This window comes from Chironomus tepperi, unplaced genomic scaffold (genome assembly GCF_022539635.2).
Source record: "Chironomus tepperi strain 1889 unplaced genomic scaffold, CSIRO-AGI_Ctep_v1 contig_177, whole genome shotgun sequence".
NCBI classification, from domain to species: Eukaryota; Metazoa; Arthropoda; class Insecta; order Diptera; family Chironomidae; genus Chironomus; species Chironomus tepperi.
The window spans coordinates 2,091,517-2,332,361 of NW_027226299.1; the positions used below are offsets into that span (position 1 = coordinate 2,091,517).

Consider the following 240,845-nt stretch of genomic DNA (forward strand, 5'->3'; position numbering starts at 1 on the left):
GAGGTGGTAAAGTTGCCGAAAGTCCATCTGTTATCCTTTTTCTGTATCTTTTTTTACCAATTTTCTAAATAATAATTTTATTTATTTTAATCCTGAGAATTTTTATCTGTTTTGACAATTTAGGATTAGGGATGGGTAGACACAGAGATGCGTTTAAAATATAGAGGAAATGTCATTTAGGGCCGTTCTCTTATTACGTAACGCTATTAAGGGAGGAATCGGTTTAGTTCAGTGGTAGGTATTGTGTCTCACATAAAAAGTTTTGAAATGCCATGTACTATATGACATGTTTCAGTCGAGTCTTATCATCAATATGTGTCCCAAAAAATAATAAGTTGTCCACCACTGGCTTAATTTGAGTGGTAATAGGTGGTGCATAGTAGACATGAAATTTATGATCATCATGCACATTCGCCTTAGTTACCCATTAAATTCAGCAGAATTTCAAATTTGACCTGACTTCAATTTCCAGCCACCAGCCAGATATAAAAGTTAATTCAATTGAATATCCACACACATGTGTTCAGACCGACATACATAAAAAAGTGGAAAAAAATTATTTGCATCATAGATGACAGATTAAACACGCAGTTATGCACTTGAAAAACAATAAGAACATTTTCACTGTTAGAAACAAGAGAACAAAGACATTCAATAAAAGACACTGCACTCACATATTTTTTATGAATTCAAGTACTCTCTCGGATCTTCTTCTTATTGCTGTGGCTCATTGTGTGCATAACGAAAATACACTTGAAATATCATAATAATAAAAAAAGATCTTCTCTTAAATATTCCATAATTGAATTTCGTACCGGAAAAATCAATGCCATTATATTGATTGCGAGGCTTCAAAGGAGGGAAGCTACAATTTAAGTTTATTGATTTTCCTTCGATTTTTAAGCCGAGAAAATTGTTTAATATGCGGAAAATATTTTTCTGATTCTTTTTATTTCCAATTCCTCCTTTCTTTTTTTTATATGTATGACAGCAGGTTCTTTATGTGGAGTGTATATAATTTAAAGAGGATCTTTTTGTGCTCATGATTTAGTATAGATTTACTTTACAAAATTTATGTCTATTGATAGGGTGATAAAAAAATATCGAAGACAAAAAAGAACTGGGAGGGGATGAAAGATTGACTCACTTTTTATTGACCTCTTCAAATCCTCTCATGTCCTTTTTGCTTCTGTTTTGTTTGTTTACTTCAAATCATGCTGAGTTGAATTGTGCATTTTAAAGGAATTGAGCATCATTTGTCACCGAGATTGGATTGATAGACTTGAATTTTAGACTTCATGTTGTGATTTCTTGAGTTTTATGGAAATTTTGATAAAATTTTCAACAACCGTCAATTTGTTTTTGAAATTTATGTAAATATTGAGTACATTTTAACGTACGTAATTTGTTACGTAAATTTTTACAAACTTTTAATTTTAGCAGGTAATTATTGATTATAAACTGTATTAAATACTAATATCTTAAAGATTTGATTGCTATCAACCTTAGCTTCAGGCACAATTCAGTAAATTTCACATTAGCATCACTAAAATTAAAAAATTTTTAAGAAAATTAAATTAAATTTTCAATGTTTACTTTTAGGTTTACGTTTACTTTGGTAACTAAGCAGTGATTATCACATCTTATTCTCGTTATTACCTAATTTCAAGGAAAGAATGCAATTGAGGAAAAATTCTTTTCGTGAGCTATTCAAGTTCATTGTGAGAGTCAATGGATACGAGACACGGTCGGCATGCTTTCGCAATTTAATTGATGTATTGGAGTCACGACTATCCTTTAAAGAAAGTAAGTACAACTGGAATGAGCTTTTTCACATAAAATTTTTATCAGTCAGTACTACTTTAGACATGCAATTGAAAGCTATTCTCGCAATATGTGGCGTGTTTGTCGGCTGTTGCTCGAACGTCGTGTTTTTAGAATTTATAGTAAGGTATGTGCTTCATTCATATGCAAATTTGTGTCAATACACTAATGACATAATATTATTTCAGGTCTGATCCAGGTGCTGGTCATTTAGTGACATTTGCACAATTCTTTTTCATCGCTTTGCATGGACTTGTATCAACATCAAAGTTCTTTTCTGTAAAGCGTATTATACCAATGAGGGATTATGCAATTTTAGTCACAATGTTTTACGTATCGACTGTTTGTAATAACTATGCATTTAATTTTAACATCCCAATGCCGTTGCTGATGATATTTCGGTCAGGCTCACTTCTGGCAAACATGATAATGGGAATATTGATTTTAAATAAGAAGTACGATTTTTGGAAGTACTTATCTGTCATATTGATAACAATTGGCATTTGTATTTGCACAATTGTGTCTGGAATGAGTTTAGAATCCAAAGGAAATGAAATTTTAAGAGATAAAGAGTATGGATTTAGCATGCTGTTCTGGTGGTGTATTGGAATTGGAATGTTGACAATATCGCTGTTTGTATCGGCAAGAATGGGAATATTTCAAGAAGTGCTGTTTAAGAAGAATGGAAAACATCCAGATGAAGCTTTATTCTATGCACACTTGCTACCACTACCTGGATTTATTCCACTTTTGTCAAACATATTGGATCATGCATCTATAGCATCAAAGTCACCTCCTATGTTCATTCCTGTACTAGCTATTGAGATGCCTTCACAAGTGCTTTATATTATTGGAAATGTTCTCACGCAGTTCCTATGCATACGCTCTGTTTACATTCTTACAACTGAATGCTCATCATTGACAGTCACACTAGTCGTAACATTAAGGAAATTTACATCACTAATATTTTCAATATTTTACTTCCGCAATGCATTCACATCATTTCATTGGCTTGGTACTGTATTTGTTTTCATCGGAACTGTGATATTTGTTGAAATAATACCTAAAATAAGAGAATCATGTGAGACAAGACAGCAAATGAAAACAATTGATAAATTTTATCTTGATAGCACGCCACGTGTGCATGTGAAATATAAGCCATTGCTCCAAGTTGACGAGGAACATAATTTAGACGATAAATAATGAATAAATCAAATTTGTATGACTGAGAGATTGTAAATCAATCATGACGACATTAATTATAAAATTTCCCTCAAAATCCATTTGCTGCCTCTCTGTTACGGACCATGAATGAACAGTTGACTTCATTAAACTGCCATACTAGTTTAATTTCATGGTAATTTTCCTCAATTACATCGTTAACAATACAACAATCTACCAAAACAAAAGGCACATTTGGAAACCTTATTCCTTCATTTCCGACCACTCTTCTCTGTCACATAATTAAAAACCATTCACAACTCCACCCATTATGCATCCTACAAGTTGATTTTCTTTGTGAAACAAAGCAAAACAAAAAACACAAGCCACAAATTTAATTTTAAATTCACCCTCAGCAGCATGCCGATGGAGAGGGAGAAAGTGTGTGTATCGTGGAAAATTGAGAGTAGTGTGTAGCCTGCATGCATGGAGGGGAAGTTAAAGTATAACAAAATACTATTTTATTGCTTTAATCGGAGTCAAAGATGTTAGTTATCCTCTATAAATTTTATTTTCACGCTTCTTCTGTGATTCTTATTTTGTTGAAGAATTAATGCGAGGAATTTTCAAATGAGGGTAACACCTTACTGCTCCGTATTCTTATATAAACATTATACCTTATCTGATGACTTAATTAAATTTAATTTTTATGCTTTATTACATTTTTATACATTATTTGGTGAACTTTTGTGAATAAAAATTAGTTAGAATATTGAATTTACTGTATATGTGTCTTTACTGTCAGCTAAAACAAATTTGTGAGCCTAAATAATCAAAGTAACATTTGACATAAAAATCCGTTAAAAATTTCTCAACTATCATTTCTAAATTCAAATTCTACAATACAATAAAAACTTACAACTGTCTTTAACGGTTTCAAAAAATTTGAAAATTTTGTTAGCTCGTTATTCCATAACATTTCATTGTTTATCTCATTAAAGCATAACAAAATATTCATCAAATTTATTATAATAAACACGCCGGATTAATAAAATTGTTAATAATTTTATAAAAATGGGGGATGTAGACGATTTATTCGCGTGCTTTGATGAGGAACCGGAAGAACAACAGACAGCAGTTCCAGTTGTGATGGATGTCGAAGTGAAAAGTGAAGAAATTACAGAAATTGAGTAAGTCGCCAAAATTTATATAAACAAAACAATGTGTTAATAAGATTTTATTCTAGGGACGATACTGATATCTCTGGAACAGCTTCAAAACGACATATAGACGATAGTGACGAAGATGCACCTTCAAAAAAGCAACGTGTTGAATCATTATTAGACGATATTAAGTAAATAATTATTTTTAAATTGTATTGTTCCATTTTCTGATGTTTTCTTATTTTAGTTTGGAGACAATTGACGCACAGATTAAAATTCATGTATTAAAGAGTCCAGATGCATGTCTCCATGAAGTTGCTGTTCATCCAAATCAAGAATATGTACCATTAAAGCCATCAACATCTGAACCAGCTAAGGAATATCCATTCATTCTTGATCCTTTCCAAAAAGAAGCAATATTATGTATAGAAAATGATCAATCAGTACTCGTATCAGCTCATACTTCGGCAGGTAAAACAGTTGTTGCTGAATATGCTGTAGCTCGAGCATTATCAATGAAACAAAGAGTTATTTACACAACTCCGATTAAAGCTTTGTCAAATCAAAAGTATCGTGAGTTTCATGAAGAGTTTCAAGATGTAGGCTTAGTAACTGGAGATATTACAATAAATCCATCAGCATCATGTCTTATTATGACAACTGAAATTCTCCGTAATATGCTTTATCGTGGATCTGAAATTATGAGAGAAGTAGGATGGGTCGTGTTTGATGAAATTCATTACATGAGAGATAAAGAGCGAGGTGTTGTCTGGGTGAGTTAAATATACAGAGTTTTTAAAATTTCAAATCATAACGGCTTTCAAAAATTTTAATAATATTTTTTCGAAATTTCAAAAACTTAACGAAACAATTTTAAATCCTAAATGACGGTTGAATTTACTTTATATTTTAGGAAGAAACCTTGATTCTGCTCCCTGACAACGTCCACTATGTGTTTCTATCAGCCACAATTCCAAACGCTCGTCAATTTGCAGAATGGGTTTGTCACATACATAAGCAACCTTGTCACGTAGTTTACACTGATTATCGTCCAACTCCACTTCAACATTACTTGTTTCCTGCAGGCGGTGATGGAATTCATTTAGTTGTGGACGAAAAAGGAAATTTTAAGGAAGATAATTTTAATGCTGCCATGAATGTTTTAGTTAAAGCTGGAGAAGCAGCAAAAGGAGATGAAAAAGGAAGAGGCGGTGGAATAAAAGCAACGAATCGTAAAACTGGCGAATCGAATATTTTCAAAATAGTTAAAATGATTATGGAAAGAAGTCTTGCTCCTGTAATTATTTTCTCATTCAGTAAAAAGGAATGCGAGACCAATGCACAACAAATGGCTAAACTTGATTTTAATTCAGCTGAAGAGAAGAAACTTGTTGATGAAGTTTTCAGCAATGCTATGGATGTGCTTAATGACGATGATAAAAAGTTACCACAAGTTCAGAAATTATTGCCATTACTTCGTCGTGGAATTGGTATACATCATGGAGGTTTATTACCAATTTTAAAGGAAACAATTGAGATTCTCTTTGGTGAAGGCTTATTAAAGGCACTGTTTGCCACAGAAACATTTGCTATGGGATTAAATATGCCTGCTAGAACTGTCGTCTTTACAAGCAGTCAAAAATTCGATGGAAAAAATTTCCGTACATTGGCAAGTGGTGAATATATTCAAATGTCAGGACGTGCTGGTCGTCGTGGTTTAGATGACAAAGGTATTGTAATTTTAATGGTTGACGAAAAAGTCTCGCCTGCAACAGGACGTGAAATTGTTCAAGGAAAACCAAATGCCATAAATTCTGCTTTTCATCTTACTTACAATATGGTCTTGAATCTGTTACGTGTTGAGGAAATTAATCCAGAATATATGATTGAACGGTCATTTTTCCAGTTCCAAAATCAATCAAATATACCAGATTTGTATAAAAAGGTACAAAAGAAACTCGAAGACTTGCAAAACTTTCATATAAAGGATGAAGCCTCAATAAAAAGTTATCATCATATTCGCGAACAATTGGACAGTCTATCTGCAAGATATCAAAAGTTTTACACACATTTTCAATACCTTAAACCTTTCCTTCAACCAGGACGTCTAATTAAAGTAAAAAGTGAGGAATATGAGTACGAATGGGGCATGATTCTTGACTTTAAAACAGAAAAACTTGACAATACTAAAAATCCACTAAAAACTGACACTAAATTGATTGTTGAAGTATTGCTACATCTTGATGACTCATCAGACAATACAAAGAGTCTACTTCCATGTCCACCAGGCAAGACTGGACGATTTGAAGCAGTTCCAATTGATAGAACAATGATATCGAAATTAAGTAGCTTAAGAATTCATTATCCAAATGATTTAAGATCATCTGATGTCAGACGTGGGGTATTAAATGACATTTTTAATATCAAGAAGAAATTCCCAACTGGAATTCCACTTTTAAATCCTGTTCAAGACATGAAAATTAAGGACAAAGAGTTTTTGAATATTTTAGAACTGCTTGAGAAGTTTGAAAAGCGACTTTATGCTCATCCATTAACAGATTCTCCGGAACTAAATGAACTATATGGTAAATACATGGAAAAGCTGCAAATGGAAGCTGATTTATTGCAAGCCAAAAAGTCACTAAAAGATGCCAAAAGTCTCCTTCAAATGGATGATTTAAAGCACCGCAAACGTGTCCTTCGACGTCTTGGTTACTGTACAAATGCTGATGTCATTGAATTTAAAGGACGTGTGGCTTGCGAATTATCATCTGGTGACGAACTTTTAATCACTGAAATGATTTTCAATGGTACATTCAATGATTTGCCAGCAGCACAATGTGCTGCATTGCTTTCATGCTTTGTTTGTGATGACCGAGCTGCTGAACAGACAATCGATGCTGATTTGCAGGCACCGTTAAAACAAATGCAGGATTTTGCACGAAGAATTGCAAAAGTATCAAAAGAATGTAAAATGGAACTAGATGAGGATGAATATGTTGAAAAGTTCAAAACAACATTAATGGATGTTGTCTTGAAATGGTGTAAAGGTTCATCGTTCTTGCAAATTTGTCAAATAACTGACGTCTTTGAAGGAAATATTATCCGTTGTATGCGTCGACTAGAAGAATTAATGCGACAAATGGTACAAGCATCGAAAACTATTGGTAATACTGACTTGGAAAACAAATTTTCTGAAGGAATTAGACTACTGAAACGTGATATCGTATTTGCTGCATCACTCTATCTATAAATTAATAATTTTCAATTATTGAATAATATCTTTTGAAATAAAGATGTGAAGAAATTTATATTAAGTTTAATTCATTTAATTTTACATCCAATTATCTTCCAGGTTATGTGTAGATAAATATCCAATAAATAACGAAAAATTGAAATTTGAAATTTCTGAATTTTCTTTCGTTCAGTTTTTTACGAAACATTTTTAATCAAGTTTGTTGTCTGTGTTAGCAAAATTTTAATTAATAATTCCTTAAATGGATGATTTTAATAGTTTTTGTAGATTAAACGTTACTGATTTTTTATCTGATGAAGAGAATGAATATGAAATTCATTTGGATTGCTCAATAATTCACATTGGGTCTTTCAAATTCCAATCAAAACATCAAGTAAGATCTAGCCTAATTTTTTAACATACAAATGTAACATATTTAATGCATTAAGGTCATTGTAACACAAAGAGGGATGAAAATAATTGCACCGCTTGGGAACGGCTATGTAGATCTTCACATCCAGGAGTCGGAAATTGTCAAAATCACAATGCATTTAAGTGACGAATTTTCAGTCATGTTTTTCTACACAAAACCATCTTGTGGTCTGTACATTGTTGATCAATTATCATTGTCGCAAGTTAATGAAAAATCTCCATACTTTTCACCATTGTCAAGGAATGAGAGGCAGAAGAAAATTATTTTAATACTTGATGGATATGTCACTAAAGAAATAAAAGATGCGTTTTTAGAAATTTTTAAACAGTACAGACTTGACGAGATCAGTTTTAATGATGCAAGTGAGATGCTTGATCAATCGACTGAAATTCCAAACACCAAGCTTTTGGAAAAACTTCACAAGAAAAAGCTTAAAATCGTTGAGCCCAATTTAGAACAAGAAGTAGAGATTGTAGAAGACTCCATGCAGACTTTATTGTTCTATCCGCAATGTCGTGGTGGAATTGCAATAAGATCCTATGATTACTTATGTCTTGGGTCTGGTAATTATTTGAATGATGTCATTATCGATTTTTATTTGAAGTACATTTACACAGAACTTCTCACTAAGGAACAACAAAACAAAACTCACATGTTCAGCACATATTTTTACATAAAGCTTACTACTTTAATTGATGATAAAAGAACATTAACTGCAGAAGGTCATCAACAAATTCAGTCTTGGACAAAAAATGTCAATTTATTTGAAAAAGATTTCATTATTGTCCCAATTAATGAGCGGATGCATTGGTTTGTGGTGATCATTTGCTTCCCTTACTTAACTGGGCCTCATACTATGGACACAAATCAACCAATCAAGCTCAAATCGAATCAACAGAAGCTCAAAAGAATTAAACCCAAGCATTATGAAACAGATAGTGATAGCGAATACAAGACGGATAAAGGACAGGCATTGAAAGTGTAAGTCTAGACATTAAAAATAAACTGAGATTTCAAATGGTTGAAAAAATTTATTTCATTTCAGACCGTGCATGTTAATCTTTGATTCTCTTTCTCAATCAACACGTACGCGAGCACATTTAATTTTGCGAGATTACTTGACATGTGAATATAGAGCGAAAAATCCAAATGCAACGCCAAGACAATATAGAGAAAGCAATATGCCGAAATGTACATTAAAAGTCCCACAGCAAGATAACTTGACCGATTGTGGTCTGTTTCTTCTACAGTATGTAGAACAATTTTTCAAAGAACCACTAAAGGATTTTCGGATTCCAATTAAGTCACTGTCAAAATGGTTTCATCAAGATATTGTAACAAGAAAGCGGGAGGATATAGCAAATTTAATTAAGACCTTGATAGCACGCGAAGGATCTATGCATGTAAAACTTCCTGATATCGAATTTCCAACAAGAGATATACTGAAAAAAGCTGACCGCCAGAAAGAGGATTTGGCAATAGAACTATTTGATACTCAAGAAAGCACGTCCGATGAAGGTTCTATATACTTGCCCAGTGAAAGTGAAGACAATGTTTCAAAAAAGGCATCGTCTTCAAGACGGAAGAAATTCAAGGCCGATAAAAATAATAATAAAGCATCAAAAAAGAAATGAAATATTAAGTGTAAGTGTAAGTCATTCGAAAAATCAATTCAATAAATGTTATAGAATTACTGTCCATTTTATTCCATTGCTCAATATTTGAATGAAAATTGCGCAACACATTTCGCGCTTCTTATGACACATTTATCACGTGCTACACCTTCCTGACATTTCCAATTGGAATTTTCCAATCACATACACAAGGAAAAGTCAACGATGTAAATAGGACTTGCCTGATAAAAGGATTTTCCACAAGAATTTTCCATCATATCGCGATAGACTTTTGACGTGAACGGACGGTTTAGTCATTGATCTTACGGTAAAAACGAAATTGTGCGTGAATCAGTGCGTAGGAATAAAAGGATATTAATTAATCATAGTATTTTGTGGATTTCCGGGAAAATCAAAGTGAAAATCCAGTGAAAAATTAGTAAAATCAAAGAAAAGTTTTTTTTTTGTAAAGTCTTTCGCGATGATGATAAAAAAGGATATTGTAGAACTGCGCAATCGCTGAACGTGGAGTTTTCCGTTAATGCCTCCTCGTAGTATTTTTTCATCGTACTAGTGAATGCTACACACAACAAACTCTCATTCTCTCTTCCTTTCTATGTGGATAACATAATTCTCATGACCGGATTTTTTTTTACACCAAAGAAGTTGTGTTGAAGGAAGGGAAAGAGCCGTTTTTGCTCACAAAGCAGCCAAAGAGTAAAATTTATTGGAAAGATTTTTTGTTTTTTCCCATAAAAAATTTTTTGAGGAAGGAACAAAAAAGTTTTTTTGATTTTAATTTAATTTTTCATGTGCTTTTAAGTTTAAAATTTGTGAATAAAAGTGTTGAAAATTATAAAGCAATTAACTAAGCGTGCACACAACATAAGAATCAACGTGCACATCAATTATTTTACACTAGATGAATTGAATTTTAAGAGAATTTCAAACATTTGTGATTGCATGCTATTGTGCATTTAAAACTAAGAGAAATTTTAATCAAAACATTTGCAATAAGTCAATGCTTACTTGTGAAATTCAATGAATTTAATTGTGACAATAATTTTAGTCAATTTTTGAAAAAGAAAAATTTTTTCTTTGGAAGGACGAAAAAAAAAATAAAATTTCTCAACATTTTCCCACAATGGATGCAGTCAACTTTCCATTGTCTCATACTCAAGTTAATTGAATTAAATTACAGTTCGCGCCAAAAATTGAAAAACATTCTTGTAGTTCGCGTGTGAAAAATATTTAATGTGGAAAATTTTTTTTGTGGCATTTTTGAAGAGGAAAAACTTTTTTTTGACAAATATTCGGATGTTTGTGAGTCTGTGTGTATTTGTCAGATACATATGAACATGATATTTTTTTTACAAGCAGATGACGAGATTCTGAATTCAATGAAAATGATGAATTTGCTTCCAAATATGGAAATGAGTTTGATTTTATTGAGTGGTTTTGGTTTTTCTTAAGTAAGCTTTGAAAAATTAATGTCAATCTGAAATTGAAGCGATTTTTAATCAAATCTTGGAAATTAGTGTTCGACGACTAGATTATATTTCTTGAGAACTTGTAGGTTATGTGTCAATTCTAAGTGATCTGGCATTTTGGACTCCAAGCTACTTTGGAAATACTTTCTGTATTAAATTAAGCTTTTGAAAGTTTTGATAGAGGATTTCATCCCCAGAACCCTCTTTCCTTATGGCTATACTTACCATTACATGAATTTCAAACATCCTTGAACAATCAAGGCTTCCTAACCCACTTAATTGCTACTCTAGAGCTAATTTAATTGCTAGTACTCGTCAGTCATTGCATAAGTTTTGCGTAACCTCAACATAAGCAGAAATTATTGAAATAATATGTATATCCAACAACATTTTGCTATGTCATACAACTAATTCAGCCACTAAAAATTCTATTAATTTTACAACTTTGTTGAATCAAATAATAAAATCAAATTATCAACATAATATTCCAATAAACAAAGCTCATTTTTATATTAAGATTCATAATAGATGCAATTAGTGGCATTTTACTGAATTATTTATTCATAATAGTGATGAAATTATGCAATACGCTCATTTGCTTAATGATCATAATTGACGATTTTATATTATTTATTATAATTTATGCCTAATTAATCTTAATCATTTTAGTAATCAATTTGGAAAAAAAAATATTGTTGTGATCTATATCAATTTGTAGATTAAGAGGTGGGGTTTGGTTCATTAGTTACAGTGGTGGTGGATATATATTGAAAATTAAGTTGATAGATTGACAGAAAAGGTAGAGAAGTCTGTAAATTTTGAAAGCTATGGGTGGTAATTTTGATTATTAGTTGGTTAGAGCTAGTTTTGAGGTTAGGATTTTGATTTGAAGATCGATTTTAAGTTTGGGGTTATATTTGATATCATAGTATATCTAAGCTTAGCTTTGAAGCTTCCTTTACTCTCAAACTTTTGAGGTTATGTTCAATTTTTTTTTAGGTTAATTTTTATGCTTAGGAAGCTTTTAAAACTGTATTCATTGTTGGCTTCTACTTGCCAAGTACAGTCCTATTAGCAAGGTTACCTAATAAATGAACGACCTAACCCCCTTGAGTCATGAGATCAAGCAACATTTTAATCCGCAAAAAATTATCAAACAATAAAACAATCTCCCCAGCCATAATCAATCCCCCAAGATTTTTTCTCATATCCAATTCCATAAACTTCTCACAAAACCGCAATTAGATTTTCAGATAGAAAAAAACTTTTCAATTGAATTTTTAAAAAATATTCCATTTCCACTGACAAAGCAGACATAAAAAATAGAACAGAACTTTTCACTTCACTTAAAAATTCCTCAAAACGATTGAAAGAAAACCAATAATAAAATATATATTTGTATATAAAATACATTTCCTAAGTCCCTTTTTATTTTCGATTTCAATTAAAATCGAAAAGAAAGGAACAAAGATTTTTTTTTTCTATCAAAAATGCCCGCAAAACAAATTTTTTATTACCATTTCCGCTTTTTATTCATTTCCCTCAATTACCAGATCGATGATTTTCCTCAACAATATAAAATAAGATTTAGTGAGTTGTGTGGCTCAAAAGGGCAACAAAAAAAAAGTGAAATAAAGACATAAACCAAGTGTAATAAAGTGAAAGATCTATAAATATATATATCCAGAAAGATATACCCCCGCTGGAAAAAAAAAGTTTAAGCAAATAATAAAGCCGTATGAACATGCCGAATGGATATATCCACTAAAGCAAATTAAATCTGTAAAGGATAATTAACCAGAGCAAGCAGAGAACGAGAGAGAAAGTAAAGAAGAAGCGGCAATGGATCACAAAATTTTATTTGGATTTTTAATAACAATTTTATTGGCGCTTAATGGCATCATTGCTGGAGATCAGGAGGAGGATATACCGCATAATGAGTAAGTTGTGTTGCCTGATTATTTTTAGCATATTATGTCGACATTTAGGAATGGGAAAAATTGGATTGGGTGTGGATTTTGTTACTTGCTTCTGCATTTAGACTTTTTGTATTGGGTTAGGGTTATTGGACTTACTTCGTTGTTTGTACAGATCAGCTGTCATTTATAACATCCATTAGATAGCGGCTGTAGCTTGTGCCTGAGTTGCATAACCAGGTTTGCAACAAGCAAACGACTATTTCCAGGAAGCCTACCACTTCTTTGAGAAGTCGCTTGTTGATATCAAGTATATCTAGTACATCCCATATAAATAACTTCATTTCCGTAATCTAAATTTAAATTCCAATTAAAACTTCTCACTATATCTATCCAAATGAAAATTCAAAACAAACATCACTTCCATACCTTCCAACTCCTTAGTGATGATGTTATTATTCAGCTACGAATTCAGTCATAATAAACTTTCTCGTGGATTTAAATTAATCAACAATTTTCCAAGAAAAAAAAAGCCAATTAGTTTAGTCATAATAAGGAACAAAAATGCGCTTCTGTACCAACAACTAGACACTAATTATCCATCAAAATATAAACTCTTCATCATTCGCTGGGTAGCAACAGCAGCAAAAAAAAAAAATGAAATATAAAATGATTGTGTCTATAAACATCCACTTGCTGTAAAGGATATTTGCAGTGGTAAATGTGAGAATGAGTTGAGGATTGTGATAAATTAAATTACAGTGTTTGTTGCTGTTATTAGAGTAATGGAGATGGAATCTCGTATGCTTGGGTAATTAAAGAATTATGACTAGTGTGTTTGTGATGATCCTTGAATTAAATTTCACCATATATATCCACAGTGACCATGGAAATTTTCGAGAGCTTGTTAATCCTCATCAAAAATTATGGAATGTATTTTATGTGTCAAATCTCTCTCAGTTAATGATTTTTCAAGTTTTTTTTATTTCTTCTACTTGTTCCTTCCCTTCCTTAAAAAAATATTCTGCCATTCTTGTCGACATTCATGATGCTTTAGTAGAAAGAAAAATATTAAATTCCAATTCTCTTCTTGTATTTATTTTCATAAAAAATTGGAATTTCCTACCTTCAAATGGGTAATTGCTTAACAGGGCGTAAAATATTTACTTTCTTCATTTTCTTACAGCATAATTGACGTAAAAGATTGTTTTCTACAAAATTTTCTCAATTACAATTACCTTTTGCGTATTTTGATACTCTTTTGTCATTACCATTTTCAATTATTATTGTTGTTATGTCTCTTTTTTTGGGGAGATTGCTGTAGATGAGTACGAAACACATTTGTAGATACCTTTAACAAATGCTTTTACATTTGGCATTAAATTTCGGTTTGGGGAGAAGTAAAAAAATCGAAATTTTGATTAGAATTTGCTTTGTGCCTTAATAAATGCGTTAAAAATTCATGATTCTAATTGGTTTGGGTATTTTTGGGGTGATAAAGTGATTTGAGGAATTATTAAGGAAAATATTTGAAGATTTGCACGTACGACTTGACCTGTGTTGATTACTTAATGATTTTCAAATCTATAAGGGATTCTGTAAGGTTCTTGAACTGTAAGAGGTTCTGTGATGAGAATTTATTAACTGTCGTTTGATATTTAAATTGCATTTACAAGTTGACTTAGTTGTTTTCCCCTTTTATAGTTGTTTATCCCCTTCTTAACTCCAAAGAATGAACATCATTGTGAATTAATTTAATTAAATTCATTGACAAATGAGCATAAGCCTCATTTTTAAGGCTTTAAACCTCAAAATTTCATACACAAACAATAGCTATATATCTCTATGATTGTATCAAATTGATTATCAACATTATCAGCCACAAAATAATCTCAAAAAAACCCACATACTATATTAATTTTACAACCCGGAACCCAAAACTCGCAAATTTTGCATGACTCGACAGAAAACAAAGCTAAGTCATCAAATTGAACATAAAAAGTTCAAAAATAGCTGCGACAAGAAATTTTTATTATTACCAAATTGACATAAATTTATGTAAATAATGAATGAATTATTTCTCTCACAAGCCATTTCCGACTTCATTTCATTCTATTTAAAAAAGCTAGCATACGAAAAAATTGATCTTTTCGTTCTTCTTGCTCCTTGTTTGTTTGTCGGTTACTTTGAAAATATTCAATTTCCATAAATTATTATTTCCTCGAATGAAAAATGTCCAATTAACATGACGATTTTTTATATCATCACTACAATGCTGTTGCATGCTCTGCTAACAAGATATATCCATGGCTTTTTGTTAAGCTATTTTTAAGTTGAAAAATGATATTTATTGATGGTAATGGAAAGGTAAGCACACAGAAAAGGAAAAGTAAAATATTGAATGAGGAAATTTCATTCTTGTAAGATAAACAAAAGGAACAAGTGCCCGAGATGTGCTTGAAATTTAAATTTTGGGTAAATTTAATGATTTTAGAATCAAGATAGAATTGCTAAAATTTTCCTATAAAATTCAAATGTCAAATGACCGTTAATTTTAAAATTATCAAAAATCGTTAAAATTATATTGATTTTACATCTAAAATCGCTGTTGCACTGCTCGGCTTCCACTAAATAAACGAAGAAACTTTAACTTCCTTTAGCCCACCACGTCATTGTGGATTTAACCTTCCTTAACGTTATTGATTTTCAATCTCCTATAAAATGCCAATTGAATTAAAATAATTGAATTGTGATGAGGCTAATGAGTCAGGTAGATATCTCTAATCGACTACCGCAACATGGCTTGATAATTTAATATTTTTTTCTTCCTTCTACGTTGAGCATTAAGAATTATGGAATTAAGAAACTCATTAAAAATTCAAATTGCGAGAACATTAAATGTAATTAATGAAGAAGCGAGAAAAGCGAAGAGGCATAAAATTAATTTTGGTTGTGCCGCTTATTAGCAGGTAGACTCTTTGCAATTTTCAGATCTGATGGTTTTTCAATGGGAAATTTTTCTTTTTCCTATTTTTTCATTTAATGAGCATGGTGGGAGAATATTTACATAAAATCAAGTTAATCTATGCGATGAATTGAAAATTCAAGAATAATTTATCGAAAATTTGAGAAAGATTAATGCGAAGAGGTTGATATGATGTGTTAGGTATGCAAATTTTTGATTGGATTTCTAGACTGGAATTGATTTTAATTATTTTTAGAAGCTCAAAATATTAAAATGTCAATTTACGTATGTCAAAGTTACGTACGTAAAAATTGCGTACCCAAAAAGTCCTCCGTCAAACAAAAAAATCCATTAAATTCAGCATAAATAAGCATTTCATCATTCCTTCATCCAAAGTTGACATTTTAATATAAAGTCAAAGAAAAATCTTCATTCATTATTTATCTTTATGTCATTCATAACAGCTTGATAGCAGTAAATTATTCAACATCAAATTCTTCATCAAAATTTCAAATTATTAAGGAAATTTTTCAGCATTACTAAAAAGCTTCTTTTTTCGCGTTTAATTTAATACACCCACGTTGAAGTCGAAAATGTCGTTCTTTGATGTACAAATGAAATGAAAGCACTTTCAAAGTCTTCAAACAAAAATGTTTGACTTAGTTATGATCAATTTCATTAAAGGATAATTGAATAAAATCTGAATTCAGGGTGGATATGATTTAATGAGAAAAATTGAATTTTAATGAAAATTGAGTCTGGATTTTAAAGTATGAATTTTAAGGGGATATATCAGACTATCATTATCAGGCACGTAGCCAGATGAAGCAATTTGAAAAATTATTTTCCAAAAAGTAGGGGAGGGGGTAAGGGCTTTAAACCCCCATCCCCACCTCTTGAATACCCCCTGATTGTTATTTTAATTCGATAACTTTCGAAATTAAATTCGAATTTCTTCAAAAATCTCAAAAAATCTCAAATTCAATATATTTTTCCAGCAACTTGAGACTTGAGACAGATTCACAGACAACATGAAGCCTTAACGAGATTTTATTTCCCACAAGGATATTTTCTGATTAACTCACACGCAAAAAATTGCACGAAAACATAAAAAAGCCAAGGTGTAGGCAGCCAACAACTCAAGACATATTCTAATTAAATCGAATCAATCCAAAGAAGTTTAATCACTTTTATGTTAATTAAAAGCAATTGTCAAGTAAGGTGTAATCATTGCCTTAAAACCATGTTAACTGATGGTAATTTTCATGTTGAATGTCGTACTAATTATGCAATTATCATTTGATTATAATTATATAATTAATTTTCAATTGTCGTACATCCCCCCATTGTTGATTATTGTCTCTACAAAATGCCTTTAATGTTGTTTTATCACCTCAAGGGGATTTCCTCAAAATGGACAACAAACTTTCACATGTTGAAGCTTTTAATTATGAATTATTTCGTAATTACATATTTATTTTTTTGGTACGACAATCAAGTATTGTTGGACGTTGAAGTGTCATTGCTTCTGATTAAATTAGGTTTTGTAAAGAGTTTTGAGGAATTTTGGTGTTTAAGCCGAGCTGCACAACATGTTTGCTAGGTCACTACATCTCTATTTTTACAGAATGATGCAAAGTTGCTCCCTGATTTTAACCCTTTTTAAAGGCGGAAAATACGTTTGTGTCGCTCGGAAAATTATTCTGGACTGATTTTAATGCTTTGCATTGAAGCATTCTATAGGATGCTTAAGAGTCATCTTGGGGTAGCAAAAAGCTTGCATCCTCCAATCGTTCACTTTTTAGGGGTGTTGAGGGGTTTTGTAGCAGCTCAAATATAGTAACGAGGGGATGGGGAAGGGGATCATTACGGGGTAGAATGGACCTACGACAAAATCATGAAGAATTATTCAAATCTGTCCACAAATTCTATCAGTTTCTCAAAACAAATCTCCTTTGGTTTGATTTAAAATGTTTATAGCCTTCCCAACATTCCATCATTAAATTTTTATAGTTCACAAAACTATCATTCTGTACCAAAAAAAAAGACACAATATAACCGTAATTTACATTTAATGAATAGAAAATAAACCAAAAAAATTCCAACAAACTTTAGAGCACTGAAAAAAAATCCCTTTGAGATATGAAAATGAAGAAAGAAGCAGGAAAAAAAATATTCACAATTTTTTATTCACTTCTACTTTTTTTTACATGCCACAATGACAATGCAAATGAAACGACGAAATGCATTTTTCATGTTGAAAGGAACAGCAAATTGTTTTTTTCAACTGCGAAAAAGCACAGCATAAAGAAATTGAAGTAAAATGCAAAAGGATGTAGAAAGAAAAAGAGAAGATTTTTTTCTGTATGATGCAGATACTGATGTTGATGCCTCGGGGTGCATTGTGTACATAGAGAATATATTTTTTGGAATGTAAAGTACTGCAAACGAAATGACTTTGAATGGAACGAATCTTTAACAATGTTGATGATGATGATGATGATGACTACAAAAAGAAAGAATTTTTATACATTTTTTTTCTTCGTTTATTTTGATGATGCAATATAAAGGATTATTTGTATGCGGGGATTATTAAGATAAAAGTCATTACCACAGAAAAATCGGAGGAGAAAAAAAATAAATTTCTTATGTATATTTCATGTGTATGTGGATTGTTATGCTGATAGGGATTTTGTATTGTAGATTCGACTTTTTATTGACTGTTTTGCTCAAGATTTATATGAAGATTGATTGTTGAAAATATGTCAACTGTCGTTTGATATTCAAATTATATTCACCACTACAATTAGTTGATTTTCCCCTTTCATAGTTGTTGACCCCTTCATGTAAACATTTAGTCTGATTTAGAATTTCATAGAATAAGCTCTTCATTTATCAAATCCAAGGAAGTTACAACACTCAAACATTGATATTTCCAACCCAGACATTGTCTTTCCTGTGTTGCTCGGAAAGCTATACTTCAAAGTCTAAAATCAATTATTTCTGTATCAGTATCTCAATAATAAGATCTCAAATCATTTAACCATTTTACGATTGCCCCACAAAACAGCAACTCTACAAGTATTATCATCTATGCCTCAAAAAATCTAAGCTTGCTTCCAACACAGAATATATGTTACCCACAATATACAGCACTCAACATTGTTTATAATAATTTTGAGTCAACTGGAAATTATTATGATAAATTTCCTAGTAAAAAGAAGCAGTCTGACATTTATTACCAGAGCCTTAAAGATTCCATAAAAGGAGCATAACAAAAGCAATGCTTTGGGAAAGTCAAAAGCCTTTTTCAGTCCAAAAAGAAAAGTTAAACAGTAGCAAACCCTTTTTGTTGTATCGAAATTTACTCATTTGGAACCTCTATCGTATGCGTTTTATATATGTGGCATGGATGAAGAAAAAAAAATAAGAAAAGAAAGCTATAGTAAAAATTTATGAACCATGAAAATGAAATGTGAATAAAGATTTTCTTTATTATTTAAGAGGGAGAAACTAGAGAACGGAGTTGTGAAATGAATGAAAAGCTTCAGACACAAAATTTGTGTCATTCAACTTTTCCCTTGGGTCAAATTTTCAATTTCTCCTTTTCATCATATCCCCATAAGTGACCCGTGTGAAGTTGGCCACGAAATTTCTCAAACAATAGTCGGCCGATTTCGTCGGTCACCTTTTCTGGTCTGTAGACTTTAAAAATTAACTTTGGTCATCATTGCTTAAATTTTGTGGCTAACTTCACACGAGTCATAAGTGTCGTTCGCATATAAATTTCTTTTTCATCATCTTCATTGTCCATATTGTTTCACATTCAATAGTCCCTAACGAAGTTTATTTCAACATAAATTTTTGAGGAAGGCACGAGGAAAGGAAACTTTTCTTCTTAAATCGAATTTTCTTATTTTTCTCACCCTCCTCGTGCCTATATTTCTTCTCTCTCTCGACTTTTTAACATTTCGGTATGTGTGTGTATGAATGTGAAGCGCGCGCGTTGCCCCCCAAGGGAGAGAGAAATGAAATTTTCTAAGAATTGTATTTCCTTTTTCCTTTATTTTCCCCTCGAAAATTTTTCATTTTTCATTACAATTTTTTTTTATATATCGACATTCAATTTTGGTTTAACTGCCAGCTGTATGTTTGCGTGATGTTGCATTATGCCAGAACTTCGACAGTAGGAGTTTCGAGTGGAAATAATAAAGCTTTTGGAAAATAATTTGCAGCTGTTTAAAGCGCTTATTTTAAGGTTATGGTCAAATTAATTTGACTTTTCAAAAATAACGGTCAAAACAAATTCAAAAAAGCGGAAAATTCAAATTTTGAACTATAACGGTCAAAACAAGTTCAAAAATCGTTTTATAAAACAAATTTGAAAAATACCGGTCAAAATGAGTTTGAAAATTTTAAATTCAATTTTTAATGATAACAGGCATGCAGACAGTCAAAAAATAGACTAAACATCATTTATAAACAAAATCCTAGCCTAACTAATTTTTCTCGCGCTCTCTATGCTGTTCATTATTTTTTCACTCGTAAAAAATTTTAAATTTTTTTGCTCGCTGTGCGGGTTAAATGCGATGAAAACACAATTTTCCAATTATTGAAATCATAAATGTTGTTCTTTCATTCACTTGCCATTCCAATACATTTTTCATTTATAAACAATATTTTTTTGTTTTTTAACAAAATTATACAAACATCCTAAAAAATTCATTTTGAATTGCCTCTTTAATTTAGTCTGACTGTCAATAAAAATAATTGATATTTTTTCCGAATTGACTTATGAGGTTGAGGTTTTGAGGAGGGGATTTTTTAGAGCGTAAATATGCACATAACAATTGGAAGGAATGAGAGAGATGATGAAAAAATCTATATTTTAAAGTGGGGTAGAAAATCGATGTTCTGGATGTGCTTTAATGAATCTGAAATTGAGCAATTTCTGGATCGAAACTTGTAATGTAAATGATGCTCGGTTAGGAAATTGGGGCTTTAACTTTGTTGAATATTGTGGTAAATTAGACAAGACTTGAGGCATTAAGCCCACTGTTTACTCTTCAATTCACAATGATCCATAAGAATCATCTTTGTTGGAATTGCATTCTAGTTATCATTTGGTCTTGCATCTGTAAATCATTGAGTGCAGTAGTAAGGATGATACAGACTTTGTCACATAGTCGAATAACCTTCCGATAGCTTAGTGGCAGGAGCATGCGACCGGAAATCATCAGAAGGAGGTCCAAGTCCCATTCGGAATCATACATTTTCTGTTAGATCAACAACCACAAAGCAGTTCTGCATCCAGCATCTAATTAAAACTCCTTAAGATCTCACAAACAGTCTTCATGTCAGCTCTTGTTCCAATTACTCAAGAAGGTAGCATACATAAAATTAATTTAGAGAATTTACATCATCACTTCACAAACTTGTAACATAGTTAGCTTAAGCATCATTGAAAAGTATATGAGAACATTCCAAATTTTCAACTAGTTTCCACTCTAAAGTAACTCAAACGTGTAATTTAATGAATATTCAGCTCTATTCTTCTACAAATACACTTCATTCCCATCGCGAATAATTCATCGCTTCTCAATGTGCTTGCAACCCCTATAATTAAAAGGTGTGAAGTCTAAAAATTAAAGTGCCACTCAAAACTCATTATTTCTCAAAAGCTTTCAACTTTCAATTCATTTCTTTTGTAAACTTTTTTGTTTCCGCACTAAAAAGAACTTTTCGTGATAAATTTGTTGGAAAAAAATGAAGCACAGGATGAAGGAATAAGAAGAAATACTATAAAGTATAAGTTAAGCAAGGACGAGAATCCGAAAAAAGAAATTTAATATTTATGAATTATGTGGTGAAAATGAAGTGCTTTTATTTATGACTGCAAAGTATGTGTTTTTGTGGGAATCATTGCGAATGAGTCAAACTACTGATGCGATAAAATGTATGTACATTTTTCAATATTTATAGACCAAACATAAATTTTCTTCATCATTTATTTATCAAAAGGAGAAAACAGAAAGGCTTTTTGGGGGACATGTGTGGATATGCCGAATATTTGAGGGTACGGTACTCAAAAAGGGGTCGTTCATTTATTAAGATTAGGGGGGGAACCATCTGGAGTTCCTTATGAATCATATGTATTTTTGGTACAAAAGTTGCTATAAAGTTGCTATAAAAATGATCAAACTCAGTGAATGTCAAACTAGCCGAACAAATTCATCCATCTAGGGTTACTCTTGGATAGACTGTACCTAAGGCTATGTCTTTAAGTCAGTGGTGTCTAACTTGTGTGTCATGACACCACTTAGTCTGCAAAAATCACATCATTTCTCAAAAATACCCCATCCACTCCATCTCACTCCAAGACCCCCAAAAATCACTTCAATCTCAAATTTCAAGCTCCCCACACCTCCTTCAAAAATGTCTTAACTATTACTCAATATCATCAAATCAACAAACATGATCCCGAAATTTCATCCATTTGAATCCCCAAAAGAGAGTATGAAGCTGATGGCAAATAAAATGTCAGAAAAATGTACATTCACAACAGAGAGGAAGAGGAAAAAAAGTTCATTTTTGATGTGTCGCACACTTTTCACACATTAGCAGTTTTTTTGTGTGCCTTTCCTTTTCCTTGAATATTCATCAGAGCTTGTCCTTTTTATATGAAGGATAGACTTGAGATTTGAATTGAATTTTGGATGTGTGGAAAGAGTTTTTAACATCTGGAGATGAAATTGAAGATATGAGCTCTAAAGTTGCCAACATTAGTCCATTAAAGCTGCACCTAGACATGAAGCTATTGAAAAACTTAAGAATTTAATGCAAAAAGCTCAACTTTATTAGCATAAAGTAATTTCTCTGCATTGCCATGTCTTCGTACAATTCATCGTTGTTTTCTCATTCGACATACATCGTCGCTGCTAGTTGTACATTGGCAGCTAGTGTTCTTATTCTCATTGTTGCTCCTTTACTTCACTGATGCTGTCATTTTACATAATATGTGCTTTCCGATAAGGGAAAATATTTGTTTTGTGTAATGTCTTTCTCTGTTGGCGTCTGTGGAATTTTTGTTTTTCAAGAAAACGGAGCAGAAAAAGGGAACTTCAATATCCTTGGCTATAACAACATACGAGAATTTGCGTATATATCCGTATATTATGTTTTGTATAGTTTTTTGGTATGAAAGAAATTCGAGACTTGAAATTTGCAAACATATTTATGAGATATTTTCCTCTAAAACTGTTTGTTGTTATGGTTGAATATGAAATCATAGAAATGAGAGCATGGGTAGGATTATGATCCATGTATAAATATATATGGGAAAAATTCGTGTAATCTCTGCTTGTATTTTTAGTTAAACTGTTGCATTATTTCATGAATTTATAATGAACGGTCATAAAATCACTGATTATGTAATTTTAGGAAGCTTCATTCTTACATTTGTAAGCTGTTACAGCTTAAATTATCTTTATTCATTAACGAACGTTTCAAATTCAAATTTATCTGCCGTAAAAATTTATTCAAATTCAATTTGACCGTTATTTTGAATGAATTTTCAAATTCGTTAGATCCTCAAATAGAATAAATATGCAGCTATTTTGCATATATATCTACCTAATTCACCATGAATATGCTAATTTAAAGACATCTCTAGAATAAATTCCGACAAGCATTGAACTCATTCTCAACAATTTCCAAAGTAATCTATTCACCTTGTGTGACGTAACTATCAAAAAGAATTACAGTTTCCATACGTTTCTTCAGCACAATTACTCTGACGCATCTCACTAACTGATTGAATAACAAATTCAATGCAACACAATACGTCCTAAACCATCTCAGTCAATATTTAGAAGCAGCACAATGACATTTCATTTTCAATTTATTTATAAATCTATTTCACAATGATGTCGAGACAGTCACTAGAGAAGCCTTTTCTATTTGAGAAGATTAAGCTTCTTTTTGTGTTGCCTCACTGGAAACGAATTTACTTGAATCCATAAATCTACAGAATGATGAAATGTAAAAAATTTCAACATTGGTCGTCGTCACTCGAAAATGAAAATCAGTTTTACTTTTTTAAATGACATCTGAAAAAATAAGGTTTTGGTTCTAAAAATAAGCATCTGATCCTTTTGAGCTCGAGAAACAATGACTTTGGCAATTGACTCTATGAATGAGTAAAGAGGTCATTGATGCTCAGTTTGAGCGTGAAATGAAGATGTTACATTTTGGTAAATGCAAAGAACATTGGCGTGGGTTTGGAAAGATGATGCTGTGATCATTTTTTTGCTTTGATAACTCAATAATGCTGTTTTTGGAAGTCTATTTTCATCCATTTTGATAAGAAATTCAATTTATATGCTCAGGTTTTAAAGGATTCGTTGGTCTGTGTGGGAGTTGACTACCTGGGCTTCATACATAACTCACTGAGTTGATGAATGCTGAGGTGTAGAATGGAATCTACAAACTAGGCTTTGGATTGGTTCCAATCGATCAGCAAATGTTGAAATGTTCCACAAGGCAGTCAAGTGGATTGACATTCAGTTAGTATTGACAACCACATGACAATCACTTAGAAGACGCACGAAATTCACTGAAAAGCGAATACAATACTGAACGTTACGTAACAAGCAGAACTCGAAGTTGACTCGGATTTTATATGAAAAAGTCAACTCAAGTCGACTCGACTCCATACAAAATTCAAGTCAACTTCTCGCTCTGCTAACAAGCAAACGACCCGTAACTCAATAATCTATGTCTAAAATTCTCCAGCAAGTCATGCTATCCATGCCGTCACAAACTTCGCTCATATTTAATCTATTTAAGAAAGTTTATTTCGTGACTATAAAATACCCTTTGACAAGCATTTTTTCCAGCCGTTCATTTGAAAGTTTCAGCCACCTACGTGTGAATTTTACTGTAAATTTACAAAAACCCACCCACAGGCAATTTTTCCTGTCGTCATTTTTTTCCAATTAAATTTCAACTACTGTAACATTGATTTATATTTCTAATTTTTTTTTTCTTTCTCCTTCTTTCAGAGTACGGAATTGGGCGCTTAAGCTTGGCGTCGATTTATGGGAGTTTGGAAGACAATTTACAAAAATTTCTGACATAAAAAATGTAAGTATTTCTTTTCGTCATTAAATTTATTTGCTGAAATTTTATATTCCTTACGCCTTACCTTTAACAACACCATTGTGCCATCGATTTTTTTTTTGTTACTTCCTTCGATTGAGATTGAATTTTGTCATTTGGAAATTTGAATCGAAGCTTCAGGGGGAAATAAAATGTAATTATGAATGCTCATGTGGCATGTAATTTATTTTGGATGCTTCGTATGTAAACATAGTGTGGGAGTTATTTGAGTAATTCAAGTGTAATGATTTGCTGTCAGGTTGGGTACGACTTATAGACGTGTTAATACTTTATGATTTTCATGGGAAATGATTGAATTTTGGAACTTTATTTTCCGAGAATTTTCGTATTTACAAAAGATGTTTTTTGGAATTCCAACGAGTTGAGATTTACGCAAAAGAGATTATGACATCGTCAATAAGAGAATCTTGGAGACAAATTACATAAGCTGTATATACTGACGCTTAATTCTAAGAGAAATGTCGCTTATAGTTTCATACAAATTACGTAAAAGCTGAGATTCACAAATAACGTAAGATTCTAAGAATATCATTAAATACTCATAGTAATTTTAGTAAATTATGCTTTATAGGACTTCCTTAACGTCTTTTAGAAGTTGCTATGTTGTATGAGCGTATAATATTGAGTAGGTTGTTAATAACTTAGTTACCATTTGAAATTAATTTCCAAGAAATAATCAAGACTTGCAAGAATTTAATAAAATACATACTTTCTTAGATCTTTGGATCTTAGAATTATAATTTTTAGATCATTAAGTATCAACAGATCATTATGTAAATGTAATTAAGACTTCCAAACGAATTTAATTATTCACAATGATGTTTATTCTTCGGAGTTCAAAAACACACTGAACTTTTGCATGAAAAAGGGGTTTTCAACTATGTTAAATAAATATTATTCAAATCTCAAATGACCGTTATATCAATAACCTTCACTGTTGTGAAGCAGAAATGCTAAATCCAAACTAGAGATCAATTAAGGATTTGCAAAACGACATTACATTACTGTATCTAAAATACGAGCATTAATAGATCTAATTCCATATCCAAGATTTGTAATCTCATGAGATTCACTTGATATACAACATCTTCGCTCTTAAATCACAGATAGCTCCAGATTGTTGCTGCTTTTTTGTTCCCCGAAGTGTTGTCTCATTATTTCTAAATCTGTCTTATTCAGAGTTTTCGTGCACATAAATTCCAAGAATTTTCTTACAATCTTCTTCTACCTTAGCATCTACAGATACATATTTGTCTTTGCGAGATTCACCTGAAGTTTTTAAGGAAAATTCTCTCGAAAGTTGTCATAAAAATTGAAAAGTGTCACAGCATTTTCTTTTTTGTAACTGTTTATGTCTTTCGGTATGAAAAAATCCCTTAAGATTTCCATCTCTGGGTCCTATAATCGTTATTTAATGGCTGTTAAGGAACTTTTTGATTGTCAAATAACAAATTTAAGAGTTTTTTACCTTGAGAAATATTTTGTGACGCATAAAATGGGTAAAAATCACAACAAGCAATAATCAGCAGAGGAAATGAGTTGTTATTGTTGTCATCAAAACATTTCTCGATCCTCAAAAGTACTTAAAAACTTTAAATTGGTTAACATCAGATATATATAACCGATTTTACTTGAAATGTTAGACAGGAAAGGAAGAAAGAAGAAAGTTTTCAATTTGCTTTTTCTTCATGCCACGTACACGACGACGACGACAACAAACGCTAAGGGAGATGGAGGAAAAGCAAGAAAGTTTTAGCGATTCATGCCTCTCGTTTTTCCGCCTGTAAACTGACGCGTTCAGCTATTAAAATGCAAATTTTCTTCTCCTTCCTTCCTCACATTTTTTTGTTGCTCTACAGCAACAACAACCAAAAAAAGCCACTAATTTTCCATTCCAAACACATCACACTTCTTAATAAACTTTTCTTATCCACGCTGTTTGGAATAAATTTGCTGTTTCTCTTCATGCTGAACAATTTGATCTAAATATGGATAAGCCAATTCCTTTTATCTCTTTCTGATGTTTTTGTTCCTCAAAAAAATTTCACGGATGATTAAAAATTAGTCGAAACGAAAATGAGGAAAAGGATGGAAGTGGAAATGAAGAACAATTCAAGTGTGATGAGATTTATAATTTAATTTCAAAAAGAGCATAAAATTAATTAAATATTTTTTTGTTCTCTGTCCCCATTCGTAACGGTGAGGAGGATACAAACATGTGTGGCATGTCATACGGCGAAAAATTTTAATAACATATGTATGCTGTATGTGGATGGATAAAAAAAATGCTGTGCTTCAAAATTTTTATAACAAAATTGACCTGGAAGTGCAATTTGGCGTTTCATAATTTGCTGGAATTGATTTACCATTAAATGTGATTCTTTCTCGAGGGGGCAGTTCGTGTCTTGTTGAGGATTGAATGGATTATAGCAGATTATGGATGGACAGAAAAGGCTTGGATGTTGATTAAAATTAATTTTTATTAAAGTTGTTTTGTGGACGGTCAATTTTGATCTTTTTTGTTGTCGTTACTTTTAAATGCTTATTAAGGTCATTAGCTTGCTCTCTGAGTGTGACTGTATCGTCATTAAATCGTTCTAAATCAGTCTAAACTTTGTGAAAAAATATAACGGTCAAAATAAATTTGAACATCAACTACTGATTTTTTAAAAATAAAAATAACGGTCATTTTTAAGGAAGCCACTCTCTGCAGCATTCAATGACTGCCATTTCACTCGTTATCAAACCAAACCCAGCAACCATTAAGAAATTTTAATTTTTCATGAAATTGTTATGTCATTTTTAACTTTACTTCAGTTTCCACATTGCCATCATTTAGCGAATCAGTCACATTATATTGAAAACTCAGTAGGCCTATTGAAACTGAAGAAAAGTACTTGACTTTTTATGGAGATACTTACTAAATTCAAATCACTTATTTAGATTAAATTTAAACTTTTGGGAGTAATTTTTGGCATTTCTGGGTTTTTTAATTGAGCTGTTTTGTCCATTGATGGATCAAAATTGTTATTAAGCTGAATCCAGATGCCTTAGTAGTTTCAAAATTCGAAGATTCTTAAAACTTGTCACTAAAAGATACTGCAATTATCACTTTAAAGACCTGCTACATCAAAGGAGCTCACGAAAAATCCCGATAAATTTCCATATTAACAAATACAAGACATTTCGCTGACAATCCATAAATCTATTCGATTTTACGATTCATTAACCTCATCGACATTGAAATTGAATGAATGAGTGGAATAAAAATCAATGAAAATAAACTGCCGCTCCTTCCGATTATGCAAATTTTCCCTCTTTTGCTCGTTTTCTTTCTTCCATTTTTTTTTATCCCTTTATTTTTTGTGCTGCTCAACAACCACACATGCGGATTTATTTTCAGCACGAATGCTATTGGAAAGGTGTATAAAAGGAATATCTCAATGGTTAATTGTTCATGAAAAATGTGCAAACATTGTGAACATAAACGAAAAGGTTTAATTACAGATCATTGTAGCGAGTTGATGACATTAAAGTGTAATTAACATTTTTTATGTTGTTATTTTTATTGATGGATAGATAGAATGAATGGGTGTTCAGTTGGTTTAACTGCACTGACTATCGAAATTTTTTATTATTGATGGCGTTAAAGGCATTGTTAATGGTTCAATTTTAGTGTTTATTATTGTGGATGTTAATGTATTATTGATGGGCTAGTTTGAATTGCTGGGGATAATGGTCGTTTAATTTTCTATTCTTTGCTTAATAAAAATGAAAGGTGATGATTTTTGGAGATCAAGTTGAGGGTTATTGTGAAGATTTTAGAGGAACTTAAGTTAAGATGCCTTGGCTGGAGTGCGTATAGAAACATTTTGCTTATTTGGGATATTAATGACTGTAGTGTCTTGACTTTTGGGGAAATGAATCTTTAGTAGTTCAGATCATTGAAATTCATAGCTGAGCTAGTGCTTTTCACAACGAATAATGGCTTAATGACTGAGGGTGCACTAAACCTCTAAATAAAATCAGAACCAATTCTTTTGATGACATTAGTGTGATATCTAACATATGATTCGAAGCACAGGTTACTCCAACCCATGATCATAGTATCGGTGTTGCAATAATTAGGTACGGAAGTACTATACCATTCTTTCAATGAGCAATTTCAACTCATCTCATCCTGACTTAATCGACTTAAAGCTTGATTCCATTTTTTCAGTAGAACACAAACTTGAAGCTGAACTTTAAACATTTCAAATTCGCAGAACTTAAAGCTAGACAAACTCAACCAACACATCATTTAACAAGAAATTCGGTTTACTTGATGTTTGCAACATATTTACTCATAATAAGTTATTAGGCAACAAAATTTATAATCCGATTCTTTAGAAAATCAGCTTTTCATGTGTCGTGAGCGAAAAAATAAATCTCAAATATTTTTGATGTGATTAAGTCTCTGTTTTGGTCAGAGTTGTTTACTCCTGTATGTATTGACAATTTTTGGGAATTTAAGTTATTGTCAACATCCAGTGGATCTAATCACTTAAAACTTTAAGACCTAATAATCTCAAGACTTAACTTCTAATGCTAATATCTTCCCCTAACACCACAATCTCTAGATTAAGGCTTCACACACTAAGCAACCACAGCATGTACGCTATTCTCGTGTTTCATTTACCACTTATTGTCATATGTAGCAATACGTAAGTACACATGAGGGAAGGAAAATCGATGAATTCTAAATATTTTCCATGAGTTTCACGACCTTGAGTTGTTGTTTCGTAAATGCAGAAAGTATAGGCTTCCTTATTTTGTCAGGTGTTGTTGATTTTTGTTCCATTGCACCAGGAAAATTGTTCTGAGAATTGAACTTGAGGAAAATGTAATTTATTAAGAAGTTTTACGGTAAGTGTTTAAGAAGTAGAAGACATTGTGGCCTTCTTAAAGAAAAATTTCAGGAATTAAGTGGGTATTGCCAGGTGAATTGTTCTGACGAAATAATTTTGATACAATTTCATGAAAAATTTACTTCCACGCAATACAAAAATAAAGCTTACAAGTACAAATACTTCAAAGTCATCCAACAATGCCTTTAAGCACTTTCAAAAACCAATTTCATCTCCAATTTCCCATTCCAAAAAAGTTCTTATGTCTCAAAATTTTTTATGACATAATTAAGGGCCATCAAATCAACCGTACACGAAGTTTTGGATGCGCCAAAAGGAAATTTATCCGTGCATACAAAAATAATAACTTTCCCGCAAGGCCTCCTTTATCATTTCACTCACGTCGATATACATTTACTTCCAATATCCTGTCAATTGTTTCATCATCTCATCGTGTCGCAAATGAGATTTTTCTTTTCTGTTTAGCGCGCTAAGTTATTGGAAGGTTTCGAAAAATTGTTGATGATGACGATGAAATGAGATTGTTGGGGTGGAAAGGGAAACGAAGGAATCACCCCAATGATTTGCTATTACACAATATTTTTTTTTTCATCTCTCTTGTTGCCCAAGTAGAAAAAAGAACGAAAAGAAATGTATATATTTCTTGTTGAGATAAGAAGAACGAAAGAGAAGTGATCGAAGACGGAGAAGTAAGGTTGTTGATATGTGCTTTGGGTTGGCGATGACTATGGGCGCTTCTGTAAGTATCTGATGTGAGGAACTCAAAATTTGTAAGTGAAAATCATAATATAGACATTGGTATTGCCTAAGTCAGTGTTGTCCAAATTTTGTGCCATGGCACACCTTGATGGTAATCCTCGATCAAAACTGCACATGGTCAAACTCTTGTGTACCGTTAGGACACTGTTAGGACAACGCTCGTCAAGGCAATCACGTCGAATTAAATTAAGCTCTTTATAGAAGCTATACACTTAAACAATGATTGTGCCTGACTCAGTGGTCCCTAGTGAAGTGATACTCAATGAACTTCAATACTTAGACTTAAGATTCCTCAGAATCCAAGCCACAGACAAGCCAATTCAGATTCCTGTACAGAAAAAGCTCCTAAGATCCTAAGCATTCCCTAAAAACCATCTATCATACCCATACTGAATACCTCATCATCCTACAAACTAGGCTAATAAAAATTTTATTTTGTGCCACTTGAAGGACATAACTCACGAGAAAAATTGACATAAGCCATGTGGCATGGGAGGCTGCCAAACGAACAGGCGAGCAATAGAAATAACATGTATACACACGATACTATGTATTTATATATATGTACGAATACCAAGAAGTGAACCAAGGCAGAAGCAAGAAATGGAATTTAATCCTATTAAAAAATGAGAGGAAATAAAGAAGAAAAATATGTCGCTTTTTCGTGCCATCCATTTCAGTCGAGGTAATGGTTGTATGAGTGAGGAGGGAATGTACTACATATATATATATCCATGAATTGTATATAAAAATGGTATGAAGGAAGAAAATTGAAGTCAAGGTAAAAGATGATGGAAATAAGAAAGAGAAAAAAATTATTCAAGAGGCACAAGATGAAGACAACATTCAAAATGGTATGACGAAAATGCTTTAAGACTTTTGCGTGTGTCAAATATTTTTTATTCTCTCTCTTCTACATCCCATCCTGCTGTTGCTGTCGCAGCCGTCTTGACTTGCTACTGCTACTGCTACTGCTGTACATAGAAACAAAAACAATAGCAAATTTCACTTCTTATTATTATTATTTTTCGGTAAAGAAATGAGCATATCATGAGCAACATTTTCTTTTCTTGCAGGTAAAAAAAAGAAAATGAGATTTTGTGCCTATATGCGAAATAAATTCTTCTTATTTCCCTTATTTTCCTTTGGCGCAATTTTTTATGAAAACAAATGCGGATTTAAGCTTTTTTGACTGAATAGATGAATGAGACACTCAGATTCATCATGGGAGGCTTTGAAATGATGAAAAGTTTAGATTGATTGCTTTTTTTGATTAGAAAAAAAAGACTTGAGTTCAAAATCGAAAAGTCCGTTAAATTTTTTGAATGAAAATTGGTTAAATTCAAATTCAAAAAGTTCGTTAAATCTTCAATTTATAATTTTGAGTCAAAATCAACCTGTTGGTACCCTGTTTGATATCTTCTTTATCAGCATCATCATCCCACTAAGAAACAAACACAGAACAATCTAATAAGAAGCCAACATTCCTACGCTCAGCAGTTCTTATCAGTGACCGTATTTAAAAGTAGATTAAAAGTTATTGTGTTCACCAATTTCCGAAGAAATGGAGAGAAAATAAAACGTTAAAAAGGTACGCCTAAATGTGTGGAAAGCCAATAAAGTGATTCTTGAGGTATTACACCAACATCTCAATAGAAATTTAATCTGATGTAGAAAGAATGTTGCAGGATTGAAATTATGCGATTAAAATTTAAACATAATTGGATAAATACAAGCAATATTTGATGTAACTGTTACTGGATGTGAACAAAACTGTTTGAATTGATTCAGAAAGTAAGCTTGTTTGACTTCCTTTACTTCCAATAAGTAAATTTGTAAAACAATCTCAATAAATCGTATTTTCTTCAAAATTCCTGGAAATACTCTCTGATCTCGTTGAAATCTATTTAAAATAATGAAATAAAGAGCTAAAAAAACTTCGTTTCCAAGGAATGAAGGAGAATAAAAGAACAAAGAATTTAAAACCTTTTTTAAATGAAGTTGTAATCCTTAAATTAAATTGATTCTGTTGAGTTTTCTGAAGTTACAAATTGTTTAAGCTTAAACCTTTTATTCTTTCGTTTGATGTTGCATTGCGAATGAGAGGAAATGATAAATCGGGTCATGTGATAGCAAATGTTAAAGGATAAAGCTTATTGAATTATTCTGGAATGTATTTAATTCTGAAATTCTCGAAAGTTCGTTCAGTAGCTTTAATATCACAGCATTCTGTGAAAAAAATTTAAAAATTCAAAAAAAGTCCGTTAAACTTCTCGGTTCAATACAAAATGACTAGCCTGACACGTCCCGAAGAGTCCATTTTGTCAAGCAATTTTCTCCAACTTTTCAATCTTGATCAACAAGACGACAAAAGATAATCGACAATAGCAAATGATAAACTCAACATTCATCTTCTAATTGTCACATTTTTGTCATCTCATCATCACATCTATTCAGTATTCAACATGATTACCTGTTGTGCATTGTTTCTGTCATTTTAATTTCCTATTATATTTCAGTGCTGTTCTTTCTTTCTTTCTTCTATCTCCTTGCAAACGCTCATTTTTGTGCATTTTCATCTCGTGATTTTTGATACCTATTCTTTGATATCAAGGAAGGAAGACAGAAGAGGCAAAAGAAGAATTTTCTCATATAAAAAAAGAAATTTTCAACGCTTTCATTCTTTTCATCAACAATAAAAGTCCGTAAATGGAAATTCTTCTTCCATCTGTTTTATTAAGGAAGAGGAAGAGCAGAAAGAAAAAAAATTTCATTGTCACTAAAAATTAACGATGAGCGAGTAAAAATGTATGAATGGCGAGGATGGATGTGATGATGATTTAATGTTTGGAATGCTGAAGCGCATTTTTTGATGCTTCATGCTTAATTTTTACCAAAATTGCTTTGTCATTTCAAAAACGACCGTTATTTTCGAAGAATTTGAAATTGATTTCGAAGTATTCGAATTTAATTTCGAAAATTCGAACTGGAATGACAATATTGTCTTTTTGATCGAATAATGTCACATTCAGGATGATCAGTCACATAATTGATTGTAATCTAATGATCACCGTCTTCATACAAACCTTTCTACAATCCATGCCTGACTACAAACAGAACAAACCAAGAAGAATATCCACAATCTCACAAAAAACATCGAACAAAAGACAATATATGCCCGCCCAAACAATCAATGCCTAAAAACTCAAACAATAGCCGATAAATCAATCAATCTTCCAATCAGTCAACCAGCCAGCCACCCAGTCAATTGAATATTTCTTCATCCTTCTTTTTATGCCACAAACAATGTCCCAAAAAAAAGAAGGAACTATAAGAATAATGGTTAGTGTGAAGACACAAGTTTCATCTCACTCTTTTGTTGCTGGTCTCGGTACAGAGAATGGTTAGACGATGGAATCTCGTGTTAGGTATTATGTTGATGATGAATAAAGAATGGAATGGAAATTCCTATTGCTAAGAAAGAAAAAAAATGAAAAAAAGAAGAAAAATTAGAGGTGTGAGAGGATGAAAGGCAGCAGCAGCAGCACTGGCAATAAATTTCTCGAAAATAAGAAATTGATTTTGCGCAGATTCAAGTGAAAGCTTCCGCAAACAAGCAGGGAGTGAGAAAGACATCCACAAATGTACGACTGAAACAGATGGAAAAAGAAAAGGAAATAGCAGAACTTCACCTTGAATTGTCTAATTTTCTAATGATTTTTTGTTCCTCTGTAATTAATCGATACAGTTTTGAGTACATGAATGAATATCAGTTGCTGCTGTATTGTAATTTTTATCTCATAGCTTCCTTCATTCTATCATCATCAGCATCCACAAAAGAATTTTCCTTCTGTTTTTCCTCATTCTCTCATTCACATTAGGTTTCATCAGTTCATTGTACCGTAAACGAATTTGTTCCATTTTTGTGTAAATGTATATATACTCTATGTATATATATCATAGAGCGTAAAGAGAGAGAGAGAGAGAAAGAGAAAGGACAGGTAAAGCCTTAATCTCAAACATAATATTTACTCACAACAGTAAGCAATGGCAATAGAGATGAAACACGCAACAGAAATGAGCCGGTCGTCTGGAGATGAGTGAAAAGCTGCTTTTGTGCCTCTTATGAGCATGCTTTCTATATAATCCATCTATTTAACGTGCCACTTTGGTTGAGAGGATGATTTTTACATCCTTACATTCGTTACTTGGAAGTGGATTATTTTTAAAAAGCTCGGTAGCTTGCTATTGCCACTTTTATAAAGAGCTTACTATGTCCATCACGTGAATTGGAGGTTTTAAAATTGTCGAAATTGTCAAAAATAGTTTTGAGTTGAAGAATCTTACAAATGTTTATGACTTTGGACTGTTATAAGGTTTTAAAATTTAAATTTTAACGTTTTTTATTAAGAAATGGACTTTTTCACAGTTTTTAAGAAAATTATACTGGGAAAATGACAGTATTGACTTCCTTTATGTTGAAGTACACACATGACTATGAAATGCGTCAAACTCATAGTCTCTAATCAATCTTGGAACTTCTCAATTCAATTCATTTACCTTCCTCATGATTTCTTCCAAGTGATTGCCTCTGCCCCTCTTCTATTCTCGGCACGCTCATCCAAAAAACACAGGAAAAAACAACAAAGACTAAAATTCCCATGAGCATGTAACTGAGTGGGAGACAAACAGTTCAACATGAAGTGACTATTTTACCTTAACTTTCATCTTTTCCGACAAATTCTCTTTGACTTTGTCTCGTGTAAAAAGAGATTACATTAATTTTAATTACAGGAAAAGCTCAGAGAGGCAAAAAAATGAGAATGAAATTGTCGCGCGCACCCTCAAGGGATAGATATGAGATTTGTTTCTTCTTCGCATTCACTGCCATTCATTTTCTTACTTTTTTTTTGTTTTTCCTCCTTTTTAAAAATAATTTTTCTGTCTGTTTCACTTACATGCGGAAGTTGGGTTGACAGAGGCAAGGAAAAAGAAGATAGTGAAATGGCAATGACGATAAACCTTTCTCTCACTCGACTTTTTGTTTATGGAGCCATTTGTCAATGTAATAAAAATTGAAGTGTTTTTTTGCTGCCTCTGTACCAGATAGCCTTACTCCTTTTGTGCATTTTACAAAAGGGGAATGAGATTCATGTTTGATATTTGTCAGGTAATTTAGCTGACATTTATTTTAAAACTCAAATTTATTTTGACCGTTATATTTCAAATTTATTTAGACCGTTATTTTTCAAATTTATTTTGACCGTTATATTTCAAATTTATTTCAACTGTTAATTTATTGCCATCCAAGTTCATACCCATTTCCTCATGCTCAAATTGATTTGATTCCTTTTTGTGTAAATCTCTTCGACTTTTATCTCTTAAATGTTTTAAAATGCTATTGTACTTTTATCTCAGCCCATGAACAGGAGATGGAATTGTATAAATTTATATTGAAAACTCACATAACTTAAAGCTATAAGAGTAGACACATAGATCGACCGATTACTTCTCTTACACTTTCTGCTTTCGTGTATCGTAAATTTTCATTGTCTTCTTTTTATTATTTCCTCTCTCTTTTTTGCCTGCCTGCCTGCCTGCCAAAAACGAATGAAATGAAATTTAAAAGTATAATAAGAAAATTTTTATTCTTCTTACAGATGTAAAATTCTTAAAATATATTTGTTATGAATTCGCATTATCTTCTTCTCCCATGTTCATTCGTTCCTCTCTATTCTCTGCTTATCACATTGTAAATTATTGAATTTTATTTTCGGTTGTAAATGGAAGCTGTAGGCTTTGTTGTGTATTGAGAATTCATTTATATGGTCCTGCAATCAGAATACATATAAAAAAGATGTTGTTGTTATGGGAAGATGGTTGAAATGTACAGATAACGTGGAACTTTATTGCTGCCTTTTAATGTAGTATTGTAAATGGGGAAATTTTAAAGGTTGGATGTTAAAGGGCTAAGGTTGAAATTTGGGGTTCATTGTTTGAGGAGGAGGAGGAGGTGTCCATTAATTTTCTGGTTGAATTCATTGCTTGTTGGGGAAACAGAATGGTTCAATTAAATTTCCGGAACATTAATGATTTTATCAAGGATTAAACATCTTTCTGCAGACAGCTCCTAACATTGTACTTGGACATTCGGTTAAGTTTCAAATAAACACAAATAGCTTTGAAAATAGAGCAAAAAACTGGATTTAGGACATAGGCTTGAATCTCATTAATGAAATCAATAGTCATAATCATCCCTAGATCCTAAGATGAAGTATGCAGGATACACGGTCATTAGATTTTCAGAAACCTTAATCTAATGAGATTTCATATAAAACCAGATTTGTTAACTGATTCTTAATCAATTGACAAATAAAGGATTACTGAGGTTCGATTCCTAAATATACAGCCTGTTTCTACCTCCACTCATCTTCAGTCTGACGATAGACGTTACCATGTGCATGAGTAACTAAATCTAAAATTGATTTTCCCCAAAAACAGCTTATTCATGCCTATAAAAGTCATGAAACTTTAATTTTATTTAATTTCTTATACTTCCAAGAATCTCCTTTAATAAATCATGTCTGAAAATTGTATATGCAAACTGAAAGTAATAAGCTATTAACTGTCTATACAAGTAGATATTAAAAGATTTAACATATAATTTATGTTCAGTTCTCTCACCAGCATACATACTATATAATTTGATAGCACACGTGTCAAGATTACGAATGTCTGTAAATGATTCGGTAGTAAGTATAATTAAATGAAAGTACTGTCGTCTTGAAAATAGTCAACTTCTTTGGTATTAATTATTTATTAAATATTTCCCAGGATACCGAATGTCAATCACATGAAGTGTTAAAATTAAAGCTTCACATGACGCCTTAGAGCAGTGGTGGGTAAACTGTGAGCCGCGGCACACTCTTGTGCTGCCTTTGGACATGCCATGAATCGCATGTTTTGTGCATAGCTTACCACCAAGGTGTGCCGCGACACACAGGTTGTCCACCACTGCCTTAGAGTGTACTAATACATAAATAATTATTAATTTCATACAATTTATTCCTAATTCATCCACAAACACAGCCCAAGCAATCGTGACAGAAAGCATTCCAACAAAAATTATTTTTAATGGCATTTGCACCTCTTAAGCTTTTCCTCAGTTGACCTTCATTTAAAAATTATTACCCTTTTCTTAAATGAGCCATTATATAGAGCTTAAAGCTACTCACTTCCATATTTTATCTCCAATTAATTTTTTTTTTGAAATTGTTCTTAATTAAAGTAAATTTTTCATGTGAGCTTAAGAGCTTTGAAGTTTATTGCGTGTGTAGGCGATTTAATTTCCATTTATTTTGCTCGACAAACTTTCAACTTGACTCCGGAACTAGTCTTGCAAGAATTTACGAGATGATTTTTTATTTCACGATGTCAAGGCATGGAAGGTTCTTGAGAATTTATGAATATTTTAAAGGGGAGTAATTATGAATTTTTTGGGTAATTTAGTGGATGGAAGTATTCATTAAGTGAATGGATGGATTAATTAATTAAGGAATTGATGAAGACATTTTGAAGCTAACTTGATCGGATAGTATCTTGGTCAGGCTATTTTGACATTTGAGTTGATTCATAATGGCTTCCTTGAATTGATTCCTGTTAATTCTGGTTCTTGGAAGCGTTACATGGTTTATTGCTTTCCTTAACCAGTAATTATGGTAAATCAAAGAGTCATGACTCTAATTGACGACTATAATCAATACATGTTCAACTAAAATCCATACTGTTAACCATTTGACAGTATACCTAACATCAGACAGGTCACTTATAAGTTACTGCTAACAAATGCGCCGTTCGCTTAGCAGGATTAGCCACATGCTTGCCATTTTTCACTCTATCCTTATCCGAGCAGCCTAAAATAGATAATAGTAGGCATGAAGTAGCCATAACGACACCAGTCATCCTTACAACTTGATATACAACCAGTCACATAAAATTCTGTCTTGTCCTGAGACTGAGTTTAGAATTTTAAGTGAATTCCGTGTTATTATTCGAAATTTGACAGCAAACCTAAATATACAGCATAAAGCAGCCCATCCTTGATCATGCCATCCACAAAAAATTCCATAAATTTCCACTGACAATGAGATAATTTAATTCTTTTGGTAAAAAATAAAATAAAATAATTTATGGAAAGTAAAAATTTTCCATTACAAAATTTCCCATGCCTTAATTTTTCACTCTTGCTGCTCTCCCCCCTTTACTGCCTTCATGGTACATGAAATGTCTGCTTTATGTGACCATAATGAATTCTTCGTTATCTCTTCCAGTGAGACAAACACAATGAATGCAATGCTGAATTAATTAATAAAATCCTTAGTCCATTTTCATTACTTCCTTCCTTTTGTTTTTCTTTCGTCCTGCTAGATGGTTTTTGCTGCTCAAGACTTCTTCTTCTTCTTTTTCCTGCACAAGATTTACAGGATAAATGGATTTAATTAGGAGTGCATTCTGTAATGGAATTTTTCAAGATTCTTGTCACTTTACTTACTGCTAATTTAAAAATGGAAGTCCAATAGCTCATAAAATAGGATGCTGTCACATTCTAAATCACTGCTACACAATTTGTCGAGTATATAAATTCATTAGAGAAAATCGTCGATTGTTATTAATTGAAAATAATGGCTCAAATCGACTTAACAGCACCAAAAAGGAAGAAGACGGAAGGAAAATTTGTTAATGAACGTTGAGAAGGCTTCTTCTCATAGTATATCGACCCCAGTCAGTAGTTAGTGAAGCATTGAACATTTTTTGTAATGAGAAAAACAGAAACAATAGCTAGGGATATTAATGAGATGAGAAGAAAAGTTGTGAGCTTCCCATTCCAACTCCTCCCTTGTGTTGTTTATTAGACGTCTTAGATGTTCCGTTAAGACGATAGCTGATTCATTAATGACTTTCTCTTTTTTTTTTTGTTCCTTTCTTCCATACCTATATATTCAATGAATATAAAAGGAAGCAAATTGTTCTTCGTCATATTCCTTCTTCCTCATCCGTACCAACACTCTTCATGCTTCCTTTCGAATGAAATTTAATTGGCTGCCATTAATGAAAAATCATTTTCTATAATTTATGCGAAAATTTATTTAGCGCATCGATAAAACTAAGCGAATCACTTGACTGTTGGTGTTATATAATGAATTCATAATGAAATCGACATCTTGGAATGCTGGTGATGCTTCTAATTGATTTTAGTGAGACTTGTACAGGATGGTCTTTATGATTATGAATGCAAATTTGCAGGTGGAATTTGCTAAACTAGTGGAATTAAGGTTGTTGTTTTTGGTTAGTCTCTATAAGACTCTATTCGTGACTATGTCATGTATGTTGTGCAAATTCTCTGTCCGCACTTTAAGTTGACATTGTTTCACGTCATGCCGCATAAAACACATCAGTTAAATCAAACTATTTGCCTTAATAAGCTGCTAACTTTATGATAGCAAATATGTACTGGATCAACTGGATGTTTAGTGGGATTTTATTGATTTTTAGCTAAGTCAGCTAAGTTTGCATGCATAAATGCACTGAAATACTAAACACACACCTAAGTGCCTAACACAATCAATAACTTCACACCTCATGGTAATTTTCATTCACACTTGACTGCAATTATCCCGTCTCGTCTGCTAAAACCACTTCTTTCCACACTTCTTCATTCCTTCTAAAGACTTGAAGTTATTTGTTTACATTTTTATGTCCTCTCTTCTTATTTTCTCGCATTCATTACTCATTTTAAATTTTAATTTTTCTTGTAATCTCAGCACGCGTCTCGTGTCTGCTTTAATTATTCAATTCTCGTTGTTATTTTTTTATATCCTTCCTTTTCTTGAATACCAGAAAGGATTTCAATTAAAAAAAAACTTTTTTTCTTAAAGCTTAAGAGCTTTCATGCGAAATTTCATAAAATAATTAATAAGACTTTACGATGTTGTGTATCGCGTTATTGACGACTTCGTGGAAATACTCAATGAAATTAGGATTTAATGAGACATGAGATGCAAGCTAATTAATTTGTGTTTATGAATTTGATGGAATTGATAATGAGAAATTGTGAATTGAAGTGGAAATTATGGCGTTGAGATATTCATTTAGAAAAGGGGTAGATTGACCTATTTTACATAATAATGCTGAATAGATGATAGAAATCAAAGTTTTGGGATGATTTTTAAGAAATTATGTCAACTGTCGTTTGATATTCAAATTATATTCACCACTTGAATTAGTTGATTTTCCCCTTTTATAGTTGTTGACCCCTTCTTATAAACAATTAGTCTGATTTAGAATTTCATAGAATAAACATCTCATTTATCTAATCCATAAGGAAATACTTATCAATAAATTAGTATTGTGATTCCAACAAATACATCCACAACATCCAAAAAATCAATTAAATTCCTAATAATTCCTTCACAAAGTCACTGGAATTATGTCTTCGCCTTTAACTGCGAAAAAAATCAATTCCACGCTCTTCATACTAGTAATCCCCTCGAGTTAAATGCCTTCAAACACAATTCAATTAAAATATGTATTCATATTTAGGGAGAGCAAAAGAAAAGAGAGAAAGACAAAAAAAGGAAATTGGAAACAGCATCATCACTTTTCATTCTCGTTAATTTTTTTCATATTCAAGGAACTTTTCGCTTGCTTTAAAAAAATACGAGGAGTTAAAGGGGGAAGAGTGAAATATAAATATAGTAAATAGACTCTCTTTTTATTCATATTTAACATTAGCATCAACAACAGTCGTTTTTTGTGTGTTTTGATAAGGATAACGGTCTTATGTGTCAGCGTTCTGGTTGTGTCTGTCAACAATATTTAAGAGTTTTATGCTTTAAATTTAAGTTTCGAGAATTCGGAAGTTCAGAATCGAAATATAAATTAAGGTTCAAAATTTGAACTTCAATCAATTTTATGCTAAAGTTCAAAATTTTCAAATATTTAAAAACCGTTATTTTGTTTAAAAAATGCGTCCCAAAATTCACATTTGAATAGTCATTCCTACTAGTGTGTGTTTACATAGAAAGAAAGGGAGTCACAGAGGCAATGATGATGATGATGATGATGGAGGCATCGTTTTCCGAGAAAATAGCAAAAGCAAAAAAAGAAATCATCATCGTTGTACTTTGTAATCCGCTTTTCTTTACTTGCTGCTCCCTCAAATGGAATTTGTGTTTATTTCATATCATAATTCTATGAATGTGTGCACACTTACAAAAAATAAAACTAAGAGATGTTTGAGGAGGAGATGAACAGGCATGTAATAAAATGTATTCTGAGCAATCAATGGAAATATGTACGAGAGACTCTGCCGTTATTTAAAGTACACTTTTGTTTCAATGAAATTTTCATCCTTAGCTACTCTGTGCACAATAAATTCACATCTTATTGTGTTTGCCTTTATCTTAAATCTTTTGTCTTTATTTCATCGAGTGAATGAAGACGAAAATAATAAGAATAAATGCAGATGAAGATGAAATAAGTGCACTAAATGAAATGAAAAAGTTTATTTTCTTTATTTAATCAAAAATGTGATTACCGTGAGTGCACTTGAGGCAATTTTTGCTGTTCCATTTTGCTCTTTCTCTTTTGATTTCAATAGATAGAAAGAGTTCTTTGTGTACTGAATGGATGTATTATGCGGAATTTGGATTTTAATTCTATTTACTTAATAATTCTTATTTAAATCAATTTTTGATTTAATTTAATGAATTGATAGACTTGGATGGTTATTGACTTGATTTTCTGAATGATTTAAAGAGGAATTTGCAGATCCAGTACTGAAATCAGTGAAAATCCAGCGAAAATTTCAAATTTTTTCATCTTTTATAATACAATTTCTACCTGAATAATCCAATTTACACTCAAAAGTCATTTCCTTTGATCTATTGCTTTTATATTCAGCCTGAAGACATGTCTGTTGCCAAGAGAATCCACATCAAGTTCACTCATGAACAGGAAATTTCATAAATTAAATCACCAACAGATAAATATGCATTTTTGACATGTTTTAGCTTTAAAATCTCAACATTAGACATCTCATAACCTAAAATTGAAAATTCCAATCTAAAACAAGCACGAAAAGTTTCGCAAACCTTCTCAGAAGTAAAACCAATCCGCATTTCCGCGAACCAAAAATAAATCTCAAATTTCCCACACATTCATCAACAATAAAGCATCATTATCGACACAAAACCGTTGATATGATACACAAAAGCCAGTTCCTGTTACATACAATTCCCATCAAAATGTTCTCAAAGCACAGCACAATTAGCTCCATAGAAAATTTTCCCATTTAATTATGATTGCAACAGTCATATTTATGCATTCAGTTAAACAATAATTAAGTCTATGGTATTATCGTGTATAGTGTTAGTAAGCATCATCATTCCGCATGATTTCAAACAATTTAATAAAGTTATTCATACAGTTTTTGCGATAGGGAGGGAGTAGGGAATTATGAATAGAATTATGAGGCTTTATGATTCAATTTCGTATATAAATTATTTTATTTCGTGCATCCATAGGAAATTTTTCGAGTGGAAGAAGTATGATAGTTATGTTAGAAAGTAACAAGACGCTCTCCACTTGATACTATACCTGAAATCCAAATTAATTTGAAAAAATTTAACGGTTTTGTAAAATTCAAATTATAACGGTTTTGTAGAATTCAAATATTAACGGTTTTGTAAAATTCAAATCTTAGCGGTCTCCAACGACTTTCTAGAGCGTTTTGCGAATGAATTCCAAGTATTAAGCCTGATAGTTTAGCAAACCCAAATGATAATTCAATTAGTCCCAGTTTAGGTCAATCAGCAATTTCCACAGTTAGCCAAAATGCATTCATTCAAACACTTCATTTGCACAAAGGAATCCTTTTGAAAGAACCAAAAGGAAAAAGCACGAACAGAAATCACAAAACTCAAATTATGACCATTTCCTCTGATTATGATTATGATGATGATAAAGAGAATCAGAGGAATGAAATAGAAAAAAAAGGCAAGTCAGGAAGCAATTTTGCAATTATTCATGTGCAAAAAAGGCATGGAACAATGATTTATTAAAGATCCTTCTATTTTCCAAACGGAATCACTCCTGTTGGAATGAAGAAATTTCTTTCAAACTTAACTTTTCATGTGCGGATCCAACACAAATGAAAAGTCCAGACAATCAAAGATAAAACTTTTTTCTGATTTTTTTTTTTCATTTCCGGTGGTCAGGAAATAACTGTTTTTCCTTTTCAAAGGATACAGACATTTCTAGTTGAAAATAAACCGACTGAACCACAGATGTACATCCACTGTGTGCACTTATCTTTCCAGGAATTAGCATTTAAATTAAAAATAAAAATGTGTGCACTGTGAATGGGTGTTTAAGGGTAATAATTGTGAATACAGCTTACAGCAGGTGAATGGGATGAGTTTTATGGGAAATGACATAATACACTTGTAGATGATGAAGTTTACTACATCTTGAGAAGTTTACCCATTAAATAGTTTTTCCCCACTCACTTGCTATAGTTGTTGACCACCCAAAAGTGCGCACCATACCAGCATAAATCACTTAAAAGCACCAACTACTTAGCTCCATTTTTTCAATTATAAAAATATTTTTAAAAATTTAATTAATAAATCACACATGTGAGAGAGAAGAAGGCTAAAAAAGTTTATCGTACATGACTACATGAAGTTGAGGTTTGGTGCTATATGTGCATGTAAAAGAGAATTTCTACATTTGAATAATTCAAGCTCGTGTGATAGGAAAATTTATGTGCAATAATAAAAAAAAATTGTTCCTTACACGACTTGTTTTCCTCGTCTTCATTATTCTTGCTTCTCGTCTTGCTTGCTTGCTGTTCTCCTTTTTCAAATAGAAAATTATCGCAAGTTGCAATTATAAATTTTAATATTTCATGTCGTCACCATTTCATGGTTAATTATGTTGAGGGAAATAAATTTATGGGAATGGAGATTTTAAAGTTGTAAAGGAAATAAAAATTAATTATGGAGATGGGAAAAAAATTTTAATGAGCGTCGAGATTTTTATTTCAGAGCATTTTTGCATGGAACTATGTTCATTGAAGCCAATTAGCAGCGTCCACAAACTTTATGAGCTTTTAATGAATCATTTTTGAAATATTATATGTGTTGAGGCATTTTCAAGGGTATATTAATTATCAAACAGAATTTTTAATGAGTGAAAATGAGAACTGATGGATAGATGTCGGAGGTTAGAGCATCAACATGAATATGGTTGCCTGTGAGGCTTTCAGAATCATTAAATCAAACAAAAATGAGTTTTTTATTTGATAAAAAGCCGTTGCATTTCAAAAATTTGAATTTTTCTCAATTTTTTACAAATTTTGATTACATAACATTGAAATTCAAATTTTGACTCATTTATAAAGAGTTAACAAAGCAAAATGATGCAAACTGCTTTGCTCACTCTTGAATAATACTTTTCAATCAGTCAAATTGACAATAAATGTATAATTGAGTCAAAATTCTTGTCTAAACTTTCGATGTGTAACTTCCACGCTTAGTTTGGTCTTATCTCTAAATACAGCAATCTCACAAAATTTAACTCAATTTGTTTCAAATTCAAATAAAAATCCACAATTCTCAAAATCACCCAACAAAACTTCCAGATATTTCAATTCCAACTCAAAATTTCAATGTGGTCAATGGTCACTAAAACTTCTCGACTGCAACTGTGGTTATCACAAATGTCCACGTTCCAAACAAAACCACACAAATTATTTAATATTGTTCATTTCATTCAATATTTCAGCACATTGATCTGCTGCTTCCCCTATAGATAAATAAATTCTTCTCATATCTAAATTTTAGCATAACAATGGGAAAATAGCAATATAGTTACAATAAAAATTATTGGCAGTAAAATTTTATGGAAAGAATTCTTCTTCATTGCATGTGAAAAATAAGAAGAAGAATCGGAAGTTGTAATGAACATTTCATTTCCATGTTAGCTCATAACTACATGTGAATAATTGAGAATGAACATTAGTCACATTTTGATGATGATTTTTCGAGTTAATTTAACGATTATTTTTATTGTCATGTGCGTAAGGGGTGTGAAAAAGGTTTTTTGAGGTTAGAATTACCTCTTGATGCAGATGAGACATCACTTGGTAGCAAAATGTCTATTTTTATACCCTGAACGAGTAAGCATGCTCAAGAAAATTCTCAGATACAAGCAATATTCAATTTTAAATTTATTTTTACATAAAATTCAGTTCCGCCTACTTTAATATAGTATTCCAGTGGTGGACAACCTCTTATTTTTCACGGCACACCTTGATGGTAAGCCTCGACTGAAACTGCACTCAGCTTTCGATTCATGATGTTTCCATAGAATTTAACAAGCGTTCCGCGGCACAAAGGTTGCCCACAACTACTTTTTTAAATCAAATAACCTCAAAATATTCTCAAAAAGTTCATGAAAGGTCAAAATATCTCGAAAATGTAACTTTTAAAGACCCAGACTTTTCAGATTTCTATTTTTACCACTTTCATCTCAAAGCTATTCCATTGTGATATGTGAAAATATAATAAAAATTGATAAAGCAAAACTTTGTTAATTCCGAATTGGGTACAAAAAAAATAGTAATGAAAAGTTTATATTTTAATTCAAATGATAAAAAATTCCAATAAAGATTCATGATAAATGATAAAGCTTGAGTTTTTATTGCCATAAAGCTCATTCATATGTGGGTTCTTGTATGTGGGTTAGAGCTAAACAAGAAATAAATTGCTCTGTATTTTCGGAATTATTTCTTTTTTGCCTAAACTACATTTTACTTGAGGGATATGAGTCATAAAAAATTCTTTTTTTTTGACAAAAATTCTGATTTGTGTAGGTTGAAATTCAGCATCCGGCAAAGTATAACTTGCAATGAAATATGATTTCTGATAATATGACTTTTTGTTGACAATTTTCCTGGGGATATCAAGTTATAGAATTACAGGAGATAAGAATAAAGTCCATAAATTCATTTGACCAGCTTAATATGTGTAGGATAGTTCCAAGTAGCGTCCAACACACAAGATGTTTGTAATTTAAAGACTAAAAATGGTTTTTATCTTCCTAGAATTGAGTCTAGATTTACATACCTATTGCCAATGAACTGCAGAAGCTGAACTTAGTGGCTTGATGATCCGTTTCTTAATTTCTGCACTCCAACAGAGCGACTTTTGATGCATAGGAAGCACAGTTTTCTGTTTTTTCGAATCTTGAGTCTCAGAACGCAGCTCACAGCCTTCTTTTGTAGTCTGCATACAGAATATTCAATAAGGAAGTGGTTCCAATAGCTGTTTAAACTCTAAGTCTATTTTTAGGCCACGAATTCTCGCTCGTTAACTTCGAAAAACTAAAAATTCTGCAAATTTGAAAATTTAAATTATAAGACGTGAAGTTAGCTTCGTCAAAGAAAATTCAAAAAAATTAATAACTGACATTTTCTTTAGAATCCAATTATTAAGCTATCAACCCCTTAATCAAGCAATCAGCATCTCAAGATATCAAACAGTAATATTATAAAGAAGCCATAAATTTCTATAATCGCATTAATGGAATTAAATGTCACCAAAAAAAATCTACATGAATCCCCATTCAAACCTCAAACGAATAACTTTTTAATCCATTTCGATTGAAAAGCAAAAACGAACACAAATGATTAAAAAAAACTGTTCCAATAAAGACAAAAAGGATAAAGTTTTTCAATGTAGACATGTGCAAAGTTGTACATAAAAGCAGAAACTTGTTACACTGCAATTTTACAATATTTTTCAGAACAAAAAAAAGAGCCATCTATCTCCTCATACATACGTGTAATGTAGGTTGGATCAGAACACATGAGCACATTTCACTATGTATGACATGGCACTGAGCTTTACATAAATTCGATTATTTTACATAAAAATATTTACAATATGCAGTATGAATATATACCATATGACATTTAGATAGATAGGTGTATGGGATAGATACTAAATACAGCCAATGCAGTTTTATAATGATAATGTTTGAAAATTCATGGAAAAATCGATAGAAAATGCATTCATGAAGATTTTTCACTCTATTCTTCCTTCTCATCTCTTTTTTTTCATGCTCCACTACCATAGAAAATTAAACTTCATTCTTATTGATATGTGCTATGTGCGATTGTGACGCAGTCAATATTCATACGGAAATTCAATGCAATTTTTGATGTCATAAGGAGGAAAAGATGAAAATTTATCTCATTTTTCATTCCATTATATGATGTATAATGTTTCAATGTACTTTTTGATGGGACTTTTATTTTGTAAATTTACTAGTTTCTGTCTCATTTATCTATCAAGTGAATGGATGAGCGTTGTGTCGAAGTGTTTCGAGTTTATTTGAGAGAATATTCTGCATTACAAATTGTTTATTTCCATCGTAACTGTTGATTTTTTGAATAATGTCTCTGTTATTGCTTGAATTATTTGATAATTTATAAAATTTGCTGTGAAATTCGAAGTTTTGAAGTCAAAAATCGTTATTTTTTGAAATTTTTATTGAAATTATAGCAAATTTTCTATAATTTTGCTATAAAATTCAAATATTGAATGACCGTTAGAATTTTCAAAACTCAAAATCCCTTTGAAGTTTGCTATAATGTTGCCATAAAATAGAAACATAATTTCAAAATTCAAATAACCGTTAATTTCATGATACTTTTCAAACAAAATACAAAACTCTGTCAAATTGTCTCCAATTCCATTTAATTTCAGTGCACAAAAAGAGAATAATTCCACTTTGAAATGTTAAACTCTAATGAAAATAGGATTTTAAAATTCATAAAGCTAAACTCACTTTTCTTCCATACAGCGATGTAAATTAAATATGCACATAGCACATAAAATGCATTTATAATGACTATGTTGGTGGTACAGCAGTAAAAGCAAGTTAGTCATGGAGGAGAAAAACTAGAATGAGCGTAAAAAAATGAGAATGCAATACAAATTTTTCTGTCTCTGTATCCAGTTTTTCTGTTAATAATATGAAATTTTATTACTATTGCAATATCTTTCCCTTCCTTTTTCCGTTCCACTATGGAGACTGCTGCTGTTGCTACTGCCTTTTTACTGCTGTTTGTTACGACTCGTGGCCTAGAAATGAGAGGAAAATTTATGTTTTCAATTTTCTGTGCAGCTTTCATTTCCATTTTTTTCTACTCTCATTCTCGTGTACTTGCCGCCTGCCTTGTTGCTTTTTCGAATAGGAAAAAAAAAGTTTTTTTATGCAATTCGCAGAATATATATAAAATGTGCAAAATTCAATTGAAAATCATGAGATGATATTGCAGTTTACAAGGGGAATTGAAGAGTGAATTTAGGATTGGCAAAAATTGGAATTTGATTGATTTATTTATGAAGGAAGTGATGCTTGAATGTTGGTGGAATTTGTTTGAAGTTTGGACATATGGATGTTGTTAAGAGATATTGGATTTAAAGCTTTAAGGCTAGTTTGGTGTTGAGGAAGTTTGGGAGATTTTGTAAAGTCATTCTTGTTGGCTGCTTGATGATTTGGATTATTTGATATTCTTACAAGTTTATGCTTCTAGTGTTGTCGACTTTATGCTCATTTCTCGAAGTGGTCGATTGTGAACCTTGTCATTCTTAGCTTGATAGTAAGATTGCCACCTTATAGACAAGGTTGCATAGATAAACTTTTAATCTCTATTATAAGTAGTGGCATCAGACGGAACCACGAACGCTTGATAATTGATAAGCTACACAGTCTGATTTCAGTCTCTTTACTTCCTCGATATTAAGTTTAAGAATGTAATTTTGTTACATTCCAATCATATTCAAAATGAAAAATTCTTAAAAATTCAACAAACATCAAGGTTCGATTCCTTATTAATACTACAATAACTTGAAGGTTTTTAATTAAGTCATTTGGTCATGATTTTTTGCTACCACTAATATCATTTACTGCTGAAAGACTTCCCACATATTTCACAGATCACCATCAAATACATCAATTCCTTCCAGTATCACTTAATAGAAATATTTTTTAATCTCCACAAAAAGAACAAACTCTATAGAAATAATATCAATAGACAAATGAACAGATGGACGCACAGATTGTCAAAATGCTATTATTACTTCCATTTTTTTTTATTCTATCCAAAATATGCTCAAAAAACAAGAAGAACTTTAATAAATTTTCCATCACTCCCACTGACAGTTTGACTACAAAGAAGATAGAAAAATCATAAGTCGAACAGCACAAAAAAAATGAGAATAATAATCATTTTTGTCATGTGCCATTCATCGAATGTTCAACTTTCATGACAGAAAGGGCACTTATTATCAGATAGAACTTTGAACTTTGATACGTTTTGTGTGTATCCATTCACTCGAAACCCCGAAGGCTCTAATTAATATCCAATCGATTTTCTATGTATATATATTTTTTGTTTTTTTGTTTTTGTCTCACTCCCGTTCTATTGCAATGTCAGCAGCATCATCGACACATATACAATGACACTATGTGGTAGATGGTAGAAGAAGAAAAGGCTTACAATATCGAATGATATTGAGGGGTTGAATTGGTGGGAGAATGAAACATTTGTATTCAGTGGTCGAAAGAAAACTATTAAAAACTCATTTTTACTCATTTCCTTTCCGTACGAGCTATCGTTTTCTTGCTTGCTTTCTTGCTTGCTCGTGCATTGCTTTAAGGCATTACTATTGATTGGTGATCGATTATGTTAACATTCATGAGTAACATGATATGCAGGGAGTGTTGCTGGGTTGGTTGTTGGGAAGTTGATTCTGATGTGATGTCACTGGATATGAGGGTGGGGTGTGGTATCGGGTTTCTTTACTGGACAATTATTATATAAGTCAAAAAGATTTAGAGCTAATTTCAGTTCAGTTTAATGGCAAATCTTCTAAATTTTTTCTTTTTTTGTTTAACGGTCATTTGAATTTTGAATTTTCGGATCAAATATCGAAGAAATTTCGAAAAAGTCTGAAACAAATTGTCAGTATTCTAAGCTTACTGCTTGATACTAGTAAAACCTTGTTTGATCAAAAATCCACTAACTGACTACCTATTGAGTGCACAGCACTGACTAATAAATCAAATGGTAACCACTTGACAACGAAAAATTCGACAATAGAAGAATATTGAAAGAACTTTCATACCAACTAACAATGACGATGATCATGGTGGCAATGGTGTTGGCAGGCAGAATATGGTTTATTGAATACATAGAAGAAGGAATGAAAAAAAGAAACTTATTCAATATATCTGACTTGAAAATTTATTAATTTTGCGCATAAATTATGATTGCAATTAGTGATTATGGCTGTTTGCTTTGTTCCATAACCTATTAACACAGCACCGAACCTAAAAGATGAAGAAGAAATTTATTTATTTTCTTTCTTTTATTTTTCTTTTTCTCCCCGTATGCTCTTCATGAATTATTTATGATGACAACCGTGATACTATTGCTGTTGCTGCTACTGCTACAAATTTTTGCTCCATATCCCCCCACAACATACATTCATCCACGCAGAGATTTAGAGAAAATGATTATGAAATTGTACGTAAGGACGGTCTTGTTTTTCTACGTGAAATGGCAGCTGAAGTGAAGAACTTTATGGATTTTAAAATGAGCGCTGTTATGGTGAGTAATTTATTTAAATTTGTTGATAATTTTTCATTATTCCCTTGCGATAACATCAACTCCAATGTATTTAAGATTAAAGAATATTCGCATATTTTTTATTATTTTTCTCCGACTCGCTTTACTTACTTTCTCCTTTGAGACGCATTTGATGTTGAAAATTAAATTTATGAGATGATGAAAAAATAATTTTTTCCACTTCTTCTTCCTACTTACGACTTGATTGATGACTTTATTGAAGATTTTTTTTTGTGCGTTCTGAGAGAAATTGATGAATCTTTTTAGTTTTTGTGAGTTTTTTGTTGAGTTTAAGCTTGTAAGCTTTATTCTCTTGGGTTATCTTTACAAGGAAATAGAGTAATTGCTTTAAACAAACATCCAGTAAAGATCCAGTGAATTGAAAATTCAATTTTAGAAGAAAAACTAAACAAACTTAGTATTTCTAGCATTATTTAGGAAGTAAACAAATGAAAACATTCAATGTCAAGATCATATCCAGCAGAAAGAATCCAGCGGTTCAGAAAAAAAAAGAAAGTTCTATCCACAAATCCTATGTTTATCTTACATAATAATTCGATTTCCTTTATCTCCATCTACTGCCTCTTCAATTTAATAACTAAATTAAATCAACTCTTATTCAATAAAAGCATGCGACAGAGAGACAAGCAGGCATGGAATGAAAGGAGACAAATTTCATTTTACGAGCACTTGCTTGTAATAAAGTCCCAATTTATTGTTGACATTGTGCATACATAAAAATAAGGCAATAAGGTCAGGAAGATGTGGTGTGTAGGCATGACGAGAGAAAATCAGGAATGACGATATTTATAAAAGCTTAATGCTTTGGTTCTTTAATAGCGCCATTAGAACATAAAAGCTCTTTTCATTATATTGATGGCGAAAGAAGCTAATAAAAAATCATGAAATCCTTATGAACATAACTGATACTCTTTGTGACTGCGTGTATATGTATGTGAATCACACAGCCATACACATGAGAAGTTAAGGATGGAAACGTAAAGGTGATTACACCTGAGACAAAATGAGAATAAAAATTATTTGTGTTGAGGAATTTTTATTAAATTATTTAAACTCTAGTGTATTTCCTGTATCCTTAGTGTGTATATTATGTGGCTTTATAGGTGTGATTGTACTGGAATATTTTATGAGCATTTTTATTATGCTTTAAAGAAACAATTTGAATTGATATGCATATGGGAGTTTTTTAGAATAATTTGATTATACAATTTACCCTTCTTTAGAAGAGAATTGGAAGGGAAGTTGAGTGAATCACGGATTGAAGTATGAATTTAGGGAATTTACACAATTTATTATACTCACCACTTTGTTTACATCACGAATTCAACAACACTTTTTTGAAGTTCAAAATTTGAACTTTAATCATTTTCTATGAGATTTCGAATATTATTAATACGTTAATTTGTGTTTTCAAGTAAAAGCTTAAATACAGCTCTATAGATACTTCCACAATACCATAATCCATAATCCAAATTCGAGAATAATCCACACCAGTGTAATCGACTGAATCTTTTTAAAATATACCATATCCATCTTATTTTATGAATAATTCAACATAAACCATTGACATATGATCCGCCTTCTTAGATTTACAACTTTTCATCTCAAGAATTTTACATTCTCAAAAAAAGAAAGAAAAAGAAAATTTTAAAAACTTGCAATTCTTTTACTAGACACAGTGCACCATCTGCGAACTATGTCTTCTGTCTAAGCATTTTATTGATCCGTAAAAGTACGATTTTTGAACTTTACAGTACAAAACGAAGCTACCAGAAGAGTAAATGCAATTTAAAGTTCTTTTCTCCTTTTTTTGGAAACAAAAAATACAAAAAAAAAGTTTTTTTTTGCTACATAAAAAATTTTCCACCATAAAAAAAGACTTTTTTTGCCCATATGTTGGGTATCAGTTGGAGTAAAAAGTACGACACACAAAAAGAATTATGAAACTTTACACAGCACAGAAGAAGAAGGGAACAAAAAAGTTGCGGCAAATGCCCCCAAAAAAAAAATTGTATATATGTGAATGAAATATATAAAATAAAAGAAGGAAAATGTGCAAATTTAATGATGTGAAATAATTTCAACAATGGCAGGCAAAAGTGGAGAAAAGATAAATTCATTTTTCTTCTCATTGCTGTATATCAAGGCATAAAAATACACACACAAAATATATATATTTCATTTTCGCTTTTGACTGTATGTATTCTTACTGATTTCATGTAATATATTCATGCACAAGTCACTGAACACATAATGTGACGCAGTTAGTGAATTGAACGTACAAGTTAAATATTAAAATAATAATAAAGAAGTACTTCAGGAAGATTGGAAAGTGATTTTGGCGAAGAAGGAACGAACAGACAATATTATGTGCTTGAAAAGGTGAAAAAATGTAGTGAATCTCTGCTAGCCATCCGTACAATGTCATTAGACTATTTGCTGTTATTTTTCAATTAAATGTCGCTTAACTAGTCGTTCCTAAACTGTATGGTTTTCAGATTGGTGCTTGAAATTAAGATTATATGATATCATTAATGAAAAGCTTGTTATTAAGAACATGATTAGTTAATAATTTCCTATGGATTTTCTTGCTTCTCAGAAAATGCTGAGTATGCTATTTAAGCTGAATATTCTATATAAGCAACAGAATACACTTACTTATTTCAATAGATATCGATAAAAATTCGGTATTAACAGCCATCTAATATTGACCAATATTAACATAAACTAGTCATTAAGCTGACTAGGCACGTGAAAATAATAGCAATTTCTTCACTACGTGGTCATTATCGTGTCTGTGACTAGTTTCAGTAATTCTTTGACATTTTAAGGTTAATGCTCTCGCATGCTATTAGCTATTGATTGTTTGATTTATTGGTATTGTTCTTAGACTCAGACAAAACTTGTGACTTCAAACAGCGCTGAAATCAATTCTATATTACCAAGTTTAGATTTTTGATAACTAAGACATTATGTCTCAAGACACAAACATCTACTAAGGCTGGCTAAAAATACAATCTAGTTTAAATATTTCAGTGTCGTAGGCAGTTTCAATTAGATACAAAGACAACAATGCTATCAACTATCATTAAATAATCCAAAAGCTCATACAAGCGCTTACACAGCACATCAAGTCATCAAATTGTTCAAGAAACATCCAATAAACCCACAACAGACATACATTCTCATTTTCAATCAACAACATCAGGTTCAAAAACACGATAAATTTTGAAATCGATAGACACAAAAATTGATTCTGTGCATAGACATAGTCTATGTCTATATATCTCATTCATTTGACTTTTCCTAACGACATTAATTTTATCGGACATACTTTCACATTGATTTTTTATACCAATCTGCCCTTCAATGATTTCCATTCATAGCAATTCATCTATACACATAATTGATGTGATTTATTGACTAAACTCACAGATTATCAGACGGTCATTTATTTATGATGAGATAGCCTAAATACTTTTAACGTTTTATATTTCACAATAATTGATAGCAGTCGATACTCAAGCTTAATTATTAATTATCAAGTCCTAAACTTTTTTTGGCTAGATCAGCCTTTTTTCTGTTTTTTGTACAAAGGTCGTCCAAAAATGATGTGATTATTGTAATTGTGGTACATGTAATTTAATTAAACGAATTACGGATTGTGAGCTCACAATGATGTTTATTCTTCGGAGTTCAAAAACGAACTGAACTTTTGTATGAAAAGGGATTTTCAACTATGTGTAATGAATATTATTCAAATCTCAAATGAGCGTTATAACATTTATGATAATAAAGATTGTATGGTTTGAGTAGCAAAAGTTTAAAGCTTGTCTGGCTATTCAGCTGCTTCTAAGACGTCATTTACAATCATCCATTTGACGTAAACTCTAATTTTTAATTCATTCATGTGGGAGTTATGTTGTGCCTTTTTTCAAAGCATACTATTATTAGATCCCAAAAGATATTCGTGAAAATCGATGAATTTTAGATCAGCCTATTTGAAAATCAATAGAATGAATATTTTTTCTACAGAATCAGACCTTGTGCTGTCAATTTCTATGTGTCTTATTGCTCCTTATGTGGGAAGTCTAAATAATGCTTTTAGAACTGACATTTAAGTGCCCCATTACTATTCACTATCGTCTACATAGTCCAACAATTCCCATTCATCTATTCTCCATCTTCTGTCCTTTTGATTTGCTCCATAGACATCGTTATCTCAACTCATCAAGCAAATTAAATTTAGCACTTTCTCGTTAGATAGACATACATAAACACACACTTCTCAAGAGGAGATTTTGTGAGACGACAAAGTTTCTTTTTTTTTATTTCACTCCTATTTGATTAAATGCAGCTGTATGGTGATAAAGTTCCTTCCCATTCACAATTCACTTGAGACTTCTTTTTTGTGCTATCTCTCTAAATTAATTAATTTACATGCATGTCATTGGACATTTCTGGTTAATTTTTATCTCTCTTTTTTTGTGCCATTCCTATATTTATTTTTATGCTACTTCCGAAAGTGTCAGAGAAACTTTCACAGAAATTCTTATTTCATGCAAGAAAGTTTTTATAGCACAATGGATAACTGGAATGATAATCTCTCTATCAGATTTCATTAAAATTAATTCAGTGAATTGTGTGAAAGTTAAGATGGGTGGATTCCTTTTTATTGTGTAGAAAAATTGAGTTGGGATAGAGAAATGTTGATGAACTTTGAGTATAAGAATTAAGTTTGAAATTACAAAAGCTTTATATTCAACAAAAATTTTAACGGTTTTTAAAAATTTGAAATGTAACGGTTTTCAAAAATTTGAATTCTGTAAAAAAAAAATTCAAATCTTAACGGTTTGTGGTGAATTTTTATTCTCTTCTTTAAGATTAAATCAAAAACTTAAAGCTGACATGAGGAAGAATAACAAAAAGTTGTGGATATCCATCAAACAAAAGCAATTTTCCTTTCATCATATCAAAAACAATATTTTTTATCTTTAATAAAAATAAAATCAATTTTTTTTTTGATAACTAATGAAAATCGTCACGGTTACAAATCCTCGCTGATTCCTCATCTTCATTACTTCAATCAAGAATTTTTCTTCAATTTTTTCATTCCATTCTTTTCGCTCTAAATGCTCAACAAATCAAAATTAGATTTCATTCTCTGTGCCTTTTTTTTTGCTCCTTGTGATGAGATGGAATGTTCATGAAATTTATGTCAAAAATTAGCTTCCTACTATTGGGCTATACAGCCATTCTATATGAAAAGAAGCCTTAATTTTGCTTTTATTTTATTTTTCTTTTATTAACGAACTTGAGGGTCAGGAAAGAGATCTGTTGGACACAATCTAGAGATAATAGGATGGAGAAATATGTTGATATTTCATTTGTGAGCTCAAGCGAATGTTTTTAGAAAGCTCAAGGCTAGAGAGCTTTGGATGTGGAAAATCAGGGAGATATTTTAAAGCTTTTCATGCTGCTTTGAGGTTTGGTGTTGAGGCTGAAAAATTTGGATTTAAAAACGAATTTCTAAAATTCAAAATTTTTAACGAATTTTTTAACGAAATTTTCAAAATTTGAACTTTAAAAGTTCGTTAAAAAAATTTGAATTTTGAGAATTCGTTATCATTTCATTAAGCTGACTTTTAAAGCTTCAAACTTGATTTCTGCATCAAAAAAGCACGTGGCAGGAAACAACAACCCTAAAAGTTGAACTATTAAAAGCTTAAGAGCAATAATCACCAATTTTCTTCCTGTACAACAATTTCGTACCCAAAAACTTACTTCTCTACTTTTTCCTCTCCATCAAGATTAAAATCATGAAGATTCTTAAAAAATTTTCAACAACAAAAGGTCCACGAGTAAAAATTAACAATCAACCTTAATTAACCTTAAATTCAAAAGGGTTTGGAAATAAAATTGTCAGAATTACTTCGCATTTCTATCCAAATTAAGCTAAATTAGCTTAACATCGCAACAACAACAAAAAAAGACTATTCAGAAGGAAAATAACATTTAAGATAGTTCCTTTAGATTATTTTTACACGATTCCCAAAAGCAGACGTTCCTTGGTGAAAAAGCTTTTCAACTTAAAAGTAACACACAGGCCACTGTGAAATAACATTTACTTACTTCTACTTCATTAATTTAATTCCTAATTCAATCACTCATGACCATTATCACAACTTTTCCTTTTTGCGTTTCTCTTTTGATTTCCTTTCTCGGCCTCTCTTGTTCTGTTCTCATCCCCACCCCATCTCAATTGCCATCTTAATGCTTTCTACACTAATGTTATGAGTAAGACCTCCTTTATTTAATAATATTGCTTTTCATTAAATCTATTTTGTTCGTTTTTTTTCGAGACTTGAGGCAATTTCGAGTTTGAGGGGCGATGCCACTTTCTTGTTAGATTAATGAGATCAATTTTCCAAGTTGAGTGTTTAACGACTTTTTCTAATTCAAATATTTAACGGTTTCTAAAAATTTGAATTTTGAATTTAAGTTCAAAATTTGAACTTCTATTAAGATATAGTCTCAATGCCTGGTTCTGTATGAGAATTTCCAAGGAAAATGATGTTTGTTCTCGAAAGATAGCAGCAAGAACTTGTTCATTAATCGATAATTTTTCCTCATCTTTTTCCTGTTCTGGCATCACAAAACTCTAATCATCGAGCTGTGTAATATTTCATCAATACACCAATAGTAGGAGCAGTCAAATGATTGATTGGATTGCCTCGATAGCTTCAAATATTATTATTTCCCAATACACGAAGAAGTAAGAGAGATAGAAGTAGAAAAAAGGCAGAAGAGTAATAATTTTCATGTCGACATGGCTGTTCACTTCCAATTCGGTGCGTGTTGCGGATATTGCGTGCTCCATCAGCAATCTTTCATTGGCAATGCCTTTTCAAGGTTCCTTTTTTCCAATTTTCCTTCCTTTTTCTCTCATTCTCTTGTTCCTCTTACGATTTAAATCGGAGAACCTGCTATTGACGCTTATCTATTTGCGCTCTATTACCTTTCCGATTGAATTGATTTTTATTTCACATTTTTATTTTTTCATCCATTCTTTGTGATATATTTACATCATCATCATGATCAGATTCTCAAGTATGTATACTTACTGCTAGACTTATATTTCATCAAGAACTTCCATGAAAACGTGAACGAAGATGTACGGAGGAAATAAAAGAAATATTTGAAAGTCTTCAATCATCTCCTGAACATTATCAAAGTGTCTATAATAAAAATTTATGGCTTACAACGCACCTCATTTGCCTTCTTACACCAATTGTGCTGAGTGAACGTGTGCAGTGGGGTGCGGAAAGAAATGAACGCTATTTATTTTGACGCTTTTTGGTGTCTTTTGATGCTTGATTTGAGGGGAATCATTAATTTGATTCGATTTGAAATGTTTCCAAATTTAACGGATTTTTTCAATTTGAATTAGAAGAAATTTGTAATCTGTAGCCAACTTCAAGATTTGTAAAATTTGAAATTTTAATTTTCAATGGAAAAATTGAGCTACAAGTCTTCAAGCAAGCGTTGCCTTATGACATCCATTAATCCTTTAAATTAGACATTCTAAGCCATTCTTACCTCACAGTTAGAAAATGCACAAAGAATATTGAAATTTCCTTTGAAAATCCCAGCAATTTCCGAGTCTCATTTCTCTTCAGTATAAACCAAGAATATAATGAGCTCTCAGCTCTCACAGAATGAGAATAACAAAGCTGTTTTTCTTCTTCAACTCACAATATCATGTTGTTGATGTTGCTGGTGTGATAAATTGTGGTCAATTAATTTCAACCTTCATTTTCCCTGGAAGGTTTTAACATCCTTACATCCTCATTTTTTATATGCACATATTTCATTCTCAATACATACAGGAACAATGGATGAATGAATGAATTTTGACTGCTCCCGAAAGGAAATAAAAACCGCAACTTTGAAGCGATTAACCCTCTTTTTTTGTGTTGAATTTATTTTTATAGATCCAGTAAATATTTCATTTCCTCAAAATACTTTGGTCCTTCTCGGTCAGTAAGCATCCGTAACACGAAAAGAAAAGGGTAAACAAAAGAAATTTGAATATCAGTGATGCGAAAGCAGCACAACGAACACATAATTCTGTATTAAACGTAAACATAAAGCCAATTATAATAATCGATATCATAAAGCACGAGAATTGCCTCATTTTTACGTAAAAAATTGTTGCACGCTTGTTGTTGCGTGGCACAGACTTACACTCTTTAAAAAAACGAGTAAGAAAAGCTTGTGGTGAGCGATAAAATTGGGTTGATTTATGATAAAATGTTTGATGTATTGAGGTTTACGGAATTGGCTTTTATTGAAGTCTTATTTTGTTGTATTTTATGGATTCGTCATTGCGGAACTTAGTAGATGATTACTTAGATTAGGTATTTTACTAACCAAAATTGACCACAAACTAATTTCATTTAAAAAGTTCAAAATGTTCAACTGGATCTTGACTGGATCTCAGTTTTCATTATAAATTCTCAACTGAATCTCAGCAATCAAGCTTCAAGGCCTCAGTTTAAACTCAATTTATTATTATAAATTAGTCATCAATATAAAAAAACACATTGAGAAACGAGAAATAATCAAATCACGAAAAAGGCAAATTGAAGCCAATTTTTCATGCTTTTCATGCCTCAAGAGAGAATCAGAAAGAAGAAGGCACGAAAATCGATCATCGCTTTGCACTCATTCATATCAAATATGATTTATTCACATCAAATATAAAACAAATTTATTTGAATTGACTGCCAAAATTACCGCTTGAAACATCAAAGGCGAAATTTAATGAAAACAAATTTTTCACCCACGAAAATAAGTAAAAGAAGCAAGCTGTATAGAGAAAAAAAGGTGAAGGAAAGAAACACAAAAAAATTGGCAAAATAGAATCAAAAAAACTTTTTTTACCCCAACCCACACGACACGAAAGCCGTTTACCGTAAAAGCATATAAAAAAAAGTTTCCATACAAAATGAAAATGTAAAACAAATCAAAACAACAACCACATTGAAGCAAATTTCATTCTTTTCTTACTGCCTTAGAAATAAACACAGGTAAAAGGGGTTAGCTGGATGAAGAATTTGGTGGATTTTTAAACACTTTTCCGAAAAAAAGAACAAAATTTTATGGATGAGTCACTTCTTTGGTTTATTTAATTCGAAAGTTAGAAGAAGTAACAATGTGGAATTGATGCGGATTAAACTTCGAACTTTGTGTTGTTTAAGCTTCCTTACGGATTTAATAAATAAGATGTTTATTCTTCGAAATTTAAATCAGACTAAATATTCACATGAAGGGGTCAGCAACTATAATAAGGGAAAATCAACTGATTGTAGTGGTGAATATAATTTGAATATTAAACGACAGTTGACAGATTCTTAACAAGAAGTCCAGATTTTAAGTTACTTTCTGCCTGACTCTTCTTTAGAAAAATTCATATGCCATACATCCAATCAGAGATGGTAACCAGAGATAAAGCATATACTATGATTAAAATAAATTAAATATTCCATACGACCGACATCAATTATCATTAATCTCTTCCAAAAATTTTCCAAAAATATCTTCAGAATCTTGCCTGTCCTAGTTTGCATTTTCATCAACTTATAGCTGCTGAAAGCTCTGATGAATCAACTATCATCATAATCATGACTAAACTTTTGCAAATGAAGGATGTCATTTAGAGAGTTGATTGCTTTCGCCACTTCCCATTTCATTCACATTCTCTCTTTTATTCCTTCCAAAAAAAAAATTACAATTGCAAATTTTTCATCCTCTTCCCTTTATTTTAATTTCATCCACACGAAAACAATTAAAAGCAACTTCAATTTAGTGTTTTTTAGAATAAAAAAAGTTTTGTTCTTCTGCCTCCTTCCTCATTCCATCCTCACATCAAATTGTGCGAAGAGCAATAAAAAAATTATATATTTTTTGTTCCTTCCATCGCTCTTAATTAATTCTAAAAAACTCAATTAGCAAATTTCACTTCCAAGCATTTATCGATTTTTCATTTTGTGTTGATTCTGCTCGAACAACATTGCCAGCAATGGGAAGGAGGAGTTGGGGGTTAAAAAAGCAGCAACACACAAAAAAGAACTGAAAATTTACGAGATGAACGTAATGGTAGTGGACGAGAATGTGAGTGAATTTAGTGTAAAAAAATTGGAGCATCTGGCACGAGATGTGAACACGAAAAGCTTTCGTTTAAAATAACCTTGAACTATGCAACCATTATAAAGGAACGAATATTATCAATATATTGCAGTATTTACTATTATTATTTTTTATTAATAGAGTGAAAAGGAGAGATATGACATGCACATGAAAATTGTTAATCAATAATAAAAAAAATCCTCCCTTAAAAGCTTTATTGGCTTGGATTGAATTATTAGTTTACTGCGATAAGCTTTAAGTGTAATGAACAACACAGCAAAAAGCCATGAAAATTGTCAACGGGATTTTTCTAGATACTGTTTTCTATAATTTTAGTGGGATTTTCTCTGTTAAGGCTTGCCAGGTGGCTTGTAATCCTTTGTTAAACTTCCATTTTTACACTTTCTGATTCTGATTTCGATATTCGAATAACTAAAGTCTTAAAATAATAAATTTTATGGACTGGATCTATTATTTAATACAATTTAGGTAATAAACTATCAATAGAGCAACAATATAGCACAGATAAAGTCAATTTGAGAGAAAATTGTCAAATTTCAAAATTTAGATTGTTTGTAAACAAAACAATTTGAAATTAAAATCAAATTTTCACAATTAAGACGAATTTGAAGACTATAAACTCAATATTTATGTATTTTGCAAGACACTCACCTGCTTTGCCTGATATGTAAGCCGTTAAGCCAATACTTAAAGGTAAATCTTAACAAAACAAGTCTCAAAAGCTGATTGCACCTAAATTCACCACCAAAAATGACTCATCAAAAATAATTCAATGCTTACTAACTCAATTTTCATATGATTCACCTTAAATTGCTCCCATTTACCACAAATAAAAATAAGGGAGAACATTAATCAAATCGAAATACGATTAAATCATATCATTTACAGCCAGTCATTATCCATTTTATTTCTGTTTGGCATGTCATTTGTGTGCAGTTCAAAAAATTATCACGCATATTCATATTCATTCTTGTAGTACTGAGGCTAAAAACTCTTTCAATATTGATCAACCAAAAAATATATCAGACAACCAGACATCACGAGTCACAATAACTTCATGCAATAGTAATAATGAAAAGGAGAATAACATCAATAAATATTGAAAGAGCAGACCAAAAAAAATGCAATTTTCATTTTACAATATTCCCCATTAGCACATTTATCGTTGAAAAAAAAAACATTTCCTGGAATTGCTATTTTTTCGCATGTTAATTTTACATGCATAACAGGCGCCTTTGGCAATACGATTATTTCATTTTCTTTTTCTCATTCATTCATTTTATTCAGACACAAACATGCAATTGACAATCATTCGTTTGTTAGAGATAGAATGGCGTTGAAGAAAAAAATAAGTTTTTTTATGGATTTTTATGAATGAATAAAATATGTTTATATATTTTATAATGAGGGTGAATGAATTGTGATTGCATGCAAAGGTAAATAATAATAATAACTTTACAAAAACACACAATAAAATACAGTTTTTTATTGTTGTTCTTTAATGATGTAGTCATTTATGATGTGAAAATTTTTATCAGGGAATTATGAAAGGAAGATTAATGGGGTTGTAGAATTTTGGATGATAATTGCAGCTTTTGTGGTAATTAACGGTGCTTAATAGGATTGAATTATTCGCGTGATCTCATTGGAACTGTTCAGGATTGTGTAATTTAATGATTTTTAATTAACATCAATTAATTTCTCTTTTGCATCTTTGGGATTTTTCGCATCTTATATTTCGCATCCTCAAAATAATCTTCAAATTTTCAAATATGACAGAACCGTTAAATTTCAAAAATTTGAAAATCAATAAAAATCTAAATTAACTTGAGATCCAAACAGCATAGCATGCAATCATGGCAATCATTCCTGTAAATGTGTTCAGCTTTTAATTATTCCACTCTCAATCAACTTGCAAGCGACAACTTTATCCCAATTAACAACTAATGAATACCAAATTCCTAATTCAATCGTATTATTATCTAAAAATAAAACTGCGTGCTGTTTACACCCAACGTGTATTAGAAAACATTCCCAAAGTTAATTAAAATATTTAATTAAAGCGTATAATGAAGCTTACTACTTCATGGAAAATTTATCAGGTTGGGAAAATTTTCAATTTTTCGATATTAATTAAATTTAAAACACTCAAGTTATTTTGATGGGAATAGAAAGTTTTCGTGCTTAATTAATTAATTTTACCCGAGGTGTCGTAATAATTTCTTGTCTAGACTTAATCTTTTTAAACAAAAATTACAGCAAAATGTCAAAAATCGATTTTTTACTGTTGCATTCTTAATTACTCAACGCTTACTAATTTACGAAGTCATTTTTTATCATTGCCTCAAGTCAACATAGGGAATGTATGCGAGGGAGAATTGTGTATTCCCATCTACACCTCATTAGCACTGCTCGAAATTTAAACATAGAGAAAATCATATAACCAACACCCTTATATTGCGTTTTACAAGAAGTAGCGAGACAATAAATTTAATGTGCATGATATGTTGACTTGTTTGTAACTCATGCTGTTTTTTAATGTGAGGCATAATATGGAGGCGCAATGGTTAGGGGTTCTAATTAGAATACTTTGACAACTGAAAATTATCGAATATTCCGGATTGTCTTAACTTACTTTTTGAATTTGAACTCAACATTCTGCAGCCAACTTCATGGCATTCAACTAAACTTTCCAATTCTTTTGTGCATAAAATGTAATTAATTGTCTCATTCCTGATATCAGCAGGAAGAAGACTCAAAACTGTCAATCTCTCGTCCCTCCAGAACCCCTATCCAGCACCAGACACAGAACAAACTTAAAAGAGCGAGCAAAACTAAAACATTTTTCTTTATAATTTAATAAATTAAAACAAGCATAAAAAAAATGTTACAAAAGCTATGAGTCAGACACATGAGGAAGAAAATGCACACAATGAAAATGAAAATTAATTTTCATGTTTGTGTATGTGTTTGTATGTTTTATTAATGGATATATTTTGCACCACTGCTTGGTGGAATATATGTATGCTTTAGTTCAACTCTCTATGTGTAGCTGGTTAAAATTAACATGCTAGTTCGTTTTTCTTCCTCACAAGGCAACCATAAATGAAAGGCGTTTGGTGGAAGTGCATAACAGCATCCATTTTTTTGCTCCATATCTACATTTTCCTTTTCTTATGTTATGTATATGTGTATAGAAAACACTTGAAGCATAAAAGCGAATGCATGAAGAAATTGGAATGGGAAAAAAAGAAAAATTTTTAATATCACAGTGTAGATACTGGATTCAATTTTTCTGAAGAAAGTATGCATTCCATTGATATTGAGCTATTGATAAGCTTCGAATATTTGCGTACAATGTTGCTTTATTTGCTAAAAATCCTTGTAATTCGGTATGCTGTCATTCAAGTTGATTTGATGAATTTTGAAAGAGTTTTGCAACAAAATCTATCAAATCAATGCTAATTTGATTAATTTTGAATAGATTCGATTAGTTTTTAACCGATTCGATAGATTTTGAACCGATTCGAACATTTTGAACTTCATCAACTAGTTTTGAGCCGATTTAAACAGTTTTAAATTAGTTTAATCAATTCTAACCTAATTTTTATTCGAATTTGTATAAAATAGCTCCACAAATGCTCATGGTATGATAGGGAGGTATGAGTAGAAAAAATTTACATGAACAACTGCAATATTTCGTTTCCCATACATGCATTTCTCATCTCTTTTTATTATTTTGATAAGAAAAACTTTTCATTTTCCATCTTTTCCAATTTTTTTTGCTCTTTCCTCTCCTTTTTCCTTTCGTCTGCAAAACTTTTTCCTTTTTTTCTCATCTTGTAGATCTTGAATGTTGAGGATATAAATTCATTTTTGTTATTTGTGTGAAGAATTTTTTCCCATCTTTTTTTATATTTTATTCTCCTTTTTGTTGCTTCTGAGATTTTATTTCATTCAACAAGATTCTTCATTTCTTCATTTTTCCGATGAAAACTTTTCTTTGAAAAAAGAATTTTTCTTAGTTTTTAATTTTCCTTCTCTCTTTTTTTTACAAATGAAATGTTTATAATTTGTGTGCTTTATTGCGATTGGAAAGTTTCTTCAAGAGGAAATCTTTAACAAATTGAAAACTTAATTTTATTTAATATTTGCAAATTGAATTTGAATTTTATTTTGTGGATTTTCTGTTTTCATAATCCTATTCAATAGTAAATGGAATGTGATAACTCGGGTTTAGAATATAAGGAAAAAAGAAAGCCTTAAACTTATACTTTGGTTGCTTTGATTAAAAATTCTCATTCTGTTATAACGTTCATTTGAAATTTAAATATTATTTATTGTGCTTAGTTGAAAACCCTTTTTTTGATTAAAAAGTTCAATCTATTTTTGAACTCCGAAGATTAAACATTAATTAATAAATATTATATGGATATTAAGACTCAAATTAATCAATCACTACAAAATACAATTATTTTGTCAAAATGTGTAGCTTCAATCAGTCAGATTATATGAAAATTGGAGACGAACTCAATTTTACACACTTTTATTTCATAAAACAATCCAATTATACGAATAATTGGATAGAAAAATCTATTTCCAATACATCACCTTGAACTGAACTTATAATTAGATTTTGGCAATGCGTCAAAATCCAAGGATAAGAAAATATTCAAGTTCAATACATGTTTGAATTATTAATTACTAAGTCACATGGAATCCATAAAAATATTGCAAACATTCTTGAACATTCTCTAATTGAAAGTCACTAAATCCCAAGAAACAGCAACATGATCCATTAGAAATTGAATTATAGCTACACGTACCTGACCTAAATCAATATTCCTTAGCAATTATCACTACTCATGACCTTAAAAATATCAAAAACTAATCAAAATTCCTCTCAGATCAGTCAATTAAAAAATTAAAGACTCAGCAACAACAAATCATGCGAAAAACAATTCCTTTACATCCAATGTCTTGTGTGCTAATTGAATTGAACTTTGTTCTATATAATGACATCATTTTAACCTTTTCTCGCTTCATTTCGTTTCCTTTTTTGCTGCTACTTGAAACTTCAGGAAACAAAACTTGAAACTTCAATACGGGATACATAACAGAATAAAATAGAAAAAATAGTTTCGCAGAAAATTCATTTTCTGAAATCGATAATGCGATTGAAGGAAGTAGATGGAGGTAAAGAGGAATGAGGGTGGAAATAAAATTGTAGCAATTCTCTTTCTTTACATTGCTTTTTAAGTAGTTTCAGACAATTGAGTCGATAATTGAAAGCATACGTGAGCGCAAAAGAAAATATGGATAAATGGAAACAGAATTGAGCTTCTTAGTACTTTAACTAAGTATCAATTGTAATAGTATCAGCAACAATTTATGTTACAATGTAAGAATAAAAAATGCAATGCCATAAATTGCACAAGTTGAATCTCTGATATAATTCGATAAACTATCTTGAACCGATGGAGATTGAAGAGGAAGATAGGAAGAGAGCAATAACCAGTGTAAAAGTTACTGTTGTTGACGTCCAGAGTGCATTTATGTCCTATCATATGTTACTTTATGCATTTGATGGAAATGAAGATAGAATTAAGTGAATTGAACTTAGTTTAATCAATTTCATTGGAGGTCAGTCAGTTCCAATCTGTTTGTTTATAGATTGTAAGAGATTGAGTCCAGATTGTATGAGATGTAGTCAGAGTCTTTAGACAAATTCGTTCAGTTCTTTCCGAAACAGGATTTTTTCATGATACTAAGATTGTACCCAAATAGCACAAGTCGGTTAAGTCTAGTGAGCCCAAACACAATCAAATCACAACTCGAAAGATACAGCACTTAAAAATCTGGACAAAATGACACCAAACATTCTTCAAGACATCCAAAAGATGCGTTCAAAAATGCTGAAAGTCATTGAATCATAAAAATGCCTTTTCGTTTATGTTCATACATTCATTCATATACTCTCTTGATAGTATCACATCCAAGCCAACAAAAAAAAAATCTTAAAAACTTCCATTTTCATTTTCGGTCTATTGAGAGTTTATTGAACCATCGCCGATGATGATGATGATGATGTTGTTGTTGTTGTTGTTATTACTCTTATGTGGTAAAGTCTCCTTTTTCTGGCAGCATGTGAATGAGAATAAACGAGAAATGGAAAAGCAATTTTCGAGGATTTTTTTCTTCTCAGTCGTAAATTTTTAATGCAATGCCTTAAATCGAAGAATTCATTCCTTCATTCTCGCTTTGAGATTAGAACAAAAGAAAATAAATCTCCAAGATTTTCGTTCTTCTTCTTACGCTGTTTTATGGTTTTCCACTCACTCGCTTACAGACATTAGAATATCATCATTGAAATGAAGGCGAGAAAGCCTTTAAAAAAATATTTCTTATGCAAATTAGTAATGCTGTGGAGAGGCAATTTCCTTAAAGACATTTTCACGCATTGCGGAGTTTATTTACGCCATAGTCGGTCGACGACCATATAATAAACATTTTTCTCTCTCTTACTTTATGTGATTGTGTCCAAAAAAGGGAAAATATAAAGGAACAAGTTGGAACTTCCTATACACGACGCTATTCTCATCGTTGCGGAAAGATTAAAGATATACGGATAAAATACAGAGGAGCTGAATATGACGAGAAAAGAAAATAAGTAAGGAAGTGTGTTGAGTCAATGTCTTGAGGCTGAATTTGATGGAATCGAGAAATTGAAGAAATTGAATAAATTTAATATTCAGGATGGTAAATTATGGTGGTGTTCAGTGCTGAATTCTTGAATATATTCATGCTATTGGGTATTAGGCAGCAAGTAAAAGGATCGACAATTGTCGAAAAATGTCACAGAAATTTGGAAGCACTCTATCAGCCCCATGGTGCTTCTGTAGGAAGCAGTTTGACATTTAAAACACTATGTGCTGCACACGTAAGTGTCTAATGATCTGAGTTCGAATCCCATAACCATTAATTCACATATTATCATAGAATTCATAAATAATTTAAAGCGATTCTCTCATAACCAGCCATATTCTAATCCAATCCCTCAAATCTACATCCACAAAAAATCAGCTACAAACGAAAAACTTTTTCCTTCTCTTTTTCCATTTTCTTTTCCTTATTTTGCATTCTACAACGTTTTATGTTGAAATATTTTATTTTGAAAGCGAATTTTGTTATATAATAAAGCTTAAAAGGAGCTTAACATGACCATTCTCATCGTTCTATCTTTGTGCCTCACTCTCCACAAACAATTTCTAGTCTAGAAATGTCCTTGATCCTTTTAAGAATACAATAACAGATGAAATAAGACTGTCCAGCAATAGACAGCTCTTTCCCATTCAATATGTCAATGAGGAAGTAGAAAAATTCAGCATGTAAAAAAAAAATTAAATCAAAAGTAAAAGTTTGTAAATTTATGCTCCATAAAAGTGACGGTAGCTTAACAACAACAACTTCTGTGTATCGTGTCTTACCAGATTTCCGTAAGTAAAAGGGGAGAGAGAGAGAGACAGGCAAACTGTGTCTAAGGAAAGATTTTCTTTCCATAAATTTTCATGCCCATTACACATCTGCTCAAAAGCCCGTTACATAAGTTGGATCCAACACGCTTATGTGTATGCGAACATAATAAAAGTGTGCGTTAAATGATATTACGGAGATAGAACGTCTAAGTGAGTACGTTAATGATTAAGGAGTAGAAAACTGGCAGTAAAATTAGGGAGAAAATTTTCATGCTTTCTATTATTTTACAAGTAAGTACTACAATTTTATGAATGTTCATTTGAAGACTTTTCCGCTTTTATTTCATTTTTGAAGACGTAATGAAGATGAAGAAGATGGAAGGGATGAAAACTTTTTATTTGAAATTTTTTTTTTCGGATAAATTATTTAATTTGTATCCATTGTGCCGTTTTATGGGTGATGATAAATGAGTTAGACGCAGCTTTTATAGATGAAAGGATTGGCTTTTGTCTATAATTCAGTTATCTATCTCTAATGCTGTATTATCTGATTTGAAAGGGTTTCAATGGTCAAAATTAAAGATCAAATGATTATAGTAGGCTTTGAAATTTGGGAAGGAAACTGAAAATTGAAAGGAAATAAGTCACTTTGAAATAAAGGCTTTACTGAAGTTCAAACCTCAATAGCATTAACATGACTCACTATCCTTGAGAATACTTGATGCCCAATAGCCATCCTGATCGACAAACGTTAACATGTTGCATGCATGGAAACCGACCATATTTTCAGCTTTAATCCTATATAGACAGCACTTTAATGCTTGCCGTTCAGGTATGTAACTCTTTACATACTTATCCATCCAATCCAATGAAATCTTACAAAAAATGTTGTTAATATTTTAGAAAGGATTCAAACATTTAACCCAAAAGTCTAAAAATAGATGAAAGCTCTATTGAGCAAAGTTCCGTATATACTTCATGAAAATTTTTCGGACAACTTTTTATTAAAATCAGTTTGTGTTACCAAGGGCTGTTAATACTTGGTCAATTCATTAATTACTTAGTTTTAAGCAGAATTAACATTTATGAATTCAGTATTCATGTATTTTTGGATTTGTGCTGTGAACAAATACTACGATAAGAGCTGTGTAATGAGCACTGGATAGAGATTAAGTGTGCTTTGTGCCACACGACCTATCAACCCGCAGTTATTCAGTGGTAGGAACGTGTGACCAAAAATCTTAGGTTCTTGGGTTCAAGTCCCACTCGGGCTATATTGTGGGGAAGAGGACTTTTGTTCTCTAGAACCTAATAAGTAGTAAGATTCCCAATCATTCAGCACTTAGGTCTGACTAAAACTAACTGTTTGCGAACTGTCTACCAGGACTGGTTTATCTTTCAATTGTAAAATGTAAATGTGCCTCCTACCCACATATATCAACATGTCATCCCATTAGTCCACCTCTAAATCACATCAGTGACTTGTCGTCTCTCTTTTTTTATACAAATTTTATCCACCAAAAGCTACTTAAATATAATTTATAGAATCCAATCAAAAGTAATGTTTACGCGTTTAGTTCCCAACCCTTACTTGACGCCCATCACGTAAATTTTAACACAACAACAAGAGAATGTAAAAAAAAAAGTTGATAAAAAAGGGATGGCACTGAAAAAAGAGCACACGGAATATACAGCACAAAAAAAATCTCCTTCAGATATCAGATGAAAATTTATGGCCACGAAGAGGTTTAAATTGCGTGGCCGATAAAATGTCTCGAGAGTAAAAAATTTTGTTGTCGCTCCCTCGAGGTCATTTCCCTTTTTTTTTTGCTCGTTTCCCACTCCGTCTATCTATCTTTATGCTATGATAAAGGATTAATTGCTGTGTAAACAATCTTTCACTTTGAACGTAAAAGTTTCCTGTACAAATTCATATGAAAAATGAAACTTTTTTATGTATTTTGTTGCTTTTTAAAGCTTTTTATCACTTCATCTGATTGTGTACCTTTCCCTTCCTTAAACACGTCTCGCATCATACCTCCCCCTCACATCCACACATTTTATCCCTTTCCCCACCATGTCTCATTCATTTGATATGAAATTTTTATGTGCATGATGAAAATGGAAGAGTCAAGGAAACACATTGTGCATATTGCTACGTATCTCCCGTACACACACTTGTATGTGCACGAGCAAACAACACCGAAAAAAAAGGAAGGAGAGAGAGGAAGAGGAGAAAAATTGTCATTAAGGAAGACATTGACATTCATTCACGTTAATACAGCACTTTTTTTTCTCCATCGTAGCTGCTCTTGTTGTGTTCTGAGTTCCTCTTCAAATTCTTTTGTTCTCTTCTCGTCATCCCTTTCGTTCCCACCTTTTCGCACGAGGAATTTTTATTCACTGAGCAAAAAAAGAACCGTGAAGGGAGACGAAATACAACGGAAAGGAAAGCGAAAGCGCGTCTTGTGACAATAATGCCAATAATTTATTTTAATTATTCACCTACCGAAAGAAAAACATTTAAAGTAAAGTCGATGCCTACCTTTTTTTGGTGAAAATTTTAAAGCAATTTTTCATCTAGAAATTTTTTGATGGCAGAGATTTTGTTGCTGTTGCTGTTTAAAAACACAAACAAGAACAAATTTGTTACAGCAATTAGTATTAAATTTAATCCTTGTTTATAGAAAAATTTGTTGGAAGTTAGGGAATTGTAAAATTGATACGTGATTAAATTTTACAGGAATAAGGGGATTTAAAGTTGATTTAATAGGTATCAAGTATCCTAATCCTTATGATAAGCTGCTCCCGATCGACACACGTCTTTCATGGTAGCTAGAGCACGGCATGCAAATTATTACGTGGACTCCTTATGGCAGTCAAATGAGTGACACATAAAAACCACATAAGCGACACATTGCAACCACATGAGTGACACATGGCAACTACATGAGTTACACATTGCAACCACATGAGTGTCAGATGTCAGCCACATGAATGTCACACGACAGCCACATGAACGTCATATGTCAACCTCTTGAATGCCATATAAATGCCAAATCATATCCAAATGGCATCCTAATACACTCATTATGACAATTAACATGAACAATGTCACATGGACGCCACATGACTGCCATGAACAATTTGTGATTGTCGGAGTTTATTATGAAACATAACCTTAAACATTTCATGACAAATTAAAGCTACACTTTAATGAAAATTCCCAAAAAAAAACTCATTCTTACCTCAAATATTCCCTTCAGCATCTCCCCTTCTTTATATCAAGCCTCACCCATTTTTTTCTATTAAACAAAATAATTGTTTTTGTAAGCTCGTGGCTTTTCATTCAAACTTGTAAATGAGTGGGAGAAGCAACTCGGAACAGAAACAATGACAGCGAAAAGAGGTTTGAAGCACAAAACAATTAAGCAGGAAAATCTAAAAAAAAAATTATTCGAGTGTAATTTGCTTTAAAAAAATTCTTGGAAGGATAATTTTAACGGTGTGTATTCATTAGACATTTTGTGCAGCTAAAATTCGCTTCGGAATGAGATCAGAAAAGGTTGGTGAAAATCCGATCCGCACTCAACTGGATGATGCTTCCATGGCGCCATAAAATTTAGTACCAAAGAGCGGTTGCTTGATGGAAATGAACAGAGGAACCATCAATTCCAAGTATCCTGCCATGATTGCATCATTTGAATATACTGATCGGGATGAAACACCAACTGGATTAGAAGGGAATCAAAAAATTTGCGTGGGATTTTCTTAAAATAATTATCATAATTATGCCTTATTAATTAGGCAGATTTTAGCACTGATTGTTTTAAAAAGGGATTCATATACAAAATAAGCCCCAAGGAATTGCCTTTGATGTTAATGTCTTGGCAATTTGAATATTCCCCTGAAATTCCTGAGGCAAAATGCCACAAACAAAAATATTCAACTTCCATCCCGACCTCAAAAAAAGCATTTCCATCCACATTTATCAATTCTATCCAGCATTTCATTCAGTTATCTTTCATATTTTTATCATCTACAACCTGAAAATTTTCATCTGCTTTTTTTCAGCACAAAAAATTCTATAAAAAAGTAGATTGCAATCTCTATCATATGAAAAACCTTCTTCATTGTCAAATAATGCCATATTCATTTCAAATATCTTCAATTCCTTTTTTCTATATCGTATTATTCTGCGAATCAAGAGCACAAAATATACAAATTCAATGCACATATCAAAAATTTTGAGTAAGGAAAGGTTGAATTAGGAGTTGTTGAAGCGCAGTTTTGCGGATCAACTAGTTTTGGATCATAGATTTGTTGGGTCAATCAATATTGCAGTTCTGATCGACATAAGTTCTTCATGGCACCCATATTGGACTCCATATAGCAGCAACTCGACGATCATTAATAATTTGTGCTGATCAGGAGTACATCTGATCCTCCATCTCGAGTAAGAACACAAAATTACTATTAGTAAGGTAACAGGTTGGTAGATAGATGGTACCAGTTGCTGACTTTCACTTATCAATTTCCAACACCACATCCAATTCTGTCTCCTTCAACTGAAGCTTCTAAGCAAATTTTTGAATGTCTTATTTTGATAATCATACTCATACCCCATGTCACTCTACAGCCATTCCGCCATAAAATATCAATAACTCTTCCATATCACTTTCCAATTCACATCTATCCAAATAAATACGTTAAAAATCATCGGTAAATATTATTTCAACATATCTTCAACTGTTATTCAAAGTAAGTAAACCGAAAATGCAAAATGTGATGAAAGAAATTGAAAGAATATATCATTCTATCGTCTATCCATAACAATAATACTCGGTAAAATTTATTTTTCATTTTTTCTTTCCCCTTCTCCCCATCAGGGGTGCATTCAGGAAGAGGAGAGGATGTTTTGGGGGTCAAATTCCCTTTCCTCCCTTTTTGGAAAAATCTTTCAATTTGCTAGGGTTGTTTGCTTTGGTTTGAGGCACATCAAAAAGTGTCAGACTACCCCCTGCTCCCCAACATCCTTCAAATGCGCTCCATGTAGTTCATGCTTTAAAATTTATTTTTGTAAATACAACAAAAGAAGAAATAGTCGAGTAAAAATGTGTGTATGATGGAAGGGATTGAAGAGAGAAAGCGAAAAAAGGAAAAAAAGGAACGTGAAGGGATGTGAGTTTAGAGCGTAAATAGAGAATGAGTTGGGAATGCCATAGCACCCGAGACAAGCAAAAATCGATAAAAGTGTGGCAGTTTGCTGCTTTTTTTTCTAATGCTTCAGATTTTTTTCTCATATTTGATGTTGGTGTTCTCAAAAAATGCTGAATTGGATAAAAAAAAGAATTCAGAATATAATCTCTAGTGCCACACTTTTTTCATGCTGCGTGCCGTTCCATATAAAAATTTTGTTTCCACTTCTCCATCCACACTTCACTTTCGTGTGCTTTCATTCCTTTGTATATGTGTATTTTGCTAATTTTTTTCAATGAATAGCAGCATAAAAAGAATGAAGAGGAAAAAATTTATGCTGTGCATTGAAAAAGTGGCAATGACAAATATTTGTTTGAAAATTTTTGCTGAAAAAACTTTTCTTTTCATATATTTTTATGAACAAACATGAAGGAACATATAAAAAAATAGACAGTCTGCATTCATTAGATTATAATTGAGTAATATACATGACCTACTTTTTACAGCCATATACATATGTATATATGGATTTTAAACGCTTCAAGTCATTATATCACATTACATACATGTATATGCATGACATATTGTCACCTGACATACAATTAAGAATATCCTTGATTTTCCCACAAAACATATTCATGAATAATTGAAATTTCCGATTTAATAATGGAATAAAGGTATTAACAGACATTATCTATATGGCCACAAATTAATTTGATTTTTGACTTTACGCACCAATAGAAATACACAAAGACATTTAAGGAATGGAATTTTATCGTTTTGAATTTCAATGAGAATCTCATAAATTTTAATAGTAGATTGTGAATGGACAAATTCTCATCCGGACCACAATTCTCAGTTACTAATTAGCATAGATGAAATAATTTTGGGATTGGATGTTATTTTGAGGGGAAGCTTGTTGATAAATTTAAGTGCAAGAAGTCATGAAATATTGAAAAGTCTAATTAAATCTACTTGAAATTATGTTGAAACAATTGACAAGCATCTTGGTGATTTAAAGCTGTAGTGCTGACTTTGCGGATAGTTGTTAATGCACTGTTGACTTTGTGACTACTTGACAATCCAACAGCTTACTATTTTGTATTTAAATGTAGCCCTATTAAGTACTAAGTACTAAACAATATACGATCTACCCAAAAAACCTCCGTTCCTGTGTCATCAGGGCATTTTCACGGTATGTTGTTGACACGATGACGTAGCATTGTTCCTGTCTTAAGAGGCTGTACTCGTCAAGCAAGTGGCATTCTAGGATTAATCTAAGGTTTAACCAAGAACCGCATATTCTGCATTTAAGACGCGCAGGGTTGCATAGTTCGTCAAAGGCTGCACTCCTGCAATTACGGACGAACCTAAGATAATGTTCAATTTTTCAAAATACCTATCACCTCGTCGTCAAGTCACTCATTCGATTTTCTATTAACACGCCAACCTAACATTGTCCTAATGACTATGTTGTGTCGCACAACTTGTAGCAAAGCTTAATTTCCCTAATTACTTGATTATCCTATTCATATCAAAGGAAAACTTCCCATAGAAATTAATTCAAAGACTCTCCCCTACCAAGTTCCTTTTGATATCCACAAAACTTTCATTTACTTAAAATAAACTTTTTATTTCTATAAAAATATCCAGCAACTCGTTTACTGTCGAAAACTAATAACTAAATAACAAAAAATCTTCTTTTCAACAATTCAATTCCACAATTTTTTTATTTCCAACAATTTTCATTGAAAACAGCAAGAAAATAAATTTCATAAAATGAGATTAAGTCTTCTTCTTACAATGATTCTTTCTTGTTTACATTTTCAGTTTCTTTTTGTTACTTTTTGAATTCATAATTCTTTCACAAATTTAAGTAAGGAAAATTCTTTAAAGTCTTATGAGATTGAGGGGATTGGAATGGAAGGAAGAAAATATGAAAAAAAAATTCAAATTGATTTTTTATTTACTAACACATTAGAAAAATTGGAAATGAAAGAAAGAAGAAGAAGATAAGGGACATTTGTTAAAAGGACAAGAAATAATGGAGGAGGAGATGGAGATAGATATAAGACGAGATTATTTATATTCTGTTCTGTATATACATGCATGTATGTAATGTAACATACATTTTGTTTTCTATAAATATGTGACAAAATAGTGCTTCCAGTAGGTCGTGGAATTTACTTTATGGAGTATGTATGCTCGAAGATACAAACTTGAAGTTGACTCAAATCGAGTCTACTATACTGTACTAAATCGAGGTCTAGTAAAGGGCGAATCCATAAATTGGTTCACCCTCAAAACCTCTCTTTACCTTGCCCTCTATTTCCTCTGAAAATCTAATCCTTAGATTCTGAGTCTTGAACCTTGATCAGTGAAGTAGTATTAACCTTAGATCCACTGAGTCTTAAGGCAATTTTAGATCCCAACTGAAAAAAGCCATGAATCTTTGATCTGTTTATCTGTACGACCAACGAAGTAAGTAAGCAAGAGTATTGAACCTTATTAGGCTACATGCATACCCTAGCATATCTAGCAAAAATATCTGATAATGCTTAAGAACTTCTATTGAATTCCATACAATCAGCATCCATACCAAGAACTGTTCAGTCTAGAACCACTAAATGACACATATGAAAAACTGAAACACATATGTTGTCCGATGATGCTGATGTTAAACATGTCACTTTATATTTACAAAATATCCTCATATAGATTTTATTACTATAGCAAAAAAAACACAATTTTCACACAAAACGAATGAAAAGTCTTAAGTAGACAAAAAAATATATTTTTGTGCCTTCTCTTTGAAGCTTTCTCGTTCATGTTATTATAATAATAATAATATATCTCAACACACACACACTCACACACATACATGTGAACATGTGTGGGAAACATACATAAGGAAGGAATCTTCAAGAAGGTAAAAGCTCCTGCTCAATTGAAATCCTTCCGGCACGACTTAAAAAAGAAACCAACAAAAAAGATTTAGCCATACCATGCCATACCATGCTATTGCTTCCCGTTCCTTAATATTTTTTACTCTCATTCTGTTATTAAATGTCGAATTTTATGCTTCCATTTCTAAGAAAAAAGCTTCTCTGGTTGTGTTTGTACAATAATAAAAGGAAAAATATTTAATCTATATGTATAAAGGAAGCAGGCAGGCAGGCAACAACAACAGAAGACGAAAAGAAAAGAAAAGTTTATTCCTTCTTTGTAGCCTCGCCCCGCCATATCGCAAAACGACAATAATCGATTAATTAAATTTACTGATGAAAATGTAATAAAAAAGTTTATGTCGATAACTTTTTCCTTTCAGCTTACCACACATAAATATGTTGGTTGGTATGCTGATAGCATGGGGAATGTTCTCATACTACCAAACAGACTTTTATTCAAACCCGAGTTTACGTATCAATAGATTCTCTCTGTGAAAAATATTTAACTCATATGTACGATAGTTCCTGTTTCATTCAATGAATTGTTTTTTTTTTGGTACGCATTGAATGGCAGTTGTGGTGCTTTAGCACATTTTCAATGGAATTTTGAAGAGTTTCATGTTCATTTTGGCTTGTTTTTGTTGGAATATTCAGTTTAGGATATGATTGAAAACGTTTGTAGTTTTAGATCAGACAATACGTGCTGAAAATTATTATTTGTGACCAACTTTCATGTAATAGGATTATGGTATGTTCTAATGTCTGTTTGTGTAGCTTCACATATGGATTTCCTCGAATTTTGTATGAATAATTTCGTTTTTCAATTCACAGGAATCACATAATAGGCTTATAGATTTCCTAGAATTTTTTACAAACGTGTGCTTTTATCGTTTCTGTATCTTGTGCTTTCTATTCCTTGTCTATTGAATATTTCAAGGGAATTCGATGAGCGACCTACCTCAAGTTCTACTTGATGAAGCAATTTTCGATAGTAAAATAATATGAGCTTGAATGTCAATGTTGGATTTGTGCTGTTACTAACTTACTTACTGACCTTGCCATTCCTATCCTGATTGTGGGGATGCCCAACTTCAGACAGGGTTGGATAGGATTTTAATCTATCCTTTTAAGTACAACTGATACAGGGTTCGGTCACCAGCGGAGTTTTTAATGATAGCGGCAGGTATACATTTGACATTTTGGTTCGGAGTCAGACTTTGGCTCTCCCATCGGTGCATGGTTGCTTAGGAGTTGGGGTATCGTAGTAAGTTGGGAATATCGTGAGAAAGCCATGAACCAAATATTTAAGATTGATCTAAGATCGAATCTTAAGCACGCAAGGCAATTGATGCCATTCTTCCTACTCACAACACTGCTGTTGATTCAACAAGCAATTCCTCAAATTTTAAGGTGCAAAGAAGAATACATAAAACTTACCATTTAATCCGACAAAAATACATTTGACATTCTCAAGGATTTATCAAGGAATTTGATGCTAATTCAAGTCCAGATGTGCCAAAATGTCTCTCCTAAATCTCCTTTAAATGAAATGCAAACAAAACTAAACAATTTGGTCATTCCGAATAAAGAGATTTAACTAATTTACTTGGGAAAAAAATGAAACTTTCAAAGACCCATGAAAAGCAATTGGCTGTAATTTATATGCCCAGGAAAAAATGTGAAAATGTGTTGAGAAAATGCAAAACTTTTCATATAAAAAATGTTGTTTTAATACCTTAAAGAAAATTTCCCTTTTCAACATTTTCATCTGATACATTTTCACGATAAGCAAGCACAAAAAGAAAGATTGAATGCACGTTTACGAATATGGAGATCTATTGGATGAAAGAGATGGAAATAAAAAGAGTTACAAAGTAACTGTAAGAATGTGCAGAATATTGAGTAGTTTAAGACTTTCTCTTTTTCAACTACAAATCTCTTATCTTTTGATAGCTCATAATATATAAGAGGATTTTACCTTTTTATTCGGCTACTCATACCCTCCCTCCTACCCCCTTCATTCTTACCATTTCAGCCGCAAAACCAAAGGCACATGGAAAGAAAAAAAAATCATGGTTAGAGTCGAAAGACAAAAGGTGATTTATGTTTCAGGTTTTTCCCTTACTGCCGACTAAGAAGTAAGGAAAAAAAAGGATCAAAATCTTCGAAGAAGTCTGAAGCATTTCGTAAATTTTTAATGTTGATTTGAATGGAAAATTTATCGACTTTCCAAAATCTTAATCAAAGTCATTTTTCTTTTGAATGATAATTGATAGTGAATGATGAGGGGCGATTTGTTGATTGCTAATTTGCTAATGCTTGTATACAGCATAAGAGAGTTTTTTTGTTGTTGTTGATTCTGATTCCGACAATGGATGAATGGATGTGTTGATAAATTGAGTTGAATGATTGAGGGAGCTAGTCTGAGGTTTGATCTAGATTAGGATCTATTGAGGGTTTGTTTTTTTGGGGCTTATAGATACTCAATAGCTGTAGGTTCCTGATTTATCATGATAATTTGTGTGTCTTGCATGTTCAAGTCAATTCTAAAGATAGGAAATCATTAAAAATTGATGGACATTCATCAATAATTCAGATAAATCTATTATTTAAATGAACATCCAGCTTATAACACAAAAATCAGCATAAAGTCATACATAACACTTTTCAATGTCCGATTTGAATAATATTCTATCCCATTCCCATTCCCATCCCCATAAATCACAAAACATGAAGGAATTCAATCATCTTTGATACTCTAATCAATGTACATCCTACGTAGGAATTGTATCCAAGCTTAAAGTCATTTCAATTCCTCAAAAGAGAATAACCAAAATTTCTCAGATCATAGAAATTCAAGATAAGAAAAGTATAAAGGACATTCCATAGGAATACAAAAAAAAATCTCGAGACTAATAAACTCAACCGAAAGGAAAAATCCATCCTTTCCTTCATCTCCATCCTTTCATAATATTTTGAATAAAATAGTCTGATTGAGTAAGAGAAAAGGAGAGAAAGAAAAGAAATTTATGTATGACGGGTCAGATGATGTCCTTTTCCTCTCATTCCTCACAAAATAAAAAATGCTGAGCTAGTTCCATTCATTCCTGTTTTTCCACACTAAAAATGGTCAACAAAAACGAATTGTAGAACACAAGGCACAAGAAAAAGGAAATGAAAATTACTGGCAAATTCATTTTTCTTTCTTTTTTCCCCCCTCCGTGACCCATCTATGGATGTACATAATGTACACTATTTGTAATATGCGTTTTTTTCATTATGTACATGTCCCAGATGGTCAATTGATGAAATAGATGTCCCACTCGATAAAACATACTTCTTATAGTCTTAAATGAGATGTGGTAGTCTTAATGCTTGCAAATGTCTTCTGTCTTATGAATTGGACGTAAAATAAAAATTAATTTCATTTATTCTTACCGTTATTATGGGAATTGGGAGAGGAATTAGCCTAATTTTGACCTTATGACTTGATTCCATCAATGCGTACAGCCTCATTATCATAAAAAACTTCCTCATAATTTTCATACTCATTCATTATGCAAATATTTACTGAAGATTAGACATTAAGCACATCAAGGAACTGTCTTCCACATGAAATTACCAAATTGAGCGCACTTTTAACGACTCAATGAATGAAGAAGCGGTGGTAAATGAGATGGAAAATTGCCATTGCCACATAACTCATAATTCACACCATATTTTTCATCATAGAAAGAGGAAAAATCGCACTAACAAACCTTAAGTGCGTGTACAAGGTGCTAATTCTTTATCATTGTTGAATGGTATGACTCAAGATGGTCATTACTCTTCATTTTATTGCTTTATAGTCACTATGAGTTGTGTCGTAAATCTTCGCCCCATTTTCCATGTCTTTTTCTTTCTTTTACACACTCACATACACGCATACACACATAAAGAAATGAAATGAATGAGTGAGAAAATCTTGTTAACGTGCTGGGACTGCGATGATATCTCAACAAACGCATGAAAAAAATAAAGAAAGAAAGAAAGATGTTCTGTAAAGAAAGAGAAGCCGAATGAATAGCAGTGGGTGGACAAAGAATAATGGTTCCTTGATGTCATCGTTAGACACCTGGTCGATGTGTTTATGATCATTCCTGTAGATTTACTTACTTTCTCAAATGGTGATGGAATATAATCGTAATTTGTATTTAGCAAGTCATCTCGATTGTCATTTTATGTATATGGGACATATCAAGTCAAACGCATGCAGTGAATAGTGTGGAGTGGGAGTGACTTATTGAGTTTGAAAAGAAAAGAAGCATGCGGAGTTATTGAGTTACAGAGTTTTAAAAATCTCCAACCATAAGAAATGTTCCCACAATATTTTCCCGAAACCTTTTCCCCATAAAATCAGTAGGAATCCAAAAAGTTTCACTCCCCCCACCACAGAAACCCAAGTAAATTTCATTTAATCATTATCGCACACAAGAGGCGATGAAGGAAAATTTCTGTTTATAATAGTCAAACATGATTTTCTATCCTCTTTTTCTCGTTCCACATACTTCTCAACCTTCCATCTTGAGACACAACACATAATGAGTTTGCTTATTGTTTACAAATAATAATGAGCATAATCCTTGAATGTAAACAATACTGTGTTAGAAGTGGCACGTCTAAAGCCTCTTCTGAGCGTAAAAAAAAAGAGAGGAAGAAAGCTCCAGTTACATCATAAGCTCATTATGTAAATGATATTATCGTTTAGTAAAGGTAAAGTATTTCATAAGTGCTAGAGACAACACTACTCAAGTATTATCCACTTGTCAAATGTATCTAATTGTGTCAAAGGAATTACTATAATATGGATGAATAGTTAATGTCTAACCATTTCTAACAACACTTTCACGATGCTATTCAGTCATGTCTTATTTTGAATTGTTGTTATTTGATCAACCTTTAAGAGTTTGTGAAAATGGAAGGAATAGAGGAAAGCGTTCCTATGAGAGTTTCTATGTGAGGATCGACAATATTTGTTCGTCTTTTCTTTATTAGATTTGTGCTTTTGCGAATGTTTTGTAGATTTAGTGTGCAAATTCAAATAGAGAACTTTAAGAAAGACACATATCCGCAGGTTTAGAGTAAAGTGCTTTCGTAAATGCGTTGAATTTTACGTCTTACATTCAGAAATCTTTAATTTCAACTGTTTCACTATTCAATAGTCGCTGGATCTTGAAAATATCAAACTTAAGGCTATGAATTAGTTATACTTCTATGTTATGGCTGACAAAGTTCTGTTTTCAGGCAAAATTTTGTAAAGTTTGTGCTTGTAAACAAAGAATTAGAACTTAAACTGATTTAAAAATTTTAAAGCTCATAAAAGAGTAAATTCGACCAAACCTTTGCATACTAATGCCTTTAAACTTTTACTTACACAAAAATGCTTACAATTTGAATCGATAACAAAAAAGCCTTAAGCTTCTTACTAAAGCAAATTCCTTAAAAAAAGATCAAATACATACATGAATGCACAAGTTATTGATTATCAGTTAATATTAAATGCATAACTTTCTCTTTTGAATAAAAAGCACATTCATGCAAGTAAGTAAGATGAAAGAAAATGCTCAGTTCCTCAAGGCAATGCAAACGATACAGTTTAAAATTTATAATTTTTCTTCTAAAAAAAAAGACATAAAATATTCATTTCCATGAAATTTAAGTTACTAAGTGTAACTAAGTGCCTATTCTTAGGATTTTCAACAATAAGAAGCTTACTTCCAATATTATTTTTAATCTCATCTAAAGAACCTTCTTTTAGTGCATTAATGAAACATAATCTTTATCTACAACTAACAAATATCGTTTTTCAATTCATTGCTTAAAAGAAAGCAACAGAATAAGGCACAGTAAGAAGAAGAAAACGATAAATTTCTACTGTATAATAAAACATTTAATAAAAAAAAATTCTCGAAAAAGCAACTTTTTCTCCATCCAAAGATTCAGAGTGGAAACAATACCCAGCAACAACAATATCAGTTAAAAAAAGCTCATGCATGCTGCCATGAGTCCTTTCTCTTTTAATTCTCTGTGAATAAAAATATTATTCCTTTTCCTAACCATATCTTGCTTGCCTTTTTATTTTTCAACATCACTTCTGTTCCATCGTGATAACGTGAGCTGAATGTTCATTCCTTTATTTTCTTTCTCTCTTCCTCTTCTTTGTATATGTATATTTCTTCTTATTTCATCTCGTTTCTTGTGCAGTTGAAGCTATAACATTCATTTGCACATAAGTGTATCGATATAGATGTTAAGGGTAGGGATTCCAATTTATTGTGGTCAAAAATTGTGGAATATAAACGATTTCTGTAATGATTGTTGAAAGATTCTTATTTTTTAGGGTCGATGAGATCGTGAATATTATACGAATTTGCTAATAAGATTGAAATTCTATTTTCATACTTACTCTGGAGAATGTTGTAAATTCAATCGACGATAAGATTCCTGAGATGAAAAAGAAAGTTTTCTTACCTTATTGTTTGACAATTGAAAACAAACTAAATATTCCAAAGAAGGGGTTTACAACTTTAAAAGGGAATTCAACTAATAATGTATGCAAATATAATTCAAATATCAAACGACAGTTGATACAATTTCAATTCATTTTTAATCTGATTGAAAAGAAACCTTTGGTCATAGCCTTCTGTAAACCTGTAAGAATTACCAGTTCAGCAAGTCCACAAAGCCTTACAATCAACAAATAACTCCATATACAAGCACATCTGCCTTTCCCAATTCCATTCAGAAGAGCTTAAAACGCACAAAAGCAACAAATTTAATTCCATTGCATTCAGAAAAAGTCCAATAATAAATCACAGAACTCATCCAGATTACGAAATTCTTTCATGCTTCCCATTAATAACCAGAAAAAAAATAACCATCAAAACTAAATCCTCCATTTTCAGCTATGTTCATGTCAGAACCACTACAAGAGAGAGCCACATACATTCATACATATCACAATGTGAAGATAAATTTATAAATTATGTCACATCAATGGAGGAAAATTGAATTACGGCTTACGAGATATTGATCTGAACATGCACATTCTGTGTTTTATTTAATTTTTTTGTTAAACACACTTTTTGTGTTGGCTGACAGGCAAGAACAAAAGTTTCAATTCTTCTTCCACATCTTATTGTTTGTCTTATTCACATTTTGAGATAGATATCCGTTATATGTGGCTTGTTGAGAATGAGTGAGTGAGATGGAGCGAAAAGTGTACGATAGGGATAAAGGAATTGGCAAGAAAAACAAACAAGAGAATTCTTTCCGATCGATGGATATTCTCATTGTATTTTTTTCATGCTTAAATGATGTGATTTTATGAATGTGGCAATTCCATTTAATTAGGTTATATAATCGAAATTAAATCACACAGCACCCGACACCCGACACAATGGGAAACTTTCAAATCAAATAGCAAAAAAAAGCATATCCTTGAAGTCAGTTGCTTATTAATTCCATTAGCGTGATATATAACATCTTTCTGCCATTTAGCATTCCTTACTCTATCCATAAAGTATTTGATAAATTCATCCTTTCCTTTCCAATAAACCAATAAGTTCACCGACCAACCGTTGTTGCGGTTTGTTGGATTATCATTTGTTGTTTTGGAATGCTCTCACTCACTTAGTTATGTAGTTATTTATGCATTCGGCTCGCATAATGCTATATAGCATGGATGAGTAAGAAAAAGGGGAAGTAAAATTGAGTGGAATATATCGGAAAAAAGATAAAAGTAAGAATAAGTAGGTTGAATGTGAGTGGGAAGAAGAACGAGAGGCTTTCAATACTAAACAACCTGAAAATTGATTAATAATACTGCTGGTATTGTTTCATACATGCAGAATCATCAATTCTGTTTGATTAAAAAATATTCTGCATTTACTTTTGTTGAGGCAATTGGATACTTGGATAGAATTTTGATGCTTTATGATTGTTTTGTATCTTTTGGGGATTTTATATCTTTTTCCTTGGGTCTGTGAAACTTTTTTCATTAAATTGATCAGAGTTGCCATGAAAAATTCAAGTCTTTAATTTCACGACTACATATTCAACAATAATGTCTCATTTAGCCAATCAGTCATCGTCATTCAACGAAGCTAAGCCTTTGCCACATTAAACAGATAAGAAGAAATTTTTTGCTGTAAAAATCCTTTTAGAAAGTTTAAATAAAATTCATAAATGACAGAGTTTTCATTCAATTATGAAGAGAAGCCTTCTTCTACCCATCATTTTACTTAACAAATAGAAGCTTTCCTTTCCATACACTCTCTTCAGATACTGAAAATAATGACAGTAAAAAGTGTAGAAAGAAGAAGAATTTCTTGAGTTTGTCATTTCATTTACTCACAAACAACTAAGTATCCTCATTATGTTGTCATTCAACTGACTGACTATAAATCGTATTTCTTTTAACAACGAAACTCTATTTTTTTTTTCTTTTCATTATTGTGTTCAAGAGTCGTAGACGAGAATATTATTTCATTTTACAAGAAAATATGAAAAATGTGCATCAAACTATAAGTTTATTGCACAAGTCGTCATCACATCATTCAACTCGATGTCCAACAAAAAAGAATATATGAAGAAGCAGCAAAGTTGAGGAAAAAAATGATAAAAAGGGGTAAAACGCATTTACACAAAAAGTGATAATATACCAAGTCAAGATCAAATTTTGGTACAAATCAATAGGAATTGAACCCTGTCATTGTTGGATTTTCTATTAAATTAATAATTGTTCTACACGGAAAATGTGGCAAAACGGCTTATATATTTCCTAAATATTTTTGAAGATATGTTGATGGCTAGTCATAGTTACTTCCGTTTTTTATACAAAGGCACATGAGTCAACTTCAGTACTCATGATTCTTTTGGAAGTCTAACAAACTTGTCTTAAAGCTAGTTTCGACTGAGAAAAGACAAAAAAGAAGCCCACGCTTGTGTGACTCTGGCATGAGATCGGATTATACCGAATGTAATTGTACGCTAGCTTTCTACGTCTTTAAATTTCCGGATAGGTTCTTAACTTGAGCATAACTCCCTTAATTAACCACCAATACCAGACTTAAAAGTGTAAAGTCGATAAAATATTAACAAATATGACATCTTGATGGATCAGTTCCGCATCTTCCATTAGAGTTTCTTTTCAGTTTTAAACAGCCAACAACATAATAAAAATAAAATATCAGATGCCAATTATTGTCCTTATCAATCCACACTTCAACAACAGTCAATAATTCATATCCAAAATGCCATCATTACTCCAATAATATACAAAAGAAGCGTGCTTGAAAACCACTCGTTTATGATATAAAATATTAAATTTCTTTAATGGAAAGCAATCATCGTGTCATAGTCGATGTCAACATCAGACGAAGTGCATTTCTTATTTATGTTGATGAAATGAAATATTTTTTTCCTCTCATTTTCTTCTCTCCCTTGATGACTTTTGAGTTTGATTATTTGACCGTTAGTAGCATCTCCTATTAACATCATCATTATTGTCATTGTCGTTATCGTTATTGAAATGCGAATATTCTTTAGAGTATCACTTGAAAACATATCCAATAAAGATTCATTCATTCATTTATAGAGTAAGTGCTTAATTGATGTTTCAAATATTTACAGAGAATAATGGATTCAGCAGAGCAAGCAGCCCAATCAGAATCCGATCCGGAGCATCAAGCACAAAAATCACATTCGAATGTATTTTATGATGCAAGACGGATTAATGTTTACGATTCGGATGGGAAATTGGCAGACGGTGCCAAACATATGCTTCTACGACATATGAAACGCTTTGAGGGCTTACCCGTCAATATTAGCTTAAGTTCTGTGCTATTTGCCAATGGTGTTGATTTATCCGATTCCGAAATGCAATCATCAATTTCATGGTCATCGCATCTCGATCCACTTTTTGCGAATAATCTCGAAAAGGATTCAGCATTGTCATGGCAATATTTTGGATCAAAATCTGGCTTCCTAAGGAGATTTCCAGGCACAGCATGGCCACCTGAAGGATCACGTGGCAGTCGTGAAATAAATGATTTCCGCAATGAAGACTGGTTTATTCATGCAGCATCATCACCAAAAGACGTAATCATACTTCTCGATTCTTCTGGTTCTATGTCAGGAAAACAATTCGCCCTCGCAAAGGCAACAGCATTTGCAATTCTAGAAACATTGAGCGATGACGATTACGTCAATTTAATTACATTCTCAGACGTTGTACGTTCTGTTGTTCCATGCTTTTCTAATAAAATGGTACGAGCGACACCTGATAACAAGCGAGAATTTATAGCTGCAACAAATGCCATCAAATGTCAGAATGCCGCAAACTTTTCAGGCGCTCTCGAGGAATCATTTGAATTATTGCATCGATATAATGTTAGTGGTCTGGGCAGTCAGTGTAATCAAGGCATTATGCTAATCACAGATGGACCTGCAGAAACGCATGATGAGGTAAGTCATTTATCTTTGACTGACTGATTAACCTGTTGATTCTAATTTGATTCAATACTGAACTGACTTACTTTGATGATTTTCAATCCAGACTCTGCCAGACCCAAAATTAAAAAAATTTCAATTAACTTCATAACCAACTTCTATGTATATCCATGTGATATTTTCATCATGTCCCCTTATTTTTCCAATTTAGCTCATTAAACGTCACAACTTTCCACACATGCCAGTCAGAATCTTTACCTATCTCATCGGCAAGGATTCGGGTAGTGCAGAGAAACTTCATAACATGGCATGTCAAAATAAAGGCTTCTATGCACAAATAAATTCTGTTGAAGATGCAAAACGGAAAGTTCTTGAGTACGCTTTAGTCATGGCACGTCCAATGGTATTATATCAAGCTGATCATCCTGTACATTGGAGTCCGGTATTTGTGGGAGGTTATAGTAGTTTACTCGGAAGGGATAATGAAGGAAAACGGAAGCTTGTAACAACTGTATCGATTCCTGTTTTCGATCGTCGAAATCATTCGACTCGTGAGGCAAATTTGCTTGGTGTTGTTGGAACCGATGTACCAATTGAGGAAATACAAAAAGTAATTCCACGACATAAGCTCGGTCCAAATGGATATTCGTTCATCGTTGACAACAATGGGAGACTTTTATATCATCCAGATTTGCGTCCAATGAGTGATAATAGTGAATATATGTCGATATTAAAGCCAAAATACCATTCGATTGATCTAACAGAAGTTGAAGTACCCGAAATTGAATTGAGTGCTAATGGAAATCCTGGTAATACTCATGATCGAATGGATGAAAATACGCAAGCTTTGCATGATGTAAGTTATTGAAATAAATGATGAGACTTGTACAATAAGCATAGGAAATATTTATTGTGATTCTAATCCCATTTTTCCTTTTTCTTTATTCTCATTCATTCGGTCTCGTCTGTATTTAGATGAGACAAGAGATGGTTCAACAAAAGGAAGGCGAGATGGAACTAACTGTTTTGACGCATATGGATGATATGAAGCGTGTTTCATTGCGTACACAAAAGTATGTATTGGAAAATTGTGTAAATTAATAGGGATTGATACTCGATTGTGTAATACATGAGAATGAATTGCCTCAGTTGGATCATTTTCAGTTATCATGCTGTGATTCTTGTTATAGAACTAATCGAGTATAGATTTCTTTACAATATAAAATTGCTATTGAATTCGTTCTGCCAAGAAGACTTTATATGACCACCCACACAGCATGTGGATGTTAGTATTCATTACATCCAATTCATTTTATCATTTTACTCATCATTTCAATATTCTGTGCTTTTTTTGTGTGATCACAAAGCTTCTGGGAACATTTCTATATACATAATATGTTTATAGACAGAACCAAACACGCCGTAAATTTGACAGTTGTTTAACTGATCCTTTTTTTTCCTCTCACACAGATACTTTTATGGTCCCATAGAGGGTACGCAATACTCACTAGCTGTTACATTGCCTGAAAGATATGGCTTACATGAATTTGTGTCACAGCAAGAAATTCGACACTCTCATGTGAATGGTAAGTTGTTGTATTGTCAGTGATAATGGAAGATTCATTTCTAACATTTATTTCTCATTTACTTTATAGTGACGGAATATTTTAAAGGTCACACATGGAAGGTTCATCCTGATTTTGTGTATTGCGAGTATAATAGTCTTAAAGATATGGACAAAGAATTGGAGAATTCTGGCGAGTCATACTTCCGTGATCGGGAAGATTCATTTGACACGCCAGAGGAGCAAGTATTGCACTTTTTATCACGTGCAGGCAGGCCCGGCTGGAAGTGGATGTCGGTAAGAAGCTTGTTTCATTGATTTATTGTGAAATACTTTGAATAGATCTGGATCTGTGGTTGATAATTACTGGATCTAGCTCTTTGTTGGCTATGGAAAGACCACCAACCCTGAGTCCATTTCTATTCTTAATTGTAAGCATCCAAAATCAAGCATTAATTAAATTCCATTTAAATTTTTCAATTCCAGTTGCGAGCACGATCTCCACAGCCACACCATGCACATACAATGTCTGGTGGTATTCCAGTAGGTCATTATGCTCATCAACCTCCAATAAATCAAAATACTCGCAAAGCAGAACCATATTATTGCGATCGAACACTTGTACAAAGTTTAGTTCGTGATGCAATGGTTACTGAAACTTTTGGACAGGAAAACGTGCGAAGTAATTTAAAGAAGGAGGATAAACAGTAAGTTCAATGTCTTTATCGGTAGAGAGAGATTTGCATGTTGTATCCTTAGTTTATTCTCATTCACGATTTAATGCACATATAGCTATAATAATCACTAACACGAAAATCGCTTTATTTTTCGCACAAAATTTTGTTCTTTTCACGATGAAAAAAAATTTATTTTTGAAATTATTTAGCCCAATTGCCACATTAATGGCACTTTTGCACAGGTAAAAAACAGAGTCTTGAAAATTTAGCATACGCAAAGGATCTTTTTTGTTCTTTTTCTTCCCCCACACCACAATCACCTCTTTTATATTTTATCTTATATCCTTTTGTTATTCAAATTCGAAGGTAAAATGTGAAAATTAAAAGGAAAAAATTTATTTGAAATCACAGTGATTTCAATCAGCAACGCAGCCTAAATGGATATATAGATGAATGTTTCGGTGCCAATTGCTAATATCGAATCTTTTTTCACCTCCTTTCTTTAGGCAAGGCTATCAAATGTTTGGCGTTAAAACATCATTCATTGCAACACGTTCGGGTCTCATGAGATGGAAGGATCATATAAATCACTCGGAAGATGCATTGGAACCGTAAGTTGAATTTACGTTTTTTTTGGGTATGCCTTTATGTTTACCCATACAACATCCTCATTTCCTTAAGAGTTGTTGAGGTGATTTGGGTTTTTTGAGTTGAAATTTATGGTTTCAAGTGCTGAATATTCAGCTGGGAATGAACCAAATTTAATTCTCTTTAATTCTAATCCACAGACATTTTGCCGACTCAAATGCCAAAGCTATGGACACATCATGGTACAAAAGAGCCGTAGATCATCACACAATCGAACCTGACAGTTTTGTCTTTAGTGTGCCATTTGATTCTGGATATAATGGAAAGAATAGCTCAGTTCTTGTTACAGCCGCCCATGCAATGTTCATTGATCATCGTGGACATAAAGCGCCAGTTGCTGTTGTAGGACTTCAGTATACTCATGAATCATTGGCAAAACATTTCATTAACATCACATCAGCTGTATGTGATTAACAAATTTTGTATAATTATTTAATAATTAATTATGTTTTCTTAACATCTCAACAGTGTACTGGAAGCTCTCATTGCCGGAAGACATGCGCATCAGATGAACTTGACTGTTATCTACTTGACAATAATGGCTTTGTACTGTTATCAGAAAGAACTGAACATACGGGGAAATTCTTTGGACAAATTGATGGAACCATCATGGATTCACTGGTTCAAGACAGAATCTTCCGACGTGTTGGTTTAATGGACTATCAAGGAATCTGTTCAGATCGCGATAATCCATATAATGCAGCTGGAGAACGAATTAATCCAATTCAACCTGTTTCGTGGCTCTTTAAATACGTTTTCACGTTCCTTACTACTTGGTTATCATTCTTTACAATGCCAGTCATTTCATGGCCTGTTGCATCCTATAATTATGAAGACGAAGAAATGCCACCTTACGAAGATGACTACGAACAACCTGACTATGTCCCACCTGACTTTGATGACCACATTACACATTCAGAAATTGAAAAAGTTCCACCTGCACAAGCACTACCGCCAAGAATCGTATCACCAGCAAATGCAGCACCAGGAGGTCCCCGTGTAGTTCCCGATCCCGCTCATGCACGTCCATGTGATTTAAAAACAGATCTATATTTATTACAGCCTGATAGGTTAAACCAAAGTGGACAAAGTAATCCACTAAAGGTGAGTATCATCTGAGGGGGGTAACATGATAAAAATATTGTAAATTATGTAATTTCCAGGGTAAATTAACAAATTGTCATTCATCGGGTTGTGAGCGACCATTTAGTGTACAGAAAATTCCACACAGTAATTTAATACTTCTAGTAGTTGATACACTATGTCCGTGTGGCTCAAAACAATTGGATATTGAGCCGCAGGAAGTTCCTGGCGGTGCTGGTTTGTTTAATCTTGATATTCGTCAAAATTATGCTTATTTAATTGTTGGACATTTTTCAGGAGCATGCGGGACACGTCGACTAGCACGTGAACTACTGCCGCGAAAGCGACCACCAAAATGCATAAATTATCATCCAGAGGAGATCGAGATACAGCAATGTGGACATGCGTCAACGCTTATAGCAGCATCACTTTACTCAACCCTAACGACAACACTTTTAATGTGGATCATAGCAATGCATGCATGATAGAGTGATACATTCGATCTTATTTAGGCGTTTATATGAAAATTTAATTAAATTAAATTATTGCGTAAGTTTACATTATGATAACAAAAAGGATTAAAAAACTGCATTTTGTTGGTGATCTATTATTGATACTGGCATGAAATTTGTGGACAATATTAAGAGAGTTAAAAGAAAATTGAGACGTGACGCGACTGCATTTTAAAAAATAAGGCGAGGATTCTTAAATAATAAAATGAAAATCAAAGTCTGTGGTGAAAATAATTAACTTACTAGTATAGAACCCCGTCAAGAACGACGAAAAATATAAAAATGCTGAATGACAGATTAATGATGAAAATTATATATATGAAAAAAATTATACACGTTAAATGAAAAATCTTTTTAAAAAAAATGAAGACAAAACCAAAATATTGAAAATTTGATGGACTTTTCAATGTTTTTTGTTCAAATTTTTAAATAAGGAAAATTATACGAAAAATGAATCAAAAAATTGCGAAAAAAATTCGATTTAAAAAAATTAAAAAAAAAAAAATTTACGAGAATAAAATCCTCTTGAATGTGTTCTGATATAAAATTCAACCAATAAAACGACGTCGTCTCTTTAAGCTCTTCTAAATTATGATGATAAAACAAATTTAACAATTATATAGGAAGTGGATATATGAAATACCAATGATTTATTTTGAAAAATGCGCGTTAATTGTTTTCTCATTAGTTTCAGTTATGAAAGGAATTAAGGCTTAGTTCATTGGGGGAAAGGATTGAGGATTGTCTTGAGTCATATTGACGAAATGATCAAGTCTTAAAATTTAATCAAAATCTCGGGATTAAATAAATCCTAGGATTTAAATTTAAATCTCAGGATTAAAAATAAACCCAACTTTCAAGGCTTAAAATCACATTCCAAAATTCACAAAAAAGTCACCAAAAAACATCAAAATTCCATCAATTTGTACTCAAACCTGATTGAGTCATTGACTAAAAATACACCAAAAGCTTCAATTACATTCACTTGAGAATTTTGCCATTTAAATGTCCATTAAGATTTCTGATTGAAAAGCAAACTGAATGGTTTGTTGACCATTCCACTCACCGGATAATTACACAGAAATATTCTTAATAATTTTGTGAATATTAAGGAAAATGATCCAATTGCGTGATGGAACTACATGATTGGAAGAATTTTTTTGGGAATAAATCTAACATTTAGCATAACATATCATAGATATGGAGCTATTTCGTGAGTTTAACAATTTCCTCTAATGACCATGCAATAAATTCTTTCCTCCAATGACTGAACAGCCGTTGAAAAAATACCAAAAAATTTTTATGAATGCAAATAAATAAAATTTTACATTCAATATATTTTTTCATAGACTTTTCGTTTAATTAAAAGTTGTTGTGGATATTGAGGGGAAGTAACTGAATAATTTATTAAAAGTTCAAATTTAAAAATCTTTTGGAAATTTAAGCTTTTTGAAATTGTTTTCAAATTTAAAGATTTTGAAAAATTTAAAATTTTGAGCTTTTTGACAAAATTTTTGAAAATTTAAAGTTTTTAAGAACTTTTTGAAGAAAGTTTTAAAATTTTTGAGTTTATCAAAATTTTGAAATTTTTGAACTTTTTAAAAACGTTTTTGACAAAAATTCAGAACTTTTGAGCTTTTTGACAAAGATTTGAAAATTGAAGAATTTCCAACTTTTTGAGAATTTTAACTTTTGTCGAGCATTTTAGTAACTTTCCTTCAAGTTCCTACAACCACTTTTTCATTCAGTGATGTCACAAATTGCACAAATTAAACTAAAAATGCCAAAAAATTTATCGAAATTTACGAATCGTCATCACATCACATTAAATACCAAAAAATCATAACGAAAAGTCTATGAAAAAGGAATGTTCATTCTCTCCATTATATAGATAAAATCAAATTTAATAAAAAATCTTTTAAATGTAAAAAATGTTCATCGTTAAAAACTAAATAAATAAAATAAATTAAATTGTAACTAATAACATTCGAAAATGAACAAAAAGCAGATGATTTTGCATCTGGAAATATTAAAAATTGAAGCTTTTTGCGAGGAGCTTTTTGAGCTTTTGAGGCACGAGATTTGTAGCATGAATGAAACGGTCATGAGATTTATTTTGAGTTGGTGGGTTTGGGACACTTTTTGGTTCAAATTTGTGGATTCTTAAGAGTTTTCTGGATGTTGAGTCCGAATATTGCCTGATAATGGCAGTCACACGAGTGCTGGATGTTGCTCTATCGCTTTAAAATTAATGCATATTCATTGTTAAAATGTCTTAAGGCATAACTATGGTCGATACTTAAATCTCAAGATTGAAAATTCAAATTTTTGAAAGTTCCTTACAATTTGATAGCCAGTAGCAACTGTACAGAGACAAAAAGCTTGAAATCCACAAAGTGATACCAAAAAGAGCTCCAAAATTCCAAAATCTACCGAATTAAGTATGAGTGTGTGTGTGCTTTTAACTTTCATTTCACACAACCAAGCAGCAAGCAAAAAGAATGAGAGAGCTTCATGTGATCACTGAATTTAAGAATTAAATGGAAATGAAATTAATTTCTAAAAAAAAGTTTTGTTTTTAACAAAAAAAGAGACACAAAAAAATGAAACTTGTTAGATGAAATTTAGAGTCAATTTAGTTCCCCAATAATTATTTCTATCTTGCGTATAAACCTGCATAAGTTTTTGGTATGAATAAATGCAGGCTGTATATAAAAATCCATTAAATTTAAATGAAATTAGCTTCAATTATTAGAAAATGAAAGAAAATATTAAAGAAAAACTTTTGTGTTAATTTGTAGGCAAAAGAAAATGACTAAAAACTTTGTTAACTGTCGGGACAAAAAAGGTAAATCATTTGAGTTAGGATGAAAAATGAAGCAACAAGATGAAACATTCTGTTAAATTTGACAATAAAACATGAAGTAAATTAGGAGTGAAAATTTTTATTAGAATAAAAATATGAAAAATTTGGAAAAGCGCGAGGAAAATTTTACAGGGTTCGAAGGATATCCCACACATCATTTGAATTTTTCATTTTATGACAAATTGGAAGAAACTTATCACATGAAATTTTCGTCATATCTACTAGTTGGAAGTGGAATTTTCAGGCTTTTTGGGTTGAGAGAGTTTGTTGCTTTATCAAAATAAAGTCAGGTCGATTTCACTATTTCCTATAGGAAAAGTCTATAAAAAATCTCATATCAATAAATTCCACTTCCAAATACTAATAAAATCCCTGAAAAAAAAAACTGTATTTTGTTCCTACAACATATCCATTCCATATCTTATATCTCAAAAAACAATTTGATTTTCTCTTCAACATTCTTATCAATCAATATTATTCCTCCATATCAAGTATATAAGTATAAAATTATAAAAATGGAAAATCAAAGTAAGACAGCAATAATTGTGTAATTATTTTACAGGACAAAATAAGAATTAATTATTGATGACAAAAATGGCACAATTTAAGTAGATTTCAGTAGGAATTTTTTTAATTTTTTTACTTCATTTAAGCACGCATCAAGAAAATGGAAAATTGTGATAAATGAAAGAAGAAATTTTTCATAAAAAATACGAGAAAATGTAGATGAAAATTTTTTTAGGACAAATCACATTTTTGCGCACTTTTTGGGGATTGATAAGATTAAACGAATAATCTAGTACTTTTTATCAAAATCTAGGATCTAGTACTGATTGTTAAATCTAGACAATCTAGTACAAAGATCGTTAATCAAACAGAAATCTAGTACTTTGAATGACAAAGATATCTAAAATTCTAGTACAGAATCAAATGTGGTACCAGATTGTTGGACAAGAATTGATATTGAAGTACCAGATTATTCATTCAATCCATCAATCTTCCAAATCATAACCAACATACCAAGTATTTTATATAAGTATTGAGTTTCTTATAAAAAAATACAAGATATATTTTAATATCGTAAAACTACCTAATTAAGATTAATTCAAAGAACAACAAATTACCGAAAAATAACCCTTGTTGCATAAAAAAAAAGAAATCAAAATAAAATCCAAAAAACGAACCTGATTTTAAGATGGCAAACATCTTTTACCATCGATAAACGACTCTGCAATGTACTCTGATTTTTGCACTGCACTTTAAGCCTCATAAAAGAATGTAATAAAAGAGAATGCTTTTATTATTAAATTAAATTAATTATTACTCAATAAATTAAAAACACTACATACGTTGACATACATAAAGTCTGATATTGTCGATTAGTTTAAACGATGTTTTAAAGCTTTTATGTTAATTAATGAATAACTAGCAAAACAAACAAAATATTATTTTGGAGAATTTGATGGAAATTTATTGGATTCGTGTTGTACTGGATTTTAAAGTTAGAACCAGATTTGATTCTGGTACTTCAAAATAGAAAGTCAAATTCTAATACTCTATAGAGAATTTTTGAATTTGATCTGGTACTCTAACATCTAATCTAGTACTCTGGTACTTAAGATAGTAATCTGATACTTGATCTAGTAATATAATCTGAATAAATTAATCTAGACTTCAAAAGTTAATGAAAACCTTCAATTCTGAATTAGAGTACTAGAATGTAACATTTTGAACTATGTAGATTTGAAGTACTAGATTAAGTAAAATTCCAGTACAATGTAAATTCAATATTTTTCCATCAAATTTCTCTTTAAAACGAAAACAACCAACAAATAATCCTTTTTGCTCCTTCTTACAAAACATGATAAAAGGATGAAATCTACTATTGAATGCGAGATCGAAGTAAAAGGAAATGAGTTTTTATTAAAGATTAAGAGTAATAATAATAATTATAATAATGATAATGAAAAATGAAATGTCTTCCATTACTAAATTAATAAAAGTGAAATAAAAAAAACATATTTATTAAAATAGGTAATAAAAAATTAACTTTTAAAGTGAACAAAAAAAACTATTTATTAAGTAAAAAAAATAATTAAGAAAAAAAAATTAAAATAATTGATTGTACATTTTGAACATCCAGAAAAGGACAAGATCGAGTTTTATATAATTAATTATATAATGTTCAGTTTTTCGTTATAAATAAATGCGTCATTTTTCTCCAAGTTATTTCCTCTAACCCACATTTACACATTACAGAGCCAGAAATTTAAGAAATTTGCTCTTTCATGTATATCAAATTTTATCAAATTTTTCTTCCTCCTCTCGAGTTTTTTCATATCAGCATTCACAGAACATAAAGGATAGGGAAATATATCAAAGGTCAAAATGGAAGTTTTATATGTCAATGAGGACGATAATGTCCATAAATATCCTATTTTTTTGCTTATCTCATGAACTTTCACTGTTTAAAGCTTTTTGAAAATTTAACGGACATTTTTAATTTGAAATTTTCATGAAGTTTGCAATCAATAATTTTGAACTTCATATTTGGATCATAAAATGTAATAAACCTAGATAGAAAATACCAATAAACCACTAAAACTACTAAATTCTGTTCGTTCTCAGTTCCTTAATCAGAAATTCAATAATTTTATTTCTCAATCAGAGTAAACAATTCCATTTTTTCATAATGTTAACCGAGAAATGCTGTAAAAAATTGAAATGACTCTTCAACAACTTGATAATTCATAAATATTTGTGATTAAAAATTTAGATTTCATAAAATTACACATGTTTCATTTTAAAAGGAATCGCATTTAAAGGAAAATAAACGGGAAAAATTGTAAAAAATTTAAACTTTTTGTGTTATTGATGTTTTGAGATCCAGAAGTGATTTTGAGGTTAAATTTCAGGAACAACTGGAAGAGTCATAAATGATGTCTGTGTTGTCTATAAATTCCAATTCTAGATAACAAGCTTCATGTCATAAAAGAAACAATGACATGGCATACCAGAATCTGCTTTTAAATCTAACACACGCTCAAACTTCTGTAAAAACAAAAATTCTTCCTGAAAAATATCAACGATTCCAAAACCGGTTCCAATAAAAATACACATTAAATTTAAAAATAACAAAAACTAGTTATAGCTGCCACATCCAGAATCAAAAACAAAAACTTTCTATTCAATTGAATAAACAAATAACAAGAGATGATCGGAAGTGTTTTGGACGTCTACAAGTCCAAGGTCAAGAAATCACAACAAGAACGAGCAATGACTTGAATGATTTTCGCACACGTGAAGTTATAGCTTCACGCGATATAAATAAAATATTGTTTACTTCTTAAGCCGGTATTTAGACATACATCATACATGTTTCATTGTGTTTAGGAAGTAAACATGTAGTCATGGTAACAGACAATTAGCTCTGTGATCACACGATCGAATGTTATATCTTGTGATGGTAGTAGATGATTTATATTGCATCAGTTATTGATCTTGCTTGATTCTAGTCTAGATTGTATCACATTGTTGACATGAGGCACAAGCTAAGCCACGTTTTGATGATCTATGAAAGCATTGAAGCAGCGTGCGGATCAAACAGCTTTCAACCGGTCGAGAATCATATTGAATATTTCCCATAAATTATTGACGTCAGCGACTAGATCTCAGCTTATAACAATAAGAATGTGGTGTGATTGCTTACTAAGAATTCAATGAAAAATTACCGCTTAATATTTCTGCTGATCATCCGACTCAATGTATTTTATGCCACGTCTGGTCCAAAGAGTAAAGTCTATTGACTCAAAGTTCCAATTCATTCATTTTTCATATTTGTCTATTAATTATTTAGCTATTTTTTATTTGTTATCTTCTGAATTGTTGTGTATACTTCCAACATACATTATAGCATTAAGTAAATATAAAAATAATTATTTTTTTCTGAATTAATCTTTGATCATGTGATGTAAATTTATGTCCCATCGACTGACTTCTCTTTCTCAAGTACAATAAACATTAAGTTTTAAGTAAATTTAATTAAGTCATTCCAAATTCGATAATTTCTTATTAAGGCACATGATTTAAGTATAGAGACTGTTAATCACATCTTTGTATTTATCAGCTACATAACTGCGCTTCAATTTCATTGTTGGACCTAATTCACCTGTTGGAATGCTAAAATCATTTGGCAGGAGTGCGAATTTCTGGACTTTTTGTGCATTGGAGATTGAACTGTGAATGAAGGAACCAAGTTAGTTAAATTTCAAGGATACTAACTTTAACTTACCTTTTATTAGCTCGAGCAATTGCATCTTGAATAGCTTCATTAATTTTTGGATCAGGCTTAGCTAAAACTTCACTTAATTTAGTATATTTCAATCCGAGATTCTCCATAAACTTTAGAGATTCAATTGCAAGATCATCAGTCGGAGCACCATCTTTATCCATTTCAGTCTTTAATGCAATCAATATTGTAAGGAACTTGCGGTTATCGCCAACAAGAAATGCATTTGATATTGCAGCACATTCTGATTTGACTAAGTCTTCAATATGAACTGGTGGAATGTTTTCACCTCCAGCTGTAATAACCAGTTCCTTAATTCGACCAGTAATGAACATATATCCATCCTTATCTAAATATCCAATATCACCAGTATGCAACCATCCATCATCATCTATGGCCTCTAAAGTCTTTTCTTTGTCATTTATATATCCCATAAAGACATTGCGTCCTCTTTTGCAAATTTCTCCATGACCTTCTTCATTTGGATTATAAATCATTGATTCAAGACCTGGTAAAGTACGTCCAACAGATTCGAAGTATGGATCAAAATATTCTGCAAAGCTATGCGATCCGCTGCTCTCAGACATTCCATATGCATCAAGAATTGGAATGTCTAAACTTAAGAAGTACTTCTTTGTCTCCACATTCATTGGTGCTGCACCAGTCAACATAAGTTTGATTTTATCGAATCCTAAAGCTTGCTTAACTTTACTGAGAATTATTGTTGATGCAAGTTTATATTGAATTGATGTATGATGTTGTCCAGCCATTCGGTCCAAGTGATATTTAAGTGTAACACTTTTAGCCCATGATGCAATTGAACGTTTTAAGGCACCAGATTGAGCTCCAACTTGAAGCATTTTTTCTTGAACTTTTTCGAAAACACGAGGAACGCCCAAGAAGATTGTTGGTCGAGCTACAGTTAATGTCTTGAGAAGTGTACCTTTAAGAGCATCTTTATCAGCAAAATAAACAGTAGCAGCTAAAGCTAACGATACGAATATATCCAATAATTGTGCAGCAACATGAGATAAAGGCAGATATGAAACAACAGTTTCGCATCCATCGTGTAAAAATGGAAATTTCTTTCTAAGACTTTCGACTAGCCATGTAAAGTTATCATGAGATAACATTGCACCTTTAGGATTTCCCGTTGTGCCTGACGTATAGACCATTATACTACATTCATTTGGTACGAGTGACTTTAAACGTTCTTGATATTCTTCCTCCACTTCAGTGGTATCAATTTCTTCAATCTCACTCCATCTCCAAAATCCATCATCTCGTTTGACATATTGAGCATATGGGGGCAATGTCTGAATAACAGCCTTTAAATTCGGTAATGAGTCTTTAATTTCACGAATTTTCTCCATTTGTTTGGCTTCATCTACAACAACAATGGTTGCATTTGAGCTTTCGAGAATGTATTTTGTTGAATGAACTGAGTTTGTTGTGTAAATTCCTGTTGCAATTCCACTGTAATGAATTAAGGCACAAGATTAAAAATAAATCGCATGGATTTAAAATAAGCCGACAACTTACCCAGCATGTACAGCAGCCATTTCTGTGACAAACCATTCAATACTATTAAATGCAAGAACAGCAACTGTTTCATGACGTTTAAGGCCAAGTTTTATGAAGACCTTTGCAATCTTCTCAACTTTTTGCTGATATTCAGAAAATGTCAAAACTTCCCAATCTTTCGTAACTCCGTTAATTTGCTTTAATGCTGGACGATCTGGATATCTTTGTACTACTTTATTCATCATTTCTGGAATTGTAATAGGCTCAATTGATGCTACTTCATCTTTTGGATTAATACGGATTTTAATGCGCTGTGTTGGATCAGTTATACGAAAATCATTTTCTGCCGGTTCCATTTTTATTAATTAGCTAAAAAGAAAGTTCAAATGTCAAATTAACAATCTTGAAACTCGGTAGATAAGTTAAAATCACTGCCTCATTACTCTATGATGCAAAAAAATAATAATTAAATAAGACAATCAATAATTTTTTTATGGCACAAGAAACGAAATATTTTGCATTAATAATTACGACAATGGCAAGTATATTTATTATATTGATGAAATATTATGCTTATTGCTTATTAATCAGTTAAATTACCAATCAAATTAATTAAATAGATTAACGAAAGATTAAATATTATTTTGACGGCTGCTTTTTAGACGCGCTCAACACAAACTAATGATTTTTTTCAATGTTTTGGTTCTCTTTCCTCTTTATATGTGTGCTATCTTCTTCCTAACTAATTCCATGAAATTTCCATGACCTACCTCAATTTTATACTTTGTTTACGAACGTGTTTTGATTAAATTTAAGGTTTGAAGAAAACAAAAATTGGCCTAATCTGGTTCTCACTGAAAACCTTACAATTCCTTTTTTTAAAAAATTAACCGTTACAAAACATTTCAGTGGTTTTAAGAATTTTTGAATTTATTTTAACCGTTTTAAAATGAAATCGAGCTTTAAAAGCTTCTCCAAAAAAGCATTAGAATTTTTAATTACTCTCATTACAATTGAGTCTAATTACCGACAAAAGCTTTCATGCAATTAAGTTTAATTGCCCGAAATTTATTTAAATCCCACTGAAATTCGATTTTTCTATGGCCTTGAACCAAAGAACTTTAAAATCCACTACACCACTATGAAAAAGAAGCTTTCAAGGGCGCTTTTTGTTTTCTCGTTTGACGTAATATGGATTGAGGTAAGTACAGCACTTTGGACTTTCTTCTTCAGTCATCACGTAAAGTATAATAAATTTCATCGTTTGAATTAGCATTCATAAATGTGCACAAAAATACTCATATCCAACCTCTTGAGTCGGAAATCTTGAATACACAAATAGCAGAAAACCACTTCTTCTTATTCAAAGATTTAATTCATTATAAGCTTAGCTGTTGGTCGATCAGAATCGTACGATGAATCCAAAATGACATAAGAGGAAAATATTAAATTCCTACTGACGTATTAATGTTTATACGCACATATTGTGTGGAATTCTTAATGAATCATATCGTATGTAGTACAATTCGTATGTTTAAATTATGGTCAATTCTATTTTAAGCATTTAATTTTGTATTCATCATAAATTCCTTAACACATGCTCATTTTTCCCATTTATTTAATCACTTTCAGTATTTTAGCAGAAAATTAATTCACTGTGGAGTGCGAATTGAATGACTCAAAAATATAGTGCATGCGTCAGAAGAGGCAAAGTGCAAATTTATAGTGCTGTTTCTGGTTTTCTTCTTTTTCCGTTATTTTTTGATATTTTTTAAATTTGTTATAATTTGAATTTTTGAAACTGTTATAATTCGAATTTTTGAAATCCGTTATTAATCAAATTTCTGAATACCGTTTAAAATTTTCATATTTCAACTTGAAAATGTGGCTATGAATTATTTAATCCACAAGAATGCGTCTCAAACATCCGCTTATTGATGATCAAATCAAACAACTTGACTTGCCTCTTCTTTAAATTCAAATCAAACAGTATACATTATCAGTCGTGCAATTAAGTAACTGATAGACAATATGCACATATCGCTGAAGTAATAACAGCGAAGAAAAGTGATGATTAATTCAGAGTAGGTACGCAATATACACATGTATTTCAACACATAAATCGATATATCCATTTTCCACACGTGCTCATTTTCTGAACATTTTGACACAAATTACAGAATAAAACACAAAATTCGATACATGTTATTAATTAATAATTGGAAAAATGAGAAGTAATAGATAGTATTAAAAATCCACTTGCCTAATATTTCTTTCGTGTACGTACGTCGCGGTATTCTAACGTCAAATGACTCGAAATGAATGAAAATGTGAGTCTCTCAGCAAAAAATAATAGCGCCGATATATTCACTGTAATTTTCATAAACAAATGATGACTGAGTTTGTGAGAATGGGTAATATGAAAAAGAAGATTAAGTCGGTGTATTTCTCTCAAATTTCATCGTTTTTGGGATTTTATTGCTGGAATTATATAAGCACATATGCATATTATCATAATATATTCGCTCGCTGTCGAAAAAAAAGGTGGATATCGGGCAATAAATGAGAGAGAGAAAACTTATCAAATATTTTCTTTTACTCTTCTTCATACGTGAATGCATATCCAATATTTGAGACGCTTTCAGTGCAATGTCGCATGTTTTTGCGACTCTTTGTATTTACTTTATGCATGACAAACAAATGCAAAATTTCGCCTAAATACCGGGCTGCTTCTGACTTGTTTACATGAAAATAAATGCATAATAAGTTATTTACTGCTTCTGAATACATATAGGTGCATGCTTCTTTTAATTTTCTGTTCTTTTTAAATTCCATATAATTAAGTAAAGAACTATTTGAACAACGGTTATTTTGATTTTGAAAAAATATTTTTTTCTGTCAGAACCATTCAACAGTTTGTTTTTTGAAATGTCAAATTCCGTTAAATTTTTAAATTCTAAAAATTACTTTTATAAACGTGTATAACAAAATTATAGAATACGTCAACACAACATACGTCATTTTTTCCCATCTAAACCACTAATTTCTTTATTATATCAATTTGCATATTAGATAACAAAGTTCTTTAGTCACATTTCATCAGAAAATGTTCAATTCATGATTATTAAATATATTTAATTCATGATTATGACAGGAAAATATACCAAATAAGCAGTTTACAGTAAGCACGACACCGGATTTCCAATTTCAATTGTTTACAAAAAATCTTTGACCCTTTGTATAGTTATAGTTTGCATAATTGCTTATTTGTACAAATTTTAATTCCTTGAGAAATGAATTAGAATTGATTTTTATTGCTATAATCATTTAACGTTCCGAAATTTTTTGAATTTTTTATAGCATTTTCTAAAAGGAAATTATAGCATTTTCTTGCTTTCACAATAAATAAATAAATTAGCAAAAATGGTACTTGCACACAGTGATCAAGAGGCAGAAGCAACAAATTTCCCAGTCAAAAATGTTGGAGGTCCAAGAGGATTAGGTAGGAAGACGTGATATTGTTTATTTCATAATATCCTCAGATTTTTCATTTAATTTTGTTATGATTCGACTAATCTTGTTTTATTTACGTTTTTAAAGGTGATCCAGATGACCGCAAGCTACGTAAAGTCGAGAAGGAAGTCTTAATTCCAAAAATCATGCGTGACAGAGCAAAAAAGGAAAAATGCATTGAAGAAGTTGCGGCTTTTGAGGATTGTTGCAAGAATTCAAACGTTTTCATGGTAAACAGCTTCTTATCATGTCCAATAATCAATACATTAAGTATTTAATTCATTATTAGGTTTTGAAATGCAGAGAACAGAATGAAAAACTTTGGGGATGTCTCACAAAATGGTATAAAGACGAGACATTTGTCGGTGAATGCACAGAAATATATTTGCAAGAAAGATCAGATTTTAGAAGGACAGGCTTACAGAAGAAGTATCGTGACTACCTGAAAAATCGCGATAGTAATAAATCAGAGGAATAAAATTAATTAATGTAAAAATTGTTTAATAAAACTTTAGTTTTAGCTCATAAATCTTTCTTTTACATCATATCTTTGAATTACTACTTCCTTCACATTGAACTTATCAAGGTTGTCTAAATATTTCGTACTGTCAATGTCTTCTGGATGATAAACTTCAAGATACAGCATTGTCTTTTTAGTGACTTCGGCAATTCTTTCATTCGTCTGATGTTCATTACATGAACGTGGACTAGTGACTATTTTCACGATATAGGATGCATGGTAGTATTGTGGACCATGCTTGTATAGCACTAAAATACAAAGAGTAATGTTATATTACCGATATTAGCAAAATAGACTTAAACTTACAGAAATGACCTCCAAACTTGATTCCTGACTTGATGACCCAATTTTTACTTTTCAAATATAAATATCCAACATAGCATTCCACAAAGTTATGCTTCAGATCACAAAATTCTTTCCATAATTCCTCTGTTGACATTACATTATCATCTAAATCCTTAATTTCTAGACATTTCAGCTCTTTGTGTAAAAACATTGCTTCCTCTAGAATCAGCACATGAGATTGAGTAATTGGAAATGGATCAGCAACTACCGATTCATCAACTTTAATTAACTTTTCTTCAGGATTTGATTTCTCATCTAAATATTTCTCTTTCCATCTTAATTTCCTCTGATAATCATTCTGTGAGACTATTGGAACCCTCTCTTGACTAAAAATTTGTCGATGTCTATAATTTAATGCATTATTTCCATAGTTTCCATACTGACTTAATAATTTTATAGATTTTTTGTCAAATGTTTCTACGTCGAGTCCAGTAAATGTTGCAATCAATTTACAGTCTATTGGAAATGGTTTTACATCAAAATTCTTATGTTTTCGTCTTTTTGGAGCTGGAATTAGACTTGAATCATTTTTAGATTCGCGAATCATGTTAAATTTATGTTATATTTCACAAAAATAAACTAAAAATTCGAAACGTAAACAAAACTTTTTGTAAATGCGTCTTAAAAAACCTTACAAATTCGACGGTTAATTTTACGATAAGTTAAAAATTTAAAATTATTAAAAATAATTTGGAATACCTGGAATAATATTGGAAATTCTGGAATAAATTGGAAATTTATCTTTAAAAATTAACAAAACAAACTTCCTTTCTGTTAAAATAATTAAAAATGAATTTTTGAGGCACAAAAATACTTTAACGGTTTGCTGACATTTAAATTTATATTGTAGCAATCTCATGTGACATCACTGACAAACTTTTTGGTCATATGATCAAAGACATTACGAAAATAGTAAATTTTCGTGAAAAAGTTAATTAAAATATTGTGTATAATTCTTCAATCCATCTAGACTATTTCTGTGTAACATGGCCAACATCGACGAAATGATTTCATCCCATTTGGATGATAAAATTGGTAAGAAAAATGGTTTTGTTTTGGTGTTGAAAAAAATGGAACTTAAAAATTTTGATTTCAGATATGATTGCTGCGACTAGTGTTTTGCAGCAACAAGCTAGTGATATTAGAACGCAAAAGATCAACTGGCAATCATATCAACAATCTCAAATGATTTCCAATGAGGATTATAATGCAATCACTGCTTTGGATGGAGAAAAGAAGTCACAATATTTGAAGGATAATCAATATCAAGGTGCTAAGACATTCCTCAGCCTCTTGAGTCATGTATCGAAGGATACAACAATCCAATATCTTCTCGTCATGATTGATGACTTGTTAACTGAAGATCGTACTCGTGTTGACATGTTTTTGGATTATGCCTCAAAGCGTAAGGAGACAGTCTGGGGACCATTCTTATCACTCTTGAATCGTTCTGATGGATTCATTATTCACATGACTTCAAGAATCATTGCAAAGCTTGCATGCTGGGGAAATGATCAAATGCCAAAATCTGATCTTAACTTCTACTTGCAATGGTTGAAAGATCAGCTTACATTAAGCGTAAGTAACAAAATAGCTCAGTCATTTACTTAATTTCTTTTCAGGTCATCACTTGAATGTTGTCCATTTCATGCTTCAAATTCAATTTGTGTGATGAATTTCTCTCTCTTCTTTTACTTCATTTTCGTCTCATCAAAAAAAAAATAATTAACAAAAGTTCAATACGAAAATAATTTGTGTATACGCAAATTATGCATCTCATAATCACGTTTTGTTGTTGATACTAACTAATTTACATCTAGTGTAAAAAAAATAATTTGGATTTTATAAATAATAATTCTCATTTATATGTAAGAATATTAGATGTGTGAACTAACTAAGCTATTATTTCAATAGAATAGCTATCTTTGTTCGTTTAAAATTGTCATGTGCAATTTTGCTTTGTTCTGGGAGGGTATTTGGGGTTCAAAGTGTAACGATCGATTTAAAAAATAACGGTGAAAAATTATTTAAAAGTAAAGTTCAAAAGTGGTTCAAAAATATTAACGACTAAATTTAAAAAATTGTATACTGGTTTTCAGCTATTTTAAAAAGTTTAGGTGCTTTGAGCTATATTTTAATATTTTTGAGTGACTTAATTCCATAATCCTTTGTTGAAAAACGCCTATAAGATGACAAATTGGCAAAAATCCCTAATATCCTTACTTATTTATAAATCCTTTTCCCTTGTATGAGTTTTGTCTTGTCTGATTTAAATTCCCCAAAATTTACTAAAAGACGTAAAAAGTTTGTTTATTACTACAATAATCTAAAGGTCTCTGACTCGAAGAACCTGGCAAAATTGCATAAATCAGCCACATGTGTACTTCCAAATCAAACTAAAAATTTATTGTGACTAGAAAAGTTTGACATAATTTCAAGATTTTTTGTGAATCCTTGCAACTAAACACATTTCTTTAATGTTTCTCATCGAACCGTACGTTTATGTATAGAATTAGTCACAGAATAGAAAAAGTTTCTAATGGCTTAATTTTTTCTCTTTCCTTACAATCGTGTAACTCAAAAAACCTTTTTTATATTACAAAAAAATCTATGCTAAAAATTAATTAATTATATAAAAAAAAATGAAAACTGAAGGCAGCAGCATACAACAAAGAGTTGGAAGAGATAATTAAGAATCGTGGATATAAGGAAAAGGATCATCCTCACCAACATCATATGCATCTCTTCCATTTCCATCATCACCATCAAAATAAGGATCAACAACAAAATGTGATTGTTGAGAAATATAGGGAAGTCTCAAGTGCACTTGACGATCCTAATCATGGTGAACGCGCTGGTTCACCTTCTGGTGTTCATTTGAAGATTACGGTCTGTAGAAAAATTGACAAAGTGTTGCGTTATGAAAAAAATACTTACTTTAAATTAATCGGTGTGCTTATTGCTTAATTAATTTGATTAACAAGAGAATTATTCCAAATTTTTGATACCTTCCAGACGTTTCTCTTTTTTGATGATAAATTTTTAAAGATTTATACTAATAATTAATGTTAATTATTCTAGGACAATGAATACATCCAATCTGTTGGACGATGCTTGCAAATGATGCTCCGTGTTGACGAATACCGTTTTGCTTTCGTCACTGTCGATGGTATTAGCACATTGATTTCCATCTTGTCATCACGTGTTAACTTCCAAGTAAGTTGTCTACTTTAACGGTTTAAAAAAATTCAAATTTTAACAACTTTGTAGAATTTGAATTGAACCGGTTCAAAACTTCAAATTCTACAAAACAGTTGAAAATTTAAATTGTAAAAAACCAGTAAAACATGCTGTTTATTTTCTTTTCATTTTATAGGTGCAATATCAATTGGTCTTCTGCTTGTGGGTTTTGACATTCAATCCACTTCTCGCCGAGAAAATGAATAAATTCAATGTTATTCCAATCCTTGCTGATATTCTCAGCGATTGTGCAAAGGAAAAAGTAACAAGAATTATTCTTGCCGTTTTTAGAAATTTAATTGAAAAGCCAGATGACCCACAAGTCGCAAAGGAACACTGCATTGCCATGGTACAATGCAAAGTTCTCAAACAATTGTCAATCCTTGAGCAACGCCGTTTTGACGATGAAGATATCACATCAGATGTTGAATTCTTAACTGAAAAATTACAGACATCCGTTCAAGATCTTTCATCATTTGATGAATATGCAACGGAAATTAAGAGTGGACGTTTGGAATGGTCACCAGTACACAAATCTGCTAAATTCTGGCGTGAAAATGCTCAACGTTTGAACGAGAAGAACTACGAGTTGTTGAGAATTTTAATTCATTTATTAGATACATCAAGAGATCCATTGGTCTTGTCCGTCGCTAGCTACGATATTGGTGAATATGTCCGTCACTTCCCCCGTGGAAAACAGTAAGATTCTTTACATTTATGGTTCAGAATTCATGCTAATGTAAATTATTTTCAGCGTCATTGAGCAACTTAATGGAAAGCAATTGGTAATGCAACTTCTCGGCCATGATGACCCCAACGTACGTTATGAGGCTCTCCTTGCCGTTCAGAAATTGATGGTACATAATTGGGAGTACTTAGGAAAACAATTGGAAAAAGATAGTGAAAAGGCACCGGGCGATAAGGAGGGTGGAAAAGTCATTTCAGGAAAAGCATAAACGTTATCCTAGTACACCTTACTTATTAGTATTATATATTCATCATATGCTTATTCATAAAGAGGAAATTTATTGATTGTATATAAAAATTCTTCGTATTTTAATTAAATCATTTCAAGTGGAATCAAAAACTTTTATGTTGAACATTTTATTAATTTTTTTTTCTTGTGGTTGAAGACATAAGGCATTCCATTATAAATTTTTTCCAAAAAAAAAATGCTATATCTATCATGATATTTGTGAATTATTGATCCCCCGTGTTATATAGGCAAAATTGTGCAAGAAATATCCTAAATTTCAATGTAATTTATTTACTTAAAATCTTTCTGTTGAAAAGTGAGAAATTTAATGTGTTGAACATAAAGATAATAAAATAACTAAATATCTATGAAAAATAATATATTACAGAAAATCAACCCAATTGTATTCCTTTTTGTACGACTTACGTTTTCAGACGCAACCAAAATTGATTTTAACGGCATTTTGAGATTTAAATTTGAAAACCATATAACAGCAAATTTAAAGTTCAAAACCCTACAACAGTTTTTGAAAAGTTTAAATTATTAAAAACTGTTAAATTTGGAAATTTCTTAAATAGCTGAAATAAAGGAGATAAATCTAAAGAATTCATATATGATAGCATATAAAAGCTTTATTTGAAATTCAATAAATTTAATTATATAAAATGATAACCACATAGTCTTAACAATAATTTAAAATAGTGCAAAGCTTTTTCGCAAGCGAATTTCATTGACTTTGGAACTTGTGAAGGATATGATTAAAAGCTCACATTGCAGCCATCAACTAACGAGAATTTGCAGGAATTTTTATTCAAGTTTGGGTTTTCACGAATGTCAATTTCTTTTGCAATAATTAAAAATTGATTATAATAGACAGTTGTAAGTTCCAGACCTGATAAATCAATTTTCTCGTAATTTCCACTTTCCACAAACTCTTTAAGCTTTACTTCTAAAATCCATTTACTAGCTAAATCTCTATAATATCCAAATCTTAATGGATCTACAGTTTGTAGCTTTTTAACAAATTCTAAAGTCTTTTCATGATAATGGAAACGATCCAATGAACGCATTAATAAGGCAGCTGTCAATAAAGTCCATTTACTGTCTGGCTCAAACTCTAAAAGTTGATTGCACGAGTCTAGCTGATTTTTTAATTCATCTTTTACAGCAGTACCAAATTCATAGCCAAAAGAAGGTAGTTTGCAACCAATTACGGCATTTTCGTCATACTTTTTAGCAGTTAATGAATATTCTTGATCACCTTGAGTGACTTTGACTAAAATCTCGTCTGTGACTTCAAAACTACCTTTATTTATCCATATGCAGTCACTTTTATTGCCAGATATAGACAGCCATTGACTATCAGAATTATTGTCAACAGAAATGCTTATCTTATCTCTATTCAAATCAACAGCTTTTGTGAATGCAATAATCATGTGCTGCTTAGTTAGCTTGAAGCATGCGATATCAAATTTCGGATCTGAATATCCTAATAAATATCTCTGATAAAACCATGCTGAAGAATCATTTGGATCTGTAAATGCAGCTGTTATTACAATTTCTAGTTCCTCTTTTAATTTTTCCTCAGATATTGGTCTTGATGGATCTGTTTCGTGTGGATGCAAAATTGGCAATAGCTGAGATCTATAAAACCACGAAGAATAATTTGAAAAATTCTTTTGAATCTTTTCATCACAAAATTGGAATTCCTTTTCAGCCGATACGTTTGCTTTCTTGACTACATAGCGCCTATAATCCCAGCAATGAACTGTTAACAAGATTAGCATAAATTACGTGAATGATGTAATACAAATGAAATATATTTAACTTACAGTTACGTTCATCCTTTTTAAGATATAATGTGCATAAATTAACTTCTTTATCCCAGTCAGGCTTCGGTGAATTTTCTAAAATCCATGAACGATGATGCCATGCTCCATAAGATTTTGGCTGAACTTGCAGACATAATTCAGTAAATCCCAAATCACGATCAAATAAAGTTGAATCTTCTTTATTTTCTGCAGTCATTTTGAGTATGCATTCACGACGGACATTCCATAATGTTGACAGATCTGGATTCACTGAAAGAATCTTTCCGGTCAGTTCCAATAATTCACTTCCAAAACTTTCAGACGATCTTAATGAAAAAATCTTATCCATTCCAATTCTATAAGCTTTTGCCTTCAAATCCTGCTCTTTCTTCTTCCTTGCAGCTTCCTCTGCACTTGTTCGTACTTTTAATCTTCCGTGCATCTTTGTATCTTAATTAATTTAATTTTTAAAAGCAATAAGAACTTTTCTTCTTAATTCTTTTGTTTTGAATCATCAGTCGACTAATGCGACATCTAAATATGAGATAATAGTAGGTAAGTAAAGATATCACTTCTCGTGATATATGTGGATGATGAAGCGTCTTTTTATTCATCCTTAATAAAATAGACAGCAGACAAAGTGTTGGAACTAAAAGCTCTTTTTTATAGGAAAAAAGCTCTTCAAAGTTTGGTTATAATTTTCAATTTGAATAATAAACTTAAATTTTGAAGAAAAATCATAATTAAACTAGTGCACCGGCAGCATCAATTATGTTTCTCAACAAATTGATTAATATAGCAAGAAGCCCGACTAATGTCAATCAGCTATCAAGTAAGTTAAGTCGAAAATTGATTGAAAATAAATAATTCTCATAAAATTATTATAGATTTGTTTCAAAGATGCTTAATATCATCAACACCAGTCATTAATAACAAGTTGACAGTTAATAAGCCATTAGAATTTGTTAATTTAAAAGATGGCAAAGATCCAGTGCAAAATGTAAACAACAAGATCCAGAACAATGAAGCAGGCAGATTATTTGCAGTTGTTCAGATTTGCGGCAAGCAATTTAAAATAACTCAAGGTGACGTTATTATGCTAGAAGGATTCTGGGAACCAACAAATGGCGATGAATTGAAATTAGAAAAAGTTTTACTTTGTGGATCACAAGATTTTACATTAGTTGGACGTCCAGTTTTGCAGAAAGGATTAGTGGACATTCAAGCTACAGTAATCGAAAAGTCATTATCACATACTAGAACTCACTTCAAATACAAGAAACGAAAGCAATATCGTAGATTTAACTTCCAAAGATCACCGACAACAGTTTTAAGGATTAATTCTATAGAAATCAATAATTCTGTTGATCAAAATGAAACCCCACAGACCTCAGATAATGTCTTTTTCTAAGTAGCTGTAATAAAATTGTTTAGAATCTTATAAATAATAGACATAAAGTTGTTTTTATAATTATTTTATTCCATATGATGGATGCTAATTTCGTGGATTTTATTAATTATAACTAGATAAAACGAGATATTCATCAGCAAGCAAGCTTATACACTTGATCCTTCCTTACCTAAAATAATGGAAATAAATCAAATTAGTATAAAATTTAAAAAATTTTGATACAGGCAAGCAATTTTAAAACGTAAACCAATAATAAGCTCATACAAATTGAAAGTTAAATGGTAAAAAATTTGAAATTTTTAATCAATTTTTGAACTATTTGGCTCAATTTTGGTCCAAAGCTTTTGTATGAGGAATATATTGGATTTGAACATTAATTATTGTTAATTGACAATCTAAATGCATCACACATTCTCAAAGTATGTTTGTTAGTCATAGTAGAAATAGAAGGAAGTTCTAAACAGGCAAATAGAAATGATCGTTGGCAAAAAGTCTGCCAAAGACTTACAATAAAAGACCTCTTTTATCTTTTACTTTACTTTTCATCTGTCAAAATATATTTGCAAGATAAATAATAAAATGCTTAATAAGTATTGCTGAAGGCTATAGAATCGAGAAAGAAACTTACGTGCTGGTTTGCCGTTGGCCCATGGAGTGAATCTGATGTGGCTTTCATCACGTTTTGCGGATTCAGTTCTTGGTTCGGGTTTCAATGAGCGACGAAGGATTCGTGCTGCGATGTTTGAATAGTTGATGTAGCTAAAATAATGATTTTTAATAAATTTCTGGATGTTCACTGGATCTCGATTGCATAATTTTTTTTGAACCGCATTATTTTACGAATAATTTTCACGACTTTACTCACTTTAAACCAGCTTGTCTCCAGGCAGTCATTTTGGATATATTTGAGTACAATGGACCTCTCCTATAAGAATAAATAAATGACCTAATACAAGCTACAAGAGCTGAAAATTTTGTGAATTAATAAATCTTCGATTGACGAAAGAAAACCACAAAATTCAAATTTTGAACGGCAGTTGGCGCTTGCTTTGTTTTTGTTTACATACTTTCGCGCCATCTATGTTTGAAAATAATCGATGTTTTTTCTGTATTAAAAATTTCTAATTGCTCAGAATAGGTAATTAAATTAATTTTTGAGTTAATTGAGCAGTAACTAAGGTAGTTATTGAAAGAATGAAGAGTGGACACGTAGCTGTTAATCAAAAAAATAGTGGATTACTCTGTTGGTTGATGAAAATCCTGTCATTACCTTGTTCATTGCACAAACTTCTTTTTGACAAGGAAATTCGCAATTCTTTGCCGAGTAAAGTCGTATTAATAACAGGTAAATATCTTGAATATCTTATCTAATCGCATAATATATAACATGTTTAAATCAACAGGCGCATCTTCAGGATTGGGAGAGGCTTTAGCACACGTATTCTATACCACTGGATGTAAATTAATATTAGCTTCAAGAAGAACTGAAGAACTAGAAAGAGTAAAAAGAGACTTACTTCAAATTGAAGATGTTGGCATTACTCACGCACCTATGATTCTTCCATTGGACTTAACAGACATAAATTCTCTGCCCGAGAAAGTAAACAAAGTACTTGAAACTTATGGTCACATTGATATTCTCGTTAATAATGGTATGCATTAATAAGAAGAAACAAAGTTGCCAAACTGATTATCTCAATTTGTTTTTGCAGGTGGTGTTAGCATTAGAAGTAACGCAATCGATACAAAGGTAGATGTTGATATAAAGATTATGCTAACTAATTATTTCGGTACGGTTGCCTTAACAAAAGCAGTTTTGCCTTCAATGATTGCTAGAAAGGAAGGAAGAATCTTGTGTATAGGAAGTGCACAAGGAAAGTTTGCAATTCCACAGAGGGCATCATATAGTGCATCAAAGCATGCTTTGCAAGCTTTTTGTGACTCATTACGTGCGGAAGTAGATGAACACAATGTTAAAGTCACTTTAATTAGTCCTGGATATATATCTACAAATTTCTCAGTCAATGCACTTACAGGAAGTGGTAATGCATATGCTAAAATGGACGATACTACAGCTCATGGAACTGATCCCATAGAAATGGCTAAATACATTCTCCAGGCAGTATTAAAGGATAAAAAAGATGTCATAATTTGCGGTATAGCACCAAGATTAGCATATTACATAAGATTTCTCATGCCGTCCTTGTATTTTTGGATCATGTCAAAACGTGCTCAAAAATTGAGCAAACAAAATCATCTCAAAAAGGACGACTAAGATTATAATGTTTGAGGTTGTCAAACATCTAATTCTGTCCGTTTACTAAAGTGAATTATCTCTTGGTGTTGGATACTACCTATTTGGATATTGCGATAAGAAGCTAAATTTATAACGAAATTCATTTATTTGAAAAATTAAGTTCAAATTTTGAACTTTAGATATTTTTCAAATAAAAAATTTCCGTTATTTGAATCCTATTAATCTTAATGCACTTTAGTGAAATTAAGTGTAATTGTATGGTGTCATTCCTTTTTTACGGTGGAGGCTTATATGAAGTCCACGAATAAAGATATATTTATTTTATTCCAAGCAATTTGCCAATATTATAAATATAATTTGATATTCATCTCAGATACAAAGCTGTAAAAAAGGCCATTAGCGATTCACACAACAATCAATCATCAGGAATTAATCAAATGATAATTGTTTGGGTAAAGCTCTTTAGGCACTGAAAAAAATGAGAGAAAAACATTTTCTGCATACACAAATAACATCAGATTTATTTATTTAAACATTTAAAGCTTTGGTGACATTCATAATTCCTTCCATTCACATTTTCTTTTCCTTATTTCTCATCGATTTTCCTTTTTGCTCCTTTCTTTTTTTGTTCATCAATGAGAGTCTACAGCATAAACAAAAATAACATTTACAAACGTCTGAATTGTAATATCTTCTTTCCTCTTTTAAATTTTTTATTCCTTCTGCTTCGTCTGTTCATCGATATTCTGCCAACGAGCCAGATTCTCCTGACACTGCTTCAACATCGGTCTTGTTTCCGGTATTAAACGATATAATAGGGAATAACATGGAATGCAAATACCATTGAGAAATCCAAGCTGTGAAAGATATTGAAACGGACAAGTTTAATAACGTGAAAGGATTAATGAAGCATAAAAATGGCTCTTAAGTGCTATTAACCATAGTGACCTGTCAAGAGATTTACTTAATTAACTTTTGAGGGTTGAAACATTTAAAGTGAAATTTTTGCAGATATTATATTTTATGTGTGTGCAGTTTTGCATTACAAATGAGCTATTACGTACATAAAGTCTAGCATGGTGGTTGACTAGTTGATTTGCTGATAACTCATCTTCATGTAGGAACTAAAGCATTTTGAATCTTTATTAGTATTTTTAGTTATTTCCATAGCAAGTGAGCTTGTTCTTTGTGAACCTTTCTGAGCTCACTACTTGTCTGTACATTTATAGGATATGATTCTATCTAGCGTAAACTTTTTTATTCACATAATATCAGCTAAATTTGAATGATAATTTCGAGTAAGAGATGACTATGATTCCAATTTTAAATTATGACTATTTTTCATTTTTTTTGAATTTCTAAAATTCAGATTTTAAAAAACCGTTGACCCCAAAAAATTTACTCGATGTTGGTATTTCTAAAGTACAACAGCTACAACTCACATGGAGTGCATTGTTTCTTTGTTCCTAATTGATAACAGAATTTTATAACGACAATAACATAAATGGGATTATTTCACTAATAACGATTAACAGTAAAAATGCGTTATTTATGAGCATTCCCAGTCTACCTAACTTTATTCTTACCTGAGAATTTGCCTGTTGATCTGGCTGATTGCGATCCATCATTGGTATGGGTTGTCTTCCAGCGCGTTTCTCCTCATCACCTTGCTCATAAAATTCCTCAAATATTCCCTTCACTGTTTCTGTTTGAATTTCCCATGGCTTTGAACTCGCAGATAAATCTGCTGCTGTCATTGCAACGGCATTCACCATCATGCGGTGCTCTAAAACACTCCACGAGAATTTTTCATTATCCACAAGAATCATCAATTTTTCTTTGTTTGGAAAGAATAATGCAAGATCTGTTGCCAGTATGCAGTGCTGAGAGAAAGAATGAGAAACTTTTCATATTGACAAGACAGTTAAGTAAGCATTAATATTCAATGACTCATACCTTAATCAAACTAAGAATCTGCTTATATTCCGTTGAACTTAATTTAGCTAAAATATTATGTCCGTCTTGCTGTAATATAGTGACAGTCTGATTGAAATGATGATGTTCCATAGTCGAGGTTGAATAAATGGCAGCAATCGGAGATTCAGAATCTAGCATGAACTTGTTGCTCTTACCACGATGGTCAAGGTCACTAAATGAGGTCATTTGAATATACACATGAATACATGCATAAAATAATACAAAGTTGTACTTAATACTTACTGACACAATGATCCAATAAACAATGCAAGGCACTGTAAATAGATTAAAGTTAGTAAAGTTCTGATGAAATTTTAAACTTTTCTTACCTCATTCGGTCTGAAGACCAAATCAGAGTTCTTGAGGATTGAATACATTGAGTTAGCAACTGCAAACCCATGAGTCCAATTATGATATGGAACGCGACGGTAATTCTTTTTTACAGTCAGTGTAAATCGCATCAAGTCTCTCTTGTCGAAACGATTGAATCCAAAAAGGTCTTTAAACATGAATATGACGTAGTTAACCTTCACATATTCATCGACTTCGAATGGATTAAAGTAGTAACTATCAATGTCTGGAATTGATGATGGAATGCCCATTTTCTCACATTTCTCTAAATCATCATCATTACATTGGTTATGGTAACTCAGCACTTCCAACGCAACCCTATATTTCTTCTCAGATCTCCGAATTTTATCGTACAATTTGGCATGATGTAATGCGAGACCGCAATAAACAGCAAACGTTTCAAACGCCTCCTCATCCTCTTTTGAGAAATAACTTGAACGTTTATTTACCATTTCCACAACACCAATAATTGAGCCTCGTATGAAAATTGGCATACATAGAATCGTATCTGTTTTATATCCTGTAAGTTGATCGACATTCCTATTGAACCTTTCATCACTATATGCATCGATGATATTAAATATTTCGCCAGTTAATGCGCATTGACCTGCAATTCCGGTTCCAATTGGAAATCTAATTTCTTCACTTTTCATTTTTTCCGTTGTTTCCTTTGCAGCTCGCGGTGAATTCATTTTCTCTTGTATGTCATCCTCGAAACCAACATCAAATATTGTCGCATACAATTCATTCGTTCGAGAGTCAATCAGGAAGAGTGACGCACGATCGGCATTGACTAAACGTTGCGCATAATTCATTATTTTTATCACGAGCATATCCATTGATACCATATCTTGAAAAATTGATCTAAATTGAAAATAAGAGGAAAAAGAAGGTTGTGTTACGAATACGATATCATTCACAGCGTGAGACAACAGAAAGTCAAAAGTCAAATATTAATCAAGTCAATCAATCAAACCAATTATTAACCTACAAACAGATAAGACACTCCATTTAGGATTAGTAAATATGATGATGATTTTTGCGAGTGCCTTTAATGAATATAACATAATAAGAGATGGAGATGGAAATCTATGTCATAACATTTATGTGTTGCTGCTTGACTCATACTCGAAATACAAAACAACACATTTATTTGTTGACCATTAAGAAAGAACAATAGATAAAAGGGAAAGAAACAATGATGGTACTCAGAGAGAGCTTTAATGTTATATCCATCGAGTTTTAGTACACACATATGGTCTATTAATTAAGGTTTTCTTTGCTTACTTGACAACAGCCAGAAGGAAATCATTGAGTTTCTTTTGTTTGTTCAAGTTGATATAAATGGACATGTAATGTAGAGCAATTCCGCCCCACACAAGATACGAATACGATATTTCTTCATCTTCTTCATGGAATCGAGCACCGCTGTCACGTCTCCACATTTCAAGGACCGCTACAAGACTACCGTCCGGATATACAATTGCTTGACACAATACGTGTTCGGTCTCTTTATCGGAAATGACATTAGGAAATCTAGGATCAATATCACCACGCGAATAACGAGTTGGCTCACGGGTTGAAGCAACATATCGTGCAATTGATGCGTCGTCAACAATTTTTTGTAATTTTGGCTCCCCATGCTCATCAAATGTTTCTGAGTCCATTACAAAAGACAAATTGTCGCCCGCATCCTCAACAATATATAAACGAAAACCATCAGCATTAACCGCATTTGATATGCACGATGACAATTCAAAAAGTACGTGTGCTTTTGTTGGTTTCATTTGGAGCTGTTGTGTCAGTTGTTCAAGCATTTGTCGTTTATCAGCATGAACACAAAATCTCCATCGACTAAGACTCGTCTTTCTATTTGCATAGTTCATCTTTTTCGCTTTTTGCGTCCTGCGGATCATCCACCGTTCCAATTGTTCTAATTCTACTTCATCCATAAGAAATTTCTCCAATATTTCCGGATGATTTCGCAAATAGAAATTTATTTCTTCTTCATTAAAATCTTTATTGATGTTGATGTTAAGGACAAAACAAATAAACAGCACGGAATCGATGGAAAAAAACAACAAAATCAAAATGAATTTAATGTCATAAAAATAAGAAAATTCTATTTTTACCATTGTGTTGATAATTTGTTCCTTCCATACCTTTACGATTCTTATCATTCGGCATTCGTTGAGCTGTATTATTGCTGCTGCCATTGTTGCTACCTGCAAAAAATCACATCAATTTCATCAATATTTAATAGAATGGAAATCATTTTATTTTTATCCAAGCAACTTTCTGAAGACTTTCTGTTGATTTCTTTTCAGTTTACTTATTTTTCCAGATGAGAAGACTTATGATGACAGCAATCATGCAAATTAAATCAAATTGATTAATGCCATTCCGAGGGGGGTGGTTGTTTTAAAGCATTCAACTCAATTCAATTTAAATTAAAAATTATAATTTGCCAAGCTGAAAGCTTTGAGGCATCTCCGATCGGCACAAATTATTCATTGTAGCCAAGTGTCTGTCATATGGCCGTCCAAGAGCCAATTTTAATGATAATTGCCATAATAATTACCACTTGGGTACCTTTGATGTCGTGTGATCCACTTGGATGACATGTACCCCATCTGGATATCATGAAAAGCTTGTGACGATCGGGATATCTTGACAAAATTTACATGACTTCAAGCATGCTTTTATTTTTATTCATCAAATATTCAAAACAGAAATCTTAGGAAAGGGTTAAAGAGAGTGAATTGGAGTGTAGACTTAAATTTAATTTTATTCGAACATTCATGCTGTGTGGAAATTTTTTCGGTTCACCGCTAAGGGTTTGTCTATTGCTACACATAAAATAATTTCAAGATTCAATTATTTTTATAATTTTAAAAGAGGTTTATATTTGGTTCTTGGAAGGTACGATGAATTTAATACTTTTAAGTGGTCTAGATGGAATGTTCTAGGAATGTTGTTATGAACTTGATTCAATGAAGCTTGAGCTAATGTCTCTAAGAATTCAAAAGACAGTATCTACCCATCTTACCAAGAAGCCAGACTGTTGGTCTGTTTTGCAATGCTTGCTTAAAATGGATTAAAACAAACTTTTTAATGATCTTGTTTCTAGGAAGTAACTAATTGTTGCTGAGATATAGAAGTAGCAAGGAGTGCAACTTGAAACTTAAAATCAACTTGACACCATTTCCCAAATTCAGTCATTTGAGATTCTCTATTCAAGTAGTTGCCTCGACAATTTCTAAAGCAATTTATAATAATTTATAGTATTGTGTCTGCAGATGACTCTGATAAGCAATGAAAAGACCATTTGCCTTATCCTCATAATCACATAAATAACGGAGTTGGTTAATATCACATTACTTGCAAAGCGTGAAGTAAAGGACTCTATTATCACGTATAACAAACAACTTGTGTTTTGTGGATAAAGACATGGTGGAGATTATACATGCAGACGACACAGAAAGAGGAGCTGTAAACGGGTTGTGTTAATGAAATGGGATATATTCTCGGAATTTATGATTAGCATATGACTACGACGGCATTATGCTAATTAAAAAGATAGCAAAAGCTTGTAACTAATGAATATTGCAGATTATAAGAATGTGTTAAAGCACAAGATGATTTTAATAATAAATTGCAGGCAATTAGGATGTAGCTGATATTTCCATGTGGTTATACCTATTCGTAATCTAATAACATCCTAACTTTTCAGCTATTTACTTCAATGAGCATCAAAAAAGTTTCATCAAATTGTTGTGGCTTAAATAAACCACAAGAAAATCTTAAAGATAACTTCTAAAGCACAATGGGAGGATTTTCTCTTCATCAAGTCTACAGCATAACTAGACTTAATTTAATTTCATTATTCATTCTTTCAGATCATCAACATTTCATCTTAATCCTAGAAAATGAATCTTTTTGAAATTAAATTTTACCTTCGGGACTTTGAGTAAAGCGCTTACATAGACTAAGCACCGAACTGTGCAAGATTTGTGGTTTTTGCTCTTTCATTGTTTTACTTTTCAATGTTTACTTTGAGTTATTCGAAAGTTTAACACGACTTTATAGGTTTGCGGCATTGTTGCATACTTTGTTGTACATAAATACCGTAAACTTAATTGAATTTCCATAAAATAGAACAAGTTTTAAGTAAAAATGAAAAAAGCTCAGTAATAAAATAAATGGTCCTTAAATGCCTTCGTGCTATTATTCTGTCATAACAATTTGCGGTAAGTAATACCAGAATGTGCCGCTAGGGTTAACTTGATTTCCACAAATTTAATCTTATAATGGAATATGAGCTGACATAATTGACTTTAAGCTTCGATCAAAGCGTCAATTTATGGTATTGTTGTGATGGAAATAAGTTCACTTATGAACTGAAAGCTCAAAATCCCTTTGTAAATCTATTTTATAGCATCTAAAGTAATTAAATTATTTTACATACATATAATTTCAAAGTTGTGCTTCATAAAGTCTCCATAAACTTTACAGCATGTATGGAAAGGGTAAACCTTCTTTTTAAAAGACGGATTGGTTTTACTACGTAAGATGAGTTGACGAAAGCGAGAACAATGGAAGACAAAATTTTATTGGTCTGTCTGAAAACTTTATGCTTCTCATTAAGGAATGTTGTGATAGCATTTAAAGATGGAAAGGATGTGTTTATGTGCTAATTTTGCGTTGATGTGTTTGCATTTGATTTATGAATAATTTATGAATTATAAAATGTACTGTTGTCGTCATTCAATGGTTAGGTGAATAAATTAGGCTATCAAATGCCTTTTCTGTGTTTTGTGTAGGCTTTGAGAAACATTTAAATTAATTAGCCTAAAAATGTTTATGAGACATGAAATGGATCCTCAATTGTAATTAAGAGATAAAATTTTATACTGAATTGTAGGCAGAATTCATATGAATTCATTCTTAATGTCACAAGAGTTCACATCTTTGTGTCTAGATGTCAATAATCTCAAAAGTAGATAAATTCCATTCTATTTCCCATGAAAATTTAATAAAATTCAATTCCACGTAATATTTGCTTTTTAAACAGTTTGAAAAGCTCTTACCATAGAATGTGAAGATCCTTTTTGAAATTCTATGACAACTCAAAGTGTTGGTAAATGCTTGCTATGACTACTTCTATTATTTGAATATTTACATTTTATTATTTTGTTTATTTGAATGAGATTTGGCAACATTTTAATCAGCGACCTCCTTTTCTAGATCTTATACTGGCTAGAAGTCAATGATAAATCGTTGTTGAGAATTCATCAACTGTCATTTAATATTTAAATTGTATTTGCATCAAGAATTAATTGATTTTCCCCTTTTAAAGTTGCAAGCTCCTTCATATAAATATTTAGTCTGTTTTTGAACTCTGAAGAATAAACATCATAGTGAATAATTAAATCTGTTTGGAAGTTCTTCAATTAAACTTAATAATAAATGTGCATACAATTGTCGTGTCTTAAGATTAATTTGACTTTAAAATTACAATTTTAATGAATATTTGAATATTTAATTATTTTTATCTAAGTAGGCTAAAATTTCTCATTAAATTTTAAAAATGTCTCCTTTGATCAGAGTATTCATTGTCAATAATTTAATTTACAACCACTGTAATTGCTTTAATAAGCTTTCAACGACAACATTCAACTTAAGTATTCCAATGAATAAAACTAAAATTTAATGAGCTACTTGGAAGCTACAAAGAAGTAAAAGCGGACCTATAAAAAAGCTCATTAGCCTTATACCGCCCATAGTGATTTCATTGCTCTCTTTTTCTCTTTAATCATTCAAAACACATCGAAAGAGAAGCTTGCAAAGGTACTTTGAGCCTTTCGATGTGACGTGACACACATGAGTGATGAGCATTTATTAAGTTATACAAATCCTTTATGAGTCTTTTTATAGACTAGACTTTAGTTAGTTTGTTATCCGAAGTATTAGATTTTATTAAAGAATATAAATTGTGGATGAACTTACGAAATTTAAAAAATCTCCGATTTCTCCAAAATGTGACAGCACGTTCCATTATTGTTGAAATGAACTCCATTCACGAGTGAACAAATTGTCAATAAAAGTATCTGTTTTATACCTCAGTATCTCTTTTTATGTAAAACAAGTCATCATAACTTTTTTTTTAAAACTCAATAAAAAATATCATTTAATCGATGCATGCAGTACAACGTTCATTCGCTGTTCAACTTCTGATAAGACACGTCCATTAAATTCCATTAAATTTATTTTCTACTCTACATACACTTGTGTCAACAATGAAAGAGAGTCAGTCCATCAACATCATCAATGATGTTTTTATTATTTCAATTTATCACTCGTTTTTCAATCAATATGGTAGCTAAATGACTGTGAGTATGTCCTATAATCATCAACATCATCAATTATTATGGATTGCAATTTTTTTTATACTTCCGTAACGTTAAAGTTGTCAACATGATGCTGCATTGTATATTTAGACACGACCTCTTTAATTTATTTATTTATGCTCACTCTTTTCTTTCAGTATATTTATATTTAATTAATTAGTGTTTCATCGCTAATATTTACTCATAGGATATTCACAATCGTCTGCTCAATACAAACACTCAATTTTAATTATATCAGAAACACCCAGCGGTTCTGATCCTATTCACTGCTATGAATGATAATTTAACCACGTTCCAGATTTTATTATTTGCTTAATCATAGCTTATTGTTTGTCGGGTGATGTGTATATGCATGGAATTTTACGCACGCAACGGAGAGTTGCACCATGTGAAGATTATTTGTTTTGTTGCAAATAAAACTTGTGTCTAATTGCCATCAATATTAAGGATTAGTTAGCATGTGTGGTGAATATTAAAGTTTGTATAACTTAAAGGATATTCTAAGCATGTATGGGGTGATGGTATAGCAATTCTGTGGCTTTAATTATACAAATTGTTGTCGATACTTATAAGTTCTTGGGTCTTGAATGGTTTGTTAATTCTTCCGACAGTTCACATGACTACATATTATTTAATTGAGTGGAAATTCTTCAGATTCCAATTCGGTTTCAACTTTGTAATGAAATACTTTAAAAAATCGAAGAATTTTCCACTTCGTGCACACAATATACCCTTGAAAATATCATAAAATGTCACAATCTCTTCTGAAAGCACTAATAAGTACTGGCTATTTCCTTAGCTTTTTGTCAATCACAAAACTTTCAGCATTTTATAACTGATTCACCATAAATTATTTCCTTAAACCTCATTCACGTTTTTAAGAATAATAGCTCAATAGAAAGTTCCTAGTTCCAACACATTCCTGACATGAGCAAATGCCCACATGCACATTAAAACAGATAAATTCAAATCACGTTAATCTTCACAACTGTTTAGATGAATAGTCGACTGGCAACTAAATGAATGTGTAATGAAGTCTTACTGTTGTCTTACAAGCCGACATGAAGTTTACAGAAGGAAAGAATGTATACAATCGGAGAGACTTCTCCGTGAGATAGAGAAAGACGAGAAAGAGAAAAGCTGTGAGAGAGGAAGGAAGATGTGAGCGTCAGATGAAAGCATCATCAATGATAACAAAAGAAACTGAGAAATTCTAAACCTTTTTTCCACATTCTGAATGTTTTACTGCTTGGAGCAATTTTCTATAGGTAATTCTTACTCTTCTTTCACATTCTGAATTCACACATGTGAATAAAAGATGATGATAAGGGCGATTCCTTTGAGCATTAACTCTTGAATTTGATTTGAATGGGCTCAAGAAGTCAAAATCACATGAAATGTTAGAATGAATATTAGCAAATATGTCTAGAAGCCTACAATACAATCACTTAGTTTGTCAAGGATCTAATTGTATTTATGTAAGTACGACTTCTTTACTGCCTTCATGTTCTTCTTGTAGAAATAAGAAACTCGAAATCAAAACATGAACTACGTCAACTGGCAAACGTGATCGTAAACAATATTTTTTTTATACAAATAATTTATGGATTCTTTTGGAAATACATGCTATGTTCTAGAAATTGTTTTCACCGACGTGAGATGAAGTGGCAGCAGAAATAATAAACGAAAAAGTTAATCAAGCGAAAAAAAATCCAATTTTAAAATTATTGGTTGATTGCAGTGCTTTGGATTGAGAAACTTGACAGTTTATCATAAACTTAATAGCAGAAAACATCATAAAAAGCTTCAGATTATGTCTGATGAAACTTTTATACAGTTTCATGACAGTAAAGTTTACAAAATGTTTACTAGAGAAATCCTTCGTTAAAAGCTCAATTCGAGAATATTAATAATTTAATTTAAGTTCCTCAACATCCATTGTGATCTATAAAATGTATAATTTTGTATGACTATGCTGAGGTTCTTGAGACAAGCTTTTATGAAAATGTCTCAATGAATTACATCAAAAAATATAAAGCATTGATGTTTGCATGCTTTTAAACAAGAAACGCCTACACGTTCCCTCAGGGTACAATAACAAACTAAAGTACATGACTAATTTATAAAATAAACACAATTTAATTAGCATCTGTTGTTCTGTCGAGACTATTATTAATGTAACAATGTGATCGACCTGTTATTGTTCGTTTGGATTTCCATAAAAAATCATAAATCTCTGAATTTATTCCGATAGAATATTTAAATTTCATCGGTGATTGTTGATTTTTGGTAAAAAGGAAAGGTTAATTTAGGGATTTTTAAATTTTAATGAGCTATAGAGAATTTAGACACGAAAAATAACAAATCAAGCCTGCTAATTTCTGCGGGCAATTCAGATTGTATCCATGGTAATTGAAAATTTATCATTTATTGCTGTCAAAATTCATATTTAAATCCAAAGCCACATCCTTACATGATAAAATTGAAACCACACTTTTCAATACTGACAATTCAAATCAGATATAAAAGAGGAAGTAATTAAATCGCAAATATATTAATTTCTTGCATATAATGTTCAGCGTAATAAGCTTCAGGTATTCAATCCGCATAAAATTCATGAATATAAGATTTGGAATCAAATTATTTTATTGCCCGATTTGCATATACTAATCATGGTAGTCAAGTGACTTCCATATGACGCCATTGTGGGAATTATCATGTTAAGAGCCATAAGAATTGCTACTTGGATGCCACGTGGCCCCCATTCATCTGACATGAAAACAAGTACCGATCGGGTTAGCATCCATAATAAGCTTGCTTGTGTGGAGGGAATTTAAAAAAATTTTGAAGCATAGAGAAGTTCTAAGCACAAAATTTTAAAGAAACAATTTGAAAATTCCATCAATTTCGAACATTCCCAAGATTTCCTCAATCCACAGTAACTATAGATTCATCCATACACAACTGTTTCTTTTATTATAAATTCATCTAGATATATCAATAATTCATTTCAGTGCTGAAACGTTTACATAATAAAAATGATGTATTCTTTCTTCTTTCTTGTGGTTCATACACCTAAGAAGAAGTTGAAGGAAGCTTTACAATTTTTGTATCGTTCGTTGTCAAGATGTATCAGAATATATGTAAGTCTTTTGTGACGCTAAAAGCTTCTACAATTTATGTACAAATGAAATCATCCTAAATACATTGAAAGTTAAAATGCGTAGCAGAGCTTCCATCCGAGTCGAAGTCATGGTGGCAGATTTCAACCAAAATTATCATAACTTTTAATAATTCAGTGCCTGAATTTTCTATCTCGAAAATTAGTCAGATATTTTAAAAATCCACAATTCATGGAGGTTAGGCGAATCATCGTTAAATGGTTAGTATCACTGGAAATTCGTGACTGTATGATTTCCCACCCATACCACATTTAACACAAAATAGGCATATTTACCCAACTGACTCATCAAATATAAACTTAATGTTTGTGCCTGAAATTAAATTTAATGCGAATGATCTAATCGTACAAAATACACGACACGCAATAGAAATGGATGCTCTCAATCTTGAAATTGATGATTTCTAAAATCCCTTTCATGTTTTATAAGAGATGTACGCACCTCTGGATGTTGTATATAACAATAGAATCACTTTATAGACGAAAGCACATCAATGATGTTTTCTATTGTTAAGAAGCAAAATATTCATTCCAAAACTTGTATATGTGTGCATGATATGAATGTCTTCCTAACTTACAAGCTAAGATAATTAAATATTTTTTCCTTAGATCAGTGGTGGACAACCTTTTGTTTTTCGCGGCATACCTTGAAGGTCGCACTTAGCATACAATTCATGACATTTCCAAGAATGTTTGGCGACACACAGGTTGGTCAACACTGATTTATAAGAAGATGACTGCAATTTTATACACGCTTCAAGAAAGACGTAAATTCCGAGAATTTTTACCGTTTAGGAACTAATTATGAGATGCTTTGGAAAGTATTTGAGGAGCTGAATAACAAATTTGTTACCCAAAAGAAGCTTCAAGCAATAATTTCGATCAATCTGCATCCAAAAATTTAATATCATAATTTTTTATGAGAAACAAAATGAAGAGTAAATGTTCAGCAACCTCAATGCATGCCATCAAACAAATTGATGCCTTGTTTATTTTACTGTCGGTTGAAAGATCCAAAAGCTCATGTGAATTACTCTCATTCCAATAAAAGAATTGCTTTTTAATATAAATAAAAAAAATTCCTTCAACTGTTTCTGTATGCTATAAAACTTTATCAATAAATAACTTTGTTCTCCTCCCCCGCTGTTGCTCTGTACCAACATCATACATTAAAAAAAAATTCTGAATGTAATTCATTACTGAATGATATTTGGTATATATTTCATTATTATAGCTGAAACTTCTCAAATTGCCTTTAAATGACATAGGAAATTTCTTGTGACGTCATTGCCGTTAATAAGATAAATGTTGGTTATGGAATCTTTGAATAGAAAAAATCTCATTTATTGACATAAGAAAATGCTTAAGCAAGTATCATATATCCCGGTATGCGTGGTTTCTATTATATTTTAAAAACTGATACTTAGTACATTCCTTAGACTAGAACTTTCTGACGTATGCTACATATAAGAAATAAATTAGAATTATAATCAAAATGTCTATGATGTATTTGGAAGTAATGATGCAATAGCTAATATGAAACATGATCACATTCCAAAATTTTTGATTGGAATTTTCTCGAATCAGCAGCTTTGCTGAATAGAAATCAGTAATTTATTGCAATAGAGAACGTGATTATCATTTGAACCGTCTTAGAAGTTTCATTTCCATCTGGAAAATCTTAAGTTCAACATTCTAAAATTTCCAAATTAGGAAATTTGAACATAGCAACAGATTCCCAACAAATTTTACTTGACAATTCATAAATCTATGTTGATTAATAGCCAAACAACCCCAAAAGACATAATGCAAACAAAAACGCCGTTTGTTTGTCTAGAATTGCTCAAAGGGAGACGACGACATCAATATTATTATGGGTTTTTATAGACATTAACCCTCAAATACAGACTCAGAGTAAGGAATGGACACTTTATATGGAAATTTATGTCTGAGAACTCTTTTACCCATCTTTTACTTCTGATCCTTGTAATGTAGCACATTTCATTTATGGCGTCAATGGTTTTTAATGGACAATACGTTCGGAATGAATAGAAAATAATAAATCTTCCATTAAGGCTTTCTTCATGATGACTAGCTCAAATTGTTGTTCTTTATACTTAGTCATAAAAAAAGACAATAGTAATGTCATGGCAAAAAATTAGCTTACCAGAATTTTTAATTCCATTATTCATCATTTTTTGTGTACGGATAGGGTGGAAGAACTTCCAAGACACAAGTAGACACAACGAACATCAAAATAAGACTGACAATGTTGAATATATAAATAAAATGAAACAATAATTGACATTCTTGTCTTATGAGCTTTTGATAGCCAAGGATGAATTAATTTTGAAATTGTCATCGTCACGAAATTTTGCCATCTTGTGGCCAACTCATTTCCTACAAACGCGGCTTTGTTTATTTATATTCTTTCTTTCAACTTCCTTTTGTGTCTATTTTGATGGAAGTGGATCAATCATTTTGGGTCTGTCTTAATTTTTGAAGCTCGTGTGTTCCATGTGGCATGATATTTCAAGTAGGTCATTTGAGAATTCCCCTTGAATAGTCTTCAAATGTTCAAGATCTAATAACAATCGAATCAGAATGACTTTTTGAAATCTATCAGACTCTATAAAATGCGCTTGAATTGGAATTCCGTCCATTAACCATTTTTATTTTCAACAGAGTGCTTACTCAATCCTTAATAATTCGTCTGGGGTAATTGAAGGGAAATTTTCTATGATGAAAATAAGAAAATTGGAAGATTTAATCAACGGAATGTGTTCAAGTCACACACAACAATTCAGAATATTGTGATGACAGCAAAAGGTCCCAAAAATAGGATGTCAAGATAACAAGGGACACAGAAGTGAATGAAAATCGATAAAACGCAAACAGTTTATTTTGACAAAGTGAAAGGATATCCTAAACAAGAAATAAAGGAAGAAAAGAAAGAACTTTAATTACACGTGCCTGTTTCGGTATAAGAATTATTGTTATTATTTAGACGAGAGTGCGAACGACATTGTTAGCAGTGTAAAAGTTATCCAAACAGCAAATACAAATAACATAAAATAAGCAATTGTCTCAAACCCAAAAAACGACTGAGAAGAAGCAATTTCAAGAATATTAATTCAAGGTCTAATTTCAATGTTAAGGAAGTGAGAAGAGATTGGAACTACCTATTTTTAATTGAAACGGTAAATAACTAATAAATTCTCTAGATCAATTTTTATTACTCTGACTATGAGCTTTATATTAATCGCAGTTCATTCCATGCAGAGCTTTTATTTGCCTTTTTTATTTGCTTTCTTTTCCTTCTTATTCTTCCACCCCTCAACTTACTCTCTTATGCACAAAAAACTTATTTTTATTTATTCTGGGAAAACGATAGGAGTCAATAGCTATTGAATTTCAAGTAGACGAATTAAATGTGAGTAAAATTCTTGTCTCCTAAGATTTTGTTTATTTTTGCTCTATGAATTTTAGTAATCCCTATGTGTTGTTGTATGGAAACAATGTTGACATGATATAGAAAGTTCTTTGGATTATTATTTTGAAGATTATTAGATGAAATGCATCTTTTTATAAGAATATAAAACTACCCTGGCTAGTTATCCTAGCTAATACTAGGATAAGACTATTTTGTCATTAGGAAAGAGTTTACTCCTGTCCAGACAGTCCAAAAGTTAGTTTTGTAGCCATGCTTACTGTAATCCCTAAATACCAAGATCTGATATTCATAATTAGTTTTGGTTCTACGAAAGATCAAGTTCTTTGATGGTTAGGATTATAGTTAGGGTTATAGCCAACCAGAATTCATGTAGTGATCCAGTCCACCAACCATATTCACAATACTCAGAATCATTTGCAACATACCAGATTTTTAAGGATGAATGTAACTGCTAATCATATCAAAATTACCCAACAGATTTCGAAGAATCTGATGTAAATAGAAATATGACGCACAGGGATACATTTAGAATTCAACTGACATTACATCATGTTTCTATGTTTTCATACCCCGAGCGACACAAATGAAGATAGGCTTTATAGGCTCCGCTAAACTTCTTTTATTAACCCCAAATGGAAGCCATTTTAACTTAGCAACCATCGCCAACTCTAACGGAGCCTTCTTCATTGAATTGTGACGCTCGGGATGCTAATGTCACAAAGGATGCTTATATAAAATCAAGAAGGCGTTTGAATGCTTTCTAAATTAGAATAGAAAATTCTCGATTGTATATTATTTTTAATAGTCTCGATTTTCTGGCTTCATTTCACCGTCAATGCGCGTATGATTTTCTCAAAGAATTTAATTTAAATTTGTATTATTTTATTTTTAAATAGTCATATCAATCTCTGATTGATTGCGGCATAAAATAACAATCAATAATGTAGTACAATAGCACGTAAACATAAATTCCAAGAATGATGTTATAATTCATATTTGTACTACAAGAATCAACCCTAAATTTAACATATCAGTAGCTATATATAGAATTTTTAATGATTATTTGGAAATATTATAAAAACAGACATCGAATGTCATCATTTAAATTCCAATCTTACAATGAATCTTTGCTATTTTTTCCTCCTAAATGGCATCCATAATTTCCCTTTCAGGAGAAAAAAAGGTAGAATTTTTTTTTGCTATCGTCTCAAATGTCTCATCATGAAAAGGAAGTCATAAATAATGACTTGTTGACAATCGACATTGAGGAAAGTTGAGGCCGTAATAGGAGGCAAAAAAGTGGAATTGTCTATTATAATAGGTACTGTGATGAAAAGATTTACTTTCTTTTTTGTTAATTTAATGAGAGGAATTTGCATTTTAAATGCCAGATGGATGCTTTTGACAGGATATTCAATAGAAGGTAGTTTATTAATGATGTCTTTCATTGGTTCCTAGTAGCATGCCTGAATGATTTAAACCTCTTACTGTGACTAAATAACCATAGAAAAATCATCAAAGTGACCTTTTCCCAATTGCAATATTGGGACATCGTACGCAAACAATCCCCAATCGGATATTTGTATATTCATATTAAAGTAATCAGATTTGACGTAATGAAGATTGTCAGTTTACTCAATGTGTATATTTTATTTTTAAAAGTTTAACGAGAAAAGTTGGAAGTTTATTCAGTTTTTAAAAAAATACTTTGTTGAATGGGAAGCATCAAAGCTTGAACTTTTACTATAATAAAAACTGAATCTCGTACAATAAAGCATAAGTTGTTAAAAATCTCTAAACTTTAATATAGATTCACTGAGTTCTACGAAATAAAACTCCGTCACTTGATTCCCTTTTGAAGGACAATGACAATGTTTTGTCTGTTTTGCTCATGGAAGGGATTGAATATCATGTGATCCGACCAGACTCATGACAATTTCAGAGAAAAACAAATAACAATGTGTTCAGTTCTAACATTGTTGTGTTCCTAGCTGACACGAGAAATTTAAATTTTGTATAAATTTTGGTAAATGGATATACTGCCAATTTTTATGTCGCTGAACAATTTATTATGCATACCCAAAAAACATGGCTACACTGTTCTGTCAACTTCAGGAACGACTACAGTTCCAATTTAGTTTATCTATTTGGGTCAATTGTACAATCCGTTTCAAATAATTCAAGAATATTTGTCAATAAATTGACACGTAATATCCCATCATGATTCCTCTAATCAATCTTGAGTGGGACTATATTAATAATAAATGACTCACTCTAACAAGCTCTAAAAAAATCAATGACTCTTTCCCCAAAATAGTCAAGTTCTCATCATATTGTCCAAATTTCATTGAGCAGATGTATTGAATGATCCAAAGTCATGTCATTATGACATTTTGAGGGTTCAAAGTCGCCATCCTTGTTTTGTTGATTAACTGGAGCGAAAAATATGCTTTTTACTACATTCAATAAAAATACAACTCCATTTGGGAGGAGACATTGAAGATTTACTGGATAATTACTAGCCGTTTGGTCGCCGAACACAATATTTGCCTGCTATGATTGTAAAAATAAAATCTTCTATAAATTATTCATCGACATGTCGGAGAAATATTATCATTTGGACGTATTTTCGGTGATATAAATAGCTTGTAAGGAAACGCAATAAATTCAATATAAAATGCGTTTATTGCTTCATATCCCAACAAAGTCCAACAAATGCAAAAAGCAATTACTCATTAAAAGTTGGTGCAGACTTGATATCATTAATTCGAATCAACAATGAGCTGTATGAATTTCACGATAAACTGCTATCAATGAATTTGAATCACAAAAATACTTTTTCATTCTGAATAGAAAATGAGCAATAAATGGCAATCAGTTGCAAACTTTCTCGAAATGTAGTCTGGATGCAATGATTCGAATCAAGACGCGATGAATTTTTCCACATAAATCAAATGAAATTGTATACGAATATCGTCATAATTTCGCCTTACGATCTTATAAGGAAATAAATTGATATGGAAATGCTGTGACATAAAATCCATTCATATACACAATTTTTTATTTCTATACTTTATATCTTCTTCTATTCTCGCATATTGTTGACGATAATAAATCATACACTGTCTGTCACTTGTCGATTCTTACAATAGCACTTTCTCGTTTTCCTATTCTTATCTATCCAATTTGTTCATCTTTATAAGCACTTTTCATATTTTTTTAAAACTCAATCCAAAAAAATAAACAGAACAAAAATATTGTCTGCAATTTATATTCTCACCAACCGCACGCGAGAGCGTCAGGTTGTAAACTGATTTGACTGATGCTTCATGCTTTGCAAAAAAAAATTGTACAAATTTTTCCTCTTTTTTGTGAGATGCGAGAGAGAAAATTTTCACTTTCTTTTCCCACAAAACAGCACAGCTATCATAACAGAGAGAAAAAGTTCATGATTATGCACGTGGTGGTAGTTTACTGATAACGGCAATTTTCTCAAGAGAGGAGTTAATGTTGTGCGTGAGAGAGAATTAAGGATCATTGTGGGGAGCTCAATAAATGTTTATCAAGCATCTTAAGTCTATAAAAAGTTTGATGAATATCTCTATTGGAGCTAATTCAATAAATTTTAATATTCGCACGGGAGGAATGAGGAAATTATTCATGACTTATTTACTCCCTAAGCAGCTTGATGTGTGAATTTAGATTGACCATAACTTTATGTTAATCACCTCCCTAAACTTTATATCTTATCAATAACCATATAAAAATTCAGATGGGGTTATATCTTAATCCCTAATGATAGATACAACACGTGCTGATAAATTAAAATTTGACAAGTGCTTTTGAAGTGCTGTTGTGGATTTCATCAATTTTCAATTGAACGTGATGACACATATTAATGTGTATAAATCTCTCAAATAATTCACAATTGTATTAATATGATCTGCTGTGACATCTACACATCTTTCGTCTACAGCTCAACGGGACATTATTATGTAAGCTTTCCAAAATTACAAAACCAATAGCAAATTCAATTTCAGCAATCTTTATTTAGCTGGAATGACGTCACAATGTTAGGAAAATATCTGCAATATGAATAATTTCGTTTCAGACGATGTAGTCAATGCCAATTATAATTTAATATTTTTGTTAGTTTCTGGTTTTTTGTAGAAATTTTAATGTCTTACGTTTTTAATTAGGTAACTGCTTAAACTCTTCGTGATGATAGTACTGATAAATGCGATAGAATTACTGACTAAATATTAAATGATTTTTATTGTTTGATGATTGAAAACAGACTAAATAATTGTATGAAAGGGGTTTGCAAATATGAAAGACTTATTGAAATTTCTTAGAAAATTCAAAAACGAAACGATCGTTGGTATTGTAAAAATCTTTTAAAAATCCATTGAATAATTGAATTTTCATGAAAAATCTACTGTTTTTCACGAGAAAATATTTGCTTTGAGCTAAAATCAAATCTTGAATGTAAGCTATGTTTGTGCTTCACTTGAAAGTTGAAATGTTTTCTGAGATTTTTTTATATTAATTCTTTGATTCTAGATGTGGATTCTGTCAGCTAACACTTCATTCATGCTATAAAACAGTAGGGAGATGTTTTTATAGATCTCAAAAAGCAAATTCAAGCCATCAGATAAGCGTCGATATGATTCATCTTCTCGCCAGCTGGATGTTTTCATGAATATTCAACACAAAAGCTATTAAAAAGTTTAGATTTCATAAATTGAATCAAAAATCTACCCCAAATTTTATTACTCTTGCGACCATTTCTCTTCTTTTTATTTTCTTTTCAACAAACAAATTAAATTGTGTCTAATAAAGACACACAAATGTCCTTTTTCTCAAACTTTATGTTAATAATATTTTTTATTCTTAGAAATTACTCAATAGCGAACGGCTGGCGGGTATGAAAGGGTTCGTTAGATGAAATGACGACGACAACAATAGAGACAGAAGAACTGAAATTCCTTTTAAAAGCTTTCTTCTTCTTTTTATATTAAATTGCCATAAATAACAATTTGAAGCAAAGTTTTTGTAGCTTGCGGAGTTCTTACAGGGATAAACTTCCTTTGTGGTACGTGAGGTTAATTGAAGTAAATTTATTGGATCCTTCCCTTGAAATATTACATTCTGGAAACTAATTTTCACTTTATTACCTTCTTAAAGATTATCATCTTACTTCCTCTAAAACCATCTTTATTTGGTTAGAAGCTAGTCTGCCAAAGTTCGAAAAGTACTATTTTTAACTTTTTGCTTCTTCTTCAAGTCCAACGAAAACTTTTTTCTCTGATTTCCCTTAAAAGAAGCTTCTGACAAAAAGTTTTACTACATATTTTGGAACAAGCCCAGCATAATAATAAAACAAACTTTCTGTGTTTACAAGAAAACATTCCAATTTAATTTCAAAGCTTTTCTATCCTGTCATGTAATGGATAGGAACAGAGTTCATGAGAAAAGATTTCCAGTATGTGAGAAGGGTAAATTAAAAAAGTTTTTTTTTACTGTTGCTCTCGCACGCCAACTTGCTGGTGCAATGTATGAAAATTATTAAGAAACTCACCCATACTTGGGACATATGTCCATCCACAATCAGTCGGTGAAATGTCAAACGTTGACGACAGCGATGAATTACTGCTAACTGCAATATTAGACAATTTTTTTTTTGTTATGTTCGTGTAACTTATTTTTAGATGGCAATGAAAAATTGGATGGAATGTGCTATTGAAGTCGATTGAAGCTCTTTCTTGATTTATGATAGCATTAATGTCTTGAAGCTTAATTTTAATTGGATTTTTTTTTTATTTTTTGATGTAGAAAGTTTGAACTAGCCATCTTAGATCGAAAATTTTGATACTTTAGACGTGAATAAGGTCAAAGTCTTGGCAAAGTTTTGGGTACCATATACTTATTTGGCAACACTTTTAGGGCGGAGGATCTGATTTTGTAAAATGAAACGACGAGGGCTACCAAAGACCTCTTGGAGAGATGCTCGTATATAGCTCTCGGCTGATAGAGACAGTTAAATATTTGGAATTGGTGATTGGCAAAAAGCACTCTGTTTGAAAGTCAGTTTTAGACATTACCCTAAAACATGACTAATGTAAGACATTTGACTTATGACCAACGAAACTTTTATACTATCCATCCTACTTTGTTGATGTAAAAAATTGTTATTACTCATTAACCTGACATTTCTCGTTCCAGTGGTGGAAGCTTCTTTATATTCTTATTGACTTGGAGTGGTGGCTTCATTACGTTCAATAGATTAAATTTTATTTTATCACAACACGTGGAGAACTTTGGTAATTTTTCACGACTTTTTTCTTTACCGTACCATCCCGTTTGAATACTTTGAATGAAATGATGATGCGAGATCCTTAGAAGTAATGAACGAAGAAATTTAATTAAATGTTTAATGATCGTGAGGATAATTTATTTACAAGTAAGTCACGAAACTTTTTCATTCTTATTCGTAGAATACGAACAAGTAGTTAGAGGAAGCTTGCATCAACATTTTCATCGAAACTCTTGCTTTTTTTTGTAGTTTATTCGGAAACACCGAAGGTCAATGAATGAGGTATTTAGCTATCTTTTATTTGGTCACTCGTCTATGAATGGAGAAAAATAAAGGAAGTGTCAATAGAAACTTGTCCTTGCAACAATTTCTACCGTGTAACCTAAAATTAATTAATTAATTATCATCATTCTTGTTTATTCTTGTGGAACAACTTCCTCTGTAATTTGAGAAGTCATTGTGTTTTCAATTAAGAAGGTGGGGAAATTACTATTAATCACCGCAAGTAACACAATGTAGAAAAGCTTTTAAACACGTGAAGTGTCGTTGAGCTTTTGGAGAAATTTAATATCTTAGAAATCGATCTTTTATTGGGGGTTGACCTACACAGAGAAAAAAAAATCAATTTTGCATGCTTAGCTTCAAGGCATGAATCATTTGTTACATCAAAATGAGCATTTATTGGAAATGAGATGTAATAAGTCTAGAAGAATTTTGTTATTAAAATCAAGAATGTGGGTTTTTGGTATGTCTAAAGCTTAATGATGTATATCAGTATTGTATCTAGCAATTATGGAGAGGATATGAGATTTTTCGATGCAATCAACTTCCCCGGAAGAGACACGGCCTCGAAATAAATTAATAATACGACTTTCAGCCATAGCCAACAATTAAAAAGCTAGATTAGTGCTTGAATTTCAAGAAATTGCAGTGAACTAAAGCATAAATGATCAAATGGAAATGATAAGAACAAATTGACAAATCAAGTCGCTCACCTATTGACACTTGTTGCTAAATTCAAACTCAAACCAATGAATTACCGTGATTGTTTCCACTTTTTGGACATATCTCTTGAAATCCAGTATGAGTTAGTTCCAAGTTTCACTCAAAGATGGCACCACCAGTCTAAGCATTTATTTTAATTTTTTATGCTCTCTTAATTCTATGACTAACTGCTATTTGCTTCACTAATTTAGCAGATAATTATCGTTTAAATTTTCTGGACTGTTCCCTAATGCATTGAAGTTGATATCTATATAAATGTGGAAAAATAGGCTGTCAATGAATGAGTCATACTGTTTTAAAATTTTAATTCTCACGCTACCTTGAATTATTCAGAGCAATTAGTAAGAAATGTTTACGACAAGCTTTTGTTTGCTTATCACCATTGTGCAACACATACTCCGGTGATAAAGATGTACATGGAATTCGATTATTGAAACTTTTCTAGAAATTGTAATACATTTTGAAACTTAGTTGACATTAAGGTCATCAAATAGAACATTTGAATGATTTACATTGTCTAATTATTTTGATCGATTCTGTTCATATTTTGAGATAAGAATACCAGCAAAAAAGAGTCAGTTTTGAGAGCAAAATAAGCCAGTTCCTTTATTTGCTTATTTAAATATTAGTTGACTCTTCAGGGTTGGACTAATCTTTTGTTAATTTAAGCAAATTGTGCTTAATTGCTTGCTTGTTTTTTGATGATATAATGATTCCGGAATCAAAATGCATGAGAAAATTCAGATTAAGTTCCGGAAAACTTATTAATATTCATAGCAATTTAAGTTATGTAATTTAACGTAAAACAATTGCTTGTATTTGTCTTTAACTAGTCATCACTGGATCATATTCATTCAAAAGGGTCAATATCAAAGACAAATTCTACCCTGTATCCAGCATCAGCGTCATCACGAGAAAGAATTCGATTCCATCAAATAACAACTTTGTGTGCTACTCATCTTTAAGTCGTGATTTATTTAACTGATCAGGCAGATAAATGATAGATATTCAGCTTTAAATTTTAAATTCAAAAGAAAATAATTACCAATGTCAATTGAAAGTTGAAAATATGACATGATGAGTTGTGTTTATAAAATTTATAAACAGCATGCGGCTTTGCTTGTTTTGTTTGTTATTCATCTTATTTCTGGCTGTTTATACGGTGCATGACTTCTTATCAGGCATTTAATGACTCATTTCTTGTGTTGAATTTCTTTACATATTTCTTTTATTGCGGTGAAGTTTTTGAATAATAATGACTAATGTGTGATATATGAATGAATTGAGGCAGGAAAAGTGAAAATAGAGAAAGATGTGCAAATCCATTAGGGTGTTTATATACATTAAGTCTGTGTGAATTTACATGATTGAAAAATTAAACAATTATGACGTACATCAATCTTTCATGCTCTATTGACTTTAAAGCTGTCATCAAATAATTAATAAAACTGATATCCAATTGAAATTTTGAATTTATTCATATTCATGAAGTCGAGTCGACTTTATCATACAAAATTCGAGTCGATTTCTAACTCTGACATGTAGAAAGCTTTTAGATCTGAAACTGTTGACATCACGATTATTCTCAAGATTTCCAAACTTTGTCTTCTATCCAATCAATATATGCAGCAACTTTCGTGTAAATTCCTGGAGAATTTTTTAATCCACACGATCTACCAAAGCTAGTTATTCCAACTAATGAGTATATACACTTAGCTTTGTTGGACACAATTTGTAACGGACCTCCTGAGTCTCCCTGAAAGTTTATAAAAATGTTTTATTAGAATAGGATATCTTGTCTTGAACAATTCATCAAATGGAAATTCCTTACCTGACACGTATCTTTGCCACCTAAAAAATGATCATAGCATAAAATTAGTTTTTGATGATGTACTGCTAGATATATTTGAATTACCTTCTAATTCTCCTGCACATAATTGAGTATCATCAAGATAGTAATCATCATCTAAAAATCTACCACATTGATCATTGCGAATCAAAGACAAATCAACTTTTTGTAAAATATCTGAGTTGTCGAAAGAATTAATTGCTGTTAAGCCCCAACCTGAGGCGACAACTTTATTAGTTGGTAGAATAGGGTCTGACAAAAGACAAGCTGGGCGTATGTATTTTCCGAAAACTGCAAATTCTCTTAATCTTACTAGAGCAATATCATTAGTTTTGCGTTTTGAGTCATAATGTTCATGAACTATGAATTGATCAATTTCAATAGTTTGTTCAGGTTCTTCATTAATTTTCAAATTAAATTCACCAAGACGAACTACGGTTGCATTAATACCTTTTGCTTTTTTACAATGTGCTGCTGTTAAAACGAATCGATCGGATATTAAAGATCCTCCACATACAAAAATAATGTCGTTGAATTCTTTAATTCCAACAGCAGCCATATGTGGAAATTCACCTGGTTTTGCATTTACTCCACCAATTATTAATCCTTGAGATCTATCACATTTATCGTTATCAATAAGTTGAAGTGTTGGATACAATAAAAGTGATCCTACATAAGTTGTCATTTTTTGTGAATATTCATCACATTTTAACTCACTAAGTCTTTTAACATTTGGTTTAATGAAAATTGGTAACGGACTGCTTGTTGGAAATTCGGTTTCAAACTGGTCTGGAAAAATGAATTGTGTGTTTATTGACCTGAATGACGAAATATTAAGAATTAGAAGTATGAATAAAATACGCATTATTCTTAATGAATATTGGAAATGGCTCAATTTTAAATGAATCACCGAGAATCCTTTTTCAATACACTTCAGTTCTTCTCGAATGTGTTATCTTGACTGATGAAAATGTCCAATTATGCTTGCTCCCAGACTTTTTAGAGATCCTCAACTATCGAAAATTGCCAATCACTTGGATGTTAATCAGTCATAAGAAAAGAACCAATACCTATATACTCCCTAACCAAAAATGGAACCACCAAAATTAATTCTTAAATACCAGTTTAATAACATGACTCTTAACAGATTAGAGTGGAACAAGTTTATTTATATTGAGATTTCCTAGAATTCTGTTTATGTTTATTTATTGCTAATTAATATTAATATACGTCGCGATGGGGTTTTCGGTTTGTTTTATTAATTTTTAGAATCTCATTGAGAGTTGATTTGGTTTTTTCTAACCTTATGGACTTATTCTTTGGAAATGGTGGATACCTTTACGATAAACCAGAGCTGGGCAACCTGTGTGCCGTCAAAATTTTTTTGAAAATTCCATGAGTTTTGGATGAGGTTTACAACAAAAGTGTGCTTTTAAAATGAAACATTGCCCACTACTGTCATACTTGCTTACATATTACAAACTAAAATCCAATCGTTCTAACCAATCAATCAATTTGATTTCATACAAAAGTCATTCATGAGAAATTTTGGAAAAACCTGAATAGACTTCAGAAATTTTAAATAAACAAGTTTTAAATAAATTTGTTAATTCTTTTCAGTCACGACAAGAGAATAATAACTGACTTTCATCGTCTTTAATTAAATTCCATTATACTTTCTTGAATATGCAAAAATTAAGAATTCTTAATAGAAATAAACTCATTCATCAGTATCAAAATTAATTTAATTTCATTGATGAGAATGGAATCTCCCACAATTTTAATTACGTCCAATCTAAAATATGCAAAAACTTGACAAAAAACTACGTTTTAAAAATTTGCATGACAAAAAAGTGCAGTGCAGGCCAAAAAAGAGTCAATACAAAAGCAATCATTGAATGGAAAATTTATAGAGATGCCACAGGTAGTGAATATCGAATAATTTATGCACACGTCAGTTTAAAGAATGTGTATGACAAGCAAACTACATCTTAACAATTTTAAGAATAAACTCGTAAAAACTCGTGAGAAAAAGTTTCTTAATATCACATTAATCAATTTAATTATCATAGTAAACTGTGATAATGTCATGAAGAATTTCTCGATTTTTTAGAACTTTTTTGAGAAGTTTAAGTATAAAGTCACGAAAATGCGAGAACATTAAAGTCGCAATCATACTTTATCGAGCGAGACAATAAGTCATCATTGATTAACATAAACACAATCATAATCTCTGTATACAAACAATTTAATTTGTTTATACATAAAAAGTTGTGAATCTTCATCAAGTTTATAAGCTGCAAAAATTGAGAGAATCAGTAAGTAAATAAATAAGAGCAAGCAGTGTGTTCCGTACAGTTCACTGAAAATTATTGAGGCAATAATTCATTGTATTTCTCCGGCATAAATAAGTTTTGTTCAGTTTTGTTGTGAATCACACATTCATACATAAAAATAAAATAAAAACATCCCTCATACATTAAGTGGAAAGAGTGAGAAAAAATTGGCAGTAACTGTTCAGACTTTAACAAGGTAGGTTGTAGTTCCGATAAAAAATATACTGAATAAAATAACATTGGTGATAAAAGTGTAACGAATCTAGAAATTTCAGTGCTTATGAATACACATTAATTGAATTTTAATGTTTGTGGATGTTTTGTGATAAAATTACGGCAATTATGGAATACTTTCTGCATTTTATTGCTTCAATTTTGTTTTCTAGAAATTACGGCAATTTTCTATGAACTCTTACTTTATTCAAATCGTCGTAATTTCTTACTTCCTTATCATCGCCACAGATTTAAAAAAAAAAAATTACCCATGAAATGTGATATGCGGAATGTTTTACAATTTAATTTGCAAATATTGTCAATCTTTTGAAAAGTGCTTACGGTTTCTCATTCTTTTCTGGAAGCAATTTATATTTAAATGCGAATTTTCTCTTCTTTTTTGTAGTCAAGTGTGAAAGAAGGTTGTTTGCATTCTTGTTTAATGGGATCAAACGACTTCTTTAAAAGTTCAAAAATTTACCGGTTTTAAAAAATTTAAAAATTATTGATTTCTTTCGTCACCTTAATTCTGTTATTTTACAAAGCCTACCTGATTTTATTATAATTCATCTTTCAATCAGACAATCCTATTAATCTGGTTGATAATTTTGTCTCAAAGTCAGGCTAAAGTCAAGTCATTTTAAGAAATGAACCTAAAATAATCTGGGATTTCTGAATTCTTGTTGCCAACAATTCAATTCAATACAAAATAACCCAAAACCTATAATCTTTTCATTTTAATAATGTGTAAAGTAACCAAGCACACAACCCATATAATTTCTTCGTGATTCACTCATTTAATATTCTTTACAGAAGAGAAAACAACAATAATAAACAGAAAAAGAGAAACAGCTCGAAAATATGAAGTATACGATATTATTTAATATTCTTCTGATTATTGGTGCCGTATTGGCAGCAAACGAATTTGAAGACGATAGTGGTGAACAAATTACAAGTACGACAGTCGGTACTATAGTGGATAGTAAAGAATCTCAAAAGGAAGGCGACGATGATGACAGCACAGAAATAAAAGATAATAAGAAGCCTGTCAATTTCTTTTATGGACAACAGTCACATTCCGTATTTAATTCTAATGGAAATGGAATTGTTGTAAGCTCACGCTTCGATAGTAATGGAAATGAAGAAAAATACGTTAGCATCGGCTCACCAAAGATAAGAATTGACGGTGATCACTGTAAGTATTATTGTATTACGTCAATTGTATAACATTATACTAATTTTTCATTCTACAGTCACATGTACTAACTTGACATGTCCCGAGAATACGTTCAAGTGTGTTGTCACATCTGAAGCACTCGCTGATGATCGCAATGCCATGAAAACAAAGGCTGAATGTTTCGACAAAGAAGATAAAGTTTTGGCAGATACAGAATATACAGAAAGAAATCCACATCCAGAAGCAGAGCCACCATTCAGTAGAATCGCAACAGTTGACCGTAATGGTGGAATTGATGTTGAAGACAGTACAGGAAGAAACACATTCAATGTCAAGAAATTAACAAAAGAGGAACAGGAAAAGGTCAACAAGGAACTTCAAGAAAATCAACGAAGGATCAATGAAATGTTCGCTTATCAGCAGAGACTCTTCCAACAACAAATGGATGAACTCAATAGACAATTGGCTGCAACCTTTGGCAATCCAAACTTCCCATTCGGTAATTATAATCCTTTCCGTCAAAGTTATGGATTCAGTAACTTCCCATTCGGAAACAATTGGCCATTCGGTGGATCTTTCGGAAGTAATTTCGGATTCCAAAATAGCTTCCCATTCGGAAATAATAATCCATTTAGAGAGAATGTAAATTTTGATTCCATTGATATTGATCGTCCATCCAATACATTCTATGTTGAAACATCTAACCCTACTAACATTAACCCTCATAATCCAGCATCCATTAATCCATATGCACCAATCAGACCAACAAAAGAAATTGAAACAGAATTTGATAATAGCAATGAAAGCGATAACGAAATTTTCAGTGATCCTAACAGCCGTGTCATGGTAAATAACATGTATAATCGTAATAATCGATATAATGAAAAATATCGATATGCTCATGGCTACTAATTAATGTGACCATACTAAAATTATTTTCTACTCTTCTCTAGGAGACTAAGTATAACTAAAATTAAGTAATGCATGCGGATGAAGCGATTTAATATTAATTAATGTATTGTTACAAAAAAAGAATATTTTTTTTTATGAAAAAGAACTGTGAATAAAGAATCTGTTGTTAAAATTTATATAATTTGCGTTTTATAGCCACATTAGCTTATGTATTTCATAATTATCATAAATCTAAGTACCTACACAACACTTTGTTGATCAAATCTACTTATTTTATACAATGTCAGATATTCTTGAAGTTTCTTCTTGAAATGTTTACGGTAATGACAGTCCACGAGTGAAATTAATGGGCTGCTAATTTTCACGGTCGAGAGACTCCCTTTTTGGAACGGAGAGTATTCTCGGAAGAGAATTATATCATGCGATTATTTTTAATTTTTGTTCCCATTAATTTCGGGTTTTTCCCTTTTCTGATATTTCTCTTTTTACGCTTCCTCTTAATTGATAATGCGAAAGTTATGGGCAATTATAAATTTTAGTCTATTTGGAATTTAAAAGATAAAGAATAACGGTTAATAATTTTTTAAATTTCTGGAGCTAACTTCAAGTTTATTTATAAATAAAAAATTGTAAACATTAAAGTTCGTCGGTCTAGATTTCTTAAATTATATTTATTATAATTAGCTTAACGATGCAGGAAGGAATGCCAATTTTTAAGTCAAAGACAATGCAAGAACCTGGGATGAAGAAGAGAATGTGGAAATCTTTAAAACAAATACAAACGACAGAAAGAAATTTATTTGGAAATGCATCAACCGCAGTAATTTGTGAGACATTTTAAAGACTCTAGAAAATTCTTTATTCTTATAATAAATTATACTATTTATAGATTCGTCTATAAATGCTCCGCCATCATTCAAACCTCCGAAGAAATATTCTGATATGTCTGGGTTACTTGCGAGTTACAGTTGTCCACAATCTAAGATTTACTATCATAATTCAGAAGAATATAAAATTGTGAAGAAGATGCCATCGGATATTAGTAAAGGATATCTAACACTTAGAGGAGCTACAAGTCTGGTTTAATTTATATGCATATTTTTAAGATTGAGATTTTTTAGTTGCTGGAGTGTAAATTACAAATTTTAAGACTTTTTCATGATGCTGGAGTGTAAATCTTAATATAAATTTATTGATAAGTAATTATAAGAAGAACTTCTTTAAGGATTTGTTAAATGAGCTGTTTATTCTATGAATTTCTAAATCAGACTAAAATGTTCATATGAAGGGTTCAACAACTAAAAAAGGGGAGAATCAGCTAATTTTAGTCGCAAATATAATTTGGATACTAAACAACAGTTGACAGTATATAAAATAAGACTAGTTAATTTGTAGCTTTTATGACAGCTCAGTCAATCTATGAATTCAACAATGTCTGAAACTTAATAAATAATCACAAACTCGAGAAGACTTTGTTTTATTTATTATAAAGAAATCAAGGATTTATTTTTTCATTGAATGATCTTTGACTTACAAAATTGAAACAAACAAATATTATAATGATAAGTTTAAGGTGGATCGCCAATAAAAAACATAATAAACTATATAAAAATGATATCGATATTTTATTAATGCTTAAGATTTTTTGCATTCACCAAAGTTTGAAATTATGTCAAAGTCCGCACAAATTCTCAAGAAATTTCTCTAAGAAAACTTGATGGAATTTGTTGGTTCCTGCAAATAACAAATTTATTTGCCACTTTGCATAATTTCTGACAATTTTTGGGTATATTTCAATTCCTCTACCAAAGTATTTAAGCTAAATTTCAAGAAAAATGCTTGATATTCAGGTATTCTGTATAGAGGTTTGTAGTTACAATGACAAATTGTTGCTTATCAAAATTAAGTTCCGTAACAAAAAAGGTTCACAAATAATCTTCAAAATGTTATTTCCCTGCTTTATTATTTGTCGTAGTATTCATTAAAAATATTATTTTTTTACAAACAAATATCACAAATGGACACGTCTCTAATTTCTATCAAATGTTAAGCCTTTTCATCACAGCAGTAATATATGTTGTAATGAAGCTTCAAAATTTTCACATTTAAGGGTTGATTTTTGTTTTTCAGTATTAAAAAGTATATTAACAATTTTTAAGGAATTGATCTTACAAAACTAAAAGATGTGAAAATGTTAAGGTAAGATCAATTCCCATAGGGAGATTCTTACTACTTCAAGAATCACAATTCATATAAAAAACATGTTAATAATCTAATGTCATAAGAAGGCAGTGAAAATTATTTCACTGGAGCAAAATATGATAGGAGTCATAGTCTATCAGAAATTTATATTTGCTTCCATTTTTTCTATGATTAATCATCAGTCATTTCTGATAGAAACAAAAAAAATTAGAGTAAGAGAATTTTTCAGCAATATAGTTGCATCACCAATAAGTTTATAGTCTTAGACCTTAGATTAAGAGCTAAATAAAAAATAATGGACAAGAAATCAGTATGTCTCATAAAGAAGATATTTGTGAAGCATTCTGTGAACTTGTAATTGTGGAACTTTTTCAGGTAATTTAGTTCCAAAAAGTTTGCGGAAAAATGAACGGCATGAAGCTTGGAGGGAAAGTGCGGTTGTTGCTTTGGCCATAATCATTGCTCGTTGCTTTTCGGTGATTTGTTGGCTACGTTTAATCATGCAGGGATCAAATTCTTCAGCGGATTCAATAAGATGTTTGAAAACGAGGGAATCAGCTGTGAGGTTTGATAAGCAATTAAGAATACCATCTGGATCACGGAATTGTGTTTTAATGATGACACGTGCACCATGCTTGAGAAGAAGCTTTACTTCCTCTAATGTGACATTATCATTGCTGATCAAAAGTTCAGCAATTGGTGGTCTCAATGTTGCATTACTTCCCATTTCACCATAAACTCTGACATTTGGATTGGCACCGTAGGAGAGTAGCATCTAAGTATTAAATTTATTAGTGACACAGAACATGCTTTAAATTTTATTCCTAATTACCTTCATAATTTCTACTCTATGCAAAATCTTGTCAGCACATGCAACATGAAGAGGAGATCCAATGATTGGGCTACATCTATTGACATTGGCTCCATGTTCTAACAACATACGAACTAAGGCTGGATCTCCGCGTAAGATTGCCAAATCAAGTGGGGAGGCACGATCAGGTTCAGGCATTGGTGGGATAACATCAACTTTTGCGCCTTGTTTAAGCAATAATGTGACAAGTTGCATATTTCCTATAAACATAAAGGAACAAACAGATGAGTGATTTCTTCTGACTGAAGTGTGTTTATTGATATATGATGTAATGTGGTTAATAAAGTTAGTTATTATTAGTATGAAAGGTTTAGTCTGAACTCTCATGATTGATTAGTTTTGGAAAATTACCATGACTTGAATATTCCGCGCCTTTATTAAATGATATTAATGTCCGCATTTTATTAAAAAAACAAAAGAAAAAAAAATGTTGGAAAAAAGAAAAATTCTTTAATAAATCGGGGATTCAAAAAAACCATCGTATTGGATTTTTAGAAGAGATTAATTGGGATCTGGGTTAAGAATATCAAAAAATATAAGCACATCTGCGCATTTTCCGTTGATAAAGTGATTATTCAATTTAATATAATTTTGAATGAGCTAGAAACTTCAAAACAAATTAAAGATCCTCAATCGATAGGCCAAAATTACGCATTCCAAAGTTGAATTGTTCCTAAATAGCATTTTCCACTCAAACAACAAAATAATGCGCAAAAGACAGTAACAACACTTAAAAGCAGATTGATAATTACCAGACAAAATGGCATAGTGTAAAACAGTCCTAAAGTCATTACGTCCATCAGCCATAGCATTCACATCAGCACCGTATTTCAATAAGAGTAAGACAGCTTCCATTCCAGAGACTTGACGAGCATATCTCATAAGTGGAGTTAATCCTTGACGATCTCGAATTTCTGTATTAGCTCCAAAGTTTAATAATAATTCTAACGATTCAAGGTCGCTGGCAAGATTGATTTCTGCTCCAAAGAAGTATCTTTTATTGACATCTGCACCTCGTTCGCAAAGAAGCTTTGCCACTTCCTATTATAAGAATTTTAATTAATATATTTAAATCTTCAGCTATTTTGAGACTTACATAATGTTTATTTCTCAATGCCAATCTGAGTGGCTCATCACACAATGTTGTTCGTGGAAAAATCTCATCAGTTGGTTCACGATAATCAACCTTAGCGCCTGCATCAAGTAATAATTTTGTAATGTCATAATATCCGTGTTCTGCTGCAAGATGAAGTGCTGAATATCCACAATCATCAACTTTATTAATATCTGCACCGCGTACTAAAAGTAATTGAATAGCTGCGATATTCTTTTGCCAAACTGCGTAGTGAAGAGCACAAAGACCTTGAGTTACGGGTTCATTTATCTGGAATATAATTTGAATTACGATAAATTCAATAAGAGAATTGTGTGATTGATATAAATATATACATACCTTAGCGCCGCAAGCAAATAAAATTCTCAGTTCGTCCATCGACACCATTCGTATGATGGAATCAGCGAGTGCACGCTGCAAAGGATTTGTTGAGCATTCAGAAGGCATCGCGATAACTCTTCCTATGTAGATCAAATTCGGAAGTTCATTATTAAGTTCATGTAAAGGCGGAAGTTCATTGTCATTTGAATTTTCTAGATTTTCATTATTATCCATTGTGACGTATCAGTGAGTATGTGTCGAAAGCTTTATTGTCTCGTGAATTGTGACTTTCACTCGTATGAAACAAATTAGAAACAATTTCCCTCCTATAATAATAATTAAGCAAAACAGCTTGATAGATACTACACGAAAAAAAGGAAATTTGTGTCAGATACAATTTTATGAATATACAAAAAACATGAATACACCAGATGTACATAGAGTGTATCATCTATCTGCCAATTTTTGATCTTTTAAAAATATTACAAGACAGTTTACACTTAATTTTATTATTTCATCAACATTCATTGTTCCTTTTTTGACCCAATTTCTTTTATTCTTGTGATTCTTCGGGTCTAAAGACTCTTCTTCTTTTGTAAACTCTGCCTGTGATCTTTTTAGTACAGTGGGCAACCTTTCATTTTTTACGGCACACCTTTGTGGTAAGCCTTAACCGAAAGTGCACACGATTCATGGTATCACAGGTCACACCACTGCTTTAGTTAGAGCTCCTTGATGAGTTGAATGCTTCACAAGATTTGAAATTCGGGATTTCCCTACTCTAGTTCCGCATATTTTGACACAAAAAGATCTATTTATAGGGTTTAATAGCTCATTAGTGACTTCTAAGCTTAATGTGGACTACCTTGAACTTTCTCTCTGGTTTTTGAACTTTTAAAAGCTTTTATGTGATTTTTTTGCAGGATGTCCTCCTTTAGAATATTATAATCTACTTTAACATCTAGACCAAGTTCGAAAATCAAATAATTAATTTACTTTTAATTCCCATTAGACAAAATAAAGCTTTCGCAGATAATTGGCACAGATTTAAATGAATTCACCCATTTTCATTGCAGCCCATCATTTCTTCTGTCGCAAGTAATTATTATTTTTTTTTATTTATACTCCTTTGAGCATCTTTTCTACGTCTTTCCCATTTTCTTCCATAAGAAGGTCAGTGAAAATTTTTTGTTAATTTTTTTTATTCGGCGACGCATTTAATCGCTGCTTCCGATGAAAAACTTTTATAATTATTTTGGATAGTGCAGTAACCACTTTTTTCGCAATCGCGATGAAGGACCTTCTCAACGAATTGAGATCAACAAACCTCGTAAATCCATTTTGATGGCAGTTATATGATCGGCAGTTGAATAAATTTATTAGAAAATTGCACAATTGGCAGTAATTTTTGACACAGTGATCTTGATATGATGAAGAAAAAAGTTCTCTACGATTTATTTTAGCAGAAAAGTCTACAAAAGTTGAGGAAAATCTTAGAAGCAATTTTCCGAAAGATCAAGCTTAGTGCCAAAAAATTCCAAATTTCCTGTGAAAATCAAAGTTTTTCCGTATTTATTGATGTGGAAATTTCCACATCCATTAAAGCTTTATAAACAAAGTTTTATGGAGCAAAAACCTCCTTTTTTACAAGCAGTCAGTCAGACATCGTTAAATTTTTCTTTCAGTTCCTCCTTCACCTTTCAAATATTGATGTAGTTTATAAATATATCTCACACGATCGTCTCGACATCGGCAAATCGGCGAAAAACATATGATTATAAAAGTTTAAAGATCTTTTTTTCTCTCTGATCTTTTCCTTGTTTTTATTTCTCTCGCTTCCATATGATCAGATGAAAATAAATAGAAAGTTTTTCTCTCTCTTGTGTTTTTATTTCGCACTTTAGAATTTTTACGCCGAAAATAATGTTTTTGTTCCTAATTTAAATGCGTTCTTGCTGATTCACTTGAAATGATTTGGATTTTGGCTTCTGGGAAATTGAAAATTTTATTATCCCATTTCTGGATCTTACTAAGTTAAAGTTAAGGAAATTGAGTTTGACGTCATTTGTGTCTACTCCCCTTGTCAGCTGACACAAAAAACTAATTATCTTTTTGTCAAACGTTTGCTAACCTGACATTTACCCTGAGGTCAAACGCTTCAATTCTTTTGTAGTTTGCTAATCCCGTGTGTATTGAACTTTGAATCAGATACTGAACCTTGGGCTGAACAAAGAGCCGCTATGATCTAATATTTGCTAATTGTTTATAATTTTACTTGAAATGCTGGTTATTAAGTTTATTGCTATAAATTTTATTTTATAGATACTTCTTGTGCCAAGTTGTATCTTTTGAGTAAGCAGAGATAAACTTTTGAATTCTAGGAATTAACTTTGAAATTTTTTGAGGATTTACTTGATCTAATATTTTTGCAATTATTCAGATAAACGATAAATTCAGCTGTTACACAGAGAAAACTGATCTTTTCACTATACCCGACTGTACTATGGCACTTTAAAGTAATGAAAATTCTAAACCTTAGAGTTAGTTCTTTAGGAACTCTGAATACGGCAATAGTAATTAAGAACTCTGAAATTTTACACTACTAAGTCATTTGACCTCGAACATCTCATCGCAAAAAATATCATCCACCCAAAAAATGACGTCTTTTAATGTGATTCCTAATAGTAAACAAAATGATTTATTGAACTATGAATTACAAAATTTCATGTCACTTTGCCCCAAATTTCATCGCCTCAAAAAATCACTGCAGCGCAAAACATACTACGAATTGTTATTAGACTATTTAGGATGCAATTATCCATAGTCGTCACTAAGTCTGGGCATTATCACCGCTGACTTAAATGATGGCGAATTTTCAAGTGTGAAGAAGCTTTTTCTTGATAAATTGCCATAATTCTCATTTATGACACATTAAATTTTCCCTCTACGAATTTCCTCAGATGACAATTTTTTTGAAATTTATTTTGATTCGATCTCTTTTTTGAGTGCTGAGTTGTTTATCTCACTCTCTTACTTATTCCTAGAAGTAGACATGTTGTGCTATATTTTCCTTTATTGTTTGGCCAATGTGGTAAATATTTTCATTTTCTTCCAAATTTGCGACGTAAAATTTCCTTTGCGTATGTTCGCAACACGCTTTGATAATAAGAAGCATTTTGGTTTATGCCATCATCTCGTGCAATATCCACGAGCCTATACAATTAGATGTATTTTCAGTTTCATTTGTTTTTCCGCAATCTCCTGTACCATCTGATCTCTATTTATTTTTAGATGACTCGTATTTCATCACTTTTAGATGATTTTTTGCCTGAGTAAAAACATCTCTGGCATATCCAGTTTGTCAGGCTGGATGTAAATATTTTTGGCAAAGCATATTATACTTAAATTTGTAGAAAATCTTATATTTTAATTTTGACATCTGGATCTCGAATATCAATCTAATTATCACAAATTATGTGTCTAACAAGCTTCATAGTCAGGACTTTCTTACTTGACTCCTTTTAAAATGTAAAAGAAAAGTCAAAACAAGAAGAAATGGCAATATATTAACGAAAAAATCGTTTCCGTATGTATTCGATGACAATGACAAGACAGAAGAGAGGAATCAATATGTTACAGATGATCGTGTGCTTGAAAGAAGAAATTCTAGGCCATTAAGAATTCACTGAACTTATACACATCACAGATGGAAAGATAAGTAACGCAATTTTCTTTTGAACTTTGTATCTTCATCTTATTACGTGTTAAGCTTTTATTCCGTGCGAATTTCTTTTGTTCTTCACATGATAATGAACTTTTTAGCTTTAAAGGATACAAAGAGAACTAGATAATCATACAAACCTTTCTATTTAGCCTTGAAATGTTTAAATTTCTTTCACTTTTGTTTTTTCCAAAAAGTTCTTTAAAAAATTCGTTAGAAAAATTTTTTGAATTTTTTCCAGTCAATATTGCACCTTTTTTAAATTTCAAAAATCAGTTAAAATTTCACTTTTTCTAAGTTTTTTTTTTTCCTTTGTCAATTCTCTTATTTTATTCTTTCACAACAATTTTCTTTTCCTTCTGTGGAAACAAAATTCGACTTGTCTCTTCACTGATCAAATTGAGAATGATGCCTCGTGTCTATGGAAAATCTGCTTTTGTTTTTCCTTTTCACATTCAGAATCTTTTCTTTTCCTTCGGGTTTTTCTTTATTTTATATGCCTTCAAGTGGAACTGAGACGGAAAACAGATTTTTTTTTATTAAAAAAGAAAGATCGCAAAAAAATCTTATGACTGAGGAAGTGAAATAGATGATAGAAGAGAAAGGAAAATCAAATTTTGCGAGTGCATTGTAATGAACGAAGTATATTATTTTGGCGGAAGTAGACTGAAATGACAATGGAATCAAATTTCACTATTTTTATGCGTAATTCATTTTTATTATTGTTGTAAACGTTTTAACAATTAGATATAAAATTAATAAATTAATAAAAAATATTTTTGTTAGGACACAATCAAGCGATAATTATGAACGGCTTGAGAAATTCTCATTTAAGAGTAAACTCCTGTGTTAGTAAGGGAAGAATTAGAAAAATAATCTCAATAAATATTTAATTTTTGTTAGTATTTCGAATATAGAAATATGATATTCTTGTATGTTCGTTTCTAATTTTCAACTCACATTGGCGATGCAGATTCTTCGTTGGACGTTTGTTGAGTAAATGTGTTCAATGGCGAGGATGATGTTAAGCTTATTGTGAACTCGAAAAGTACGATCAGCAAGCACAACAGTAGAGGTCCAATTATTGCTCCTTCTAATCCAAGGAGATAAATTCCTCCAGCAATCGATAAGGCTAGATTTATAAATGTAAATAATTAAGGGAAAATTGAAGAATTTGTAAGGTTTTGACTTTTTGAATTATTCAGAACTTTTTTCAAAATTTTGAAAGCCGTTAAAAATTTCAAATTTTTGAAAACCGTTGAAATTTTGAATATAAAAATCCTCACCAGTTAAGTATGGATGGCCAGAACCCTTTATTTCCGAATGAATAATGATATTAAAATTAGGAGGCACAATGAAGTGGATTAAAACAAGGGCAACACCGAGATAGAAATGATTCTGTGTAAGCCATAAATCCAGAAAAGCCGGTATACTACACCAGTATGTTTCTAAAAACGGTGCAGCTGCAAGAATAGCAGCTAAAAATGCCGGAAGATATACAACGTGTGCTCCAAATATAGAATGAGTGACAAACGTGAATAAACCGTGAAATATGGATAATTTAAGTGTAGCAATAAGTACAGATGAGACGGATGACTCAAGAGCTTCAAGTATGCGTAATTGTATTGCAGAATTTGAATTTACGGCAATAGGTGTGTACCGATCCTTGCTTGATTGTAATAAATAATAGAGAGTTGTAAAGAAAATCACAGAATTGAATAAAATCGTCAGCATAAAATGTCCACTGCTAATAAGTACACCAAAACTTGTCGTAATAATGCTAAACAAAAGCGTAAGATTCGTGCGTAGAACAATCCATACAGAATCTCCAATTTCTTTCATGAGACTCAAATTATTTTTAGCCCATGCGAAAATGCTTGTAAATGTCAGACCTGATGACGTGAAGATTTCATCGATTGTGTCAAAAACTGACTCGCTAGTCACACGAGGACCAACTTCATTTCCATTATATTGATCCATATATCGTTGTATTAATCGATCCCAAAGTGACAATATTTGAGTCTTAAACTTTATGGCTTGTTCCTTATCAGTATTGTTCAAAAAACTATCTAAATGTTCCTCAATTGTAGTGCGACTATATTGATAAGCATTGTCAATGACATCATTCATCGATTGCATATTAATTGGAAGCATATCAACAAGTTCGGGACGTACAGCAAGTGTACGATTAACTAAATCACCCGTAAGTTGTACAACTGTTATGGCTTCAGAATAAATTTGTGCGAATGAGAAGACACTGATGAAAATCACAGACAAAATAAGGAAGATTATCATGACACAAGCACTTATGTCATCAACATATGACTTCATAATAGTACAGAACATGCTATGAACTTTTTTATTAAGTTGAATCATGCCAGGCAGAAAAATCGGCATTAATGCGTATCTTCTTTGATTTGCCCACTCCTTAATATTATTGATTGGGTCTTTAAGTTTTGCCTCAACATAGTTCCACAAGCCGAGTGCTTTACAAATTGCGATGATTGAATAGAATATCACTGGAATAATGCAAAATGTGACTATCCATAAATGCTTGAAAAGAATTGTTGCTGCACATGCATAAAATAGAATTTGGAAGTACCAATTTGATTCTAATTCCTCTTCATCTTTCTTTGATGATTTTTGGTCAGATTGAGGAACATTAAGTTGTAACTTGCTCTTCATTTCTGATAAATGAGATTTAGTTTTTTGCAACAATTCATTACTGGCTACTAAAGGTGCTGTTGATGTTGCTTGTACTTCTTCCTCATCATCACCCTTTTCCTCTTGTTCCAATTGTTGAATAATGTTAGCTTCTTTTCTAAATATGTTTTTAAATCTAGCAACAAGCTGATTATAAGTAGTTTCATCATACATCATTGCTAAAAATGCATAGATCATAATAGTGACGAAAACAGGAATTTGGAATGGTCCAAAGAAGCTACATCCATAAGCAATGATCACAATCCATATAAATTGACCAGCGATAGTAAAAAAGCTAGACGTGGTTGAGTTCCATAATAAGTAGAGAGATATGACGAATGAGATTATAATTAATAGAAGAAGTAGAGTATTGAACGTGCTGACAATATATTCGAAGAGAGAATGTTGCCATAGGACTATATCCACGACATAACTAAGTAACTTCTTTGGCAAAATGCTGTGTAGAATCTTTAATAAAATTATTGATCCGGTTCCGCCAAGTATAATTTTAATATGTGTAAAAATGAACAAAATGATGACTTCACCAAGTTTTTCTAATGCATTAAATGGTATTGAGGCAATTCCAATAATTACTGGAACATCATTTTTCTCAATTTTGTCAATCCAACGATTAATGCTATTTGACAGCTTCTTCTTTGCTGGAAACAAAACAGCTCCAAAAAGTACTCCAAATGCCAGAGGTCGTATGAATGGCAATAAAATCAAGATGACTAATGCGAAAGCGCCCAACAATACCAATAAACCAACATTGTACAAAGCAGATTTAAGTTGTTCTGCCTGTTGATTATTAATATTTACAGTTCCATGTTTTATTTAGCATGTCATTAATCCTTACCTCTCTTGTCTTCTGGTTCTTGAAGTTGGTAAAGAGCGACACTATACCCTCAATGGATCTATGGCTTAATTAAAAAACATTCAAGGTCAAAATAAGATTATTCATCGCAAAAAAATTCCAAGTCACACCTTTTATAAGTTCTCTCGCTCATTTTGATGATATTGACACTGATTTACTTTAAATTCCACAACACTACCTTATAAGTCAACTATAAATTGACAAATGAAAATACTTTACGCTATAATTATTGATAAAATTCGAGAAAAAATTTTAAAGACATTTTCTGCCGAAATTAGTAAACAATGCCGCGCTTTTCTCTACAAAAATCTTCTCAAACTCTTGATAATTCCTCACAGAGTAAAACGCGTCGAAACGTGATCGCTGAAAATGTGGAATAAATAAAATTTTTATGTTTCACGTTATTTAATTAAACTTTATTTATTTGCCATAAAAGTACACAAAACTTTTTATTTGAACACTTTTGCAATCAAATTCTTGCTGAACTCAATTTGTTCCTAGAAATAAACAAGTAACACGTGATATTATTAGTTAACGGATTTATTTTCAAATTTTAATTGAAGTTCAATTTTTGAACTGATAAAATTCAAAATTTTCATGCTCGTTGAAATTCAAATCGTAGTATTCAGTTAATTTTTTTTTTAAGTTATCAAAATACTACAGTTAATTAATTATGTGAATCACGCAATTCATGCACTGTCAAGGAAGAATTTCACAGAGAAAAGTTAGAGACATGTCGTGTAATTAAGAAATTTACATCATGGAAAATTTATGTTTCCTGATTTGGCATGTATTTTCACAGTAAGTACATATGTCTCTGTTTTCTCTAAAAAAAGTTCATTGGACGTGCTTAAAATTAGAATAGAAAATAATACTTACAATGCAATCATCTTTTCCTTCACCAAACGAAATTATTCGTTCGAGCTGTTCTCTAAAATTTGATTTTTTGTTGCGACATCTCTGAATTGCCTCGTCAGTTTCAATTAAAGCATCTAGAGCGCATAATGTTTGTTCTAGTCTTGTGTCATATGTAGATTTTGGTTCAAGTGTGGCAGCTACTCTGTCAATTGCATCAAGTTTTACGAGCTCGTCACGAACTGCCGGAAAATCTCTTGAAAATGACGAAATAAGGAACATTGACTTGATAATTAATTTTTCTTGATCTTGACATTGAATTAATCCCAAAATACATTCAAGACCACCAATTTCAATGAAGCTAGCAAGTCCAGGCTCATAACTTCTTACTATACATGAGATTGCGTGGAACGAATTAACTGCAACTTTTGGTTCGTCTGAGAGCAATTCAATGAGTTTCGGAAGTACTTGAAGATCCAGTAAATGTTTTTGACAGAATGGATTATTTTGTGCTAATTCTCCTATCAGCATAGCTGTTTCACTTCTAACTACTGAATAATTTGAGTTGAGACATGGAAGTATAATACAGAATCCACCAATTTTAAAGAAATCATTAGCCGTGTCAATGTCAGCAACAAAATTCGTAACAACTTCCAGTGAAGTAACTTGGTCATCTTCACTTGAATTTTCATCTGTTAATGTTTTCATTGCCTTATTTAGCTCCTCAACTACGTCAATAGTAAGTGATTTTAGTGCTTCTTCTAAGAATCTCCTTCTCTCTGGATCCATTTGATGAAATTCTGAAGGTCGTGTTGGATCTTCATCTTTTGTGGCTATAAAATTGTAAAATTAATGAAATTTTTATTTATGCCGCACATTTTAACATTTTCTTACCTTCCATCGCGAATTTCAACAATCCCTGTAAGTTTCGAGGTTGTCTCGGTTGTTCCGGACGATCATTCTCATCATTTCCACTCATCTTATTGTATTTCGTTAATAATTACTCGAGTTTCTGTGACTAATGTTTGTGTTCTAGAATATTTTGTTAGCGAATTATTTCGATGTTATTTTGTATTCTTTGTTTGTCTGTCTGTCATAGACCGATTCAAATAATTTTTATCAATTTTTATCAGGTATTCATTCTGAAAAATAATAAAGAAATAATAATTGAAGCATCGATTATTTGAGTTCAATTGGGGTAATAAATGAATTAAATTTTGCAAGAAGATATAAAGCGCCTTTAAAATTTTACCTAGAATTAATTTTTTACTTATTTTGAACCAAATTGAAATGAACAAAAATCTAAGAAGAGTTCAAAAGAACCGAACTGAAATGAACTAAGTTACTGAATAGATACGGGTTAGTAGCAGTTATTTGGGACAGTCATTGGTTACTTTTGGGAGGGAAATTATGAATGAAAAGTGCAAATAATTGTTAACCTAAGAACTTTATCAATGAATTATGTTGTGCAAAAATGCAAAGTTAAAGAAAATCCAGTACCATTTCATAGAAAAAAGCGAAGAAATGAGGTATAGAATGTGGACTATTAGAAGTGGGTATGTCCCGAATCGAGTCACTCGCTACAACATCAATAAAAAATAAATAAAGTGATAAATTACAACTGAACATTAATATTCTGTGAAAAATTATTGAAAAAACTCGGATAAATAGGATTTAAAGACTCAAAAATAGCACAAATGTGTGCCTAATGGTCTAAGAATGCATAAAACAATGAAGTAAAGTGACTAAATATGTTTAAAATAGGAAAAATGCTATAAATTCCATTTCTTCAAAAATGGACGAAAAATTTGCCTAATTTAAATAATTAATCCTCAATAAAGTGCAATGGATGGAGTGAATTTTTATTGCATGAAAAAATCAATAGATTCATAATATTTCGATTAGAATAAATTCGGGTAGTACATTTAGTATAAAAAAGTGTTAAATAAATTAAACATAAGTTTAGTGTGTGGTGTCTTTGTATAATTTTATATGTGCACAAGAGAGTAAAAGAAGGAAAACGAAAGAAAAAAAAAATTAATGGGCCTTTTTTATGATTTTATTATGAGTCGAGAGGCAGAAAATATAAAGTGAATACAGGCAGTAGAAACGAAAAAATGAAGAGAGAAGGCAACTTTGAATTTTTAAACAAATAAAAATGGTTTTAAATATATGAATATTTTAGAAAATTTATTGTAAATTGCTTCAATTTACATTTTCAAGTGTGTTTTGTGTGTGCTGTGCAATAAATGAGAGGAACAAAAAAAAACAGCAAGTCAAATAAAATATTTTGATTAAATTTCATTCATATTTAAAACTAGCACGGCTAGTTTCCAAAAAAATAAATTTCCAAGAATTATAAGTTTGAGTCACAATCAAAGGTCTTTGATTATTCATCGGAAATTCTATTACAATGAGTGATGAGTTCATGAGTGGTTCACGAAATTATAGCAACAACTATGGACTGAACAACAGCAATAACAACACATCCGATGAATTACAATTATCGAATAATGTCTCAAATTCATCACTGTCATTATCGACATTACAAATAACTCCTGACTCCTTGCTGGATATTTCAGCGAGAATCGTTGCTGAAAATGAGCCATTTCAAAGAGTTGAAGAGAAATATGATCGCATACCAGAGCCTGTACAGCAGAAAATTATTTTCTATTCATTTCCACGCGATGAACGTGACATACAAATGTACTCGTCGCTCTCTAGGTAAGGGTGGAAGATATGTTCATGTGTGCAGACTTCTTCCTTCTTTTATTTTTTTTTTGTTTGTTGGTTGGACGATAATCATTAATCCATAATTATCCGGAATCATCATCATTCTCTTCCATTTTATATATTATATTATAGACGGGATCGATAGACATATGAATCCATTCTATGCACTAATATAATGACAGGTGTTTAATAGTTTTAATATATCTGTCTGTTTTTTTTTTTTTGGTTCCTTCGCATCTCCGTGTTTTATTTTTTTAATTCTCTCTCTCGTATTTTCCATTTCGTTCTCGTCTCAAGTGGTTTTTTCTTTCTTCTCCGCACTAATAAACCAAACATATGCGATATGTGTACATCTATCCAAAACTTAAAAAACATACATATATGTGTATACACAGAACAGCACTTCTTTTCTTTATTTTTTGTCTTACTTTATTTATTTTTTTATTTTTTTCCCGTGTGTTCCTCATTCCTCATCATGTATACTCACTTACTTTTTTTTCGGCTTAAGAAAGAGGAATAATAATAAAAAAAATATAAAGTATAAAGTAAAAAGAGATTGAGCAAAGAAGATATATAATGAAAGAAAAGAAAGAGAAATGAAAAGAAAAATTGTGATGATGATTCTGTAGAAAACCCCAAATCTTCATTCATTATGATAATTTTTATTGTAATTATTTATTCAATACACAGGGCATCATCATCATCATTCAATGCATCCGATTCACAAAGTTTGAGTTTCAGCAAAGGATTAAAATTGTTGGAAAGCAATTGTGTCGAAAATGTTCTGCAAGTTGGTACGTGAACATCATACAATACTTGATAATATTTTTTTACTCTTTCGTGCAGGATGTGAAGTTGATTGAAAAATTGCGGAATTGACTGGTTGGTCTGTGGGAATATTTTTTTATGGCTACACGTGTTCTTTAGTATTGTTTTAAATTGTCAAACAATCACGCCGTGTTTGAACAATAAAAAGTTTTGCGAAACCTTTCAAATGTAGAGTCCTAAAACCTTACAAATGTAGTTTTGAATGAAAAACCATACAAAGGAAATCTAAAACCTTTCAAAGGCAGAGTTTCTATCAAATTTCAAATTATTGATAATAATTAGAATTTCAAAACCATTCAAATGCAGAAATACAAAACCTTTCAAATGCAGAGTTTCAAAGCCATACAAAAGTTTTTTTTCTTTTATAATCTCAAATTATTGATTAAATGTAGAATAATACAGACAGTGAGCTATGATGATCACATTTATTCAAGTAGAAATTGAGAGGCTTCACATAACAAAGAAAGTAAAAGGAGAAGCCAATAATATGATTTCTTAGAACACAAAAAAAATCTTCAAATCATTGCTCAAGGAAACAATAAAAAAATATCTCAAACCCCAATTATATTCCAGGTCAAAAATCTATTAATCAACCATGAAGTTTCAACCGATTTCATATTCTGATTGTTGTGTGTGCATATCTATGTTTATTCCTTCTTCTACATGTGTAGAGCATAGATATATATTTTTTTGCCATACCATACTCATTTACATAATATCTACCAGAGAGACCTAGGAGAATGTGTAATTGATTAATGGGACTAGGGGGTAAAATAAAAAAAAATATGGAAAATTTTTTTTTCTTCTCTCTTCGCATTTGGCTCTTTTTATTTCATTTTATTTTATTTTATCCCCGAACATGATGATGAAGCAAAAGAAACGGAATGAAACCTCTGAAGGGGGTTCATTGTGAATTCCGTTCATTAGAAAAATAATCTAAAAAAAAAGATTTTACAGTTGCTCTCTCACTCGTACAGTCTCTTTGTGAATTCATAATTGAGTTTTATCCTTTTTATTTTGGTATGGCAGATATAAATCTATGTATATATCTCAGATAATTACCAGAATGAGAACTTTTTCTTTATTAATTCAATTTTAATCTTTATCTTTGTGTCTTTGTTCCATTTTAATTTATTTAAATTCGTATTGGAAAACAAAGGATTTCATTTGAGTGGTGAGGTTTGGACATTTCCACCGATACTGTCAGATGCAAATAAGTCATCAAGATCATCATCTAATACATCTTCATCTACACAAAATAATCACAATAATCATCATGGACCTGTGCCATTGCTTCCACAATATCCGCCTCATAATAATATCAACGTTTTACATCAAAATCCAAATAATGGAAATAATAATAATGTTAATGCTGGTGTATATGAAAGAAGTATCAATAATGATACAAATGTTCAATTTACTGGCGAGGAGAATAAAAAATACAAAGTGTCCGTTAGTTTTGACAGGTACGTTTCTTCTTCATTCAATAATGATATGTAAATTTCGTAAATGTGTGTGAATGAGACGCTAAACAGGTGGTGTTAAGCAGAAAAAGAAATTCTTTAATTAACGATACTTAATATGCGGACATTCCTTAATGACGTTCATCGAAATTTTCACCTTTTGATCACTATGTGTGATCATCAGCTGTCAACATAAGGACAACTAAAATAAGTGTTTGCAAGGTGTCCCACCTGCTGTACGTTACTTACGAACGATCCCCATATTCCACTTTGATGCGATAATATTCGCCCTTACTTGATGTTAGATTAGCCTTTTCGGTGTATTCGTTAAATTATCTGCCATATGTGTGCATTTTAACATTTTCCTATCTCATTCTTGATGGGAATTGTGTGTTTTGTGTTGTGACTGGATGTCTGTCTGGATGTATTTTTTGTTAATACTCAAAAATCGTTGACAACTTAGAAAGTAGGGCATGCTAGATATTCATGATAGATATCAAATTGATTTGATAATTTTATTTAAAAAAAAGTTGTCGAAGCTACATTTCCTACATACAAGAATGCTTAATTAATGCAAAATCAGGGAGATATGTTCAAATATTCACACAAAAAAACTCTCTTGTTTTATCGATCAATCCTGCGTAATAGCAATGCGCTATGGTAATTTCTTTCCACTATAATTTAAAATCTATTTTTTGTTTTTTATCAATTGTCATCCTGCCCGGCTAATTCTCTTGTATATGCATAAGATACACGCATACACACACGTAGCGATAAAATTTGAAAAAGAGTGTAGAGGCTGAAAGTTGTTGTTGATATACGCATGTGGCAGTTATACGTATGACTGATAAATAAAGAAAGGGGTCGAAGTGCTATTATCATAAATTATAATAATATGGAAACATTTTTCTTACTTTATATCTCATTTTGAATACTTTTTTATACTTCTTCTCTTTATTTATTAAATTTAAACAGATGCAAAATTACTTCAGTAAAATGCAGTTGTGATACAAAAGATATTTTTTGGTGTCATCATGTTGTGGCGTTAGCACTATATCGTATCAGAAATGCGACTAGTGTTAAATTGCGAGTTCCCATTTCGGGTATGTTAACTTGCATATGTGCATAAAATATACTGGGGAGTCCTCGGTTTGAATAATTTACATTTGATTAATTATTCTATCAAAATAAATTCAAATAATTTCCATAACGGCAATTTTAAGTTATTTTTTAAATCCTCTATGATTAATCTATGAAAATAATTTTTTGAATCATTATTCAAACCATGGACCTCCCACTGATTTATAAGACCAAACAACTTTATGTTTATTGATTGCATAATTTACTATTTTTCCTTTACTTGACTAACAAAAAATTATACAGAAACTTTGTTGCAAATGAATCGTCAGCAATTACAAAAGTTTGTGCAGTACTTGATTGCTGAACATTACACAGAAGTCTTACCAACAGCACAGAAACTTGCTGATGAGATTTTGCGACAAAAAACCGAAATAAACTCAATATGTGGTGCACCAGATCCGACAGCAGGTGCATCAAAAGATGATGAGAATTCATGGCATTTAGATGAGGCACAAGTATGTGAAGTAGTTCGAAGTTATTTGGGTCAAGGAAGCTACTATAATAGCAATAAACAGCTAAATTGCTTATTTGGAAAAGTTCGTGAAATGTTACGAGCTCAGGACTCAAATGGAGCTAGAATGTTGACACTCATCACAGAACAATTCCTAAATGATCCACGATTAGTATTGTGGAAGAGTCATGGCACTCCAATGACTGAAAAGTGTCGACAGCTGTGGGATCAGCTCGGATCTTTGTGGGTGTGCATAGTTTTAAATCCACGATCGACACAAGGGGAGCGGAACAACTGGAAAGAGTTGTTAGAATCATGGTCGAAGATTGATGTGTGTCCTCAAGAAGATCCAGATTTTAGACCCCCAACAAGGGAGAGTCATCGACTTCGTTCACAACGCGAACGTGAATATGAAAGGAATAGATTTTTCCGAGAAAATAATCAACGTAATGCGCTTTATCATCAATATCAGCAGCAACAACAAGCACAAAATAATTACAATCAGCGTTATTATGATAATCCACAAAATAATGAAAATCAGAATCGTGGTTATTTAAATCCAGCCAATAATAATTATGACGATTCGACATCATCATCATCTGATTCAGACTCGGAAAGTGAATCAGATGAGGAGATGGAAGAGAATAATGAGCCGCGAAATATGGATGTGGAAAATCAAGACCAACATGGTCTGATGGATGTGCCAGTTGAAAATTTATATGAAGTACCAAAAGACGATAATGATCGACTGATTGAACGAATCAATAATTTCATAGAGGAAGAAGAGAATGCTGTAATGAATGATTTATCATTGGACAATGCAAGAGATCCACAAGAAGGTCCAATTCCAGATGAAGATTGCTTCAAATTTGAACTTCCAGCATTGCGTGATAATGACGATAGTAGTCGTGAATCAATGGATGAGGATCAGATAAGAGAAGAGCATGAGATACTTGAAAACATTAATAATTTAGATAGAAATAAGGATGACAAGGGTCTTGAGGATTTCGATGATGAATTTTTACCAGATCAAAAGGAAATTCTTAAAATGGACAATTTAAATTACATTGACGGACATCACGTAGTAGTACATCATGAAGAACATGACGAGCATTTAGCTGAATTAAAGACTGAAGAAGATGCATTAAATCCACATGAGCCAGCACAAGAAATGCAAATTGATGCCTTGCAGAATGATGAGGTTGCGCAAAATCAGGCACAAGATGACGTAAGTGAGGAGCAAAAGAAAATGAAGAAAAATCGACCAGCCAATGATGCTGGCGATAAACCAAATAAAAAATTGAAATTAAACAATGGATCATCGGTCGCGAAAACCACAACAAAAGTACCGCGAACAATTTTCCATAAAGCACTCGATGCTGTCAACATGACATGGGATAATAAGCATTTAAAGTTAATACTTGCGAGTGACACATATTCATTAGCGAGCGAGAATTCTGTACAAATTGCGGGTTCTAGTAAAATGGTCAATGCAAATAATACATCATCAAAATCTAATTTTAATGCAAACGGTCAGCCTCTATGGTATGAATCAATGTCAATGTGCGCTGCACGAATCGACAGTTTGAGGTCACATGGACATATTGATGCGGCTTTGCGTTTAAGTGTGAGCGTTGTTCGCACGATGAAACAAGTTCAGCAAGATGCTCAACTCCTATGGCATAAATATCGCAAGCAAACACCTGCAATTGCTGCACCGCCCTCTTCGTCGTCATCATCATCATCATCACAATCATCTTTAACATCAAAACCTCAACCAATTGCTGGAACATCCAGCTCATCGTCATCCAGTTCCAATTCAGGAATGCCATCGACAAGTAGCACTTCCGCTATATCTGATTGCAATAATTCGAAATGTAAAGACTGTCAATTAAATAAACTTTTTGAATTTACAATTCATAAATCCTCGACATATACATCCTCATTCTCTTCAAATCCTTGCATCTCTGCCTCATCTGCATCATCATCAAGTAAGACTTCTATGCCAAATAATGAGAATCCAAATGATTGCCATAAATGTACCAATAATAATCCAGAAAATAGTAATGATATATCCAATGACAATTCTGTAGCACCAGAACAATCATCATCATCTACAGAAAACTGTAGCAAAATGACTGCTCCAAATCCTCTTCAACAGCAACAACAACAACAACCAAGTACTTCAAAAACAAATAATTGCTATCCACCACCATATCCAACTATACCAAAGCATTCTTCTAATAATAATAATAGTAATAATAGTTGTAATAGTAACAATCCTTCAAGTAGCTCGTCATCATCAGCATCATCATCATCTTGTTCGACTAATGGAGCTCCTGTGAAGCCTTATAACGAAATTCATGAAATGCCACCACCCCCACCCAGAAAATTAATGACATCTCAATGTATGTGCCATTTTACACCACCCCAGCAACAACATCAACAGCAGCAGCAGCAACAACAGCAAAATCAACATTTGCATAATCACCATCATCAATCGAGTCAAAGCTATTACATGAAAAATGTACAGCCCGGACCTAGCAATAGCAATTGTCAACCAATGTGTCATTATGCAAATTCGAGTAATCGACATAATATTCCACACCATTTACCCCAACCAATGCCACCAACGCCTCCACAAATGCCCCCTTCATCTCAACCATCATCTTCACATCATCCACATCAACAAAGAATGCCAAATATGCCTGGCCCATCAAATATGTATCAACATCCTAGCTCGAGTAGTAACAAGTATTATGAATGTCATAAGAATCTACCAGCACCGCCACCATGCTCTGCAAATCCAATGAATGGTCAATGTCAAATGCATCCAAAGAGACCGTGCATCAAAAGTATGTGCTGTTCTATTGTTCCACCGCCTGAAAAGCATCATTCATCACATCACTATTATCAAAGACCACATTGTAGTACAGCAGCACCAATGCCTTCAAAATATGATTATATGAGTAAATATCCACCACCAATGCCTGGTCCATCCGGCTCATCATTTTGTAATGGTTGTATGAGAAGCAATTGTTTATTAAAGAATCAAAATCCACAACAAATGATTCCACCACCACCAATGCATCAACCACCTCCCCCACCTCAAATTCCACCAATGATGCCACCTTCAATTCCACAAATTCAACAACAACAGCAACAACAACAACAACCTGTCACTTTATGTAAGAATTGTAAAGCATCGGAATCAAAACCAACTCAACCAATCAAATTACAAGTGCCACCAATTCCTCAACAGCCAACAATTAGTGCTGAAACTAAGGCTGCCGAACAAGCCAAATATAATATTATTAATTATGGTGCGTCGACATCAAAGGGAATTGTTACATTAGCTAGTTCATCTAGTGCATCATCTTCATCATCATCCTCAGCACTTGTTCCATATAATAGCAATAATAAGAAGAATCCATCGTGTGTATCAAAATGCCTCGATTGTTCCGTTGGATGTGAAATTGAATTTCCACTGGATGCCGTTGCATGCATTTTCGATTGCTTGACTGAAGCTTGTATCACACAAGCTGATGTAGTTCGACTAAATGGCGTCGAAGACTCGAATATTATCGCACCAAAATACAAACATATCCAGGTATGTCCTTGTTAGCTTTTACATATTCATAAATACATTCTAATGTCAAAATATAATAATTTATAATCCACAGGTCCCAGGCTCGAAAGATCCAAATGAAACATTCCTCTCATTAGCATTTGAAGCAGCAATATTAGCTTTGGGAAAGCAACGTATAATGCCACAAGGTTTATATTCCCAACACTTGATATGTAAACAACAAGATCAATTGATTGCACGCTTACGTAATGTCGATCTCGATCAGTTACTCGTTGAAATAATTAAGAATTTGAGTACACAAATGATGGATGGTGGGCCGACAAGTGGTTTTGGAGAGTCAATACATCCAGAATCAGTTCCAATGCATACACTTGCTAGATTTCTCTTTGCATCATTGTTAAATCAACATCCAGATCTTGCATTTAAAATCGGACTGAGAGCAATGAGATTCCCAATATTTGAAAATTCTAGCAGTAATAGTTCTGCTGATGGTCCATCGTCACCATCATCGCCTTATGCACGTTGGTGGACTTTAGGGCATTTAGAAAGTCAACAGTGCTCTTTAAGCTCAACTATGCTAAGTGCAAGCAAAGGCGACAAAGTTAGATTGTCAGCAGTCCTTGAAAATGCACGACAAAATATTCACAGCTCAACACACCTCTTTAAATTGGCACAAGATGCATTCCGGTTTGCAACACCAGAAAATGGCCCACGTTCTCATACATTGCTAGAAGTTGCATTTGAATTAGGTTTGCAAGTCATGCGAATGACTCGAACATGCTTAAACTGGCGTAGGCGAGAAATGGTACGGTGGCTTGTAACATGTTCAACACAGCTTGGACTAGAAGCAACATTATCAATTATGCAAAATTGGTATGAATTATTTACACCTACAGAGGCAACGGGTCCAGTTGCAACAACAATCATGTCACATTCTACAATCATGAGACTTAACTTGAATATAAAGCAACAAGAGGAATTATCGACATGTGCTAGAACACTAGCATTACAATGTGCCACAAAAGATCCACCAAATTGTGCACTTAATGCATTAACATTATGCGAGAATGATCCAATGGCTTTCGAGACAGCATATCATATTGTGATTGATGCTGCCAATCATATAATGACGAGTAGTCAGCTCTTTACAATTGCTAGATATATGGAGCATCGAGGATTTCCGGTTCGAGCATATAATCTTGCAATATTGGCAATGAAAAATGTTCACTTGGCATACAATCAAGACACACATCCAGCAATCAATGACATTCATTGGGCATGTGCATTATCGCATACATTAGGAAAGGCTGAATTATCAAAAATGATTCCAATTGTTGTTAAGAATGTCCAATGTGCAACAGTTTTGTCAGATATTTTAAGACGTTGTAGTGTACCGAATCCCGGAATGTCACACTTTAATGGACATCACAGAGGTATGAGTTGAATTAACATTGACTAATTATAGCAATTAAACTTTATTATTACGGTTATTTATTTATAGGCAATAATATGAGGTCTTGCCATAAATTAAGTTACGATCGTGAACCATTAAATCAGCTATTGGAAGCTGCCATTTCTGCTTATGTAAATACTACACATTCGAGGTAAATTTTCGATTTTCCATAAAACATTTTTAAATGCCTTCACAATTTATTTATTTACTTTTTTTCTCTTCTTTCCTTCTTGTTGCTGCTGCCGCTGTTCTTCTACATCCATCTTTCCACTCTCTATTTTTGATATATTTATAGATTATCTCACATTTCACCGCGTCATTATGGCGATTTTATTGATTTCTTGAGTAAAGCGCGCGATACATTTGTACTTGCTCGTGATGGTCCAGCACATTTTTCACGGCTCATTGAGAATATAACGATTGCCTATAAGGGCAAGAAGAAGCTCGTTCGTCAAGTTCGTCAGAGATTTTACTGAAATTTAAGAGTCCACTGGTAGTGGTAAGTAAAGCTTATTTACTGCATTTATGGATAATTTCAAACGATAGCTGCAAGTTCATTAAAAAATACGAGATTGGGTAATTTTTATACACGATCTTTACTATACATTATTACCTTTATGGGAGAATGTAAAAATGTGGATATTACCGTAATAATCTAATCTTTATGTTGTCGATCTCATCTCGCTGGTTGCTTTTCTGTTAGTCCTTGACTAACATTTAACGACACTTTAAAATTCAAATTATAACGGGTTTTAACAATTTGAAATCATAAAATTTAATTCTGAAATTTTTCTGTTTTGTGATTCATGACTAAGTGTCTGCTATCGAAAGATTAGTCGATAAATTGATAGCCTTAAGATCCTGTTACTTAAAATCGATTTTACTGGATCTTAAATATAAATGCAAGAGATTTTCAATTTAAACTCAAATTACGACAGCTTACTTATTTCAAGATATACAGTCGACCATCCACAATCGTATGAAATTGTCCATGCATCTCATAAAATATCAACAACTGATTTATGGAGTCAGATTAATGATAAAATTCTCTTTTCGTTCTCTTCTCTCTTTATTTTATATTTCCAGGACTTAAATTTGACAAGAAAAATTATTTTAGCGATTTTTTTGGCTCCATTATTCATCATAAGAGTAGATAGAAATAGAGATTTATGGAGCAATGACTAACCATTTATGACACACTTTATAAAAAAGCATATACATATGAAGAAAAATCATGATTCCCTTTCTCTAGTTAATTCTTTTATTATTATTACAAATATATATTAGAGAACAAAGAGGAACAAGAAGATCCAAGAACTTACTTTTAGTGATTCTTCACCTCTCATATTTTCAATTTTTATTACATTTGATTCTTTTTCTTTTGTTTCGTTAACAAAAAAGAACTTATTTCGATGTTATTCTTTTATTATTGATCTTTAAGAGACACTTTATAACTTTTCGATGGAAACTTTTATGACTTCTTGATCTTTCATTAAATTCTTTATATTCCTTTTTTTGTTTCTCATGATTATAAATTTCCTTACCTTTTTTGACTTTCTGTATTACAACAATGACGATTCATGATGATGATGATACAATAAGATGGGGGATGGTGAGTTTTGCTTAAGTGGATGATGATTCTGAGTCATGGGATTTCAATTTACCTAATTGGATGAACTTGAAATCTGTTTATTTAATCCTAATCTGCGGATTTAAATTTTAATCTTAGGATTAAAATCAAATTTTCAAAAATTTTTGAATTATTTCTTAACTTTTTGAAATTTTACCATAAAATATTGATGCAATCATGTAGTTAATCATCAATCCTATTACCTAAGATCCATAGGAAGCAGAAAAGAACTCTTTAAAATCATCCAACAAAGCAAAATCTTCAATTCCTCCACAAAGTTTTAATTAATTTTTCACACATCTCTAATTTGATCACAAAGAACTTTATGCATAATCAAAAGAGAAGTTGAAAGCGCATGAAGGAGGAAGATAGAATGATGAGAAAAGTATATAATCACAATAATATGATAATTTGTAATTTTGATCTCATAAAAAATGAAATAATATTAAATAATATTATTATACATATAGATCCGCATATATACAGCAAGAAATAATAATACTTTATAACCGCATATTCATTCCACAATACATATTGTAACGACAAGGAGAAAAAATGATATAAAAGAAATAATCACAAAGAAGGTCATAAAAATTATTAAGAATTTAATTTTTTTATTTTATTATTTTACATTCTCAAGGTAATTTTATGTGCAAAATATCTGAAGATGATGGAAGAAAAATTTTTGTTGATCGAAAATTTTTTGTTCAAGTTTCGATTCAATTGGATTACCGCAAATCAAAATTTTTAATACTTTTTCGTTTAAAAGAAATTGCAATAAACTTAAAAACCAAAAATTTGAAAAGAATATGCAGCATACAACAATAGAGGGGATTGGAGTTAATGTAAGCATTGAAGATGTTGAGGAACTGATGATTATTGAGGTGTTGGATGTTTCAAAATTTAAAAAATTTAAATTCAACTTAAAACTCAGATCCAATCAATGATTTCTAATCCAACATCCAGTAATCACTAAAAAGCAAACCTTCAATGCAACTCCAATCCCCAATCAATAGCCTAAACTGCTGAATAGCACTCTTGTCAATCAGATGTGACAGATTCAGGACCTCCACATACCATTGCCAATAGTGCTAATTCAACAAATCATTTCCTCAAAACAAGAATAAAACAACAATAATTTAAAAAAAATAGACAACAATACAAGTCCATAAACCAATAATTAAAAACCACAGCAAATCTGAAACCAAAAATATATAAATTAATTAATATTAATTAAATTAAACAATAAAACAACAAAAGAAAGATGAACTCAAAGATTATTACAATAGATTAAATTATTTTTGTTAAGTGAATCTAATTTTTTATATAAATAAATAATAATAAATAATTCACAGACAGACAAAAATTTCCAATAGATTAAAAAGAAGTTCACAATAAGCATAAATAATAAGAATTTAATATAAATTAAGCACTCAATAATAATATATGCAAACAATAGCCATTGCTGAAGCTTGAAACTGTCTATAGAAATGAGGGTAAATTGACGGCAATATATGCTTATCAAATTTATATATATTGTTCTCATTTGCTTGTTTATTTGTTAATTATAGCATTCAAGTACATGCTGATATACATTTGAGATCATAATTGTGGGTTTGCTTGCTATTTCCAGCTTAAAAACGGATAAATTGTAGGAATTAGCTCCCAATTATGGACTTAAATGAGTTGCAACACGCGATAACTTGCTTCAGTTATTACAAAAAGTCTATGCTGAAAAATTCACTACCATGCTTCAAGGTAGAGTTGATGGGAATTGGATTTGTGGCTTTCTCAGGGTTAAAATTTGACTAATCTTAGGATTTAAATCTCGGGATTAAAATTCTAAGATTAGATTTAAAATATTTTGAATTTCCCCTGCGAATGTCAAAATCCATCCAATCACTCAATTCTGCCTCAAAGCATCCACCACACACTTCAAGACAGGAGCTACCTCTCTGACTGAATGGGATGTTCATAAACAGTTTGCGATCTGAAAAGAACTTTATTGTTTTAACTTTTTTATTTACCAATTAATTAGTTATTATTATTTGTTAGCGATTCTTTAATTAATGACAAAAACAAAATGGAAATAAATTTAGTAATTTTCTCTCAAATAAGAAGAAAGAAAAACAAATGAAATGGAAAAATGATCAGGAAGCTTAATTAATAAGAAATGAAAAGTAAAATTAATTAGGAAAGCGCTAAAAGAAATTTTTTAAAATGAGGTATAACTCAGTATTAAATGAAAACTACTTTTTCTACTATTTAATTAAATATGCTAATTAATTAGTATAGTTCTGTAAGAAATGAAATGAAAAACTAATGTGAATGAATATTTTCTCTGCTTAGGTTTTATATAGATAACAAATTTTAGGTGATTTTATGTTGTGCAATTCGTGACTGTTGAGAGGGTGACTGGAACTTTAATTTTGTTTGAAATATCCATCATTGTTTTTATAACGTTCATTTGAGATTTGAATATTTTATATAAAAAGGGGCTTGCAACTAAGTTAAATAAATATTATTCAAATCTCAAGAGGACGTTATAACAAAAGTGGTATTCTCTAAATTAAAACTTGATTATAGACGTCTAATTCCTTCCAAAATCCTTAAAATTACCGTCTAATCAATTCTAAAACTCAAAAAGGTTCTCACGAATCCTCACAGCAACAACCTTGCACGACTCACAAATTTGCGCATTGATGCTTGAAGCGTTTAATTTACATTTTATAAAGAAAAAAATGTTCTTGCTAAAAGAAAGAATTTTAAATTTAAGTTAATGATTGAGGATCTCTCAAAAACATTGCTACTTGCTAATTGTATGAATGATTGAATAGGAAAAGCAAATGCAAAAAAAAAAAATATTTCACTATTATTTCGGTACTTCCAGTAAATATACTTATGATTTATTAACACTAAGTAGATAATTTTTAGATAAAGAAAAAATTTCAAATTCGATGGATTATGTGTTATATGACTGACTATTATTTTCATTAATTATTTTAATTTTTTAGTACAATTTATTCACGTTATACGATGATTTTAAGTTTACATTCTCTTTTTATGTTTCAATCAAAATTTTTTGTTTATTAAAAAAATACTTTAGTTTCGCATGAACTTTTCACATTACATTAATTAATGTGTGGTGATTTTTTACATGAAAACAAATTAATTAAATTAAAATTAATGAAAAATTCTCTTATAAAAAAAGATTTTGCTTTCAATTCATTTTGATGGGAACTGGAAATATGACATTAAGGAACTTTTAACAGCCATATCGTACTATACACGCAGACAAAAAAATGATACAAAATTATTGGATATCTCATGTTGTGGATTACACGCAACTCTATTGCAAATTATGTGCCAATTCGATTAATTTCCGTTCATATAAGAGGAATAGTAATGATTATAATAAAAAAAGTGAAATGAAGTAATGCAAAATTTGTCATCAAAATGATGAGAAATGAATAGAATTATTAATAAAATTTTTAGAAATTAATCAAATATTAGATGAAATTGAATGAAATGAAATGAAATTAAACAAAAATATGAAAATGCAAAACAAATTGGAATAGTTTTCTCAAATTTAACTTTAAGTAATAAAAATCATTGAAAAATTTTAAACTTTGTTCTTTTTCTCAATTTTTAGCAGATTTTCTATTATTTCAGAATTGAGTCACCATGTGCTAATTTTACGAATGAACGTAACGAGCGTAACGATCAAATTTCAAAACGGCGAATTCAATAACGGTTTTTAAAAATTTAAATGAATTCGCTTACCTGAATAAATCTGGCAACATTGCACATTTGAATCTTGTTTACACTCAAAAGTTTCCCACATTTCTTAAATTAATTAAACTTTAGGATACCAGAAAGACTATAAAGAGCGGTAAAACTTAAAAATCATCCAGTAAGGAAAGATCCATCAGAAAAATTCAAAAGAAAGTCTCAAGCAACAATAAATCGGTGAGAAATGAAATTTGTGAAATTTCTAGAACAAACTTTTAATTATTAAACTTAATTATGACTTTTAGAACTAAATAACAATGGAGAAAGCCTATGATAATGAGTTGGGATTCGTTGGAATCAAGTTCTGTCAAGAATGCAACAATATGTTATATCCAAAAGAGGACAAAGACAATAAAATTCTTCTGTACGCTTGCCGAAATTGTGATTATAAGACAGAAACTGAAAGCTATTGCATTTATGTCAACAAAATTATGCACGAAATTGAGTGAGTACATTCACTATAGTTCATTATAAGTGAGATTACTAATGTTATGAAATTATTATTTTAGCGAATTAACGCACATCGTACCGGATGTTATTTCCGATCCAACATTGCCAAGAACTGAGGAACATCCATGTCCGAAATGTGGACATCGTGAAGCTGTATTTTTCCAAGCTCAAACACGACGTGCTGAAGAAGAAATGAGACTTTACTATGTATGTACAAATCAAAATTGCAGCCATCGATGGACAGAATGAACAACCATTATAAATTTGATCTTTTTGCTATTATTTCAATAAAATTTACGAATGTCGATTAACTCTTAATTATAGTTTGTCATTACTTACGTGAATTAAAAATTGTTTTATTTTTCAGCCAAAACGGTTAATTATTATTTGAAATTTAACGGTATTGTAAAATTTGAATCATGATGAATATTCAGCCGCGTTCACAGAAAAGCTCAATCCAATATTTCTAAAAGCATTGCTTTAACCGTTAAAAAAGCTCTGCTTTAAACGATAATAAAAGCTTTGATTGATTGTGAATAAGATCGACATGAGCATGTTGATCACAACTAATTGGCATCATACAGTAAATGAATAAGAAGAATATCACGTGAAAATAACTACTTTTACCAAAACAAGAGGCTCCTTTGCTGAACAACTGTTTTAACGATATCATAAATATGCAAATTCTCGTAGAAAGATGTGACAAGAAAGGGTTGCAAAAAAATTGCATTGTGTAATTTCGCGGGTATAAACGAGAATAAAGGAAGGAAGAAAGATCAGAGAAATTATAACACATGTTCGTCAGCATAATGAATCAAAAAAAGTTCCCTCATTTCACAATTTCTCTACAGAAATATGCAAATCTATAGAAAATCTTATGCAAATGTCATGCCAGTGTGCCTCTATTGTTCACTTACCTTTCCAAATTACATGAATATGAATAGGGAACTGTAAAAAATGGGAAATTTATCTGAAAGAAAGTAACTGGTCAATGCATTTAAATAAATGCATTCATGTGTATGTTAGGTCTTTATAATTTTTTTTGTGAAACAACGACTTAATAAGAAGAGGAATTAAGGAGGAAATCAAGCGAACAGATAAAAAGTGAAAACACAAAACAACGAAACTCGTTTTCAACATTTCACGATTTTTTTCTGCTCTTTTCTTTTCCTTTCTTTATCATGCTGCATTATTATTTTTATGCTGCATCAAAATAAGAACTGCATGATGCACAAAACGGCGATTTTTTTTAATTCCACAAAAATAAGACTTAAGAGAATTGAAAATGAAAAGAAAGAAGGAATGAAAAAAGGTTGCACAAAAGTGCAATAAACCTTTAAACCCGAAAATATATATAAATTAACGTTCATGTTTTGGGGTGTCCATCTGCTCTGCTTTGGTTGTAAATTTTGATTCGAATTTTTGTTTCAGATCGTAAATTGATGATATTGTAAATTGGCGTACATTGAACTGAAATTGACTAAGTCGTTCATTAAAATTTTTATTTACAAACCTTGTAGATTTATTTTATGTGCTGTATTAAACAGCATATGGCTTTTATTTGTTCTTAACGGTTTTAATTTTAAAATTTTTGCTTCATTTTATTGCGTCTTAATTTTACTTTGTTGCTGTTTCTTGGATAATTTCTTTGTCAAAATGATGAACGATGTTTACTTAATTCATGGCGTGTTGTGATCCATAGCATCTCTTAGATTGTTGTGTCTGAAGCTGTTCATCACATTTCGGGTTTGAATTGAATGAATTTCAATGATTTTCAATTATTAACTGCCAATTTTTGAAATTCTGCATCAATTTCTGAAAATTTTGAATTTTTGCATCTTTGTAGCTGAAAAAAAGTTTTAATTTTTTGCATCTTTGTAACTAAAAAAGTCATTAAATTGGAAAAAAATGAAAGACCTTAATGCTGTCAAAAATTTAATTTATTTAACAATTTTTCAAACATATTCTGTAATATACATTATGATTATAATAATTGAAGTCATCAGTTATGCGATGAACATCTCAATCATTCCTAAGACGCATAACATGCTACTTATAATGTTTAATACTTAACTCTTAAGCTGTTCATCCAGCTATGATTTTCAGTCAAGATTCATCTCAATCGAGTAAAGCTTCGGTGGCCGAGTGATTCCACAACAGACTGGAAATCTGTATTACTCTTTTCTGAGTACATGAGTTTGAATCGCACCTCAATCATTACATAGGAGGCTGTCGATCTGACAGGGATGCTTACGACATTACAATCAATAATGCTGGATAAATCAATATCTTCAATGGACACCCTACCGTATTAATACAACATATACTGACGAACCATGTACATAAACAGCGTCACCGTCCATTTTTCGTAGAAAATTGGCATCAAATAAAAATCACCAGAAAGCAGCAGCAGGAAGAACGACAGCACAGAACAGAAAACAAAAAAAAATGGGTAAATGAAGGAAAGAAAACAAAATTATGTTTTATGGAACTTATGTAGTACATATGCGCATAAATTTAAGTACATAAAGTGCATTAAAATTATTTATTTTCATAACTACATAAATACATCCAAAATAAAATACATAACGCGAATGAGGAGGAGAGAAAGTGAAATGGAAATAATGCAGCTGTGTTTGTGCATTGCAAAAATACATAAATGCACATTAAAAGTTTAATGAACCCGAAATATAGAAAAAAAAACAAAAAACAAACAAAATAATGAATACAGAACATAATATATGTAATTTTTCCTCTTCACGAGCATTTCCCATTTATTTCCGCGATCAACTAACTACAAATAATAATGAAAGCAATGAATTTCATTCTTATTTCACTTCATTTACAAGAAACTTTAGCTTTACATTGACTATATAAAATAATAATAATTCATGAAAGAAGAATAAGGATAAGTTGTGAATGATATATGGAATAGGTAGATCGTTGAGACTTTAGCATCTGTTGACCAATGCAATAATTTATATTCTTATTATGCACCACATTTATAAAACAATACTTCTTGAGATAAATAGAGAATCTGCAAGTCAGATAGGTATATTTAGGTATGAATGCTCGATGCGCATCTGTTGTGGCTTTCATTAATGTTTGGTTCATGTTCATCTTGCCTGGGAGTCGTCCAAAAGTGCAACAAAAATACTGGTCTGCAGACCGTGGACAACGTTGGATTAACTATGAGGTACAGCCGAAAACAGCAGGCTTGTGGTTCTCGGTCGAAACCTAATCTAGTCCAAAATATTTGCTTTAGTTAACACTGTCCATGTGATGATGACTACACGTTGCATATATTCGTACATAAAGGAAGGACCTCTTGGAAAGAATTTAGCATTGCACTTGGAATCAAGAACTTACAAGCTGTAGAAGCTACCTTTAATCGAATTCTATAGGAGGTCATGGATCTCAATTGATCTATACAGCCTGTAAAGTAAATAAGTAGTAAAGTAATACTTCTTGTCTTCCGACATTTATGACTCAAAAGCGTAAAATGTAAGCATGGAAAATCAACTGCCCTCAAAAATTTTTATTACAAAATATTGAGAAATTAGTTACACTTTCGGAATTAGTCAAACAATGAAACCTTGACAAATTTTATGTCGCCATGCGCAAAAAACCACCGAACTAGAAACTGCTTTATAATTTGAAGCTTGATTTGCTTGGTTGTCATCTACTGGAAGATCTAAATTTGAAAGAAAGTCAGCTAAAAATCAGAGTAGACAGAGAATTTATACAAACTAGGAGACATACCCTAAATTCCTAATAAGGACCTATGGGCACTAAAATGACAAACTCAAAGATTCTAACCTGTAAATTGATGAGATCTGTAAATCAGATTTTATCATTAAAGTATTAAAGGAGTTCCTAACTTGAAACTTCAACAAGCCATAGCTGTGATTAAATTGAAAATAATTAATTAAATCTAGATGCTGAAATGGCATGAGTCATCATCATTAAGTATTCAATATAGGCTTATTGATTTGACCCATGACATCATAGCACTAAATGTGATTACTGATTCTAAAACAGGGAGTGGATGTGCGTAAAAAGTCAGAACATTGTAAAGATACATGAAATGATTTTGCAAAATTCATGTATGGACAGGCTACAGCTTCAACGGAATTTCATTAATTTAAATCACAATATTACCATCAGCAGCAGGCATAGATATACAGTTCAATAATGTTTGTTGTTTTTGATAGTATGTAAATATACTTACCATCTAGATCAAAAGGCAATTGGAATAACAAAGTCATGATAATCATCCAGTCAATGTGACTACTTCTGTGTATCTCTTTATTTCTTTCTCATGAAATGCCACAAACTTGAATTTAAAATTCATGAGTAATTCCACAATCCAAACATTACAGCTTGTATGTAAATCATGCCTGGCAAACAGGATTCTTATAAGACAAATGAACTCATATATTTTTATATGGGCGTCCATGTAATCGCCATTTTGTAACGTGCTGTAAGATGCTACAATGTAACCAATTGAATTTAGTTCTGACAGAATGAGGTTTAATTAAGTTGATTGAGATCCCTAAAAACAAAAGAACAGAAATGAAAAAAACTTACAGTACATAATGTTCCAATTTAGAAATTTTAAAGGAACCGCAATAAACATTACATTGGTTTCAAGACATTCATCTTTGTCTAAAATGTTCTCTGGTAGATAAATGTCAGTTTGAGTTGAAATTAATGGGAGAAAGTTAAGCTCCTTCCAATGCCTTCTTCTCTTTTTTATGGTCGGAGGTTTTAATGTCTGTACAATTTACAGTTCCCCAAAGTGCATCGATGTAAATGCAAATTGAGTCAATTTGATGTCCAGTATTAAGGTGTGAGAAAGACAATGGCACCAGATGTGACATCAATTTTTTATCTGTGTACTTAATGTCCACTGTATAGTCCAACATTTTTTGGTCAATTAATTACACTTTTACATATGTTTTATGATCACCACAATCATCCTGTACGATAACCCAGTTGTATCATTTGTTATCGGTTTAGTGTCTGTCTAGCTGGTCTACACTAGCCAGGCAAGAAATTTCTAATCTATATTTTCTTGTTGAGGTTATGTAGACACATAATCACATACAGAAAAAAATTAATGATCATCCAGATTTGGCTTGTGCACGATTCAATTTCTTACTTCTCGGGACATGATGAACGTCAATTGCTAGTCAATACCGGAGACCAATACTTGTGAAACTTTAAATTAATAGTCACAAGTTAGGGTCTCAGGGAATCAGCCGCAACAAACAGAAGTTTGCCCTTTTGTGAAGAAAAAATATTTGAAATTTGACTTTTTTTTGCTGAACACTCACACATCATCAACACTTGGATTCACTCGGCACAAAAAAAAAATTGTCACAAACTTTCTTCTTTTTTTTAGTTGTAGAATTTTAAATTTTGTCGTTCTGAATTGGAAATTTTTATTTATTCCACCTTTCCACGATTCTTTCACTTACTGTTCTTCCTCACGTCTTTCACTATCTGTCCATAGATTATTTAATTCCCCTGGTCTCATCATTGTTGAGATTTGAATTTAAAATCTGGTTGTACAGAAAAAAAAATCATTTTTTCAAAGATTACTTCTCGCATTTTTTTTACACACAAACGTAATTTCTCACATTTCACCAAAATGGCCGAACACGATTAAATAAGATTTCTTTAACATACATATATATGCAGATATATATTTTTAGGACCAATAATTTTTATAATCAAATATTCAGGTATATGCTGCAATAATGAATGAATGAGGGATAGAGACAAACGGAGATTGGATTGTCGCGTGCAAAAATATCCACAATTGATCGTTTTATGGCTGAAATTACAACAAGACAACAGCGATTGCTGAATTTGATCAAGCATGATAAAATATACTTTTTTAACAAGACATAGAGTCTTAACTTTCACCAGAAAATGCCATTTTAGTGGTTATTTTGTGCAGCACGCAAAGACAGAGAAAAAAAAGGTTTTTTAAATATAAAATCGCGCGCGCCTTAAAGAAATTCCACTTCATTAAGACTATTAATTTAATCAGCCTCGCACATAAGAAGTGAAATAAAAATTCGCGACACAACTACAATCATGCACAGCGTGCATATACTCATTTCCAGATGTTTGGGACTTTTTTTTGCGAAATTTTCTATACTTTGTGCCTTCACTGCCTTTTTTTATTAGCTTAATTTTTGGTGAACTTTGATTTAATTAGCCTGCTCACTTTGGTATGGAAATTTTGCTGTGGATGTAACTAATTCATACCTTGTGAATGAAACAGGACGTGATTAGTTGGCTGTTAAATTAATTATTGACTTTTATGAGGAATAAATGGAAGTTAAGCTCTTTGGTGCGATAACAGGCAACTAGACTGCTTTTAACTACCGCAGTAGCATTGCTTTACCATGAAAGCATGCTATTTACCTGTTAAGGTAGTTAATAGTCTAAAGTTTAATAGCTTTCTATAAAGATATCCTCCTTTTAACTATTGAATTTTAAATCACGTCTGTTTAGTTAGGTGCCTGACTCTATAGTTGGAGAATTGCTAAAGGAAACAAATGAAGTATTAAAGGTTACAGCGGATTGAGCATCAAGCTTGTAAAGTAATACAAAATTTTTGTAGAGAATTTATTTTGATAAGAACAAAAATAGAGATTCAGACTTCTAGAAAGTATAGTAAATAAGGTATAGATTCAAAACAACTGTCAACTGCCTTTACGGTGTCTTTCTGGTCTTGGACGGAGTCTCTGATCTAGCTTTTGAGACATTTGAAGAACGGCTATGTTATTCTGCTTCTGGTAAGTGATAGAATATCTTTCAATTTTGTAATTGAACTAATATTCAAGGAGTTTATTTAAAGGCAGATTCTTGAAAATGTTGAGATATATTTCCCAAAACTTCCAGACTCCCTTAATTTGTCTGTTAAGTTACGGAGTAAGCTCAAAAGGCAAATGGCACCAAACATGCTGAATGCAGATTAACACTCTGGATTAAAGTTTGATGCTTTCTGGGAAACATTAAAAATTAAAAGATTTTAATCTTTGAAGATGGCAACAAAAAGACATCTTTGAATATGCTAAAACTCTTACTTCCAGTAAAACTCAACCAGAAACTTATGACCAATACACTTCCTTAATTTTCTTAAAAATTTAAAAACCTCCAAAAATAATGCGCTATAATTCACCAAAATTCACCACAATTGTTCCAAACTACCATTTTTTCTTTGAACCGTCAGTGATTCTTTCTCCTTATGTATACATACTCAGCCTGTATATATGTTACTGCCTAAAAATAAAAGAAAGAAACAGAAAATAATTGTATGATCGCGATTTTTTTTGCGAGTTTGTGTTTGTATGCAATCCATTTCTCGCTGGGGTCAATAATCTTTCCTCTCACTTTGTAGTGTGCTTGGCGAATCCAAATGTAAGCACGTTTATACTTTTTTTTCGTGTATATGAACATTTTTTTTATGGAAAGCTTTTTTTATTTGCCTCGTTTTTTTTTTGGTTGTTCGAGTCAGTCTTCTCCTCCTTCTCGTTACTTCTCTCTGGCTGTTTTTTCTCAGCGTCATCATCATCATCATCATTATAATCATGAAGATTTGTTAGAAACACTTGTATCATCCATCTTACAATTAAACTACATTTTGTGTCTCGTTTTTTATGTAAAAATGTTTCTTTTACGGAACTGACTTCATGGAGAAATATTTATGATGATCATGATGAAAAATGAAACGAGTAACGTTAAAATTGAAATAAATAGCCAGCAGATAATCTAAATTATGCCATATTTGGACAGCGTACTTTATGGTATCATTGTTCCTGACTCTATAAGTCACGAATGAATGTTTTTGTTTTAAAAAAGAGACTTTTTTTAAAACTTTCCTTTTGGATTATTTATAGTCTTTTTGAAGTATTAATTATAGCTATAGTGATAAGTGATTGTGAGACTAATTCTCTAATGTTTTTCGTAATATTCATTATCGTCTATTAACTGAAACTGTTTGTGAAGATCATTTGGGTTTTTTTTTGAGAATCTCACAAATGTTTGGCATTGTTTGAAATTTGATGCTTCCTCAAAGCTTCTTATTCATACTCGGAGATTGCTATTTAATGAAAGTTAAAAGACATGACTAGCTCTTATTACAAATTGTTTCCAAGAAAGCGTGAAACTTTGTATTTTGAAGATAATTACTGTGTATTTGGAAGTTGCTGAATTGTTGATGAATTCTTGCCAAACTTAATCTTAAACATCTGAATCGGGAACTAGTTTAAGGCATTTAGACTTTAGAATCTCTTGTTACCAAATGGTTTGAAATTCTAGACTTAGTAATTGACTTCATACCTAAGCGGTACAATTAAGTCGCAGCCAAGTTGTCGATTTGTAGACGGAATCCCCAATAAACATTTAAGTAGCAATATTACACTCGTCTAAGGACAATGCAGCTTAAGTTAAATTCTTTTGATAACTCATATCTTTTAAATTTGTTCAAGGTTTTATTGTATGAAGCAGGTGTAGATAATTATTTCCTTTATCTGTGATATTGATTAGGGTTTAAAATGGATTAATCTACAAAAGTTAATGTATCTTGTGATCAAATGAGTTTGATATTTCAATAGTTGTTGAGAATATGTCAACTGTCATTTGATATTCAAATTATATCAACAACTAAAATTAGTTGATTTTCCCCTTTTATGTTTGTAGACCCTTTCATGTAAATATTCAGTCTGATTTAGAATTTCAAAGAATAAACATTTAATTTATCAAATCCGTAAGGATGTTCTTCTTATTATAATTATCAAAGTAAACTATGCATCGTGATAACTTTACTGTCAATACATGTAATAAAAGGAATTAAACTTAATCGCAATAATAATATTATTTCTATAGAAATTAAATCTTATCAACATTAAACATTCTTAATAAAATAAATATTTACTTACAAAAGTAAACTACAGCTAAGTATGAATCATAGATTAACATCAATATAACGCTAATTTAAAACACAAATGCTCACGAATCTAGTGAAGCATCTAATAAGGAAAAAGTTTCATCAAGTCTGCCAGTAAAAAAGTTATATGATCAATAAAATATTTGCTATGTCAATAGCTAGCACCGCCACTTAATATTGAGTAACAGAAGCAGATGAGAAAATATTCAGTATATTCAAATTAACTCAAAGTTCATTCGTCTCACAAAGTAATATGGAAATGAAACAAAAATTTTATGGATTCAATGACCACTTAAATATGTGAAATGATAAGCAATTCTTACATTAATTATTTAAATCATGACCGCCATATTCCCTTATGTAATTTTCCAATTACAATTTTACTCGTTTATTGAAATCATTTGTTTCCCATATTGCCGTATTACAGGCTACATATGTGAATGTCTGAATAAATTTTTATCTAATTTGACTCACACATGCTAAAGAATTTCGTTCACATTATGTTTACTTTATCAGCTCTATGTGGCCATGTAACTCCTCTATCGCAAATGAAAATGGAAGAAGAAGAACAGAAATCAAATAAATACCAACATATGTGTGGCGTTGATCAAGTTACACATTCGAACACATTCAATAGGCTACACAAAAAAAAAATATAAATTACTTTTGAAGGAGAAATATAAAATGAGGTCACTAAAAATAGTTTTTATAGTGCTGATAACAGCTTAACGACTACTTGTTTTGAGAGTCGGAACCATGTATTTCATTACAAATTAAAATTGAGTCGTCCAACAACAACAGAAAACATCTGACAAATGTTCATCAAGGATTTCTTGCTTCACGGCATCAGAACAAGAAGAACTTTACGCGCGAATTGCTACATATTGTATAGTATTACTCATGAATTGTTACTATGTAGATTAACAGATGATTTCAAATGCCGTATTGTGTGTATACGCATTTTACTTCTTCATCGTTCCTTCATTTTTATTCTATAACTTCTTGTTCTATCAAAATGAAACTAAAAGTGCGTGCCGCATTCGACAGACGTGCAAAATTGTGTAAACAGACTTTTATTCTTATTCCTCATAGTTCTTTTAATGAAGGGGAATTGAGTTTGTAATGATCAGTTTGGGTTTGAAGGTTGTGTGACTTGTTGTATTTATACTTTACTGGATATTTTGTATAGATTGGCATTAGAATTCTTTGAATATGCTAGAATGCGGATCCAATTACATGTAACAAGCTATTGATATTTAGCCTCAAATGAAATGCGCTTTAAAAATTCCAAAACCTCCCATAATCAACACCTTTAACTGATTTCTATTTCTAGGTTATTTTATTGTGGTCGTTATCTGTCTCCACCACTCATTTACATCCATTCGCTCTCTATATACTTTTATTAGAAATGCCACAAAAAGAGAAAATTTTTACGCAAAAAAATAATATTTGCGAAACGAATATAAAAGTCCTTGGATATAATATGTAACATGCCCGCGGCACGATCGAGGTTATTGAACTCGCTTGTGAGCGATGATGAAAGAGAAAAATTATTTCTACAGATCTGAGGCAGCTTGAGGCAAAAAATTTATTTCCTCACTTTAAAATGTTTTTTTTTTTCATGTTTTTTAGTTGTTGTTTTTGTTGCTGTTTCTCCTTTCTTTTCTGAATGAGAAGCGATCTCATTTCGACATCGTCTAAACAACACAAAAAATGAAGGTTTCTTCTCTCCTCTGCCTTAGCATTTATTCCATTACATTTTGTGTGTTTGAAAAAATTCTTCCGCCATTTTACAAGATTCTGTGATGTTTTTTTTTCGTTGGTTGGCTGTCGATGTAATGGAAGTTACATCGCTTACAACGAAAAATATTTTTTTTATTCGTTTAAAATAAGTTATGGAGCAAAACTAATGCTTTTATTCTCTTCTCTCGCCTGCTCGCTCAAATTTTAGTTTCTTTTATTCGTTTCGAGTGTAGTCAAGCATTCGTTTGGAGTGCAGGGGTGCTTCACCTTTTTCATGACTTGGACTTAATTGCTTTTCATACAATTTTGAAATTGCTACTTTGTTTTTAATGAATTAATTTATTTTGCAATATCCAGCAAGTAGCTTCAAGCACCTCTGACCCCCAAGCACTTTAACTGCTCAAGCATCATTGAGAAGCAATTCAACCAAATGCCATAAGAGCAAAAACTTCTCAAGCACCTTAATGCACTCCCCAATCTACATGCATATAGAACAATGGTAATTAATTCATTTCAAAAAGTCAATTCCAAATTTTATTAGCGTGCATTACAAATGAATTTACAATGATTATCAATTTACAATTCTACGTGATTGAATGCATGGAAAATGTAATAAATTAAGCCAGTGGCATTATCAATATGCATAATAATGATACTCATTTATAACGTTATTGCATATGTAGCTATGGGTATTGTAATCATTTAATTTATTGGTTACAAGGTTCGAAAAAAATGTGAACTGATATGAGTAATTTTTTATTCATAAATTTATTTAAATATATATAATATTAGTGGCTATAGAAATGAGGAAAAATAATATTTATTCAATTATGGCATAAATTGAAAGTTTAATAATAATAGCCGTTAAAGTTACTAGGTGGGTGTGGAATTGAATTATTGGTTTTTGAGGAATTACCAGATAAAATCGGTTTGACTGGGTTTAGTTTGATTTTCTTACAATACTTAGTTCAAAAACATCTGAATAAGGCTCAAAACTTACTTAAAATAATTTAAAATTGTTAGGACTAAATCAACGGTCGACTAAGATTCAAATTATATTTTCAATTTCAATTAGTTGATTCTCCCCTTTTTCAGTTGAAATCCCCTTCTTAGAAATATTCTATAGAAATGAGGAAAAATAATATTTATTCAATTATGGCATAAATTGAAAGTTTAATAATAATAGCCGTTAAAGTTACTTTTTAGTTATTTTTGAACTTCGATGAATAAACATCTCATTTACAGTCCATATAGACTTCTAAATTACAATTAAACTATACTAAAAACTTCATCGTTACTCATAATTGCATCACTTTACTCAATTAACACTCAGATTCTTTTTCCCAATAAATTTAATAAATTTTCACAATTCTACATCCAATTTCGATGATGAATATTTAAGAATCTAAGTGTGAGTGGATATTTAATTAGAAGCTTAACTTACTAATGTTTGATTGGATCCAAGGTTGAATCATTTTCTTCGGAAATTCCATTAATTTCTTTCAAGTGTATGTACGTCAGAGGCGGATTATAATTTACACTTACAGACTTAAAGATTTAAAGATTATTTAAAATAAATGTGATGGAAAATTACAGTAGTTGATGTAAGATTTCATGACTCGTCTTATCTCTAACCCAGGATGCTTGGGATCATAAATTTATAGTTATCAGAAGAACTGAGGTTTTGCCTACCACAATCTAGTATTTATTTGTTTGGTTATTTAATGTTTTAATTGTAGACGCGAGTTGTGACTAGTTATTTACACACTATTTTTGGAATTAAATGATAATGAATAACTTTACAGTTTACATTTTACTTATATGGAGTCACACCTTCTAATGCCTTTTAAACCTGCTATTAAATATAATTCCATCTCCAAAAATTAAATGTTCAGGAAGAAAACTTAAATTAAACTGATTCAAAAGTTTACAGCTTGTCATGAAGAAACAGACAGTTTGTATAAATTAGTTTCGCAAAAGAGAAAGGCACTGCGATCATGGATCAATTACACAACAAATGAGCACACATTTTTATATTGAAAAAAATTTAATTAGGAGTTTTAGACATGAAATGATCATGCCCGCATGAATTCTTTGTTGCTAGGCAGCTAAATTTTAGGACAAAAATTGCAAATCCATAATTACTACATACCCAATTTACTTCACTTTCTGTTTTTTATTAAAGCACCAGCCCGACACATTATTAATAATTTAATGCTCATAACTTTCTAAATCACACATCACGATCAACGAACGGACAGACAGTTACTCGGCGTATAGAATTTCAGATGATAAATTGTGGCATTCAAGGCTGAGCTTAAAAAATCTATCATAATGTTGTAAATTACAGTCAGAAATTGCGAAAACCTTGAAAGCAGATTCTTCCAACTCTCATAAATTACAGTATATCCAATTTTTCATTTTGTTTCCCCTGTCATACTGTATACAAAGTATTAAAATATATATAAAAATGTACCGAAAAAATAAACGATCTTGAACTTCAATTTTGCACAAATTTACGCTCTTTACATATTTTACTGCTCACTATCGTACATGTCGTATGAAATAGCCTTGAGTTCTGCCTGAACACGCGAAACGCGCCACACATTTACAGCAGCGCGTAGTTTTTTTTTTACGAAAATGATTCTGTAAACTTTTATTTGTACGCTTTATTCGTCGTTTGATTTCTTCAAGGAGAAAATTACTGCTTCTTCTTCCTCCATCTTCTTTTTTTATCTATCAATGTACGCGCGCTGTAAGAATTTTTAGTTTCGACGCGCGCTTGTGATTTCTTTTAATTAAACTTTCATGATGCTTTATGGAACTTAGTCTATAACTTTTTTAATTTTATATGAAATATTCTAGGAATTTAAGTTAGTTCCAACATAAATTTGGCATAAGAACAAAACAGAAGATCATTGTGTAATATACTTGAAAAGTTACAGAGAAACTTTTCGCATTAAAAATTTTTCGGTATCGTGGCTGTAGAAGCTGTTTTGGAAAGAGAAGCAATGTAGTTTATGGCATAAAGTTTCCAATAAAATGGCGAGAATAAGAACATAATGTAATGTAAAATATAAAATACTTATTCAATAGTTTGATTCTCAAATTCAGGTGCTAGTTCTGCTCCGATTAATTCTTATTTGTTCACTTCCTTTTTACAGACCTAACAATGTATCATAATAAAACGTTTTTATAGCAACTTGATGCTAATTTAATTCTTCACATTGTTTCATTCACAAAAATTCTAATTTTTTTTCTTCCTCTGTTGAGCTTCCAGTTCTTCTTGTTCATGCTGATGCCTCGATAATTAAACTCTTGTTTTACACCAATAGTAGAAGACTAAAGGCAACAATGTATTAAAAGAGAACTATCTAATACAGCACCAAACTTTACTCGATCAACGATGACCGAATACAGAAATTTAAAATAAGAAGATCTAACTTCCTTCTCTTAACAAATCATCTTGATATTCTTGTCTTGTTAGCGTTTATTTTATATTTTCTTTTTTGATCGTCGGGTATATACTCGAAATTTTAAGTCCATTGAACTCATTTCACAACGGCACGCATTTTAAAAGCAACAACAATTTCGCATGTAGGAACAAATAATTTTGCGTAACTTTTTTTTCGCACATTGGCGGTGATCGCCTCGAAAAAAAATTGAGAGACGCTCCTCAACGCGCGCAATTCTCAAACAAACTTTTTTAAAAAACTTCATTCACTCAATAACTTTAACCGATCCGTTTATTCGGTCCGCGCACATTCAGCTGATACAGACATTTGAATTCTTCGATTTTTTAAGAAATCACTTTTTGTCTGCTGAGCTCTCGGTTTTCTCGCTCTTGGCTCTTTTTTGTGCGAAAATATTAGTTTTTTTAGCGAAACTTCAAGGACCACCATTATTGCTTTACTATTCAGCTTTGAACATTTTTTCACTTTTTTTCGTGTACGCTTGTATGTCTCTCATTTTTTTGTGATAGCTTTTTTGATGTTTGAGTGTGTTTAGGTTTGCAACATTGTTGCTACAGTCGGTGATCTGATGTACGGAACTGATATATAATTTTTTGATGAAAATGTAGTCAAATTCTCAGAAACATTGATGTATTTGATGGATATGATTCATGATTTGTCCATAATAGCTAAAAGAGCTTTCACTGTAATGTCTTCTTCTTATTCATAGCAAATATATTTTTTGTCTACTCCTCTAATATTCACAATTCTTTTCATCACATTCCACTTCACTGTATTAATAAATGCTGAGAATATAAAACTATCACTGTATTGTCTTTCATACATGAGAGTGGAAAAAGTAGCATTTTTTTAAGGCACTATACACACATTCACTTAATTTTCGGCGTGTCTGGAATCAGTCACAGTCACATCTCCCGATGAATAACAATTTCCGCATAGAGAGGTAGCAAACTGTACAGTAGATATGGGTCTACAACAGCAATAATATCTGTTGTAATATGAAACAGAAAAAAAGGAGGCTTTGGGTATTGAGATGCTCACTGTATTTTAGTGAGGAATCCATCCACAGTTGAAGAAGAACATACAGAAATGTTTATAGCTCTTTTTTCTGTTTTAGTTTAATTACTATACAACCTACTACCTCAACATGCAAAAATTCCTCTCACTCTCAGCACACCATGATGAGATTAATCCTCTCAGTTGATTCAACCGAACTTTTGCTATAGAATATCCAAAAAAATATACGTTAGAAGGAAGTAAAATGTTAGCTTCCCGGTTTTTTAATAACGATGAATTTATTCAGCCATAATCAGCACCAATGATGTATATATAGATCGATGATGTTTTATCAGAGCCGGCATTTGCGTTTCATGATGATTTATAACATCCGTAAATGTCACTTACCTTGGTATATATTTTTATACATTCTACTCTTATCATATTCAGCCTTGCGACAATTTCGCTGATCACATTGAGATATGAAAGTAAATAATTACAGGAACTTATCACTGTTCCATTAACTGTAGCAAGGTTTTAATTGATCTGATGTAATTAAATGAAACAGTCAATGTACGATTAAATTTTATGTCCTTTATAATTTTGATAAATGGCGATAATTATTCGCATTTGATATCTGAGTAGTTGTGACGTTTGTTGTACATTGCAAGGTATTGAAGTTATTTAGTTCATAGTCTGCTGTGAAATTTTGATCTAATTGAAGGTTTTCCTGGAAAATGAGCTAAGAAAATTTTAAAAATTAAAGGATCTATAAAGTCGTGATGTCTATCACCCGAAAAGGACACGACATCATAATGACCGAAAATCTAACCACAAGTCAGCATGACTCTGATCAGATTTGATGAAATATAGCTTCAAGCCAGAGTCAAGTTAATCTGGAACTGTATTTTCGGTCTTTTCTGCGTCGTGTGCCTTCCGAGTGACATGAAACTAGTCAAATAAAAGCCTGTCAAATCAGAAATTGTGCTTTAATGACATGATATTAAAAATTATTAAATTCAACAATTTCAATGATTGCTGTGATTATGAATTACAAAAAAATCTAATTCTAACTAAAGAAGACATGATCAGCACTAAGATACAAGTTATTTGTATGCAGTAGGAAATTCCGCAGTATTCCCAGAATAATTAATTACTGCATTTAAGATGCTTCTTGGTAATTTATGAGATGAATCAGTAAGTCTAAGTATTTTTAAATGATCATAGACTTCCAATGAAATGTTTATTGCTAGTGACAAAGCAAAAGAAAATTTCAGAAGTTATTTAATCTTTAAACCCACGAATAAAACGTTTAAGCTTAATACTATTCTAACTTCCGAATATCCAATTCTAAATTCCATCAATAACTCAAGCTTAAGCATCTAATATTCAAACTAAAAATTTTATACTTCCGCTTAATCCGCTCATATCTCTATAAAATTTATCTATATCCAGTTCACTGCTCTGTTGGAAGCGCTTTTGTTATCCAATTTCAATGACTCATCAGCAGTCTTTATTTTAATTTTAAAATTTTATTTCGTGTAGTAATTCACGTACCAAAAAAAATGACAATTTAGTTCCTTTAACTAGACAAGAAAAAGTCACAGAATCAACTAAATGTAGGACTTGATAGTAAATAGTAATTGAGTCCATAAATAGTTTTTCCCCATATTGTATAATTGTAAAGTTTGTCACATGTGTTTAGTGATAGTGATTTTCCTATATGTGTGACTTTTATGGTCTTATCGAGACTTAGATATGAAGGTAAAAAAACCTATCATGCTTCCAATTAGAGTCTTTGTTCATATAAATGTATTTTGAGTCAAAATTAGGTTGTGACTTTTAAAAAAGAATAAGAAACTGGTACACGTGTGTATCTGCGAATGTTTACAGACATGAATGTATGTAGGATGACAGTGATAAAGACTGTCGATTAAAAGACGACGAGCAGGTTTTTCACCTTAATTTTAGAAAACATTATGGAAAGATCAAGGTGGAGATCAAGAGGTTGATTCTTATAGCTTTAAAGTAGTTGCCAATCATTAACTCCTTCTTCTTCCTCTTACTTCTCATAATATTGCGTAATTACTTATATGAAGGCATGCTCACAGATGTTTTATATATTTCTGAGGTACTAGGGACATACAACAAGTGAACTAACAAGCGATTAAATTCTTATACAATGACTTGTGTTGAAACTAAAAGCATTTTTTAATTCCTCGATTCTTTAATATCCTCATTATTCTATTATGAAATAGACATACTCATTCTGGTTCTTCATGTTCTATCTCTCGTTTGTTTTTGTTACATTTCGCAAAATGTATTCAAAGTGACAGAACACAAAGAAGGAATTATGAGTACACATTGACGCTTAAATTGTGGACAGAACGCACTTTCTGTTGCCTTAATGTCTACGTCATGAGAATCAGCTGACTGATTTATAATTAGCACTGTACTTGTGGACATTGTTTTTATGTCTTAAAAGAAACAGATGTGATTGAGTATGGGTAATAGTTTGAGGATGGATAGCTACAGAGAGCAAAGAAAAGGGAGGATCTAGTGCTGTATGCATACAGATGAATCCTAAAATCACATCTGATCGGCATCACTAGTTCCTTAGAATTCTAAAATGGACCACCGACTATCTTACTCTAATTCCTCATAGTCCTCGTTCTGAATGCTCAAAAATTAATAACAATAATGAATAAAATAGAAGCATGACTTTATTATATTTTGCTAACCAAAGCTAAACTTACCATGATTTCATCTACTCACAGGCAGGCATTCGCTATGTGTAAAAGAAGTTAAAATCTACTTGCTTAATACTGCGTACTTTGTTCAGGTTCTTTGTTTCGTTACGAACGAGACATACAGGCTCTATCGATTAAGTAATTTTTTCTGTGCATGTTTTAAGATTATGGAAATAGAAACAAGTTTGGTCTACAAGTCAGCATTTGTATGAATAAATTTAGAGACATTTAAGGATGTCTTTTTTATTTTGCGTAATCCACGAAAATGTCATGTGATTTGAATACATACTTTCCATACTGGATTTATTGACTACCGATTGATTGACGCATAAGCTTATAATCAGCCACAGAGCATGTGTAGATCAAAATTTTTGTGTGTGACACACAGAGACAAATGAGAAAATCAATTAAAATAATTGTAATTTAATTGAGACAGCTGAGTACCATGAAAATCTAATTGACATCCAACAAGTGCACAATGTTGAATTTACATAGAAAACTACTTCCATTGTTATCATCAATTCAACCGAATGAGATCATATTTTTAGCACATAATAGGTAACGTCATCATCACTATTATTGTCATTTCATTTCCATTATAGTCTTTTAAACTTTTGCATCTCTCTATGGAGACCGTAGTGAAGCAGGATTGAAATGAAAGAGGAAGCAAAAAAAAAAAAAAAACAGGGAAAATTGCATAAAAGAAACTAATTAAAATTGGATTTATTCCTGTGGTTGTTGAGGATGAATACTTGCTGTTGCTGTAGTTACTATGCGTAGAGCTGTTCTTAATGAATTTTAGCTTTGTTTCGGATAGTTTTGAATTTAATATGAATGATTTGAGTGCTTTTTTCAGGGAATGAACTGATTTCTGCAATTATTCATGTAATTCAGGAAATAGTGGATCAACCAGCACCTGTATTGTTTGGATATTCATGTTCATGCTAGTTATTATGCAATAGACATGATCCAGCAATGACTTTTGTGCTTTTAAACATGAAAATCAAGCAAATTTTCACAATTTTAAATTATTACCATCCATAACTCATAACTCATAAATGTTATGTAGGAATACATTCCATTTACACGCTGAATATCGAATCAAATAATTTCCATTCGACAGTTGGAAATGATTAAAAATTTAAATGCGAACATTTTTGCGTATTTGCTATTTTCTCTTCATAAAGTCATTGAACCTCACTTTCTGAATTGTGAATATGTGCGAATTTTCATTTCATTAAGACATTGTAGCCTCTTTCATCACCATCATCAGTTGTATGAGTATATTTTATATTTTATATAATATAAAAAAGTAAGCTTCGCTTTATTTGGGAAAGATATAAAGGTTATGTGTATGAAGCTAACACTGTGTGTTTTGGAAGGAATAAGAAGAAGCACAAAAGCCTTTGTTATGAAAGAAATTTCTTAATGACTTATTGCATTGCGAAAAGAAACAGAAACACACATAAAAAAATTGAAAGCTTAGCTTTGGGGTCAGTGACTTTTGCGATTTTTTTGCTTGCTACTCTTACTTTTTGAAGTTAAAATTTTTACAGCTTGAAATGCTGGTATGGTTGATTACCTTTTGAGTTTCCAAAATCTCCGCCAAAAAATATATCCAAATAAACATTTAATTAATCTATGCCAAATTTGAATGTGCAAAAAAATTTTGAAATTTTTTGTTAAATTTTGTATTTTTTTTTTAATTTTTATTCATGTCTAATTAAAATGCCAATAATTTTGTTCATATCAATTTATTATGCCTTCATTTTTCTTCTTTTTTATTTTCTTTATGTAATTTTTTTAGTCATAAAAAGAAAGAAAATCGAAATTTGATTCTCGAATCTAAAATGAGTAATAGAACAGAAAATTAAGAAATTAAAACAAAAGTAAATCCATTTTGAAATTGACAGTTTCGTAGAATAAATATTTAAAATTCCATAGGATAGGCTATTTCTGTCGATATCTCAATTGTGTAATTCTGCGAAAAATTTTCAAATTTTGTTTAATTTAAAAAATCTTTTTTTATCAGCTTTGATGTCGCTATGTTTGCATGTTGATGGAATCAAATGGAGCTATGAAGTCACCGACAGATTCCCGTAGAAACAAATTTGTGAAGTGAATTTAAAGACACAAGTTCGGATCTACGGGTTTCCATAAATGATCATTTACTGACTGATATGAAAAACCTTTTTCAAATTTTACTATAAAATTTTCCATTTCAGCTATCGGGGATCCCCAATAATTACCTGCAAAAAGTTAGAAAAAAAGAAGAAAATTAGTAAATTTCAAGACATTGAAATGATTTTGATCATGAACTTAAAAATTTTTCAATGTATGCAAAATGTTGTGTTAGTGACGGTTTAATTTAGAATTTGCGAATGTATTGGACATACATTCAAAAAGTAGTAAAATTCTATTCGACGATCACGTCATCCGATGCTTAATACAAATTCTAGAAAAATCATCCAAGCATCTTAAAAAGCCATAAAATGCTCAGAATTGCAACTTTTTAAAAATGCGTAAATTTTGCGTGTCCAAAAGTGTTACGCCGGTTTCCCAAAAACTCACGCAAAAATTTGTGCGTAAGTGGCCTCGATTCGCATTTTTTGCGTAAACCTTGAAACATTTTCGTCAATGTGTACGACGCACACTGCCAAAAATTGTGCGTATCTACAAACATTATCACAAACCTAATACATGCGTTACGAATATTTTAGCCTTGCCTTGATATTGAAGGTTTGCAAATATCATTTCAAGATCAAGACTACTTTTTTGTGTTAAGGTTGTGCGAATTTTGCGTACGGTTGTCTCGCTCTACGCACTTTAGTGCTATCTCTTTCATACATTTTTGGATGTACGATTTACGCATTGCTTGTGAATTTGCAAAAAATAACAAAGACTCGCATTTTTATTTTAGCATTTGGCGATGAATTAAGTTGTGGGAATTGAAGATGAGAACTTTATTGAGGATTTGTGATGAAATTGAGGATTTAGTGACAGAAATTTGTGAAAATTTGTAGAAATTGTGGCAAGGAACTAGTTCCATTTAATTGAATATTACCTAATGTGAAAAATTTGTAATTTTTTGATCAAATAGATCAAAGTAAGCGATGTTTCACACAAGTCAATACAATTCGGATCTATGAATATCACTTAGAACTTAATACACCCGATAATAAACATTGCATTGTATGGTGAAATCATGAGAAAGTCATTACTTATTCAAATATTTTTATTCATTTTCAAAATTAGAAATTGTTTTAAAATTTAATTGGCGATTTATGAAAATTTTAATAGTGTGCCTGACATTAATACTTAATATCACGAATGTTGTTGAAAATTTCAGAGATATAAATGACAAATTAGATGAATTTGAATATTAAATGATCATAAATTTAACTCTGAATTTTAACAAAAGTTGTGTTAAAATTGTTCAGCACATTTATAGCTAGTTTCTATAGATTCAAAAAGAAGAATCGACATCATAATGAAATTGAGAATAAAGATGTGATCAATCTACAATTTTAACGATCGTTCGTTAGATACATGGAAGCATTAGATGCGTAGTATGAATGTTTGTCTTTGGATTTGACTTTTGTTAAGATTTCGCGTGAGATATTTTGGATATAATTGAGAGTCTGCTTATTAATTTCTATCTTATTACTTCCATAACTACAGATTATTTTAAAATTCTAAAAATAAATTCCAAAACATTTTGGATGTCAAAACAAAGCCTTCAAAAATTCTTGAAATAAGCACAAACAAACTTCATATTTAGATTGTCGAGTGTTATCAATTTCTCTACAAAACTCAAAAACATTTAAGTATGAAACTGATATGATATAAACAACTTTTTGAGTATTTTTTCTGTCTCTTTAAAATTCTTTCCTTAAAAACACTCCTCAAAAAAATCTCAATTAACCTCTTAAACATTTCATCATAATTTCTCATTAAACGTGCGAAAAGAAGGCATTAGTACAAGCCTCAAAAAACGTGTTCGACAACATTTCAATGAATATAATGGAATTGTTCACTAATTACGTAACGTTCAAAAATGAATCTCTATTGTTTTAGGCTCTGAAGTAGATGATTGCTTGGATTACTGCTTTGGCTAGGAATGGACCCACTAATACCTAGAATTTGTTTATTTAAGATGACTATTATGTTTGGAAGGTCAGATAACTAACTTGAAAGACACAATGCATAGTATTGATCGAAAATCCGACTCCAGGTCAATGTGACTCTAGATCCAGGCCAGATTCAATGAAACTCATCTTGAGGCTAGAGTCAAGTCGGTCTGGATCCCAATTTTCTGTCATTCTATGCCGTTTGCTTTCCAACTAAGTCTAGACTACCAATGAAAATCGTTATTTGATCATTTCTGTTACAAGAATCAATTCTGCGATAGCCATCACTAGTAAAAACCCCATTTTCTAAGAAACAAGTTTAAAATTAATTTCTTTTTTGTTCATCGTCATCGTCACGATCAGTTCATGAGAAGAGGGAACTTTCAAAAAAAAAAAAAGTTATTTCTTTTCACATTCAGAGATGAATATTTTTTTCTTATTTTATACTTTTTTTTCGAGAGTAAGAGATGTGTGTTTTACATATTTTTTACATTTCAGCCACTCGCTGTGTACTCTAGCTGAGCTGCTATCCAACAAGCACATTTTCGATAGTGTAAAATTTATTGGCTGAGTCGATGTAAAAAAATTGTACATTTTTTTCATCATCATCATTTGTAAAGCGTCGTAAATTGAACGTCGCCATTTTATTTTCTTTTATACAATTCATTGGATAAATTTTTACATGACTGAATTGGCTTTTGGTGGATAGAATGGAACAGCAACAATAAAAAAAGAAGTAAAGAATAGGGAATGAAAAATTTCTTGCAATCATGTTACATGTTAATTGCATGTTTTCTAGTCGAAACTTTTTTTATTTTAATGCAAACGTTTGAAAAATTTCCTTTTACTTCCCATAACTCGCCTTTATTGTTTTTCATGCTATATACGTTGTTGGATAAACTTTACTGTTTCTGTTTCTCCCCGTACATAAGCGAGTCATAAATTAAATGACTAAATTTGTTCCTTTAATTTTAGCTTACAATGCAAGTGGAATTAAATTTATGGTCATTTTCCACTATACTTTCGTCTTTATCATTGAAAACAAAGGAACGAACGACAAGCACGACCGAGTGAGCAAATTGCATAACACACAGCATAAGTTTAACGGACTTTTTGAAATTCAAAATAATTTTTTTTTTTCTTCTCTGAATTTTTTTTTTTACTATGACGCATGGCAAACTATGACAGCTAGATAGCGCAGCATGTCTGACATATAAAAGAGAAGAAAAACTATGATGATGATGATGAAAAAAAAATTTTAATGACACAAAAAACTTTGATTGCAATCAGGAACCAAAAAATTTTGTTCAACTTGAATGAATTGAAAAGTCCCAAAGCTTCAAATTTTGAGCTTGCACGGGATTCCCTCACATTATTTGCTGTCTTTTTATACAGATCCAGCTAAACTTTTATCATTTTATAAAGATTGAAAATTTTTTTCATCTCCCATTTTTTTCTCCTTGAAATTTTTTCCAAAGGTTCCTTGATAAAAAAAAAGTTTTTTTTTCTCATCCCCAACAACTTCACATCCCAAATTGTTCACTTTTTTGTAACTTTCAAAGTTGACTATGATGAAATTTTGTTATTTATCAATTCAGCACACAACTGGAACTTTGCAAAATTTCTCTCAATTTGTTCCTTCACACACAACCACGATAAGCTTTCATCTTTTTTTTCATGGGGACTTAAAAGTTACAAAACACTTTGAAATTGACAATTTCTTACATTTCCTTCATGCTTACTCGACTTGCAATCACCTTCCACAATGTTTAATTTGATAAAATTTCCATTATTGACTTTTAAAATTGTGTAGAAAATTTCTTTAATAATTTTTTCATCTAAACTTTTTCTCTATTTTTCTTCCTTTCTGCCTTTTGTCCTCTTTTGTGTGTCTCTCGATATGAAATTTTTTCACAAAACTAAAAGCTACGCGTGCGCATGAAAATTTTATTTTTTCTTCGGTTGAAAATTCAACGATTTTCCATACGGACATGTATTGGTGAATGGAAATGCAATTTTCAATCGTTAAGGGAGCATTTTTACTTTGCAAAAATGTTTCATTGTATTGGTACGACCTGATGATGTTATTGCATTTCCTGATTTTCCGTCTTGCTCGAGCACTCACAAACACACACACTACCAATAATCATTTCCATAGCAAGCTTCATTATAAATAGTACAGTGCTGATAAGAAGGAACAGTATGCATTGTATTGGTATGGGGCTGTGAGATATGTGTGTATGTGAGTGAGGGAGAGAGGATGAAAAAAAAGCTAAATTTAGCACAAAGAAGGAAGAATTTATTTTTTTGCTGCTGCTTCCTTTCTGTATGCTGAGAGAAAATTTATTTAGAACAATCATACAGACTTTTATGAAAATGGGGGAAAGACTTTGTCATAATTGTAATGATAATGGCGATAATAATCGAGAAATCTTTCAAGTTATGATGTTAGAATTATTTTTATAGCTCATAAATGAATAAGACTTTATATTTAATGTTTGGTGCCAACGGAGATTCTTTTGAAATCTGTTTGAATTTTTGCGATTCGTTAATTTTTTTAGGGTGTGAATTTTTTTCAAATGAATTTTTTCTAGGATTTTTTGGGAAATTAAGGAATTATGAATGAAATTTAAAATGAGGAGTAGATGAATAGGCTAGATTGAAGTTTATGGAACTTAATTCTGAAAAATTGTCTCAATTGAAATTAATTAATTTGGTCTCATAGACAGGGAAATTGATTGTTGAGTTAGTCTATACCATTTTCAAGATAAAATTGAATCTATCGTCCATTTATGTCAATCACTCAGCCTCTGGATCCGATAACAGACAAAGAACATGCTTTAATGGAACAGGAATACCAATACGGTACCTAAAAGTGGTCTCTTTGTATGTTAGGGATCATTGCATTATGCAGTAGTACTTCACATCTCTCGGATGCAATTCTTCTTAACAATAAGCTTGCTCAAAACTAACTTTTTAATAGTCTGGTTACTAAAAATTGCCATTAACTAATTTGCAATATCATTCACAATTTCCAACAGTCAAATGACATAATTACTCAGCATCAGAACTTCTGTCACATTTTAAATTATCCAACAAACTTTTCACAAAAATGTCCACAAAAGTTACACTAACTTTATTTCACTGCTGTATTTTTTAAGCACTCCACTTCCAAAAAAAAAAGTCACCAGTACTTCCTGTGGCAAATCTTCATCACATTTCTATCTAAAGTGCAGCCACAAAATTAACTCTTTATGTCTCCCATAACTGACATTGCACAAATAAAAAAAAATCCTCTAGAGTGGGAAAAAGGAATGAAAATTTTTTATATCATGAAGATATAGTTAAAGGAAACAGGTTGTCTGTTGCATTACGATGTCCACAATTCACAATTCTTTTTCATTTGATATAAAATGTGGGAAATAAATCTCAATTGGGTTAGAAAATGAATGAATGTTGGGAAGGAATAACTTCTTTCTTCATGAGTGCATGATATTTCATTGCTGGATGATGTGATGCACTTCATATTATACATGACTCTGGTAGCTGAGTTGACAGAATGAAAAAGGAACATTTTTGCATGCTCAGCATAAAATTAGGAAGTTTTGAATGAGTTTGTTGAATTTTGGAGATGATGGATGCACATGAGCGCAAAATTATGATGAACGGAAGTGACTGTTGAGATAGGTTGATGATTTTTGTGTGAATTTAGGGCTTTTGTCTCTAAATTGAATTCAATCCATGAAAATATCCACAATAACTTCTTGGTATAAATTCTCAGAATCCTAAACTTTGACACTATTAAGCACACTGATCACTAAAAACTATTAACATCCAAAGCACTCAGCAACCACCCAAACTTCGTAAAATCCAATTTAAGAAAGACCAAAGAGAAAAAACTCTAATTCCAAAACTCAACAGAAAAAATTGCACCATAACTAAAAATGCACACAACGAATAAGTACCGAGTCAACTCATGTGTGTCATATGACAAGAGCAGCAAAACTGCTCAGTGATATTCATATTTATCATTCCATTCACAATATTTTATTTCTCATTTTGTTTGTATGGAAAATGAGCTCATCATAAAGCCATCAAAAAAGAGTTGACGTGTGGGTAGATAAAAGAAGTGCAATAAAAGTTTAGTGAAGAAAAGCTGCAACAATTTATTTACTTATTATTGCCATACGATCGTGCCATTCCTTTAAAAAATACATTAAAATACCGTTTGAGAGAAGAGTCATGCGAATGTCCGTAAATAAATACAAAAAAAATCTTTTTTTTTCTTCATTCAAATTAAAAAAGAATATTTGAAATAAAGGTTCAATGAACTCGCGAATGCAAATAAAGAAAGGAACGGGAAAGAAATCAGGAAAATATAAAATCTGCTTCATGTATAAAAATAAAAAATAAAATTATTTGAGAATGAGAAGATGAATGATATGAGTAAGAAATTGAGATTGTGGGATGAGAACGATTCACTTTTTCACATTTTCGTGTGGTTCCAACATGTGAATATGAAAATGCAGCTTGTATATCGAGCACTTTTTGGGGCTCTTGAAGTTGTTTTGGCAGATCGAGTCGAATTTTGGCGTAATTTTGAATATACAGCTTTGAAACTTGTAAATTGAAGCAGGACGACTTGATATCCTTAAACTTGGACGTCATAAATGAACAACTAAGTTTGTTCCTAACATTCCCCAAAAATCCTAAAAATATCCAAAAAACAGATGCAATCTTCACAAGCACCATAAGTCTGTCACATACATCACGTGCATCTCTGTCTCAAAATCTCAAAAATACTCAAAAACGTTCTTAACCTTTCGAGCAGCTTCCTTCCCATCTCAGAATCTCTAAAGCAGACATTGTAGATTTAATCTACAAAATGAAAACACTTTTGTGTATAATTATTATTTTACATGACATGATAATCCCTATCTTTATGCCATTGCTTAACCTCAACCACCTCATACAACTTATCTCTTCTCCTGTGTCTTACTTTATGTGGAATTTTATTTACAAAAAAATATATATTTCATGTTTGTGAATTTTGATGCAGCAATGTAGCTATACAGACAGTTGCTTAAGTTACAGCAAAAATGAATTCAAATCACACAAAATTGGGAATTTAATTTAAAATGCTTGAAATGGATGAGGAATTGCACATTAAAATTTCAAATTTTTTCTTTTCAATTAAATATTTGTACCTGCAAATTCTTATAGTTTTATGAACTTTTTTTTTGCAGCACAATACCTTTTTATGCTAATGAAAATTTTTCTACATTTCTTTGCATTCGATATAAATGAACAAAAATTTTTGCTGGCTTGTAATGTACATAAGGATAGTTTTATGTGTATGCTTGATTTATTTTTGAACATGAACAAGTTTTGAAAATTGAAAATATTTTTCTTTGTTCTGGTTAAGTCTGCATATATTAAAAGCTAAGTTTATGAACAAGTTGTAGAAATTTGAGACTTTCTGTACTTTAAGATAAGACTTCCTTGACGTTTTTCATTAAATTTTCTTTTCAAACTTTCAAAGGTTTCTTTGCTTCAATTTCATGATTTAATACTTTCAAGATAATCAAAGCTTATTGTTTTCAGGTATCACTTTAACTTAATAATATGTATAGCACATTTAAAGACTAAGTTAAAATATTAAATGATGTTTATTGTTTGACGATTGAAAATAGACTAAATAGTTGTATGAAGGGGTATAAAACAACTACGAAAAGGGGAAAATCAACCATTCAGTTCAATTTAGTTCAAAATATAATTTAAATATTAAATAACCGTTGATATTTTCACAACAACTTCAACTTTCCCATTCCAAACAATCTGCAAAATCTCATTACTTCCACAAAAATGAACAATTCTGAAGCATTATTTAATACTCGCTCTATTATTTCCTCCACCATCAATAAACTTTTTATAAAAAAATAAGAATCCTCTCAGTTTTTTCTTCGTCAATTCTCATCCAGACAAATTTTCAATTCATCATTAAATATAGAAGAAAAACTTAATATAACAAATTGCTGATAGAAAAATTGACAGACAGATAAAATTAAAAGAGAAAAATTTCCTTACATAAAAGTATAAAATATTACGATAGAGACGAAACGTGTTGAAGCATGAAAAATTTTATTTGTTGGAAAATACGAGAGATAAATATGATGTAGACTTAGCAACAACAACGACTGCATTTACAGCTCAAGGCAAATGTAAATTGAGGCGAGTAAGCGAGAGATGAAAAAAAATCTAATTATCAATCTAATAAGCATTACAAGGGCAGCAAGCTGGCATTATGGAAACTATAAAATGCATAATGAATGTCGCCTTGAGTTGGTATTAAAATCTACAGCACCGAGCTAGAGTGAGAGGAGAAAAAAACCAGATCGCATCCCTGACCCACTCAATGTGCTGAAAAAAGTGCAATATTTTATCTCCATATTGCAAGGTTGTAAATGCTATTGAGTTTTTATTTCTATAAATATGTATTCGTTACTGAAATATCAAGGTTTATTTGCATGCACTGACACTAGAGACTTGACTTTTTTTTCTACTCACATTTCCATAATTAAATTGCATGAAGTTTGCATATATAATTTTTTAAACAATAGTTTCAGTCTGGGTTGTATTTAAAGGAATTGCCATAAAAGTTTTGGGAAATCTTTCAAAAGCTCAGACGAGTCGAAGCTCTAAAAGCTCAACATTTCTTAAGAATTGATGAAAATTTGACTGTATCCATTGACTAAACCATAAATCTCCAGAGTCAAATGAGAAACCTCACAAGTACACCAACTCTCGTCAAATTAGACATTCAGACGTGCAGCAAATAGTGTGAAATGTGAGATTAATGATTGCCTTGTGGTTGATCGTAAGACCTGATGGAAAATTGATCTATACCGCCATCAATTATATTTGAACGATTGTTGTTGAGTTTTAACATGATCATCGCGTGCTAAATCCTTCATGAAAATTCATTCATCCATGTAAGCCGATACACTCTCAGTGCAATTTATCTATTTGTTCTCCTTCATCACAAATTACAACTTTTTTCCCTTATTTTTATTCGACATCGCTGTTTCTTTTTGTATTTATCATTTTGCATGACAATGACGAAGCGAGAAAATCATGTCGAGGTCGTTAAATAGCATTATTGCAGATTGCATTATTTTCTATGTTTTTTGTTCTTTCTCCTCATCTCGTTTCTTTTACATTCTGTCATAGTTTAGAATTGAAATTTATTGACAAAAAAAGAGAACGAACAGAAAGAAAAAGGAAGGGAATGTGGAGATGAATAACAAAAGAGTTATAGTTTTGAAAAAAAAGAAGCGGAAAGATGTACTGTGGGAGGAAGTGGAAATGAAATGACATCGACTGAGGGGAGGAAGAGGATGGTGATTATGATGAAAACCAGAGCAAGACGAATACACAATGTGCATGATGATCTTTTTTATGGTTCTGCGTCCTTTGGGTAGTTCCTTTAATTAAAAAGTGCTATGAGATGTGATGATGGATGGCATTGAGAATATGACATAGCACGTTTAAAGTCATTTTTATGTGAATTTCATAGTTTGACACCCCTTTAGTTCGATAATAGCTTCCAATCCCTAATAATTGTCGATGACATTCTTCATACTTCTTAGAATGGCCCCAAGCATATCAATTCAATGACTGTCACTCAATTCGATTTCCTCTACAATCAAACAATTATCAATCTAATTGCATCTGTCAGGTGCCGACAATTTTCATCACCCTCCCCCCTTATGCTGCTCGATCAAATCGTTTTGAACTATAAAATCAATTTATCAACTTATCCACCTATCTAAAATGCTCCTAATGTTCTCCATAAAATTACTGTCATTATTTTCAAACACATCCCATAATTTATTATTGCACATTGCACAAGACATTACATTTATCCATTCTTTTGCATATTATCATAGTCATGCCATGTTCATATTTCCATTTTTATCTTTTACATATTATCTTATATATCTCATTTCACATTAAATTTATATCCATCCATTCATACATGAATGGGAATGTAAATGAAGTAAGAATGAAGGAAGGAGAACAAAAATAAAATTCATCGAATTATTTCAATCATGCAATCGAGAAGTCTAATGTGCAGTAATCAATTCTTATTCATCAATTGTCTTTTATTATACGAATTATTCGTTTTCCTTTGAGATAGTATAAAGGATGTTGAGCTATAGATCGTGGTTTGTCTAGCTGGATGTGAGTCTGGCAGTCAATATTTGAATTTCAAAAAACCGTTAAAAATTCAAAAATTTAAAACCGTTAGATTTCAAAACTTCAAAATGTTTTAAATCTAAAAGTGAGTCTAAAATGCGCTATATCTCATGCTAAGTCATCACATTATCTACTTCCCTAAATCGATAATCCCTCAATTAAACGATGACTATCAGATCTACATCATAAACTTAATTCCGAAAAATTGTGCATTGTTTGTTTCAAATTAAAAATTTTCAAATTGCATGTTCCATAAATTCCTCTTTTAGTTCAAGGTGAAATGCGATAATTATCACACATTGGCACTAAAATGCACCTCGATTTCTTTAAAGCGTTCTCGACCTCAATACATTTATCATCACCCATCCGTTTGTGTCGTTTATAAATTGCATCACAATTCATTTATTTATTTGTTTGTTTCTATTTTGCATTCTATAGTTTTTTATTATGGCTGTTGCTTTAGCGACTTTTCCCTTTCGTTTGCGAGACTTTTCATCAAAAGAAATTGAATGTGTGTGCATATGTGAGTATGTGCATAGAAAAAAAGTGCCAAGGCTTTTTTGTGTGTCAATTACATACCAAGTGTCGTAAATAAACAATAAAAAAAGTTTTTATTTCAATTTTGTTGAGTTTGAGGCAGCAAACTGCCTCATTACTGTGCAACTGCACATTTTTCTTCACGTCGTTATTTACATTTATAAACTTAAAGATACTTTGCCGCTGTTGCTGCTGCCTTTTTTTCTCATTCTGCGTTGAATGTGTATTTTTTTTCGGGGCTAATTGCATTAAACAAGAACTGACCTAGCTTTACATGAAAATTGCTACAATATGAAATTAAACGAGAAATGTAATAACATGCACATACATGAAAAAGAGTAGAGGAGAGAGTGAGCGACTGCACAAAGAAAAAATGCAGCAAAATAATATTATTAAATTGCATAAACAATTTACACAGTCACTGAATCATATATGAGGCAAACGATGAACAATGAGTAAGTAATTGTGCAAAAAAAAAAATATTTTTTGCTTGCATGGAAAAATGAGGAAATGATTAATAGATTTTTGATGATTATGACACATCTCGCATGCCATTTTCTCGTGTAATGAAGAATTTTATTCACTGCATATTAAATTGAGTAAGAATTTAACAAATAGTTTTGCATTACTGATTGTGTTGAATGTATAGCTATGGGAATATTCCATTTTATAGTATAATTTATACATTCTTTGAGGTTGCTATGGTTTTATAATTAAGATTGAGTGAAATCATGTGAAGTTTATTCAAAAAATTAACAATTTTGTATTTTTGGATTAAATTTTCTGCCACCTCAACATTTTGAGTTTGAAATTTGACTCGATTTCATAGGTTAAAGTTGCTTGGATCATTTTAAAGCATAAATCAAGAGTGAGCAAGCTGTAAATATCAATTTGTTTGAACTAAATGGCTTTTAAATTGCAAATATTTGCATTTTAAGAAATTCTTTGAGATTCTGTTTACAAAATGAGCAAAAAATTCAAATTCTAAATTTCAGTTAAATTTTTCGACTGAAAATTGATTGAAAAATTCAAAAATATTGAAAATTTCTGAATTCTATTGATAAACTGTGCCATAAATTCATATGCTATCATCACATTTTTTCTCCTCAACTTCATTAGCATAAATTATACTTAAATAAGGATTTTTCAATTTAATCAGACATCAGTTTTGCATTATCATGAATATTTTTGCATAAAATATTTTCAATAAAATAATTTAAATAAATAAATTTTACTAATTGATGAGAATATTTTTTATTTTTCTGAAGTGCTCGTCATGCTGAATTTTTCAAATATTTTTAATGGATTCGCCAGACATGCTGATGAAGAATCATGTCACAGAGATAAATTGAAAAAATTGCTCAGTCAAAGGTAAAAGTCCATAGAGAAAAATGTCAAATGGAATGAAGCATTCTCACCGCCGAAATATAACAGACATAAGGAATCAAACGGAGATCATAATCATAGTAATGATTTCGATGATAATTGCTGAGCAGGAATGAATGACAAAAGAATGTCGAGGATTATGATTTTCATTCAGACTCAGATGTGCATCTACAACTTTCTTTGTTCTTGCTTCCACTTTCTTTCGTTTTTTCTCTTATATATGTCCAAAACGAGACAAAGGAACGACTTGATATATATGGATGACATTAATATAAAAAGGAAGAAAGAATGCGAGACAAAGGAAACAAGTTAGGGATTTAAAAAGAAATTAAACTCATATTACAGTGGATGAAGAAAAAGTGGATATGAAATTGCAACATGTTGAATTTTCAGCATATACTTTTTAGGGGTAGGGGATCAAACCTGAAATTTCATGTGCAATTTTCTATAATTTAAGCGAGACAAAACGTAAATTGACTTCTGAACAATTTTGGGCTTTAATTATGAAACGATTAAATTCATTCATTTTAATGGTCTTATGCTACCTCCGATTATCTACATTGTAAGTCTATACAACCTTTTGTACGCTTTATTTGAGGTTCATTCTATCCAAAATTGACATTTTTGCATGGATAATTCGTATGAAAAATAAAATATAAACGGTAGAAGTCTAGCACTAAAAATCCTTTTGGCAATGCGATACGTATCAACATCAACAACTTTAGTTCTCCTGTGTGCTGAAATTTCCATCAAAAAAAGTTTTATTTAAAATTTGTTATTTGAATATTTATCGATTTTATTTACTCATCTAAAGCTTTTTTCGAATGACTGAATAATGTCTCGTTCTATAAACTATTTTCTCTAGACAGAATAATTTGAGACAAATGGGGTTGAGGTAGTCTCTTTGGGTGCTTTCTTGAATGTTTTGTGGTTTTTGTGGATTAGAAATTTGAAATTTTGAAGATAAAATTTGAAATTTTAATGCTTTCTCTTTGAAATCGATGCCTAAGATTTGGTCAGGCTGAACTTTTTAGCATCAGTGCTGATGTCTAGCATGATTCTGCGATTAAAAACACTTAAAAACTCACAAATTCTCAAAAATCTTATTCTACAGACTAAATAAGATGCAAAAAATTTCGCATCATTTGAGGCAAAAGTTCAAATTTTCAAAAAAAAAATCGGAAATTCATAAAAATCGTTTTATTTCCTTTCTATCTGCAGGATCCACCAACTTGCTCCTTTCAAAATTTCATTTCAGACGCACTGGATAGAATGATTGAGGAAATGGCAATTTATTTTTTATTCCTTCCTCGACTCGAACTCTTTCACAAAAAATTTCCTCTTTCTCTTTTCTGCTTCAACAGATTTTCACCTGGATAGATGATGAGTTCTGGTCGACTATCACATATGATGTGAATATGAGTAAAATATGGATAGTCAGTGACTGTTTGAGTTAAGTAACTCATACCATAAGTTGTCTGGCAGAAGCTGACTGCTCTATTTGATGAAATAAGAATTTGAAATAAATATTTGTGAAATTCTACTTTACATTTTAAAATGGAAATAGCGGAATGGATGAATAGATATAGCTATATAAAAAAATATGAGAAAAATGTTTTCATAAAATTCAGACTTTTCTTCATTTTTATGGAAATAAAGTTTCAATAAGGAAGAGACTCAAGGATGCAGTAAAGTAATCTGATATAGTTCCCTTATCCAGCAGACAGTACGAAGAGGGGAGGAAATAAGCTAAGGTAGATGCTGTGTACATTTCAAAAATACTAAAAGGTACATAAAGAAGGAAGCACAGCAACAGTGAGTAATTTTCATTTCATAATAATCATAATTTTTAATATTTAAATTTGTCTGACGTCCCCGACATTTTCATTTGTCTCTTGTGCTTATGAATTCTCACTATATATTTTAATCATTCATTAAACGTTTATGTTCATTCTCGCTGTATTTTTTCGAGATTTTTATGTGGCAGACAGTTTGGGTTTTAGAGATGAGTTTTCTGGTGGTATCTAGCTAGATTGTAGCATTTTATGATTTTTAAAGTCATTTAAAAATCGTTATAAATTCAAAATTTATAAAGCCGTTAAAAATTCAAATCTTAAAAAGCCGTTAAAAATTCAAAATTTAAAAAGCCGTTGAAAATTTTGACATTAAATTCTAGAATATTCCTGAATTAGACATCCCCCTTCTGCATTAATGTCCAGTCTGCACTTTCCACCATAATCCCAGGTATTGCCGTCAAATTTACTCCTACTGTACGAAATGATACAGCTCATACAATATTGCTACTTCACACAGCAGACGAACTTTGCATGCTTTTGCACTCATAAACCTCCCCTCAAACCTAAGCTCAGGCAAATAACGACATCAACGTTGAAGCATTTTATGACGAGTAAAATGCAAACAGCAGCAATAATTTTCACTTCGTTTGCAATTCAAGAGTCGGAAATTGAGATTTTCATTTTCATCTCTATAAAATTTTTTTTTTTTTTTGTTTCAACTCATACTTTTTTAGGGATGCAGTCATAGGAGTAGAATCAGTATTGGCCTCAGAAAAAAAAAATTCACAGCCTGTGTGAATACCTCCCCGTGTGTTGTGTGTTGAAACGTTTAATGTTTATGGTTAAAATTATGTTGATGATAGTCATACTGCTCACATTTGCAGTATGCAATCATAATTTATTCTCCACTTCTTTATGTTTATATTTTTTAATAATTTTCATTTTCCCATGCAGACTTTCATAAATGTGAATTTATTGCACTTTTTTTTTTCACTCTCTTATGCATACAATAAGTTACTATATAAACATTATATTGCACCAAACATGCAGCAAGAAGAGGAAGACGGCAAGGAAATGAAAAATTCACAAATTAATTTGATTAACTTTTAGAGATGCAATTAAAAATGAAATTATGTTGAATTAAATTACTTAATTATCATAAAAACTTTTGTGTATTTACATAGGAGCTAAAAATGTGCAGGAATCATGAAATGTTATGACGGAAAAATCTCAGCTTTTACTGGAATTGAGTGTTGTAAAGTGTTTGGTGGTGTAAAAATGGATGGGATATTTGAGTGTGGATTTGAGTTGCATGAAAATTATGCAAAATGCAGCTTATGCTTCAAGAGGTGTGCAATGCATTTTGACATGGTTCAATTATTCGTGAATTGTCTGAGGTATTTTTTATGTAGATTAATGGAGGTTAGGTGCTAATTTATGAGAGGATCGAAGGAAATGAGTGGAATTTATGATAACTTGTGCTGAATTCCATCATGCAGACCAATTTGAATTGATTTAAGTATGATAATTTGTCTTTAATAAGATTTGAACCCACACACATCGTCATCAGAGATAAGGTTGATGGATTTCCAGACGTTTGACTAGCCATTTGGCTAATTTGATCTGATTCTTACAATGGGAAATGTAGCTACAATTGGATCATTACCAGAGCACAAAAGAAACTTTCATAATGTGTGCAATAGAAGGTTTGTTGTCTATCCTACATGATTATACATATAATTTAAAATTATCGACCATTTCCATCCAGAAACTTCAACACTGTCCATTCAGATCCTCAACAAAGTCAAAAAACTTCATAAAATTCCATCGAAAATCGTGAGATACAGCAGTAAACTCTAATCAAACATTCCATTTGTTATTTACGTTGCACATCTAAAATTGTTAGAGGAATTCTTATGCGCATTTTCCTCTTTATTCTCAAAACAATCAGTCACTCGATGAACTGATGTGATGTATGAAATACGCGCAAGAATCTAATAACAAGAAAAAATTGAATACTCAATGCGAGAGAGCCGCTACGTTGCCAGATAAACATTCAAATGCATTCCTACCTATTATATGCAAAATTCACAATTTTTTTTTCATCTTCCGTCAAAGCAAATAAAAGTCCGCTATTGAAAATGAAGAGAATTGAAGACTTTTCCTGACATCAATCGATGAGAATGAGTGAAAAAAAAAGTTTTTTTAAATGTGAAAAAAAAATATTGTATGTCGTTGCTAATTAAACATCAGACGATTGCATCAGACTATCATAAATCAATCGAACGAGCAAAAATGACTTCCTCGTTGATTTTATGAATATAAAAAATGTTTTAAATGTGAAAATATAAACAGAGATGTGGGATTTTTCAGAATCATTGTGGAATTTTTATTGGCCTTTTTTCGAGCTATGCTGAAAATGAGCATTGGTGTGGTTGAATTGGAGAATAAATGTCGAGATGGTTAAGGCGTAATTTCTTCAAATGGTCCAAAAGGATCAGAAGAACAAAATACCAAAAATGGAGACGCCAAATAATTCCTGGCTACATCACTGGCTAATTCACAATTAGACCTAAGCCTAAACTTCTTATAAATACCATAATGCATAAACTTTAATCCATTTTTATAATCCAATTTAGAAAATTCCTATTAAATTTTTTTAAAAATTCAACTTTTTTATGCTGCACATTTTATGTGGCTAAAATAATTTGTTTCAGAGATTTATGGAATATGCAGATAGTAATAAAGGAGGAGTTTCATGTAGAACAATGTCATAAATTCACATCTAATATATTTTATTACATAAGTAAGTGCAAAACTATTTTAATGTAGAAATTTTTATTTTCAATTCCTTTGAAGCATAAAAATAGCTTAGGATTAGCTTCCAAGAATATGGAACAACTGCAATAATGAAAACTTACATGAATGTCGGATGCACAATTTTTTCCAGATATTAATTGACTGTAATTAACTTAAATCTTACTTTACATGAGCTTTTATGGTAGCTATATAGATTCAAAAGTTTCCCTAATGAAGCATGCTTGTAATTGCTAGAGATTCTGAGTCGGAAAAATTGAATTAAAAGTTTTCATAATTTGGTTTTTTTGTGTACAAATTGAAACATGTTTTAAATGAATTTTTTAAGGACGGGAAGACTAATTTGGAATGGATATGACTTTTTTGTGAATTGTTAATTCAGATTCTGTGATAAAAAGCTCATTAAGGATGCTTTATTTAATTATTTTCGACAGTATTGCACTTGATGTTGATAATTCCCATCTTCATAGGTATGCAGGAGGCATCTAAGGGTAGCCATGGATCACAATTGGTCTCTATATACAACAAAGCAAGCAAAACAGCAGAAATTTCAATTTTACAGCATCAAATCATCCCCATAAAAGCACCATCCACCCAACATCCACCAACTAAGCATTAAAATCTATTTCTAAGCCCGCAAAAATCACGATCATATTTATGTAAATACAGCAATTTCATAATTTTCAGGTGAATACATTCCCAATCAAAATTAAGCTTATTATGAGGTAAATAAATACATTTATGATGATATTTATACAGCAAATTTAGAAAGTCATGTCATTGAAGTTTTTAAAAAAAAAAAATTGTAATATTGGCATCAATTTTATGTTTGGCATAAATATTAAAAAATATAAGAGGATTATAAACGTATCGAGATGATTTTAATTCAATTTAATAAATTTTTATATTATTTATGGCTGTTGACAGTCGAATGATTGTGAAATAAATACACTGAGATTTTGTTGTGATAAATTGGGTGGATTAGGAAAATTATGAGGGAAATTTGTTGATATTTTGTGAATTAATTGATTCTTTAAGTTGGCATGAAGCCAAAGGATGCTTTTGAATATTGAAAATTTATTGGATTTTAAGATAGCGTCTTTGACTGGAATACATTTGCATTCATGCATCCAAGTGGATAATGTGGTTATTATCCATATATAACTCTAACTAATCCAACTGCATATTTCATTTTAAAACTCGCAAACCCACATTTCGTCTTTCAAGTGGTGAATTATCACTCAAATGGTAAATTATCACTCAAGTGGTGAATTTAAATACGCTAGTGAATTCAAAATAATTTTTACCGTTTTAAAAATACAACAAGAAATTTCCCAAATTCTTCACAATGGGCTTGACAATCCGCTTGGTAGCGACTTTTCAGAGATGTATCTTGCTGTCGAGGTGACAACATCTCAATATGTACTCAATGTCAATTTTTGAGATAATTCATGGGCTGATTGCCCTCATCTATCTGACAATTGACAATCTTAAAGATCATTTCCTTAAAAATTCTAAAGCATGCAATAGCACTTGACGATCAGAATAAGATCCAAAAAAACTCAGTTTCTAACAAAGTTTCATTCAAGTTTCAAACGACTGCATATAAATGATTATTTTATGAGAATCAAAAAAAAAACTTGCTTGGGGTCATCGGTATCTCTTTTATGATAAGCACACAAGAAACTTGATTGTGCATCCACTTAAGGAATTTCTATTTCAGTTCATTCTAAAACAAAAAAATTATTGATAAAATAAAACTAAATTTTATTATATGCAGCATGCATGCTCACAATACACACAAAAGATCCGCACAAGATTCAAGAAGAATAAATAAATAATTTTTTTTATTCTTCTTATTTTTGCAAGTCAAAGACGAGGAACAAGAAGTAAGAAGATAATTTCATGAGTATGAATAAAGTACACAAAGAGACACAAAAGAATTGCACACACATTCATGAACAGAACAAAAACTGAGTTTACAAATATTTTTTTTTTATCGCTTTATAAATGCTGTTAAAAAGGTTACTCAACTCTATGCCTGTCTATATCGAGGCTCAGCTCGCGCGCGATTCTCAATTCTCTCTGCTGTGCCTTCTTCTTTCATATGCACATTTTTTTATCTTTTTATTTTCGTGTTTTTCTTTTGAAAATTGAGTAAATTTTTTTATGAGATCAGTTGAGGCAACAGCAGCAGCATAAGAAGAAGCATTTGATGATGACTGCACTGATATGAAAAAGAGGAAGGATGTGTATCTAATAATATTTATTCAAAAATGAATAATATTGTGATAATGAAAAAACAGACGAAAATTCTCGCAGTTAGTTAAGCATAAATTTCACTATAAATGTAACGTCCAATTTATCATCATACATCTTATTGTATTCTTTCTTATTCATTTGAGCATCATGTGAACTCTTCTCTCTATGTTTATGTCTGTTGTCGTTATCTTTATCAGCATCATTTTTTTACATTCTTTTTTTTTCTTGTTGCTGCTCTTATTTTATTCCATTGTATGGGGAGTGTGTATTGCTGACAGGGTTGTGGTTCAATAAATGCTTAGAATTTTAAGATAGTTTGAATGCTGTGGGTAAGTCGGCTGGTTTTTAGGGATTGCCAATGAGTTTGAATTCTTTCGAAAACTGGCTCTGGTGCTGTTCCTGTATTGAGTTGTTTCAGTTCGATATAAGGCAATTTCAGAAAGCAACAGATTCAGCAGTTGGTATTGGCAATTGGCAAAAGGAAACTAACTATAGAGTTAGCTTGAGACGTCTACTAAGAGAGACCATGAGTCACAGTCGATCTGAATGGCCAGCTAAGTAAGTAAGGAACAGATTAATCTCATAGACAACTATTATAGTATAAAGACATAATGTTCATGTGATTGTTACAGCTCTGTACTGTCTGAGAGTGATTTATTGTCTAGAAAGCTGTGTAGATGGATTGTGGATCATCAGCGCTAGTCCAAACACAACGTACAATGCAAATTCATCAACCAGTTCATTTTAATGCTCATATTTTTGAGTCCTGTAACAAAAATCATCACATCCACCCACTGTCCACTACTCAATCAATCCAACTCTGCCCCTAACAATGAAAAGTCTGAACTTTTTACATGAAAAGAAATAAAATTCTTATTTTTTTTTGTTTATTCTATATGTCTGTACTGTGTACTGACTGTGTGTTACACTCTCTCAGCTCGCGAATAAATAAATAAGTAATATGAAAAATTTTATGTATGTGAACTTAAGTTTTGTCTCTTTTTATATTTATTCTTTATTTTAGTGATGAAAACAAAAGACAAACTCAGGGCAGGCGACGAGACATTGTTAAAATAAAGAAGAGATTCACAAAAGGATGAAAAAAAAAGGAAAACAAAGAGCAGCAGAGAGAAGAAGCGACCGAAAATTGCACACACAAAAGGGCATTGCCAGAAATCCTCATTAATTTTTTTCAAGCTCTTTTTTGTTGCTTATTTCTTCTTCATTTTTAATTTTTCTCATTTCTGTTATGTGCACACACTGCTCACTAAAAATCAAAAGACTGATGCATTATCCTGCAATGTTTGTGTCTCGACGAAAAAAAATTGTGATTTTTTTACACTCTTTTTTTTTTGGTCCTTAAATTCACTCTTCTTTTGCCACGCCAAAATATATGAATATTCATCTTGTCTATAGGGTTGAGTACTTTATTCATTTATGAATATTTCAAACATGAGCGTGATGCGGGGTATGAATGTGTAACACAAAAAAAGGAACTATAAGAAAATTATATGCATGAATTTGTATAGAAAGAAGGCATAAGGCAGGCGAGACATCAAACAACATGAAAAAAAAAATATTTTAAGGACAAAAAATAACATCCAGACGAGGATTTTTTTTATGCTCAATTCATAATGTCTATGATGATATTATATGGTTTATTTCAGTTTTGTCGCTTCCATCGTTTTGGTTTCGGATATAAATCGTAAGTAATGGGAGTCTATGAAAGCTTATTTAAAGGCGCAGATACTTTAAGTCAGACACAATATCCCCAGAAGCTCAATCAAGAGGCACCCCATCCATAATCAGCACCATAAACTCCATCCACATCGTAATTAAAATTGAATGAAGAGTAATGTGATGATGAATTCATAAAAAATCATAATTTAATTAACTTTTCCACCCGATTCCCATTCTATCGAATGCAATGTCATCAATGTACATTCAGCACTTCATTATATTCATCATCATTAACGTTCTGTGATTCAATAATATTATTTTTTTTCTGCTTCTTTCTCCTCGTCTCATTTTGCTGCTGTTTACAGTTTATGAATTATTTTTTTTTTGTTCATTCATTAAAAAATTAATGGATGAATGAGAAGGGATGCATAAAAAATGGCAAACAATCACAATCAGGACGAAAAAAAAAGTTTTTTGGGTGTTAACTTTTATGAAGCTGTCAAACAGAAAATAACCGAAAATATACACATGATTATTCATTCATAGCAAACAATGTCATTGACTCTTTCAAAATTGCATTTAATCTAAATTGTGTATTTACCACAGAATATTTTTTTTTTGGTCATGTAAACATGTGCATGAGTGAAATGCATTAGGATGATACGAATTTTATATTTTACAGACTACCAAATGACATAAATTTAATTATGGAAAATTTTCGTAATACAGATAAGTAGAGTAAGGTAAACTTTTATCCAAGGGATGTTAACTTTCATTGGACATTCCAAATATTGATTGAAATTTTCAAATATTTTTTGACTGTTTTTGAATTTTTCTTGACCGTTAGAGAAATGTATTACAAATTAAATTAAGCCCCAAGGCAGTTGTCAAGCTGCTACTTCAATTTCCGGAATTGCAAGCAGGACATGTTCCTTAATGACTCCCCTAAGGCTATACATCACGATTTCCCTCAAGCCTTATCATGCAAAAATCAACTTAATGTCCAAAACTTTTGCGTAAGATCGTTGACTCATGAGTGCCGCCATGAAAAGACAAATAAGACAGCAAGGAAAAGAAATTTGAATAAATAGGAGGAAAAATAATGACACTTAATGGCTTCTGTTGTGTTTTATAAGCGATAATTCATTAATGATAGTTTCACCATTTGATTGAATTTTTAATGAGTTTAATAAAAAATTATATGTCAAGTTGGCTTCCCTAGTGCCTGTTTCCCCATTCATTCTTCATCATTTTCCACTTCCTCTATTCATTCTTCCTTTTAAAACAGGCAGACACATCGCCTAGCTTTCGAAATATTGCATATTATAGGATATACAATTAATGTCTACATGAACTCTCAGTCTATACATTCAATCTATTTCATCTTCCCATTCTCCCTCAACAGTACAAAAAACACAGTGAAATTTTGTATTTAAACTAAACATGTAGAATGAGAGAGAAACACGTTAGTGCTATTATTTCATGACACGCAACGTAATTTGTCTGACGGGAGCATTTCATATGCCTCTTTGCATGAAATAGTTTCCAACTCTTTACTTATATCTCTTTCTCACTCGCTCACTGACTGACTATCCATGTATATTCTCATGCAATTTTGTATTAATCTCCACAATTTTTATTCCTTTATCCATAAATTTATTATCCATTTCTGTTGAGTGTATATGGATGATTTTTGAATGGGAAATCTCGTGTTTTATATAGGAATATCCATGCAATTTATTGCATGTGCTATTTAGTCAGTGACAACAGCCATAAAAGTTTTTCATACAGCATGGTAGGCTGATGGAATGATTTGTGATTCTGAAAATATTTAGGGCGCATTTGTAGGCAGCGAGAAGTAGTCAGGAAATTAAATTGTCATAGATATGCTGCCATGCTAGATATACTGGGGTATATTCTGCGATCTACAAGGATATACTCCCATATTATGATATATTAATGATAAACTGCTTTATAATCTAGTATGGTCAGGGTATATCCTTGATTATATCGTTGTCTGGTGCCTTAAGTCGGTTACTTAACTTTCAGATTACCAAAACTATAAATTACTAGCTTAAACTCATTTAAAGACCTTAAATACACTATAGAATGCATTCATTATTCCACTATCAAGCACAACCAGTATTCCAGCCATAGCTGCTCAATCGCCTGATCAGCATAACAAGTCAAATATGCAAAAACATATTTATTTTACGAAAAATGCATTAAAATTAGCACTGACGATGAGTAAACATATACATGCATGCAGAACATCGAACGAGACACAAATTTTCATGTTTTTGATGCTTTTTTAAGCTCCGCTAAAAAAAATTTGCAAATTTAAATCCTTGGAATTTTTTATATATAAATTTATACACATGCATGACTGCATCGATGAATATTCAGGATACTTTTTATTATGTTTTAAATCTTATTTAAAAGGATGACATGAAATAAACTATATGTTGCATAAATATGTGAATCAAAGTGAGATGAGCATGTGAATAAAAATGAGGAAGGATGATGCTGCTGCACATACATTATCCTCATGTCTAAAGCTTTTTAATGTTGAATAATTCTACGATAATGTAGAAAAGCTCTTTTATAATTCAAAGGACTCATCCGTATATACATATATGAGCATAAATTGTTCTTTATGTGCATTCATATGAGAATGCAAAAAGGAAAAAAATAAGGAAAACGATACAATTAATTGGATGAACGTATACTAAGAGCATTATCTATATAAGGGAATTTATTTGATAATTCTTGTGTATGCATACTTGGTATGAGGATAATTATTGTCATTCAAGTCTTTTGGATCGTTTAGGGAGATAAAGGAGGAATTTAATTAATTGAAATTGATGTGATGTGTAATTAAATATTATAATTATGTTGAAACTCTATGCTGGTCTTTTAACGGTTTTTTGATGTTTGTTTTAATTTGTTCGTAGTTTCACACCCTTTGGGTTTGATTCTCAAAGTTTACTAAGATTTTGAATAAAAAATTCGACAATTTCCTTCAATATTCAAGTTAACAAAAAGCTCCGCAACAACATTTCAATCCTCAAACCAAAATCCATCCATTATAAAATAGAAGTAAACATTTCATGCTCTCAAGATATCGATCACTTGACTCAATTGCATCACATTCATCCATAGAAATCTTAACAATACTCATGAATACCTCTATTCTATGAATTACAACATAAAACTTGTGTTTTCCTTTGTTACGTAATTCCATTTTTCGTTTTTCACATGAAAAGCTCCATTTTATGCTCTCATTCCTCGAATGCCCTTTTCGATAAGTACTTCTACGGGTAAAAAAAATTCACTTGAAATATCCTTGACTAAAAAAAACTTTTTTACTCGTTTCAGATAATTTTAAAAATAATTCATCCTTGGCCAAAGAGCTGAAGAAAATGTTCAAGCTAGTGCCGAGAGGAAAAAATCCTTGAAACATTCCATTTTTTCCGATTAAAAACTTTCAAGTTTCTCGTACGAGAGTAAAATTATAAATTATCGCTTACTTAGATTGAAAATAGCGAGCATGTACATAGAAGAATATCTGGGTCAAAGCTGCTAGCTACAATTCATATTCAATTGCTTAGTGTGTGCAATAAAGTGAAGCTTGTGGAAAATCTAGGTCAATGCAATGTGCATAAATGACAGCATCGAATGTGTGCATTGCAATATAATATAAAAAGGAGGAGAAGACTATAATGAAATAAAGCTGAATATGATATCAAATTAAGTTGCTTGCTATCCTAATTGAAATAAAAAACAAGTATATGGTTGGAATAGGGGAGAAATGATGTGTCAGTCAGTAAATTAGTGTCAGCGTATGATAACTGAATTGTATATAAATAAAATTTAATTGAAAAATTTATTTGTCTATTTTTAGTGTGAAGGAGAATGGCAAATATTGATTATTTTAATGCAGTCGTTGGTTAGTTGGACATATGACTTTGCTAATTGGACTGAATAATCACTTTGATTAACTTTAAGATGAAAATATCTTTAGAAATGTCTAAAATTAACAGTCCAGAACAGAAACAACAAAAGTTTGTGGACAGCATTCTTGTGCATGTTAGTTGCATGCTCAGTATGTCAACATCCAACAATTCTACACCACCCTCGGCAAATTACTCATTAATTTTCAATGGGTTTGGTCCAATAACTTTATCTTGACTTTAAGGCATGTCAGACATTCCAATGCAACTTTTTCTTCCTCTCCGTCCCAATGGAATACATTCCTAATTTAATAATAGATTCAATGATTTTCAAGATATAATTTTTTTGCAGTCATTTCACAATCCGATACAGACTGCTGAATAAAAGAGCAATGAAAATTGAATTTAATATTTTACACAGACGAGCAACGTCGACGACGACAGTGAAATTGTGTCACCGTGTTGTATGACGTTCAATGACATTTGTGTTAATGCAATTAGTTAGAAAAAGATTATTGAAGTGCTTTTATGAATTACTTTCTGATTTTTATGAGCTAGTCATATTGGCGACGAGGATAAACTTTCTGTCGTTGCTGTATTTTTAATGATTTTTTTTTCTCTTTCATCTAATTTTAGTTGATTGTTCCTGATGTAAAATAGAAAACACAAAAAAAAAGTTTGTCCATGGATAGACAAAGAAAAAGTTTGCGGACCTAACTTCTCAATATGAAAAAAATTGCAACTTTTTTCATGATTGCACAACTGCGCTTGTGTAAAAACTGCAAGCTTGTCCTTGTTAAAAGTGCCGTGTAAAAACAAGGATCTCGTACAGCTTTCAGATGGGACACAGTGCTAGTTCCACTTTTTGAATTTATAATGTGTATTTGTAAGGAAAGGAACTTACATTAAAAAAATAAAATCATTTCCATTGTAATTGCTGTTGAATAAATTGAATTTTTTTCTTGCAATCGCAGCACAAACGAGAGATATTGCATCTATAGCTGCAAAATAAAAGTAATGGAATGGAAAAAAAATCCTTGAGGGGCTTCAAAAAAAAGATGAAAAATTAAGCAAGTGCAAAAAAAATTTGCAAACGAAAAAACTTTTCAATTCCGCAAAAAACTTTTCTCATTAAGATGCATCTTATTTATTTAGCACGAGAAAAGTTGGAGGAAGAAGGGAAATGAAGAACTAGAAAATGAAATTTTTGCAACAGAATAACAAAGTGAAAATCTAGTTAAATATTTTTATGAGCTGGATATTGAGTGGTTTGACTGTTTTGATGGCTTTGATCCAAATAACCCGAATTGGAAGTAGAATTTGAAGGATAGAGCTTAAGAAATGAGGAAAAGAACAAAAAGCTAATGGCACAGATAGCACAGAATAGTAAACTCAGGGCGGTGTAACTATGCCTTCGTCCAGATTCGATTTAAATCCGGAACCATGGCAGAGCTATGTCGGTCTGATGTCTACTTGTGCTATTCGATTGATAATCAAGTGACTTGTCCTTAAAAATGGCTTTCAAGCGACTCCCAAGTTGACAACGGTCGATACTACTCACACATATAGCTTGACTGACATGCTGATCGATTATGCTCTTAGAAATGCCTAAAATGAACAAACAGCAACACCCATATGCTCATACCTTAATCCAAATCTATTTCGAAAGTCTTAAATCCACAAATTATTCCACAAACTTGCTTATTAAATAATTCCACGTCAATAAATTCAACATCAAAGCCATACTTCATCAACATTAAACTATTCATGCCAGTCAGAAACTTCAAAGCACATAAATCCATTTCAAGCTTTCCATACCAATCAATTTAATTACCATCATGTTCTGTCTACACAAACATTCATTAGTTTTATTGATACAACTTGTTACAAAGTTGAGATCTGTTGTAAACAGGAAGTTTATGGTCTGTTGAAATTTCTCATTAAAAATTATCACAACTTATAAAAAAAATCCAGGTCACAACAAGTCTTTTCCTTTACTTATTGATTCAATCCTTTGAATTTATTTCTTCATCGCTTGCAAGAAAACTTTTTCCTGCTCGAAGCATTTGATGCATCCTGAATATATTTATATCTATCTATATATTTGCATTCAGTCGTTCCTCGCAATGACAAAAAATGTTCTTTATTTATATCTTATTGAAATGCAAAATGATAATCATCATAAATTCAAATTTTTTATATTATCCATAAAGAGCATGATGGCTTTAGATCATGATACTAATGTTTATGTATGCAATGGAAATTACATTTATGTCTTAGATCTTTATGTTTATTGGTAAATTTAGCAAATGTTGCCTTGTTCTCTAAAAATTGGAATTATTGGAAACTTGTATTGAGGATTTTGAACAGGTTGGATTGTTGTTAACTTTTATGGAGCTTAAAGCTTTTTGGAATTTACGACTGCTTCGATTGTTTAAAATTGAAGACAAAATGCAGCAAAATTGAAAATTCCTTGATATTGAATAGTAAGTTCTTCTCCGAAAGTCACAAAGCAATGCAAGGACATGGAGTCTTAAACCCCTTATTAGCATAAACTTCAGGACGGATTAGTTGTCATTTCAATTCATAATGTATGTCTAAATCTTTGAAAATAGGAGAAATTCTAAATTTAACTGTCAATTATTTTTCAAATTTTAGATCGGTTTCAATTTGAAAACAATGTGGCCGTTATAAATCAGTCTAAACAATTTGCATACGTTGAACTGGAAAAAACAACTACAAAATCTACAATAAAGACAACAAACTTACCATATGAGTGTTCTTCCTGATTCCTAGTTTGAGATCTGTAAGTAAAAGAAAAGAATCATATTAAGCATGAATATTTGAATGATTTCTAGACAATAAATTGTTGTAAATCGTCAATAAAGAAAGCATTTTTATGAGTTACAGACAAAATCATTAGATCAATTACTTCAAATCCATTGAGATTGTTTCATCCATTAAGCAGACATCAATTCGATCATTTATAACCTCCGACCTCCCAAAGTATCCATAAAATTCAACTTAACATCATTTATCTCAAGACATAATCCAGCAACAAAAAAATTAAGCATTTCATTATAGACGCAACAGCTGGAATAATCTATAAAACTCATATTACAATCTTTTCATCATCAACCCTTGACATGGAAAAAGGAAGCTTTTTGTTAGTGTCTCTTTCGATAAATTTAGTTTTTTCAATAGTTCCAAAAAAATGTTGTCCATATATACAGAAATAAATCCCACATTGAGCATAAGAAAAACTTTTTTTTTGCCAATTGATTCAATTTTTGTTTCAGCTGGTCTCCAACTCCATCCTTCATCCTCCCGAAAAAAATTTATCTCGCTTGCGCTTACATTATGCAATGCTCATACTATTATTACCACCATCAACATCAACATACTATCACCATACAGTTATTGTAATGGGTGGTTTAAAATAAAGTGAGAGAAATTTTCTATGCTGGCAGCAATGCTCGTCTAGCTTTTTCCCTCAGCCAGCAAAAACATTTTCGTTCCATCTCGTTCTGGCATACGAATTTTTCCTTTTTCGTGGCAGTAATGCAGAGCACAATACATACTATGATGTAAAATAAAAAAAAAAATAGTAAACTTCTGTAGTTTACTGCGATATTCTTTTTTTTTCCTATAAATTTTCATTTCCTAAAGCTTCGCTCGTTTTCCTCCGGTTTTGTCGTTGCTGCAAAATTTTTAGCCAGACAGTAAGTCTGGATGTATTTGTGTCAGCTATATGATTGTATGAGTGTAGAATGCACAAATGATCGGAAAAAGCATTCTACACAAATACATGAGAATGAAGGAAAAATTGGAACCGAATTACATACTTTGTACATGCACACATATGTGGCTTGGTGAAAAACTGAACTTTTGAGTTGATATGTGTGTAGAAAATGTGCAATATTATATACAACAATATTCTACATACAGTTATGAGGTTACCCCACTCTCATTCACAATGCTATACTGTGCTGAATATAAAAGGGTAGTATGAGATGCGACAGGGCGGCTTTGAATTTTCCACCAAGCGAGTGAGTGAGTGAATGAGAAAATGTGTATTTGTAGACTGAAAACGAGTAAGATAGAATTTTGAGTAAAAACTCCGTAGAGTGAGTTGAGTTGAGCTGAACAGCACTATTTTGTAGGAAAATAATTTTTCGGTCAACCAATCGGACCTGAGCCGAGCTTCGGCGATCTAATAGACACGTGTTGGCCTTCACTCGCTTCGCTCCGTTCATAACAATAAAAACAACAAAAAAATGCACGAGTAGAAAACGAAATCCGTTCAAAAAAATGCTTGCTCACTAAGGAAATTGTCACAAGTGAATTACTGAGTTTGAGTTCTCCACTGTTATTCAGACAGTATTGACTCCAGAATGGGATTATGATGCATATTCGGTCCAAGAGACTATGTCACATCTTTTCGTTCGCCCGACTTTATTGGAATGTCATAGTATTTCTTTGGATTTTTACACTAAAGACTACATATTTTTATATGTCGTAATTTGCGTATATTTATGATGTTTGGATGGAATTTTCGAAAGCAATATATAAAACTACAAAATTACTGCTCTGTCTTGTGAAGTATAATCAAATTTTATTATGACTTTCCGTACAACAGTATTATACTTTATTGTCCATACTAATTAAATTCCTTCAAATTATAGCAAATTATTGAAATTTCTCATCTATAAAAATTCATATTTATGTACAATACAGTAACACCAGGACCATATTTATACAGTATAGCAAGATCCAGTAAGATCCAGGACCATATTTATACAGTTTATCAAGATTAGATCCAGAACCATATTTAGACATTATATCCAGGACCAACACAAGATCCAATTCAGGGCCATATTTATTAAATATATTAAGATCCAGTAACATCCAGGACCATATTTATTAAATATATTAAGATCCAGTAACATCCAGTTCCATATATACAGTATATTAAGATCCAGTAACATCCAGGACCATATTTACACAGTATGTCAAGATCCAGTAACATCCAGGACCATATTTATACAGTATAACAAGATCCAGTATTATCCAGGACCATATTTATTAAATATATTAAGATCCAGCACCAACATCCAGGAATGTGGAATGGGAAGATCCAGTATTATCAAAGGACCATATTTATTAAATATATTTAATTTATACAGTAAATTAAGCAGGACCATATTTACATAGTATGTCAAGATCCGTAACATCCAGCATTTTATAAGATCCAGTAACATCAGGACCATATTTATATAGTTTAAGAAGATCCAGTAACATCCAGAACCAAAAACAGTTTATCAAGATCCAGTAACATCCAGAACCATATTTATACTTAATGAAATTCAATCAATATTAACTAACGGTTTTCTTAGAATTCAAATTTTTGCTAAGAATATCGCGAGAAAATCACTTGTTATATTTTTTTCTTACTTAAATATCCTGAACAGATTGATATTATAATATAATTAACAATTTATATTATTAATCGATGTTTAGTTAACCATATGAATTAATTTCCGGTTCGATATACATTCGTCTGGTTAATGAAAATTAAAAATATACATAATTGACAATGGATTTTTTTCAAATTTTTTCCCATATAAAAATTTAAAATAATTAATTAAAATATAAGGAAAAGAGTTAGCGATTTGATGATGACAAAATATCAAATTAAATGATTGGACCAGTAGAAGTGGTCGAAAAATGACAGACAGAAAGACAGACAGAGCAAGTCAAATAAAAGCGTGTAAAAAAATAGTAAACTTCTGTAGTTTACTGCGATATTCTTTTTTTTCCCTATAAATTTTCATTTCCTAAAGCTTCGCTCGTTTTCCTCCGGTTTTGTCGTTGCTGCAAAATTTTTAGCCAGACAGTAAGTCTGGATGTATTTGTGTCAGCTATATGATTGTATGAGTGTAGAATGCACAAATGATCGGAAAAAGCATTCTACACAAATACATGAGAATGAAGGAAAAATTGGAACCGAATTACATACTTTGTACATGCACACATATGTGGCTTGGTGAAAAACTGAACTTTTGAGTTGATATGTGTGTAGAAAATGTGCAATATTATATACAACAATATTCTACATACAGTTATGAGGTTACCCCACTCTCATTCACAATGCTATACTGTGCTGAATATAAAAGGGTAGTATGAGATGCGACAGGGCGGCTTTGAATTTTCCACCAAGCGAGTGAGTGAGTGAATGAGAAAATGTGTATTTGTAGACTGAAAACGAGTAAGATAGAATGAGTAAAAACTCGTAGAGTGAGTTGAGTTGAGCTGAACAGCACTTTTTGTGGAAAATAATTTTTCGGTGGATGGAGAGCCGACGGGATCAATGACACATAACAATAAAAACAACAAAAAAATACGAGTAGAAAACGAAATAAAAAAATGTGCACAAGGAAATTGAAGTGAATTACTGAGTTTGAGTTCTCCAAGTCAGACAGTATTGAGAATGGGAATGATGCATATTCGGTCCAAGAGACTACACATCTTTCTCTTTATTGGACATAGTATTTCTTTGGATTGTCTGATATGATTTTCATTGAATTTTATTGATAGATAAAATTTAATATGACTTTCCTAGACTACATCCTTAACTTTTTGTCGTCAACTAATTATAATTATCCTAATTATAGCAAATTATGAAATTTCTCATCTATAAAAATCATATTTATGTACAATACAGACACCGTGAATATGGATACACAAAAAATCATCAGCACCATGCGCGAATGTGGAATGGGAATATCAAAGGAATTTAATTTTTTAAGCGACATACGTTTGGCATATAATGGTGGTGTCGTAAATATCAGTCCAAAAAACCCCTGCAATGTAAAACAGCGGAACTAAATCGCGTTTTATATTCAGGTTTGTACATGAGCATTCTTTCTATGAGTTATAAATTGTATGAATCTGAAACGACAGTTGGACACTTTGTTCATGTCCTTTATGTACTTAATTCCGGCTTTGGTTCTTTTTTGATTCATTTTAAAATCGAATTATGTTTATTCGTCTGAGAATCAATGTGGAAGTCTATGAGTCCTGCAAATATTTACATTAAGCTTTGATTATTCATTATGATACAAAGTTGTAGTAATACTGACTATATTTATTTATTTAAAAGTGTACATTCGGTGGATTTTAAAACAATGGATATTTTTCGTATGTTTTTATCTGCTCGTTGCTTTACATAGTAAAAGGATAAAGGAAGAAGTTTGTGAGACAACTAAAATGAGAGATTCAGAAGCGCAATTTCAATTTCTCACCGTAAACAGTGATAAACCAGATGATAAACTTTCCCAAAACTTAGATTAACATCAGGCAAATTGTAAACTGTAGACTCAATCTGCATAATCGTTTCTTTTTGAATATACACGACATCCATTCACTATTTGAAGTTTGCATAATCCAAAATTCATGATCACTTATTTGCTTTACACAAATTCAACATAAAATCTTCATGAGTTTACATTTCAATTTCCGATGTGTACAGAACTGTTAACTTTTTACGAGATTACAGTATGTTGCAACAATTCTTACTATTTGGACAAGTCTGACTCATCTGTATGCTATTAAAATTAGATTAGATACATTTGGGAATATCATTTAGATCCTAAGTATACAATTATCTACCTGAATCAGATATTGTTGAGAATATGTTAACATTCATTTTATATTCAAATTATATTCACCACAACAATCAGTTGATTTTCCCCTTTCATAGCTGTTGACCCCTTCTTGTGACTATTTAGTTTGATTTATAACTTCGAAGAATAAACATCAATTTTATTTCAATCCGATAGGAAGTTCTTTAATTATACTTATTCCTTAATAAGCAATTGTAGCTTTATCTCTTGACAGATATCCAAGCACAGTTAAAGTCAAAGTTTCCTTTGTTCCAGAAAAAAAGTAAATTTTATCCATCCAAAAAACACCACAATTTTTAATTAACTCGACTGCTCGTAACAATAAACACCAAATTATTTTACTACAAAAAATATTCACTAAACCAAACCCAACAAAACACAAAAAAGTTCGAAAGGATTTATAGTAACTGCTTCACATGAATAAAAAAATGTATATTTTTTTTCATATCCAATTCATTTCTCCAAGGATTTTTTTAGCAGTTTTTATAAGAAAAAGTTTTCAATTCAACAAAGCTGAATGGGAGAAGCAGAAGCAGGTAGGAAAAGCCACGGTGTGATAGTGGAAGCATATTTAATAGAATTTATTTTCATGCACGAACACGAATTTATTATTTCTTATATAGAACATGGATATCCGTGGAGGATGATAAGTTTTCTTTTGCACAATTTCCTTATAGCTATAGAACGAGAACTGTCGACGATGACGAGGAATGAAAAAGTTTCCTTTCTTGCTGGTATTTTTAAGACACAAAATTAATTTCTTGATGAATTCTTTAGAGACTTTCTTATCAGTCTCGCCTTACTCTTACCAGAACTTTCAACTTCATCATCAACTTTTAGCTATTAATGAAGTTTTTTGACATAAACGTATCCCTAAGCTCATTCATGTCATATTAAATCATGAGATCGCAATTATTTGATTGAAAATTGAATGAATGAACACATTGATCATCCCAGGATGCTTCTCAACTACAATAAATTTAAAGAAACAGCTTTACTTTCAATACAAGCAAGTTCCTCCTTTGTTTTGAGAATGAATAATTGCCATTTACTGCTGCCATAAAACTTAAATGAGAATCTTCTTGTATATTCCTTTGTTTTAAGCTATTCATCATCATCATCATCGTTTTCTTGGTGTTCATAGCTCCCAAAAGCTTTTCGTTTCGGAAAGGAGCTTTCTTCCCATTTATTTTATTTAATCATCGAGTTTAGTGTTGTTATGAGAATTTTAAACTGTAAGTTGTTGTAACAAAGGAAGTTGGGGTGAATTGATTTGGATTTTGGTGGAGCTTAGAGCGAATTTTCTAGTTATTTCAATCTGTCCATGAATGTAAAGGACTTCCTTAACCCTTCAAAATTGCTCAACTCCAAATCTAAATTACAATCCATTACTCAGCTTGCTACCAAATTACTTTTTTTTGTCGATGGACCAAAAGATTAATGCTAGAACATAAAGACATCCAAACAAAGGAACGATTAGAGAAGTTCAGCATAAGAAATCCAGACAAAGAAAATATCAATCAATAACAACTTGAGATACAATTTTCATGAAAGAAAAAGAATTACTACATTTGTGGCAATGACTCGTGAAGCTTCTAATTCTATTTTTTTCTACAACTATTTTTTCTTTATGTTTTGATATTTATGGAAGAATTTTTCTTTGTTTCGTATGCTGAATGCGGATTAAGAAATGAACGTGGAATTACTTGCGAAATTTCTTTAAATTGAGGGAGGAAATTAGAGTTTTGAAAGCTCTAATGGAAGTGCTAATGAAAAATTGAGAAATTATATGGGTTGCCCGAGTGGCTTATTGTTGCAATAGCAGTCATGTGACAGACATATGACTTTTTTCATGATATTCTTACGGCTGTCACATGACTCTGATGTATCGCTTATAAATCAGGTTCAATGACTAGAAAGACAAGTAGGTTCTTAAACTGTAAACTCAAGGAAAGAACTAAACATCGAGAAAGAATTTAAAAAGCTCATCCTTAATGATCGTCACTTATGAACAAACTCTAAAGTGCTTCCTAGTCTAGAGTAAAACTTTTCATCAAGCTATGTATAACATCTACAAAGAAAAAGCATGAAGCTAAGAATAAGAACAAGAAATGAGATGAAAAAATAATTTAAAACTGAATTGAGTTAAGGATTTCTGCGGAAATGAGAATCATTAAATGAATAAAAAGAAATTTTTATTAATTGCTATGAGGAAAAACGAGTAGGAACTGAGTTAATGAAGTGAATTAGAAATTTTGTATGAAATGAAAAATTCATATCGAGTTGAGAAATTTAAAGTTTATAAATTATGAGATTCTTTCAAGCTATGATGAATAAAAAGTATATGCTATATCCGGGATATTTAGAAACTAGAAATACATTTGGCTAGACTATATCCACTTTTAAGGCAAAGACTTTTTGGCATCAGCTTTAATGATTTATTGAAAATCACAATAAAGCGTTCATGCTGACACTAAGGATCATAAACTTTTAAGGTTGTAGATCATCAAAGTGCAGCATAGCATCAAAAATTGTCAAGCCTTACCCCAAAAATCGAACATCAAAGAGATTAAATTGCAAAAAAATGAGACAAAAAATCTCGGTTCAAGTTCTTTCCATTACTATTGATGCATACATCAAGTGCCATCTCTCAAAGTTCTCCAAAGCAAGGAACAAGTCGAAGAAAACTTTATAAAAATTTTCCATAATTGAATTAGTTTAATGAAAATATTCAAGTTTGTGAGCTTAAACAATATAAGGAATAAGAATGAGAGGAATAAGATGAAGCCTCAACATATCCTATGAACATTTTCAATAGTTTTATGATTCACTCGAGTTCCCTCCTCTATCTCTTATACAATCATCTCTTCCTGTCTCGAGTAATTTTCCATTTTCGTCTTGAATTTTTTATTCACTCTATTTGTAGATGATTTTTTAATTTAATAAACTATCCAGTAATGCTCTTCTCCCGCTATCTTTTCAAGCAATTTTAGTTGATTTTATCTGTCGCAAACTTTTCTTCTACCTGGCTGTGCATGAACGAATGTGAAGTTGAAGAAAGCATGATGTTGCATCAAAGTATTGTATATTTAAATTCAATTTACGTTCCTCATGTAAATCACATAAAGTGTAGATTTCTTTATGTGAATTTTATGAAGCACAAAAACATTTATTCATCTTTTAGTCCTTGTGGGAGATTTTGTGTCAAAAAAATATGAATAAAGGACCGCGAAACTAAAGAACAATAAACTTCAATTTTTGTATTAAATCTTATACTTCACAAGAAAATGTTTTCAAGCATTTTTGAGAAATCGTTAAGAATTTAGGGATTATTGGCCAAAAAGGACTTAGATTCTATCATTATTTATTCAAAAAAAAAAAAAAAAAATTTAGATTGTTATACCTGATAAACATTTCTTGTCTAAACATGGGATTTGAACCCGAGAACTCTTGCACTCAAAACTGAACTATTTCAAGAGTTCTTTAATCAATTTTCCAAATAAGTTAATATTTTACATTTACAGATTCAGCAAATTTTCAACTTAGGCAATCAGCAGAATAAAGCAAAATATTCTTAAAATAATTACAAAGACAGACACAGAAAAGCAGAACAGAGACACTATAACACCAAAAAGGAGAGAAATGAATACGAAAGAGCAACGTTCGTCTGGAAAAAGAAATTTAGGGATTTGTATTAAATCTTATACTTCACAAGAAAATGTTTTTAAGCATTTTTGAGAAATCGTTAAGAATTTAGGGATTATTGGCCAAAAAGGACTAAGATTCTATCATTATTTAGTCAAACAAAAAAAAAAAAACAAAAAAAAATTTAGATTGTTATCCTACCTGAGGAACATTTCTTGTCTTAACAAGGGATTTGAACCCGAGAACTCTTCCACTCAAAACTGAAATTTTGAAGAGTTCTTAAATCAATTTTCCAAATAAGTTAATTTTTTACATTTATAAATTCAGCAAATTTTCAATTTAATCATCGGCAATCAGCAGAATAAAGCAAAATATTCTTAAAATTATTACAATGACAGACACAGAAAAGCAGAACAGAGACACTATGACACCAAAAAGGAGAGAAATAAATACGAAAGAGCAACGTTCGTCTGAAAAAAGAAATGTAATGCATCACGTCTGAAGCTTTCATCATGTCTCCGTACCATAGCAGCATGCTTAATAGGAAGAATGTTGGAGTAAGGTAAGAAATAGGTGAGAAGTGAGAGAAGATGTAGACGTGGAATTAATGGTAAAGTTGTGCTTCTGATGACTGTTTAAATGCTATATTAGCACTAGAAAGCAACACAGCACTAAACTTTAGTTCCATAAGGATTATTTTCCTTCTGCTGTTTAATCCTTCATACAAGTGTGGATGGAAAGCCAAAAAAAGACCTGAGCGACTGTGAAAATTTATTAAAACTTTTAATCTTTTCCACGAAAAATATAAAGTGGAAGCAGCAGCAGCAATAGAGAGAAACTTTTTCGTCTTCTTTCCAAAAAAAAAATATTTTTCCATCCGACTACCTTCCATGGGCCAATAATCTATCCAGATTATCCTTCCGCTTCTTCTTTTTATGTTTCTGTCTCGGGAAGTTCTCTTCTATTCATGCACGCCATGCGATAAATCGATAATAATAGTCTGAATTGTGTTCCTCTCTTCTTCCTCCTTTCTCTCTACTTTTTCTAGTCAGCGTGAATATTTTTTTTTTTTTATTTTCATCCAACTCCTGCCCCAACATACAAAAACTTGTGTATTTTCCGATGTTTGGTCTTTCGTACGGTCGCAATTTTCGTTCATAATATGCATGCAGTTTTTCGTTCTTCTTTTCCATAACGGCACACGATAAATTTAGCAAAAAGAAAATTATTTTTTTTTGGTAGGATGAGAAAGGACGATGACGAAAGGGAAGTATCTGTGTAATGTAAAATGAAACATCACATGAAATAAAATTGTCGTCGTCTCTTACAGCGTTTTTTTTTTGTTCTGTATACTGCATATTGAATGAATTGCCCCATTCCAAATATATTGAGGATTGCACTCTGTCTATTACTCACACATTAATCGAGGCATGAATGTAGACATTTGGGACTATTTTGAAAGCAATGCAGTTTTTTTTTGAAATGTTTGAGGAAGGAGACGAGAGAGTGATTGAAGGTGTAATTGTGGTCATGTTGTAAAAATTTACGTTTTGTCGGAACATGCTCCAAGCTTTAATTAATGCAATTAATGGCAATTATGAGAAGGGGACTGTCTGACTTGTTGACTACTGAGGAGGAAACTGGTTTGGTGCTTTATTAGACTTTTGAATGTGATTTACTGAATCTTTTAGATTTTACTTTACTGGATCTTTTCTTCAAAGAAAATTAACTTAATGAACTTTCTAAAAACAACAGCAATTGCCTGAGATTATGACTCTAACTCAGCTAAATCCTTCAAAATCTTCAATTTACTTGTTGCACGAAAAGTCGAACACAAATTCTCAATGTGCTGATTTATTTTAAGAATCATGGGAAATTGTCAGCATGTGATTTATATAGCAAATGCATAATTATTAATTCACATCTCGAATCGCCATGTAAAATGAAAAAAAAAAAAAATCTGCAAGTCGTTCCTAATGTTCTCATGTGTCTCAAATTTTATTGCACACAAACATTCCGCAAAAAGAGTGAGGAGTGAAATGAAAATAAAGTAATGCAAAAAGTTTGGCAACAACGCAATCATTTGAATGAGACGATGCAATTTTTATTTAGTCTTTATATCCCATGATGTGATGCAAATCTGTAAAAAAGGGCCCATAATGCATTTTTACGAAGGATGCAAGCAAAGAGCGAAATAAAATCTTTTCTCATCCGTCGTAGCCCGTGCAAAAAGGCAATGGCAATGGCATGTAATGCAATGCACCGCAAGGCTCTTCTTGCCTTCTTTGTTTTACTTTTTTTTTTTATATTATCTTGCATCGACGTTGCTTAGAATTATTTTTTTGGGTTCTTTTATGCACATCACGCATACACACACGTGTGCTTTTATAGCTAAAAAAATGAGAGATTCTTCTTATAGTCGAGACATAAAGATGTCGATGTCCATCATTTATCCACACATTTATACACCAACAATCGGAGTTTATATATTTTTTTGTGTATTATTTTATTCATCAGACTCGTCTCATCTCTCTCCCCCCATTTACTCATTCCAACACAATTTTTTTTTGTGCTGTTCTGTTCTCATATTATTTCGGTTATCGTGTAATTCTTTTCGCATTTTTCGCCTCGCGCGCCGCCAGACGATATAATTCAATGCACTTTGACTCTCTTTCCTTTTCTTTTACTCTATTCAATCTCAACTGCTCTTCTGATTATGATTTTTGAGGGTAGTCGGACCGTGGCTTAATGACAAAGTCAGTTCAACTGAATATTCTAAATTATTTCAATTTATGAGGAACTTTTAAGGCTACGCGTTAACTAAAAATTTTCATAACGAGCTTTTGTGGCTATACTTTAAATTCAAAGCTGAACTTTCATGGCTGTACTTCAAATTTAAAGATTTACTTCAAATTTGAAGCGAAGCTTTCACAAAACAAGATTTTAAGGCTGAACTTCAAATTTAAAGCTGAGCGTTTTATGACTGGACTTCAAATTTAAAGCTGAGCGTCAAAGTAAGTTGATCGTTGAAATAAAGAACTAAATTTAAATCTAAAGCTTATCATCAGCTCAATGTAAATTTATTCGCGGTCCGAATATATTAAAACCCCCTAAGATTTCTTTTATGCCAGTTTCTTTTGTGAGCAATCATTGTGATACTGGATGAATGAATTTAATTTGACTGTGTGACCACACCAAACGTCCTTGAATGGGGTCATACACAAAAATGTCATTAAATTTAAATAATATTATAATTTTCATATGCAAAGAAATTTTGCCTTATCAGCAGAATTTAATTCGCGACTCTGGCAACACAATGAATGTAATGAACTCTTTTAAACCCATTTTTCGCACACAATCCAACAGGAATATGGAATTGCATTTGTATGAATGTGTACGTAGCAGAATATAAAAAATATTCAATCCATCTCGCGTCGTCTACATACTCAAAATGTGAATGCATTCGAGAGATTTTTATACATTTATCTTTATTTTCGAGCATCCAGAGTACATAAAGCAGCATAAATACAAAATGTTACTTTTTTATGAATTTCTTTTGATAAAAAAAAATCCCGAATATATTTGGATGTAAGAAGAAAGAGTTATTGATGTCATCCGAATATTTTACATCCACCCATCCAGCATATTAATTTTAATGTGTGTACATGCTTACTGCTATAATAAAGGCGCATCAACAATGTTGCATATTGAAATTATATTTTTTAATGACAAACTGCAGTGTCGTTTAAGGCTTTTAATTACTATTCATTGTGCATAAATAATGGTAGATTCATGTAAATAAATTTTTTTGAGCCTATGTTAATTTTGCACAATGGAATATTCCCCGTCTCATGTGTATAAGCACACAAAAATTGCAACTCCATGCACATTCCTCTTTTTTTTGCTTACGTTGTGCCTCTTACAGGTCAATTGTGCGTCTCATATTACACACAGCGATGAATATTGCAAGTTTCTTGCATGTCTAAAATTATTTTTCATTTTATGAAATTTGTTGTTGATGTTTGCAGGCACTTCTTTGTGTAATTAGGGAGGTAAAACATTTTTTACACACAATAAAATTTTTGTAAGTGCCAAATAACCTCTTCTAAATTTTCCTCTACTCTTGCGAGCATGACGAATTTCTTTATAATTGGATTAAGAATGAAATGTTAAGCTTGCTGGATGTGTTGAAATGCAATGGGAAATTATGGATGTTTTAGAGGGGATTGAGGTAACTTTTTGCTTTATATTCATGAAGTTTGTCATCCTTACAATAATGCAATCCACGAAAACTTCATCATTTCACATCCAATAGCCGAAATTCCTTCACATCAATAACAAATTAATTAAAATCCTCAAAATTGTAAATCAAAACTCGAATTGTCGTATTTCAATTACAGTCCTTTGATATACATGCAGCTAAATATTGTCAATTACAAGCTTAATACCTCATTGAATGCCAGAAAATAAATTAATTTCATGCAAATGAAATGAAAATGATTGCAAATGGCTGCAAATTTTTAGTTCATTATCTTTTTCTGTAATTAGAAACTTTGGCATACTTTTTGTGCCATTATTACGGCTAAATGCCATTACAAAATATATTCAATTAAAATGGAAATGAATTACTACACAAAATAATTGAAAAAGTATCAATTGACATGTCGACATCAAAAAATGAATTCAAAATCGTTCATTAAAAATTTAAAATTCAATCAGCTTCGACCGCAGACAGACCAAAAAACTATTTCGTATGTTTGTTGGATTTTCCATTGTTTTTAAAAATTGAGACTGATTTTTCTTATTTTTAATATTTACCTACGAATATCCCTAGCATAAAATTGATTTGTTTGCATTCTGAATTCCATCAAATTTCCATTAATGAGAAGTATTGCTATTACAATGGGATATAATGTATTAAAAAATAATTTAAAGGAGATGTGAAAAAGTGAGAATGAATTTTTTTCTGAGGTCTTGTCGATGTAATTGCAGTTTATGTTGTCGAGAGTCTTGTATGTCACTCAAAAATATTATGTTATCGAAACAATTAAGTTCTAGTGTCCATATGAGAGATTAATTGGGTATAAAGCGCATTAAAGATTGGATTACCATGATTTTCTTGACTTGTGGTTGCTCAAATTTGAGAGAACAAATTTAATTTTGCTCAAATTTATGCAACAAAGTTCAAATTTGCTCGAATTTAAGCAACAAAGTTCAAAAATGGTCAAATTTGATCAATCAAGTTCAAAAGTTGTTCAAATTCAAACAACTTAGTTCAAATTGACATAAATTTGAGCAACCAAGTTCAAACGTGGTCAAATTTGAGTAACTCAAACAGTAAATAAACAAGCAATAAATCTTGAGACAATCTGTACTCAAAGCAAAACCCTTCATAATCATCACAAACAACTCCAGCTAAGTAGCATAAGTAAACATCACAGAGAGGGCAATTGAACGTTCATATACATAAAATATGTCTTGGTCAAACAATGCATTGTAAGAGCATAACGTGCAACATGAATTTTTTGTTGTATTATTATTATTTTCATATTTTTTGCCGTTTTTCAATTGTGCATAATAGTAGATGAAGGGGTTGCACTCATTTGGACAATGTCTATGTGTTTGTACAATCATACGTACATGCATTGCTGAAAAGTACATATCATGACATGAAATGTGTAGACGAAAAAAAAAATATATATTTTTTGTGCAATTTGTGCGTTTCATAAATTAATTGAAATGAAACATTTCACCTCGGGGACATTTTTTTTTGCCAACGAACTTAAATTTTATATATTTTTTAACGCTTGTATTTCTGAGTCGGGTGACAAAATGAATACCTTATGGAAGCATAGTGGAAGTGGCAGCAGTAGAGTGTGGAGATGTTAATTAAAAAAAAAGTTGCAAATATATTGAAAATTTTGAAGGCTTCTTTTTAATTTAATGGAAATGTTGATGGAAATATTGTAGTTTTTCATTTAATTTTTCTATTAACTTGTTCTTTCGTGCTACTGCTTCTGACATTTAATAGAATTAATATGCTGATGGATAGGATTTTTTCTTTTCATATAAATTAAAATTTATTTTTAAATGAGAAAGTTTATATAATGAAAATTAAATGTTTTTTATTTATAGGTTTGGTCAATGGTTTGGTAAAACCAAATTTTAATTAAATTTTGTTATAATTCAAAATGCAATAAATAACGGTAAATTAAAATTCAAATTTTTAAAACCGCAAAACTAAAATTTAAAATTTTTAAACTTCATTATGCAGCACATAAATCAATCAATGAACTTTAATTCCATCAGCAATATTAAGTCCTTTCAATTTCAATTGAATTAAATTATATAGAAATTAATTAGCTTCTTAAAATAGACTGTTTATTTTATTCATTGCCACAGTGAATCAAATCAGTCTAATTACTTCAAAATAATTCAATAAATTCAAAAGCTGAACGATCTCATTAGCAAAAAATATTCATTCAATCTTCACATTCATGACAATTTTTAAAGTCAATATTTGCATAAGAGACAATCGTCATTTTGAGGATGATGAACCCTTAGATAAGCAATAATAATTTTATTTATTCTCATGTGTAGGTTGTGTCGCATCCTACACGTTATAAGGATTTTTATTATTGTCTATAGGAACGATAAATTAATTGATCAGATGAACAAAAGTTCTCGGAAATTGATATTACAGTTGTTTAGAGCTCATTCACATTGACTCATGTATTTGACCTTATTGAGGTGATGCTAAGTTGTGCAATCATCCTAGGTGGTCTAGATTGGCTTTAACTTAATGATTTTATCGAGGCCAACTCTATCTAGCCACCCATATGACCATATAGTATTTACCTTTATTATTCAAATAAGACGAAGGACTTCTCCCTTCTCATTTATTGCATCCTATTGCACACGTTAACATGTTTTATAAATAAAAAAACTTTCTCCAACTTATCTGACAATTAAAATCTCTCGTTTAGTGGCAAAAAAATGAAATTTACAAATACACACACAATGGATTGAAACCAGATTTCCGTCATGTATTAAATCTTTCTCTTTTCTCTTCTCATCTCCTGTTTCTTCTTCATTTTAATGCTTCTTATTGCATTACATTAAAATAACTAAAAAAATTGTATTTATTTATGCAAAATAAGGCAGACTTGAGTGATTTTTCATTTCGAGGTTAAAAAGGAATTTAATTTCTTTCTTTGCTGTACTTTCTTATGCTTGTCGGTGTGCTTCTGCAGTAATTTTGCGGATGAAGACTGCATGCAGTTGTAAGAAATCACAGTGTAACATAAGGGGTAGGGATTTAGATAAATTATGTTAATTAAAGAACATTTCTATGGATTGCTGTGGACTTAATATTGAAGGATTTAAGGAGATGAGTGGAATGAGGATAGTTTGGAGATTTAAAGTTGAAGAATCTTAAGGAAATTTCCATATTTTCGCAATAAATTCCTTTAAATTCATTGTGTCTCTTTAACATACCAGCCACCATCTCCCTTTAACCATCAAAATCACCTAACTAACCCCCATGACCGCAGTATATTCTTTTTCTATGAATGCATACTCAAAAGGTATTATGCAATAAGATTAATCTAGGATTATAAGCTTATGGAATTATTCATTTCGATTGTTTTTTTCAATTCCGTTTCTCACTGTTTGATATTTTTTGTCGTTATCAATTGAAAAATTTTCAATTCCGAATGCTTTTAAACTTGCTGGCTTGAATAATTCATTGAATTTTATTCTGGATCAGATGCATTATTGATTTTTGTTTAGGAATTGGTGAAATAGCTTGTTTTTGGGAACTAGCTGAATAAATTTAATGTACAATGAGGTTTGCAAAATGGATATCTGCTTTTGGAGACTAGGAAGTGACACAAAGTAGGCACGAATATGGAATTAATACAAATCCTAGCGACGTGTGACTTCCAAATGGATTACAAATAGAGATTATGTGTCACTCGACTTAACATGGCAACTTTTTTAGGAAGAATCCAAATTTAAGCAGTCTGAACAAAGCTTTTGATCAAATACATCTACATACATAACATCCCAATCCCATAAATCCCCACAACCATTCAAACTTCACATTTTTATCTCAATTTCTGAGTTTATGTAAATTATCATCCGCAAGTCTCTTTGAATTTAATTTAAAATATGAGAATATGGCCTAGATATAAAAATACATTAATGGCAATGACATTTTCCCTGTGCTTCTATGTGTGCTTTATCAAAATGACTCAACGAAGCTTAATCTTTTCCCGGACAAAAAAAAAACTGATGCTGAGTAAGAAAAAGTTTTATTTTAGTCAATATCAGAAAGATGAGCGGGTTCATTGCACATATATGCAGAGAATATGAGTGTATCATGTGATGACAACGCAAGCAGTCGCACTGATAATGGAAAATTAATGTATATAAATTAATTAAATATGAAGAAGAGATATTCTTTGGCTTGGAATGAATTAAGTACACTGTCGGTAATTGAACTCACTATTGTGAGGCCGGGGCCAATGAAAAAATATTGTGCACTGTGCAGTTGTGTTGTTGATTACAAAAATAACTGACCTATATTAAATAAAAATTTATATTTTGTCGACATTTCTTTTTGAGACTTGAAGGAAAAAAATACACAATTTTTTAGTGTATAAATAAAACTGAAAAATTGTGTGGTGTGTGCTGCAGTGCAAAAAAAAATACGTAAAAACGTTGTTTATTAATCGAGTGCGACAACAGGCGGGGTTAGGGAACTCATTTTAATATTTTTCTCTCACTCCATGTTGCCATCAGTGTGCAAACTGAAAAGACACGACAGCCGAGTGAGTGAGATAGATGAAGGCAGAATAAAAGTTTATTTTTGGGCAGATCGAAGCGCATTTTTCTGGACTTAAGCAGAAGCTCAATGATAAAGTTGACTTTTATGACGAAACCCTAGGAGACAATGAGGGTACTCACTATAATGAGGGTATTAATGAGTATACTCAATCAATATAGTTAAACATGCTCAATTCTGTTCGAAAAGCTGGAAATTTTGAGGTTATGTACCCCTCCCCTACTCCATCTTCAATATATCAGAAGAAAATCCAATTAAATCCAGTCAATAAGACAAAATAAACCCAAATCCCAAATCGACCACACCAAAAAGGCTTTCCAAAATTGCAAGCTTCATAAAGACAACTTCTCATGATCAATAGGAACATGAACTCAAAAAAAAATTGGAAACATTGTATGTTGTAGGAAAGAAATTATTATTATTGTTATGATTATGTCGAGTTTTTCCATTCCAACTTTCATGTTTTCATGCCACAAAAAAAAAATATCTCTTTTATGTATTTTCAAAAATAAGGAATTAAATTTTTTTTATACTTTTTCATTCTTTCAGAATCGATTTTGAGGTTTTTGACCTCTTTACGTATTTTATTGTTTTTGTATTTTTCAACTCGCTGTGCTTGTTGTGTATACATTTAATATTCGAGAAAGGAAGAAACAATGAAAATGTTTTCAATCGAACTGAAATTTTTTATTTTTTAAGAAAGGGGTCAACTTTGTGCACAAAACAGCAGCAACAGAAAGCAAGCAAATAGATGGATTGAGGTGGAGGGTTAAAAAGTTTATTTTTTGCCTTGCTGTTTTCTTATTAAAAACTTATTTTTTTCCGTATTTAACGTGCTTTCATTTCTTTGAAAAATTGATAGTAAATTGAGGAAGCTGAATCGAAACCTAATAATATTCGAACGTCGATCATATTTCGAAAGTCGAATAGATTTCAAAAACCGGACAATATTCGAAATCCGAACAGTATTCGAAAGTTGAAGAATATTCGAACCACGAAGATTATTCGAAAACCGAACAACATTCAAAACTGAATAATATTCGAAATCCAAGTAAACTTCGAAAGTCGAGCAAATTTCGAATAACGAATAGCTTTCGAAAACCGAATAATATTCGAAAGTCGCAACATCTAGTCTATAGCTGTACTTGCTAGCAGTCAAACTTCCCTATAACTTTATCCGAAGCTCTCTTACTTCATAAAATATGAACAAAATAAAACTTTTTATTTTTCCACAAAATTTCCAAATGAAAGTTTTTCTTCACATCAACAAAAAAATTTTTTTGTTCCTTCTTTATTTTAGTGAAAAATAAAAAATCTGTCGACTCTGAAAGCTTTCAAATATCGCATTACCAATATTTTTGTACAATAGCATGAAATACGATCGAACAAACAATTAAGATGAAATGAAACATGCATTTGTTGAAGGAAAAAGTTCCAATCGAATTTATTTTTTCTTTATTTCCCATGCTACGTTTTAAAAGATGCAACATTGTTACAATAGTTAGTTCCTTCGTTGTCATAGAATCTGAAAAATCTCGAGAGTTTTTGATATTTT

At 31.4% G+C, this 240,845-nt stretch overlaps 20 protein-coding genes and 3 long non-coding RNA genes across 41 annotated transcripts; 13 read left to right on the plus strand and 10 right to left on the minus strand.

The window, feature by feature from the left end:
• Positions 1 to 1,675: 1,675 nt before the first annotated feature.
• On the plus strand, positions 1,676 to 3,472 carry LOC139089489 (UDP-xylose and UDP-N-acetylglucosamine transporter-like). The gene is made up of 3 exons (XM_070639042.1): positions 1,676 to 1,806; positions 1,867 to 1,951; positions 2,013 to 3,472. Exons 1-3 carry the CDS (start codon positions 1,677 to 1,679, stop codon positions 3,025 to 3,027), a joined length of 1,230 nt encoding a protein of 409 aa, XP_070495143.1. The 5' UTR covers position 1,676; the 3' UTR covers positions 3,028 to 3,472.
• A 524-nt stretch (positions 3,473 to 3,996) lies between these two features.
• Mtr4 (exosome RNA helicase Mtr4) lies at positions 3,997 to 7,459 on the plus strand. Its single transcript, XM_070639024.1, has 4 exons — positions 3,997 to 4,175; positions 4,232 to 4,339; positions 4,396 to 4,921; positions 5,062 to 7,459. Exons 1-4 carry the CDS (start codon positions 4,060 to 4,062, stop codon positions 7,399 to 7,401), a joined length of 3,090 nt encoding a protein of 1,029 aa, XP_070495125.1. The 5' UTR covers positions 3,997 to 4,059; the 3' UTR covers positions 7,402 to 7,459.
• A 200-nt stretch (positions 7,460 to 7,659) lies between these two features.
• Positions 7,660 to 9,459, plus strand: LOC139089475 (sentrin-specific protease 7-like). The gene is made up of 4 exons (XM_070639031.1): positions 7,660 to 7,777; positions 7,833 to 8,379; positions 8,434 to 8,797; positions 8,862 to 9,459. Exons 2-4 carry the CDS (start codon positions 7,854 to 7,856, stop codon positions 9,448 to 9,450), a joined length of 1,479 nt encoding a protein of 492 aa, XP_070495132.1. The 5' UTR covers positions 7,660 to 7,777; positions 7,833 to 7,853; the 3' UTR covers positions 9,451 to 9,459.
• A 279-nt stretch (positions 9,460 to 9,738) lies between these two features.
• On the plus strand, positions 9,739 to 93,633 carry stol (voltage-dependent calcium channel subunit stolid). 2 transcript variants are annotated; one of them, XM_070639052.1, is made up of 16 exons: positions 9,739 to 10,146; positions 12,473 to 12,859; positions 24,863 to 24,944; positions 51,282 to 51,392; positions 86,938 to 87,771; positions 87,968 to 88,612; positions 88,732 to 88,829; positions 89,227 to 89,342; positions 89,412 to 89,617; positions 89,807 to 90,027; positions 90,207 to 90,239; positions 90,504 to 90,608; positions 90,786 to 91,047; positions 91,114 to 91,749; positions 91,809 to 91,965; positions 92,026 to 93,633. In XM_070639052.1, exons 2-16 carry the CDS (start codon positions 12,762 to 12,764, stop codon positions 92,211 to 92,213), a joined length of 3,792 nt encoding a protein of 1,263 aa, XP_070495153.1. In that variant the 5' UTR covers positions 9,739 to 10,146; positions 12,473 to 12,761; the 3' UTR covers positions 92,214 to 93,633. The 2 variants fall into 2 exon arrangements, with proteins under 2 accessions (XP_070495153.1, XP_070495154.1); XM_070639053.1 differs by lacking the exon at positions 90,207 to 90,239.
• Positions 93,634 to 98,933: 5,300 nt separating this feature from the next.
• LOC139089417 (very long-chain-fatty-acid--CoA ligase bubblegum-like) lies at positions 98,934 to 103,295 on the minus strand. 3 transcript variants are annotated; one of them, XM_070638962.1, is made up of 4 exons: positions 103,182 to 103,295; positions 100,937 to 101,287; positions 99,398 to 100,870; positions 98,934 to 99,342 (listed from the first exon to the last, which is right to left on the minus strand). In XM_070638962.1, exons 2-4 carry the CDS (start codon positions 101,272 to 101,274, stop codon positions 99,192 to 99,194), a joined length of 1,962 nt encoding a protein of 653 aa, XP_070495063.1. In that variant the 5' UTR covers positions 101,275 to 101,287; positions 103,182 to 103,295; the 3' UTR covers positions 98,934 to 99,191. The 3 variants fall into 3 exon arrangements, with proteins under 3 accessions (XP_070495063.1, XP_070495064.1, XP_070495062.1); XM_070638963.1 differs by lacking the exon at positions 103,182 to 103,295 and adding an exon at positions 101,689 to 101,793; XM_070638961.1 differs by lacking the exon at positions 103,182 to 103,295 and adding an exon at positions 101,519 to 101,611.
• A 990-nt stretch (positions 103,296 to 104,285) lies between these two features.
• LOC139089419 (COX assembly mitochondrial protein homolog) lies at positions 104,286 to 104,960 on the plus strand. Its single transcript, XM_070638965.1, has 3 exons — positions 104,286 to 104,420; positions 104,519 to 104,661; positions 104,721 to 104,960. The coding sequence occupies exons 1-3, from the start codon at positions 104,342 to 104,344 to the stop codon at positions 104,907 to 104,909; spliced, it is 411 nt and encodes a 136-aa protein (XP_070495066.1). The 5' UTR covers positions 104,286 to 104,341; the 3' UTR covers positions 104,910 to 104,960.
• Tsen2 (tRNA splicing endonuclease subunit 2) lies at positions 104,909 to 105,866 on the minus strand. The gene is made up of 2 exons (XM_070638964.1): positions 105,258 to 105,866; positions 104,909 to 105,199 (listed from the first exon to the last, which is right to left on the minus strand). The coding sequence occupies exons 1-2, from the start codon at positions 105,841 to 105,843 to the stop codon at positions 104,949 to 104,951; spliced, it is 837 nt and encodes a 278-aa protein (XP_070495065.1). The 5' UTR covers positions 105,844 to 105,866; the 3' UTR covers positions 104,909 to 104,948.
• Positions 105,867 to 106,163: 297 nt separating this feature from the next.
• VhaSFD (V-type proton ATPase subunit VhaSFD) lies at positions 106,164 to 109,908 on the plus strand. 2 transcript variants are annotated; one of them, XM_070638813.1, is made up of 6 exons: positions 106,164 to 106,331; positions 106,393 to 106,874; positions 107,952 to 108,185; positions 108,378 to 108,512; positions 108,673 to 109,235; positions 109,291 to 109,908. In XM_070638813.1, exons 1-6 carry the CDS (start codon positions 106,283 to 106,285, stop codon positions 109,490 to 109,492), a joined length of 1,665 nt encoding a protein of 554 aa, XP_070494914.1. In that variant the 5' UTR covers positions 106,164 to 106,282; the 3' UTR covers positions 109,493 to 109,908. The 2 variants fall into 2 exon arrangements, with proteins under 2 accessions (XP_070494914.1, XP_070494915.1); XM_070638814.1 differs by lacking the exon at positions 107,952 to 108,185 and having other exon boundaries at positions 106,165 to 106,331.
• A 214-nt stretch (positions 109,909 to 110,122) lies between these two features.
• On the minus strand, positions 110,123 to 111,838 carry RabGGTa (Rab geranylgeranyltransferase subunit alpha). The gene is made up of 2 exons (XM_070638815.1): positions 111,345 to 111,838; positions 110,123 to 111,280 (listed from the first exon to the last, which is right to left on the minus strand). Exons 1-2 carry the CDS (start codon positions 111,763 to 111,765, stop codon positions 110,271 to 110,273), a joined length of 1,431 nt encoding a protein of 476 aa, XP_070494916.1. The 5' UTR covers positions 111,766 to 111,838; the 3' UTR covers positions 110,123 to 110,270.
• A 163-nt stretch (positions 111,839 to 112,001) lies between these two features.
• On the plus strand, positions 112,002 to 112,903 carry mRpL21 (mitochondrial ribosomal protein L21). Its single transcript, XM_070638972.1, has 2 exons — positions 112,002 to 112,155; positions 112,211 to 112,903. The coding sequence occupies exons 1-2, from the start codon at positions 112,095 to 112,097 to the stop codon at positions 112,732 to 112,734; spliced, it is 585 nt and encodes a 194-aa protein (XP_070495073.1). The 5' UTR covers positions 112,002 to 112,094; the 3' UTR covers positions 112,735 to 112,903.
• LOC139089429 (uncharacterized) lies at positions 112,783 to 113,280 on the minus strand. The gene is made up of 2 exons (XR_011544298.1): positions 113,243 to 113,280; positions 112,783 to 112,903 (listed from the first exon to the last, which is right to left on the minus strand). It is a non-coding gene; the product is annotated as an uncharacterized lncRNA (long non-coding RNA).
• Positions 113,281 to 113,822: 542 nt separating this feature from the next.
• Positions 113,823 to 115,325, plus strand: LOC139089427 (dehydrogenase/reductase SDR family protein 7-like). Its single transcript, XM_070638970.1, has 3 exons — positions 113,823 to 114,079; positions 114,138 to 114,386; positions 114,447 to 115,325. The coding sequence occupies exons 1-3, from the start codon at positions 113,929 to 113,931 to the stop codon at positions 115,007 to 115,009; spliced, it is 963 nt and encodes a 320-aa protein (XP_070495071.1). The 5' UTR covers positions 113,823 to 113,928; the 3' UTR covers positions 115,010 to 115,325.
• A 158-nt stretch (positions 115,326 to 115,483) lies between these two features.
• Positions 115,484 to 139,016, minus strand: LOC139089284 (probable 3',5'-cyclic phosphodiesterase pde-5). Of its 8 annotated transcripts, XM_070638771.1 has the most exons (10): positions 138,731 to 139,016; positions 137,676 to 137,932; positions 135,946 to 136,023; positions 119,452 to 119,544; positions 118,607 to 119,336; positions 117,298 to 118,183; positions 117,212 to 117,243; positions 116,948 to 117,140; positions 116,578 to 116,874; positions 115,484 to 115,848 (listed from the first exon to the last, which is right to left on the minus strand). In XM_070638771.1, the coding sequence occupies exons 3-10, from the start codon at positions 135,947 to 135,949 to the stop codon at positions 115,705 to 115,707; spliced, it is 2,379 nt and encodes a 792-aa protein (XP_070494872.1). In that variant the 5' UTR covers positions 135,950 to 136,023; positions 137,676 to 137,932; positions 138,731 to 139,016; the 3' UTR covers positions 115,484 to 115,704. The 8 variants fall into 8 exon arrangements, with proteins under 8 accessions (XP_070494872.1, XP_070494865.1, XP_070494870.1 ...); XM_070638764.1 differs by lacking the exons at positions 137,676 to 137,932; positions 138,731 to 139,016 and adding an exon at positions 136,571 to 136,750; XM_070638769.1 differs by lacking the exons at positions 135,946 to 136,023; positions 137,676 to 137,932; positions 138,731 to 139,016 and adding exons at positions 123,329 to 123,998; positions 133,512 to 133,647.
• Positions 139,017 to 139,139: 123 nt separating this feature from the next.
• Positions 139,140 to 140,651, minus strand: LOC139089290 (trypsin-1-like). The gene is made up of 3 exons (XM_070638782.1): positions 139,601 to 140,651; positions 139,517 to 139,536; positions 139,140 to 139,441 (listed from the first exon to the last, which is right to left on the minus strand). Exons 1-3 carry the CDS (start codon positions 140,397 to 140,399, stop codon positions 139,271 to 139,273), a joined length of 990 nt encoding a protein of 329 aa, XP_070494883.1. The 5' UTR covers positions 140,400 to 140,651; the 3' UTR covers positions 139,140 to 139,270.
• Positions 140,652 to 141,907: 1,256 nt separating this feature from the next.
• LOC139089289 (probable serine/threonine-protein kinase clkA) lies at positions 141,908 to 144,353 on the plus strand. 3 transcript variants are annotated; one of them, XM_070638781.1, is made up of 4 exons: positions 141,908 to 142,066; positions 142,897 to 143,278; positions 143,337 to 143,759; positions 144,214 to 144,353. In XM_070638781.1, the coding sequence occupies exons 2-4, from the start codon at positions 142,945 to 142,947 to the stop codon at positions 144,219 to 144,221; spliced, it is 765 nt and encodes a 254-aa protein (XP_070494882.1). In that variant the 5' UTR covers positions 141,908 to 142,066; positions 142,897 to 142,944; the 3' UTR covers positions 144,222 to 144,353. The 3 variants fall into 3 exon arrangements, with proteins under 3 accessions (XP_070494882.1, XP_070494881.1, XP_070494880.1); XM_070638780.1 differs by having other exon boundaries at positions 141,909 to 142,066; positions 143,337 to 144,106; XM_070638779.1 differs by having other exon boundaries at positions 141,909 to 142,066; positions 143,337 to 144,353.
• A 510-nt stretch (positions 144,354 to 144,863) lies between these two features.
• Positions 144,864 to 145,258, plus strand: LOC139089545 (INO80 complex subunit C). The gene is made up of 2 exons (XM_070639098.1): positions 144,864 to 144,999; positions 145,062 to 145,258. Exons 1-2 carry the CDS (start codon positions 144,864 to 144,866, stop codon positions 145,256 to 145,258), a joined length of 333 nt encoding a protein of 110 aa, XP_070495199.1.
• Positions 145,259 to 145,771: 513 nt separating this feature from the next.
• On the minus strand, positions 145,772 to 152,790 carry LOC139089287 (ankyrin repeat and SOCS box protein 3-like). 2 transcript variants are annotated; one of them, XM_070638778.1, is made up of 6 exons: positions 152,542 to 152,790; positions 148,699 to 148,820; positions 148,342 to 148,629; positions 147,998 to 148,286; positions 147,207 to 147,445; positions 145,772 to 147,149 (listed from the first exon to the last, which is right to left on the minus strand). In XM_070638778.1, exons 2-6 carry the CDS (start codon positions 148,804 to 148,806, stop codon positions 146,682 to 146,684), a joined length of 1,392 nt encoding a protein of 463 aa, XP_070494879.1. In that variant the 5' UTR covers positions 148,807 to 148,820; positions 152,542 to 152,790; the 3' UTR covers positions 145,772 to 146,681. The 2 variants fall into 2 exon arrangements, with proteins under 2 accessions (XP_070494879.1, XP_070494878.1); XM_070638777.1 differs by lacking the exon at positions 152,542 to 152,790 and adding an exon at positions 150,008 to 150,148.
• A 98-nt stretch (positions 152,791 to 152,888) lies between these two features.
• LOC139089286 (transmembrane protein 245) lies at positions 152,889 to 156,261 on the minus strand. 5 transcript variants are annotated; one of them, XM_070638775.1, is made up of 5 exons: positions 156,089 to 156,260; positions 155,961 to 156,024; positions 153,688 to 155,902; positions 153,362 to 153,533; positions 152,889 to 152,913 (listed from the first exon to the last, which is right to left on the minus strand). In XM_070638775.1, the coding sequence occupies exons 1-5, from the start codon at positions 156,109 to 156,111 to the stop codon at positions 152,904 to 152,906; spliced, it is 2,484 nt and encodes an 827-aa protein (XP_070494876.1). In that variant the 5' UTR covers positions 156,112 to 156,260; the 3' UTR covers positions 152,889 to 152,903. The 5 variants fall into 5 exon arrangements, with proteins under 5 accessions (XP_070494876.1, XP_070494875.1, XP_070494874.1 ...); XM_070638774.1 differs by lacking the exon at positions 152,889 to 152,913 and adding an exon at positions 152,922 to 153,067; XM_070638773.1 differs by lacking the exon at positions 152,889 to 152,913 and adding an exon at positions 153,098 to 153,245 and having other exon boundaries at positions 155,961 to 156,018; positions 156,089 to 156,261.
• A 99-nt stretch (positions 156,262 to 156,360) lies between these two features.
• On the minus strand, positions 156,361 to 157,891 carry LOC139089291 (hsp70-binding protein 1). Its single transcript, XM_070638783.1, has 3 exons — positions 157,728 to 157,891; positions 156,858 to 157,666; positions 156,361 to 156,475 (listed from the first exon to the last, which is right to left on the minus strand). Exons 1-3 carry the CDS (start codon positions 157,810 to 157,812, stop codon positions 156,428 to 156,430), a joined length of 942 nt encoding a protein of 313 aa, XP_070494884.1. The 5' UTR covers positions 157,813 to 157,891; the 3' UTR covers positions 156,361 to 156,427.
• Positions 157,892 to 158,422: 531 nt separating this feature from the next.
• Positions 158,423 to 171,012, plus strand: LOC139089315 (zinc finger SWIM domain-containing protein 5-like). The gene is made up of 9 exons (XM_070638808.1): positions 158,423 to 159,557; positions 160,257 to 160,360; positions 161,554 to 161,860; positions 162,833 to 162,960; positions 163,241 to 167,058; positions 167,132 to 168,470; positions 168,539 to 168,641; positions 168,786 to 168,989; positions 169,577 to 171,012. Exons 1-8 carry the CDS (start codon positions 159,247 to 159,249, stop codon positions 168,964 to 168,966), a joined length of 6,291 nt encoding a protein of 2,096 aa, XP_070494909.1. The 5' UTR covers positions 158,423 to 159,246; the 3' UTR covers positions 168,967 to 168,989; positions 169,577 to 171,012.
• A 2,916-nt stretch (positions 171,013 to 173,928) lies between these two features.
• On the plus strand, positions 173,929 to 174,681 carry Polr2I (RNA polymerase II subunit RpII15). Its single transcript, XM_070638981.1, has 3 exons — positions 173,929 to 174,089; positions 174,158 to 174,357; positions 174,422 to 174,681. Exons 2-3 carry the CDS (start codon positions 174,170 to 174,172, stop codon positions 174,609 to 174,611), a joined length of 378 nt encoding a protein of 125 aa, XP_070495082.1. The 5' UTR covers positions 173,929 to 174,089; positions 174,158 to 174,169; the 3' UTR covers positions 174,612 to 174,681.
• A 3,209-nt stretch (positions 174,682 to 177,890) lies between these two features.
• On the minus strand, positions 177,891 to 179,659 carry LOC139089437 (uncharacterized). The gene is made up of 4 exons (XR_011544299.1): positions 179,005 to 179,659; positions 178,594 to 178,917; positions 178,125 to 178,181; positions 177,891 to 178,056 (listed from the first exon to the last, which is right to left on the minus strand). It is a non-coding gene; the product is annotated as an uncharacterized lncRNA (long non-coding RNA).
• A 15,403-nt stretch (positions 179,660 to 195,062) lies between these two features.
• On the plus strand, positions 195,063 to 196,739 carry LOC139089396 (uncharacterized). The gene is made up of 2 exons (XR_011544292.1): positions 195,063 to 195,149; positions 195,213 to 196,739. It is a non-coding gene; the product is annotated as an uncharacterized lncRNA (long non-coding RNA).
• The last annotated feature ends 44,106 nt before the right edge of the window (positions 196,740 to 240,845 follow it).

What these genes read in the sequence shown, in the direction of transcription:
- mRpL21 (XM_070638972.1), top strand. Translation starts at nt 112,095, where the DNA reads ATGTTTCTCAACAAATTGATTAATATAGCAAGAAGCCCGACTAATGTC. An exon ending in TAATGTCAATCAGCTATCAA is followed by an intron (nt 112,156 to 112,210) that starts GTAAGTTAAGTC and finishes AAATTATTATAG; the next exon opens with ATTTGTTTCAAAGATGCTTA.
- LOC139089419 (XM_070638965.1), top strand. Translation starts at nt 104,342, where the DNA reads ATGGTACTTGCACACAGTGATCAAGAGGCAGAAGCAACAAATTTCCCA. An exon ending in TGGAGGTCCAAGAGGATTAG is followed by an intron (nt 104,421 to 104,518) that starts GTAGGAAGACGT and finishes ACGTTTTTAAAG; the next exon opens with GTGATCCAGATGACCGCAAG. An exon ending in AGAATTCAAACGTTTTCATG is followed by an intron (nt 104,662 to 104,720) that starts GTAAACAGCTTC and finishes ATTCATTATTAG; the next exon opens with GTTTTGAAATGCAGAGAACA.
- LOC139089417 (XM_070638962.1), bottom strand. Translation starts at nt 101,274, where the DNA reads ATGGAACCGGCAGAAAATGATTTTCGTATAACTGATCCAACACAGCGC. An exon ending in ATGGCTGCTGTACATGCTGG is followed by an intron (nt 100,871 to 100,936) that starts GTAAGTTGTCGG and finishes AATTCATTACAG; the next exon opens with TGGAATTGCAACAGGAATTT. An exon ending in ATTGCTCGAGCTAATAAAAG is followed by an intron (nt 99,343 to 99,397) that starts GTAAGTTAAAGT and finishes CTTCATTCACAG; the next exon opens with TTCAATCTCCAATGCACAAA.
- LOC139089287 (XM_070638777.1), bottom strand. An exon ending in ACACTATGCCATTTTGTCTG is followed by an intron (nt 147,446 to 147,997) that starts GTAATTATCAAT and finishes TTATGTTTATAG; the next exon opens with GAAATATGCAACTTGTCACA. An exon ending in ATAGAGTAGAAATTATGAAG is followed by an intron (nt 147,150 to 147,206) that starts GTAATTAGGAAT and finishes TTTAATACTTAG; the next exon opens with ATGCTACTCTCCTACGGTGC.
- Polr2I (XM_070638981.1), top strand. Translation starts at nt 174,170, where the DNA reads ATGGAGAAAGCCTATGATAATGAGTTGGGATTCGTTGGAATCAAGTTC. An exon ending in AAAATTATGCACGAAATTGA is followed by an intron (nt 174,358 to 174,421) that starts GTGAGTACATTC and finishes TTATTATTTTAG; the next exon opens with CGAATTAACGCACATCGTAC.
- LOC139089315 (XM_070638808.1), top strand. Translation starts at nt 159,247, where the DNA reads ATGAGTGATGAGTTCATGAGTGGTTCACGAAATTATAGCAACAACTAT. An exon ending in GTGTCCGTTAGTTTTGACAG is followed by an intron (nt 161,861 to 162,832) that starts GTACGTTTCTTC and finishes AAATTTAAACAG; the next exon opens with ATGCAAAATTACTTCAGTAA. An exon ending in CTTTAATGGACATCACAGAG is followed by an intron (nt 168,471 to 168,538) that starts GTATGAGTTGAA and finishes ATTTATTTATAG; the next exon opens with GCAATAATATGAGGTCTTGC.
- VhaSFD (XM_070638813.1), top strand. Translation starts at nt 106,283, where the DNA reads ATGGCCAACATCGACGAAATGATTTCATCCCATTTGGATGATAAAATT. An exon ending in GTGTTCATTTGAAGATTACG is followed by an intron (nt 108,186 to 108,377) that starts GTCTGTAGAAAA and finishes TAATTATTCTAG; the next exon opens with GACAATGAATACATCCAATC. An exon ending in CACTTCCCCCGTGGAAAACA is followed by an intron (nt 109,236 to 109,290) that starts GTAAGATTCTTT and finishes AATTATTTTCAG; the next exon opens with CGTCATTGAGCAACTTAATG.
- LOC139089545 (XM_070639098.1), top strand. Translation starts at nt 144,864, where the DNA reads ATGCAGGAAGGAATGCCAATTTTTAAGTCAAAGACAATGCAAGAACCT. An exon ending in TGCATCAACCGCAGTAATTT is followed by an intron (nt 145,000 to 145,061) that starts GTGAGACATTTT and finishes TACTATTTATAG; the next exon opens with ATTCGTCTATAAATGCTCCG.
- LOC139089291 (XM_070638783.1), bottom strand. Translation starts at nt 157,812, where the DNA reads ATGAGTGGAAATGATGAGAATGATCGTCCGGAACAACCGAGACAACCT. An exon ending in GTTGAAATTCGCGATGGAAG is followed by an intron (nt 157,667 to 157,727) that starts GTAAGAAAATGT and finishes ACAATTTTATAG; the next exon opens with CCACAAAAGATGAAGATCCA. An exon ending in AAGGAAAAGATGATTGCATT is followed by an intron (nt 156,476 to 156,857) that starts GTAAGTATTATT and finishes GTTTATTTCTAG; the next exon opens with GAACAAATTGAGTTCAGCAA.
- LOC139089286 (XM_070638772.1), bottom strand. Translation starts at nt 156,111, where the DNA reads ATGAGCGAGAGAACTTATAAAAG. An exon ending in AGCGAGAGAACTTATAAAAG is followed by an intron (nt 156,025 to 156,088) that starts GTGTGACTTGGA and finishes TTTTTAATTAAG; the next exon opens with CCATAGATCCATTGAGGGTA. An exon ending in GAAGAATCTGCATCGCCAAT is followed by an intron (nt 153,246 to 153,361) that starts GTGAGTTGAAAA and finishes TTACTAACACAG; the next exon opens with GAGTTTACTCTTAAATGAGA.
- LOC139089475 (XM_070639031.1), top strand. Translation starts at nt 7,854, where the DNA reads ATGAAAATAATTGCACCGCTTGGGAACGGCTATGTAGATCTTCACATC. An exon ending in TTACTTATGTCTTGGGTCTG is followed by an intron (nt 8,380 to 8,433) that starts GTAATTATTTGA and finishes ACATTTACACAG; the next exon opens with AACTTCTCACTAAGGAACAA. An exon ending in AAAGGACAGGCATTGAAAGT is followed by an intron (nt 8,798 to 8,861) that starts GTAAGTCTAGAC and finishes ATTTCATTTCAG; the next exon opens with ACCGTGCATGTTAATCTTTG.
- LOC139089427 (XM_070638970.1), top strand. Translation starts at nt 113,929, where the DNA reads ATGAAGAGTGGACACGTAGCTGTTAATCAAAAAAATAGTGGATTACTC. An exon ending in TAAAGTCGTATTAATAACAG is followed by an intron (nt 114,080 to 114,137) that starts GTAAATATCTTG and finishes TTAAATCAACAG; the next exon opens with GCGCATCTTCAGGATTGGGA. An exon ending in TGATATTCTCGTTAATAATG is followed by an intron (nt 114,387 to 114,446) that starts GTATGCATTAAT and finishes TTGTTTTTGCAG; the next exon opens with GTGGTGTTAGCATTAGAAGT.
- stol (XM_070639052.1), top strand. Translation starts at nt 12,762, where the DNA reads ATGGATCACAAAATTTTATTTGGATTTTTAATAACAATTTTATTGGCG. An exon ending in ATACGCAAGCTTTGCATGAT is followed by an intron (nt 88,613 to 88,731) that starts GTAAGTTATTGA and finishes GTCTGTATTTAG; the next exon opens with ATGAGACAAGAGATGGTTCA. An exon ending in TCGACACTCTCATGTGAATG is followed by an intron (nt 89,343 to 89,411) that starts GTAAGTTGTTGT and finishes TTTACTTTATAG; the next exon opens with TGACGGAATATTTTAAAGGT.
- LOC139089489 (XM_070639042.1), top strand. Translation starts at nt 1,677, where the DNA reads ATGCAATTGAGGAAAAATTCTTTTCGTGAGCTATTCAAGTTCATTGTG. An exon ending in ACGACTATCCTTTAAAGAAA is followed by an intron (nt 1,807 to 1,866) that starts GTAAGTACAACT and finishes GTACTACTTTAG; the next exon opens with ACATGCAATTGAAAGCTATT. An exon ending in TTTTTAGAATTTATAGTAAG is followed by an intron (nt 1,952 to 2,012) that starts GTATGTGCTTCA and finishes ATATTATTTCAG; the next exon opens with GTCTGATCCAGGTGCTGGTC.
- LOC139089290 (XM_070638782.1), bottom strand. Translation starts at nt 140,399, where the DNA reads ATGCGTATTTTATTCATACTTCTAATTCTTAATATTTCGTCATTCAGG. An exon ending in ATGTGCAGGAGAATTAGAAG is followed by an intron (nt 139,537 to 139,600) that starts GTAATTCAAATA and finishes ATCATTTTTTAG; the next exon opens with GTGGCAAAGATACGTGTCAG. An exon ending in GTGGCAAAGATACGTGTCAG is followed by an intron (nt 139,442 to 139,516) that starts GTAAGGAATTTC and finishes ATAAACTTTCAG; the next exon opens with GGAGACTCAGGAGGTCCGTT.
- LOC139089284 (XM_070638764.1), bottom strand. Translation starts at nt 136,637, where the DNA reads ATGAAGCCACCACTCCAAGTCAATAAGAATATAAAGAAGCTTCCACCA. An exon ending in GACATATGTCCCAAGTATGG is followed by an intron (nt 119,545 to 135,945) that starts GTGAGTTTCTTA and finishes GATTTTTTGCAG; the next exon opens with GTAGCAACAATGGCAGCAGC. An exon ending in TTCCTTCTGGCTGTTGTCAA is followed by an intron (nt 118,184 to 118,606) that starts GTAAGCAAAGAA and finishes TTTTCAATTTAG; the next exon opens with ATCAATTTTTCAAGATATGG.
- Tsen2 (XM_070638964.1), bottom strand. Translation starts at nt 105,843, where the DNA reads ATGATTCGCGAATCTAAAAATGATTCAAGTCTAATTCCAGCTCCAAAA. An exon ending in CAAGTTTGGAGGTCATTTCT is followed by an intron (nt 105,200 to 105,257) that starts GTAAGTTTAAGT and finishes TTTGTATTTTAG; the next exon opens with TGCTATACAAGCATGGTCCA.
- LOC139089289 (XM_070638779.1), top strand. Translation starts at nt 142,945, where the DNA reads ATGAAGTATACGATATTATTTAATATTCTTCTGATTATTGGTGCCGTA. An exon ending in AAGAATTGACGGTGATCACT is followed by an intron (nt 143,279 to 143,336) that starts GTAAGTATTATT and finishes TTCATTCTACAG; the next exon opens with TCACATGTACTAACTTGACA.
- Mtr4 (XM_070639024.1), top strand. Translation starts at nt 4,060, where the DNA reads ATGGGGGATGTAGACGATTTATTCGCGTGCTTTGATGAGGAACCGGAA. An exon ending in GAAGAAATTACAGAAATTGA is followed by an intron (nt 4,176 to 4,231) that starts GTAAGTCGCCAA and finishes ATTTTATTCTAG; the next exon opens with GGACGATACTGATATCTCTG. An exon ending in TCATTATTAGACGATATTAA is followed by an intron (nt 4,340 to 4,395) that starts GTAAATAATTAT and finishes TTCTTATTTTAG; the next exon opens with TTTGGAGACAATTGACGCAC.
- RabGGTa (XM_070638815.1), bottom strand. Translation starts at nt 111,765, where the DNA reads ATGCACGGAAGATTAAAAGTACGAACAAGTGCAGAGGAAGCTGCAAGG. An exon ending in TAAAAAGGATGAACGTAACT is followed by an intron (nt 111,281 to 111,344) that starts GTAAGTTAAATA and finishes TCTTGTTAACAG; the next exon opens with TTCATTGCTGGGATTATAGG.